The sequence below is a fragment of the Gossypium raimondii genome, chromosome 11, assembly GCF_025698545.1.
Source record: "Gossypium raimondii isolate GPD5lz chromosome 11, ASM2569854v1, whole genome shotgun sequence".
Taxonomy (NCBI): Eukaryota; Viridiplantae; Streptophyta; class Magnoliopsida; order Malvales; family Malvaceae; genus Gossypium; species Gossypium raimondii.
The window spans coordinates 4,182,435-4,470,792 of record NC_068575.1 but is presented as its reverse complement, the minus strand read 5'-3'; the positions used below and the strand labels follow the sequence as shown (position 1 = coordinate 4,470,792).

General features: G+C 31.5%; 9 protein-coding genes, 8 long non-coding RNA genes, 1 other non-coding gene and 2 pseudogenes across 43 annotated transcripts; 14 read left to right on the top strand and 6 right to left on the bottom strand.

The window, feature by feature from the left end:
- The first annotated feature begins 1,441 nt into the window (after window positions 1-1,441).
- LOC105801327 (receptor-like protein 9DC3) lies at window positions 1,442-2,085 on the top strand. Its single transcript, XM_012632640.1, has 2 exons — window positions 1,442-1,484; window positions 1,649-2,085. Exons 1-2 carry the CDS (start codon window positions 1,442-1,444, stop codon window positions 2,083-2,085), a joined length of 480 nt encoding a protein of 159 aa, XP_012488094.1.
- A 3,155-nt stretch (window positions 2,086-5,240) lies between these two features.
- LOC105761327 (uncharacterized) lies at window positions 5,241-8,051 on the bottom strand. Its single transcript, XR_001123687.2, has 3 exons — window positions 7,978-8,051; window positions 7,425-7,505; window positions 5,241-5,442 (listed from the first exon to the last, which is right to left on the bottom strand). It is a non-coding gene; the product is annotated as an uncharacterized LOC105761327 (long non-coding RNA).
- A 16,631-nt stretch (window positions 8,052-24,682) lies between these two features.
- On the bottom strand, window positions 24,683-25,587 carry LOC105761325 (uncharacterized). The gene is made up of 2 exons (XR_001123685.2): window positions 25,316-25,587; window positions 24,683-25,043 (listed from the first exon to the last, which is right to left on the bottom strand). It is a non-coding gene; the product is annotated as an uncharacterized LOC105761325 (long non-coding RNA).
- A 4,637-nt stretch (window positions 25,588-30,224) lies between these two features.
- On the bottom strand, window positions 30,225-31,228 carry LOC128034578 (uncharacterized). Its single transcript, XR_008190651.1, has 2 exons — window positions 30,849-31,228; window positions 30,225-30,546 (listed from the first exon to the last, which is right to left on the bottom strand). It is a non-coding gene; the product is annotated as an uncharacterized LOC128034578 (long non-coding RNA).
- Window positions 31,229-54,083: 22,855 nt separating this feature from the next.
- Window positions 54,084-223,364, top strand: LOC105761315 (receptor-like protein 52). 11 transcript variants are annotated; one of them, XM_052624374.1, is made up of 13 exons: window positions 54,084-54,867; window positions 57,395-57,466; window positions 58,273-58,344; window positions 140,698-140,771; window positions 147,184-147,255; window positions 147,958-148,027; window positions 213,800-213,871; window positions 214,534-214,607; window positions 216,150-216,219; window positions 216,296-216,370; window positions 218,939-219,007; window positions 219,920-219,989; window positions 221,846-223,364. In XM_052624374.1, the coding sequence occupies exons 1-13, from the start codon at window positions 54,141-54,143 to the stop codon at window positions 223,086-223,088; spliced, it is 2,760 nt and encodes a 919-aa protein (XP_052480334.1). In that variant the 5' UTR covers window positions 54,084-54,140; the 3' UTR covers window positions 223,089-223,364. The 11 variants fall into 11 exon arrangements, with proteins under 11 accessions (XP_052480334.1, XP_052480340.1, XP_052480333.1 ...); XM_052624370.1 differs by lacking the exons at window positions 54,084-54,867; window positions 57,395-57,466; window positions 58,273-58,344; ... (1 more) ...; window positions 147,184-147,255; window positions 147,958-148,027 and adding exons at window positions 136,367-137,317; window positions 210,005-210,312; window positions 213,484-213,555; window positions 213,654-213,723; XM_052624378.1 differs by lacking the exons at window positions 54,084-54,867; window positions 57,395-57,466; window positions 58,273-58,344; ... (1 more) ...; window positions 147,184-147,255; window positions 147,958-148,027 and adding exons at window positions 136,415-137,011; window positions 210,005-210,312; window positions 213,484-213,555; window positions 213,654-213,723.
- LOC105761326 (uncharacterized) lies at window positions 75,727-76,702 on the top strand. Its single transcript, XR_001123686.2, has 2 exons — window positions 75,727-76,217; window positions 76,479-76,702. It is a non-coding gene; the product is annotated as an uncharacterized LOC105761326 (long non-coding RNA).
- LOC105761323 (uncharacterized) lies at window positions 81,329-84,855 on the bottom strand. Of its 5 annotated transcripts, none has more exons than XM_052624386.1 (8): window positions 84,722-84,855; window positions 84,407-84,576; window positions 84,231-84,326; window positions 83,890-84,084; window positions 83,703-83,809; window positions 83,553-83,597; window positions 82,363-82,435; window positions 81,329-81,660 (listed from the first exon to the last, which is right to left on the bottom strand). In XM_052624386.1, exons 2-7 carry the CDS (start codon window positions 84,527-84,529, stop codon window positions 82,402-82,404), a joined length of 600 nt encoding a protein of 199 aa, XP_052480346.1. In that variant the 5' UTR covers window positions 84,530-84,576; window positions 84,722-84,855; the 3' UTR covers window positions 81,329-81,660; window positions 82,363-82,401. The 5 variants fall into 5 exon arrangements, with proteins under 5 accessions (XP_052480346.1, XP_052480347.1, XP_012434561.2 ...); XM_052624387.1 differs by having other exon boundaries at window positions 82,400-82,435; XM_012579107.2 differs by having other exon boundaries at window positions 84,231-84,305.
- Window positions 94,924-95,030, top strand: LOC128035156 (small nucleolar RNA R71). The gene has a single exon (XR_008191557.1). It is a non-coding gene; the product is annotated as a small nucleolar RNA R71 (small nucleolar RNA).
- LOC128034928 (uncharacterized) lies at window positions 99,970-100,642 on the top strand. Of its 2 annotated transcripts, none has more exons than XR_008191254.1 (2): window positions 99,970-100,144; window positions 100,394-100,642. It is a non-coding gene; the product is annotated as an uncharacterized LOC128034928 (long non-coding RNA). The 2 variants fall into 2 exon arrangements; XR_008191255.1 differs by having other exon boundaries at window positions 100,218-100,642.
- On the bottom strand, window positions 123,636-124,135 carry LOC128034929 (uncharacterized). Its single transcript, XR_008191256.1, has 2 exons — window positions 124,031-124,135; window positions 123,636-123,920 (listed from the first exon to the last, which is right to left on the bottom strand). It is a non-coding gene; the product is annotated as an uncharacterized LOC128034929 (long non-coding RNA).
- Window positions 173,000-178,288, top strand: LOC128034930 (uncharacterized). The gene is made up of 3 exons (XR_008191257.1): window positions 173,000-173,161; window positions 173,776-173,847; window positions 176,217-178,288. It is a non-coding gene; the product is annotated as an uncharacterized LOC128034930 (long non-coding RNA).
- LOC105761321 (uncharacterized) lies at window positions 201,730-202,621 on the bottom strand. Its single transcript, XR_001123684.2, has 2 exons — window positions 202,477-202,621; window positions 201,730-202,114 (listed from the first exon to the last, which is right to left on the bottom strand). It is a non-coding gene; the product is annotated as an uncharacterized LOC105761321 (long non-coding RNA).
- Window positions 223,365-228,271: 4,907 nt separating the features above from the next.
- Window positions 228,272-229,417, top strand: LOC128034704 (receptor-like protein 9DC3). Its single transcript, XM_052623519.1, has one exon. It carries the CDS (start codon window positions 228,272-228,274, stop codon window positions 229,415-229,417), a length of 1,146 nt encoding a protein of 381 aa, XP_052479479.1.
- A 2,734-nt stretch (window positions 229,418-232,151) lies between these two features.
- LOC105800869 (cytochrome b561, DM13 and DOMON domain-containing protein At5g54830-like) lies at window positions 232,152-235,467 on the top strand (annotated as a pseudogene).
- A 10,458-nt stretch (window positions 235,468-245,925) lies between these two features.
- On the top strand, window positions 245,926-259,435 carry LOC128034927 (receptor-like protein 11). Its single transcript, XM_052624383.1, has 6 exons — window positions 245,926-246,816; window positions 250,249-250,320; window positions 251,161-251,232; window positions 251,306-251,377; window positions 252,114-252,185; window positions 257,900-259,435. The coding sequence occupies exons 1-6, from the start codon at window positions 246,090-246,092 to the stop codon at window positions 258,424-258,426; spliced, it is 1,542 nt and encodes a 513-aa protein (XP_052480343.1). The 5' UTR covers window positions 245,926-246,089; the 3' UTR covers window positions 258,427-259,435.
- A 2,522-nt stretch (window positions 259,436-261,957) lies between these two features.
- On the top strand, window positions 261,958-265,849 carry LOC105761314 (cytochrome b561, DM13 and DOMON domain-containing protein At5g54830). 2 transcript variants are annotated; one of them, XM_052624381.1, is made up of 2 exons: window positions 261,958-264,997; window positions 265,472-265,849. In XM_052624381.1, the coding sequence occupies exon 1, from the start codon at window positions 262,218-262,220 to the stop codon at window positions 264,879-264,881; it is 2,664 nt and encodes an 887-aa protein (XP_052480341.1). In that variant the 5' UTR covers window positions 261,958-262,217; the 3' UTR covers window positions 264,882-264,997; window positions 265,472-265,849. The 2 variants fall into 2 exon arrangements, with proteins under 2 accessions (XP_052480341.1, XP_052480342.1); XM_052624382.1 differs by having other exon boundaries at window positions 265,294-265,849.
- Window positions 265,850-266,147: 298 nt separating this feature from the next.
- LOC105761313 (hypothetical protein) lies at window positions 266,148-269,144 on the top strand. 10 transcript variants are annotated; one of them, XM_012579098.2, is made up of 7 exons: window positions 266,148-266,805; window positions 267,906-268,023; window positions 268,105-268,345; window positions 268,430-268,512; window positions 268,589-268,711; window positions 268,794-268,866; window positions 268,969-269,144. In XM_012579098.2, the coding sequence occupies exons 1-3, from the start codon at window positions 266,207-266,209 to the stop codon at window positions 268,330-268,332; spliced, it is 945 nt and encodes a 314-aa protein (XP_012434552.1). In that variant the 5' UTR covers window positions 266,148-266,206; the 3' UTR covers window positions 268,333-268,345; window positions 268,430-268,512; window positions 268,589-268,711; window positions 268,794-268,866; window positions 268,969-269,144. The 10 variants fall into 10 exon arrangements, with proteins under 10 accessions (XP_012434552.1, XP_012434553.1, XP_052480345.1 ...); XM_012579099.2 differs by having other exon boundaries at window positions 268,794-268,873; XM_052624385.1 differs by having other exon boundaries at window positions 268,774-268,866.
- A 1,661-nt stretch (window positions 269,145-270,805) lies between these two features.
- Window positions 270,806-274,792, top strand: LOC105761312 (BES1/BZR1 homolog protein 4). The gene is made up of 2 exons (XM_012579092.2): window positions 270,806-271,501; window positions 273,819-274,792. The coding sequence occupies exons 1-2, from the start codon at window positions 271,286-271,288 to the stop codon at window positions 274,554-274,556; spliced, it is 954 nt and encodes a 317-aa protein (XP_012434546.1). The 5' UTR covers window positions 270,806-271,285; the 3' UTR covers window positions 274,557-274,792.
- Window positions 274,793-278,087: 3,295 nt separating this feature from the next.
- On the top strand, window positions 278,088-280,071 carry LOC105761311 (peptide-N4-(N-acetyl-beta-glucosaminyl)asparagine amidase A-like; annotated as a pseudogene).
- Window positions 280,072-281,309: 1,238 nt separating this feature from the next.
- On the top strand, window positions 281,310-283,081 carry LOC105801322 (F-box/FBD/LRR-repeat protein At1g13570). Its single transcript, XM_012632637.2, has 3 exons — window positions 281,310-282,293; window positions 282,528-282,689; window positions 282,773-283,081. Exons 1-3 carry the CDS (start codon window positions 281,310-281,312, stop codon window positions 283,079-283,081), a joined length of 1,455 nt encoding a protein of 484 aa, XP_012488091.1.
- Window positions 283,082-288,358: the final 5,277 nt, after the last annotated feature.

Genomic DNA, 288,358 nt, shown 5'->3' with positions numbered 1-288,358 from the left:
CCTAAGGTTATTTGTGAAATAAAAGAGTATATCGCCATTGTATCAAATACTCACTTTAATATAAACATATATAAAATTTTATCTATTTTATAATTTTAAATTTTTTGATATAAACATAACTAAATTGATAGAAGATATAACGTTGATGACTAAAATCATTGTTATGCTAATTAAAAATGTGATGTGATCATTCCTTTATTCAATTAACGATCAGATTATTTAGAAAAACAATGTAAAAACATTGGTGATTAAAATTTTCAACTTTTACCCTTCTTTTTAAATTTTATCATGGATAAAATTTAAATATATATATATTAGAAAAACTTTCAATATGTATTTATAAAATTTAATTAATTAAAATATCTAATACCATTGAGATGAAGTTTAAATTTTTAACATGAAAGTGATATTTTAGGAATATAAAATTAGCAAAAACATATTTGTGAATGGACATTTTTGTCCTCCAATTTTACAAAAAAAAATTTAGCCCTTTATTTTTTTTTCTTTTTAACTCTTGAACTTGTATTTTTTTTATCAAATCAACCCAAAACGGATGGAAACATTAACATTTGTTAACTTTACTGACGTGGCATACATGTGGATGATATGTCAACATTTAATTAATTTTTAAAATTTAAAAATATTTACTAAACAAGATGAAATCATAATTAGAATGAAGAGTTGCTATGTGAAGTAGAAAATGATAAAAGTGGAAGCTGCTCGAAACAATGGAGAGATGAAAAATCTTTCAATCTCTCTGGTTTGATTCAATTGTGAATAATGGCCATACAATTCATATAGTACGCTACAAATACAATTCATTTACATTTATTGTTTCAAAGATTTTTCGAACTCCTAACTCTAGTCCGAATTTTCTCCAAGGGCGAATTCCAGCTCTACCATCTTCATTGCAATGGTGCCTCCTTTCAAAGAATAACTTAGTAGGAGAAATCCCTTCCTCAATATGCAATTTGAGTTCCCTTACAATTCTCTTTATATAAGAATAGTTTGCGTGGAAAAATTCCAAAGTGCATTGGAGATTGGAGTTCTTTTTTGAATAGTTATTTTCATGGTAAAGTACCAAAAAGTTTTGCTCAAGGTTGCGCGTTACAATATTTTCAAATCAACAACCAATTAGAAGGGTCACTACCACGATCTTTGGCTAATTGCAAAGATTTGGAGCTTCTCGATGTTGGAAACAACTATTTAAATGATATTTTCCCGGACTGGTTAGGAAATTTGGATCATCTACCGGTTCTTATCTTGAGATGGAATAAATTCTATGGCCAAGTAGTTAACACTAATGTTATTGTTTCCTTCGCTCATGTGCATGTCATTGATCTTTCTCAAAATAACTTCAGTGGCTACGTTACCTATCAAGTTTTTTGAGAATTTGCATGCCATTAGAAAAGGGTATGAAAAGAAAGGTAAACCAAAGTACATGATGAAAACACTGGTTGATGGAACGGGGTATTATGAGAAAGGTTTATCTTCTATAGAAAAAGGATTGGAAATGGAGTTTGAATCACTATTAACCAGCTGGATGGTAGTTGACTTTTCGAACAACAAATTCTTGGGATAAATTCCTAAAACACTTGTGAACTTCATTCACTTATTATCCTAAACCTCTCTCATAATGGCTCAACAGGTCCTATCTCATCATCATTAGGGGATTTGGTAGAGCTTGAATCATTAGATCTCTCCTCAAACATGCTCCACGGAAGAATTCCAACGGAATTAACAAATCTTGGATTCTTAGAGGTGTTAAACCTTTCTCAAAATAATTTAGCGGGATCCGTTCCTAAAGGAAAACAATTTAATACTTTCACTAATGATTCCTACATAGGAAACTTGGGTTTATGTGGGTTGCCATTATCAAATATATGTGATAATGATGAGAACACTCCAGCCAAATTTGATGGCGATGATGATGAAGAATTGGATTGGAGATTTTCTATATTGATGGGATACAGATGTGGGTTGGTGCTGGGAGTGAGCTTGGGATACATTGTACTCACAACTGGAAAACCATGGTGGTTGGTTAAGATCATCGAGAGAGTTCAACAAAGATTTGCAGAAAGGTAGAGAAGCGAACTCTTTAGCGCCTTTTTTCTTTTCTTTTGCAAAATAAGTTGCGGACAGAGTAGAAAACTTCATTGCTTGGTGGTATGCAAGCCTTTGTCTATAGTTGTTTTATTATTGTGTTGACCTTCTGCTTTATTTTATGTTGTGTTGTTTGTAATATGTTTTGCTGGTGTTTCTAGTGATACATTAGATTATAAATACTGTCTTAATTGGTGCCTTCTATATGTTTTCACATCTTTTTAACAAAATTGATCATGTGGCTACTTAGAATTTTATAAAAAAAAAAAACAAATTGTATTTGCAACTAGTAATTCTACTATTAAAAATATTTTTGTTAAGTTATTTAATTTTAAAATTTACAAAATGATTATTTGATTTATTTTTTATTTTTTAAAATTCAAAACTGTTAAATACTTAATGATTGCTGTTAACTTTATAATTTATATTTTTAACAATCAGTTTTAATACAAATCATTTCCATGTGATATAATTATAAAAAGAAAAGATACGTCATAAAGAAAAACCCAAATAACCAAATCAAAATAAGATTTATAAAAAAATATATAAAAAAAAGTCAAATAACTAGAAAGTGAGAAGTAACAAAACTTTACCCCAGACCCACACCCTCTAATCAAAACTCATCAAAAATTCTCCCATGGATTTAGCTTCAACACTTCCCCATCACAGATAACTCAAAGCTCCCAAACTTTCCAGAATATCGACAACAATTAAAGCTTTAAAACAAAATCAAAGTAATTAATGATACAGTAAAAAAACAACGAAGTGGGTACTTCGTTTAACACCATTAAAAGAGGTTAGATTGTCATCGGGTTGATGGGAAAAACAGAGGAAAGAATCTTGTTTTAATTTTGTTTCAAGAGGGAGGAAAAGGGGGAAAAGAATAAAAAGGAGGATTAATGGTTCGGGAGCTTGTTAGAGAGAAAGAGAGAGGGGAGATTCGCAGATGGAAAAAAGTTTGGGGTTAATTCTTTTATAATTATACAACATAATGTATTAAAAATAATTATTAAAAATACAAGTCAACAAGTTAACAGTCACATTAGTTACTTGTGTGCAATTGAATCCTTCATGTATATCTAGACAATAAAATTAATGATGTGGCTGAATTATTAGCTAATGACAGAAAGGCTCATGGCATGGTGAAAATTTGTTTAAAGTTGTCTCTTTTGTCGAATCAATTAGAAATAGATGAAAAAGTTAATATTTGTTAACTTTGTTCACATGATATACACGTGGATGACATGTCAGAATTTATTTAATTTTTTAATATTTTTTATATTTTGTATATTTTGTATATATTTTAATAATTTTTGAATTTTTAAAATTTAAAAATAAACAAATGTTGACGTGTATGCCATATCAACAAAGTTAAAAAAGTTAACTTTTTCATCTATTTTGGGGTGACTTAATAAAAAACACAAGTTTGAGGATTAAAAATGTGAAAATTAAACCGAAGGTTAAAATGATTTTTTTGTAAAGTTGGAGTGCCAAATAAGTCATTATGCCCAAAATTATTTCCCATTTAAAAAGGGTAAAGTACAGGAATGTCACTAAACTATTGCCCGCATTCTTTTTTAGTTACTGAACTTTTAATTTTTTTGATTTAGTCACTAAACTATTAGAAATCAATTTTTTTTGCCACTGAAAATTAACGGTGTTTAAAATTTGATGGAAGTGCTAACGTGTGTTTTTCTATTGGTCGATAACAGATTTAGTCCTTTAAAATTTACACATTCTATCAATTTGATCCTAAAAATTTATATAAAATATAAAATAATCTTAAAAATATAAAATAATATTTCACTAAAATTATAAAGTGTTTGTATGAGCCAATTTTCACTAATTTTTTCTGGAATTTACTACTTTTATTTAATTTCTCAATCATGTTTTTTGAAGTTTTAATTTCTCAATTATTAATACCATTTTTCTTTTACCTTTTAACATACCCATTACCTCCAAAAAGCTTTATCGGTGAAAAAAATTAAAAATCAACCCTCAAATCAATGAATGCAGTTTGAAAGTGAACAAAAATTGTTTGAAAAATTTTAAACTACTTGATTCCACCAAATACTGAAAATTGATGAATGAAAGCTGTTTTTTTTTTTCAGTTTTAATCTCAGTTAGAAGCAATAAAAATAAAACAAAACCAAATATCTCTATCTCCAAAATTTATTAACACAATCAAGTCTCACTTCCAGTTTTTGCTTATCAATATTAAAAGCTAATAACCTTAAATAAAAAATACTAAAATAGAAAACAAACAGTTGAAAAATTAAAAAAAAAAAACTCATAATCAATCGTTCTAACAAAACTCATTTAACCTTTTGTCAAGTAAGCTCTTTATTTTATAATAGCCCTCGAGTATTAGCGGAAAAAGAGATAAAAGGATCCAGTGACAGGTTGATTCGAAGTATTATGAAATGGTATTTCTAGGTTTTAGAATTGAAAAACTCATCTTGGCCTTGGTTGAAATATGTCATTGGTATTGAGGTTGGTACTTCAAGATTTTAGGTTTGAAATGTCATTAATAACGTGTCATTGGTACTGACGTTAGTATTTCAAGATTTTAGATTTGAAATGTCATTAATAACGTGACTGGAAGAAGCCATCAGTGTTGATGCTAGTAATGACAACTCCCAAGGTTAGAAGACAAGTTTTGTTTATTTTAGAAAAAATGACACTGAAAACATAAAAAGGGTGTTTTTACCTATTAGAAATGTGAGTTTCATAATATTTTTACTTTTTTTATCATTTTTTATATTTTATATTTTCTTTTATAAATTTAAATAATTTATATATATTTGAATTTTAAATATTTTTAAATTTTTAAACAATTTTTTATATATTGTTTGACATTGGAATTGTAACACCCCCTAACCCTTATCCGTCGCCGGACTAGGGTTACGAGGCATTACTGAACAAAACACACATCCATACAAACGTTCAATAGAATTCAAGAATTTAATATTGATATGCAATTCGTTTGAATACATGTTTAAATCAACTATTTCTAAATCAAAATATAAGCATTGTATATATATATATATAAATGGAAATATATTAAGCTTAGCCAAATTTTAAGTAAGTATAATTATAAATTCTACTTTAACTTTTTTTAAAAACAAAACATAACATTTTGATCCCGTTAAACCATAAGAAAATAAGCCATTTTCGTATGGCTATTAATTTCATATAGAATATATCAAAGTACGACTTTCCAAAACATTTATCTAGCCTGTACATGCCAAAGTTAAAATTTAAACAGTTTAATACCGATACAGTAGATAGAGTGATGAACTTGCTGACGATCCCCGAGCTTGAAGCTTGATCTTAAGTCTAAAAATCAGAAAGACATAAACAAACAAAGTAAGCTTTTATAGCTTAGTAAGTCTATAACATAACAGAAATTATAAAATAATTATGTAATTTCTTGAAACACTTAATGAATTCGCAAATACTATATATGTTAACTATGACATATAGTCAAAAGCATACTTAATTATCAACTCTTAAAACCGAATGTAAATTCACCATAAACATGAATAGCCGAATGCTTATATACATATATGCTTAACAAATATTAGCTCCAAATGTATATACACTTATTATAACTAAATGTATATATGTATTTATCACTGCATATATCTAAATGCATATATGTGCTTATCGCTTGCACTTCATCGAATGCATATATATATTATTCAAATACATATGCCAAAAGCATATACTTATACTTATCAACCACATGTGCGAATGCACATATATATGTTTACTATAATCCACATATGTCGAGTACATACACATATATATATCCAACAATTTCATGATAACCAACATATATATACTCACTAAACACAAAGATTCGAACGTTTATATGCTCATCAAATACTTAGAAACAAATGTTTGTATATTTATCCATTACATATAACCAAAATCATATATATACCTAATGCAAATAATCACTTAATTTAAACAGATTCATTGGCACTTAGCCTGCTAGGCTTATAGCCTAATCCAGTTCACCGGCACTTAGCCTGCTAGGCTTATAGCCTGATTCAGATCACCGGCACTTAGCCTGCTAGGCTTATAGCCTGATTCAGTTCACCGGCACTTAGCCTACTAGGCTTATAACCTGATTCAGTTCACCGGCACTTAGCCTGCTAGGCTTATAACCTGATTTAGATCACCGGCACTTAGCCTGCTAGGTTTTAAAACCTGAAAATCTCAATTTCTCATATACAGAATAATTCCTCAAATATTTATTAACAGCAAACACATATTCACCGTAGTCCATGCTCAAACATAAATGAATTTGCAAATCATATTTTCAATCCAATTCAAGTACTAATAACTTATAATCATATAAATATATATTCGAACCTCATTTATAAAAACATAAACTTTTATGTCTTTAATTCAATCTAAAACTTGTACACAAATGTACATATAGATATATATTCAAACTCCCGTATACATATTTAACATTTATACCTTTTAAATAAAATTAAAAGCCCATATATGTTTATTTATATTCGAACCTATATGAATTTATATATACACATTCTTGCCTTTACCTAAGTTCACAACTTATTCATGTATATATAAATATACATAGCTAAATTTAATACAAATAATTTACATGTACTTATGTATACACACCAATTCGAGCATAATATATATATATATATATATATATTTGTATCTAAGCTCAATATGAAAACATATTTATGTACATCCATACATACTCAAAACTATACATACATGCTTAACATTCATATCTTATAATATAATCAATACTTAATTATATATATAAATGTTCCATCTCACATATAATCACCTTATTTAAAAAATTACCTATACAATTACAATATACATATCACTAATCAAAACCCAAAGTTTTTTTTACATATATATATGTATATTCAAAACCTATGTATACATGAGTATAATACGTACCTTTTATCAAAGCAAGAATTTATACATGTGTTTATTTTCTCATATTCGAATCTTATGTGTATATATATATAACCTTCAAACAATCAATTAAATGAACATATTCATATAGATACATATATAAATATTAATAAATTATATGTTTATATATATATGCTTTTATAGCATTCCTACTTTAACTTAAATAAAAAATTTATATAAGCATATATATATATATATATTTGAACACTTCATACACATATATATACCATTTATAATTCTAATTTATTCAATCAAATTACTTCAAATTAAAGCTCAATAACAACTACAATCGATATACATACATATATACTAATTTAATATCATTAAATAGCTAATAGACTTACCTCGGATATAGACGGAGACGTTCGACTATTCGACTACTTTTGTTTTTCCCCGATCCAAATTCGACTTCTTTAATTCTTGATCTAAATAAATTCAAATTAAACTTATTTAAACATTATTCCATCAAATTTAGCCTAAATTCACATAAATGGGAAAATTACAATTTTGCCCCTAACATTTTACATTTTTCACAATTTAGTCTTTTTTTGCACAAAACACAAAATATTCCAAATTAATTTTACTATAGTATGGCCGAATACTCCTAATCTCATATAGGTCCTTGCATGTCATTTATTTCACATTCTAGTCCCTCAATTTAATATTTTCTTAATTTAGTCCTTAATACACATTTTTATCAAAAATTACTAATTATAACATGAAAATCTAACAACATATATTTATTTTCCACCTATTAACATCATAAAACTCAAGCATTCATCAATGGCACATTTTAAAATTATCCACAATTCACAAAATTAAGACATGAGTTTTAAAGTATACGAAGCAACGATCTCAGAAATGTAAAAATTATCAAAAGCCAAGCAAAATACATACCAAATTTTAGCTTCCTAACTGCCGAATGTTTAAAACACCAAAGGTGTTCTTTGTTCTTCAATTTTCGGCAAAACAGAGCCAAATGCATGGCCACTTTCATGGTTTATTTTATTTAATACATATAAATACCTAATTTACTATTTTAACCTTTATTTATTCATTTAAAATCCACTAACATTTGTCTATAATAGTCCACTTATAATTTATTTGGTATAATATCAACATAAGGACCCCACATTAGAAAAACCATAGCAATAAAGTACTTTAACAATTAACTAGCCACTTTTGCATTTTATGCGATTAAGTCCTTTTATCAAATTAAACACACAAATAGTCAAATTAATTTACGAAAATTTCACACTATCAAATTAAAATATCACAGACACAGAAAATAATACTAAAATATTTTTTTCAGACTCGGATTTGTGGTCTCGAAACCACTGTTCCGATTAGGGTAAAAAATTAGGCTGTTACAGGAATGGTTTGACAAATGATATTAGTTCAAGGGTTAAAAGAGATAGAAAATTTATCGTTTTGTAAACGTTGAGGGCTAAATTTATTGAAATGTTTAGAATTTGAACTAAAATGATAAATTTTGTAGATATTAAGAGTTAAATCTATTAATTTTTTTATATTTAGGATCAAATTCATAGAATGTGTAAACCTTAGAGGACTAAAATTTTTTTATTAGACTAAGAAAAAAAACTTTCATCATCACCTCGGTCAAATTTTAAATGGACTTTCAGTGACAAAAATATAATTTTGAATAGTTTAATGAATAAATAAAAAAAAGTTAAAAATTTAATGACCAAATTTTAAATGGACTTCCGCATATTTCCTCTCAACATATCTTTGCTGAAATCTCTCAATGAATGAATCACCATGGTTATGACTATGAGTACGTTAATTGAATCGATTTAATCCAATTCGTTTATTTAGTTGAGATTTTATTTTGTTGGTTTAATTGATGGGCTTCAATTTTGAGTTTCCAAACCAAAGAAATCAAATAAATCCAGGCTGAAGTTCATTTCCATTTAACCCAAAACCACATACTCACCCCAACCCAACTCATTTTCAATTAATGAAACCCATTTGGAAAGTTTTTTTTTTTTTTCCTTTTACAGTAGGTATAAGTATAACAAGTGCAGACACTGAGACGGACATGTAAACCAGCGGAGCCTTATAAAAGGAAAAAAAATAGTAAAATCAATAAAGTTTAGTTTGATTTTATGGGTTTTGGCATTTGAGTGGTCAGTTTTGATATATCAATTGATTTACATGATTCTGTTATATATGTAAATTGAACAGAGATCAAATTGAGGGAATATTCAGCCCTAACCATGATTTTCCAGTTATGAACAAAGCGTGCCCCACGCTCAATCCCAATACTAACCCACTTGCATACCCTATCAATGCAAAGAGCTTCCAATTCAATTCTCTTCGTGTATCATCAAATTCCATTGGAGCTTCAGGTTCCAATTCAATTCTGTTTCTTCTCTTCTGCTGCAGCTTGGTGTTCTGTTTTCTGGTAAGTGCTGTAGCTATTTGTATAGAGGTCGCCAATGTAAATTTGTTGTTTATGCTTGGGACTAATTGTTTATGGGAGAAAAAGGTAGGGTGACAATGAAATTGATTTCGTGGATTGTATTGGGTTTAGGAGAAAATATAATTTTATCCACGATACTAAGATTAGCAAGTTAATGATATCTTCTTTGTATAGATATTTTTTTCTGTACAATTTACACATAATTAGCTTTAACAAATCACTGGCAGACGTTATTAATAGACGATTTCTTTAACTTAAGCTCACAATATGAGTATGAGGTCAACATACACTTCTAGCCAATAGTTCGAATATTAGGGTTCAATGTGATTGCCACTTTAAATACGATGGGGAAGTTCTTAATAAGGGTTAATATTAGGCCTGGGCTTTATCCTTTAAACAATAATTTCGTGTTTCACTGTAATAATTAAAAGCTTTCGGTTTACCAAGAAAATATTAGTAAATTTTTACGGATTTAATTATATGTTTAAGATGAAATTCCTATCAGAAATCTAACTTTCTTTTAGCTACTTTTGTACATGTTTCTTTTAACAACATAACAAGCTTAATATCATCGTTGTTTCTTCTCTTTTGTTATATTTATGCAAACCTTTTAAGTAATAGAAATAAACATTACTTTTAAGTACACATAAAAGGTAGTAATTCTGATGGATTAGTCATTCTGCATGCATTGAAAATGGCTGTAATTAGTTGTTGTGAAGTAAATTAACCAATCAATTTTATTGGACATACACATCATGCATGTGTTACATCACAAATATAAGTTATTAATTTTTATTTTTTTGTTTCAATCTCTTAATTCTAACTCTATTTCAAATTTCCTCTTAGGGGAATTCCAATTCTATGATATTTCGGAGAATTAACTTAGTTGGAGAAATTCCTTCTTTAATATGCAATTTGAGTTCTCTTATAAGTTCCCAGGGGAATAATTTGAAAGGAGAGGTTCTACAGTGCATTGGAAATTTAAGTTCTTTTCATTTACACATTGATATACGAAATAATAATTTTGATGGTAAAATACCATCAAATTTTGTTAAAGGTTGCACATTGCAAAGTTTTTTGATCAACAACAATCAAGTAGAAGGATCATTACCACAATCTTTAGGTAATTGCAAATATTTGAAACTTCTCGATGTTGGGAAAAAACTATTTAAATGACAGTTTCTTGAATTTGTTAGGAAATTTGGATGAACTAGAAGTTCTTATTTTGAGATTGAATAAATTTAATGATTAAGTGGATATCTCTAAAGTTTTCTTCACTCATTTGAGTGTTATCAATCTTTCTCACAATAACTTTAGGTTTTTTTTTTTTTTTGCTTCATTCGATCTATTCTGTTGTAAAAAATAAACAGAATAGTGTTCAAAAGTTTAACATTAAAACATTTCAAAACAAAATCCGATTCAATTACTAACAGACCTATGTTTACATTAAAGCAATAGTTCACCACCAAGCTTCAAACATTTCCAGACGATTTATACCTACAATCGCCAAGGAAGATGTCATTTCATTTCTATTCTTTTCTGCCATCGAAAAATAATATTTCCTACCTTCTCAATGTCTCTTTCAATATCTGCGAAAGTTTCTTGAAGAAGCCATGGTCTCATCGACTTAATTGCTCACCAATTAAACACCACTATTGAACCAAGTTCTATAAATAGAGAATCATTTAGCTTCCATTTCATAGCTAAAGTTACTTCCAATGCTATCATCACTGCGCCAATCTTTGCCAAATCAGAATCATTTGCTGCTATAGAACCTAAAAATAAAGCTCTTGCGACTCCCTCCTTATCTCTTAAGACACCTCCACAACCTGTTCTATCCTCGTTTGCAATCCCACAAACATTAAACTTTAAACATCCATGCGGAGGAGGGCTCCATATCAATGTAGGTGGTTTGGATTTAATTGAATCAATCCTGCACCTATTCGGACATATCCACCAAAAGTTCTCCTGCAACATTAGTTCATCATAAACAGTTCTAATCCACAGCAGTGCCCTAATCTTTGGTTGAAAAATCAAATTTTCCATAGTCATCATCTTTCTTTCGAAGACCATACCATTTCTTGCTAACATACTGTCCAACAGGCTTCCGAAATTGATATCAACCAAAAACTTTTCTTAATTTTAGCCATTTTCATGTTATTACACAATGAGTAGAATTCCTCAAAACCATTTACCTATTTCCAACTAACCTCCCACCAATTGAATATTTTAACCTAAAAACCTTGAATAAATTTGCATTTGAAGAACAAATGGTTTGCACTCTCCGAAACTTTTCACACCATGTAGAGCTAATCGGGATGTATAGAAGATTCACCCCTCTTTTAACCAGAAATTCCTTTGTAGGAATTCTGTCAATAGCGAGCATCCATAGAAAACTTCGCACTCTTGGTGGTATCTTAAGTTTCCATATTTTATCAAAAGCAAAATTTATATCCTAATCCCCTCGATCCATTATCAATAATTCAGAACATTTTCTTACCGAAAGTTCCTCGTTTCTATCATGTGCCCAACAAAAATTATCCTCCACATCAAGAACTAACACCGCACTACTCACCCTCACGACCAATTTGCTAAGCATCACCTCCTCTCTTCCCAATAATGATCTTGTAAAGAGGTCGTTCCATTCTTCTCTACTAAGCCCATAATTTCTCATAAAATCAGATAATGTTCCTTCCTTTTGTCTTGCAAGGCGAAATAGCCTTGTAAATTCCTATTTTGATGGATGATTACCACACCATATGTCCATCCAAAACATCGCCATCCTACCATTCCCAATCTGCCAGCTAAAAGAATCCATCCCCACCCATTTAGGCACATTGACATCTTCAAAATTCTCAACAATACCTTTCCACACAGTTGACATGTCTTTTGGATGAGTCGTCATAAAACACCACCATTACACTTTCGACCCATACTTAGCTAGGATGACCTTACGCGACAACGCTTCTTTTTCGATCGCAAATCTCTAGCTATCAATAAAGTCACCAATCTCCTTTGACCCCTTCTCTATGCCTGAATAGTTAATTCGTTCACTTCTATTTCTCACCACATTAAAATCCCTACCTACCATCCATGCACTACTAAATTGACTTCTCAACCCATGTAGATCTGCCCAAAGAATTTTTTGATCTGACAGATTGTAGGGAGCATATATATTAATCAATATTGCCTCCATCGATTCATACGCCCACTTTCCTTCAATTACAATAAACATATTCCCACAAAATTCCCTATTGGTCATAAACATACCCTTATCCATACTGTTATTAATCCTCCTGATCTTTCTATTGCAGCTACAAATTTAAATTCAAAACAGTCGTCGCCCTAAATTTTTTTAACTAAATCCATTGACACCGTTTCTAACTTAGTTTCTTGAAGGAAGCAGACATTTGCCCTAGTCTTTCTTACTAATCTATTGACAATTTCTATTTTAGCTACCGGCCTCAACCCTCTGATATTCTAGGAGACAATTCTCATGTTTCCAATGGAACTAATTAAACAAAGCAAAATCCAATAAACCAACCACCCACCAGTATCCTGAATTCCTCTTCCCTCTGTCTTTGATTGCTCCCTATTCCTACCCTTCAATCCTCATTATTTCTTTTATTACCATCTCCTCATCGCCTTGCACATGACTAAACCCCAACTTTTCCCCACCTCCCACGTCTTCTTCACTTCTTTTAGAATGACTTTTCTTCTGTTACTTGTGTCGAAGTCCGATAATGATAGGTTCATTTGAATCGGGACAACCATTTGTCTAGATTCATTCTCCAATTATAAAAACATTCATAAAATTGAAAATTGATAACCGATAATATAATAAATAAATTGTTAATCTTAATTTTATGATATAAGTTCTTAATGTTTGTTTTCTTATTTAAAATATAAAAATAGTAATTATTTTTATAAATTTTATGAATTTTAATTAATTTCTAGGGTAAATTACCCAAATAGTCACTTTTGTTTGCCTCAGGTTACACTTTAGTCACTTACGTTATCGTGTTGTAACATTTTAGCCACTAAGCCATATATTGGCATTAACAGTATAACGTTATACTGACGTGACATGTTAAATCATCATTTTAAACAAAAATTTGTGGTTAATAAATAGGAAACATAGAAAAACTATGTTGTTAAAAGAAAATAAGAAGGGAGGAAAATAGAGGAAGAAGCATAAGAGAATGAAAAAATTAAATTGTTTTAAAAATAAAAGTATAAGTACTAGTTTTAACAAATGGAAAACATAGAAAAAACTATGTTAAATGAAATGGAGAAGGAGGAAAACAAAGGAGAAACATAAGAGAATGGAAAATTAAAAAAGGAAAGTTAAAAGAACATAAAAGAAAAACAAATTAAATTTCTCAAAACAAAAAAAATATGGGGATCGATTGTATAAATTAACCTAAAATTTTTGTTTGAAATGATAATTTAACATGCCAGTTCAACTTACCTTTACACTATTAACGGCAATTAACGACTCAGTCACTAAAATGTTACAATGCGATAACGTAAGTGACTAAACCGCAACATTTCAAACACAAATGATTAAAATGTAACCTGAGGTAAACAAAAGTGATTGTTTTGATAGTTTACCCGAATTTCTGTTACTTTTTATAAAATTTTAAAAAAATTCTAATTTTTTATTTTTTATAATTCCAAAATGTTTCTAGACAAATGGGTTTCCATATTCAAATCAATGTCGACAACCATTTGTTCAGATTCATTTTATATTTATTTTAAAAATATTTTTTTATTTTTTGAACTCCCTTTAATTTTACTACCACATAATCAATCAGCAATGAAGTGGCACTTCCATGTTAGCAATCGGCGATGACAGTGAATTGCCGCATAAGAAAATGGTGTTGACATGGCATTTATTAACGATCACGTCAACATTTCCATTAGATACTAATGGTTAGCGTTAGTCAAAGGCTTTATTTGGCCAACTTTGTTAGTTTAGGGATCAATTGGGTACAAAAAATTCTGAGAGACTAAATTGATTCTTTTACAAAAGTTCAAGGGCTTATAACACCATTAAACATTATTTTATATAATATATATGATATGATTTGAAATTTATCTAATCAATTTGACATATCATTATTTTAACAAACTTACTATTAATACCTTAAAACTTAAAGGATATATTTAGTTACCTAATTAAATGTAAAGCAAAAGCCAACATTATATATAAAAATAAAAGAAGTATGAATAACAATCAAAACAAAATCGTACCATTAGTTTGCAAGAGACTAAAAATCAATTAAAAGTTGCAAGTTGTAACAATTAATAAAAAAATTATGATTTAAGAAATGGAAGATGAATTATTTTCCAGATATGAAAAGGTTTTGTACTTCAATCTAAGCTTTACCAACACTACATTACAAATTACTGCAACATTTTTCTGCTAAACCCCAACCCACTGTAATCAACAACCAATTCCATTTGCTTAAATCTGTAATCCCTTCTTCCTTCACAATATCCAATCCCCTTGTCATACATGTTGTGCTTCTAATTCTCATCCCCAAAGTATTGCTTGATGACTGCACTCTCATGGCGGGAGGGACTGCTCCAAGTGGTCAATTGTCAATTATTTTAACCCCTCTCACGAACCACTTTGCTGGGTTTTCAAATTAATATAAAATTACAAATAACATAATATTCAAGTTTATTTTTCTTTTTCCGAAGAGATAATTTTATAAAATTTCAAATTAATATACCAATTTGCTTATAAAATTTAAGATGGTTAAATTGAGAAATTTTTCCACATTTATAATTTTATAAGACAACAAACATTTTAATCCCCCGTTACAATTGTTCTATTAAAGTTTATTTTGATTATAATAAAAAAATTTATTATTTAAATTTAAATTGTTATTCAATTTAATCCTAATTACAATGAGAGGAAAAGGATTTAACCCATCGCATTTAAAAAGAAAAGGAAAACCATCACCTTAAAGGAAAATGAGAGAAAGATAGAGATAAAAGAGAGGGCCAACGATTACTTGTAGATAATTAATTCATGCATTAATACAAATTACAAGACCTTGACTTACACCATTCATTATTGGACACTCATTTAACTTAACATTTAAGTTTAACCAAGGTAAGGTGATACTATTTGCTTATAAAATTTAAGACTTTTTTAAATTGAGAATTTTCTTTTTCTAAAGAGATAATTCTATATGACAACAAATATATAAATATATCGTTATCTTGCTATCCACGCACCGAATAGTCAGTGTTGAAAAATGGGGTCTGTGGTGGAATAGGTCAAAGTACTATAGTAGTTCATGTACTATACCTTTAGTTGCATTTTCATTCTTTATTAAAAAAATAACAAATTAATCCTTGTACATTACAATTATTTTGTTTTAACTTTCTATATATAAGGTATGATAATAAATTCAGTTGTAACTTTTATATTTTTATTCAGTTTAGTCCTAGATACAATGAGAGAAAAAAAAGAAAAAAAAAGAAAAGAAAACGCATCACCTCAAAGGAAAATGAAAGATGGAGATTGCAAAATATTATTTATTTGAATTAACATTTGACTTATTGTAGGGCCCAATTTTTTGACCCGGGGCCCAATTACAAAAACAAATACCCAAACCCACCAAAAATTAACCTAGACCTAACCCATAACAAACCCAAACAAACCCACAGGCCCAACAACTACCCTAGCCCATTTTCAGAAAAGAAAAAGAAAATAGTAGCAACCCTAGGTGCGCCGCACCTAGGGTCTTCAGCCACCCGTCGCACGTCCACTTGCCCTGCCACAGCCACCACTGCCGCGCCGTCCCATTGCCACTTGCCTACTTGCACCTGCAAAATCAGAGAAAGAAGTGACAGCAAAGAGTAAAACAATGTTAAAATCGGCTATAAAAGCCGAAATCAAAGGCATGTAAAGGGGCCTCCCCCCTATTTTTAAAAAACGTTTCAAGAAATAAAAAACAAGAAAATATTAAGGTGATTATTAGTTATTTCGTTTGAGTTATTATTGTTATTATTGTTATTATATATATATATATATTTTTTTTTTCTTATTTTATTTCAAAAAAATAAAAAAAAGAGAGGAATCTTACCTCTTTTGGTCGTCACCGGAGAGTATGGAAGCCGGGGGTTTTCATCAGAGAGACGCCCGAGAGAAAGGGGGAAACTTTTCAGCTCCCCACGGCGGCGCCGGCGACCGACGGCCGGTGCGGTGGCACTAGGCTGGACCCTTGCCGGTTTCTGGGGAGAAAGGGGGAGTTGAGAGAGTGTCTGAAATTTTTTTTTTTATGAAAGAAGGGAAAATGAAATTTTTTGAAATTTATAGGGGTACAAAACGACGCTGTTTTGGCCTAGCCCCAGAACGCCCAAAACGACGCCGTTTAGGAGGCCAACTCGAGACCTGACCCACTCCGCCAAGGATCCGCGTGTTTTGTGTGGAAGGGAAATTTTAGCCCTTTTGCTTTTTAATGGTTTTATAATAAAGTCTTTTTATTGTTTTTAATTTTGCCCTGTAATTTTTTTTTGTATTTTCAATTTAGTCCCTACTCGAGCTACGTCGTTTTAAAGGAGAAGGATAATTTGCTTTGTTAGTCCCTCCATGTTACATGCGCGTTTAGTGTAGTCCCTCCCCTTTTGTTTATTTGTGTTTTGAGCCCCGAATCTTGTTTTAATGTTTAATCTAATCCTTTTGTTATTTTGTTTATTTTCTTTATAAATTTCATATTATTACTGTTATTATTAATTATTGTTATTGTTATTTGCTCATTTATATTTTTAAATTTGAAATTTTGTTATATATACATACATGTGTTTTTATATAATATATATATATAATATACATATTTTTATAATCTATCTATATATACATATACGTACCTACATATATTTTTATATTTTATAATTTTACACATATCTATATACATGCCTATATATGTATTTTATTTTCATAAATAAATATATATACTTACATATTCTTCATATTTTAAAAATATGTATTTTATATATGTTCTTTATATTTTATAATTCATATGTATACCTACATATACATACCTTTTATATTTGATGATTGTTACATACGTATACATATATGTACATGCATTCTTACATATATTTTTATGGATAATAGTCTTAAATATGTGCACATGTATATTTTTTCGTATTTTCATAATTTTACACATATATCTATGTATATATACCTTTTATATTTTTATAATTTTGTTAATTTTGTTCATTTATTTATTTACATGTCTGTTATTGTTTTTTCTTACTTTAGTTTTTTATTTGTTATTGTGCCCGCATGATCCTTTTTTTATTATTTATTTATCTTTTGTTTTGCTTGTATCATTTTATTTGCATTATCATCATTACCATTATTTTACATCCATTTTCACTTGGATTTGTCAAAAAAAATGGAAAATTTCAAAATAAAAGCAATACTCGGTATTTAGGATCTTCGAAAGAATTGAGCCCTAACGTATTGGGTTCCAATTTTCTTTATTGAATCTAAATAATCGAGAGTGCTCTTTAAAATAAAAAAACATAAATAAAAAGCTCATTATCGAGAATCAATACGTTGTGTCCTAACGCATTGGATATGACACGTTGTCTTCTCGAGACGAGGATTTTTCTAAAAAATATTATAAATGCAATATTCAATGTTTAATATTTTGGGAAGTTGAGCCCTAACGTATTGGGTTGCAATTTTTTCACATGACTTAAACAATTGAATACCCTTTTAAATTTTACTGTGCAAGTTTTTTGATAAGCTTATTTCTGAAGAGGTAAAATATCGCGCCTTAACGCATTGGGTGTGACGTTTTCTCTTTCTAAAATGAGAGGGTCTTAACACGTAATTTGATTTATATAAGTTTTCTATTAAAAGAGTAAGGATCGTATTTTAAATTCTTCAAAGTTTTCAATTTTTGACATTAAGACATTAACTAATCAACTAGGTACCAATTTTGGGCTAATATTTAATAAAAATTAAGCCTAAAACTCGAACCAAATATGAAAGATCTAGGCTTGTGAGATCAATTGAGGTTCTTGAAGCGAAATGCTTAACCTTGTTAGTATTTTTCACATAGGCTTGTCATCATAGATTGAGAGTTTAGTCCCACGAACATAATTAGTCTCTTCTAATTCATCATTACTCTAGCATTCCTCATCTTGAAATTTCAACTCTTCTTCTCGATTTTTTTTTTTGTGAAAAAGTCTTGAACAACTAAGTTGAGTTTTGACTTTATCTATTTGGATTTGGATCTCGTAATTGGACTTTGAGGGAAGCTAAGCTCATCTCTATTATGGCCTTTGAATTGTGCTGAGTTGCTTGTATCACATGGTTTGCCACATGGCCGTGTGACCCACACGGTGCCATACGGGCTGTCACACGATTGTGTGATTCACACAGCCTACCACACGACTGTGTGACCTACACGGCAGTGTGGCATCGACAGTGTATTTTTTGGCTTCGCGTCATTCACTGTTTTACAAGATTCTCATTACATACCTGGTCATTTTTTGACACCAACGCAACAGCAGCAAATCCAATACTTAAATGATACCCAACATACGGATTAGTGACTAAAACGAGCACGATTAAAAGGAAAACAAACCTTGCTTCCTAATATTTTAGCCAAAAATAGTAGGGCATTCTACCCTGCCAACCAAAAGAAACCCCCAATTTGACATTCAATTGCTTACCCTTGCTAAGTCAGTTCCCGAAACACTTCAAATCGCCAAAGGAGTACGTATTACCCGATCCTCATCTAAATAGAGTCATACCACGGAAATGATCTGACATCCAAAACTAAGCCAAACCGAAAAGACAATATCTTAAGAATCGAACGGATGACACTTTTACCACAAGAGAAAGAAAATAAAATTACAAAATCCATTTCCCTTACCACACACCGCCCACAACAAAATCCAAAAGAAACGGTCGTCCCCAATAATCAATAGTAGAACAGAAAAAAACACAGCAAAGGAAGAAGAACAAGAAACAATAGGCTCAAGTCCGACAACGTGCAAAATATGGAAATAAAAGAGGAAGGAAAGTTGAATAACGAAAAGAAAAAAAGGGCAAAAAGGACTACTGTAGCAAAAACTGAAAGAACGAAAGCTGAAACAGCAAGAAGAAAAGAAAAACAAACGTGGAAAAAGTCAAATTTGAAAAATTTTAGTCTCAGGACTAACACGGCCAAGGATACGCCCGACGTAAATGGATCCTCCTCATTATTAAGTAGCTTTACAATCTTTTAGTTTTATAAAAATAATCCTTTTGGATTAGAAAAAATAATTATAGGTTGACACTACGTTTGGATGAAATTTTTTTTTTCCACATGTTTTAGTAATTTGCTAGCTATGAACTAATCACAGTTAAGTAATTTTTAGCCACTCACATGATTTGTTTGTGGTAAAGAGAAGAAAATATTTTCACTTATTTTGAAGAGATCTTATATTTTACAATAGTTTTACTTGTTTTTCTAATTGTATGTTTAAATTTGTACTATCTTTTATTATTTTATATCTAACTATTTTAGAACATATGTGTTAAAAATTCTTTTCTAATGTTATTAATACATCAATTGACTTAGAAATTGTAAGAAATATTGGTACAAGTAAATCAAAATTCAATAATTGAATTATAAATATTCAAGGATCCTAACTTGACTATTAAATTCAACTGAGTCGACCTCCAAATGATTGAAACTTGAAATATTGAAGCGATCTAAAGCCCGACTTTGACTCACAATCTGGAAATATATTGATTAAGGTGAAACTGTAGTTTTATATATTATTTTATGGCTTTTGAAATTTGGAAATTTTAGAGATTTCTGGGAAAGTTGTAAATTCGATTTGTTTCTGTCTGGTAAGTGCTGTAGCTATTTGTATAGAGGTCGCCAATGTAAATTTGTTGTTTATGCTAAAGGTTCAGCATTGCAAAGTTTTTTAATTAAAATTTAATAATTTTTATATATTTTTTTACTACATGCGATTGTGGCACTAACGGTTAAAAAGCCTTTTTAAATGCAAAAAAGAAAAAACGACTTAATTGTTTTTTTCTTAATTTAAGAATTTTTACGCCCTTAAATTTTTTCTATATAATTACACATAATGAGCATTAACGAATCACTGTCAGGCCATCATTAAAAGATAAGTTTTATAATTTAATCTCACAATATAAGTATGAGGTAATATACACTCTTAACGTCCAATAGTCCAAATATTAGTGTTGACTTTAAATAGGATGGGAAGGTTCTTAATATTAGGTATGGGCTTTATCCTTTAAACTGTAACTTTGTATTTCATTGTAATAATTAAAAGCTTTTGGGTTAGTAAGAAAATATTAGTAATTTTTTACTTTTGTGCTTCTCATAACACATATGAGTAATAGAAATAAAAGTACACATATGAAAGGTAGTAATCTTTCATTGCATTGGTATAATCTTTCAGGGAGAAAATCCTTCATTAATCTACAAATTGACTTCTCTTTTTAAGTCTTCAGTTATGTAGGAATAATATAAAAGGAGTGAGTCTGCAGTGCATTGGAAACTTAAGTTGTTCTCTTTTACACATTGATATACGAAAAAATAATTTTTGATGCTAGCATACCATCAAATTTTGTTAAAGGTTGCACATTGCAAAGTTTTTGGATCAACAACAACAAAGTAGAAGCATTTGGGTTAACTATTCAAATAATAATTGCAAAGATTTGAACCTTCTTGGTGTTGAGAAAAACTATTTAAATGGCAGTTTCTCAAACTGATTAAGAAATTTGGATAAACTAGAAGTTTTTATTTTGAGGTGGAATAGATTTTATGGTCAAGTGGATATCTTTGAAGTTTGCTTCACTCATTTGAGTGTTATTGATCTTTCTCACAATAACTTTAGTGGTTATCGATACAATTCTAAAAAAATCTCCCTCACATATTACAAATAACATACAATAATTTTTTGTAAAAAAATACATTAATCTCACAATGTTCATATCTCATGTAATTTCCTATAAGACCAAAACCGAGGGTTGGTAAGGCCCAAGTACTCCAAGTTTCCAACATCCAAAAGCAGATCCGAAAAGAATGATGGAAAGAAATTAAGATAAAAATAAAAGAATGGGAAAGATAATAGTAACTTTAAACTAAAGTGGAGAATGCATGGGCCAAATCACAAAATGCACATTTGACTTCATAACCCGAAAACATGGTTTTGATTGACATAGTTCAACGTCTTGCAAGCCTCTCTAAACTTGGTTTTACATTTTACTAACGAAAAGATTTAATCAATTTAATCAAAATTAGTTGTCTACAATTATTAAATTCAAATTTAATTTGAGTGGGAAAGGAGAACATTTTCAAGTACCCCACAACGCTTACGTGAAAACCTTGTTTAATTGATACATAAACAAGCAAGATATTAAAGAGCAATAAATACTTTTTTTCATGTAAATCACAAAGACCTTGATTTCAAAAACAACCAACAAAGAGAGGACTGGGAAAAGAATTTTTAATTTTTTTATTTTATAAATTATTCGCTTTTTGGGGCCTTAGAACTTTATCAGTAGCTAATGTTGTAATTAACGACAATGGTGATGGAATGACAGGTGACATTAGGACCAAATTATTTAAAGGGAGAAAAATTAAAATATATTTTTATTTTTAAAAACATTATTAAAATTTATTAAAATATTAAATAAAGTTTAAAAATTTAAAATTAATAAAAATCATTTAAAAGTAGATGATTTTTCAAAATTATATAAAGTTTAAAAATATAAAATTAATTTTCTTTAAAAAGCTTATATGTATGTTAATATTTTAATTCTATTGGTACCATTTTAGATGTATAAAAATAAAAATATTTTATAAAATATAAATATTTTAATTTTATTAACGGGTAAAGTTTTTTGGTAATGTATGAATATCTCCAATCAGTATCAATTCTTTTATTACATGTGTGGCCCAAAAGATCTATCAATTATTTTGGAGCTTCAAAGGTTTAAAAATTAGATATATTCATACATTAAAAAATTTTATACATACGATTTAAAAAATAAAATTACTTTTATTTATTTATTTATTTATTTTACAAAAAATAATTTTTATTTTATATACACCGTACCAACAAATTAAAACATTGATACACATATCAATTTTTAAATAAAATAAAATATTAATATTTTTAAATTTTATATAATTTTGAAAAATTCATAATTGCTTGAATATTCTTATTAATTTATTATATTTTAAAATTATTTTAAATATTATAGGTTTTTATTCATTTATTTAATTGTTAAAATTTTGGCTTATTGGTAAAATAATGCCTCGAGCATTTTCAAAAAATCAATTAAGCTCCTCTAAATTTTTTGCACCCAATTGTGCCTCTAAACTAATAAAACTAGCCAAATAGACCCTTTAACTGATGTTGTCCATTTGTATTTAACGATAATGTTAATGTGGCCATAAACAAATGCCACGTTAGAAAAAAATTCAAAACATAAAAATTATTTTAAAAATATTTTAGATTTAAGTACAAAATGAATCTGGACAAATAATTGTTCAGGTTTATTTGAATATGGACATCCATTTGTCAAGATTCATTTTACAATTATAAAACATTAAAAATTATAAAAGATTATTAAAATTATAATAATAAATAGAAATTAATTAAAAGCCATAAAATTGAAAAATGAGAAGCAATAATATAACAAATAAATTGTTAATCTTGATTTTATGATATAAGTTGTTTATGCTTGTTTTCTTATTTAAAATATAAAACAATAAATTATTTTTTATAAATTTTATAAAATTTTATGAATTTTAATTAATTTCTATTACTTTTATAAATTTTAAAACAAATCTAATTTTTATATATTTTTAATGTTTTTATGTTTTATAATTCTAGAATGTATCTAGACAAATTGGCTGCCTGGATTCAAATGAAACTGGACAGCCATGTGTATTTATTCTAAAAATAATGATTTAATAAATGGAAGATGAATTATTTTCCAGATATGAAAAGGTTTTTCACTTCAATCTAAGCTTTACCAACACTAAATTACAAATTACTGCAACATTTTTCTGTTAAATCCCAACCTTGAAAACAATCATCTGGGTTTTTTCATGATGTTTTGTTTTTGCTTAAATTCCAATAACAGTGAGAAGTAAAACAAAATCCGAAAGAAGAAACTCGAAGCCAGTGTAATCAACAACCAATTCCATTTGCTTAAATCTGTAACCCCTTCTTGCTTCACAATATCCGATCCCGTTGTCATACATGTTGTACTTCTAATGCTCATCCCAAATGACTGCACTTTCATGGCTCCAAGTGGTGAATTGTCAATTATTTTAATCCCTCTCACAAACCACTTTGCTGGGTTTTCAATTTAATATAAAATTACAAATAACACAATATTTAAGTTTTTTTTTTCCAAAGAGGTCATTTTATAAAATTTCAAATTAACATTTTTCCAAATAGATAATTTTATAAGACAGCAAACATTTTAATCCCTTCGTTACAATTGTTCCGTTAAAAGTTTATTTTGACATTCGGTACAATAAAAAAACTCCAATATTTAAATTTTAAATTTTTATACAATTTAGTCCTAACTACCATGAGAGGACAAGGGTTTAACCCATCACCTTAAAGGAAAATAAAGGAAAATGAGAGAAAGAGACAAAAAGAGAGGGCCGAAGATTCCTTATTGATATTTAATTCATGCATTAATACAAATTACAGAGACCTTGACTTACACCATTTATCATTCGACACTCATTTAACTTAACATTTAAGTTTCACTAAGGTAAGGTAATACTAATTTGCTTATAAAATTTAAGACAACAAATATATCATTATTTTGCTATCCACGCACCTAATAGTCAGTGTTAAAAAATGGGGTCTGTGTTAGAATAAGTCAAAGCACTATAGTAGTTCATGTACTATACCTTTAGTTGCATTTTCGTCCTCCTTGTACGTTACAATTATGTCGTTTTAACCTTCTATATATAAGGTATAATAATAAATTCAATTTTAACTTTTATATTTGTATTAAGTTTAGTCCTAGCTACCATGAGAGAAAAAGGATTTAATTAATCCATCACATTTAGAAGGAAAAAAAAAAGGAAACGAAAACGCATCACCTCAAAGGAAAAATGAGAGAAAGATAGAGATTACCAAATATTATTTATTTGAATTAACATTTCCCTCTACCGCTTTGATTTGCATTATCATTTATTTGTCTAACTATTTTCTTTTCAATCATGAAGATGAGTGTAGTAGCCCAATTTTTGCCCGGGCTAAAAGCCCAAAAATAAACAAATAAGATCCAAAAACAAACCCACTACCCAAATCCTAGCCCAATAACAGAAACCCTAGCCCAAATGAAAAACAAAATGTTTGCAGCAGAAAACCCTAGGCGCCGCATGCCTGCCCCTAGCCTTTGCCATTCCTGCCACCGCCACCTTTGCCGCTCGCCTATCGCTGGTCCTCCACGCGCGTTGCACGCTCCTGACACCTGCAGAGAGAAATCAACGCAAATAGTAGAAGCAGACAACAGAGAAACAAACAAAAGATAGAAAATAAACAGTTTGTAATGGCCTATAAAAACAACAAGAGCCATTTTGTTTTTCTTCTTTTTTTTACGAATCAGATATATAAAAGCAGAATATCAATTTTAGAAAAAAATTTATTTTCTTGTTTGGTTATATGTTACTTTTTATTTATTTTTATTTTTATTTCTTTTCGCATACTAAATAACAAACATAAAAAGAGAAAGGAGGTACTTACCTGGAATCGCGCCGCGGGTCTCGTCGCCGGAGCCCCTTTGAGGCCGCAGAAATCTAGCCGAGGGAGGGCGCAGAGGTCTCTTTTTCTTCAGCCTTTGGGGCTAAGAAGGCTCGGTCTTCAAATGGCCTTTTTTAAAATGGGGTAAAAAATGACCATTGAGTCGCACGCCATCGCCCACGGCGGAGCCACGACGGCGACTATGGCCAGCCTAAGAGCGGGTTGAGAGGATTTGAGAGACCCCTCAGTTTTTTTTTGTTGAAGAATGAAGCTGATATGGGCTTTTTTTGTTTTAATTTTGTTATTTATATGGGATTCAATACGGCGCCGTTTTAGGTTTAAACAACAATAGCCAAAACGACGCCGTTTTGCATACGACCCGCGACCCGACCCAAATGCGGCCAGGATCCGCGTGTTGCGCCTGGAGGGGCTATTTGTGCGTTCAACCCCTCCACTTTGATAGTGGAGTGCAATTTGACCCTTTTGTTTCTTTCATTTTGGCCCATAAATTTTATGCTAATTTCATTTTAATCCTCGGTGAAGCGCTACGTTTTAGGACTGGGGAATATTTCCCTGGAAGTCCCTTGCTCCTTCAGCGTATTTTGATTTAGTCCCTTTTGTCAGATTTCTTTTATTTTTAATTTTGCCCTGAAATTTTGTTCCGATTTCATTGGAGTCCCGCGGAGCGCTGCGTTTTGGAGGGTAAGGATATTTTCCCCTTTGGTCCCTCCTTGTTATTCGCGCACTCAATTCGGTCCGTTTCTTTTTATTCATTTGCGAATTTGCCCCCATATTTCTGTGTTAAGTTCAAATTAGTTTCTTTTGTATTTATCTTATTTCTGCTATCAAATTAATTAATTTTGATAATATTATCGTTATTTTTATTATTATTATTTTTATTATTGCTATTATTATCATCGTATTATTATTTACTTTATTATTAGTATTATTATTATTTTCATTATGACTAATATTATTATTTTTATTTTACTACTCTTATTATTATTATATATTGTTATTATTTTTAAATTGTTTTACCTAATATTCCCTCGTTTATAATTTATATTCACTCGTTCAAATTTTAATCATTTTCAATTATTTACTTCCTTTTAAATTGTTTTATTTTTATTTTCATTTTATTATTTCATTATTTTATTGTTTTTATTATTATTTATATTATTTTTGTTTTACTCTTATTATTCCCTTTTATTTTGGTTTATTTCATTTCAACTTTTAAGCTCATTTTTTGTTATTTCGTCATCTGTTTATTTTCGTATTTATATTTTGTTATACATACATTCAAATCTCGACTATTCATTATCATTATTAATTTTATTATTATTGTTATTTATATTTATTATTGGCATCCTCATTATGTTGTTGCACACATTAGCATTGTAATCCATTTTACATTTTACTATAAAATCGCATTACGTTAACCTTCGTCCGATACATTTTATATTAAGTAATTTTGTAACTCAAAATTCGAGAAATCGTACCCTAATGTACTGGGTTTCGATTTTCCTCGACGAGTCTAAAGAACCAATCTTTTTTTAAAAATCAAAGCATAAAATAAATAAAAAACTCATTATCGGGAATTTAATACGTTTTGTCCTAAAGCATTGGATATGACACGTTATTTTCTCGATGCGAGGATTTTTCAAAAAACAATAAAGGCAATATTCCGTATTTGGAAATTCGAAAAGTCGTGCCCTAACCTAGGTTTCGATTTTTCTTGCGTTAAACCTAAATAATTAAATATCCTTTTAAAATTGAAATAAAGGAGGTTTAAATAAAAAAATAAAAGCTTACTCTCAAAATACAAGGTGTCGTGTCCTAACTTACTGGATGTGACATCTTGTTACTTCGAGATAAGGAGGCATTTTTCATTTTGATTTATTTGAGTAATTTTAAAATAACACGATATAAAAAGGGATCGTATTTTTAAATTCTTTTCTAGTTTTTAATTTTTGACACCAAGACATTAAGTAATCAAGTAGGTACCAATTTTGGGCATTACGAGGGTGCTATTCCTTCCTCGTACGTAACCGACTCCCGAACCCGTTTTCTAAATTTCATAGACCAAAATCGTTGTTTTAATAAAATCAAATCGTTTATTAAAAATAACCACTTTTCGAGGTGAACTGATCACACCTCATCAAAAAAGATTGATGGCGACTCCCATTTTCATTATCATTTTTAAAATCCAAGTCGACCCCGTTTTCAAAAAAATGGTGTCAACAATGAGAGAAACCGAGTACATGAGTTTGATCTCTAACAGGAGACAACAAACATACTCTTCCACACCATTAACTCAACAAAGCATAACGCCATGTTATTTTAACAAATTTAATTATATGTTTCAATTAAATTTCATCACTTATTGGACATCTTTCTAAAAACAACATAACAAGTATAATATCATTTTTCTTCTCTTTTTTGTTCTTATATTTCTGCAAATTTTTTTAGTAAAATTAAAAGCCTTGATAAGGTTATAAAATTGAGAACACTATCACGTATGTGAGAGTAAATCTATTCATAAGTTAAACTATTCACAAAAAATAAAACAAAAATTTAGTTGAAGGGAGAGTTATGAATCCTATGAGCTTTATCATAGGATTTTATTTCTTAATATATATATATATATATATATATATATAAAGGGTGGTTGTTCATTAATGATAAAAGTGAACAAGTTTTGTGCGAAAACAAACAAGGTTGTAAAACTTAATTGTCAGTACGTACGGCTTGATTTTTAATTGGACTCAAATTGGTAGATTGAGCTTAATTTCTTTTTAGAATTCGGGTTATGGTTAAAATAAGACACAAAATGCAACAAATAAAAAAAAATCTTACTATAAATAAAAATAAGGTAGAAGTGATCGTTTACAGCCACAATTTTTTTTCAAAAAAAAAAAAGAAAAAGGAAAGAAAAGAGTGTAAATGGAATAAATCAAATGCTCCTTCCTCCTTTCGTTGGTTATCCCATTCAAATTGCAGATAGACACAAAATAACAAGTCTAATCAGTGGGAATTTAACTTCCTCAACAATTGAAATGGAACTTTAAGATGAAAACAATAGAGGTGGAAGTTGCTCTAACCAATGGAGAGCTGAAAAATCATCTTTAGTTGAATCCTGCATATTGGTCCACACATGCAGTCTTAAAAGAAGTCTATCTTGTGGAAAGTTCAACTTGATTTGTCTCGATGTGACGAATTTTCAAATTAGATATTGGAAAAAGAGGTGATTCTTTGAATTCATGTTCCCAATGTCCGTTAATAGAAAGAAATTGGGAGCAACCGTGAAGAAAATAAATTGAGAATCTCAATCAAACACGTTTCACATTACTTGTCTTTTCATTTCATGATTTGATTGATTTATCAAACAAAAAAATAATTGAAAATGGAAAGTAAGGTAAAAGTTGGAAAGGATAGATGAAAAATAATTCATTGTTTGGCCCAAAAGTGAATAATGCTGTCTTAAAATAAGATTTCTTGTGGAAAGCTTGTGTGAAATAAATGGTGAAAAAGGAGGCCACTTTACAAATTCATGTTTGAATGGAAGAAAGTGTAAAAGGCAACCCAATATGAGGGAGATTAATAATGGCTCAACGCATGAAGAACACTAATGTAGGAAAAAGTGGTCATTCTTTCAATTCATGTTTCCAATGGGGTTAATAGAAAGAATTTAGGAGCAACCGTGAAGAATATGTTTAGGATCTCCATCAAACACGTTTTCATTAAAATATATTTTAAGTTGAAATTATTTTTGATTTCAAATATACAAAAAAAATAGAATTTGGTATAATTATTGGTTATTCTACATAGTTTAATCCATCACATCAAAGGAAAATGAGAGGAAGACATAGATAGAAAGAAGGGGCTAAAGATTCCTTGTTGATATTAATCAATGCATTAATACGAATTACAAAAGAACTTGACTTATACAATTGAGAATCATGTCCTTTTCACACTATAAAAGTGTTTTTATGAAAGAATAGTTCATGTTTTATTTGTAAAAGCGACCCTACGTAAATTTTCGTCTTTGTAAATTAAAATTAATGAAAAGATTCAATTTGAATATAAAACCACAAGTAATTATAAATTTATGGGTAAATTACACCAACAATCACTCAATTTGGGGTAGCTAGCAAAACAGTCACTCAGGTTTTAATTCTGTCACACAATTTAAAAAAAATAACAAATCAGCCACTATCGTTATCAAAAGTGCAAATACGTCACTTATTAACAATTCTGTGTACGTGAATAATGCAGTCTTAAATAAGATTTCTTGTGGAAAGCTTGTGTGAAATAAATGGTGAAAAAGGAGGTCACTTTACAAATTCATGTTTGAATGGAAGAAAGTGTAAAAGGCAACCCAATATGAGGGAGATTAATAATGGCTCAACGCATGAAAAACACCAATGTAGGAAAAAGTGGTCATTCTTTCAATTCATGTTTCCTATGGGGTTAATAGAAAGAATTTAGGAGTAACCGTGAAGAATATGTTGAGGATCTCCATTAAACACGTTTTCATCAACTAACGTCAGGGCCCTCTCGCTCACTTTTCTCGTTTTTCTGGACGTGGAAACCTATTGTAAGCATTTCTCACTCATTACTACTCGAAGGATTTATGCTGTGCTTAAATCTTTAGAGTCAATGTAGTAACATGACAGAAGTAGAATTTTGTGAAATTTTAAAAGATACGTTTCTGTGACCTTTTTTAAGCATCAAAACTTTTAGTTTTGCTACATCTATGGTATTTTCCTACTTTTCTTTAAAAATACCATGAAAGCTCTAAATCATATTTCATGACATTTTTCAGGTGTTTTTGTGATGTTTATCATTTTTAGTGTAGTGTAAATTCGAACCTCAAGAGTGATGTGCAAAACATTATTATAACAATGGAGGGTGGAAGAATATGTGATTTAAATATTTATTTAAGATTTATATATTATTAATGTACAAGCCCATTTTTGCCCGGGCCCAAAACTAAATAAATAAAACCCCCAAAAAAATTAAACAGTCCATAGTCCAAAAAATTACAAGCCCAAATGCCCAATAAAAAATAAACCTAAAGGCCCGATAAGCCCAAAAACTTAAGAATTATCAGAAAACCCTAATCCCCCTAACCCTAGGTGCGCCGCACCTAGGTCTTCTGACCTTGTTGCCGCAGCCGCTCCCCTCCACGCGTCTGACCCTCCTTTGCCGCCATCACCAGCCTCTGCAATCTCCTACAAAGAAAGATGAACACGCAAACGATAGTAGAGACAATAGCAAGACGACAAAAAAATAGAAATGAGGAGTTTTGTAATTTGGCTATAAAAGCCAAAACGATTTCATTATATATTTTCTCTTTTTTTACACACACTAGTAAATCAAAAAAAGCAGAACAGAAGTTTAACAAAGGTGTTGATTTAGATCTTTTCTTAGTTTCTCTTCGTTTTCTTTTTTCTTTTTATTTATTTATTTTTTTTACAAATCTATTTTAATAAAAAGGCATAAAATAAAAAGAAAAAGGCAAAAAGGAGCGTACCTGAGGGTTGCGCTCCACCGTCAGGATGTCCGAGGTAGCCACCTCCGATGAATGGTGGCCCGAAGTCGAGAAGTCCTTCATTTGTCTGTGTGTCCTCGTTTGGTTATTGGAAGTTTCGGCTTCAAAATGGGCTTAGGGAGGTCAAAACGGTTGAAATGACCTCTTTTTTAACCCCGGCCGCCGTACACGGTGGTCACCGCCATCGTCCGCCGGCGGCCATGACGGACGGATGGCGCCCAATTGGCCGGAGAAAAGGAGAGGGATTGAGAGAGTTTTGATGGTTTTTTTTTGAGAAAGAAGAAAAAAAATGAAGTTTTGAGAAAAAAATCTGACTTAAATAAAGAAGTAAAACGGCGCCATTTTGGATTAGGGACCCAGGCGCAAAAACGACGCCGTTTAAGGCCAACCCGCGTGCGACCGAACCCGCTCCAGGGGGATCCGCGTGTTTTCTAGCGCCGGGTTATTTGCGCAATCAGCCCTTCCGCTTTTGCGATGCGCTTCAATTTAGTCCTCTGTTACCTTTTTGGTTTTTTAAAATTTGGCCACTGATTTTTTTCGTGCTTTAATTTAGTCCCCAGTTCGTTGATTTGCTGGGGAAAGGACACGTGTCCTGGGATGGGGCTAATTTCTTATTTAGTCCTCGCTTGTTTTAGCGCATTTGATTTTAGTCCTTTACTTTATTTTATTACTTAATCTATTTATTTTGTTATGACTTTTACTTTAAATTTTGCTTAGATTCTGATTTTGTCCTTTACTTTCAATCTTTTATTTTTTTTGTATTTATTTATTTATTTATATTTATACATTTTTTTGTTTTTCTTTTACTATATTTATTATTATGTCTATTATTATAATTTATTAATGTATTTTATTACAAATTGCATCCAAAATTTCATTTATATTTTAATTAAGTCCTTTATTTTCAATATCATATATACTATTTTCCTCTATGTTTATTTACATATATATTTATTCATTTCTTTTCTTTATTATATTTAAAATTGGTATTGTCATTTGTATCATTATTCTTATTCATGCATGTTAATATTAGGGTTCATCGATATCAAGGCTATATGTGTATTTTATTATGCATGTTACGTCATGATTATAGAGATGTGTTGTATCATCATTATTTGTCATGTACAACTCCTTTTTATGTATTAAACGATTTATTTGAAAACGTAATGAATTAAACGTGCAACCTTCAAGCGTTTCGTTTCCCTTTTACCTAAATTCGTAAAAAATTAAAATTTTGAAAATAAGGCAATATTTCGTATTTAAAAATTTGAAAAGTCGTGCCCTAATTTACTAGATTTTGATTTTTCTAGCGTTGAACCTAAATAACCGAATATCCTTTTAAAATTAAAACAAATGAGGTTTAAATAAAAATAAAAGGCAAGCTTACTCTAAAAAATACGAGGTGTCATGTCCTAACTCACTGGATGTGACATTTTGTTATTTCGAGATAAGGAGGCATTTTACATTTTAATTTATTCGAGTAATTTTAAATAACACAATGTAAAGAGGGATCATATTTTTAAATTCTTTTTGAGTTTTAATTTTTGACATCAAGACATTAAGTAATCGACTAGGTACCAATTTTGGGCGTATCGAGGGTGCTACTCCTTCCTCGTGCGTAACCAGAACCCTTTTTCTTGATTTTGTAGACAAAAAATTATCGTTTTAGTAAATTTAAACTTTTATTAAAATGATTAAGTTATGAGATGATCTGATCACACCTAGATAAAAAGGATTGGTGGCGACTCCATTTCCGTTTCGTTTTTAAATCAAAGTTGACCTTTTTTAAAAAAAGTGGTTTCGACAGCTTGGCGACTCCACTGGGGACAAACACGAGAGCCAAGCCACGAGCTGATTGCTTTTTGTCTTTTGTCAAAAATTGAAAACTTGTTTCAAATATACGATCCTTTTGTTGCTTTTCATCCGTCTTTGTTACGAACTTTATTGTGGTTTATAATTGCTGTGTTGGTTTAAGCTTTGGTATCTTTCTGCACATTACATCGCATGATCGATCGATCTTACCCTTCTAAGTGGGAGTGAGAAACTACACCTTCGTGAGGTTTTCACCTCTGCATGGGATAGTGAATCGCTTTCGGGATACATCTGTACATATGTCTTCGTGAGATTTTCATCTCCGCATAGCCATAGGGAAATGTATTCCCCTGAACTGAACTCGGTCCATATGAGCCTATAATGGGTGAGGATTGAGGAATCTGCCAGTTCGGGTACCTTTACTTTAGAACCAAACCGCATGTAATGAGCCTTAGAGGCTACCTAGGTAGAACCACGCCAAACCCCTAGTGGTCACCCGAATAGGTGCTCTATTTGTTTATTTCTTTCTTGCTTTTGCTTTGTACTAACCTCTTTCGTTTTGTTTTGGTTATGATTGCTTTGCATTTTCATCATAGAAAAAAGGTTTTGATTCAAATTTGATTGCTAAATAGAAAATCTTGTTATGGAAAATGAATTTTTTGATAAAGTGAAATATAATGCGACTGCCCAAATATGGTCTGATTAAACACAATGAGAGAAGGCTAGAAGTTCGTGGAGGAATATATGACTATAGTTCATTGTTTGAGGATTCAAACCGACAAAGATTATTCCAGAGCTGTCACGTCTCAAAGAAACTAAAGAGCATCGCGGGGTGAGCAATGGGTCGTGGCTCAAATCAAACAAAAAGGAGACAGTAGAGATAGATTTTAGAAAATTCGCAAGATTTGATCCTAGCATCCGTATATGAAGATAAAGATCGATGTCTTTTCCTAGAATATGAGGGCAAAGCCGCATATGTAATCTGTTTTATGTAGAGAAATTTGTTTTCTAGAAAACTTTTTCTAATGGAATTGAATTCAAAATCAATGCCTCTCTTTCTTTTTGCATTGCTTCCATGCATCTACATTACATTGCATCATATGCATTATATTTTCACAAAAGGACCCTAATTAGGTAAAACTATTTCAGTTACCCTGGAAACCAACAAAAATCCACCAACTAAATATCACTACGGTACTCGTCGCAAAACAAAAGCAATGGATCAGATGTTAGAAAGATTGGAACAACTACAAAAGGAGATGCAAGATCAGATGCAGGAACGGCTAGATAAAATCCAACAAGACATCTTAGAATCCCAAAGAACTATTGTTGAAACCACTTTTTTGAAATCAAAAAATTTTTGTTGACTTTAAAAACGAAAATTAGAGTTGCCACCGATACTTTATTGAAGTGTGATTGGTTCACCTTAAAACAATTTTGGTCTACGAAATTTTAAGAAAATAGGTTCCAGGTCGGTTACGCCCCAGGAAGGGTTAGCACCCTCGTAACACCCAATATTGGTACCGAACTGATTGTTTAATGTCTTAGTGTCGAAAATTTGAAAATATTTTAAAGTACGATCTTTTAACTTTAAATAAATTGAATTAAATGATATGACACTCTTATTTCAAAGAAATAAAATGTCACACCCAGTGAGTTAGGGCGCAATATTTTTAATCTTCAAAATTAAGTTTATCTTTTGACTTTTGCGAAACCTATACATTTTGAGAAGGATATCTGGTTATTTGGGTCAAATGAAAACACAAAACCCAGTAAGTTAGGGCTCAATTTCCCAAAATTCCTAAATACTGAATATTGCCTTTATTTTTTTAAAATCTTTAATTCGAGGTGGCAAAATGTCATATCTAGTGAGTTAGGATCCGACATTCTGAAATCTCGAAAAACTTTATTTAAAATTTGTACAGTTTTATTGCAAAAGGAATACTTGGCTATCTAAATTCATTGAAAAAAATTGAAGCCCAGTAAGTTAGGGCACAATCTTCTTGAGAATTGTGAACACTGAGCATTTTTGAAAATTTACGAAATAAAATGACTTTATTGCTTTGATGAAACGCCATTTTTAAAAGATTTCAAAATAATATTAAAGCAACAATATATATTTTAGAAATGAATAGTTTAATAAGCTATATATGAAAGAATAATAATATTATATGAAAAATATTATCATGTAAATATAATATCTATAAAATATTCAAAAGATGAATTTTAAAACATAATAAAAACATCAAAAACCTACACAAATCATATCAAAATTTCATAAAATATATATAGAATAACCAATAATGAATTAAATAATAACAAGTCAAGTTCGAAAATAAAAGAATATAATAGATTTAAAAATCAATATATGATAAATTTAAAACAATATCAATTTGAAATAATAAAACCATATTAGAAATAAGAACTAAATTTGTCACAATAAGAACTATTTTAAACTTAAAATTAAACTAATAAGAGCTTAGCTAAAATCAAAACAAAATTCAAAGAAAAACAAAACAAAATAAAATAAATAACGGAATGAAAATTAAATTGTAATAAAACAATGTTAAACAAGCAGCAAACACAAATAAAAAGGACTGAAGTTGTATTTGGTTAAAAATTGAGGGACTTAAATAGCAAATAAACGCAAAGATCTGGGTATTCAAATCCTAAAATACAGAGGGGCTTATAGCGCAAATAGGCCATTGAGCCAAAACGCGCGGATCCTGCCCGGGTCGGGTCACCGTGGGGGTCTGAGCTTCCAAACAGCGTCATTTTTAAAGCTACTGAGGCATGCTTAAAAGTCGTTTCTTTCACAGTATATAAGCTAAAATAAATCTAAAACTAATAGCCATCAATCATTTAAAAAAAATAACTAAAAGAAAACCTAAAACCTAATGACTTCTCTCTGCGCTGCTTCATGCCCAGGCCAACAAAAGGCCCTTTAACTTCCATCCGACTCTGATTGTGACGGAGTAGAAGGAAAGTCAGCCAGGTATGCTTTTCCTCCTTTTATTCATCTTTTCTTTCATTTTGCAAGTGAATCATCAGATAGAAGAAAAAGAACCTAAAGAAATAAAATAATAATTTGCAATCACCTTTCGAACTTTTTCTTTTTTTTTCTCTGAATATTTTTTTGGTTTTCTTTTGTATTCAATATCTGAAAAAAAATTACAATGGCCTTCTGTTTCTTTATAGCTGAATATTCAAAATAAAATAAAAGAAAATACAAAAAATTCTCTCTGCTGCGTTATTTTCGTCTTCTTTACAGGTACAGAGGCAAGCTGACGTACGAAGGTGGTGAACATGGCACAGCACACGCGGGGAAGGCCCTGGTGGCTGTGGCACTAGAAGGAGGGCTGTTGCTGCTAGGGTTTTCTAATTCTTTTTTTTTTTTGGGGCTAGGGTTGGGTTGATAGTTGTATTAGGCTAGGTATTTGGGCTAGGTGTAGTTGGGCTAGATGTATCTAACTTTGGGTTTGTACTGGGTCACTGTAAATGGGTTTGGTTTTTATTGAAATTGGGCTATGTAAATGGATTTTGTATTTTTATTATTTGGTTTTTATATTATCTATATCGGGCCATCCAAAATTGGCTATTACAGCTGCCCCTCTTTGCTTGTTGTCATGTAACGGGAACAGAGCAAAGACTTTAAAATGGTCAATGTCGCCCGGTCGTGCTGAACCTTGGTGTTCTTCTTCTTTAAGTAGCTTCATTCTATCCCACTGCATCTTCAGAGGTATAGGAATTGGTGCTTCGATCCATTCCACTGCAACGTCAGGGAGATAGGATTTGTACCTTGTAGCTTCTCAAAAGAACAAAATTTGTTATCTTTAGTCTGCTCCACTGCAATTTCAGGGAGATAAGACTTGTAGGTTCAACTTGTTCTGCTGTAACTTTAAAGATAAGTTTGGTGCAACCTGCTCTACTGTAATTCATAGAGATGAGATCTATGATTTTAATCCGCTCTACTGTGACTTCAGGGAGATAGGATCTGTGGTTTTAACCTACTCCACTGCTGCTGAGGGAGATAAGACTGGCGGCTTAAATCTGCTTCCCTACTACCTTGGGAATATAAGATTCACCGTCTTTGACTTGCTCCACTACTGCTTAGGGAGATAGGATCTACAATCTTCAACCTATTCCACTGTTGTCCAGGGAGATAGGACTTACAATCTTCAACCTATTCCACTGCTGTCCAAGGAGATAGGACTACCTATCTTCAACCTATTCCACTGCTGCCCAAGTAGATAGGATTTGTGGTTTCACCGATCTGTTCTCTAAGGAACATGACCTATATAATCCACTTTATGAACCTAGTTATGTTTAGTGATTAGGATGACATGATCAAAATGAATCCAATGCTCCTAATTAGACGCGTATGACTAATGTTTGTATGAATGCAAAATGTCATTTTTCAAGAATGCTCTTTCTTTATCTCTTAGGTTGTCATTGCTCGAAGTTTATTAAGGTTTTATCATTGATGTGCTACAACGCCTTCTTGCTCGGCTGGCATCTCCAAAGAAACACTTAATCAGATTGACCTCACTGTAATCTTCAGGTCTCAATCCACTGTAACTTTGGGGTATAAAATTTGAACGATCTGCCTCCCACTGAGTATAAGATCGGGCTCTTTCTCAATCCTTTCCTACTACAATTCAAGGATACAGGATTTGCATCTCTTTGGTCCCTTACACCATTCCCAGGATGTCACCAAATGTTTTTGCACAATTGTAAAACTTTCTTCTCCAAGAAAACCTCTTTTTATCCCTCGGTGATCATTGCTTGTTTATTCATTGACGCTTTGTCACCAACACGACATCTTATCATTTTGTTCAATCAATGCTTTGACAACAAAATCCGAAGGGACAGTCTTAATTTAGACTTTTCCTTCTTAGATATTTTAACCTTTAAACCTGGTGTGTTCCAAACAATGGTCCTGTTTTGGGTTCCTGTATTATTTAGAAACTTCCAGGGTAATATGCAAAACTTCCTTTGTGAAAGTTTTATTAGTCCATTATCATTAATCTAATGCAACATGCTTGTAAAAAGAACATAACGATGGATAAAATAGAATTGATTTGAGAGCATAGCTCAAAGTGAATACATTATCAAGGATAATAAGAATAAAGGAGGAATTAATTAGGAACATGTATCTTGAAAAAGAATGAAGTATTCCAAGAACAACAAATTCAATATAAATAGTATGAAGACTAGGTGACTTAGATATCGCAGCTTGAACTTCTCTGTGCAAACTTTTTGAAGACCATTCTGAGTTTGACATGTGTTTAGGAGATCTACAGTACTCAGTGGATGCCACAAGATGTTGCCTACCCTTTCCTGTTGATTCAGGTATAATAAGATCACCACATGCCCCAATCTGATCAATATTCGAATTGTTCTGATCACCTCATGCCCCATTCTAATCAATATTTGAGCCACCCTTTTCAGGTTTTTAACTCAAATCCCCTTTGGTCTCAAGGCGCTCTTTGCGGGTTTTCACCTTGGCCTCTCCATTTTCTTTTCGTTTTTTATTTTTTTATTTTTTGGACCCAAAGTGCCCCTTGGGGGTTTTCACCATTTTTTTTACTCAAAGCGCCCTTTGCGGGTTTTCACCTTGGTCTCTTCTCCTTTTAGGCAAAATATTTCTTGACTGAATCTGAGTTTATAAGATTTAGCAGGATTTCCATCCATCTCGCTCAAAATCAAAGCTCCTCCGAAAAAGGTCTTTTTGACGACATAAAGTCCCTCCCAATTTGACATCTATTTCCCTCTAAAATCTTTTTGTAGAGGGAGAATTTTCTTCAACATCAGGTCCTCCTCGTGAAATTCTCTATGACGAACCTTTTGTTATAGGATCGCATTGTCCGTTTCTAGTACATCTGATCGTGATAAATAACTTTTAGCCTTTTTCCTTTTATCAGGTTCGACTGATCATATCGAAATTGGATCTATTCTACTTCATCCTATTTTAGCTCAGCCAATACCCGGAGAGAAAGAATGTCGACTTCAATGGAAAAATCGTGATAAACTAAAGAGAAAGGCGTTGCCCCGATAGAGTTTTTTGTTTTTATTTTTGTTCTTTCTTTTTTTTTGAATATGCACTCATAGGATTAGGCAAGTCCCGGTCATCCCTTTCGATCAGAATCGATGTTATTCCAGATAAAGTCTTCCTCATAAGATCTTCCACTTTCATTTTGTATGCGAAAGATCTTCTTTGGTATCAGGTTTCTCTCATAGAGCCTTTTGGGGCGAAACTTAACTATGACAAAAAACTTTGGATCTTCCTCTTCAATTAGGATGAAATCCAACAAAAAATGAAGAGAAATGGCAACTTTACTTCAATGGGCAAAACTATGATAAGCCAAAGAAGAAGGCATTGCCCTGATAAAGAATTCTAACTGCATCGTTCATCATGCTAATCTTAAATGCACTGCAAATTTCTGATGTCGTGCTATTGTTCAGATTACAATGTTAGTGCTTAACCCGGGCATGTCCTAGTATGACCATGCGAAGACATCTTTGTACTCTTGAAGTAACTCAACAAGGTCTCACTTCGTTTCTTCTGTTATGCATGTTCTACTTTTTACTACTTTTCTCTCCTCCAAGGTCACAATCTCTATTTTCTTCTCATGGGGTAAAATTTGTTTCTCTTCCTGTTCTACCATCCTCAACAAGTCCGGCTATGTCATCTTCAAAGTCATGAGATCCCTCTAAACACATGTCTCGCTCAAAAGGAGATTCTGAGTCTGTAGTAGCGTCACTCATGTCATTGATATCTAGGGACCTAATGTAGATACAAAAGAATATACAAAGAATGTATAAATTTATGAATACTTATTTGTACAATATGGTTATGAATGAATGAATGAATGATGTGGAAGAAAATCTAAAAGAATGAAATAAAAAATACTTTTCGAAAAAATTGAAAGAATATTGGCTCAAAAATGATCTCAAGAATATATTTCATTAAAATAATGACGTTCAGACATGAGTCTATTTCACAAGGAGTTCTTATTGCCTCTAGGCTAAAAGTAACAAGTGTGTTCTAAACATTACTCTAAGTAAGCTTTAGATACTACAGAGATTTCTTCTACAATCTGATTATTTAGAACACTCCCAAGTTTATAAGGGTGGATATCTAACAAGGTTCCTTATCAATTGTGTTTTCATATTTGGCATTGATGTGAATGTTTCCCAACACTTCTTCATAAATCACATTCACCCTATTATCAATATGATTGGGTAGCGAATTTTTTGAATTAGATGAGTCATCAAACTTGACAATACCCATATTGATGAATCTTTCAACTAGCTTTTTGAAGGCAGTGCAATTTTCTATTGAATGCCCCATAATTCTCGCATGATAATTACATTGCACGTTTGCAACATACCATTTAGGAAATGGAGGCAACATTGGTTTCAATTTGAAGGGGGGCACCACATGTGCATTAAATAGGCTTTGATATAGCTCGCTATATGACATCGGTATAGGCGTGAACTGAGGCATTTATGTATTTGTCTTCGTGTAAGTTTCTCACTTTAAAGGGCTCAGATGGCTGGTGGTTTCTGTTTTTGGCCGGCCCACAGTGATTGGTTTTGAGTGACCCTTGTTATATCTGCCTGTATTATCCCACTATTCCCCTTCTTCCTTGGGGCCTTTATAGTATCTGGGTACTCTGCCCTTGCCTGTTTTACTTCTACTAGATTATCAAGAGCAATAGGATTAGCTAAATTGTCCCCAGATTGGATCCGGGGCTGTCAGGCAATTCACTGGTGTTCAAGTACTGGTCTGATATTGTTAGGGTCGGATAGTAAGGGGTACTCTTTGTGGACGCGCATCTAGCTAGACCTGGACACTTATCGGGGTAAAACCTAGGGGATGTGCAGGGTCTTCCTTATCTTCCCCAAAATGGACCACTAGGTGTTTTTCCTTTTTCCAGCCCCCCAGCCAATAACTGAGTTAACTGGCTCATCAGATTTGCTTGGAATTCTAGCATCTGATCTTTCATATGCTCTAATCTCTGTATTTGGTCAATTGCTGTAGCATCTGTATTTGCATCTACTCTAATCTCTCCAACCTTTGGTCCATTTCTTTAGTTTTTTCTCGGGTATCGTAACAGTGTTTGGTTGGTAAGTTTTTGTCAGTTTCCAGGTTAGCTGAAATAATTTTAATCTATTAGACTCTTTTAGTGGATTTTAATGCATATGATGTCATGTAATGCAAACGCATGAAATGAATGCCTGAAGAGATGTTGATTCGGATTCAATTACATTTAGAAAACTTTACTAGAGGATAAATTTCTTTACATAAAGCGGATATATATACGGCTTTGCCCTCATACTCCAGGTGAATACATCTTCTCTTTCTTCATCTGGATGATAAGATAAACCTTGCGAATTCTTCAAAAAGGGTGTCTCATCTATCTCCTTTTTGCTTGATCCTGGTTATGATCCATCGTTTACCCATCCTCGTAATGCTCATCACCTTCTTTAAGGAAGTTGAAATGTCGAAAACTCTTGAATAATCAGTCTGAATCCTCGAGCCACGAAGTAAAGTCATGTATTCTTCCATCACCCTTCTTGTGCTTCTCGGAATATATCCAGGCAGACATATTATCCTACACTTTATCAAAAAGTTCATTTTCTATGACAAGCTCTCTAATTTTGTAACCAAACTTAAATCAACACCTCTTTTCTAAGATGCAAATGCAATGGAATCATAATAAAAACGCAACAAAAACAAGTTAGTACAGAGTAAAAACAAACAAGAGAATAAATAGAGTACCTATTCGAGTGACCTCTAGGGGTTTGGCATAGTTCTATCTAGGGCAAGTTCTAAGGTTCACTATACGTGGTTTGGCTTCTAAGGCAAAGGTACCCAAAGCAGCAGATTCCTTGATCCTCGCCCATTATAGGCTCATGTGGACCAAGTTCAATTCAGGGGAATACATTTCTCTATGGCTGCACAGAGATGAAGATCTCACGAAGACATAGGTACAGATGTATCCCGAAAGCGATCCACTATCCTGTACGGAGGTGAAAACCTCACGAAGGAGTAGCTTCTCACTCCCTCTTAAAAAGGGTAAGACTAAACAGTCTTTATGCAATATGATGCCAAGATATAAAACTCAATTTACAGTAATCATACCACAAATAGATGCAGTGAAAGGATCGTCTTTTTCAAATCAAAATTTCAAATTTCCATAATAAGACAAAAAACAATCAATTTTACGGATTGACTCTCTAGTTTCCCAAGTGAAGTCGCCAAGCTATCGAAACAAATTTTTGAAAACAAAAAATTGTTGTCGACATTAAAAATGAAAATTAGAGTCACCACCGATCCTTTATTGAGGTATGATTGGCTCATCTTAAAACGATTTTGGTCCATAAAATTTTGAGAAAATAGGTTCGGGAGTCGGTTACGCGGGAGGAAGGGTTAGCACCCTCGTAACGCCCAATATTGGTACCAAAATGATTGTTTAATGTCTTAGTGTCAAAAATTTGAAAATATTTTAAAGTAGGATCCTTTTAACTTTAAATAAATTGAATTAAATGATAAGACACTCTTATTTCAAAGAAATAAGACGTCACACCCAGTGAGTTAGGGCGCAATATTTTTAATCTTCAAATTTTAGTTTATCTTTTGACTTTTGAGAAACCTATTCATTTTGAGAGGGAAATCTGGTTATTTGGGTCAAATGAAAAATTAAAACCCAGTAAGTTAGGGCTCAATTTTCCAAAATTCCTAAATACTGAATATTGCCTTTATTTTTTTAAAATCTTTAATTTGAGTTGGCAAAATGTCATATCTAGTGAGTTAGGATCCGACATTTTGAAATCTCGAAAAACATTATTTAAAATTTGTACGGTTTTATTGCAAAAGGAATACTTGGCTATCTAAATTCATCGAAAAAATTAAAGCCCAGTAAGTTAGGGCTCAATCTTCTCGAGAATCGTGAACACTAGCATTTTTGAAAATTTACGAAATAAAATGACTTTATTGCTTTGATGAAACACCATTTTTAAAAGATTTCAAAATAATATTAAAGCAACAATAAATATTTTAGAAATGAATAGTTTAATAAGCTATATATGAAAAAATAATAATATTATATGAAAAATATTATCATGTAAATATAATATCTATAAAATATTCAAAAGATGAATTTTAAAACATAATAAAAACATCAAAAAAAAACCTACACAAATCATATCAAAATTTCATAAAATATATATGGAATAACCAATAATGAATTAAATAATAACAAGTCAAGTTTGAAAATAAAAGAATATAATAGATTTAAAAATCAATATATGATAAATTGAAAACAATATTAATTTGAAATATTAAAACCATATTAGAAATAAGAACTAAATTTGTCACAATAAGAACTATTTTAAACTTAAAATTAATCTAGTAAGAGCTTAGCTAAAATCAAAACAAAATTAAATGAAAAAGAAAACAAAATAAAATAAATAATGGAGTTTAAAATTAAATTGAAATAAAACAATGTTAAACAAGTAGCAAACACAAATAAAAAGGAATAAAGTTGTATTTGGTTAAAAGCTGAGGGACTAAAACAGCAGATAAACGCACAGATCTAGGTATTCAAATCCTAAAATACAAAGGGGGCTTATAGCGCAAATAGGCCATTGAGCCAAAACGTGCGATCCTGCCTCGAGTCGGGTCACTGCACGGGTCTGAGCTTCCAAACGGTGTAATTTTTAAAGCCACTGAGTCATGCTTAAAACGGTGTTGTTTCTTTCATAGTATATAAGCTAAAATAAATCTAAAACTAATAGCCATCAATCATTTAAAAAAAATAACTAAAAGAAAACCTAAAAACCTAATGACTTCTCTCCGTGCCGCTCCATGCCTAGGCCAACCAAAGGCCCTTTAACTTCCATCCGACTTCGATTGTGACGGAGTAGAAGGAAAGTTGGCCATCAAGTATGCTTTTCCTCCTTTTATTCATCTTTTCTTTCATTTTGCACATGATTCATCAGATAGAAAAAAAAAAGAACAAAAAGAAAGAAAAAAATAAATCTGCAATCACCTTTCGTACTTTATATATTTTTTTCTCTGAATATTTTTTTGGTTTTCTTTTGTATTCAATATCTGTAAAAAAAATTACAGTGGCCTTTTGTTTCTTTATAGTCGAATATTCGAAATAAAATTAAAAAATACAAAAAATTCTCTCTGTTGCGTTGTTTTCGTCTTCTTTGCAGGTACAGAGGTTAGCTGGCCTACAGAGGTGGTGGACGTGACACAACACACGCGGGGAAGGCATTGGTGGTTGCGGCGCTGGAATGAAGGCTGTTGCTGCTAGGGTTTTCTGTTTCTTTTTTTTGTTTTGGGCTAAGGTTGGGTTGATAGTTGTATTGGGCTAGGTATTTGGGCTAGGTGTAGTTGGGCTAGATATATCTGACTTTGGGTTTGTACTGGGTCACTGTAAATGAGTTTGGTTTTTATTGTAATTGGGCTATGTAAATGGATTTTGTATTTTTATTATTTGGTTTTTATATTTTCTGTATCGGGACATCCAAAATTGGCTATTACAACTATGATGAACCAATTGGAGCAGTTATTTGCTGGAGGGAATGATAAAGGGAAAAGCTCAGTGATCAACTCTGAGGATGATAATGAGACCCTCATCTATCCCCCAGGTTTTACCCCAATAAGAATCCAAGCTCAACCATACGCGTATCTACAAAGGGCGTCCGTTACTACAAGACCCAAACAATATCAAACCAGTACCTCAACTCCAATGAACTACCCGATAGGCTCAGGTTTCAATCTGAGGAACAATCCAACCCATCTTGTAGTTCCTGATCTAGACAAAATGGAAAAAATAGAAAAAGCAAGGGTGGAACTGCCAAAATAACTCGAAGGTCGGTACAGGTGGTTAGAGGAAAAATTCAGAGCAATGGAAAATGCTGATTACCATTGCGGGGTTCATGCCAAGGATCTGAGTTTGGTCCCAGATCTAGTACTCCTACCGAAATTCAAGACTCCAGAATTTGAAAAGTATAATAGGACTAGTTGTCCTAAAGCTCACATCACGATGTTCTGGCGAAGAATGACAAGATATGTTAATAATGATCAACTGTTAATTCACTGCTTCTAAAATAGTCTGATCGGGTCAGCTGCCAAATGGTACAACCAACTGAGCCATGCTAACATCCACTCATGGAAGGACTTGGCCCAGACTTTCATGAAGTAATACGACCATGTAATAGACATGACACCTGATAGAATTACTCTACAGAATATGGAAAAGAAGCAAAGCGAGAGCTTCAGCCAATATGCCCAAAGATGGAGAGAGGTAGTGACACAAGTCCAGCCACCTCTTCTGGAGAAAGAAACCATGATGCTTTTCATCAACACTCTAAAAGCCCCATTCATTAACCATATGTTAGAAAGCGCAATCATGAGCTTCTCAGATATAGTAATGTCCGATGAGATGATTGAAAATGTAATAAGAAGTGGGAAGATAGATACGGGGGAAAGCGTCAAAAGATCAACCCCAAAGAACAAATAAATCGAAGTGAATAACCTGAGCATGTACAATAAATGGTATTCCAAGTCGACCACTATAGGTCGGCCGAGAGCTATAACCACTAGCTATCAAGGCCCTTCAAGGTAAGAATCCAACTCGAGGCCAAACATTGAAAGACTCAAGTTTACGCCCATCCCGGTGACATACAGAGAGTTGTATCAAAATCTATTTGATGCGCACGTAGTAGCTCCGTTCTACTAAGAACTTGTGCAACCTCCATTCCTGAAATGGTATGATACGAATGCCTAATGCGTATACCACGCGGGAATAGTAGGACGCTCAATTGAAAACTACACTGCATTTAAAAAGTTAGTTGAAAGGTTCATCAAGATGGGCATCGTGAAGTTTGACGATCCATCAGGACCTAATGTGGCAGGAAATCTGTTAACCAGTCATCCAAACCCAAGGCTAAACACGATAATTGAGAATAGAGGAAAGAGAACCAAAACCAATGTTGCAGAAGTAAAAACCCCACTGAAATGGGTTTTGAAACAAATGATAGACATGGGATTAATCATTCATAATTCAAAGAAAAGACCAAAAGGGATGAGGAGCTACTGCGAGTTCCACGCTGAAGAAGGCCATGAAATCCACGAGTGCACAGAATTCAAAGCTCTAGTGCAGAGCTGAATGGATAATAAAGAATTGGAATTCCTTGAAGAGGTCAAAGGCCCTGAAGAAATGCAGGGGAAGTTGAACATTAACACTGTATCTGAAAAGGAAATCGGGGAAGAGAATTTATCAGACATTTGCCCTTACAGACTTGGGAGTGTTTTGAACAACAAGACTGTGGAAGAGATCCATGTATTCTTTAGACCTAATTCAGAGTAATGTCCAAAACACGTTTATTGCTCTAAGCCTAGGAGCAATAAGAATACTTTTATGAGATAGGCTTATGTCCAATATCTTTATTTCAATAAAAATGCATCTTTGTTTCTCATTCTGAGCAAATATTCTTTTATTCTTTTCATTTCATTCATAACCAAAATATTCTTTTATTCTTTCCATTACATTCATAACCAATCATATGGATAAATATTCTTAGATTCTTTTACTCTTTGGTTCTACCTTTGTCCTTATAACAGGTCTCCAAATATCAATGATATGAACAACACTGCTACTGACTCAGAATCTTCTTTTGAGCAAGATATGTGTCTAGAGGAACTTCAGGACTTTGAAGATAACTAAGACTGTAGCTTATCTCCTGGATTTGTTAAGGATGATAGAACAAGATCCTACCCCACAAAGAATCAATAGAAGCTATGGCCTTTCTCTGTATGGGGCACGAATGTCATTGGGCCGATCTTAAAAAAAGTTTCTAGCAGTCATTAATTAATCTTCGTAGTCATCGATTACTTCGCTAAGTGGGTGGAAGCTACTTCATATGCTGATGTCATAAAGTCAACAGTCAGTAAATTTTTGAAAAAAAATCATATGTCGGTATGGCGTGCCAAAAAGGATCATATCTGACAATGCGTTAAATATGAACAACAATATGATATCAGAAGTTTATAGTCTGTTCAAGATTAACAACATATCACCCCAAAGTGAACAGTGTAGTGGAGGCAAAAAAATAAAAATAAAAAATAAAAAAACTCTACTGGGGCAATGCCTTCCTCCTTGGCTTATCGCAGTTTTACCCATTGAAGTCGAGATTCCTTCTCTCTAAGTTTTTTTGGATCTAATCCCGATTAAAGAGAAAGGTTCAAGGTTATTCGTCATGGTCAAATGTATCAAAAACAAATGACGCGAGCTTATGACAAAAAAGGTTTGCCCCAGAGAATTCCATGAATGGGGTCTGGTTTTGAAAAACATCCTTCCGTACAAGAGAACTTCAGAGGAAAAAGGATGCCAAACTAAGAAGGACCTTATGTGTTAAAGAAGGCATTTCCTAGAAGAGCTCTAATTTTGACCGAGATGGATGGCAAAGAATCTTCTTAATCCTATGAATTCAGATTCAATCAAGAAATACTTCAGTTTAAAAAAAAGAAAATAGAAAAAAAAGAAAAAGAAAAGAAAAAAAAAGGAGAGGCCAGGGCGGAAACCCGCAAAGGGCGCTTCGAGACCAAAGGGGTTTTGAATTAAAAACCCAGGAAATGAGCAATTCAAATATTTGATCAAAGGTGGGGCATGCGATAGTCTTAATATGCTTGAATTAGCAAGAAAGAAGGATGCTACATCTTGGGGCATCAACAAAGTCTTCTAGGACTTCTAAACACATATCAAGTTCAAAAGGGTCCTCAAGAAGTTTGGGCAGAGAAGCTCATGCTACGATATCTGGGGCACCTACTTCCATTTTATTCATTTTTGTATTTGGCAAAATATGCCATCTTGATTAATTTATTCTCATTTTTTATTCTAGCAAAATTTTTTATATTGATCAATTTATTCATTTCGATCTTTGCTCTCAACAAAATTTCATCTTGTCCATTGTGATAATCTTTTTCAAGCATTTTTCATTGAAATAACGATTAATGGACTGATAATATTCAAGAAAAAGGAGTTCTGCATATTGCTCTGAAAGCTTCTAAATAATACGAGGACCTGAAATAGGACTATTGTTTAGACCTAACCAAACTTAAGGGTTAGAAGCATTTGAGAAAGAATAGTCTAAATTGTGACTATTTCTTTGGTTTTTTTGTTAGAGATACCAGTTGAATGAGAATGCGTCAGTGATAGAACCTTGATGAACAATGAGGAATGATAACCCAAACATTAAAAGAGATCATTCTTATGACATTCTGCATTCATGCAAATATCATTCATACACATCTAGTTAGGAGCATTTGATTCATTTTGATCATGTCATCCTAAACACTAGGCATAAATAGATCCATAAACTAGGTCATGTTCCCCAGAGAACAGATCAGTGAAACCACAAATCCTATACCCCTGAAGTTGCAGTGGGAAGGATTGAAGTCATCATAGCGAATCTTATTTCCCTCAAGTCAAATTGAAGCTATAAATTACAGAACTTATCTCTCTGAAGTTGCAGTAGAGCAAATCATATCAAACCTTATCTCCTTGAAGTTGCAGTGGAGCAGGTTGAAGTTACAGGTCTTATCTCCCTGAAGTTGCAGTGGAGCAAATTGAAGATAGCGAATCTTATTTCCCTGAAGTTGCAATGGAACAGATTAAAGCTAAAAATTATAGATCTTATCTCTCTGAAGTTGCAATAGAGCAGATTACATCAAACCTTATCTCCTTGAAGTTGCAGTGGAGCAGGTTGAAGTTACAGGTCTTATCTCCCTGAAATTACAGTAGAGCAGACTGAATATAGCGAATCTTATTTCCCTAAAGTTGTAGTGGAACATATTCAAGCTATAAATTACAGATCTTATCTCTCTGAAGTTGCAGTAGAGCAGATCACATCAAACCTTATCTCCCTGAAGTTGTAGTGGAGCAGGATAAAGACAACAAATCCTATACCTCTGAAGTTGCAGTAGGTCGAATCAAATCTACCATAGCAAGTTTTATCTCCCTGAAATTGCAGTGGAGTATATTGAAGCCCCAAACCTTATCTCCCTGAAGCTGCAGTGGAGCAGGTTGAAGATACTAATCTTATCTCCCTGAAGTTGCAGTGGAGTAGATTAAAGCTATTAATCCTATCTCCCTGAGGTTGCAGTGGAGCGGATTAAAACAACGAATCCTATACCTCTGAAGTTGCAGTAGGTCAGATTAAGTCTACCATAATAAGTCTTATCTCCCTAAAGTTGCAGTGGAGCAGACTGAAGATAACCAACCTTATCTCCCTAAAGTTACAGTAGAGCAGGTTGAAGATACCAATCTTATTTCCCTAAAGTTATAGTGGAACAGATTGAAGCTATAAATTACAGATCTTATCTCTCTAGAGTTGCAGTAGAGTAGATCATATCAAGCCTTATCTCCTTGAAGTTGCAGTGGAGAAGACTGAAAATACCCAACCTTATCTTCCTAAAGTTACAGTGGCACAGGTTGAAGATACCAATCTTATCTCCCTGAAGTTGCAGTGGAGCGGATTAAAACGTTGAATCCTATACCTCTGAAGTTGCAACAGGTTGGATTAAATCTACCATAACAAGTCTTATCTCCTTGAAGTTGTAGTGGAGCAGACTGTAGATAGCGGATCTTATTATATCAAACCTTATCTCCCTTAAGTCACAGTGGAGCAAGTTGAAGGAACAAGTCTTATCTCCCTGACGTTGTAGTGGAGCAGACTAGAACCATGAATCTCATCCCCTTGACGTTGCAGCAAAGTGGATTGAAGCTACAAGCCGTATCTCTCTAAAGTGCAGTGGAGTGGGTCGAAGCAACAAGACACAGTGGACTGAAATGAAGCTACTTGAAGAAGAGAAGCACCAAAACAAGTTAAGACTCGGTGAGAACGGGCAAAATTGGTCTTTCTTAGTCTTTGCTCTGCTCTCGTTACACGACAATGAGCAAAGAGGGGCAGCTGTACAAGCCTAATTTTGCCCGGACCAAAAACTAAATAAATAAAACCAAAAAAAATAAACAGTCCATAGTCCAAAAAATTACAAGCCCAAATGCCCAATAATAAAAAACCCTAAGGGCCCGATAAGCCCAAAAACTTAAGAATTATCAGAAAACCCTAATCCCCCTAACCCTAGGTGCGCCGCAGCTAGATCTTCTAACGTTGCTGCCATAGCCGCTCTCCCCACGCGTCTGATGCTCCTCTACCGCCATCATTAGCCTTTGCAATCTCCTGCAAAGAAAGATGAACAAGCAAACGACATTAGAGAAAATAGCAAGACGACAAAAAACTAGAAATTAGGAGTTTTGTAATTTGGCTATAAAAGCCAAAACGATTTCATTGTATTTTTTTCTTTTTTTTTTACACACACTAGTAAATCAAAAAACAAAGCAGAACAAAAGTTTAACAAAGGTGTTGATTTAGATCTTTTCTTGGTTTCTCTTCATTTTCTTTTTTCTTTTTATTTATCGTTTTTTTACAAAACTATTTTAATAAAAAGGCATAGAATAAAAAGAAAAAGCCAAAAAGGAGCGTACCTGAGGGTTGCGCTCCACCGTCAGGATGTCTGAGGTAGCCACCTCCGATGAATGGTGGCCCGAAGTTGAGAAGTCCTTTGCTTGTCTGGGCGTCCTCGTTTGGTTATTGGAAGTTTCGGCTTCAGAACGGGCTTAGGGAGGTCGAAACAGTCGAGATGGACTCTTTTTTTTAACTCCGACCGTCGTACACGGTGGTCACCGCTGTCGTCGGCCGGCAGCCATGACAGACAGACGGTGGCCCTACTGCCTGGAGAAAATGGGAAGGGATTAAGAGAGTTTTGATGGTTTTTTTTGAGAAAGAAGAAAAAAATGAAGTTTTGAGAAAAAAATCTGACTTAAATAAAGAAGTAAAACAGTGCCGTTTTGGATTATGGACCCAGGCGCCAAAACGACACCATTTAAGGCCAACCCGCGTGCGACCCGACCCGCTCCAGAGGGATCCGCGTGTTTTCTAGCGCTGGGTTATTTGCGCAATCAGCCCTTCCACTTTTGCGATGCACTTCAATTTAGTCCTCTGTTACCCTTTTGTTTTTTTTTAAATTTGGCTACTGATTTTTTTCATGCTTTAATTTAGTCCCCAGTTCGTTGATTTGCTTGGGAAATGACACGTGTCCTGGGGATGGGGCTAATTTCTTATTTAGTCCCCGCTTGTTTTAGCGCATTTGATTTTAGTCCTTTACTTTATTTTATTACTTAATCTATTTATTTTGTTATGACTTTTACTTTAAATTTTGCTTAGATTCTGATTTAGTCCTTTACTTTCAATCTTTTATTTTTCTTTGTATTTATTTATTTATTTATATTTATACATTTTTGTCTTTTTATTTTCTATTTTCTTTTACTATATTTATTATTATGTCTATTATTATTATTATTATTTATTAATGTATTTTATTACAAATTGCATCCATAATTTCATTTATATTTTAATTAAGTCCTTTATTTTCAATATCATATATACTATTTTCCTCTATGTTTATTTACATATATATTTATTCATTTCTTTGTCTTTATTATATTTAAAATTAGTATTGTCATTTGTATCATTATTCTTATTCATGCATGTTAATATTAGGGTTCACCGATATAAAGGCTATATGTGTATTTTATTATGCATGTTATGTCATGATTATAGAGATGTGTTGTATCATCATTATTTGTCATGTACAACTCCTTTTTATGTATTGAACGATTTATTTGAAAACGTAATGAATTAAACGTGCAACCTTCAAGCGTTTCGTTTCCCTTTTACCCAATTCGTAAAAAAGAAAATTTCGAAAATAAAGGCAATATTCCGTATTTTGAAATTCGAGAAGTCGTGCCCTAACTTAGTGGGTTTCGATTTTTCTCGCGTTGAACATAAATAACCGAATATCCTTTTAGAATTAAAACAAATGAGGTTTAAATAAAAATAAAAGGCAAGCTTACTCTCAAAAATATGAGGTGCCGTGTCCTAACTCACTAGATGTGACATTTTGTTATTTCGAGATAAGGAGGCATTTTACATTTTGATTTATTCGAGTAATTTTAAAATAACACAATATAAAGAGGGATCGTATTTTTAAATTCTTTTCGAGTTTTAATTTTCGACATCAAGACATTAAGTAATCAACTAGGTACCAATTTTGGGCATATCGAGGGTGCTAATCCTTCCTCGTGCGTAACCAACTGCCGAACCATTTTTCTGGATTTTGTAGACCAAAAATTATCGTTTTAGTATATTTAAACTTTTATTAAAATGATTAAATTATGAGGTGATCCGTTCACACCTACATAAAAAGGATTGGTGGCGACTCCATTTTCGTTTCGTTTTTAAATAAAAGTCGACCTTTTTAAAAAAAATGGTTTTGACAATTATTAAAATTAAGAATTTGATTTCAAATATACAAGAAGTAGAAAATGATAGAGGATGGAAGCAACGGAGAGATGAAAAATAATTCAGTGTTTCGCCCAAACGTGAATAATGGTGCTGGCATTGCAGCCTTCAAATGACTTTTCTTGTGTGAAATTAATGGTCGAAAAAGGTGGCCATTCTTTAAAAATTCATGTTTAAATAGAAGAAAGTGTGAAAACCAACCCAATATAATGGCTCAACGCATGAAAAACACCATCCAACCAACTGCGACTCATCATACCAAATTCACCAACACCACCTTTCCATTCTACCTTCACGTACTACTTCACTAATTTTTTCCTGTTTTTATTTAATTTCTTAATTATTTTATAAGTTTTTTTTTTTATTGACACCATTTTTTTTTCTTTGTTTAATATACCCATAGCCTCTAAAAACTTCATCAAAGAACAAAAGCAAAATTCAAGCCTGAATGAAAATTGAAAGTGAACAAAAAATTTGTTTGAAATTTTTTAAAACCACTTGATTCAATCAAACACTAAAAATGGAAATCAAACACTAAAGAACATTTTTCTTCAATAAATTGGTGAATGAAAACTGATTTCTTTTTTCAGTTTTAATATCAGTTAAAAGTAGTAAAAAACTAAATCTTTAAATCCAAGTGTTAACATCATAGGAATAGAACAAAACAGAGCTGGCATGCCTAAGAAAATGGAAGGAACACAAATATAGAAAGAGAGAGGGCTTAAGATTCCTTGAGCTTGAAGGCTCGATACTTGCTGTGCAAACAAAAACAGATTCTAGCTTTAAGAACTAAAGAAAGCTAAAAATTAAGAGAGCATTAGATGAAGAATTTTTTGATGAATTTTCATATATTTGAAAGGTGGCATCATGCCAATTCATATACCAGACACAAGCTGGTCAAGACAAGCAAAATGGTTACCTAAACATTGCCTACTACCACTAAGTACATAACTTGTACACTTTGCAAAGCTGATTTGTCAGCTCAAGCTTCACCTAATTACATCAAATATGTTACCTATTTAGTTCAAATCTGACTAAGTTACAAAACAACACTTAGAGTAACAAAACAAAATGAAATACAACAGCAGCAATCTGACTAAGTATTTCTTACTCAAATTACTAGTCCAATGATTCATGCCATGCCTAAATCTTTGAATTCAAGTGTTAACATCATAGGAATAGAAAAAAACAGAGCAACCCAAGGCAAGGCACATGTAAACAATACACCAAAATGGCACGCCCAAGAAAATGGGAGGAACACAAATATAGAAAGAGAGATTCCTTGTCGCTATTCATTCAATCCATGCATTCGTACAAATTACAAAAACCTTGACTTACTCAATTCATTATTGGAGAATCATATCCTTTTCGTACACCACCAAAGAGATTGAATACAAATAATTCTATCTATCAATGCTTTAAGAAAAAATGTTTTTATTAAAGGAATAGTCACCTACCATCTTTTATTTGCAGGAATGATCCTATGTTCCTAAATGCATGGAGCTATGAAAAATGCTTATAAAAGAAGAATCCATAATAATAGAGGGCAGAACTGAGAAAATATTCCAGTTTTTGGTTCAATCACGAGGGTTATGAGCTTCTCACCGATATATGAAGATAAAAATAAAGAATACCCACCCCCAACTGATACATACAATACACCACCACAGAATCAAAACCAATGATGAAATCTTATATTTTAACAAGTTATACTTGTCTTCAATTAAATCCTTCATATATGTAGGTATAATTGCGAGTTTGGATTTGGTTAATATATCCAAACGATGATCTTTGTTATTGCGATTGAATTATTAGTGCTACTCCTCAACTTGAGACTAAGTCTTCTATTTAGGCTTTCCTTTTTTCCCTATAACATGGTTGGACCCACAAGATTGTACGTATTTCTTAATCAAACTATGAGTCAATGGACGCCTTACCTAAATCCTTAGAATCAAAGTATTTAAAGAATATTGAACTAACATTAGAAAAGTATTAAACTCGGTTGTTTCTCTCCTTATGATGCGCCTTACACCCATATCCAACCTTATGGCAAAACCAAGCTTCCTCCCTCCGTTTATGTTTGGGCTGCTATTCGCAACCTTTGGGATTATTTTGTCTGCAAAATATTCTAGCATCACCGTTGATCAATCTGCTCTTCTATCACTCAAATCTCATATAACTCATGATCCTCACAATTTCTTGGCAACCAATTGGTCTACTTCTACCTCCGTTTGTAGCTGGATCGGTGTCACATGTGGATCTAGACACCATAGAGTCACTGCTCTGAATTTGTCAAGCATGGATCTCACAGGCACCATTTCTTCTCAATTGGGAAATCTATCTTTTCTTGCTTGGCTTGACATTCATCAAAATAGTTTCCAAGGCTCTTTACCCATTGAGTTAACTAATTTGCCTCGGATGAAATATTTGAACTTTGGTAACAATAGCTTCAATGGAGAAATCCCATCATGGTTTGGTTGCTTCAGTAAACTTCAAAGATTGTCTCTGTACCTTAACAACTTCATCGGTGTTATCCCATCTACTCTAGGCAATTTGTCAAAACTAGAAACGTTGAGCTTGGGTGGGAATCAAATTTCCGGTAGAATTCCAAATAGTTTATTCAAGTGCAAAGAGCTGAAGTTTTTATCATTGTTGAGCAACTCCTTGGAGGGAAGTATACCTACAGAAATTGGAAATTTGACTTTGCTCGACACTTTGGATCTTGGTGACAACCACCTCAAAGGTAAACAATTCCTGGTTATTGTTTCATTCATTTTTATCTAATTTCCATCAACAGTTGTTTTAAGTAGTGAAGCGGGACTTAAACAATAACCACTAAGTTCAGTGCTAGCAAAACCAAACTTAATGATAGAGTATATATACATTATTTATGTGAATTGAGCCATCAACGAATTTAATTGGTGCCAAAAGAAACGTAGTCAGATTTTTAATGCAACTCCTGAATTACCCTTAGTCACCTCCACAACCCCATACTTGACGAATAACAGAGTGAGATATGTTGTCAATCCCTGTTCTTTGTGAGAGATATGAATTTAGGTTTTCAGTTGTAACAGCTTTAGTTGAAAAGTCAAAGTTGGCTTATGATTGGCTTAAGGGTTGTTTATGATTGGTTGAGTTGTAATTATAACATTCTTTTTATATTGTTGTAGTTTATTTTAGCTTCTTACAATAGTAATGTTTGTGTCCAAAGAAACAATTATTCGTAAACCAGAAAACATAGTTATAGTGTAAATCTTTAATGGTTTTATGTCAATTCAGCCATCAACCAATTATTTGGTTTAGGAGTTTGTTTGTAATTTTCCTTCCTATTCTGGCATGTGTCTGTATTTAGTATCTCATGTTTTACTAACCACTTTCGTCAGTTCTACCTTTTTATTTTGGCCGAGAAAAAATACTTAAAGAAACTTCTCTAAGTGGCATATCTTGCTTTTATAATATTCTTAAAAATAATAGACTGTTTTTTTCTAAGACAAATTAATTCCATAAAAGTAGAAATTTTTAGAAAAATACGTTGAAAACAAAACACCTAGTCATAAACAATCAGATAACCTATCTAAATTCCAAGTCTTAAAGTTGAGAGGCAATAAGATTTCGGGTAGAATTCCAAATAGTTTAATCAAGTGCAAAGAGTTGACATTTTTATCATTCTATAACAACTCTTTGGATGGAAATGTCCCTATGGAAATTGGAAATTTTACATTATAATCAAGGGATGTTGTGCCTACATACTTGGAATGAAAATTTTAAAGATATTGTAGAATGATTAAAAGTTATTAAATTCAGTTATTCCTCTCCTTATGATTTGCCTTATACCCACACAAAACCTTATGGTAGAAATTGGCTTCTTCATCTTGGCTTTTAATCCATCATTTTTCTTTGGGTTCATCTACAACTGTTGTTTGTTCTCAGCTTGAATTAACCAAAGTAATGATTTTCTTTGTGTTAAATGATTTTGAGATTTTGGGCGATACATTAATGGTCACCATTGTTTGTTTTATATATTTCAAAACTTAGAGATTGACTTATCAAGAAAAATGATGATCATGAGTATTAGTGAAGAAGGGGATAACAATAAACACAATCTAAAGATAAGTCAAAGAATGTAAGTATTTTTGAGAAAACAATCTAAAACTGTTTTCAGCCATAAGTTCAATATAAGAGAAACAGAGTACTTGACTTCTCTCTCTAATTACAGAAAAATAAAATAAAATGCATGGGTTCTATCATCAAGCTATTTTGACAAATTTGATTATATGTTTTAGGTGAAAGCCTTTCGCTATTAACAATTTGACTACTCTCGAGATCATAAATCTTTCTAATAACAACATAACAAGTATAACATCATTTCTTATAACAGTTGATATTATATAACAATGATTTAGAAGGAAGATTCCTATAATAGCTAGAAATTTTTCAAGCTTCTTTTGGTTATATTTTCATAATAATTCTTATTCAGGTTCCTTACATGTGTAAATCTTAAATATATTTCACCAGTAAAAATTAGTTTCAAAATTAATCATCTCACTATAGGTCATCTACTATCAAGATGTTTGATAACTTTTCTAAATTGCAATTATTAAGCTTGACACAATCAAATTTTAGTAGAATTTCAAATAGCTTATTCAAGTGTAAAGAGTTGATGTATTTATCATTGCATAACAACTCTTTGGAGGGAATTATGCCTATAGAAATTGGAAACTTGACTATGCCCCAATCTTTGTATTCTGGTTACAACAAGCTTATTATCATGTGAGTTCTTACTAGTTTCTTTACTGTTCAACTCCTCAGTCCCTTTTCACCTAGACTATATCTGGGGTCTAGCGACATTTTTGGGTTCCTAGTAGTCTATATGTGCAGATATATGTGTGTGTCTATATGTGCAGATATGTGTGTGTTTGCTGATTCCTTAGCAGAAAATTGTATCAATATGACGCTTATCATTATTATAAATGTTTGGCTTAAAATGCACGTGTTTTTGATAATTTGTGGCGAGAGATAAATAGCATGCAGTTTAGGGAAACATATTGTATGCAATAGTATCAGTTGTTTGACATTAGCTAATCACTGCTAACTAATAAAAGTATTATAATTAAAATATTTTTGGGTTATCATAAGTACTATAAAACTAAACAAAACTTGCATATTTAAACATAGGTAAATCAAACATACATTAATATGCTCAACAAATAAATTAAGGGTTTGCTAGGCAAATATTTACAAATTTTGACTGATTTAATTTTACGTTTCAGGTGAAATTCCTCTTGTTATTGGAAGCTTGACTTCTCTCCAATCACTTTATCTTAACAATAACAAATTGACCGGTATAATTTCATGTTTCTTTTATTATCCATTTTTGTTATTAAATTTATGCTATCTTTTTGATTAATTAAAAAAAAAGTTACCTTAAAAGATTAAAATCTTTTTATTTTCCTTCCTATTTTGGCATGTGTCTGTATTTAGCATCTCATGTTTTACTAACCGCTTTCGTCAGTTCCACCCTTTTATTTTGGCCGAGAAAAAATACTTAAAGAAACTTCTCTAAGTGGCATATCTTGCTTTTATAATATTCTTAAAAATAATAGAAACTGTGTTTCTATGGAAAATTAATTCCATAAAAGTAGAAATTTTAGAAAATAGGATGAAAACAAAACACTAGACATAAACAATCAGTTATTACAAGTATTTTATTAGAACTTCTAATTTCACTAAAAGTAAATTTATTTGGTGATAAGAAACGAGTTAAATTTTACATTAAATTATTTTAAGGTTTGATTTTTAATTAGGGCCTACTTTATACCCTTTTAAATCACACAAGACTTGTAATTAGCTATTTTTCTATCCTTTAGATTTATGTGTTGATATTATTGAATAGGAAAGAAATAGAGTACATGATTTCTCTTAGCTTTGATTCCATAGTACATTGTTGATATTATATGTTTCAGACTTATACCTATCCGCATTGACCCATTGCCATTCCCTCTTTTTCTTCTTCACACAACTTCCACAGCCTCACAAAATACAACCATAGCTTTGATTTTTGACTATTTTATGGTTTATTATAAAAATAATTAACAAATTTTGATTTTTTTGTGAAATAAATTTTGATAATTTTAATTATATATTTTAGATGAAATTCCGTCGATTATTGGAAATCTTATTTCTCTCACGGACATCGATCTTTCTGTTAACTACTTAACAGGTATAATATCATCTTTATTCTCTTTTTTGTTGTTACTATTATGCAGTCTCTTCTAGTTATAATAGTTGATGTATTTATCATTGCATAACAACTCTTTGGAGGGAATTATGCCTATAGAAATTGGAAACTTGACTATGCCCCAATCTTTGTATTCTGGTTACAACAAGCTCATTATCATGTGAGTTCTTACTAGTTTCTTTACTGTTCAACTCCTCCGTCCCTTTTCACCTAGACTATATCTGGGGTCTAGCGGCATTTTTGAGTTCCTAGTAGTCTATATGTCCAGATATATGTGTGTGTTTGCTGATTCCTTAGCTAAAAATTGAATCAATACGGCGCTTATTAATATTATAAATGTTTGGCTTAAAATGCACATGCGTTTTTGATAATTTGTGGCGAGAGATAAATAGCAAGCAGTTTAGGGAAACATATCGTATGCAATAGTATCATTTTTTTGACATTAGCTAATCACTGCTAACTAATAAAAGTTTCTAATATAAATATATATATATATATATTTTTGTTCAGCTTCGATGATGTATCCTATATTTGAACAAAAATATTAAGCATGAACTATTTTATTCCATCTAATTTTCATCATCATTTGAACTATAAATTCGACTATTATAATTAAAATATTTTGGGTTGTCATAAGTACTATAAAACTAATCAAACTTGCATATTTAAAAATAGGTAAATGAAATAGACACTAATATGCTTAACAAATAAATTAAGGGTTTGCTAGGAAAATATTTACAAATATTTACTGATTTAATTATATGTTTCAGGTGAAATTCCTCTTGTTATTGGAAACTTGACTTCTCTTGAGCGCTTTATCTTTTCAATAACAAATTGACGGGTATAATTTCATGTTTCTTTTATTCTCCTTTTGTTATTAAATTTATGCAATCTTTTTAAGTAAATAAAATAAAAGTTACCTTAAAGGATTAAAATCTAGAGTCATTATTATGCATTTAGAAAATGTAAGAAGTTATGAAGTAAATTAAGCAATGATTTCATCATAAAAGGATTATATGGAACAATTACTCCACATTAGCATAGGTTACTTCTATTCAATTATCATACTTTTAAAAATGTCAACGTTTTGTGGTATTTCTAACTCAATCAATATATATTCTATATATATATATAAGCCAGAACTTCAAAACAAATAAAATGATTGATTAAAATATCTTTTGAACTAAAATATGTAATTTTATTAAAACATTAAAATGTAATATATAATTAAACTCTACTAAAGTTTTAGTTTAATATTTTCATTAGACAGCTTAAAATTATTAAACTCTTTCAAATAATATATTTCGACTCAAATATTTAAATTCAAACATGGGTAATAATCATTTGGTGAGGACTATGGCTTTCAGAGATCACAAACATGACGTCCCTATGCATTTCTCCATCGCATGGAACAACTTTTTATATAAGCAAAACCAAATGTCCTGCTTTACTAATATTCTTAAAAATAAGAAAGCGACTTACCTTAAAACTTCGTTTTATATTGCTCTACTTTTTTATTTTTTTAATTTCTTTATATTCTCATATTTTTTGCTGTAAAAATAATAATTGCTAATTTGACAATCTCACCTCAAATTTACAAATTTTTATAAAGAAACTAATTGAATTGCCAAAAGTTTAGGTATTTATTGGAACTCCACATCCTAAGTTCACCATCTACCTTATGGCAGAAATTAGCTTATTTGTCCCTTTTGATCCATCATTTTTCTTTCCTTCCCATATTTGTTCATCCATAACTTTCTTTGTTCTTGCTTTAATTAACTGAAGTGATGATTTTTTTTTTGTTAGATGATTTTGAGATTTTGAGTGACATATTATGGGACCAATGTATCTAATCCTCCTCTACAACTATGAATTTTGTGTTTAGTGTTACATTAAATTAACTATGTTCTGAATTATAATTTGGACCTATTTCTTACCCTTTTGGAAACAATGTGTTTTTTTTAATTATTGAATTAACATCAAACTTGTAACTAAGCTATTTCTATCCATTTGATTTTTTTATTAATTTTGCTCGACCATAGTTCATAGTATGAGAGAAATAGAATATATAAATTATTAATTATATGTTTTTTATCTAATTTTCACCTAGTCATAAACAATCAGTTATTTCAAGTATTTTATTAAAACTTCTAATTTCTCTAAAACTAAATTTATTTGGTGATAAAAAGAGTTAAATTTTACGTTAAATTATTTTAAGATTTGATTTTAAATTTGGACCTACTTTATACCCTTTTGAATCACACACTACTTCTAATTAGCTATTTCTTCTACCTTTTAGATTTGCCTTATTGTTTATGTCTTGATTTAGTTGTTGCTAAGCCATAGTTGATATTATTGAATAGGAAAGAAATAGAGTACATGAGTTCTAGCTTTGATTACTGAGAAACACATTACATATTATATGTTTCAGACTTATTCCTACATGCATTGATAACACCACCCACTGTTATTATCTCTTTCTCTTCTTCACACAACTCCCACAGCCTCACAAAATACAACAATGAAGTAGCTTTGATTTTTGACGATTTTAAGGTTTATTATAAAAATAATTAATAAATTTTGATTTTTTTTTGTGAAATAAATTTTGATAATTTTAATTATATATTTTAGGTGAAATTCCATCGATTATTGGAAATCTTATTTCTCTCACGGTCATCGATCTTTATGTTAACTACTTAACAGGTATAATATCATCTTTATTCTCTTTTTTGTTATTACTATTATGCAATCTCTTCTAGTTATAATAGTTGATGTATTTATCATTGCATAACAACTCTTTGGAGGGAATTATGCCTATAGAAATTGGAAACTTGACTATGCCCCAATCTTTGTATTCTGGTTACAACAAGCTCATTATCATGTTAGTTCTTACTAGTTTTTTTACTGTTCAACTCCTCAGTCCCTTTTCACCTAGACTATATCTGGGGTCTAGTGACATTTTCGGGCTCCTAGTAGTCTATATGTGCAGATATATGTGTGTGTGTCTATATGTTTCAGACTTATACCTACCCGCAGTGATCCCTCTTTTTCTTCTTCACACAACTCCCACAACCTCACAAAATACAACCATGAAGTAGCTTTGATTTTTCACAATTTTAAGGTTTATTATAAAAATAATTAATAAATTATGATTTTTTTTGTGAAATAAATTTTGATAATTTTAATTATATATTTTAGGTGAAATTCCATCGATTATTGGAAATCTTATTTCTCTCACGGACATCAATCTTTCTGTTAACTACTTAACAGGTATAATATCATCTTTATTCTCTTTTTGTTGTTACTATTATGTAGTCTCTTCTAGTTATAAGAGAATGGTGCTATATATTACTAATTAATTACAATCTTTTAACTTCTTACTATAATACTTTTGGCTTAAAAACAATTAATTACACATTTAATCCTTTAACTACTTTGAAATTAGAAAATATAAGAATCTTAGTATAATACCTATTTTCTTAGATGCTTTATTTTTCTTTGACTAATTTATTTATATTTTAGGTGAAATCTTATTAACTCTTGGAAACTTGACCACTCTCAAGCTATTGATCTTTCTAATAACAACTTATCAAGTATAATATCATTTTTAATCCTTTTTTTCTTATACTATTTTGAGTATAAGAAACAAATTTGAGTTACAAATTGTCAAAAGTTCAACTGTGTTCGAGTTTTTATTAAAATTTCTCTATATCTTGGGTTACTTCTAAGTTAGCTATCTACATTAAACATAAATTTAAAAAAGTATACACACAAAGATAACATAATTCTAGTGTCACAGACTTAGATGCGCAACCCATGACACTAGCACCAAGCTATTTGACCAATTTATTTATATTTTTAGGTGAAATCCCATCTACTATTGGAAACTTGACCACTCTCGAAGCTATTGAACTTTCTAATAACAACTTATCAGGTATAATATCATTTTTTTTCTTTTTATTGTTACATTTATGCAATTCCTTTTTAGTTGTTATATATTGTTAATTAGCTTTTGACTTAAAAATTAATTATATATTTAACACTTTAACTATTTTAACATAAGAAAAATATAGGAAATATTGGTACAAGTAAAAAGAGAGCAATAATTTGGGTTACAAACTATTGAACTTTAATGATAGAATCTGAATTGAACTTAAAAGAATCCACATAAAATCTAAAATATATTGTTTATTAAAGCGATCAATTTACGGGGTGATCCGAACACACCTCATAAAAAAGGATTGGTGGCGACTCCCATTTTCGTTTTTAAATAAAAAGTCGATTTCAAAAAAAAGGTTTCAATAATGTTAACTCATAAGAAAATGTCAAGATTTAGATGAAAATTTATATCTATTTATAATCTCATATTTTCATTTTTCATTTATATTTTTTAGCTAAGAATTTTATAACACTATAAGAATGAATTAGAGTCATTCTCATGCATCTATAAAGGTTAGATGCTGTGAAATAGATTATTCATTTATGCACTTCATCCATGTGTATACATAGCAAATATTATTTATTCACATTTTTTCCAAATAAAATTGAAGTAATGAATATTATTTCATTCAAGAAAAGTTATGAATATTATTGTGTATATATTATTTTTAATGAAAATATTTTTTATAAAAAGATAGAAGCACTCTCAAATTAATAGTTGTTACTTATATAAAAAATAAGACTTAACCCACAAATTAGTATTTAAATTATGTCATTTTTCTTCACGTATCTGAACTTTTTTTTTTGTTAATAGTGATACCTAAACTATCCTCTGTTATCCAAATACTCTATTAATAGTGATATCTAAACTTTACACAAACATTCAATTAAATAATGTTAAAGAAAGAGATATAAAGAATAGAATAAAGGAAAAGAGATGTTCATGGATTTATCGATGAAAGCGTGGCTTCAGAACAATCTCCCCTCGTGAGAATCTCACTTCGGAATAGGACCTTTCGATTACAAGAACATCAAATAACTAAGTAAAACTCATAACAGAAAAAAAACCTAATAAAAATTTTTGTCTCCCTAAAATTATTTTTAAACATATGTCTAATGAGTCTATTTATAAAGTTAGAAGTGGTCGTCTTCCTTAACCCTAGGTCGATTGATGTTTTCGTGTTAATTTTTATTGTGCGGACCAAAATGTCCTTAGCTCGTAATTATTTCCCGTGCAGAGTTGGTATTGCAACACCCACTGCCTATATCGCAGCATCGAATGTAGTATACTTGATTCCTATATTCAGCTTCAGGGGTGTGTTACGACATCCATTGTCTATGTCGCGACATTAAAGATAATCTTGGAATATTGGCATTCTATCCTCTATGTTGCGACATTGGATTCCCATGTTGCAACATGGCGACCAACCTCAAGTTCCTATGCCTTTGAATGGTGTCCTGCACACTTACTAAACATGTTAGCCCACCTTTAGGCCTCATTCAACCCCTAAGATCATAAAAAGACTCAATTTCACTTTTTATTGAATTAAAACTAAAATATAAAAACTAACTAAAGCATAACCAAAATGTTCATATCCAAGCTCTTTAAGTACGAAAACTAGTTTAATCTACTACACCGAATTACAATAGATCAAACTCCCCCACACTTAAGTCATTGCTTGTTCCCAAGCAATGTAAACATATAATTAAAATAAACAAATAAAAAAGAATGGAAAAAGAAGCATAAAAACTTAAAGAAAATTTTAGTTGTAAGAAAAGGCAAACTAATAAAATTTGACTTTGTTCCTTTCTTTAAACAAGCTAGAGTTAGTGAAGATGGATGTAAATAAGAACCTCAAACCTAAACTTGCCCACACTTAACTTTCTATTTATCCTCAAGCAAACCGAGTCTAGACACATAGCATGCAATAAGAAGACGTCCCTTGGATTTTATTACTACTATGAACATTGTTGTCAACTATTAAAGATATAACAATTCTTATCATACATGTAACTTAATCTTGATAGTTTAATGTCTTTGAAACCTTTTAAAGTAAATAGGAACTAGTTTACAAATTTACATTACTAACAAACTAGAAGTAATTCCTATGACCAAATGTTTAACAATATAAACGTTAACATAAATCAAATAGATATATAGTAGACATAATCATGTGAATCAACAAATATTCATTAAGTATAATTGTTAGGAATTTTAGAAGATTATGCATAGAGAACACTTAAGTCATATTGGTCTTCTAAGCTTGTAATGTTCTAAGGCTTAGGACGGTATGAGTTTAAAGAAAGATATGACACAAAACGGTTCAAACACTAGAAATAGTTAGGCACATGACATTGTTCCCTCTCTTCCCCCTTAATGTTCCATCCAAGCTCACCGTCTTTTGTCTCCCTCTCTCACCTATCTTATCTCTCAATGTAAGAAGATACAATATAAAACTAGCAAATATGATCGACTTAACGAGTATTGGTGCACTGATGACTGGATTTTCTCTCACTTTTGTGACTTTTTATTTTGTATAATACTAGCAACAATATAATATTGCTTAGCTTTCGCCTCAGCACGTGAACTCTACCCCTGCTAGGTAGTATTTTGAGCCACAAAATCCCCCAGTTCTCTATTTGTCACTACTTCCCCGATAGCATCCTTCATAGAAAAGCAATCATTAGTCTTATGCCCCCGTTGTTGTAGAAAGCACATCAGTCCCTCGAACCTAACCTCCTAACACTATGCCTCATAGGTGGAGGGCTCGGTAAAATACCTAGACTCTTCACCTAATTCAAAATATAGGTACGCATAACATTCAAGGGGGGTATAAGATTTGAATTTACTTTGAGGAACATACCTCCCTGTGTGTTCAAGTTTGGATATTTGGAATGTTCTAGCCATCTTGCTCTGCAATTTCCCTTTTTGCTGTCCCCCATTTTGTACACGCAAATCTTAAGGAAGTAGACCCTACCGACTGTAAGCTCTATCCATGTTTCTAAAATTCCTCTCATCTCTTTGAAATGACCCACAAGCTGTTCTTTTTATTTCTTCTGCCTCTACCAACTTGTGGTCCCTCTCATATAAATTTGTCAAACTTTAAGGCTTATTGTCAGTGAAAGAATACTACATATGCTCATTCTTTACACCCATGATTAAAATATCAATGGCCCACTGATGTTTGATGTTCTTAGTATTTAGTGTCATTGCTTGGAAATGCTTTACATAATCTTGCAAAGTTTCTCCCTCTCTTTGCTTCATAGACATCAGACCCATAGGAGTGCTAATAATTGTCCTATGTGCCCTAAATCGTCCCAAGAACATCTGACCCAACTGAAGGAAACTACGAATAGATCCCTAGTGAAGAGACAAGTATCAATCCTTCGCACCCCCGTTGAGTGTTTTCGAAAAAGCCTTGCACTTCACAAAATCAAAAGCTCCCAGCACATTCATGTAATTATTATACTGCATGGGATGCACTCGCGGGTCCATTCTTCCTTCAAACATATCCTTCGAAACCTTAAAAACAGTTGGCAAGCTCATGGTTCCACCTTAAGAACCAGTGGATTACTGGAATAAATGAGTCAATCCATATCTTAAGATTCAATTTGTAAAGCCCTTACATCTCTTCACAAAGCATCCATCTCACTTTGCCACGATTTTGCATGCATGCCAAAACCTTCTTCTTGCATGGTGGCATTATTATGAAAATCAAAATTATCAAACTGCACATTCCTTCTAAACTCTTCATTCTGATTTAACAACTCTTGCTAAAACATCTATTGTTGTTCGAATCTAACGTTTTACAGGGTCATTTGTTTCTTCATCATCTTTATCAACTCCTGAATAGCAAAAAATTACTCTGGTGATGCTTCCTAACTAGAGGAGAATGACAATCTCTGGCCAGAAGAAAATTTTAAGTCAAAGAATTTGAAGCTCCTACATAAGCCATGTTACCCAAATTTTTCGACCGGTTAGCAAACCACCCAGCAAATAAATTTTTCTTGTTGGGTTGACTGTTTGCACTAGAAGCTCCAACTTATCTTGACAAAAAATTGATGGGGAAATTTTCATTTGGGTGAGCCATTTTGATTGTTACAAGCTAAAAATCTGTCGATCGAAAGTTTGACCACGTTCACTGCACCAAATTGTTGAGTATTTTCTCTTTGTGTCTACTATGGGGGTAAGACTCAGTATTTATAAGATACGATTACTATTCACTGAAATGACGTCTTAGACAGGCTTCATGTGTGCTAACACGTATCTTGTTCTAGACTCAACACGTGTTCATGGACCACGTGCTTGACCTAACACCTCTCCTCTCGAGCATATAGAGACTTGTGAACTCAATGTGCAAGCTTGTCTTGTGAGCTAGGCCCGCCTAGCATACCTACAAATTGGATGTGCGAACTCTAATATACCCACTTCGTGGGACCCGCCCAAATTCCTTTGAGTCTACTTGGGTTGTGGGTCAATAACTTGAACCTACTCGAGTTTCGAGTCAGTAATAGTGAATTGTATAATAGGTTTCAATTATAACATGACACGTGATATAAACTTAAAAATTATATTTTAAATTCTTTCATTTTATTTTTCTTTTACGCCATTCTTTGCAATTCTTATTCATTAATTACATATAGATATTTTAACTATTTGGATTTAATTTTTCACCTTAAATTTATAAATTTAACAAAATATTATTCTCAACTTTTGCAGCTTTGCTAACCCAACCAAATTATTTGTCTACAATTTATAATCTACATCTATAATATATATATATATATATATATATATATATAAGAATAAGCATGCAAAATCTCTTAAATTAATAAAATGATTAAGAATATTGACTATTTTTCTATTTGCTCATAGCAAAATTTCTTCTTATTAATATTATTTATAAGTAAGATTTCTAATTTCACTAAAAGTATTTTATTAAGAGAATTTATTTGATAATAATAATGATTTAAATAAATTTAAAATTTACATTAATTAATTTATATTCTGAATTATAATTTAGACGTAGTTTTACCTTTTGATTTGCCTTATTATTTATTTGTTTAATTAATTTATGCTCACGACATATTTTATATTATGAGTGAAACAAAGTATATTAATTTGCCAAACATGAATAACAAGGCCACTAATCTTTTCCCAAGTTTCTATTTGATTAGTGGGCATATGCTGGACAATCATTGTTAAATAGAAAAGTATTCTCATAAAAATGGCTTTCATATATAACACCAATTTTGAGGCTACAATCTCAATTAACTCCCAATCTTATAAAATTATAAACATAAAATGTACATTTGAAGTACCAGTTACAGATATTGCTACTACTTAGATTCCGACTCTAAAGAAAATGTCAATTTTCTATTAATTATGTTATCTTTAAATTTCATCAAATGCCATTTTAAATTTCAATGTGAGGAAAAAAATTATAACTAATAATTAAAATTTTAATTTGCTTTTTATTTTACCTCTAACTTAGAGTTTCATAAAAGATAATTAAAATTATTTGTGAAGTTATAATAAATACTACACCAATAAATATTCGTGTAGTGGTAAGGCATATTACTCTCTTAAGGGAGAACAAGATTCAAGTCTTAGAGATGATATTCTTGACAATAAAAGTACAAAAATAATAATAAACACTAAAAATGATATATAAGTAAAATTCAAGATCATAATTAATCATGAATTAAAATTGAAATTAATATAAACATAAATCTAAATTTTGCTCGATAAATCCAAGATCAATAACCATAATTAATGTTGAAATCAAATCTTTAGCCATCCTAAAAAAGATAAAAATAAAACAAGTTAATCAAATCAATCATAATTAACCATGAATTAAAATAAAAATTTCTAGCAAAATAAATTTGAAGACTTAAAAGTCTTGGAGTAACCGAGCAGTAAGAGGCATTGGGATATTAGAGGTCCCAGCTATGAATCCTCACTCTAGCAACCGATATGTGAACAAAGAGAAGTGAGTATTTTATTCATCAATAGGATATTTATGATGCTTCTCTAAAGTCTATATTTATAGACATAGAAAATATAAAGTAGACAAAATTCTACTACTAATAAAGAGTTATTTTTATTAATGTGTAAAAAGAAAAAGAAAAGTTGTAAATAACTTTTAATTGAATTTAAATAATAATAGTAGCATAGATAAAACATATAATTAGTTTTGGCATCATGACTTATTAAGCCTTCCAATTTTTTAAAAATTATTTTAGTTTTCCAACTAATTTTTCACATCTTTTAACCATTGAACTTGTAATTTTTTCAAATCACCCAAAATGGATGGAAAAAATTAGTTTGTTAACTTTGTTGATATTGCATACAAGTGGATTGACACGTGGATGACATGTTAACATTTAATTAATTTTTAAAATTTTAAAAATATTAAATATATATTTTATAGTTTTGAAATATTTTTAAAAATACTTAATATATTTAATATTCTTTTAGAAATTTTAAAAAATAATTAAATGTTGATTGAAGTAACAATCCACTCATTAATAAAGTTAAAAAAGTTAAACTTTTAATAAAATGGATCACTAAATGAAAGGTTTTAAAAAATAGATTACCCAATATAAGTACAAAAATAATAATAAACACTAAAAATGAAATGTTTATCTCTTTTATAATAAATTATTAGGTATAGTTTGATAATTTTTCCTTCTATTTTTTATACATTTATGCAATCCCTTTTACTTTTAAGTAAGGAAATAAAATTTCTCGGAAGATAGTAATAGTTTCCTTCAATAGATTACAACTTAAAAGTTGCTGTGATGCATCTTAAAATGGTTAGAAGTAGTGTAGTAAATTAATCAATTATTTATATTGAGTGTACACATCATGCATGTATTAAATCACAAATATAGTTAACTTACAATTTATGTTCTAAAGAATATTCAAATTCCTAATTCTATCTCATTTTCAATTTCACCTCTAAGGTCGAATTCCAACACCACCACCTTCATTGCAATGGTATGGAGTTTCAAACAATAACTTAATTGGAGAAATCCCTTTTTCAATATGCAATTGGACTTCCCTTAAGGGTATTGCTTTAGATGAGAATAATTTGGAGGGAACAATTCCAAAGTGCATTGGAAACTTGAATTCTTCTCTCATAGCAGTTGATCTAGGGAATAATAATTTTCATGGTCAAATACCAAAAAATTTTGCTAAAGGTTGCATGTTGAGAAGTTTACGCATCAACAACAATGAATTAGAAGGGTCACTACCACGATCTTTGAGTAATTGCAAAGGTTTAAATCTTCTCAATGTTGGAAACAACAATTTGAATGACACTTTTCCAAGTTGGTTAGGAAATTTGGATCAGCTGCAAGTTCTTATCTTGAGGTCGAATAGATTTTACGGCCAAATAGAGAGCTCTGATATTACAGTTTCTTTAACTAAAATGCGAATCATTGATCTTTCTCACAATAATTTTAGTGGCTACTTACCTACTCTCTTTTTTGAGCATATGCATGCCATTAGAGATGAGTATGGAAAGAAAGTTGAACCAAATTACATGAGAGAAGTAAAGCCCACGAAAGATGCACTTGGTGCATTTTTGGTGAATTATGCTTCTGGTTTATCTGTTACAGCAAAAGGGCTGGAATTAAAGTTTGAATCACTATTATCCATTTGGATGGTTATTGACCTTTCTAGTAACCAATTCAGGGGAGAAATTCCAAAAATACTTGGTGAGCTTCATTTACTTATTGTCCTAAACCTCTCCCATAACTGTTTAATAGGTCCTATCCCATCATCTTTAGGTAATTTGTCAGAGCTTGAATCATTAGATCTCTCATCAAATAAGCTGGAAGGAAGAATTCCAACAGAGTTAAAAAATCTTGGATTCTTAGAGGTGTTAAACCTTTCTCAAAATAATCTCAAGGGACCCATTCCTCAAGGCAAACAATTTGATACTTTCACTAACGATTCCTACATGGGAAATTTGGATTTATGTGGTTTGCCATTATCAAAAAACTGTGGTACTGATGAGGAAACTCCAGCGAAATTTGATAGAGATGATGATGGTGATGAATTGAATTGGAAATTTTCAATATTGATGGGGTATGGATGTGGGTTGGTGCTGGGAATGAGCATGGCATACATTGTATTCACGACTGGAAAACCATGGTGGTTGATTAGGATCGTGGAGCGAGTCCGACAAAGATTTGCAAAAAGGTAGAGAAGGCAACACTTGGGCGAGTTCAACAAGTTGCAAACAGAACAGAAAACTTCATGCTTGGTGGTATGCAGGACTTTTTCTGTAGTTGTTTAATAAACATTTTGTGTGGGTGCTTGATTGTATGTTATGTAGTTTGTATTATGTTTTCTTAGGTCCTCTCTCATGGCAATGTTCCCTGATGTGTTTATGGTAGGTGCACTGGTTTGTAAAGAATGTCTTTATGGGAACCTAACTTTTTAATAAAATTGAAATAAGGAATAGATGGTTAATTTATTCCAAAGAGTTTGTGAAGAATCAAGGGAGGTAAAATAATGAAAAATTATATGTTCAATACTTTAGAATTGAATATTGATCATGGTTTTAATTGCATAATCAGATTTGTGAGATGTATATTTTGTGAGGTTGATTTATTACGGAGATTTGCAATTGAATTTATAAAAGAAATGACTTGGTTTGGATTAATGAAATACTTTTGTGAAATTATAGATATGTATTTTATATTTTTATTGGATAATTTTTTTTACAAATTATAGATGGTATAAAACTTATTTTATACATTTTTAATGAGAATATTTGATGCATTGTTGGTGCATAAGTTCTATGTACTATCGATGAATAATAGCATAACACATTATCACATTTTATTTGAGTAATTTAATTAGAATGTGTACAAGTTTAGGGTTCAATTTAAAATATGAGTAATAGTTTGAGATGTTTGGTGGAATTAATCCTAATTGCTTCTACCGTCTAGGGTAAACTACAGAATTAGTCACCCAACTATGATTTTTTTTAATTTAGTCACTTACATTTTATATTATTTCTATTTTGGTTACTGACACTTTAGATTGTTTCTATTTTGATCACTCTCCATTAAATAGTTAACGGAAGTGATGATGTTGCCTTTTCCAACTGGCATAATAACACGTTTATTTCTTAATACTTACACATTCTATCAATTTGATTCTTATTCTAAATAATTCAATAAATTTCACCCTTCATATTTAGAAATTCTATCAACTTTATTCTCAAACACATATAATTGAATATAAAAATAATTATATTTAAACACATATAACTAAATGCTGATAAATTTATATGTGTGTGTGATTTTGATAAGCCCAAAAACTAAAAACCCCCAAAACTTAGTAAATTTGTGGTTTTTATAGCATTTTCAAAAAGGAACCCAATTTTTCCCATTACCTAGCAAATAATGAACAAAAAAAAAAAGGAAAACAAAAAAGCTTCTTGTAAGCCATTTTCAAATCATCATCTTTTGCATTCTTGTTAACTTGAAAAATCGTGTAATAATTTGCACCCATCTCTAAGTATAAAATTTATTATAAAATTTATCTTCATCTAAATTGTTGCAATTTATTTAGAAAAATATGTAAATTTTCTAGGTTTTCAATTTTTCCAACTTGAATTTAAGATTTTTGTAATATTTTTAATTTTTAGTTACATATATTTTATAATTTATAATTTCTTTATATTTTAAAAATATATATAAATTTCATATAGTTTCTTTTAAATTTTTATTATATTTTTATAAAAATAGATTATGGCATCCTAAGAGTGTCATGTGTCCTATATTTAATATTGTAACAAAAAAAGTACCAAAGCCCTTAACGGAATAAAAATTTAGGTACCAACTTGGGACAAAAAAATCATAAGAACCAACATGGGAGCAGGTGTCAAGTTTGAGGGGCTAAATGCATATTTGAACCTTATAATTATAATTAAATATAAGCACATATAATATTATTTTGATAAATATATATAAGTAATTACATTTTGTACATTTTCATAATATATACTTTATGTTTAACTATATGTGTTCGAGGATCAAATTGATAAAATGTGTAAGTATTGAAGACAAAATGTATTATTTATGCTCGTTAAAAAAAAGGTCACATCATAACTTTCGTTAACCATTTAATGAAGAGTGAGTTAAATAAAAACGATCTAAAACATGAGTGACCAAAATAGAAATAAATGATCTAAAACGATAGTGATAAAATAAAAAATTTTCATAGTTAGGTGACCAAAACAGAAACACACTAATAGTGGGGTGACTAATTCTATAGTTTACGCTACTATATTTTATTATTAGGGTAAACTACACCTCAAGTCACCCAACTATCACCCCTTTTTCCTTTTTAGTTACCTAATTATCAATTTTTTTAATTTGATCACCCAACTATCGCCTCCTTTTCGTAGTTAATTGAAGCACCAGCCTGAAATTGTTGAGGTTTAATTGTGACAGAGGGTCTTCGCAGGTACATCTCAGCTTGGGTCTGTGCATGTGGCAGAGTAAAACCCAGAGGATAGGGAGATTCCTCATTATCTTCCCTGACATTGGCCATGGGTCCTTTTCCTTTATTCATTCCCCTAGCCAACAGTTGGGTCAATTGAGTCATCATGTTTCTTTGGGACTCCAGCATTTTGTCCATCATGTCTTGTTGGATCTTAGCTAGTTGCTCTTGCATTTGCAATTGTAGTTGGTCTTGCATCTCCTTTTGAAGTTGTTCAAGCCTTTCCAATCTTTGGTCCATGTCTTTTGTCTTTGTTCGGGTACCGTAACAGTGTTTGGTTGGTTGGTTTTTGTCGATTTCCAGGTTAACTGAAAGGATTTTAATCAATTAAGATCTTTCGGTGGTCTTTAATGCATATTATGTAATGTAATGCAAATACATGAAATGAATGCAAAAGAGACGTTGATTTTGATTCAATTCTATTGGAACAATTTTACTAGGAAACAAATCTCTTTACATAAAGCAGATATATATACAGCTTTGCCCTCATACTCCAGGCGAAGACATCGATCCTTTTCTTCATCCTGATGTTAAGATAAATCTTGCAAATTTTCCAATGGATGCCTCTACTAGCTCCTTTTTGCTTGATCCGGGCCACGAATCGTTGCTCACTCATCCTCGTGATGCTCATTAGCTTCTTTAAAAAGGCCAGGACATTGATGACTCTCGAATAATCTTTGTCAACTTGAATCCTCGGACAATGAAGCAAAGTCGTGTACTCCTCCGTTACATTATCACCCTTCTCTTGTTGTGTTTTCTCGGAACGTATTCAGACAACCGTATTATCTTCCACTTTATCAAGAAATCCATTTTCCATGACAAGCTCTCTATTTAGCAATTGAATGTGAATCAACACCTCTTTTCTATGATGAAAATGCAATGCAATCATAACCAAAACAAAAGAAAACATGCTAGTACAAAAACAGAAGAGCACTTATTTGGATGACTACTAGGGATTTGGCGTGGTTCTACCTAGGGCGGATTCCTAGGGTTCACTATATGCGGTTTGGCTTCTAAGGCAAAGGTTCCTAAACCAGTAGATTCCTCGATCCTCACCCATTATAGGCTCATATAGACCGAGTTCAATTCAGGGGAATACATTTTCCTATGGCTGCACGGAGATGAAAATCTCACGAAGACATAGGTACGGATGTATCCCAAAAGCAATCTATTATCCTACACAGAGGTGAAAGCCTTACGAAGGAATAGTTTCTCACTCCCACTTAAAAGGGTATAACCGGGTGGTTATGCACATGTAACATGCAAAAATATATTGAGACTTGAACAAATAAAGCCAACAAAATGTCGCAGCCTATGAAAACAAAATGCAACAAAAGGATCGTAACTTTAAACCAAATTGTCAACTTTCGACAAAAAGACAGGAAATAATCAACTCATGGTGTGACTCTCTTATTAAGTCCCTAGCGGAGTCACCAAGCTGTCGAAACCATTTTTTTGAAAAAAAAGGGTCGACTTTTATTTTGAAAACGAAAATGAACATGGATTCGCCACCAATCCTTTTTAATGAGGTGTGATCGGGTCACCTCGAAAAATGGTTGTTTTTAATAAACAATTTAATTTATTAAAACAACAATTTTGGTCTACGAAATTTAAAAAAAAGGGTTCGGGAGTCGATTACGTACGAGGAAGGATTAGCACCGTCTTACCGCCCAAAATTGATACCTAGTTGATTAATTAGTGTCCTTAGTGTCGAAAGTTGAAAATTTTGATGAGACTTAAAATACGATCCTTTTGTTAAAATTACTTAAAAAATTAAAAAAGGGCGTATTTCACGTCAATCGAGAAAAAGAATTATATCCCGTGAGTTAGGACACAATATCTTAAATCCCGAAACGAGAATAAACACCGAAAATTTCATTTATTATTTTTTAGAAATTTTTTATTATCCCAGTTTGAGAAAAGAAATCATATTCCGTAAGTTAGAACACGACCCTTTTAATTCCCGAAATAATTTAAAAAAATGTATTTTTGAAACATGGTTCGTATGTTCGGATTTATCGAAAAATCGAAACCCCGTAAGTTAGGGAACGATTTCTCGAATTCCAAAAGTACGAAATATTGTCTTCGTTTTATAAAATTTATATTTTTACAAATTTAGATAAAAATATATGATATTTGAAACACTACATGCATGAAATGTTGCATTAATAAATAACAACAACAACATAATAATAATAAAGGCAATTTACGAGAATTATATAACATGCACTATTTTAACATTAATATGAACAATCAAAAAAAAAACAATGGTAATAGGATCAAAGCATGCACATAAGAGAACAATACACACTAAAAACAAAACAACTTAAATAAATAAAATAAATACATAAATAATGTAAGAAAAAAGTTTATGAAAATTAACGAAAGTAATGAACTAAATTACAATACAAGTGAAATTTAAATACATAATTTGGAATAAAATATGTAAATAAATGAAATAATGAAAACAATAAAATAATAATAACAATAATAATAATAATAATAATAATAAAAGTCAAGAAATAAAATAAAATAAAATAAAAGGCATAATTAAATATGAAAATCAAAATAAAATAAAAATGATAAACTAATAAATAAAACACAACAAAATAACAATTAGAACCTAAACGAAGATAAATGGGGATTAAATTGACATTAAAATAAAATTAGGAGCCTAAATCCTAACGTAAGCTTTTTTTAAAAATAAAGACGAACTGAAATTATAAATAAATAAGTGCAAAATGACTAAATTGAAATTTATTCAAAAATCGGGGTAAAAACCGAAAGTAAATATAAGAGAGAGGGCCCAATTGAAAGGCACGAATAACTCAGAGTGACCAAACGGGTAAATATCCCCAAACACTGAAAGCCCCGTTTGCTAGGACCGAATTGAAAGTGAAATGAAATTAGTAGTATAAATTAAAAAATAAAAAATAAAAAGGACCAGAATAAAATAACTGAAAAATGTGAAAGGGCCGGCTGTGCAAATAACTCTTCGAAGCAAAACACGCGGATCCTTCCCCTAGATCAGGTCAACAAGCTGGTTAAAGCATAAAACAACACCATTTTGGCGTCTGCACATTGGCCCAAAACGACGTCGTTTTGTAAGGCCTATTTAAGTTTAAAAAAAATTTCAAAATCTCATTTTATTCCTCTTTCAAAAAAAAAACAAAAAAAAACTCTCTCAAATCTATTAGAACAGATCCCAGAATCCGGCCGTTGGGATCGCCGGACCACCGTGGCGGCTGTTGCTGCCGTTCACAGTGGCCGAAAAATTGAAAACAAAACCCATTTCTTAGGCTATTCGACTCCCCAAGCCGAAATAGCACCGATTGTCATCAGAATCGGCGGACCTCCTTCTCCGGCGAAGCAAAAACACGAATAAAGGGTAGGTTTATTTTATTTCTCTTCTTTTTTTTTGTTTTTTTTAAATGAAATCAAAACAAAAACTAAAATGAAAACCAAAGGATCAGAGGCTACCTTAGAATATATTGCTATTTTTTTGATTTTTTGATTGTATTTTCTATTCGTAAAAAAGAGTTACATCACTGTTTCTTTGGGCTTTTCATAGCCGAAAACGAAAAAGAAAATACAATGTTTCTTTGCCTCTCTATTTTCTGTTATTTCTTCTTGCTCGTTTGTTTTGCAGGTGTGGAGGCCATTGGCCAGCTGGCGTACGGAGGCGCACGTGAAGGAGGTGCGGCACGCGTGGGATTGGCAGTGGCAGCACACCTTGCTGAGTTAGGGTTTGCTGATTTTTTGGTTATTGGGCTAGGGTTTAATTTTGACCTGGGATTGGGTTTGATGTAATGGGATTGACTTTTGGGTTGTGTAAATGGACTTTTAATTATTGGACTTTTATTTTTATTTTTATTTTTATTTTTCGTTTTGTTTGGTTTTTTACCTGGGCCTGGGCAAATTGGGCCTATTTCAACGTGCATCTCTCCACCCTTGATTTTGCCATCCCTAAAAGGATTAGCAATGCTAAGCCACATTTGAGTCTATCCGACTAAACTTGAACCTCAAACGGGCCATCCCTAAAAACATTAGCAAGGAAAAGCCATATTTGAGTCTATCAAACGTAACCTGCAAACTCGATTTAGCTTGAGCAGTAATTAAGTAAAAAGTAAGTATAAAAACTGGTATAATTATTAATTATTCTCCACAATTTAATCCATTACCTCAAAGGAAGAAGAGAGGGTTTAAGGATTCCTTGTTGGTATTCAATCCATGCGTTAGCAAATCGCAAACATCTTGACTTACACAATTCATTGGACAATCATGTTCTTTTCGCACAACAAAGAAGTTGAATATAAAGAAGCCTGCTCTAAGAAAAGTGTTTTTATCGAGGAATCGTCAGCTGCCATGTTCTACTTGCAAGAGCGACTCAATGGAAAGATTCAATTTGAATACAAGTTGACAAGTTCATATATAATTTTTATTAAAATTAAAAGGATAGTTGATCCTCCAACTAGCAAGATTTTTGTACAGCAATAAAGATGCAATCAAGGCCCTCTCCCTTTCACCAAATCAAATCATCTTAAAAAAACGATGATTCCAAAGCACCATAAGACCCCATCATCGTTAAATCATACTAATTCCATAAGACCCACAGCGGCTACATTTCTTTTATTTTCTGTTTCAACACTTACCATTTTACCTTACTGCTGGGACCCCGTCCTTACCATAGACTCATGCATTCAAAGTAAAATAATTGTACATCAGCCTATTCTTGAAGATTTGCAAAAGACTAAATATGGAAGGGAGAGAGATGGATCCATCCTTTTGCTACTTGAAATTTACTCTTCATCCCACTGAATAATTCCAATATAAAATTATATCCTTAAGTTTTATAAATTCTAGTTTTGTAATTGATTAACCCATTCTATGCTTTCCAATTAATCAACCCTTCTAACAAGTTATTATTTTATATGTTCAATTGAATCCATCATAGGTAAAATTTGCTGGTGTGAATTTGGTTAATATATCCAAAGAATTTAATCTACTACTAAACCATTTTCTAAATTCATCTTGACCGTGATTTTTAAACAATTATTAGAAGAGAAAATATTTGGTAATAGTGAAAATATTATTATTGGATGAGACGATAACTGAAATTAATTTATTGTTGTGGATATATTAAATAAACATTACTTTATCCATAAAACAAGCATAACATTTGTTGTTAAGAAATTTTATCACAAAGAAAAAAATAAGTAATGTATTGTTGAATAGTGAATAATGGTGTAGACATGCAGTCTTGCATTTTTCCGGCTTTGATTCTTTACAGTGTATCGTGGTTGGAGCCCAATATTACTCATATTACTAGTCAAAAGCTTAACATCACTGGAACAAAACAAATCAGATCAAAACACGACAAAAGACATCCAAACAAACAATACACCAAAATGAGAGGAAGACAGAGATAAAAAGAGAGAGGGCCAAAGATTCCTTGTTGGTATTCAATCCATGCATTACTACAAATTACACAGACTTTGACTTACACAATTTTCATCCCCATCCCCGTTCCGTGACCCATTATAGGTACAAAATCCAAAACCATCCTCCCCCACCACCCACGTGGGTCCCAAACCCACCTAATCCCCGCTATACTCGTCTTATGACCCACTTCATATAATATATTTATAAGTATCAGTTAAATAAATATAAACTAATTTTTTTATGACAAGTATAAAATATTTATCCTCTGGACTCCCACCACATATATGACATTTTTCCAACTGTCACTATTTAAAAAAAAATAAGTCGTCACGACCTTTAATTGGTAAATAAGATATAATTTCAAGTTTAACAAATTCAAAAAATAAAGTCATTACATAATATCAAAATACAAACAATATCTCAAATACATCATAAATACTATTAAAATAATTATTAAATTAAATTTTTGTAAATGTTTATTTTTAAATATGTTTATTATATTATGCGGGATGGTGTAGGTACAAGGTCATACCCACGCCTACCCCACCACTCACAACAGGGTTTAATTTTTGTCCCCATCCCTCTATCAATTGAGCGTTAAGTAGGGTAGGACCCGCAAAATTTGCCCCACTGGCATCCCTAAGTGATCCTACTTAAAATTTGATCTTTCTAATTTTAAAATCAATTTCTAATAAATCGAAAGATTCAATTTAAGTATAACATCACAAATTTTCTTCTTTAACTAATTTGAAATAACATTATTATAACATGCTAGGTGAAATTGAAGGGAATTTATTGCCTGATAAACTCAAAAAGAAAGAGACATGGATTAGATTAGAGTAATTATTTTATGAAATTACAGACATCACAATAGCCATATATTATTATTATTATTATTACTTAATTGGATAAAACTATTTAATTACAATTTTGAAATTAAAAGTGAAGATTTCTCAAAACTTGCCCCACTAGCATCCCTAAGTGATCCTACTTAAATTTTGATCCTTCTAATTTAAAATCAATTCTTAATAAATCGAAAGATTCAATTTAAACATAACATCACAAATTTTCTTCTTTAACTAATTTGAAATAACATTATTATAACAAGCTAGGTGAAATCGGAGGGAATTTATTGCCTGATAAACTCAGAAAGAAAGAGACATGGATTAGATTAGAGTAATTATTTTATGAAATTACAGACATCACCATAGCCATATATTATTATTATACAAGCCTAAATTTTCCCAGGCTCAATGTCAAAACAAAAACAAAAAATAAAATAAAATAAACAGTCCAGACCCAAAAGGCCCAAATCTAAACCTAGCCCAATACCAAATTAAACCTTACAGTAGCCCAAAACCAAATCAAAAAAAAGAAAAGAAAAGGAAACCCTAGCCACCTAGGTCTTCTGACCCTTGCCCATGTGCTGCCGCTACCCTCTGCCACCACCTGCTCCACCGACTACGCTAACACCTACAAGACAAGACAATACACAACAACGAAAATTTAAAAAAAAAACAACAACAATAGCAAAACAATGAGAGAAGAAAAACAAGGAATCTTGTAATCGGTTATAAAGGCAATGAAATATCAATGAAAGGGGGGGACTTCATCACTGTAATAGGGACTTGTTTCTTTTACAGAGAAAATAAAAATAGCACTTTCAAAGGGATATTTTTTTCTATTTTAGGTACTTATTTTTGGCAATTTGTTCCCTTTTTTATTTTCTTTTTGTTTCTTTTTTCTTATATGCGAAAATAACAGAAAAAGAAGGAAAGGGAAGAGATTTACCTGTTTTTAGTCGTCGTCGAAGCGTTGGAGGTGAAGGGTTGCATCAAAAAGAAAAAAAAAATTTTGGACTCCCCACCGCCGTGTACGGCGGTGCCAGCGCCAGCGACAGCGACCGGCGTGGTGATTGATGGCCGGAGACTGGCCGGTGTCCGGAGAGATTGGGTCGGTGCCAGAGAGAGGTGTGAGGTTTTTTTTTTGTTTTTTTAGGGAATGTTAGAAAATGAAAAAAAAAATCTAAAATTTATCTTATATGCTGACTATAAAACGACGTCGTTTCACCTGGGGACCTTTCGCTTCAAAACTGTGCCATTTTGAAGCGACCCGAGATCCGACCCATTGGACCTCAAGGATTCGCGTGCTTTTCGACCAAGGATCTATATGAGACCCTAGTCCTTCCGCATTTATTTTCTTTTAAATTTACTCATTTTTGTTCATTTTTTTCTTTTAATTTAGTCCCAAAATTTTGTTTTTTTTAACTCATCCCTGGCTTACTAATGTACTAAAACGATGGACATGTGTCCGAATTTGGGTTTTATTCCCATTTTGGTCCTCGTTAGTCGACACGCTTTTCATTTCGGTCTTTTACTTGTTTACTTTATTTTAATTTATCCTTTAAATTTGGTTTGGGTTACGATTAAGTCCTTAAATCACACTACACCAAAACAGGCTTTTAGCGGCGTTTTTTTTTTTTGCCTTTAGTGGCGCTTTTTAGCGCCGCTAAAGGTATTTGTGGCGCTTTCAACAGTGCCGCAAAAAATGCCACTATTGACAACGCCGCTAACTTTTGTGGCGTTTTTAGAAATAAACGCCGCTAAAGAACTAGACCTTTAGCGGCGCTTTTCCCACAAACGCCGCTATAGAACAAGACCTTTAGCGGCGCTTTTCCCAAAAACGCCGCTATAGAACATGAGCTTTAGCGGCTCTTTTTCCACAATCGCCGCTATAGAACATTAGCTTTAGCGGCGCTTTTTCTACAAACGCCGCTAAAGAATAAGACCTTTAGCGGCGCCTTTTCCACAAACGCCACTAAAGAACAAAACCTTTAGCGGCGCTTTTTCCACAAACGCCACTATAGAACATGACCTTTTGCGGCGCTTTTCCCACAAACGCCGCTAAAGAACATAACCTTTAAAAAATATTTTAATTAAATAATATTTATTTCTATGATAAATATTATATTATGAATTATTTTTGAAACTTAGAACTTTAAACTATTTTAAGGATAAAATATATTAATTAAATTAAATTTTCTATTAAAATTTTAACTTTAAAACTAAATATAAAAATTAATGAATTTAAATTTAGAATTTAAATATCATGTTTAAATAAATGAGCAATCTACCTCACAGCTCATCTAATCTATATTAACTCGGACAATTATAAAAGAAGCTACAAAACACATAATAATTAACAATCATGATTAAAGAAGCTAGTACACAAGGTAACTACAAAACCCTATTTCAATAACACCAAATTCAAGTTCTGACTAAGATAAACGACCATGGAATGCAACATTAAATAACATTCTACTTGAAGAAGTGCTAAGCCTTGGCTTTTCCAGCTTGAAGAGATTGAATCCTCTGCGACACCTTCAATATCTAAAGGATGCAAAACCAAATGATCAGATAAACCAACAAACTTGGTAAACAAGAGAGATGTTAAAAATAAAAAATATATATTAGATACATACATACATATATCTATATCGTTAGACACGTTAAAGATGTTAAAAAGATGTAAACATATGATAAAGACTTCTAAACTAAACCCAAACTCTTACACACGTTACCTAGATTTAGCATGGGTATATTAGATACATACATACATATATCTATATCTATATATAATACAAGTATATTAAAAAATTAAAACTTCTTGTCATATATTTAAAACATCATACCTCATTTCTAAATATATATATAAAAATAGAGAGTGAAGATTTAATAAATTAGACTAGCAAACAATAACACCATTATATGTCATCAGTTTAGAGCATGTATACACGGTATTATGTAACATATATGACAGAACATTCAGCTATAAGATTAAGCACAAAAAATTAAATAGAAGGAAAGCTGAAGCAAATGTATACTATTTTCGGGAACCATATGCAAAGAATATCATTAATTTGATTTTCAATTCCAATCCGAATAATTTCTTAACCAAGATGGGAGACGATGATTCAAGAGAATTTACAAGGAAAAAGGACAAAACCAAAGCCAAAACAATAATAGGTGACTGTAGACTCTGCTCACTAAAAGCTTATATATTTGTGGCCAAAATTAAAAAGAAGACATTACCTGCTACAAACTCATATATGGTCGATATAAAACTCACCGTTAGGAACCAATAAGGAGACCTTCCATCAACACCCTGATAAAATCAAATGAATAAAAAAAGAAAATTCATAAAATACGACAGGACATCTATCAAATCCTATAAAATAAAGCAAACAATCATGAAAATAAGTGAACAAGGATATCAGAGGTTGATATCCAAATAATCATCAGTATGCATGAAAAAGTGGTGGGATACAAAGGAAAAAAAAACAGTAGCTTTGTAAACCATATATACCAAAAATACCCATATATAGCTAGACGCTAACTACTTTAAATGAACTTAGTTAATAGAAATCTATGAACTATGTTGCTGCAAATATAGCAAATAGCAGTACCAACCAAACCAATGAAACAAATTGAACATGATTAAGACTGGAAAAAAAATGGACTTCCTTCCAAATATATAAAATAGCAGTAAGCATATCAGATCCCAACTGCCTACCAGACGTGGAACACTACGACCATAGTACCCCTTGAACTTGACTTTGTAAAACAAGCCCTACCGAGCACATACTTACAATACACTAATTCTCAACAAAATATTAGAAACAATATCTTCTGTTATTAAAAGAAACCAATCTAATACTCAAATATTGACCCATCAAAAGACTCCTTCCAAAAGAATCACCCACTAAGTAACAGCATTCAAATTATAATTTCACGTTTTTAATTTACAAAGATGAAAATTTGTGCAGTATATTCTTCGTTCTCATTTAATGCCTCTTTTAAATTTACATAGTTAAGAACATACCCTGAAATTACCCACCTTTCACCGCTTTTGTGTTTCCTCGATCTTTGATTAATATCATTAATTAAATTTGAAAATGTACGAATTGTATGAATCTTGAAAAATAAGGGAAAAAAAACAAGTTATAAAATATTATACATCAAAATAATCATTAATAAGTTGAGTATATCGGTGAAATAATTACTCATCATTTTTTTTTCTTTTTCTGGCTTTGGACCTACTCTCTTTATTGCCTTATCACAAAATCGAATCCGTCTCTCACACTTTTATAGGATCTCTCACAGTCCACTCATTGCCATATGGTTTTCATGCAATCTTCTTTAAATTTTGACCCTTTGTTTGCAGTAAAAGTCCCCCACCATAATGGTAAATTATAAAAGTTCAATGAGTATCTTTATAATACCTAGGATTCTTCAAGGACTTAACTACAAGAGGGATCAAATCACCCCTGCACATTAGAACGAGGAACAGAATGCACTAGTCAAATTAAATCTAAGACACCCGATTCTCTAGTCTTTCTAGTCAGATAAGCAAGTAAGAATTGGAGACTTACAGCATACTATGCATTCTTTCCTTATGGAATACTGATAATCGACGAACATTATTGAGTGTTTCAACAACCAGAATCCAATCTTTAGAGTCAAGTCCAGGTAAGAGCTTCTGAAATAGGTATATATGCAAATCAACAAACAGTACACCAAATATTAGAAATTGAAGTGTAAACTGAAAGTAAATTATACCTTAAGACATGTATCAACATCTTCTAGATCACTCAAGTTCTCAGATTCAATGTATTCTACTTCCGAATTAGCTACCTCCACTCCAACATTTACAGTTTCACCACCATTTATTTGAATAGAAGCAGAGCTCTTATTGTGCTGCACATTTAAAGTTTCACCTCCATTTATTTGATCAGAAGACAGGCTTTTCTTCAGCTGCTCGTCAACGATATAATCAACGAAAACGAAGATATTTAATTATGAATCTGCGTTCAAAGATATAATCAACGAAAACTAAGAAATCTAAGTAAATCTTCATTAAATTTGATTTACGAAGAGCAGCACCAGGGAAGAAGAAATACCACAGAGGAAGCAATGGATTCCAAGTGGGTTATTGGCTCTCCAACATATTTGACAGTCTTCTTGAAAAACATGTCCTGGTTGAATACCTTCTCTACCTGTAAGATTTATAATAGAAACGGAAAAAAAAAACACACAGCTGAAAATGCTTAGAAAATGGATGAGAAATATTAGTTACTTCTGATTTTAACATTCCCAGGAGATTAAGTGATCCATGATCCCCAAAGACAAGCATGGCCAGTTGAAGGAACAAGATGCAATATGCAACAACGTAAGGCATCTGAATCCCAAACCAAGGCATCAACGAGCATTTGGAACCCCTCCTCTCCTCCTAGTATCACAAAGTTCCTGTCAATTATCATTTCCATTTCCCATTAGAAAACAAATCAAAACCCCCCATACCATAATAAATCAAAACTTTGCTACTTCATATATATATATATATACACACATATACATATAATATCAGAAAAAAATATAGGGAAGAAGAGACCTGTTGTATGTAAAGATTAAGAGTCTCATCAGAAAAAAATTATATAGGGAAGAAGAAAAAATAGCAATAGGCATGGAGTTAAAAGTTTTAAAAGAGGTGTGTTTGTAAAGTTGAGGGTTTCAAGGGGGGGAAATTAAGGATTTCAGGGGGGAAAGATTGCAGGGGGAAAATTTATAAATGGCGCCATTTTTAATTTTTTTTAAGTAAAATTATTTTTGTGGCGTTTTTTTATACAAACGCTGTTATTACTTATTTTTTGCGGCATTTTTCATAAAAACACGGCAAAAAATTATTTCTTTTGAACAAAATGAAGCCATTTTGCTATGCTAAAATTTTTTATTCTTTTTATAAATTTATTTACTTTTTGCGGCGTTTTTACTTATCTTTTGCGGCGATTTTCACAAAAACGCCGCAAACAATTATTTCTTTTGAACAAAATGATGCCGTTTTGTTATGCTAAATTTTTTTATTCTTTTTATAAATTTTTTTATTTTTTGCATAAAAACGCCGCTATTGCTTATCTTTTGCGGCGATTTTCACAAAAATGCTGCAAAAAATTATTTCTTTTGAACAAAATGACGCCGTTTTGCATTGCTAAATTTTTGTTATTCTTTTTATAAATTTATTTATTTTTTGCTCTTTTGCGGCGTTTTTCGTAGAAACGCCGCAAACAATTATTTCTTTTGAACAAAATGACGTCGTTTTGCTATGCTAATTTTTTTATTGTTTTTATAAATTTATTTATTTTTTGCGGCGATTTATAAAAAACGCAGCTATTGCTTATCTTTTGCGGCGTTTTTATGGCGTTTTTCATAAAAACGCCGCAAAAGATTATTTCATTTTGAACAAAATGACGTCGTTTTGTTATGCTAAAAATTTTTTATTTTGTTTTTTATAAATTAATTTATTTTTGTGTGGCCTCTATTGCTTATCTTTTGCGGCATTTTCCATAGAAACGCCGCAAAAAATATTTCATTTTGAACAAAATGACGCCGTTTTGAAATGCTAATTTTTTTTTTATAAATTGATTTATTTTTGCTAAAAATTTTATTTCATTTTGAACAAAATGTTGTCGTTTTGCTATGCTAAAATTTTTATTTTGGTTTTATAAATTGATTTTTATAAAATAAAAAAACCAAGTACTCTCAAAATAAATATTGTATATTTTAATAAGAAAACAAATGATAAAATAGCTGTAATTAATTATTAAGTTAGAATTATCCAAATTAAATAATTACCTATATATCCATATCAATTTTATTTCATTTTTATTTTGTATTTTTTTCCTTATAATTTGGTCCTCTCCAAAATAAATAATTATACCTAAATATTCATATCAATCTATTACTTTTTTAACTTATTTATTAATTCTATTTAAACTAATATAAAAGCATTAATTAATTGTATAAAATTTTATCATTTAACAAATCTCAAGTAAACCTTAACATTAAACCCTAAATTAACCATTCAATAATATATATAAAGTCTATCTATTATATATCTCTTAAATAATTTAAACTATACTCATAATTTCAATATATTTGATTTATTATTATCTCTTTTACAATTATATAAGAACATATTTAAAATATAAATTAAAAAACTAATTAATCTAAACTCAAAACCTTAACCCAACCCCTGAATCCCTAAACCTTAAATCCCTAACTCTTAACTCCTAACGTCTAACCCCTAAACCCCTAACCCCTAAACCTTAAATCCCAACCTTAATCCATAATCCATAATCCATAGTCCCTAAACCTTAAAATATGAACTCCTAAATCGGACTTAAATCTTAAATTAATTATATACCCTAAACTAAAAACCCTAAACAAATTTATTATTATCTCTTTTACAATTATATAAGAACATACATATTTAAAATATAAATTAAAAAATAAATAATCTAAACCCAAAACCTTAACCCGACCCCTAAATCCCTAACTTTTAACCCCTAATGCGTCTAACCCCTAAACCCCTAACCCCTAAACCTTAAATCCCAACGCTTAAACCATAATCCCTAATCCATAATCCCTAAACCCATACTCCCTAAACCTTAAAATATGAACTCCTAAACCGGCCATAAATCTTAAATAAATCATATACCCTAAACCAAAAACCCTAAACAAATTTATTATTATCTCTTTTCACTTATATAAGAACATATTTAAAATATAAATTAAAAAAATTAATCTAAACGCCCAAAATCCTAACTCGACCCCTGAATCCCTAACTATTAACCCTTAACTTCTAACCCCTAAACCCCTAACCCTCTAACCCCTAAACCTTAAATCTCAACCCTTAAACCATAATCCCTAAACCCATACTCCCTAAACCTTAAAATGGTAACTCCTAAACTGGCCTTAAATCTTAAACAAATCATATACCCTAAAACCAAAACTATAAACTATAGCGATAATTAATTCAATATTTTAAAATTAATACTATCTGTTTTACGATTATATAAGAAAATTTTTAATAAATAAATTAAAAAATAATCAGTAATCATATACCCAAAAAACTTTAAAATTATTTTAAATAATAGTATTTTAATTTTTCCATGTGTTTTATTTCAAATTATTTCTACGTATCATTATTTTTTTTTGAAAATTTTAAATATTCAATTAGAAATAAATTGAATTTTATTTATTATAAATAAACCAATTAATATAAAATGTTTTTAGCAGCGCCTTTCCAAAAACGCTGCTAAAGCCCACAGCATTAGCGGCGCTTTTCCAAAAAACGCTACTAAAGCCCACAACATTAGCGGAACTTTTTCAAAAACGCCGCTAAAGCCCCCATCATTAGCGGCGCTTTCTAAAAAATGACGCTAAATCCCCCAACATTAGCGGCGCTTTCTCAGAAACGTCGCTAAAGCCCCGAAAGGTAAGAAAACGACGCCGTTGGGCTTTGGTTTTTTGCGGCGTTTTTTCGAAAAACACCGCTAATGCCCTTTTTTACCGGCGTTTTTCAAAAAATGCCACTAATGCTCGATCTTTAGTGGTGATTTCCATAAAGCGCCGCTAATGCTCGATTTTTACCGGCGTTTTTTGTCCAAGCACCGCTAAAAGCCTGTTTTGGTGTAGTGTCAGTTTAGCTCATTTATTTATTCAACTTTTTTTATTTTTATCCTTTTTTATTTTCTTATTTCTTATTTAGTTTTGTTTTATTCGGTTCGTTAGTTATTATCTTTTTATTATTTCTTTTACACATACCTACTTATGTATTTTTATACTTTATAATTTTTGTATACATATATTCATACATACATTTTTATAATATATATATACACGCATATACATATATAACTTTATAACTTATTTGTATGTATATATATACTCATATTTTTATATATATGTTTTAATTTACATACATGTCTACATATATCTATATACCTATTTTATTTTCGTAAATGCATATATATACATATATATACATCTGCTTTTTTAATTTTATTCATTCTCTTTATTTATTTATTTATGTTTTACTTAGTGTTTTAAAAGAATGTTTTAACCTTACTTGCTCATATATTTGTTATTTTGCATGTCATTAATCGATTTTTATTTCATTTATTTTAGTATCATTGTTCGTATTATTTTTTTATACTATCACATTCAATATTGCTTTGTACACATATTAACCTTGCGTTTCATTTCTACTATTTTGAATTAGATTAATTAGCTCGATGCATAAGTTTCGACTTTCAAATAAGCAAAATTTCATGTTTAGATTCGAGGGGATTGAGCCCTAATATATTGGGTTCTTATTTTCTTCGTTGAATCTAAATAATTGAAAACGCTCTTTAATAAAAAAAACATAAATAAAAAGCTCATTATCGGGAATTCAATACGTTGTGTCCTAACGCATTGGATGTGACATGTTGTTTGCTCGAGATGAGAATTTTTCAAAAAATAATGAAGGCAATATTTCGTATTTGGAAATTCGAGAAGTCGTGCCCTAACTTACTGGGTTTCAATTTTTCTTGCGTTGAACCTAAATAACCGAATATCCTTTTAAAATTGAAATAAATAAGGTTTAAATAAAAAATAAAAGGCTAGCTTAATCTAAAAAATACGAGGTGTCGTGTCCTAACTTACTGGATGTGATATCTTATTACTTCGAGATAAGAAGGCATTTTCCATTTCGATTTATTTGAGTAATTTTAAAATATCACAATATAAAGAGGGATCGTATTCTTAAATTCTTTTCGAGTTTTTAATTTTTGACACCAAGACATTAAGTAATCAACTAGGTACCAATTTTGGGTGTATCGAGGGTGCTAATCCTTCCTCGTGCGTAACCGATTCCCGAACCTATTTTTTGGATTTTGTAGACCAAAAATTATCGTTTTAGTAAATTTAAACTTTTATTAAAATGATGAGGTGATCTGATTACACCTAGATAAAAAGGATTGGTGGCGACTCCCATTTTCGTTTTCATTTTCAAAATCCAAGTCGACCCCGTTTTATCAAAAAATGGTGTCAATAGCTTGGCGACTCCACTAGGGACAAACACGAGAGTCAATCCACAAGTTGATTACTTTTTGTCTTTGTGTTGAAAATGGAAAATTAGGTTCAAATTTACGATCCTTTTGTTGCACATAGTCTGCAACGTTTTGTTATATATGCTTTATTTGTTTAAGTCTTGATATAGTTTTTGCATATTGCATTTACATGATCGCTCGGTCTTACCCTTTTAAGTGGGAGTGAAAAACTAGTCCTTCGTGAGGTTTTCACCTCCGTGCATGATAGTGGATCGCTTTTGGGATACATCCGTACCTATGTCTTCGTGAGATTTTTATCTTCCTGTAGCCATAGGGAAATGTGTCCCCCTGAACTGAACTCGGTCCGTATAAGCCTATAATGAGTGAGGATCAAGGAATCTACAAGTTCAGGTACCCTTTACTTTAGAACCGAGCCGCATATAGTGAGCCCTAAGAACTTACCCTAGGTAGAGCCATACCAAATCCTAGTGGTTAACCAAATACGTGCTTTACTTATTGTTTCTCACATGCTCAAAATCTTTTGCTTGGTGTTATACTGACTTGCTTTGTTTTTGCTTTGACTGTGATTGCATGGCATCTTTATCATAAAAGAGGTGTTGATTAACGTTCAGTATCTAAATAGAGAGCTTGTCATAAGAAAATGAGTTTCTTGATAAAATGAAAGACAATGCGGTCGTCCAAATATGGTCCGAGAAAACGTAACAAGGTAAAGGTGATAGTTTGATGAATGAGTACATGACTTTGCCTTATTACCTGAAGATTCAAGCTGACGAAGGTTATTCAAGAGCTGCTCATGTTCCAACTCTTTTAAAGGAGCCAACGAGCACCACAAGGATGAGTGAACGATGGGTCATGACTCGAATCAAAAAGATAGAGGAGACGCCCCTTTGAAGAGATAGCGTGATTCGATTCTAACATTTGGATATGAGGAAAAGGATCGATGTCTTTGCTTTGAGTATTAGGGCAGGGTCGTATATGTAAATATTCATTTTATGTAAAGAGATTTATTTTCTAGGAAAGTTGTTTTAATAGAATTGAATCAGAATCAACGTCTCTTTTTGCATTCACGCATTTGCATTACATTTCATTGCATGTATCTTTTTATTCATTAACATTACATTTCATTGCATACAATAAATTTCCTAAAATCCAAAAGTGCATTGAATTCAGAACTCTAGTACAAAGCTAGATAGATGATAAAGAATTGGAATTCTTTGAAGATATCAATGGTATGGAAAGGAAAGATATTTGTGCCTTTGAAGAAGGAACTAAAAAAAACCTATCCGGAATTTGTTTTTACATCCCTAGAGGCGTTCTGGACAATGGGACTGTGAAGGAATTCTTATAGTTTTTATGACCATTTTAGAGTAATATTCAGAACACTCTTATCGCTCTAAGCCTAGAAGCAATAGAAAATCCTTTTTGGGAATGAGCATGGCATACATTGTATTCACGACTGGAAAACCATGGTGGTTGATTAGGATCGTGGAGCGAGTCTGACAAAGATTTGCAAAAAGGTAGAGAAGGCAACACTTGGGCGAGTTCAACAAGTTGCAAACAGAACAGAAAACTTCATTGCTTGGTGGTATGCAGGCCTTTTTCTGTAGCTGTTTAATAAACATTTTGTGTGGGTGCTTGATTGTATGTTATGTAGTTTGTATTATGTTTTCTTAGGTACTCTCATGGCAATGTTCCCTGATGTGTTTATGATAGGTGCACTGCTTTGTAAAGACTGTCTTTATGGAACCTATCTTTTTAATAAAATTGAAATAAGGAATAGATGGTTAATTTTTTCCAAAGAGTTTGTGAAGAATCAAGGGAAGTAAAAAATTATACATTCAGTACTTTAGAATTGAATATGGATTATGGTTTTAATTGCACAATACATGCATTCTTTGTTTTAACCTCAATCGATTTGTTTGGTTGATTTATTACGGAGATTTGGAATTGAATTTATAAAAGATATTATAGATATGTAATTCTTTTTGTGAAATTATAGATATGTATTTTATATTTTTATTGGATTTTTTTTACAAATTATAGATGGTATAAAATTTATTTTATACATTTTCTTTTAATGAGAATATTTGATGCATTGTTAGTGCATAGAATTTATGCACTATCGATGAATAATAGTGTAACACGTTATTACATTCTATTTGAGTAATTTAATTAGAATGTGTACAAGTTTAGGGTTCAATTTAAAATATGAGTAATAGTTTGGGGTGTCTGGTGGAATTAATCCTAATTGCTTCTATCATCTAGGGTAAACTATAGAATTAGTCACCCAAATATGAATTTTTTTTAATCTAGTCACTTACATTTATATTATTTCTATTTTGGTCACTCACACTTTAGATTGTTTCTATTTTGATCACTCTCCGTTAAATTGTTAACGGAAGTGGTGATGTTGCCTTTTCCAACTGGCATAATAACACGTTTATTTCTTAATACTTACACATTCTATCAATTTGATTCTTATTCTCAATAATTCAATAAATTTCACCCTCCATATTTACAAATTCTATCAACTTTATTTTCAAACACATATAATTAAATATAACAAATGATTATATTTAAACACATATAACTAAATGCTGATAAATTTATGTGTGTGTGGTTTTGATAAACCCAAAAACTCAAAACCCCCATAACTTAGTAAATTTGTGGTTTTTATAGCATTTTCAACAAAGGAACCTAATTTTTCCCATCACCTAGCAAATAATTTTAAAAAAAAAAGGAAAACAAAAAAGCTTCTTGTAATCCATGTTGAAACCATTTTTGGAAAAAAAAAATTTGTCGTCGACTTTAAAAACGAATCCTTTATTGGAGTGTGATCAGCTCACCCTAAAAATGATTTTGATCTGCGAAATTTGAGAAAACAGGTTCAGGAGTCGGTTACGCACGATGAAGGGTTAGCACCCTCATAACGCCCCAAATTGGTACCGAATTCATTAATTAAGGTCTTAATGCCAAATATAAAAAATCAGTGAAGAATTTAAAAATACGATCCTCCCTTTTTTATTAATCTTAATTTTATAAAAGATGCTTGGATAAATCGAAGCGGATGCTAAAGACCTTCTTGTCTCAGAGAAATAAAATGTAACACCCAATAGGTTAGGACACGACATTTTTAGTCCTCGAGAATAAGCTTGTCTTTTGATTTTCAAAACTCGTGCGGTGAAGTTTAAAAACGATATTCAATTGCTTTAAGTCAGATGAAAAATCGAAGCCCAATACGTTAGGGCACAATTTCTCAAAATTCCGAGCATCGAATATTGCCCTTATTATTTTTCAAAAAATTCTCGTCTCGAGAAATCAACATGTCATGTCCAATACATTAGGACACAACGTATCAAATTCCCGAGAGGGAGCTTTTTATTTATACATTTTGATTAGCGAATATTCTCAATTATTTAGATTCGACGAAGAAAATTGAGACCCAATCTCAAAGATTCTAAATCCCGAGTATCGCGTTATCTTGAAAACCTTTGAATAAAACGATTTTAATATTTAAATAAAACATAATCCTTTCGATGAATGAAACACCATGGGATGACAATGTATAGCGCAAAAGGATAACTCATAATTCTAAAATACATGCAAATGAACTCGAATAATCTATCAACACAAACGAAATGATATAACGTACACGGTATCCATAATCACATATTACATGTAAATATTAACACCAACACTTAGAAAATTAAAGATATAAAAGTTTATCACAAACACAACGAAACTAATTTGAGGTAACTAAAAAATGATAGAAAAGAAATTTGAAATTATCAACGTATGTTTAATTTAAATAATGTTAATAATAATTTAAAATAAGAGCATGTTATATCTTAAAATAATTCTAATGATAAATTTTAAAATGATGTTAAATTTAAATATTAAATGATGCTAGATTTAAAAACAAATACATTAAAAACAAGAACCAATTAAATTAAAAAACACTAATAAGGACTAAATTTGAACTAAAACAGAAGTAAAAAGGTAAAATAAAAAATAAAACAAAATAATGGGTCAAAAATGGATTAAAATAAAATTAAATAGCAAAAAATAGAATTAAAACAAAAAGGACTAAAGCGCAGCGCGCGAATAACATGAGGGACCAAAAGGGGAATATTCCCAACACCTCAAAACGCAACGCTGCAAATGGACTAAAATGAAATCAGCAAGAAATTATGCAGTCCAATTCGAAGAATCAAAAGAAACCAACTTAAAACAAAGTGCAAAGATGGAGGACCTAGCTCGCAAATATCCCACCAAAGTGAAAACATGTGGATCCTCCCCAGGTCGGGTCACCGCGCGGGTCTTCACCTTACACTGCGTCGTTTCAACGCCTATGAATCCTTGCTAAAACGGTGTCGTATCATTGCACTATTTAAACCTAATTTCTATTTTTAAAAAAACATTTCCATCAAAAAAAAAAACCTATGCTCTCTACTAAGGTTTTAACCCTACCTTTCGCGTCGCTCGGGGGCTCTGCCAAATCTCCACCGCGATTACACCGTCAATGGTGGTTGGAGCTGCACCCCTAGGGGCTTTTTAGCTCCTTCTCGTGCTGATCCAAAGGCGTTACCAAGTAAACCCTCTCCTTTCTCTTTTATTTTATCGCTTATATCTATAAAACTAAAAATAAAATAGATTGAGAAAATAAAAAATTTTAGATTCACCTTCAAGCAAAAACTGGTATTTGATTTCTTTTTTATTTTTTCTATTCAGTATCCGTAGACAAAAAATACAAAGTCTTTCTCTCTAATTTTATAGCCGAATATGGAAATAAAAATAAAAATACAAAATACAAAAATTTTCTCTTTGCTATGTTGTTTGCTTGTGTTTGTTACAGGTACTGGTGTACGGAGGCCAGCTGGGCGTACGTGGCGTGGACGGAGACGCGTGTGAGGTGTGGCTCGGCTGTGGCAGCTGAAGCTGTATCAGAAATCACTAGGGTTTTCTGATTCCTTCTTTGTTTTGGGCGCATTGGGCTAAAGGTTTTTAGGCTTGGGTTTAGTTTACTGGGCCGATTTGATTTGGTCTGTATTATTTTTGGGCTTGTAACTATGGACATTAATATTAATTTTTTTATTGGTTTTATTTACGGGCCGGGCAATAATTAGGCCATTACAGCTGCCCCTCTTTGCTCGTTTAGTGTAACAGGAACAGAGCAAAGACTTTAAAATGGCTAATTTTGCCTGGTCGTGCTGGACCTTGGTGCTCTTTTTTCTTCAAGTATCCTCATTCCATCCTACTGCATCTTCAGAGATATAGGAATTGATGCTTCGACCCACTCCACTGCAACATTAGGGAGATAGGATTTTTACCTTATAGTTTCTCAAGAGAACAAAATTTGCTATCTTTAGACTGCTCCACCGCAACTTCAGGGAGATAAGACCTGTAGATTCAACTTGTTCTACTGCAACTTTAAAGATAAGTCTGATGCAATTTGATCTACTGCAATTCATAGAGATGAAATATATGGTTTTAATTCACTCCACTGCAACTTTAGGGAGATAGGATCTATAGTTTTATCCTACTCCACTAATGCTGAGAATTTGCAGCCATTATGGAGATCAAATCTCTCGCTTGTTGGGGAGTGATGTTGACCAATGCTCCTCTACTAGCAGCGTCTACCATATTCATCACCATGGGCTTCAAACCTTCGTAAAAATATTGGAGGAGAGATTGCTCCGTTATACCATGTTGTGGGCAGCTTGCACACAACTTCTTAAACCGCTCCCAATAATCATAAAGGGACTCAACTTCTTTTTGCCTTATTCCAACGGTCTCTCTTCTTAGCTCAGCTGCTCGAGATGCTGGAAAAAACCTGTTCAGAAACAAACGAGATAGATCAGCCCAAGTTGTAATAGATCCAGAGGGTAAATAAAATAACCATTCCTTAACGGAATCTGCTAGGGAGAAAGGGAAAGCACGCAATTTAATCTGATCCTCAGTTACCCCCTGAGGTTTCATGCTAAGACAAACCATATGAAATTTTTTCAGATGCTTGTGGGGATTTTCATTTTGCAACCCACGATAAGTTGGCAGTAATTGGATTAAACCTGACTTCAACTCAAAATCAGTATCCATAGTAGGAAACGCGATGCACAATGGCGGTTGTTCTGTTGGAGCTTCGGCCAGTTACCGAATCGTTTGAGCCATTGATTGGTGTGCTAGATTCGGGTTTTCGTTCACCCTAGCGTTAAGCACTTCTTTTGGTGAGTCGACTTCTACTTTTTCGCTTTCAAGTGTTCGAGAAGGGTTTTCGTTAACCCTAGACTCAACTTCGTCGTCGACTTCTATTTATGGCAGTAGGTTACTTTGAGTTTCAACCGCCAGTGACTGCTTTTTTCGTAACTTTGTCTCCTTGCAATTGGCTCTAGCAGTCTTTTCAGTTTCTGAATCGAACGCAAGAGTACCTTGAGCAGATCTGGTCATAAGAAACAAAAAACAAGATTAGTACGTTGCCAGTCCCCGGCAACGGCGCCAATATTTGATGCGGTCGTTGAAAGCACCAAAAATATCCTATCCCTAATAAATAATGAAAAAGAATAGTAAAATGGAAGTAGGGTCAAATCCTTAGGACTGGACTTGCAAAATATCATATTCCGTGAAATCCCAGGCAGAGTCTTGCCCAAGACAACCTGCGTTCCTGGAAAAAAATAAAAACAATAACAGAATTAAAGTGTTGGATCTGGAAACGAAAAATAAAATAAAAACAGAATTAAGAATATTGAATCGAAAATTAGAAAAATTAAAAATAGAGTTGAGAGAAAGAAAATTCTTATGGGAGATTCCAGCCTCCAGTTGTCTCGTTCTGCCTTGGGTTCAATCCTCGGCTTTTAGATGATCATTCCCAAACCGAATAAGCCAGTTATAGTGGAAGTGGATGCCTACGACCACCAGCTCCAATGATTTAGACTTACGATTTGGTGAAACCTGACTCTAGCTAACAATCGCTTTTGTGGGATCGTCTTATGCTAGATCAACGCTTCTCAATGGCGAATCCCACGCCATTTTGTCTCTTGGGCTCGCCAACCTCTGACGCAGTAAGCTAACGAACCGACTGTGCAACCTTCCCAAAACATACAAAGCAGCCGCCTTTGCATACGTTGAAAAGCTTACTTCTTAAGTCACACTAAATTGATAACCTTTACTCATCTTTGCTGGAATATGTTTGATTACTTTATCCTTGACTTGTTTGGATGTCAAGTTTTTGGAAGAATTTCAAACATAGCAAAGTTAGAATATTTATATTTGGGTAATAATCACTTGACTTTTATGATAAGCAATTTGATATTGTTAGGTTTTAGTTTCTTAATATAGTAATACTTTTGGCTTCAGAAAAGCAAGTTGATTTCACATTTGATACTTTTTAGCTATTAGGACTTGGGTGCGTGAAGAAAAATCATAAAATTTCACCTTAAATTTACAATTTTTAACAATGACATCAAATAATAAATCTTCCACATGTAAATTTTACATAGTTTAATACCTTCTTTATGCCAAGAAATGGTTTATCTAATTCCTTGCAGGTCAATCTTCAACATTTCTTCATTGCAACTAATTGCATTGGGAGACAACAATCTCTTGGGTCATTTCTTGTCAAAAATGTTTCATCGCCTTCCTCAATTATATTATATATCTTCATTTGAGTGGATGTCAACTTTATGGTAAGTTTATACTTTAATAATGTGGTTAACTAAAAGAGATAATCACAAGTCACAACACAACTAAAAAAATCATAAAATTTCACCTTGAATTTACAATTTTTTTCTGAAAACATCCAAAACTATTTGAATTGCAAAAGTTGAACTGTGTTGGGGCATTTCACATCCACCCTCTACATTAAACCTTTGAAGATGTTAAGATTTGCCTTAGATCACAAATTAGTTAATTATTCTTTACTTCTTATCACAAATTAGCAAAGTTAGGGTCTTGTGAAATAACATTTAACTTGTACCAAGCTTTTTTTACCCTTACCTTATTTGTTTCCAATCTCGGTTAATATAGATGAGATAAATTTCTGAATTGAGAACATTGATGTTTTTAATAATAATTTAATAGGTATAATATCATTTTTCTCTCTCTCTTTTTTAATATTTATTTAATCCTTTTTGTTGTTGTTATTTGTATTATTTATTAGGTGTTTTACTTGAATTGGTGTCACCACCTCGGTTAGAAAAATCATTGAAACACCCTTTCGTTATTAAAATAAGTTATATTTTAGCCTTTTAAGTTTTAAAATTAATAAAATATACATATGGTGGGATTTGAACTCGTACCAATTGTATTAGTAAAACTTTTAATTTACCACTTAGCTAAAACTTCATTTTAATATTTTTAGGCATTTCAAATTTTATTATGCACACTTTAATACTTTCATCAATTGTATATCTATACTATTTATTTAGTGTTTTACTGTGTTAGTGTCACAAGTTAACTCAACACTAACTCAAGATTGATGACAACACCTTAATAAACAATTTAAATCTTTTTTTTTTCATTTTAACATCGTGCATATTACTTGTGTTATTATTAATTAACTCCAAGTTGGAGTCGCCACTGATCCTTCGTTGAGGTTTGATGGATCACCTTGAAAACAATTTTGGTCTACGAATTTTAGTGAGAAAAATGGGTTCGGGAGTCAGTTACATACGAGGAAGGATTAGCACCCTCGTAACGCCCAAAATTGGTACCGAATTGATTAATTAATGTCTTAGAGTCGAATACCGAAAATGCAAAAAGATTAAAAGCAATTTCCTTTTTATTAATACTGTATTTCAAAATAAAACTTGGATAAATCTGAACTGGTGTAAAAGGCTTTCTCGTCTCGAGACAATAGAATGTCATATCCCGTAAGTTAGAATGCGACATTTGAATTCTCGAGAATAAGCTAACCTTCCAAAACTTTATTGAAATTTAGCGATTTTGCAAAATGAGAAATGTTTAGCCATTTTAGATCGATTAGAAAATCGAAACCCCGTAAGTTAGAGTACGATCCCTCGAAGTTCCAAAGACGGCTTGTGACTTGCTTTTAAAATTTTAAAGTAACATATGCTCTTAGAAAATAAAAGGACATTTCGAATTAACAAGAAAATTGAGACCCCGTAAGTTAGGGTACGATTCTCCACACTTCGAAACGTATTTTAAAAACAAAACGACTCAAAAAGTATTTAGTCGATTGGCTTGACAAAAAAAATTTAATAATGATCACATACATTGAAATTTGGCTCATGATACGATAACGAGAAATAAGAGCGTAATTGTATGCATGGCATAATAATACATAGCAAGAATATAAATAACAATGTAAATACAAAAGTGCAAATTAAGGTATACATATATATAGCAATAGTCTCACATCATATATTATGCTAACATTCAAAAGCTAATGAATTTAAAGCCAATTTTGAAAGAAATACCAAACAAATTAACACAAATAAAATATAACAAGTTTTTAAAATAAAATAAAATGAATATTGAAGTTTGGTAAAAAGAATAGGAAATAAGTACTAGGTGAAATATTAATACATAAATGAATTTAAAGTGGATATTGCATATGAAGAAAACTAAAATAAGTAATATGCAAACTAATATGTATACATACATATATATATATATATATTAGTCTAAATAAATAATACATGATAATTTTGGTATAAATAATAATATATACAAAAGTTGAAATAAACAAAGCACATAATGAAATAGGGTTTAAAATATATACATAAAACAATTTAAATAAGTGAAAAAGTAAATAGTACTTGAAAATGAGTTTTAAATAGCTAATATAAATTGATTTAAAGAAAATAGTATAAGATAATTTTAAAATAATTAATATATAAAATACCTTAAAATAAAATAATGTGGCAAAGCGACTTTACATGGATAATTTACAAAGCAAGTTAAAATAATCATATAAAAGTTTAATGTAAAATATGTAAGAAAAATTTTAAAATAGAACCAAGTAAAAGTAAACAAATTTTAAAATAACATAAAAATTATTTAAACTAAATAATACGTAAAAATAAAAATTATGAAAACAGTATTTAATACTTAGTTTGAATTCATTAAAAAATTATAGGATAATAAATAATCAAAAGAATTAATAAATAAAGTTTAAATAAAAATAACAATGAATATAATATAAAAATAAAAATAATGTTAGCATAAATAATATTAGACAGGTTGATAAACAAACAATAAAAATGAATCCATTAAAGGACTATATTGCAATCATGATGAAAATAAAAGTGTAAAATAAGCAAAAAAAAAAGGGCCTGATTGAGGAAAATAATTCATAAAACTAATTAAATCAGAATAAGTATAAACTAATCAGAGGACTATATTGAAATCAAAACAGAGTTACAAGAAAAAAACGAAAATAAAACAAAATGAAGGGCCAAAGTATAATGTGCGAATAATACGGGGGGCAAAATGGAAATATCCCCAGTCCCAAAACGCAGCACTGCAACATGGGCCAAAATAAAATAAAATAAAATGAAATGCGAGGTGAAAATTAAAAAAAAAATAGGATGTAATTGGAACACCCTGCAAATGCGGATGTACCAGGGGATAAATATCACAAAGCTCAAAAACAGATCCCTCAGGAGCGGGTCGGGTCGCGCGAGTTATGGCCTTAAACGGCGTCGTTTTGACGCCTATGAACCCTGACTCGAAACGGCGTCATATTATGTGTATTTAAACTAAAATTTTCTAAAAAAAGAAAACCAATACAGCCTAGGCTTTTTATTTTTTTAAAAAAAGGGTTGTTGCTTTTTCTCTACTCGGGTTTTACCCCAGCTTCAGCCGCCGCTTTTTCACCACACTTCCACCACAGTTTCGCCGTGATCGGTGGTCGGAGGCACGCCGAGTTGGTTTTTTAACCCCCTTTGAGCAGATCTGAAGGCTAGGTAAGCCTCCCTCTTCTCCTTTTTTATTTTTTATTTTTACATACGATTAATAAAAATAAAAAAACGCAAAAAGAAAAGAAAAAATCACCTTATCTCAAATTTTGATTTCTTTTTCTAATGATTTTGTCTCTGTGAAAAACTTACAAATATTTTCTCCCCCTTTTATAACCCCGTATTCAAAATGAAATAAAAACAGAGAAAAAATACAATTTTTTCTTTTCTGTTGCGTTATTTTTGTTCTATTTGCAGGTACTGTGTACGGAGGCGGTGGACGTAGAGAGTACGAAGGTGCACGTGAGGGCAGAGGATTGGCATGCGCAGAGGAGGGTTTGGCTGCTGTGGTGCTGGGAGCCGACTGTTGCTAGGGTATTTGGGCCACTTGGGTTTGGTTTATTGGGCTCTGTAATATTTGGGCTTATTTTTCGTAACTGGACTTTTACATTGTAAATGGGCTGTGAACTATTTGGTTTTAAAAAAAAATTATTTGGTTTTTTATTATGGGCCGGGCAAATTGGGCTATTACAAATTTAACAGGTATAATTTCTTTTTTTTTCCCATTTTCTTTATTAAATTTATACAATCCATAATCAAAATAAAATTACCTAAAGTTTAGGTTGAAAGGTAATTGTAGTAATTTCCTTTTAATATATTTTAAATCTTAAAAGTCTTTCTTAAACTTCTAGAAAATGCAAAATGTTGTGAAGTAAATTAACCAATCATTTTATTGGTTTGCTCTCGTGAATACTTTGAAAAATTAAAAAATAAATTATACATTTCATGTGATAATTAAATGATAACAAATTAATTTAGCAATTCATTAAAGATTCAATTAATAAATAGTTGATTGTTTTTAGAAATGCGATTACGTGACATGATTTGATTGAAAAAGGCTTATGCTAATGTGACGTAATTGTTTCATGCCATACTTACTCTATAATTTATTTACATTGCTATCTTGAATCTGTTTTTATCTAGTCGGAGCTTTAATTATAAGTGTTACTATTGACTAAGTCTTGCATTTTAAACTTTCATTTTGTGTTGTGTAATATTGTGGTTGCAGTGTAATTGGAGGTGTTCATGGGATTGCATCTATCATATTTGATTTTTAACAATAAAATTAGGTTGGGTCGGGCTATCCTAAAGTTGAGAAAGTTAAACTCGAGTTTGACTCATAGAAATCCGAGCCACTTTGTTCATGAACACTTTTAAGCATAATATTATATGCATTTTTTACTTAAATTGTGAGTCAATGGATGTTGTGTCTAAATCCTTTGAATCAAAATTTTAAAGATATTGAAAATTTATTAAATTCAGTTATTCCTCTCTTTATGATTTGCCTTATACCCACACCAAACCTTAACCTTATGGTAGAAATTGGCTTCATATCTTGGCTTTTTATCCATCATGTTTCTTTGGTTCTTATATTTGTTCATCCACAACTATTGTTTGGTATTTGTCTTGAATTAATCAAAGTAATGATTTTCTTTGGTTCTTATATTTGATGGTGACCATTATGTGGTAAAATTTTCAAAAGATGTGTCTATATATCTTGTTTGTTTCATATATTTCAAAACTTAGAGATTGAGATAAGAATTAGTGAAGAAGGAGATAACAATAAACACAATCTAAAAATAAAGAATATAATTTAGTGTTTGTGAGAAAACAATCTAAAACTATTTCCATTCCTTGTAACTTGCACAAAGAGCTAATTACGGTAAAAAAATATTTTTTAAATATATATATTTTACTTTATTTTAGCTTTTCAATCTTTTAGTTTCTTAATATAGTAGTATTTTTTTGGATCGATCCGTATAAACAACGAGAAAATAAGAGTAGAGAAGATAAAACACACAAATATTTACGTGAAAAAATTTCTTCAATAAAGAGGACAAAAAATCATGGACAAAGGAGAATTTACTTAATGAGCAAAAACTAAAAGTGCACAAGATGGAGATAATCTTAATAAAAAACCTAAACCCCTAAACCTCAAAAAATAAAACACTCTAGCTAAAACTCAAAATTCCCCTAAAAGCTCACGAAACTCTTTCAATCTTAAAGATGAGGAAGATTAATCTTAAGTGATTATTCTAGGTTACAAAGGCCCCTTCTATTGGCTAAATTTGTATATTAAATATGACTAAAATAGCCTAGACTAGTCAAAGTTTGATTACGAAAAAATAACAGAGTTTAACTAAGAGAAGAAAATTCGATTAAATTGGGAAACACATCACCACGTCGTTTTCTTCTCATCGGGACATCGAGTGCTATGTCGTCGTCTCTTTCTTGTCGTGACGTTGTATCATAAATACGAGGCACACTCCACAAATCTCCACCTTGATTCGTATTTTCACATACCTCATTTTTTGTACCCGTCACAGCCTACCTGAACCTTTGCAAGAAACTAACCAAGTCAAAATTTGTATTTGAACTTTGAAAACTGAAAGACTCTTAATAGCAAAACCAATGTTTAACCTAAAAGAGTCAATTTTCTTATACCAATGTGAGTTGACTCTGAATCCATAATTTTTCAAGGAAATTACTGCTACACCAGTCACAATTGAACCTTTGTAACACCTTATACTCGATCAGGTTACCAACCCAGACTATAAGGTCTTACAGCTATGAAATTTTAACATTTTTCATAATTTATTTAAAGATAATCAAAATAATTCATCATCAACCATTTCCATGCTTTTCAATCAATTTTGGACCTAATTCAAGCTTACGAAACATTTAAAACAAACCGGGATCAATTCTAGGTTAAATTGAAATTTCTATGAAAATTTGAACAAACTGTAAAAAGGGGTCACACGACAGAGGCTAGTCCGTGTGTCCCCAAACACGCCCGTGTGGCTACCCCACATGCCAGTGTTCTCAGGCCATGTAACTAACTGTGATCATGTGAAAAAACTTTCACCTAAAATCAAACAACCATACGGCCGTGTGGACGACCATGTGTGGCACACAGTCATGTGACAGCTAGTGTCCTAGGCCGTGTGCACCAAAAATAACTTCAAAACCAAGATTTTTCATCTACCATTTTTATAGTTTGAAGCCAAACCATTTTCAAGCATTTTTACCTATTCAAAACACATTAAAACATGCCAAAACATAATAAAATCATCCAACCTAAATGTCTAACCAATATGCCTTCAATGGAACCTCAATTTGAATCATAAACACCCATCATCCAATCTAACATGTACTACAAGTAAATTCTTTCATCCTTTAAATGCAAAATAACACATCAATATTCAATCATATTCAAATCATCAAATGTTCATTCAACTTATCATAATATCATATCTTACCATGACTAAATTAATCATTCTTCAAACACAAAGCATTTCAAGGTTGCCTATTAACCTAAACTACCAATACAACCATTTAAATGCATCTAGATATCAACTTATGCAACCACTATCACAAACCACAACTAACCAAGTTACCAAATATGATTTACATCAATACACAACCATAATTTCAAGTGTCCATGATAGGACCAAAATACTAATTAATTTACATATCCAAAACCCTATTTACATACCGCTTATAATCGGGCCAAAATTAACGAATAACTACCGAATGAGTTGCCAGATAGTGTGATCTCCAATGACTTTCCAATCGACAACAAAAACTTGACAATCTACAAAGACATACAATCACATAAAGTAAGCTTTCATTAAGCTTAGTAAGTTCATAAATCAAAACAAGACATACCTATTAATCCAATTATAAAACATACAAAACATGAAACCAACAACCCTTACCATAAATCATTGTTTCAACTTTCCAAAACACTTAAACCTAGAAGATTCATCAAAATATAATGTGTCAAATAAATATCTACTGAAATACAAATTAACATATCATCTCATAACATTTTTCTTTTAATAGTTAATTATTTTGCCCAAATATTAATAGTAAATTCAATTCGGATACACAGAAGGATAATGCTCATACAAGCTAAGATAAGGACTTTAGCTGATGCATGATGCTACTCACACAAGCTTCAGAGAATCCGCAACACATGTAGGATCTCAAGCCACCAGTACAGTATCCTTCACTGGTACATAGTACCTGTTAAATATACACTGGCTCAAAGCTTGCTAAATAACCACTAGCTCAAGGGCTACTAAATAAACACCGGCTCGAGGCCTGCTAAATAACCACGGGCTCAAGGCCTGCTAAATAAACACATGCTTAAGGCCTGTTAATAACCACCGGCTCAAGGCCAGCTTTTCCGGTATATCTCATACTCACTTTATTGATTTCAAAACATATGCAATGAAAAAATTTCTTTAGAGTTTTTAATTTTGAAAATCATAGTGGTTCATCAGTTATACCGACTTTGTTAGAAATACCAATTAAAATATTATGTTTGCAAAATAAAAAAATACCAAAATTAATGTCCCAAAAACAAATTAAAAAGTCCGAAAGTCCGAAAAGTTCATAATAAGTAAAAAAATTCTTAAAGTTTAAAATGTCTAAACTAAGCTCCGGGGTCGCCGCCAAGTCTTAAGTTTGAGGGTCACTTGAAACGTATAAAACAAATGAGTGAGCTAGAAGTCTAGTGTGTGACTTGGCCCACTTACAAAATTTATTTATAATATGCACATATGCAAATATCAACACAAAACTCCATTTATTCATAAACAAATATCACATCAGAACAAATCCTACCCCCATCCGTTACACACCCGAAGAACTCTTATTCTTATTCTTATCTTGAATCTGTTTTATTTACATTGCTATCTTGAATCTGTTTTTATCTAGTTGGGGCCTTAATTATAGTGCCACTATTGCCTAACTCTTGCATTTTACGCTTTCATTTTGTGTTGGGTAATATTGTGGTTAGAGTGCAATTGGAGGTGTTCATGGGCTTACATTTATCATATTTTATTTTTAACAATTAAATTAAGTTGGGTTGGGCCATTTTAAAGTTGAAAAAATTAAATTTGAGTTTGATTCATAGAAAGTCAAGCCACTTTATTTATGAACACTTTTAAGCACAATGTTATATGTATTTTTTACTTAAATTGTAAGTCAAGGGATGTTGTACCTAAATCATTGGAATCAAAATTTTAAAGATTTTGAAGAATGATTAAAATTATTAAATTTAGTTATTCCACTCTTTATGATTTGCCTTATACCCACATCAAACCTTAATATTATGGTAGAAATTGGCTTCATCTTGGCTTCGATCCATCATTTTCTTTGATTCTTGTATTTGTTCATCCACAATTATTGTTTGTACTTGTCTTGAATTAATCAAAGTAATAATTTTCTTTGGTTCTTATGTTTGATGGTGACCATATATGGTAAAATTTTCGAAAGATATATCTATATATATTGTTTGTTTCATATATTTCAAAACCTAGAGATTGACTTAACAAGAAAGATGAGTAATAGTGAAGTAGGCGATAAAGGTAAACACAATCTAAAGATAAGAATAGAAGTCAAGTGTTTGTGAGAAAACAATCTAAAATTGTTTTCATTCATTGTAACTTGCACAAAGATCTAATTACGATATAAATTTTTTCCGTTTTCTTTTTAAATATATTGCTTTAGTTTATTTTAACTTTTCAATCTTTTAGTTTCTTAACATAGTAGTATTTTGGGGGGGGAGATCGACCTGTATAAACAGCGAGAAAATAAAAGTAAAGAAGATCAAACATACAAATATCTACACGGAAAAATTCCTCCAATGAAGAGGACAAAAAATGATAAACAAAACAGACTTTACTTAATGAGCAAAAACTAAAAAAGTACAAGATGGAGATATTCTTAACAGAAACCCTAAACCTAAAAAAATAAATCACTCTAGCTAAAACCCAAATTCACTTAAAAGCTCACAAAACTCTCTCAATCTTAAAGATGAGGAAGATTAATCTGAAGTGATTATTCTAGGTTACAATGGCTCCTTTTGTAAGATAAATTTGTAAATTAAATATGACTAAAATAACCTAGACTAATCAGAGTTTGATTAGGAAAAATAGCAGCGTTTAACTAGGAGAAAAAATTCGATTGAATTGGGAAACAAGTCGTCACATCGTTTTCTTCTCGTTGAGACATCGAGTGTTGCGTCGTTGGAGCGTTGTCTCTTCCTTGCCACAATGTCGTATCATAAGTACGAGGCACACTCCACAAATCTCCACCTTGACTTGTATTTTCTCATACCTCATTTTTTGAGTCCGTCACGACTTATCTGGACCTTTGCAGGATACTAACCAAGTCCAAACTAGTGTCTGAACTTGAAAAGTAAAAGACTCTTAATTGCAAAACCAATGCTTAACCTGAAAGAGTCAAATTTCTTATACCAATGTTGAGTCGACTTTGACTCCATAATTGTCGAGGAAATTACTGCTACACTAGTCACAATTGAACCATGAAGAATATATAGACTGTTGGTCTTTTGACCTCTCATCAAAATGAGAGCTTCATGAAATTCCTTAATGTCGCTTGACTAAATGATGATTCTACAACAGTTTGAGTCTAACATACTCAAAGAGATGAGATTCTTCCTTAAATCAAGCACATGTTTGACATTTGATAGTGCCCTGGCTGTCCCATCGTGTATCCTGATCTAAATGGTACCAACACTAGTTATCTTACAGGATGAATTATTTTCCATAAGCACAACTCCACCATCAACTTAATTGTATGTGGAAAACCAGTCCTTGTTAGGACTCATATGGAAAGAACACATTGAATCTAGGATCCACTCGGACGTAAACTTAGACCTTTCGATTGTAGACACCAACAACCAATCATTACCCTTGACTTCGGCCATATTAGCATCAACTACTTCTTTCTCCTTGCTCTCAGCAACCCTCCTATTTTTATTTTACAGTTTATAATAATTTGCCTTAATGTGACCCAACTTCTTGCAGTAATCACATACCTTGTCTTGATTCCTTGACTTTGATCCAAACTTGTTTCTCGCAACAAACACTGAGGGTTGCCAACCTGACCTGCTACTCGAACCAAACTCATTGTTGAGTTTGTTTTTGCTCAACAAGTTTCCCTTCACATCCTTGAGCGAGAGTTTATCTCTACCATAAATCAGGGTCTTCCTAAAAGACTTATTTGAAGGGGCAAAAAGTACAGTAGTAGCATAGTCTGATCTTCATCATCAATATGAACCTCGATGTTCTTCAAATCATTCAAGAGAGAAAAAAAACTCACTGATGTTATCCCTGATGGACTCATCTTCTACCATACAGAATGTGTATAGCCGCTACTTTAGCACCAAATGATTAGGAAGAGACTTTGTCAAGTATAGGGTTTCTAACTTTCTCCATAAGTCCGCTGCTTTTTTTTTGTAGGTCATTAACCCTCAACCACTTATTAAGGTAGAAGAGACCCTTGCCATCTCACCTAACCTTATGGTTAGATTTTATATATAATATTAATTAGTTTTATAAACTTTTAGTTCCTAAATATCTTACTTTTGGCTTTAAAAAAACGTGGGATAATTCAACACTTCTCTTGGATTTACATTCATTTTCTCCTCACCAATAACACCATTGATAGTTTCCGTTTCTTATACCGTAATCAACAACTTCCTTGGTTCTATACTTGAGTCTCCTAAATTAGGAAAAAAAATTCATTGGTTGATCAAAAGATTTAATGATTTGTTGAATGTCATGTGGCGTGGTTTCCGAGTTAATTTTTCAAAAATATGTCTGTATGTGCAAAAATGTTTGTTTTTTTTTTTTCCATGTATCCATATAGTAATGGCTTGGTTTATAAAAATTTTGACCTATTGACTTATTTGGTCCTTTAAGTTTATAAAAAGTTATTTTAATCATCTATTTAATTTTTGTTTTTGTTTTTGTCAAATTATTTCAAAATGAATAGAAAAGTTAACATCTATTAACTTTATGACATGACATCCATGTGGCGTTCACGTGTATGCCACATTAATGATTACTTAATTTTTTTAATTTAAAATATTTAGTAATTTTTTTGAATTTTAATTTTTTTAAAATTATTAATTATTAATGTTGCAATCCACATGTAGTCAACAAAGTTAACCTCTATTAACTTGTATTTTCTTTAAGTAAAATTATTTGATGATGAGAAAAGAGTTAAATTTTACATTAAATTAATTTAAGATTAGAATTTTAATTTGCTACCTTTTGAAAACAGAATATTGAATCAGGCAAGACTTCTAACTAGCTGTTTCTTCTACCTACTAATTATGTGTTGAATTAGTTGTTGCTCAGCCATAGTCGATATTATTGAATAGGAAAGAAACAGCGCACATGAGTTGTAGCTTTTTTATTACAGAGAAACAGTTCATATTATATGTTTCAGACATATATCTACCCGCATTAAAATTAAGGTCAGTTAAAAATAATAATAATAAATTTTGACAATTTTAATTATATGTTTCAGGTGAAATTCCATTAATTATTCGATACTTTTGATTTAATTTAAGATTATAATTTTAATTTGGTACCCTTTTGAAACAGACTAGACTTGTAACTAGCTATTTCTACTACCCTTTAGAGTTGCCTTATTATTTACGTGTTGAATTAATTGTTGCTCAGCCATAGTTGATATTTTTGAATAAGAAAGAAATGGAGTGCATGACTTATTTTACATATGTTTATCTCTTTTATAACAAACTGTTAGGTATAATTTCATTTTATTTTTATTTAATATTTGTATACATTTATGCAATCTCTTTTTATTTTAAGTAATGGAAATAAAATTTAGTTTAGAATGTAGTAGATTCTTTCGATAGATTAAAACTTAAAAATTGTTCTCGTGCATCTAAAAATGGTTAGAAGTAGTGTAGTACCAACTATTTTTATTGGTTATACACAACATACATGTATTACATAAAATATGTAGTTATTTTGCATTTTATATTCCAAAGAATCTTCAAATCCTTAATTCTAACTCTATTCTAATTTTATCTCCAAGGCCGAATTCAAACACCACCACCTTCATTGCAATGGTATGGAAAGAAAGTTGAACCAGGGTACATGAAAGATATACTTGGTAAAAAGACAAGAAAGTTGGAAACAGAGTTTGAATCACTATTATCCATTTGGACGATTATTGACCTTTCTAGTAATCAATTCTCGGGAGAAATTCCAAAAATACTTGGTGAGCTTCATTTACTTATTGTCCTAAACCTCTCCCATAACTGTTTAATAGGTCCTATCCCATCATCTTTAGGTAATTTGTCAGAGCTTGAATCATTAGATCTCTCAACAAAGAAACTCGGAAGGAAGAATTCCGACAGAGCTAAAAAATCTTGGATTCTTAGAGGTGTTAAACCTTTCTCAAAATAATCTCAAGGGACCCATTCCTCGAGGCAAACAATTTGATACCTTCACTAATGATTCCTACATTGGAATTCTGGATTTATGTGGTTTGCCATTATCAAAAAGCTGTGATACTGATGAGGAAACTCCAGCCAAATTTGATAGAGATGATGATGATGGTGATGAATTGAATTGGAAATTTTCTATATTGATGGGGTATGGATGTGGGTTGGTTCTGGGAATGAGCATGGGATACATTGTATTCACGACAGGAAAACCATGGTGGTTGATCAAGATCGTCGAGCGAGTTCGACAAAGATTTGCAAAAAGGTAGAGAAGCCAACTCTTCGGTGAGGTCAACAAGTTGCAAACAGAACAGAAAACTTCGTAGCTTGGTGGTATGCAGGCCTTTTTCTGTAGCAGTTTAATATATTTTTTGTGTGGGTGCTTTATTGTATGTTATGTAGTATGTATTATGTTTTCTTAGGTCCTCTCTCATGGCAATGTTCTCTGATGTGTTTTTGCTAGCTGCACTGGTTTGTATAGTTTGTTTTTCTATCTTTTTAATAAAATTGATATTGCTTAGTAAAAAAAGAAAACCCAAAAAGTTTCAATAAGGAATAGATACTCCAAGAATGGTTAACTTATTCCAAAGAGTTTGTCAAGAACGAAAGGAGGTAAAATAATGCAAAATTATATCTTTGAAATGAATTTGAATCATGGTTTTAATTGCTGAATACATGTGTTCTTTGTTTTTAACCTGAACCAGATTTGTTGGATATATATTTTGTGAGGTTGATTTATTACGGAAGAGATTTGGAATTGAATTTATAAAAGAAATTACTTGATTTAGATCAATGTAAGTGTTTTTGTGAAATTATAGATATCACCATACTCATCTATTTTATATATTTAATTGGATAAATATATTCAGAAATTATTTCTAAAATTAGTAGTGGAAAATTTTCGACAACTTTTTCTTACAAATTATTATAAAAGGATTTCTCATATTATAAATTTGATTTTAGATAATATTTGATGTATCATTGGTGCATAAGTTCTTTGCACTCTCAGTGAATAATAACATGATACATCATTATTAAATAAACTAAAAATTAGTGAAAACTTATAAATGAATACTAATACTTTTATTGAAACATAATTATCTATAAATAAATGCCAAAACCCTAAACAAACATGAGACCCTAGACTTTATATCCTAAACCCTTAAACTCAACATCTTAAATCCGAGAGTTATTAATATTTATTTATAATAGTTAGCATCAAATATTATATTTTCTCAAAATATATAATTAATCCAATGAAAAGTATAAAAATAAGTGCACGGAAATCCAGTATTTGAAATAGCTATAAATATCTTCAAGTCAAATGTGTTAAGTAACAAAAGATATTAATAAGTAGTAAGAAATCAATCAAGCTAACAACAGAGTTGTACGCAAAGTTTAACTTTTTGTTGTAACTTCGTGTGATAAATTTTTGAAACCATGTAATTGAATCTTAAAATCTTATCAGTTAAGTCTTTTTGTCAGTTTAATTGTTAATTTAAAAATAATAAGTGAATCTAATTAGAAGTGTTCATAGATTAAATCGAACATAGGTTCGGTTTCAAAAAAAATTCTAGGCTAGGGTTCGGCTTGGCCAAATAGCCCATTACACTATTTAAAAGATAGTAAAATTATGAAAATTTAATTATGAAAATATATAAATATAAAATTATTTTTATTTTTTAATAATAAAATGGGCCTAGTTCAGCTGGCCCAAGGTTAAAAACTTAAGTCCAAGCCCAACCAATGAACACCTTTAAATCTAACATATAGAATATTTAAAAGCACAAATGTAGATCAAATTGTAAATATGTTTGCATCTATTCCATAAACTACTTGAATCTAACATGCTAAACATATATTTAGAAAATGAAAAGATTCTTAAATGTTATTGCCGTTGTTTTTTAATATGTGATATCAAAGTTATCCATGTGATAAATACATACATATTTACAATTTCAACCACGTGTTTTAAATATGTTTTACATCATATCCAAACCGACATTTAATGCTCAAATTGATAGCTAAATTGGCGAAGGACCTGGTTGATACAATATTGATAATTTGAGGATTTAATTAGAATGTATACAAGTTTAGGGTGCAATTTAAAATATGAGTAATAGTTTGAGATGTTTGGTGGAATTAATCCTAATTGCTTCTACTATCTAGGGTAAACTATAGAATTGGTCACCCAACTATGAAAATTTTTAATTTAGTCACTAACATTTTAGATCATTTCTATTTTGTTTTCTCACATTTTAGATTATTTCTATTTTGGTCACTCTTCGTTAAATAGTTAACAATGATGTTGCCTTTTCTAACTGCTATAATAATACATTTATTCTTCAATACTTATATATTCTATCAATTTAATTCTAATTCAAAATGATTCAATAAATTTAACCCTCCATATTTACAAATTATATCAATTTTATCTTCAAACACATATAATTAAATATAAATATATTTCAACACATAAAACTAAATGTTGATAAACTTATATATAAATTTGTAAACCACAAAACTCAAAACCCCAAAAACTTAGTAAATTTGTTATTTTTATAAACTTCATTCGTGATCATACTAATAGTATTATCAACAAAGGAACCAGATTTTTCCTACCACCTAGCAAATAATTAACAAAAAAAAAAGGAAAACGAAAAAGCTTCGGTAAACCTTTTTCAAATCATCATCTTTTGCATTCTTGTTAACTTGGAAAATCGTGTAATAATTTGTACCTATCTCTAAGCATAAAATTTATTGTAAAATTTATCTTCATCTAATTTGTTTACAATTTATTTTGAAAAAGGTGTAAAATTTTCAGGTTTTTTTATTTTTCTAACTTGGATTTTAGATTTATTTTCAATTTTGTAATATTTTAATTTTTAGATACATATATTTTTATAATTTATAATTTCTTTTATATTTTAAAAAATTATATAAATTTCATATATTTTCTTTTAAATTTTTATTATATTTTTATAAAAAAATAGATTATGGCATCCTAAGAGTGTCATGCGTCCTATATTTAATATTGTCACCAAAAAAAAAAAAGCATCAAAGCCCTTGACGGAATGAAAATTTGAGTACCAACTTGGGACAAAAAAATCATAAGTACCAACATAGGAGAATGTGTCAAGTTCGGGGGGCTAAATGCATATTTGAGCCTTATAATTATACTTAAATATAAACACATATAATATTATTCAGATAAATATATATATAAATAATTATATTTGTACGTTTTCATAATATATAATTTATATTTAATTATATGTGTTTAAAGATCAAATTGATAGAATGTGTAAGTATTGAGGACTAAATGTGTTATTTATATCAATTAGAAAAAGATCACATCATAAATTTCATTAACCATTTAATAAAGAGTAATCAAAATAAAATGTCTAAAACCTAAGTGATCAAAATAACAAACAATTTATTTGTTCTTGCTTTAATTAACTGAAGTGATAATTTCTAATTTTTTTGGGGATGATTATGAGATTTTGAGTGACATATAATGGGGACCAATGTAGGCGGGTATCTAATCATACCTCTACAACTATGAATTTTGTGATTTGATATTTTGTGTTTAGTGCTAAAAAATGCCTACAATGCTAAAAAAAAAAATTTAATGGCTTGCTAGAAAATGTTAATAAATTTTGATAAATTTAATTATATGTTTGAGGTGAAATTTCACCTCGAAATTTTATTTCTCTCGCGTTTATTAATTTTTCTAAGAACAACTTAACAGGTATTATATCATTTTGTTAAATAAAACAATGAATAATTAAAATGGAAAGTAAGGTAAAAAGTTGAAAAGGATAAAGGGTGGAAGCAATGGAGAGATGAAAAATAATTCTGTGTTTGGCCCAAACATGAATAATGCAGTCTTAAAATAAGATTTCTTGTGGAAAGCTTGTGTGAAATAAATGGTGAAAAAGGAGGCCACTTTACAAATTCATGTTTGAATGGAAGAAAGTGTAAAAGGCAACCCAATAATGTTCAACGCATGAAAAACGCCAATGTAGGGAAAAGTGGTCATTCTTTCAATTCATGTTTCCAATGGGGTTAATAGAAAGAATTTAGGAGCAACCGTGAAGAATATGTTGAGGATCTCCATCAAACACGTTTTCATTAAAATATATTTTAAGTTGAAATTATTTATTTATGTTTTACATATTATTAAAATTGAGAATTTGATTTCAAATATAAAAAAAAATTAATAGAATTTGGTATAATTATTGGTTATTCTACATAGTTTAAGCCATCACATCAAAGGAAAATGAGAGGAAGACATAGATAGAAAGAAGGGGCTAAAGATTCCTTGTTGATATTAAACAATGCATTAATACGAATTACAAAAGACCTTGACTTATACAATTGAGAATCATGTCCTTTTCACACTATAAAAGTGTTTTTATGAAAGAATAGTTCATGTTTTATTTGTAAAAGCGACCCTACGTAAATTTTTTCCTTTGTAAATTAAAATTAACTAAAAGATTCAATTTGAATATAAAACCACAAGTAATTATAAATTTATCGGTAAATTATACCAACAATCACTCAACTTGAGGGTAACTGACAAAACAATCACTCAGGTTTCAATTCTGTCACACAATTTTCGAAAAATAACAAATCAGCCACTAACCTTATTAAAAGTACAAATACGTCACTTATTAACATTTTCCATTACTGTCTTAATAAGACCACTGATGTGGCAAGTTAACTAGCTGATGTGGCCAATTAACTTGCACGTTGGTGAAGCATTGGAAGGGTCAAGGTTTGACTCGGGTTTAGGGAAAAAAAACTTAATAGATGGGTTTAGGGTAAAAAAATAGAAATTGATTGTGATTAAGGGGAGGAGGAAAAGAAACTCGATTAATAGGGTTCTAGGTTAGAAATCTATTGGAGAACTGATTAACAAGGTTGGTTTAAGGTTAGAAAATCCATTAGGAAATTGATTAATAGGGTTTAGGGTTAGAAATCAATTGTTTTTTTTGTTTGGGGAGAAAAGAAGACAAAAAGGGAAACTTATCAGTGTTTTTGGTTTTTAGCCACATTGGTTAATAGAAAAGAAGTTGCCAATGTTGTTACATCCGCTGTAATGGGTAAGTTTCTGTATTTGGTTTTTTATTTTTTGCATTTAGGGTTGTCTAGATTTAAAAGTTGAAAAATGTTGCATTCAAATAGGGTTTATGCCAGATTTTGGTTTCATTTGTTATTAAAGTCCATGACAAAGTTTGATTTCATTTGTTATTCACATGGGGTTTAGGTCTGGTTATTAAAGTGAATGGTAGATACTATGTATGGTTTGCCATATGCATGATACTATGTATGTCATGTTTATTGTTTGTATCAAACTAATTTAACTATTCAAATATGATTTATGAGTATTTTAAATGTACATGGAAAATATGTTTATTGTTTTTATCAAACTGAATTGTAGGATTGGATTTTTGTAACTTATTGTCTGCCATTTGCATACGAATTGCCTTAGGAAAGAGACAAATTCGTTCCTATTTTTATGAGTAACAGTATCAAGTTTGGTTATTGTTTGGTTATAGAGAAATCTGTTCCTAGTTTCAAATATGAATTGGATTAAATTTATTCTTTAGCTTTTATATTGTATTGGTTATTGTCTGTCATGTTGTATTAAATTGTTTGGTTGTTGTCTTCCTTTATTGATGTTAAATTTGTTTGGTATCTTTAATTTATGATAATTTTAATGAGACTGAAGAAGAAATGTCTAATTTTGATGTGTCTGTTAGTGATGTATATGATAGTGATTTGTCTAATAGGATTATGGTTAATCTAAATGGTTTAAACATGGATGATATAGAAGTAAGGGAATTGTGTGATAGTGATGATTCTGAGAGGTTAAATAATGCACATGAATATGACTCAGATGGCCTAAATTGGCCTAAGTTCAACCTAGACAATGACATGAGTAGTCCTAAACTAAAGGTTGGAATGTTATTTAAGTCCAAAGATAGTCTAAAAGAAGCTGCCAAGTAGTATGGTGGGTTGAATAGTTATTTGATTAAGTTCCCAAAAATATTATCTAAAGAGGTTAAAGGCAGTTTGTAGTTCAAAATGTTTTTGGTACAGATGGGCCTCTAGACTAAACCCTAGTGACTCTACTGACCAGACTTGGCAAATTATGAGTTCAAACCCTAACCATATTTGCTCTCAAGTCTATAAAAATAAGAATGTAACGTCTGCTTGTATAGGTAAACATTATAAAGAAAAGTTCATTGCTAATCCTGATTATTCTTTGACATCATTGCAACAAGATGTCAAAAAAGATTTCCTTTGACTTGTCTCACTAACCAAATGTAGGAGGGCTAAACTTAGGGCATTTGAATTAATTGAAGGAGCTCATAAGGCACAATATGAGAAGATTTATGAGTATTTGTTGGACGTTAAGACCCAAAATGAGAGAGCAACAACAATCTATTATCTAGATAACAGGTTGTTTCAAAGAATGTCTGTCTGTCTGCAGGTATGCAAAGATGGCTATAGGGTTGTTTGTAGGAGGATAATAGGTTTAGATTGATGTTTCATGAAGAGCTACTTTGGTGGCTACCTACTGGAAGCTGTTGGAATAGATGCAAATAATGACATCTATCCTATTGCATATGCTACTGTTTAAAGTGAAAACTAAGCATCATGGCTCTGGTTCTTGGAGTTGCTCGCATTAGACTTGGAAATTGTGAGCTCATACCATATATCTTTCATGTCTGACAAACAAAAGGTAATACTAGTTGATTTGTCTACTTGTTTTTATGTTGTTTCTATTTAGGGTTTATGATATGTCAAAGAATTAAATTATTTTTCTTCTATTTGAAGGATTTTTAGAAAAAATATATCTGTTGTTTCCTAATGTAGAAACAAGACACTGTCTTAGACATCTACATGCAAATTTCAAGAAAGTTGGTTTCCTAACAAAGAAATTGAAAGATTTGCTTTGGAAAGCTGCCAGAGCAAGCACTCCAAGGGATTTTGAGGATCTCATAGCTGAACTGAAGAATACCAATCAACATGCTTATGATTGGTTGAAGGAAAGAACCCTACTCACTGGTCAAGGTCCCACTTCTCAATTAGGAGCTAGTCTGACATGTTGGTGAATAATATTTTTGAATGTTTTAACAAGGTAAACCCCTATTTTTTTTATGTTACTAATCATTAAGGACATGCAATTCACTAATCTTTTATGTTACTTACTAGTAGGTGATATTGGAAGTAAGAGGGAAACCTATTCTGACCATGATGGAAACAATTAAGACCAAGATTATGTTGTTTATTGTTAAGAAGAAAGAAAAAGCTAAAAAAATTAAAAGAATCTTGTGTCCAAAGATCAAGAAAAAGCTAGATGTCAATATCAAAGATTCACTGAGGTAAATAGATAATTTTTTAATATATCGACGCCTTTATTCTGCCTTGTATATGATAGCTGGTGGGGTTGATCACATGTTGTTGGACCAATACATGTATGTCTTTATTTTGCCATTTTTTAATATATTTATGCCTTATGTATGATTGTTGGTGGGGCTGATCACATGTTTTTAATATTATTTTAGTGACTATTTTTTAGGTGTTTTCCTTCACATGTTGGTGGAGATAGGTATCAGGTTGAATGTGATCCAAGTAGTCAGCATGTGGTGGACCTAGTTGAGAATTCCTACTCCTGCAGGAATTGGGATCTCATTGGCATCCCTTGCATGCATGGAGTGGGTGTCATTCATCTAAAAGATGAGTTCCCAAAAAATTATAAACAAACTTGGTACACAAAGCAAACCCAGCTTGCCATTAACTCTAATTTCATAAGGCCAATAAGCGGTCCTAAGTAATGGGCATCTATGTCAAACATGCTGTCAATACTGCCTCCTACACTTAGAAAGCCACGTGGCAGACCTACTAAGGTGAGAAGGAAAGAATCTGATAAACCACAAGCAATAGAAAGGTTGACCAAGAGAGGGGCGAAAATGAGGTGCAGTAAATGCAACAAAAAAGGCCACAATAAAAGGAGTTACAAGGAGAAAGTTGGCAAAAATTCTAGTAAGTCATTTGCCTTTGCTCCATTATATTACTTATAAATGCAATTTTTTTGATGGATTTCACTTATTCCTTTAGGTCAAAAGACACAAATTTGGTGTTCACAACCAAGTGGTTGCCTCAAATCAACAAGAAACTACCCCAACTCAGAAGGAGGTTGCCCCAACTCACCAACAAGATGCTGCTCCAAGAGGAAATCTTCCATTCAAAAGGAAACCAACCACTATTAGATGGATGCCTTCTACTCAAGAGTCATCCGTGACAGACCAATGATGACATTGTGAATAGGACGTTCTTTTGTTAACTTCTTGAACTTGCCTAAATTTTTCTACACCTATACCTGCTACTAGTGATAATACTCGAAAATGACATACTTTTATGTGTTAATTACATATATATATTGAGTATAATACCACTAATTTGGGTTGTTTATGCTTTTTTATCTTATAGGGACTAAATTGAAGGTAAAAAGAAATTTAGGGGTAAAAAACGTGAATTTAAATACAAAACGGGTCAGCATGCAAAATAGGGAAGAAGTACTGCTGAAAATACAAAGTGTAGAAGACTTGGGGTAAAATTTCAAAGAAGAGATTTATGAACATAAGACTTTGTATAAATTTAATTTTATTTTTAGGATTATTGTTAGAATTATTATATTGTTTATATTTAATTTCAAATTATATCTCTTAAATATTATCATATAGAGTTTAAATAGGAACAAACTAGATTTTTTATGTACTATAAATAGGGGATGGAGTGACATGAATATTCACTCAACACTTTTGTAAAAAAAACTCCTTCCCCCTAAGGCTCTTAGCCTTTTTGTTTCTTTTTCAATAAAATTCTATTTCATTAAAACTTGTGTTTTTTTCCCAAAATGCATGAGTCATTAAACTTGTCTAGCCAAATGTTATCAAGATTCCTCAAAATGAGTTCATTAGGCTTAGAACCCGTACTTAATCCTTCTCAACGAGTATTCATCATTTCTCCGCATTATGGGACTAACGCTTCCATCCATGTCCTTCCAAAAGTAATATTTTCATCTTGTACAAAGGCGGCCGCTTTGTATGTTTTGGAAAGGCTCACAGTTAGTTCACTAACTTACTGCATCAGAGGTAGTCTAGCCCAAGAGACGAATTCGCCATTGAGAAACGATGATCTAGTGTAAGACGGTCCCACGAAAGTGACGGTTGGCTAGAGTCAGGTTCCTCTAGATCGTAAAGCTATAACATAAGTGGAGCTGGTGGTTATAGGTGTCTTCTTCCACTATAACAAGCTTATTCAGTCATGAGAAAGATCACCTAAAAGCCTATGATTGAACCAAAGGAGGATCGAGATAACCAGATGCTAGAATCCCTCAATTGAAAAATCCCTTTTTCTTAATTCTACTTCTTTTCACAATTACAGTTTCAATTTATTTAATTTCAACTCGTCCATACTCTTAATTCTATTTTTTAAAATTTTTTTTCCAGGTCAGACATTTTTCTTGGGCACGACTATGCCCAGGATTTCGAGGAACAATAAGCTGTATTGATCCAATCCTTGAGGATTTGACCCTACTCCCCTTATGCTATATCTTTTTGTTATTTAGGGTTAGGATATATTTGGTGCTTTCAACGACACACCAACTAATTTCTTAGCTTAGGCAGATTATTTTTTGTAAATTTGCCTATGATTGCTACTGTTATCTAAACTTAGGCATATAGCCACTGAAATATTTTGTAAAGTTGCCTACAATTCAAATATGTTTAATTGTAGGCGAATTTGGCAATAGTTTGCCCTTAATATATGAAAGAAGTTTAATGCTAACTAATGTGTTTCTGTCTTTTTTCCATCTGTTTTATCTCTTCTAACATATAAGCATTGATCCATGCAATGTAAGAAAATAAAAACCAATAACTAAATACTCTTTCAAGTTTTAAAAGAAGATTAAACATTCAGAAAATCTAATGAAATGAAATACAAATATGTGAGAATACCAGACCATTACAACAACCAAATACTCTCCCATTACAATTAGTCTTTCAACTTTCAAGTCCATAAGCAAACTTCTACCCTTTACAAACCATTACATTTAGGACCCTTAGCTTCCACTAACCATGAATGAATAACAAAACAGGATACCAACAGCCACATAAGTTGGTTTTTAGTGTTAACAACAACAACATCAGCTATCACATAAGCTGGTTTAGGGTTTAAAAAACAACAACAATATTACAAATACAAGCACCAAAACCCATGTTTTTCTCTCCCTCCACCTTGCATCCTCCAATGTCCTCACTTTTTCAGAAGACCCAACAACAAAATTTGTGAACATGGGGCATCAGTGGTGGATCAAACCAGGTGAAAAAATGACATGGTTTTTGAAACCCACTCCCAATCTTCTTACACCCAAAAAACCTCCTACCTGGGTTGTCATTAGACCAAGACGTGTTTAATTTTGTTGGGTTTCTATAATAGCACACCGGAGTCACAGTCGGCATCTCTATTTTTTCTCTCCTCCTCTTCCTCCTCCTCCTCCTCCTCTTCTTCTTCTTCTACTGCCTAAACCCTAAATTAGTGCTAAATGGGCTGTTTAAATTGGAGCTAACCGACCAACTAGATGGTTAATGACAACAAGGAATCCATCATTTGCCATGTCACCTTTTCGTTACGTCTATAACAGAAAATGGTTAAAATGACTGCTTTGTTATTTTTTGAAAGTTAAGTGACTGAATTGAAACCTAAGTGGTTGCTTTGTCAACTATCCCAAAATTGAGTGGCTGTTGGTGTAAATTACCCTAAATTTGTTTAACTGATTTGAAATCACATTATTATTTACTTGAGTATACATCACAAATAACTTAAATTTAAACCTATACATGTAAGACAATATTCTACTATTTTGATAGTAAAATTTAATACTTCGTTAGATTTGAGATTTTCTTTTTCTTTTTCTTTTTCTAAAAAGAAAATTTCATAGGCTTCAAATGGTGGTTGAGTTTCTTTTCTCTTTTTTTCTTTTTTTGTTATGAGAAGTTTACAAGTCATCATGTTTTGGTGTTGTGGAGCTTTGGTTTGGTGATTTGTCCTTTGTATTTGCCTACGTGATGTGTTCTTTTGTTTGGGTTTTGCAACTTTTTTTGGCAATATTTTGTCTTTATTTTCAATAAATATATTTATTGGCTGAGGAAAAAAATAGCTGTCTTGCTATTTAGTATTTTGGGACTTTAAAATTCAATTTTCTCTTCATCATTTAATACCAACTAAACCCAAAGCTCCATCAATTTGTTTTACAAAATCCATAGATTAATTTTACAAAATTTATAAAAATAAGTGAACAAGCTCTAAAAATATTAAAATAGTTTTTAATAAAAATTTTGAACTAATATTAAAATATGAAAAAATAGTTGTTAAAAGATTAGGGTTAAATATTTTAAAATGAGACTTAGAAAGTAGTTTAAAAATTGTGTTTACTATTGCTAAAGCATGGGAGGGTGATGGCATGCTGAAGATTTGTTTACTATTCTGTTTTTTGCTTTGATGTTGCGTTTGTGATTGGTATGATGTTCTGCTTTGGATTTCCTAAATGCAAATGCATGCATCTATGAAACAATATACATTATTAAAATCTTATGTATTCAAATATTCTTTCTTGATTGACAGAAAATGGGGAACATTCTAGTCTCTAGATATTTCTCAGAGCAAATAAACTAAATTAGTTTAAGCATTGGATATTATGATTATTGATAAAAATAATTTATTTATGGTTTACATATTATTAAAATTAAGAATTTGATTTCAAATATACAAAAAGTAGAGTAAGGATAGAGAGTGGAAGCAATGGAGGGATGAAAAATAATTCAATGTTTCGCCCAAACGTGAATAATGGTGCTGGCATTGCAGCCTTCAAATGACTTTTCTTGTGTGAAATTAATGGTCGAAAAAGGTGGTCATTCTTTAAAAATTCGGGTTTAAATAGAAGAAAGTGTGAAAACCAACCCAATATAATGGCTCAACGCATGAAAAACACTATCCAACCAACTGCGACTCATCATACCACATGCACCAGCACCTCCTTCCCATTCTACCTTTACGGCTACTTCACTAATTTTTTCCTGTTTTTATTTAATTTCTTAATTATTTTATAAGTTTTAATTTTTTAATTATTAACACCATTTTTTTTCTTTGTTTAATATACCCATAGCCTCTAAAAACTTCATCAATGCACAACAAAAATAAAAAATAAAATAAAAAGCAAAATTCAAGCCTGAATGAAAATTGAAAGTGAACAAAATAAATTGTTTGAAATTTTTAAAACCACTTATTCAATTAAACACAAAAATAGAAATCAAACACTAAGAACATTTTTCTTGGATAAACTGATGAATGAAAATTGATTTTTTTCAGTTTTAATCTCAGTTAAAAGTAGTACAAAATTGAACAAAACCAAAAACTTTTATCCCTAACATTAATCAACACAATCAATAGTCTCAGTTTTAGTTTTTGCTCATTAATCTCAAAACTCACAACCCTAAAATAAAAACACTAAAAATAGAAATCAATCACTTTAAAAATTTTAAACCAACTGATTCAACCAAAATAAAAACAATACTATAATCAATCATTCTAACAAAACACATTTAACCTTTTTTCAATAAAGCCATTTACAATAACCGATTGAGCGTTGGTGAAAAAAGAGATAAAAAGAATCCAATGACATGTTGGTTAAAAGCATTGTCAATTGATATTTCTAGATTTTGGATTTGGTAACTTGTCTCAACCTTGTTTGAAATATGCCATTAGTGCTGGTGTTGATATTTTAGGATTTTAGATTTGAAAGGTCATTGATAGTGATTGGAAGGAGCCACTAGTGTCAATGTTAGTAATAGCGGCTCCCAGGGTTAGAAGAAAAGAGAGCTTTGTTTATTTAAGTGAAAACTTAGAAAAGTTCTTTTACCTATTAGAAATGTGAGCTTCATAATATTTTTACTATTTTTTTATATTTTATATATTTCTTTTGAAATTTTAATAATTTATATATACATTTGAATTTTAAACACTTTATAATTGTTTTGAATTTTAAATAATTTTCTATAAATTTTTAATTTTTAAACAATTGATGACATAGCATGGATGTGAACTACCATGTCAACATCTATTTTGAGGTGGTTTGACAAACAACATTAGTTGAAGGGTTAAAAGAGACAAAAATTTGTCATAAGGGCTAAATTTATTAAACTTTTTATAATTTGAAATAAAATGACAAATTTTGTAAACATTGAAAGCTAAACTTGTAGAAGTTTTTTATAATTAGGATCAAATTGATAGAATATATAAATATTAGAGGGCTAAATTTATTATTAGACCAATAAAAAAACTCATGTCATCACTTAGATCAAATTTCAAACCATTGTTAACGTTCAGTGATAAAAATATTAATTTCAACTAATTTAATTACTAAATAAAAAAATTAAAAAATTGATGACCAAAATAGAAGACCCACCATATAATTCAACCTTTAAAATACAAAATATATTTGTTTTCATTCGGAACTGACATGCTTCTCAGATCACTCACTAGCTTGGTAACACAACGAGGTTGTGTATTTGTACAGCTAGCATACAAACAAAGACTCTTTTATTTTGACATTCTATATATAAGGTATAATAAACAAACTCCGATATTTAAATTTTAAATTTTTATTCAATTTAGTCCTAACTAAAATTATAATATTGAATAGAAATTAATTAAAAGCCATAAAATTGAAAACTGAGAAGCAATAATATAAAAATAAATTGTTAATCTTGATTTTATGATATAAGTTGTTTATGCTTGTTTTCTTATTTAAAATATAAAAATAATAAATTATTTTTATAAATAGAATTTGTAAATGTGAAAGGTTGAATTTGTTAAATATTTATTTAGAATTAAGATTAAATTGATAGGATTTGAAAATGGTTTAAATGGGAGTTATTAAAACATAATAGATCAAAATGTTAGTGACAAAATTTAAAAAAAAAAATTGTAGTTAAATGAACACGATAAAAGCCTATTAACAAATGGAAAACGAATGATGTTTACCAACGGATGAATGGCGGAACAAGATTTAAAGTAGAATTTAGCAGCACATGATTTGATTGATTTATCAAACAAAGAATAATTGAAAATGGATGTACAACCCAATTTTCATTTGCCCGGGCCCATTACAAACCCTAACAGACCTAACCCAGCAAAACCAAGCCCAACTAACCTAAACCTAACCCAGCTACCAGCCCTAACAGACCTAACCCTAGCCTAGCGCAGCAGCCCCCTATCCCTAGCTCGACGACTTTTGGTCTCTGCCACCGCCACTCCGCGCCGCACCTGCCACCGTCCCATCGCCACTTGCATCTGCAAAGGAGAAAGAAGCAAGAAAATGACCGAAAACAGTAACAAAAAAATAGGCTATAAAAGCCGGTTGTAGTGTAACATTCAGGGGGCTTTTTTTCTTTTTTTTTCACCTTTGTAATCAAGAGAAGAAACATATTAAAAACTAGAAGAAATAGAAAAACAAGAGACTTGAGAGGTGATTTTCTCTCATTTTTGCTTAGATCTAAAACTCTATTTCGTTTTCTTTTCTTTTCTCTTCTTGTTGTTTCTTTTTATATAATAAAACTAAAAAGAAAAAGAAATCTTACCTGCGCCGCGCCGGAGGGGAGGAGACGAAGCGGTTTTTTCCCCGTTCTTCGGGTCTCCGGCTTCTTTTCCGGGGGTTTGGCCTTAGGTCCATACCCTAGTAGAGGTGCTCATGGGTCGGGCCGGGCCGGGTTCGGGCCGGGCCCATAAAAAAATTCGGCCGGGGTTCTAGGCCCGGGCCCGGCCCGGCCCGAAATATGGGCCTAAAATTTTGCCCAAGCCCGGCCCGGGAAAAAATTCATAAGCCCGGGCCCTGCCTGGCCCGGCCTATTTTTTAAATAAATACAAAAAATATATTTTAAAATTTTAAAAAAAATTTAAAAAAGTATTTTAAAAATATTTTAAAATTAAAAAAATTAAAATAAGTATTTTAAAAATATTTTAAAATTAAAAAAATTTTAAAAAAGTATTTTAAAAGTATTTTAAAATTAAAAAAATAAATATATTTATTATATTCTAGTGGTGACTGGCCGGGCCGGCCCGGTCAAAAAGTGGTGCCGAGGTCTGCCCGATTTTTAAATCGGGCCTCATTTTTTTGCCCAAGCCCATATTTCGGGCCTATATTTTTACCTAAATCCTCCCATATTTCGGGCGGGCCCTCGGGCCGGGCCGGGCCGCCCGGCCCATGAGCGCCTCTATACCCTAGGGATGCTCGGCTTCAAAAAAGGGACAGAAAAGGTCCATTTTGGACCTCCGGCCGCCACACAGTGGCTCTCTGTGGGACTCACGGAAGCCTAGGTTTGCTATCTCCGAGCCGAGCTCGAGGAGAAAAAGAGAGTATTTCTCTGTTTCTTTTAACAAATGAGAGAACGATCCTTTTTATATTTATATAATCAAGAAACCAAGCACTGCTTTTAGGCCCTTTGACCTGCGGTGACCGACCTGTGGGAGGATCCGCACGTTTTCTTTAGATGGGCTATTTGCGAGCTCAGTCCCTTCAATTTTAAAGCGCGTTGCAATTCGGTCCTTTTCGCTATTTCCTTTTATTTTTAATCTAGCCCTATAATTTTAATTTTATTTCAATCTGGCCCACTGCTGCGCCGCGTTTTGAGGCGGTTGGGTTATTTACCCATTTGATCCCTTCCCTTTTGGCGCGCTTTGTAATTTAGTCCCTTTTTATTTTGAATTCACCCAGTTTCTTTTGTTTTTATTTTGATTTAGTCCCTTTTATTTTATTTTTCTTTCAATTTCGCCCTATACTTTCATTTTTATTTCGATTTAGCCCATATTTTAGCAATTTTATGTTATTGTTATTATTATTTTAACTATTATTATTATTATGGTTATTATTATTACTATTATTGTTGGTATTAATATTACTGTTATTTCTCTTATACTTTTCTTTCACGAATATTTATATACCTATTCATATATATATTTTATATATTAAAACGTGTATATTTTATATGTACATATATACTTATATTTTTTATACATACATAAATACTCATTTTATATATATATATATATATTTATATATGTATATTTATATTTTTCTCACGAATATGTATATACTTACTTCCCTATATTTTTTATAATATTTTTAAAACAAGTACATATGTTTTATTTTATAATTTCAAAGTATATATATATATATATATATATATATATATTCATGTGGATACATTTACATAATATATTTATACGTACATATTTTTAGTTTTTATAAATATATATATATACACATACTTACATATTTTTATATAGGTACATACATATATCTTTTACATTTTATAATTCTATTCATTTTATTTATTTATTTATTTATTTATTCATTTACACTATTATTATTATTTTGAATGAATGTTTTAGTGTATTCGCTTTTATGCATTGTTATTTTGTATGTTGTAAATTTGACATTTTATCTCGTTGCTATTGCTCATATTTTTTTATATTTTTTATACTTTCATATTCATTATGGTTTTGCTATGCATAATAACAATGTAATTTGCTTTCAAATTTTTTTACGATTTTCGTGTTTTATTTTATTCGATATAACAAAATTTGTTTTGAATAAATAATATTTCGTGTTTAGATTCGAGAGGATCGTACCCTAACTTACTGGGTTTCAATTTTCACGATAAATCTAAATGCACGAATCTTTTCAAACTCAAATTTTAAATGATCTCGGGATTTTAAAAAAAATCGCGTCCTAACTTACTGGTCGTGATCTCATTTTTAAATTCGAGACGGCTAAAATATCTTTTAAATAAGTATTTTTTATTCACATATCGGGAATTTGAGACATTGTATTCTAACTTACTTGATATGATTCTCTTTCTCGATTAACGTGAAATATCCCCCTTTTCTTGAAAATTTTCAACGTTTTAATATAATGATCGTATTTTTTAAATTTTCCAAAGTTCTCAATTTTCGACATTAAGACATTAACTAATCAACTAGGTACTAATTTTGGGCGTATCGAGGGTGCTAATCCTTCCTCGTGCGTAACCGACTCCCGAACCTATTTTTCTGAATTTCGCAGACCAAAATCGTTGTTTTAAGAAAATCAAATCGTTTATTAAAAACAACCACTTTTCGAGGTGAGCCGATCACACCTTATCAAAAAGGATTGGTGGCGACTCCCATTTCATTTTTCAAAACCCAAGTTGACCCCGTTTTCCTCAAAAAAATGGTGTCAACAGCTTGGCGACTCCACTGGGGATTTTAAAATAAGTGAGTCAAGCCACGAGTTGATTATTTCTTGTCTTTTTGTCGAAAGTTGAAATTTTGATTTAAATATACGATCCTCTCATTGCATTTCATTTGTTTTGAGTTATAGTTTTTATCATGTTTTGTATTTTAAATTTTTATATCTCTGCACATTGCATTGCATGACCGTTGGTCACACCTTTTAAGTGGGAGTGAAAAGCTACTCCTTCGTGAGGTTTTCACCTCCGTGCAGGATAGTGGATCGCTTTTGGGATACATCCGTACCTATGTCTTCGTGAGATTTTCATCTCCTTGTAGCCATAGGGAAATGTATTCCCCTGAACCGAACTCGATCTATATGAGCCAATAATGGGTGAGGATCGAGGAATCTGCTGGTTCGGGTACCCTTACTTTAGAACCAAACCTCATGTAGTGAACCTTAGGAGTCCACCCTAGCTAGAACCACATTGAACCCCTAGTATTTACCCAAATAGGTGTTCTGTTTATTCTTGCCTACTTTTGCTTTGTACTAACCTATTTTCCTTTTTTTGATGATTGCATTGCGTTTTCATCGTAAAAAGAGGTGTTGATTCACGTTCGGTTGTTAAATAGAGAGCTTGTCATAAGAAAATGGGTCTTTTGATAAAGTGGAAAATAATACGGTTGCCCGAATATGTTCCGAGAAAACACAACAAGAGAAAGATGATAGTTTAATAGAGGACAACACAACTATTGCTCCGTTGCCCGAGGATTCAAGGTGACAAAGATTATTCGAGAGCCGCTGAACTTTCTTAAAGAGAAGCCAATGAGCATAACGAGGATGAGCAAGCAACGAGTCGCGGCCCGGATCAAGCAAAAACAAGATAAAAGAGACGTCCCTTTTAAAGAGTTCGTGAGATTCATCTTAACGCGCGAAGGAAGAAAAGGATCGTTGTCTTAGAATATAAGGATAAGGCCGTATATATATCCGCTTTATGTAAAAAGATTTGTTTTCTAGTAAAGTTGTTCTAATAAGAATTGAACCAAGAATCAATGTCTCTTTTTGCATTCATGCATTTGCATTACATAACATCATGTGCATTAAGGACCATTAAAAGACTCTAATTGAATAAAATTATTTCAGTTAACTTGGAAAACCAACATTCTTGTGGTACCCGAACAAAAAAACTAAATGAATGGACCAAAGGTTGGAGAGATTAGAGCAAATGCAAATACAGATGCTAGAGCAATTGGCCAAGTTTCAGCAAGATATGAAGGATCAGATGCTAGAAGTCCAAAGAAATCTGAGGAGCCAGTTAACCCAGTTATTGGATATGAGGTTGGAAAAAGGAAAAAACCCAGTGGTCCACTTTGGGAATGATAATGAAGGTCCTGCATATCTTCCAAACTTTACCCCAACCAACATCCAAGCACAACCAAATGCATATCCACAAAGGGTAACTGTTAACGTCCGACCACAATACCAGACCAATACCTTGACAGCGGTGAATTTCGCGACGAGCTCAGATTCCAATCCTAGAGGCAATCTAACTAATCCTGTTGTCATTAATGATCTAGCAGAAACAAAACAGGAGAGAATAGAGTTCTCAAAAAAATTTGAAGACCGTTACAAACAGAAAGGGCAAGAGCGGAACTCCCAAAGCAATACTTCAAAGGTTCCGAGGAAGAGGAAAAATGAGGTGAATAATGAAGGAAGGTATAACGAGGGTTATTCAAAGCCGATTACCATAGGTCAGCAAAGGTCATTTGCTACTGGCCATCAGATATCCCCAAGACAAGAATCTGGCATAAAGCAAAGCATTAAGAAGTCTCAATTTGCACCAAACCCAATGTTGTACTAGGAGCTATATCAGAGTTTATTTGACGCACATGTTGTCTCCCCTTTTTACTTGAAGCCTTTACAACCTCCGTAACCCAAATGGTATGACACAAATGCGCAATGTGACTATCATGCAGGAATTACGGGGCATTCTATAGAAAATTGCACTGCCTTTAAAAAGCTAGTCGAAAGGTTTATCAATATGGGCATTGTCAAATTTGAGGATTCACTCAGTACAGAAAGTCTGCTACTCAATCATACGGATAATGAAAGGAATGCGATGAATGAAGAAATGTTGGGAAACGTTTACATCAGTGCCGGATACGAAGAGGCAACTGGAGAAGGGACCTCATTAGATATTCGCCCTTATAAACTTGGGAGTGTTCTAAATAATCAGACTGCAGAAGAAATCTTTGTAGCCTACCCAGAGTAATATTTAGAACACACTTGTTGCTTTCAGCCTAAAGGCAACAAGAAGTCTTTCATGAAATAGGCTCATATCTGAACGTCATTATTTTAATGCAATGCATCTTTGCGAACTTTTGAACCAATATTCTTTCATTTCTTATGAATGATTATTTTTTTATTCTTTCATCCAAATCATTCTTTCATTCATTCATAATCATACTGTGCAGATAATTATTCTTAAATTCATACATTCTTTGTATATTTTCTTGTACCTACAATAGGTCCCTGAATATCAACGACATGAATGACACTACTACAGACTTTGAATCTCCTTTTGAGCGAGACATGTGTTTAGAGGGATCTCACGACTTTGAAGATGACATAGATCGTAGCTTATCTCCAAGCTTGTTGAGGATGGTAGAACAAGAGGATAAACAGATCATACCTCACAAGGAATCATTAGAAATTGTGAGCGTGGTAAAGATTAGAATTGACCTGACCGCAGAGACGAAGCAAGACCTTGTTGAGTCACCTCTAGAGTTCAAAGATGTCTTTGTATGATCATACCAGGATATGCCCAGATTAATCGCTGATAATGAAATCTGCACAACAGCATGGTGTCAGAAATTTATAGTGCGAACGATGCAATTCTTTGTCGGGGCAATGCCTCTCTCGTTGACTCAGCATAGCTTTGCCCATTTGAAGTTGAACTTTTATCTCTTCAAGTTCTGTGGGATTTTATCCTGATTAAAGAGGAAGATCAAAAGTTTTATGTTGTAGTTTCGCCCTAGAAGGCTCAATGAAGGAAATTGGATCAAAGAAGATCCTTCGAAAAGGATAACAAGGACCTGCCTAACCTTATGAGTTCAGATTCCATAAAAAAAAGGGGGGAAAGAAAAAAGAAAAATCAAAAGCAAAAAAAAAATCAATCAATCAAAGTAAAAAAAAAAAGAGAAAAAGAAAAAAGGAGAGGTCAAGGCGAAAACCCGCAAAGGGCTCTTTGACCAAAGGTGGATTTGAGTTGAAAACCCGAAAAGGGCGACTCAAATTTTGAGTAAAATTGGGCATGGACATCACCATTATCGAAGACTTCTAATGGGCATTGCTTCATTTTGAGAGGCTACTTCACGGATCAAGGTCATCCTATACCGATACAGAATTTCAGAGAGGATGGTATTGGAAAATGCATTAAACTTAAATAATAGCATGATAACTGAGGTCTGAAATCAATTTAGAAGCAGACACCACATTTTGTCACCGAATTACCTAGAGGTGAACAAGGACTGGCATGAGAAATTATCATTTGCCCTCATTGTTTGTCGAACATCTGTACTGGGGCAACACCTCTCTTTTTGGTTTACAGGATTGAGGTAGTTTTACCTATTAAAATCCCCTCATTGCTTGTTGGAGGGATCCAATCACGATGTGATCAGTTGGCCCTAGGAAAAGGGTTAAAAGCTATTCATCAGGGTCGGATGTACTAGAAATAAATGATATGAGCCCATAATAAACAGGCTCATCTTAGAGAATTCCACGAGAAGGCTGGATGTTAAAAAGATTCTTCCTTAACGAAAGGATTCTAAAGGGAAATGAATGTCAAACCAGGAATGTCCCTATGTTGTAAAGAAGATCATTTTCAGAGGAGCACTGATCTTGAGTGAGATTGCCAATCCTATAAACTCGGATCCAGTTAAGAAACACTTCGTTTAAAGAAGAAGGAAGGACCAAGGTGAAAACTTGCAAAGGGTACTTTGAGTCAAAAAAATGAAAAAAAATTGAAAATGAAAAAAATTGAAAAATGAAAAAATGAAAATTGAGAGGCTAAGGGAAAAACCTGCAAAGGGCATCTTAGGCCAAAGGGGATTTGAGTTGAAAACCCGAAGATATTGATCAAAATGGGGCATGAAGTGATCAGATTAGGGGCCTGTGGTGATCTTGATATACCTGAAAGGGTAAGGTGACATCTTGGGGCATCGACAAAGTCCTGTAGATCTTCTAAACACATGTCAAACTCAAGAAGGTCTTCAGAAAGTTTGTACAGAGAAGTTCAGGCTGCGATATCTGGGGCACCTGACATTCATATTATTTATATATTGAATTTGTTATTCTTGGAATACTTCTTTCTTTTTCAAGATACATGTTACAATCAATTCCTTTTTTTATTCTTGCTATCCTTGATAATTTATTCATTTCGAGCTATGCTCTCAAATCAATTCTATTTTATCCATCGTTATATTTTTCTTGCAAGCATGTTGCATTAGAATGATGATACTTTCACAATGGAAGTTTTGCATATTATTCTAGAAGTTTCTAAAAAATATAGGAACCTGAAACAGGACTATTGTTTAGAAAACACCAAGTTTAAAAGGTGAAATATCTAAGAAGAAAGAGTCTAAGTTAAAGACTATCCTTTCAGATTTTGTTGTCCAAACATTGATTGAACAAAATGACAAGATGCCGGGTTAGTGACAAAGCTTCAATGAACAAACAAGCAATGATCACCATGTGATAAGAAAAGGTTTTCTCGGAGAAGAAAATTTTGCAATTGTGCATGAGCATTTGGTATGACACCTGAGGAATGGGGTAAAAGAACCAAAAAGCTTCACATTCTGTATCCTTGAATTGCGATAGGAGAAGATTGAGAAAAGCCATATCTTTCTACCCTTGGGTTACAGTGGGAGAATGATGGTACATTTTTACATCCCAATGGATTGAACTTTGACGTTCACAGTGGGGGCAATCAGATTAAGTGTTTCTTTGGATATGCTAGACGAGCAAGAAGGCGTTGTAGTACGTCAGTGATAAAACCTTAATAAGCTTTTGTGTGATGATAACCTAAGCATTAAGGAATCATTTTCATGACATTTTGCATTCATTCAAATGTCATTCATACATATCTAGTTAGAAGCATTTGATTCGTTCTGATCATGTCATCCTAATCACTAGGCACAATTAGGTTCATAAAATAGAACATACAGGTCATGTTCCCCAAAGAACAGATCAATGAAGTTACAGATCTTGTCTTCCTGTATTTGGCAGCGGAGGAGATCGAAGATAGCAGATCTTATCTTCCTCTATTTTGTAGCGGAGGAGATCGAAGATAGCAGATCTTGTCTTCCTGTATTTGGCAGCGGAGGAGATCGAAGATAGCAGATCTTGTCTTCCTGTATTTGGCAGCGGAGGAGATCGAAGATAACAGATCTTGTCTTCCTATATTTGGTAGCAAAGTAAATCGAAGATAGCAGATCTTGTCTTCCTGTATTTGGCAGCGGAGGAGATTGAAGATAGCAGATCTTGTCTTCCTGTATTTGGCAGTGGAGGAGATCGAAGATAGCAGATCTTGTCTCCCTGTATTTGGCAGCAGAGTAGATCAAAGATAGCGGATCTTGTCTTCCTGTATTTGGCAGCAGAGTAGATCAAAGATAGCGGATCTTGTCTTCCTGTATTTGGCAGCGAAGTAGATCGAAGATAGTAGATCTTGTCTTCCTGTATTTGGCAGCGAAGTAGATCGAAGATAGCAGATCTTGTATTCCTGTATTTGGCAGCAGAGTAGATCAAAGATAGCGGATCTTGTCTTCCTGTATTTGACAGCGGAGTAGATCGAAGATAGCAGATCTTGTCTTCCTGTATTTGGCAGCGGAGTAGATCGAAGATAGCAGATCTTATCTTCCTGTATTTGGCAGCGGAGTAGATCGAAGATAGTAGATCTTATCTTCCTGTATTTGGCAGCGGAGTAGATCAAAGATAGCGGATCTTGTCTTCCTGTATTTGGCAACGAAGTAGATCGAAGATAGCAGATCTTGTCTTCCTGTATTTGGCAGCGGAGGAGATCGAAGATAGCAGATCTTGTCTTCTTGTATTTGGTAGCGAAGTAAATCGAAGATAGAAGATCTTGTCTTCCTGTATTTGGTAGCGGAGGAGATCGAAGATAACAGATCTTGTCTTCCTGTATTTGGCAGTCAAGCAGATCGAAAGTACCACCCTTATCTCCCTGAGTTGCAGTGGAGTAGACAGAAGAAACCAATCCTATCTCTCTGAAGTTGCAGTAAAGCGGATTAAAATCACAGATCTTATCTCTCTGAAGTTGCAGTAGAGCAGATTGCATCCAGTCTTATCTCCCTGGAGTTGCAGTGGAGCAGACGGAAGAAACCAATCCTATACCTCTGAAGTTGCAGTAGGTCGGATTAAATCTACCACAACAAGTCTTATCTTCTTGATGTTATAGTGAAGCAGACTAAAACCAAATCTCGTCCCCCTAAAGTTTTTGCGAAGAAGATTAAAGCTATAGGACGCATCTTTTTGAAGTGCAGTGGAGTGGATTGACGCGACAAGACACAGTGAATTGAAATAAAGCTACTTGAAGAGAAGCGTCAAAAAGAGTCAAGACTTGGCAAGACCGGGCAAAAATTGGTCTTTCTTAGTCTTTGCTATGTTATCGTTACACGACAACGAGCAAAGAGGGGCAGCTGTACAGCCCAATTTTCATTTGCCCGGGCCCATTACAAACCCTAACAAACCTAACCCAGCAAAACCAAGCCCAACTAACCTAAACCTAACTTGACTACCACTCTAACAGACCTAACCCTAGCCTAGCGCCAGCCCCTATCCCTAGCTCAGACGACTTTTGGCCTCGCCATCGCCACTCAAGGCCAGCACTTTGCCACCGTCCCATCGCCACTTGCATCTGCAAAGGAGGAAGAAGCAAGAAAATGACCGAAAACAGTAACAAAAAAATAGGCTATAAAAGCCGGTTGTAGTGTAACATTCAGAGGGCTTTTTTTTCTTTTTTTTTCACCTGTGTAATAAAGAGAATAAACATATTAAAAACTAGAAGAAATAGAAAAACAAGAGACTTGAGAGGTGATTTTCTCTCATTTTTGCTTAGATCTAAAACTCTATTTCGTTTTTTTCTTTTCTTTTCTATTCTTGTTGTTTCTTTTTATATAATAAAACTAAAAAGGAAAAGAAATCTTACCAGCGCCGCGCCAGAGGGGAGGAAACGAAGCAGTTTTTTCCCCGTTCTTCGGGTCTCCGGCTTCTTTTTTGGGGGTTTGGCCTTAGGTCTATACCCTAGGGATGCTCGGCTTCAAAAAAGGGACCGAAAAGGTCCATTTTGGACCTCCGGCCGCCACGCACGGTGGCTCTGCGGCGGGGACTCGCCGGAAGCCTAGGCCGGGCTATCTCCTGAGCCGGAGCCTGAGGGAGAAAAAGAGAGAGTATTTCTCTCTGTTTCTTTTAACAAATGAGAGAGCAGTCCTTTTTTTAGTTTTTTATATTTATATAATCAACAAACCGACGCCGTTTTAGGCCCTTTGACCCGCGCGGTGACCCGACCCAGGGGGAGGATCCGCACGTTTTCTTTAGATGGGCTATTTGCGCGCTCAGTCCCTTCAATTTTAAAGCGCGTTGCAATTCGGTCCTTTTCGCTATTTCCTTTTATTTCTAATCTAGCCCTATAATTTTAATTTTATTTCAATCTGGCCCACTGCTACGCCGCGTTTTGAGGCGGTTGGGTTATTTACCCATTTGATCCCTTCCCTTTTGGCGCGCTTTGTAATTTAGTCCCTTTTTATTTTGAATTCGCCCAGTTTCTTTTGTTTTTATTTTGATTTAGTCCATTTTATTTTATTTTTCTTTCAATTTCGCCCTATATTTTCATTTTTATTTCGATTTAGCCCATATTTTAGCAATTTTATGTTATTATTATTATTATTATTATTTTAAATATTATTATTATTAGTTTACTATTATTATTATTATTATGGTTATTATTATTACTATTATTGTTAGTATTAATATTACTGTTATTTCTCTTATACTTTTCTTTCACGAATATTTATATACCTATTCATATATATTTTTTATATATTAAAACGTGTATATTTTATATGTACATATATACTTATATTTTTTATACATACATAAATACTCATTTTATATATATATATAGATATATATTTATATATGTATATTTATATTTATATTTTTCTCACGAATATGTATATACTTACTTCCATATAATTTTTATAATATTTTTAAAACAAGTACATATGTTTTATTTTATAATTTCAAAGTATATATATATATATATATATATATATATATATATATATATATATTCATGTGGATACATTTACATAATATATTTATACGTACATATTTTTAGTTTTATAAATATATATATATACACATACTTACATATTTTTATATAGGTACATACATATATCTTTTACATTTTATAATTCTATTCATTTTCTTTATTTATTTATTTATTTATTTATTCATTTACACTCTTATTATTATTTTGAATGAATGTTTTATTGTATTCGTTTTTATGCTTTGTTATTTTGTATGTTGTAGATTTGACCTTTTATCTCGTTGCTATTGCTCGTATTTTTTTATACTTTTTATACTTTCATATTCATTATGGTTTTGCTATGCATAATAACAATGTAATTTGCTTTCAAAATTTTTTACGATTTTCGTGTTTTATTTTATTCGATATAACAAAATTTGTTTTGAATAAATAATATTTCGTGTTTAGATTCGAGAGGATCGTACCCTAACTTACTAGGTTTCGATTTTCACGATAAATCTAAATGCACGAATCTTTTCAAACTCAAATTTTAAATGATCTCGGGAATTTTAAAAAAAATCGCGTCCTAACTTACTGGTCGTGATCTCATTTTTAAATTCGAGATGGCTAAAATATCTTTTAAATAAGCATTTTTTATTCGCGTATCGGGAATTTGAGACATTGTATTCTAACTTACTGGATATGATTCTCTTTCTCGATTAACGTGAAATATCCCCCTTTTCTTGAAAATTTTCAACGTTTTAATACAAGGATCGTATTTTTAAAATTTTTCAAAGTTCTCAATTTTTGACATTAAGACATTAACTAATCAACTAGGTACCAATTTTGGGCGTATCGAGGGTGCTAATCCTTCCTCGTGCGTAACCGACTCCCGAACCTATTTTTCTGAATTTCGCAGACCAAAATCGTTGTTTTAATAAAATCAAATCGTTTATTAAAACAACCACTTTTCGAGGTGACCCAATCACACCTTATCAAAAAGGATTGGTGGCGACTCCCGTTTCATTTTTCAAAACCCAAGTTAACCCCGTTTTCATCCAAAAAATGGTGTCAACAATGGAAATTAAGTAAGGATAAAAGTTGGAAAGGATAGATGAAAAATAATTCATTGTTTGGCCCAAACGTCAATAATGCAGTCTTAAAATAACATTTCTTGTGGAAAGCTTGTGTGAAATTAATGGTGAAAAAGGAGGCCACTTTACAAATTCATGTTTGAATGGAAGAAAGTGTAAAAGGCAACCCAATATGAGGGAGATTAATAATGGCTCAACGCATGAAAAACACCAATGTAGGTCCATCCAACCAACTGGGACTCATCAATTCATGTGACGAATTTTCAAATTAGAAAAGTATTTAAAGAATATTGAACTAGCATTAGAAAAGTATTAAACTCGGTTGTTTCTCTCCTTATGATGCGCCTTACACCCATGTCCAACCTTATGGCAAAACCAAGCTTCCTCCCTCCATTTATGTTTGGGCTGCTATTCGCAATCTTTGGGGTTATTTTGTCTGCAAAATATTCTAGCATCACCGTTGATCAATCTGCTCTTCTAGCACTCAAATCTCATATAACTCATGATCCTCACATTTTCTTGACAACCAATTGGTCTACTTCTACCTCCGTTTGTAGCTGGATTGGTGTCACATGTGGATCTAAACACTATAGAGTCACTGCTCTGAATTTGTCAAGCATGGATCTCACAGGCACCATTTCTTCTCAATTGGGAAATCTATCTTTCCTTGCTTGGCTCGATATTCATCAAAATAGTTTCCAAGGCTCTTTACCCATTGAGTTAACTAATTTGCGTCGGATGAAATATTTGGAGTTTGGTAACAATAGCTTCAATGGAGAAATCCCATCATGGTTTGGTTGCTTCACTGAACTCCAAGGCTTATATTTATACCTTAACAACTTCATTGGTGTTATCCCATCTACTCTAGGCAATTTGTCAAAACTAGAAATGTTGGGCTTGGGTTGGAATCAAATTTCCGGTAGAATTCCAAATAGTTTATTCAAGTGCAAAGAGCTGAAGTTTTTATCATTGTTTAACAACTCCTTGGAGGGAAGTATACCTACAGAAATTGGAAATTTGACTTTGCTCGAGACTTTGTCTCTTAGTGACAACTATTTCAAAGGTAAACAAGTTATTGTTTCATTCATTTTTATCTAATTTCCATCAACAGTTGTTTTAAATAGTGAAGCGGGACTTTAAACAATAACCACTAAGTTCAGTGCTAGCGAAACCAAACTTACTCATAGAGTTTATATATATTATTTATGTGAATTGAGTCATCAACCAATGTAATTGGTGCCAAACGGAGTGTAGTCAGATTTTCAATGCAGTTCCTGATTTACCCTTAGTAGCAGGTAGGAACACATCAAAACTCATAGTCACCTCCACAACCCCATACTTGACAATTCAGCCATCAACCAATTATTTGGTTTAGGAGTTTGTTTCTAATTTTCCTTCCTATTATGGCATGTGTCTATATGTAGCATCAAATAATAGAGACTGTTTTTCTAAGGCAAGTTAATTCCAAATATGTTGAAAACAAAACACCTAATCATAAACAATCAGGTATTTTATTAAAACTCCTAATTTACTAAAAGTAGATTTATTTGGTGATATGAAAAGAGTTAAATTTACATTAAATTAATTTAAGGTTTGATTTTTAATTAAGACCTACTTTACACCCTTTTGAATCACACAAGACTTGTAGTTACCTATTTTTTCTATCCTTATTATTTATGTGTTGATATTCGTGAATAGGAAAGAAATAGAGTACATGATTTCTCTTAACTAACTTTGATTACAGAGTACATAGTTGATATTATATGTTTCAGACTTATACCTACCCACATTGACCCACTGCCATTCCATCTTTTTCTTCTTCACACAACTCCCACAGCCTCACAAAATACAACCCTCAATCAGCTTTGAGTTTTAACGAATTTAAGATCTGTTAGTAAATTTTAATGATTTTAATTATATGTTTTAGGTGAAATTCCATCGGTTATTGGAAATCTTACTTCTCTCGTGATCATCTGACTTTTTAATAACAATTTAACAAGTATAATATCATCTTTATTTTCCTTTTTGTTGTTACTGTTATAATACGTACTTATAACAGAATCGTGCTATATATTACTAAATAACTTTACAGTCTTTTAACTTTTTTACTATAATACTTTTGGCTTAAAAACAATTAATTACACATTTAAGCGGAGCCTCGGCGGTGCTTGATGGCCGGACTTGAGGTCCTAGCAGAGAAAAAAAAGGGCTTTGGAGGTTTTTTTTTTTTTTCTTCTAAAATTTGGCAGAAATTAAAAAAACTTGGTTTAAATAGTCGTATGAAACGGCACTGTTTTGAGCCGGTGCTCATGGACGCCAAAATAGCGTCGTTTTGACACAACCCGATCCATCCTCTAGGATCCACCTGTTTTCGCTTGGAGAGGATATTTACGCTTGTAACCCTTCCGCTTTTATGGTATGTTTCAATTTAGTCCTACTTCTTTTTTTTCTTTTTAATTTTCCCCTGCTATTTTGGTTTTGTTTCGTTTCAATCCATCATGAAACGCCACGTTTGTAGGACTAGGAATAATTTCTCATCTAGTCCTCGTCCCTTTTCGCGCATTCAATTTTAGACCTTATTCAATTTTTTATTTAATTTATTATGATTTATGCCTTTAATTCTATTTAGATTTCAATTCAATCCTTTGTTTGATTAATTTCATTATTTATATATATATATATTTATTATTCTTTATTTTTAAAATACCTAAATTTAATACTATTTATATCTGTTTTATTTGTTTGTTTGTTCATAATTCTTTTGCCTTTTAAATATTTAAATTTAATATTATTTATATTTGTTTTACCGATTTATTTATTTATCATTCTTTTAATTTTTAAATACTTAAATTTAATATTACTTATATTTGTCTTATCTATTTATTTAGTCATTTATTCGTTATTTCTTTTTTATTTTTATATATTTAAAATTTATACTATTTATTTTCATTTTATTTGTATATTTGTGGTCCCTTTCCTCATTTATTTTGGGATATGATTTTTAACTTTGCTTGAGTTTCAATTTAATCTGTATTTCGATTAACTTTGTTTATTTATTGACTATATCATTTATTTAGTATTTAAAATTTATATATTTTATCTTTGTCTATATTATTCATTTGCACATATTATTCTATTTTATTCTTTGCTCTTGTCATTATTATTTATTCACTTTAATACTAAAATAATAACCACAACATGATTATCGTTTAATCGTTGTTTTGTTGTCATCATAAAAATATTGATATTATTCATTAGCATAGCAATTTTGTTTGGTCTTTATCTTCTTATTCTCTTTCATTTACTTACTTATTTATTCATTCGTTTATTTTCCGTTTAATGTCATCATATCATTTTTCCACCATTATTTTATTTCATTCTCACTAAATTATCGTATCATGTTTCGTGTTTAAATATATCCATTCATTTTGTGAAATTTAAATATATATTTAAAATATATATAAAAAATAAAAATAATTGTCATTTTAAAATACAATTAATTACACATTTAATCCTTTAACTACTTGAAATTAGAAAATATAAGAATATTGGTATAAGACATATATTTTAGATGCTTTATTTTTCTTTGACTAATTTATTTATTATTAGACAGCTTAAAATTATTAAACTCTTTCAAATAATATATTTCTTAATACAAATAAGACTCGAATATTTAAATGCAAACATGGGTAATATGACATCCCTATGCATGAAACAACTTCTTATATAAGCAAAACCAAATGTCCTGCTTTAATAATATTCTTAAAATAACAAACCTACTTACCTTAAAACTTCTTTTTATATTGCTCTACATTTTTATGTTTTTTTTCTTTATATACTCACATTTTTTGCTGTAAAAATAATAATTACTCATTTCATAATTTTAACCACTAGAATTTAATTTTGAATTGCCAAAAGTTTAGGTATGTTTAGGAATTTATTGGAACTCCACATCCTAAGTTCACCATCTACCTTATGGCAGAAATTAGCTTATTCGTCACTTTTGATCCATCATTTTTCTTTGCTTCCCATATTTGTTCATCCAAAACTTTATTTGTTCTTGCTTTAATTAACTAAAGTGATGACTTCTTTTTGTTGGATGATTTTTAGATTTTGAGTGACATATTATGGGACCAATGTATCTAATTCTCCTCTACAACTATGAATTTTGTGTTTAGTGCTTTTTTGGATGTTTTAGTTTTTCCTTTTTATGATCTATGCGGTGTTTTTTTTTTTTGGCACAAAGATAAATATTTTTTTTATTGTTAATTTGAGTATTATAATTAAAATATTTTTGGGTTATCATAAGTACTATAAGACTAAACAAAACTTGCATATTTAAAAATAGGTAAATGAAACACACACTAATATGCTCAACAAATAAATTAAGGGTTTGCTAGGAAAATATTTGCAAATTTTGACTGATTTAATTATATGTTTCAGGTGAAATTCCTCTTGTTATTGAAAACTTGACTTCTCTTCGACAGCTTTATCTTGGCAATAACAAATTGACAGGTATAATTTCATGTTTCTCTTATTCTCCTTTTTGTTATTAAATTTATGCAATCTTTTTAAGTAAATAAAATAAAAGTTACCTTAAAAGATTAAAACCTCATTATTATGTCTAAATGTAAGAAGTTATGAAGTAAATTAAGCAATCATTTCATCATAAAAGGATTATATGAAACAATTACTCCACATTAGCATATGTTACTTCTGTTCAAATTATCATACTTTTAAAAATGTCAACTTTTGTAGTATTTCTAGCTCAACATATATATTATATATATAAGCTTGAACTCGAAAATTAATAAAAATGATTGATTAGAATATTTTTTGAATTAAAAGATGTAATTTTATTCAATATTAAAATATAACATATATATATATATATAATTAAACTCTGCTAAAGTTAATTTAATATTTTCAATATTAGACAGCTTAAAATGATTAAACTCTTTCAAATAATAAATTTCGACTTTTTATATTGCTCTACATTTTATGTTTTTTTTCTTTATATACTCATATTTTTTGCTGTAAAAATAATAATTACTCATTTCATAATTTTAACCACTAGAATTTGATTCATGAAAAAAAATTAGTATAATCTATTTGAATTGCCAAAAGTTTAGGTATGTTTAGGTATTTATTGGAGCTCCACATCCTAAGTTCACCATCTACCTTATGGCAGAAATTAGCTTATTCGTCCCTCTTGATCCATCATTTTTCTTTGCTTCCCATATTTGTTCATCCATAACTTTATTTGTTCTTGCTTTAATTAACTAAAGTGATGATTTCTTTTTGTTGGATGATTTTGAGATTTTGAGTGACATATTATGGGACCAATGTATCTAATCCTCCTCTACAACTATGAATTTTGTGTTTAGTGTTTGACATATATTTTTGGATGTTTTAGTTTTTCCTTTTATGATCTATGTGTGTTTTTCTAGCACAAAGATAAATATTTTTTTGTTAATAAAATTACCATTTATAAGTAAGACTTCTAATTTCACTAAAAGTATTTTATTAAGAAAATTTATTTGATAATAACAAAAATTTCAATTTTATTTAAATTTTACATTAAATTAATTTATATTCTAAATTATAATTTGGACCTATTTCTTACCCTTTTGGAAATAATGTGTTTTTTAAAAAATTTATTGAATTAACATCAAACTTGTAACTCAGTTATTTCTATCCGTTTGATTTTTTATTCATTTTGCTCCACCATAGCCCATAGTATAAGAGAAATAGATATATAAATTATTAATTATATGTTTTTTCATCAAATTTTCACCTAGTCATAAACAATCAGTTATTTCAAGTATTTTATTAAAACTTCTAATTTCTCTAAAACTAAATTTATTTGGTGATAAGTGAGAAAAATATAATGTCGGTAATGACAATATATCGCAAAGAAAAATAGAAATAGAAAAATAAAGAACACACAAATTTTACGTGGAAACCCTTTCGGGAAAAAAACCACGGGCAGAGGAGAAGAAAATTCACTATGTCGAAAAAACTTAATTACAAGAGGAGTAGACTATGCCTATTTATAGACTTGTAAACCTTATTCTAATAGGAGTGAAACTCCTTATTCAAATAATATCAAATAGATGGAGTCTAATAAGGTTTAGAAACCTTATTCTAAAATAAAATAAAAGAAGTATAATTCTATAGGGATTTTACTTTTATTTTATTTTACCACAGTATTTTATTTAAATAAGGATTTGGGTCACTTAATTCTAACAATCTCCACCTTGACACAAATTCTTAATGAACAAGTTCTTCATCGCGAACTCTCAACGAACAAGTTTCTCCACCTCTTCCATAAAACCCCTTAAGGGTTTATTTGCAACAATGAACACCAACCAAGTCTAAGCAATACTCAAACTTGGTTATAGGAAGTGACTTAGTCATCATATCTGCAGGATTTTCATGGGTACTAATTTTGCTCACAACAATATCACCACGAGCAATAATATCACGAACAAAATGATACCGAACATCAATGTGTTTTGTTCTCTCATGAAACATTTGATCTTTTGTAAGGAAGATGGCACTCTGACTGTCACAAAATACTGTATTGATTTGAAGGTCTTCATTGAGTTCACTAAAGAGTCCCTTCAACCATATAGCTTCTTTACAAGCCTCTGTAATCGCCATGTACTCAGCTTCAGTGGTAGACAAAGCGACTGTAGTTTGCAAAGTGGCTTTCCAACTGATTGCACAACCTCCGATTGTAAAGACATAATCGGTGAGAGATCTTCTTCTATCGAGGTCCCCAGCAAAATCAGCATCAACATACCCAATGACTCCATCTCTAGTTCTTCCAAACTGTAAGCAAACATCGGTAGTACCTCGTAAGTATCTTAAAACCCACTGAACTACTTTCCAATGTTCTTTACCAGGATTCGCCATGTATCTGCTAACTGCACTAACTGCATATGATAAATCTGGATGTGAACAAACCATGGCATACATGAGAGATCCCACTGCACTAGAGTATGGAACATGTGACATGTACTCAATCTCATCATCTGATTGTGGAGACAAAGCCGATGAAAGTCTGAAATGGACTGTTAAAGGAGTACTAATAGGCTTAGCATTCTACATATTGAATTTAGAAAGAACTTTCTTAATGTACCCTTTCTGACTTAGATACAATTTACTTGCTTTTCTATCCCTAAGAATCTCCATACCAAGTATCTTCTTTGCTGGTCCCAAGTCTTTCATCTCAAATTCTTCACTTAGTTGGGCTTTGACCTTTCTTATCTCTCCTTTATCTTTCGCTGCTATCAACATGTCATCAACATAAAGGAGTAGATACACAAAAGAACCATCACTGTTTTTCTTAAAGTAAACACAACTGTCAAAGCTACTTCTTTTAAAATCATGAGAAGTCATAAAGGAATCAAACGTCTTATACCACTGTCTTGGTGACTGGTTCAAACCGTAAAGGGACTTTTTCAGCAAGCAAACATAGCCCTCTTTTTTTGAAACTGTAAAACCTTCTGGTTGTTGCATGTAAATATCCTCCTCAAGTTCTCCATGCAAAAATGCAGTTTTTACATCTAACTGCTCAAGCTCCAAATCATGCATGACCACAATACCAAGCAAAGCTCGAATCGAACTATGCTTCACAACTGGAGAGAACACATCTGTGAAGTCCACTCTGGGAATTTGACTGTAACCCTTTGCAACAAGCCTTGCTTTATATCTAGGTTCTTCAACTCTTGGAGTCCCCTCTTTCTTTTTAAACACCCATTTACAACGAACAACCTTTTTACCTTTAGGAAGTTTCACAAGATCCCATGTTTGATTTTTGTGTAGTGATTCCATCTCCTCTTGCATAGCAAACATCCACTTTTCTGAGTCTTCACAACTAACCGCCTCAGAATAATTAGATGGCTCTTGATTTGCATCTATATCTTCAGCCATATTTAAAGCATAAGCAACTAGATCAGCCTCGGCATACTTCTTTGGAGGTTTAATTTCTCTTCTAGTTCTGTTTTTGGCGATAGAGTATTGTGGTGAAGAAGCAACTCTATTTTGAATTTTTGTACTGGCTTTAGTAGTCGACTCTGTTGTAGATTCTAGATCAATCTGATGCTCCACCTGTTTTTGATTTTCTTTATTGGAAGAGTCTTTAAGAGATAAGTTAGGTAGCATAGCAGTTTCATCAAAAACAACATCTCCGCTAATCACAACTTTTCTATTTTCGTGACACCATAACTTATACCCTTTTACACCGACTTTATAACCAAGAAAAACACATTTAATAGATCTTGGTTCCAATTTTCCATTATCAACATGAGCATACGCAGGACAACCAAAGATCTTTAAATCAGAATAGTCAGCAGGATTACCAGACCATACCTCTTGTGGAGTCTTTTTCTCAATGGCAATGGATGGAGATCGGTTAATCAAAAAACATGCAGTAGAGGCTGCTTCTGCCCAAAATGACTTTGATAAGTTGGCATTTGACAACATACATCGAACCTTCTCCATGATCGTTCTGTTCATTCGTTCTGCAATGCCGTTTTGCTGTGGAGTATGACGAACTGTCAAGTGTCTCATGATCCCTTCTGACTGGCACAGTTTATTAAATTCATCAGAACAAAACTCTAAGCCATTGTCTGTGCGGAGATATTTTATTTGCTTCCCCGTCTATTTTTCAATCATGGTTTTCCAAGACTTAAATGCGGAAAACACATCGCTTTTCTGCTTCAAGAAGAATGCCCACACTTTTCTGGAAAAATCATCAATAAAAGTTAGCATATAATTAGCTCCACCTCTCGAAGGCACTCTGGATGGCCCCCATAGATCAGAATGAATATACTCTAACGTTCCCTTCGTGTTATGGATTCCTCTCGTGAATCGAACTCTCTTTTGCTTCCCAAAAATGCAGTGCTCACAGAACTTCAGTTTGCAAATTCCTTGCCCATCAAGAAGTCCTCTTTTGCTCAATTCTGCCATGCCATTCTCACTCATATGCCCTAGGCGCATATGCCAAAGTTTAGTAATATCATCATCTGACAAGGAAGAGGATGACACAGCTACATCATCAGTAACAGTAGAACCCTGCAAAACATATAATTTGGCAATCTTTCTCTGCCCTTTCATCACAATGAGGGAACCTTTGGAAATTTTCAAAACCCCACTTTCAGCTGTGTATTTGTACCCTTTTGAATCAAGAGTACTCAATGAAATTAAATTTCTCTTTAATTCTGGAACATGTCGTACGTCACTGAGTGTTCTGACAACTCCATCAAACATTTTAACTCTAATTGTTCCAACACCTGCAATTCTACATGAAGCATTATTTCCCATCAACACAATACCTTCAGACATTATTTTGTAAGTTCTAAACCAATCCCAATTGGGACTCATGTGGAAGGTGCAACCCGAATCAAGGATCCACTCCTCGCTCGCTTTGGAATTGTTGACAGAAGCGACTAGAAGTTCACCATCGTTGTAATCTTCTACAACATCAGCTTTACCAGAATTTTCTAGTTGTTTTCCATTTTGATTCGCAGCCTCCCTTTTGATCTTATTCTGTAGCTTATAGCACTCAGATTTAATGTGCCCTTTCTTCTTGCAAAAGTTATAAGTTTTACCTCTGTTTGAAGACTTCGATCTACCTTTAGATTTACTGCGAGGATTCCGTTCTTGTGTCCTTCCACGATCATCATCAGCATTCTGATCTTGTCTCCCACGAAAAATAAGACCCTCTCCCTGAGAGTCGATTTTAACCACAAGATGCTTCATCTTATCATACGAGGTTAAAGAATCATAAACCTCATCAACTGTGAGAGACTCGTAGCTATATAAAATCGTATCTCTAAAGGTTGAATAAGACGGGGGCAACGAACAAAGTAGAATCAGCCCTAGATCTTCCTTATCATACTGAACCTCCATGGCCTCCAAGTTTGAGAGAATTTCTTTGAACACTGTTAAGTGTTCGTGCACAGATGCACCTTCCTCCAAACGATAAGCATAAAGACGCTGCTTCATATGTAGCTTGCTAGTTAGAGTTTTCGACATACAAATCTGTTCCAACCTCTTCCATAATCCAGCGGCAGTCTTTTCCTTCATCACATCTTGTAAAATTTCGTTAGACAAATGCAGATGTAACTGCGTTAACGCCTTTCGATCCTTGCGCTTCTTCTCTTCTTCCGTCAAAGTTGAAGGCATCTTATCTACCCCTAGTAGGGCTTCCTCTAAGTCCATCTGTGCAAGAACTGCTTGCATCTTTATCTGCCACAATGCAACTGTGTTGCGATCCAACAATAAATTTTGTACTTCAAAGACGTCATTACCGTGATTGAGATGAACAACCCGGAAGCTCTGATACCAATTTGAGAAAAATATAATTTCGGTAATGACAATATATCACAAAGAAAAATAGAAATAGAAAAATAAAGAACACACAAATTTTACGTGGAAACCCTTTCGGGAAAAAAACCACGGGCAGAGAAGAAGAAAATTCACTATGTCGAAAAAACTTAATTACAAGAGGAGTAGACTATGCCTATTTATAGGCTTGTAAACCTTATTCTAATAGGAGTGAAACTCCTTATTCAAATAATATCAAATAGATGGAGTTTAATAAGGTTTAGAAACCTTATTCTAAAATAAAATAAAAGAAGTATAATTCTATAGGATTTTACTTTTATTTTATTTTACCACGATATTTTATTTAAATAAGGATTTGGGTCACTTAATTCTAACAATAAGAAAAGAGTTAAATTTTACATTAAATTATTTTAAGATTTGATTTTTAATTTGGACCTACTTTATACCCTTTTGAATTACACACTACTTCTAATTAGCTATTTCTTCTACCTTTTAGATTTGCCTTATTAAACTCTTAAAATAATTAATAAAAATAATTATATATTTACTAGTTTAATTATATGTTTCAGTGAAATTCCTCTTGTTATTGGAAACTTGACTTCTCTTCGATTGCTTGATCTTAGCAATAACACATTGATAGGTATAATTTCATGTTTCTTTTATTCTCTATTTTGTTATTAAATTTATGCAATATTTTTAAGTAATTAAAAATATGTATAATCTATTTGAATTGCCAAAAGTTTAGGTATTTCTTGGAACTCGACATCTTAAGTTCACCATCTACCTTATCGCAGAAATTAGCTTATTCGTCCCTTTTGATCCATCATGTTTCTTTGCTTCCCATATTTGTTCATCCATAACTTTATTTGTTCTTCATTTAATTAACTAAAGTGACATATTATGGGACTAATGTATCTAATCCTCCTCTACAACTATGAATTTTGTGTTTAGTGTTTGCTATATTTGTTCTTGCTTTAATTAACTAAAGTGATGGTTTCTTTTTGTTGGATAATTTTTAGATTTTGAGTGACATATTATGGGACCAATGTATCTAATTCTCCTCTACAACTATAAGTTTTGTGTTTAGTGTTTTTTGGGTGTTTTAGTTTTTCCTTTTATGATCTATGCGGTGTTTTTTTCGGTACAAAGATAAATATTTTTTATTGTTAATTTGAGTATTATAATTAAAATATTTTGGGTTATCATAAGTACTATAAGACTAAACAAAACTTGCATATTTAAAAGTAGGTAAATGAAACACACACTAATATGCTCAACACATAAATTAAGGGTTTGCTAGGAAAATATTTGCAAATTTTGACTGATTTAATTATATGTTTCGGTGAAATTCCTCTTGTTATTGGAAATTTGACTTCTCTTCGACGACTTTATCTTAGCAATAACAAATTGACAGGTATAATTTCATGTTTCTTTTATTCTCCTTTTGTTATTAAATTTCATTGGTGTTATCCCATCTACTCTAGGCAATTTGTCAAAACTAGAAAGGTTGGGCTTGGGTGGGAATCAAATTTCCGGTAGAATTCCAAATAGTTTATTCAAGTGCAAAGATTTGAAGTTTTTATCATTGTCGAGCAACTCCTTGGAGGGAAGTATACCTACAGAAATTGGAAATTTTAGAAAACGGGCGGGCTTCGAGTAAAACTTTTTGGCCCAAGCCTGGCCCGAATTATATATTAAATATATTTTTTATTTTAATAATATATATATATATATTGCAAGTTTTTGATGCTATTTTGGTGTTGTAAAATTTAATATGGGCAGGGCAGGGTCGGGCTCAACTTAGCAATTTTCTTTTGGGCTGGGCTTGGACAAATTTTTAGGCCCATATTTCGAGCTCGGGAAAACGGGCCTAAAATTTTGTCTCAGTCAGCCAGCCCAAACCCGACCCATAATCACCTCTAATGTATCCTAAATTTGAACAAAAATATTAAGCGTGAACTATTTTATTCCATCTAATTTTCATCATCATTTCAACTATCAATTTGAGTATTGTAATTAAAATATTTTTGGGTTGTCATAAGTACTATAAAACTAAACAAAACTTGCGTATTTAAAAATAAATAAATCAAATGGACACTAATATGCTCAACAAATAAATTAAGGTTTTGCTAGGAAAATATTTATAATTTTTGCTGATTTAATTATATGTTTGGTGAAATTCCTCTTGTTATTGGAAACATGACTTCTCTTCAAATGCTTTCTCTTGAGAGTAACAAATTGACAGGTATAATTTCATTTCTTTTATTCTCCTTTTGTTATTAAATTTATGCAATCTTTTACGTAAATAAAATAAATGAGCAAAAAAATGCACAAATAAAAGAATGTAAACAATCCAATTTTAAGTATATGAAAATAAAGAAGTAATAAATAAATAAAATTCATGAAAGGCTGAAATTAAATAAATAAGGGACTGAATCGAAATTTAAGTGAAATTAAAAGTATAAATCGTAATAAAATAAATAAATTAAACAATAAAATAGAATAAAGGACTAAAATTAAATGCGTGAAAATGGACAGGGACCAACTAGGAAATTATCCCCATACCCCCTAAACGCACCGTTCCAAGGGACCAAAATAAAAAAATTAAATTAAATGGATAAATACACCGAAGACTATTCTTATAATATATAATTAAACTCTACTAAAGTTTAATATAATATTTTCATTATTAGATCGCTTAAAATTATTAAGCTCTTTCAAATAATGTATTTCTTAATACAAATAAGACTCAAATATTTACAAATTTTTATAAAGAAACTATTTGAATTGCCAAAAGTTTAGGTATTTATTGGAACTCCACATCCTAAGTTCACCATCTAGCTTTTGAACACACACTACTTTTAATTAGCTATTCCTTCTACCTTTTAGATTTGCCTTATTGTTTAGGTCTTGATTTAGTTGTTGCTAAGCCATAGTTGATATTATTGAATAGGAAACACATTGGTCTTCTAAGCTTGTAATGTTCTAAGGCTTAGGACGGTATGAGTTCAAAGATAGATATGACTCAAAACGGTCCAAACACTAGAAATAATTAGACACATGACATTTTTTCCTCTCTTCCCACTTAATGTCCCATCCAAGCTCACCGTCTTTTATCTCCCTTTCTCACCTACCTTATCTCTTGATCTAAGAAGATACAATATAATTCTAGCAACTATGATTGACTTAACGAGTTTTGGTGTGCTGATGACTGGGTTTTCTCTCACTTTTGTGACTTTTTGTTTTGTATAATACTAGCAACAATATAATACTAGCAACTTATCCTGACAAAACATTGATGGGGAAATTTTCATTTAGGTGAGCTATATTGATTGTTACAAGCTGAAAATCATCAATCGATAGTTTGACCACACTCACTGCACCAAATTGTTGAGTATTTTCTCTTTGTGTCTACTATGGTCAATCGAAAGTTTGACCACACTCATCGAAATGACGTCTTAGACAAGCTTCATGTATGTTAACACGTATCTTGTTCTAGACTTAACACATGTTCATGGACCACGTGCTTGACTTCGCACCTCTCCTTGCAATCATATAGAGACATGTGAACCCAATGTGCAAGCTTGCCTTGTAAGCTAGGCCCACGAGCTCTAGCATACCTACGAATTGGATGTGCGAACTCCAGTATGCCCACTTTGTGGGGCCCGACCCAAATTCCTTTAAGTCTACTTGGGTTGTGGGTCAATAACTTGAACCTACTCAAGCTTCAAGTCAGTAATAGTGAATTCCATAATAGGTTTCAATTATAATACGACACGTGATATAAACTTAAAAATTATATTTTAAATTCTTTCATTTTATTTTTCTTTTACGCCATTCTTTGCAATTCTTATTCATCAATTACATATAGATATTTAAACAATTAGGATTTAATTTTTCACATTAAATTTATAAATTTAAAAATTATTATTCTCAACTTTTTCAGCTTTGCTAACCCAACCAAAATATTTGTCTACAATTTATAATCATTAATTAATTTATATTCTGAATTATAATTTAGATGTAGTTTTACCTTTTTGATTTGCCTTATTATTTATTTGTTTAATTAATTTATGCACAGGACATATTTTATATTATGAGAGAAACAAAGTATATTAATTTGCCAAACATGAATAAAAAGGCCACTATTCTTTTCCCAAGTTTCTATTTGATTAGTATTCTCATAAAAAATACTCAAATTTGTACGAATTGGATGTGCGACCTCTAATATGTCCTCTTCATGGGGCCCGACCCAAATTCCTTTGAGTTTACTTGGATTGTGGGTCAATAACTTAAACCTACTCAAGTTTCGAGTCAGTAATAGTGAATTTCATAATAGGTTTCAATTATAACACCAATTTTGAGGCTACAATCTCAATTAATTCCCAATCTTATAAAAATTATAAACATAAAATGTATATTTGAAGTACCAGTTACAGATATTGCTACTACTTAGATTCCGACTCTAAAGAAAATGTCAATTTTCTATTAATTATGTTATCTTTAAATTTCATAAAATGTCGTTTTTAAATTTCAATTGTGAGGAAAAAAATTATAACTAATAATTAAAACTTTACATGTAATGATAAAAATTTAAACACTATATCAATTAATTTGTTTTTTATTTGACCTCTAACTTAGAGTTTCATAAAAGATAATTAAAATTATTTGTAGTTATAATAAATACTACACCAATAAATATTCGTGCGAGTGGTAAAACATATTACTCTCTTAAGGGAGAACAAGATTTAAGTCTTAAAGATGATATTCTTGATAATAACAACCGTGAACCCCAATAATAAATTTTAAAATATACATAAAAGTACAAAAATAATAATAATAAACACTAAAAATGAAATATAAGTAAGATATTAAATGGTTATCTCTTTTATAATAAACTATTAAGTATAGTTTGATATTTTTTCCTTCTATTTTTATACATTTATGCAATCCTTTTACTTTTAAGTAAGGAAATAAAATTTCTCTCTAGAGGATAGTAGTAGTTTCCTTCAATAGATTTCAACTTAAAAGTTGTTGTGATGCATCTTAAAATGGTTAGAAGTAGTGTAGTAAATTAATCAATTATTTGTATTCAGTGTACACATCACAAATATAGTTATTTTATAATTTATATTCCAAAGAATCTTCAAACTCCTAATTCTATCTCATTTTCAATTTTATCTCTAAGGTCGAATTCCAACACCACCACCTTTATTGCAATGGTATGCAGTTTCATGTAATAACTTAATTGGAGAAATCCCTTCTTCAATATGCAATTGGACTTCCCTTGTGGTTATGGCTTTAGATGAGAATAATTTGGAGGGAACAATTCCAAAGTGCATGGGAAACTTGAGTTCTTCTCTCATAGCAGTTGATCTAGGGAATAATAATTTTCATGGTCAAATACCAGAAAATTTTGCTAAAGGTTGCATGTTGAGAAGTTTAGGCATTAACAACAATGAATTAGAAGGGTCACTACCACGATCTTTGCGTAATTGCAAAGGTTTAAATCTTCTCGATGTTGGAAACAACAATTTGAATGACACTTTCCCAAGTTGGTTAGGAAATTTAGATCAGCTGCAAGTTCTTATCTTGAGGTCGAATAGATTTTACGGCCAAATAGAGAGCTTTGATATTACAGTTTCTTTAACTAAATTGCGAATCATTGATCTTTCTCACAATAATTTTAGTGGCTACTTACCTACTCCTTTTTTTGAGCATATGCATGCCATTAGAGATGAGTATGGAAAGAAAGTTGAACCAAATTACATGAGAGAAGTAAAGCCCACGAAAGATGCATTTGGTGTATTTTGGGTGGATTATGCTTCTGGTTTATCTGTTACAGCAAAAGGGCTGGAAATAAAGTTTGAATCACTATTATCCATTTGGACGGTTATTGACCTTTCTAGTAATCAATTCAGGGGAGAAATTCCAAAAATACTTGGTGAGCTTCATTTACTTGTTGTCCTAAACCTCTCCCATAACTGTTTAATAGGTCCTATCCCATCATCTTTAGGTAATTTGTCAGAGCTTGAATCATTAGATCTCTCATCAAATAAGCTGGAAGGAAGAATTCCAACAGAGTTAAAAAATCTTGGATTCTTAGAGGTGTTAAACCTTTCTCAAAATAATCTCAAGGGACCCATTCCTCAAGGCAAACAATTTGATACTTTCACTAACGATTCCTACATGGGAAATTCAGATTTATGTGGTTTGCCATTATCAAAAAACTGTGGTACTGATGAGGAAACTCCAGTCAAATTTGATAGAGATGATGATGGTGATGAATTGAATTGGAAATTTTCAATATTGGTGGGGTATGGATGTGGGTTGGTGCTGGGAATGAGCATGGCATACATTGTATTCACAACTGGAAAACCATGGTGGTTGATTAGGATCGTGGAGCGAGTCCGACAAAGATTTGCAAAAAGGTAGAGAAGGCAACACTTGGGCAAGTTCAACAAGTCGCAAACAGAACAGAAAACTTCATTGCTTGGTGGTATGCAGGCCTTTTTGTGTAGCTGTTTAATAAACATTTTGTGTGGGTGCTTGATTGTATGTTATGTAGTTTGTATAATGTTTTCTTAGGTCCTCTCTCAAAATTAAGACTTTAGATAAATATATATAAATAATTAGATTTTGGTTTGTAAAGACTGTCTTTATGGGAACCTAACTTTTTAATAAAATTGAAATAAGGAATAGATGGTTAATTTATTCCAAAAGAGTGTGTGAAGAATCAAGGAGGTAAAATAATGCAAAATTATATGTTCAATACTTTAGAATATCCCGTAATACACTCCCTTTTTCCATTTCTTGAATCATAGGAGAGAGTGCCAGCACCTCTCTTGGTATCTCATCAAATATCTTCAGCCATTGGTTCGTATCAAAGGCCATTTTGGCCAAGCAATCGGCGACTTTATTATGTTCTCTAGGAAAATGTTGAATGGCCCATGAACGTACATTTATACGTCTGATGAGGGTAGAATTCAAGTTTGAGGGAGAGGAGTCTTGAATGGCTTTAACCACCTCCAAGCTATCAGTTTGTATCAATACACCATCATAGTGCCCTTTGTGAATGAGAGCTAATCCATCAAGAACTACCCATAGTTCAGCATTGAAGGCTGAGTATTTGCCTAGATTTCTGTTGTATCCCATAATCCATTCCCTTTTTCCATTTCTTTTGACTTCCCCTGCTTCAGAATCACCCAGGGCAATTTGGACCGTCCCATCAGTGCAAAGATTGATCCAACTTTCCGACATCTCGACTGCTGACTTTTGTTCTTTTTGTCTAGAAATGTCTTCCCTATGAAAAGAAACAAACTATTTGCCCAAAATATATAAAATCTTAATAATCTCACATGTGCTCCAAGAGACACCCTAAAATAGAAAAAAGATTCTATCTTTCCAAATACATAAACTTAGGAAAACGAAATCAAGTACTTTATTACACAATTTTATTACATAACATGAATATAGTATGAGAATAATAATATGAATGAATCACGATGGTTATAAGTATGTGAAAATTTGATTAATTGAATCACTTTAATCCAATTCTATTTAGTTGAGTTTTTAGTTTATTTAGTTGAGACTCAATTCTATCGGTTTAATTGATCAATTTCAAATTTGAGTGTCCAAACCAAATAAGTCAAATAAAGCGACATACTAGACTCTTTATATAAGTTACATTAAACCCAATACCTACATCCAGGCCGAAGTTGATTTTCATTTAACCCAAAATCAAATAATCAGCCAATCCAACTCATTTTCAATTAAATGAAATCCAACCCAACTCATTTATTTAAATAGAGAGAGATTACTCTTTTATTTATAAATATAATATGGTGTAGACATGCAGTCTTACATTTTTCTGGCTTTCATTCTTTACCGTGTATTGTGGTTGGAGCCCAAAATTACTCGTATTACTTGTCAAAGGCTTAACATCACTGGAACAAAACACTAGACAAAACACATCCAAACAAACAATACACCAAAATGAGAGGAAGACAGAGATAGAAAGAGAGAGGGCAGAAGATTCCTTCTTGGTATGCATTACTACAAATTACACAGATTTGACTTACACAATTTTCATCCCCATCCCCGCCAAGAATTTTCATCCCCATCCCCGTCTCGTGACACGTTACAGGTGCAAAATTCAAAACCATCGTCACCCCACCACCCACGTGGGTCCCAAACCCACCTTATCCCCACTATACTCATCTTATGACCCACTTCATATAATATATTTGTAAGTTTCAATTAAATAAATATAAAACTAATTTTTTTTTGTGACAAAAGTATAAAATATTTATTCTCCGAATTCCCACCACATATGTGACATTATTCCTATTGTCACTACTTTAAAAAAAAGTAAGTCGTCACGAGCTTTAATTGGTAAATAAGATATAATTTCAAGTTTAAAAAATTCAAAAAATAAAATTATTAGATAATATCAAAATACAAACAATATCTCAAATACATCATAAATTTCTTCAAATGCAACACATGTGTAAAAATGAAATACTATTAAAATAATTATTAAATTAATTTTTTTAAATATGTTTATTAAATTATGCGGGATGGGTAGAGATGGGATGGGATAGGTACAAGGTCACACCCATGCCTACCCCACAACTCACAACGGGTTTAAGGAGGCGTTTGGTTCAGTGTATTACCTAATACAATACAGGCCAAATACGCGCGTATTACATGACGCCTCTAATCCGGCGTTTGGTTCATTGTAATAGGCATTACAGGCGTAAACCAATCCCGACCTAATCCCCTTTTTTTGCTTTTGTAATCCCTTCCCAAATCCTGTAATACCTATTACGTCCGCCTTCCGTCCCCGCTCTGCTTTTACCCTCCCTCCCTACCCGACCCTCTCCTATTTCGTCCTCAAAATTTCTCCTTCCATCTCCCACCGCTTTTGTTTATTATTCGTCCTCATCGTTTCTTTCTCTGTCTCCTCCCATTTCCTCCCAACCCTATCTCGCAACTCTCTCGCTCTTCAATATTTTCATAAAATTGGAAATACGATAGCTGAATCCATTGAAAAAAGAGTGAAGCGTTTTTCGGGTCATCACCTCTAATCCAAGATCGGGTGAGTTTTATTTCGGACCCAAATTAATCTGCCAATTCTTTGTTCGACAATCTTTTATAAAATTGTATTGCATTAGTATGAATATTTACTCTTGAAGAGTTTCGTTGAAATTGCTATTGGATTTTATTCATTGTTGCTTATTCACCTCTAATCCAAGATCGGGTGATTTTTATTTCGGACCCAAATAAATCTGGCAATTCTTTGTTCGACACTCTTTTATCAAATTGTTAAGATTTGTGCATTATTATGAATATTTTTTACTCTTCAGTAGTTTCTGTTGAAATTGTAAGATTATTGTGTATATGGATGCTTTGGTGTTAAAGTGATTTCATAGGGTATTTGATGGTGATTTCATATAAATTTGGTGTGGTGTAATTTATAAATCCTGATTTTTTTGCTGACCAACATCAAAACGTTTAAAGCATATACTTCTAAAAATCATATTTCCATTTTCGCATGACAAATTTTGCATTCATGAAGCTTCTTTCTCTTTTCTTTTGCAGCCAAAGATGGCACATTATTTCAAATTTTTTTTTGTTTTGTTAAAGTAACCAGTAATTCAGTAATTTCAGAGAGAGTAGATATCTTGTTCATAATTTGTCAAATTCACAAACACTCTGCAAGAAGATATGTGAAAACTGGTGAAGTCCATGAAAATCAAAGAGAAGCTTTTTTTGTATTTGTGAAAATTCTATAGGAGTATTGCTTTGTTGTTTATTTGTTTATGATGCGTTTTTTTTTTAATTTCTTGTATATCAGTAGCCTCTTGCATGCTAACCTTGTAGTTAGATTGTTCATTTGGTTTAAAAGAAACTACGATCTTGCTAGAGTGACCTCGAAAAGAAAGAGATTTTCACTTTCAAGTATGCATTCTAATTGCGGTTTCCTTCCTTCATGTTTTATGAAGCTTTCTTTTACTTTTGCAATGATATGTTATTGTATTTATTCCATTGGTTGAACATATACTGCTTTTATAAATGAATAACTTTCATTCAAGATATCTTAACCAAAAAATTGCCTAGATTGTATCGATATTTTCGTGATCTGCTTATGCGTTGTCTTTGTCTCGTATGTCGGAGGGTTAGCGTGTTTGGTTGGAAGAAGAGGAAAAGAATACATCTATTTTTAACAAATGAGTGCTTGTTTAATATTACTACTCTCTTTCCCCACACTTACGCACGGGTTACTCATATTTTATATTGTGAGGGTTACATTTCTAAAATTATGGTATCTACTCGATTTCATTAGTTAAGGTCGAATGGATAGAATAAGTTACCTTGTTTTAATTCACCGATTTAGTATATGTTTTTTTTGTCAAATATGATATATGTATGTGTCTATATGCTTTGCCTTTTTTGGTCATGTTATTGTTGATGCTATGAACTAGAACTAGAAATTTTTGGTCATGTTTGATGATTGCATATCTAAAGCAAATTCAGTTTCTCCTACATTCTTTAGCCAAATCATTGGCTGAATTAGCTTATCAATTGTTGTTGTTTCTTTTTATTTTAGGTTTGATTGAGAAATTATGAGCATCAAATCACTTTTGAAGTATATTAGAATCTTTTTGCTCGGTTGATGATACATATGCCTGCATTGTGTTGTTTGGTAATGGGGATGAATGTGGGGGAATTAGAGGCCAGTGGTTTGTTATGTATTAACTGAGTGCAACTTAGTACATGTAGGATGTTAGGTACTGAATTTAGATAATATGATTGATTTTATGGTTGTGCCATGACTGCTTCCAGCGTTCTTGTAATTCATATAAGAAAAAGGGTTTAAGCTTCTCATACTGTAATGAAAAGAGGACACTGCTTCGAAAAGCTTGGCAATTGGGAACTATTTGTTGGGAACTATTTGTTGTTAATATTTTTAGTATATTTGATATACTATATTTAGCTATAGCATAATTATTTTTTTTAAAAAAAAAGGTTGATCCGAGCACTTTTTGCATTACAGGTTCTTTGTTCCAACACTTCCACATCGCATTCGTCCCCCATTTGCTCATTACAGGTTAGTTTTCCATTCGAACCCATATGAGTAGTGATCCCATTGAAGCGGAGGTGGGAGAAGGATTACCTACAATTAATGTGGTGGATGACGATGAACCGAATATCACAAATATTCATCCATCGGATGCTTGGGCTACTTGGAGGATGGAACTAGCCAACCAAATGTTCGATGAATGGCAAGCATCTAGAAATTAGTTTGTGAAACTTTTGTGAAACTTTTGTATTGATTTTTGTATTGTACTAAACTTGTTGAATTATAATATAATTTCTCCTAATTCAGCATGTGTTATAATTTTAAATTTTTGTGGTATGGAGCTTTTATTCATGATATTCAACTTAATTCCTTAGATTTTATAAAGTGTTGACCTTTTGAATCATGATATTAAAACAAGAATTAATAAATATATATTTTTTGTTCTTAAGATCATTATGTCAGGTGTTCCAGAATCAAATGCTTCTTCTCAAGCTTCTCGAGGAGCCAAAAGAAAATGGGTTCCCGAGGAAGATGCAGCATTAGTTTCCTGCATGGTGGACCTGCACAATGTTGGAACATTTAATGCTGATACTGGGTTCAAAGCCGGTTATTTGAACGAGTTGGAAAGAATGCTACAAACGGTTTTACCGAATGCAATGTTGAAGGCAAAACCTAATATTGAATCAAGGATTAGGTTACTTAAAAGGGAGTGGTCAATAGTCTACGACATGCTTAATGGCCAAAACAATAGCGGTTTTGGTTGGGACGAGCATAGACAGCTCGTTGTTGCTGAAGATGCGGTTTGGGAGTCCTATTTAAAGGTAAGATTATTTCAAGTCTTTATTATATTATTTTTACCAAACTTATGACTAATATGATTTCCTCATTTTTTTAGAGTCACAAAGAAGCCGCTCAATTCAGATTTCGTACCATATACGCAAGAGATCGAGCAACTGGGAAAGATGGTCAAACAGCTGCTGATGTTCTTGAAGAAATAAATGTTGAGGATGAACGTACTACAGATATGAATGAAGAGAGAAACACATTCTATGACTGCGAAGCTGACGTCTCTTTAGACGACATGGATGTTTCTGGTACGAATCTGCGGAGATAGAGACCAAGGGGTTCCTCGTCTTCAAACAAGAGAAAGAAGAAATCGATGCTCGTGATAATGTGTTTTCTTCATTTAATGAGGTCGCCACTTTGTTTGGGGACAAAATCCAGCCGTTGGCGAGCAAATCAAGAAGAGTATTGCCTCCAGGTGGTAGTTCAAAGAGGTCAAGAACATCAAAATATGGAAGAGAGAGCTTCAAATTTATATTCACCTTATGGTCAATTGAAGGTTTAACCGACGATCGGTATGATGCTTTGAGTAAAATTCCGATCATCCAACTCAAATGATCGTTTTCTTTAGTTTACCTTCATGTTCTGATTGGAATGGGTCAAGATTTCTTTCTTACCATTAAATATCAATGTTTAAACTTTTGATGTTGTAAAACTATATAACATATGGATTATAATGTACAATTTCATTTTCATCTAACATTTTCTTAATATAAGTTAATTATGTTCAAGTTATATATTGATTTTAGTAAATTCATATAATACCATTTTATTATTAAGAATTTTATGAAATTATATATCACTATTAAATTATATTTAATATTAATTATTTTAAATTGTATAAATTCATATAAGAAAATTTATTATCAAGAATTTTATGAAATTATATATTATTATTAAATTATATGTAATAATTATTATTTTAAATTATACAAATTCATAAAATATAATTTATTAGTTATAATTATTTTAAATTTTATTAAATCATATATTTTAATTATAATATATTTAATAATAATTATGTTAATTTATATTTTACAGTATCATATATTATGGCTTGAGTAAATTCATATAAGAATATTAATTATTAAGAATTTTATTAAATTATATATTTTAATATAATATATTTAATAATAATTATGTTAATTTATATTTTACAGTATCATATATTATGGTTTGAGTAAATTCATATAAGAATATTAATTATTAAGAATTTTATTAAATTATATATTTTAATTATAATATATTTAATAATAATTATGTTAATTTATATTTTACAAGTATCATATATTATGGTTTGAGTAAATTCATATAAGAATATTAATTATTAAGAATTTTATTAAATTATATATTTTAATTATAATATATTTAATAATAATTATGTTTAAATATGATTAAATTATTTACTATTGATATTAATAATCTTATTAAAATTTAAATAAAATAATTTACCAAAACAAATTTCGCTAATTATTAAGAATTTTATTAAATTATATATTTTAATTAAAATATATTTAATAATAATTATGTTAAAATATGATTAAATTATTTATTATTGATATTAATAATCTTATTAAAATTTAATAACAATAACAATAATCATTTACCTAAACAAATTTCTGCTAAGGGTATTCTAGTCATTTTAGTTTTTTCCATTATGCTATTACACCTCTATTACATTAAACCAAACACAGGATTGCTATTACGCCTCTATTCCATTATATTCAACCAAACAGTTGATTTGCTATTACACCTCTATTCCATTACATCTCTATTCCATTACACCTCTAATCCAATACACCTCTAATCCAATACAGCGAACCAAACGTGCTCTAAGTTTTGTCCCTATCCCTCCGTCAATCGAGTGTGAAGTAGGGCGGGACCCGCAAAACTTGCCCCACTGGCATCCCTAAGTGATTCTACTTAAATTTTGATCTTTCTAATTTAAAATCAATTCCTAATAAATAAATATAACATCACAAATTTTCTTCTTTACCTAATTTGAAATAACATTGTTATAACAAGCTAGGTGAAATCGAAGGGAATTTATTGCCTGATAAACTCAGAAAGAAAGAGACATGGATTAGATTAGAGTAATTATTTGATCTATAATAATCCAGGGTAGAACTGGTTTCAATCACGAATGGTCCACACAAAGCTTAATTTGATCTATCTGAATATTACAAAGTTTCTATTATTTGTTGGCATTCTTTTCAATTCATGTTTCCAACATAGGTCCATCGAAGCGACTGCGACATAGCCGTGCAGAACAAGTAAGAGATGAGAACCACAGGCGTGTCTTCAAAACTAGAAATTTAGATTTTATAGAAAAAAGGTCTTTTCATATTGGTATTTATTTTGTTAGACATTACAATCAAAGCTGAGGATCAGGATCAAACATGTTGCAATCATGAGACTCTAAATCAAACCCTGTCACTCACTCTCTTCGGCTGGTCCCCAATACTTGTCTTTGTTGTTTTGATGCCTTACAATTGGTATTTGGACTTTAAACCAATGAAAGATCAACAAAGTTCTCCCCATTTAGAGGGATTGACATAGTCAACGTCTTGCAAGCCTCTCTAAACTTGTTTTTACATTTTAGTAACGAAACGATTTAATCAATCAAAATTAGTTGTCTACAATTATTAAATTCAAAGTTAATTTGAGTGGGAAAAGAGAACATTTTCAAGTACCCCACAACGCTTACGTGAAAACCTTGTTTAATTAATTGACACATAAACAAGCACAAGATATTAAAGAGCAATAAATACTTTGACCTTGATTTCAAAAACAACCAACAAAGAGAGGATTGGAAAAAGGATTTTAAAATTTTTATAAATTATTCGCTTTTTGGGGCCTTAGAATTTTATCAGTAACTGATGCTGTAATTAATGACAATGGTGATGGAATGACAGGTGACATTGGGACCAAATTATTTAAAGGAGAATAATTAAAATATGTTTTAAATTTTTAAACATTATTAAAATTTATTAAAATATTAAATAAAGCTTAAAAAATTAAAATTAATAAAAATCATTTAAAAGTTGAGTCTAGAATGAATAGGCATATGACTATCTATATTTATATTTAATCTAGGTAACCATATCTCTAGATTCAAGATGATTTTTCAAAATTATAAAAGTTTAAAAATATAAAATTAATTTTCTCTAAAAAGTTGGTATGTGTATTAATATTTTCATTTTGGTACCTTTTTGGATATATAAAAATAAAAATATTTTACAAAAATAAATATAAATATAAATATTTAAATTTTATTAACCCGTAAAGTTTTTTGTTAGGTATGAATATCTCCAATTAGAAAAGTGTATCAATGCTTTTATTACATGTGTGGCCTAAAAGGTCTATCAATTATTTTGGAGCTTAAAATTTTAAATAATTAGATATATTCATACGTTAAAAAATTTTAAATACAATTAATAAAATTAAAATTACTTATATTTATTTATTTTACAAAAATAATTTTTATTTTATATACATCATACCAATAGAATTAAAACATCGATACACATATCAATTTTAAAATAAAATAAAATATTAATATTCTTAAATTTTATATAATTTTGAAAATTTCATAATTGCTTGAATATTTTTATTAATTTATTATATTTTAAACAATATTTTATATATTATAGGTTATTTATTAATTTAGTTAATTTTTAAAATTTTGGCTTATTGGTAAAATAATGCCTCGAGCATTTTCGAAAAATCAATTAAACTCCTCCAAATTTTTTGCACCCAATTGAGCCCCCTAAACTAACAAAATTAGCCAAATAGACCCTTTAACTGATGTTGTCCATTTGTATTTAATGACAATGTTAATGTGGCCATTAACAAATGCTACGTTAGAAAAAAATTCAAAACATGAAAATTATTTTAAAATATTTTAGATTTAAGTACAAAATGAATCGGACAAATATTGTCCGAGTTTATTTGAATATGAACATCCATTTGTCAAGATTCATTTTACAATTATAAAACATTAAAATTATAAAATATTATTAAAATTATAATAATGAATAGAAATTAATTAAAATCCATAAAATTGAAAATGAGAAGCAATAATATAACAAATAAATTGTTAATCTTGATTTTATAATATAAGTTTTTATGCTTGTTTTCTTATTTAAAATATAAAAACAATAAATTATTTTAATAAATTTTCTAAAGTTTTATGAATTTTAATTAATTTCTATTACATTTTATAAAGTTTTAAAACAAATCTAATTTTATAATTCTAGAATGTATCTAGAAAAACTGTTGTCTAGATTCAAATGAACTTGGACAGTCATGTGTATTTATTCTAAAATAATGATTTAATAAATGGAAGATGAATTATTTTCCAGATATGAAAAGGTTTTGCACTTCAATCTAAGCTTTACCAACACTAAATTACAAATTACTGCAACATTTTTCTACTAAATCCCAACCTTGAAAACAATCATATGGGTTTTTTCATGATGTTTTGTTTTTGCTTAAATTCCAATAACAATGAGAAGTAAAACAAAATCCAAAAGAAGAAACCCGAAGCCACTGTAATCAACAACCAATTCCATTTTCTTAAATCTCACTACAGCAAAATAGGCTTTTAGCGGCATTTTTTAGGCCTATAGCGGCGCTTTTTAGTGCCGCTAAAAGTATTTGCGGCTCTTTCACAAGCGCCGCAAAAAAATGCCGCTATAGACCATGTCGCTAATATTGGTGGTGCTTTTTTCACATAAACGCTGCTAAAGGTCATGACCTTTAGCGAAGTTTTTGTAGCAAACGCCGCTAAATGTCATATTCTTTAGCGGTGCTTTTATAGCAAACGCCGCTAAAAGTACTGTTCTTTAGCGGCATTTTACTAAAAACGCCACTAAAATTGGTAGATTTCTAAAATTCAATTTTCATCCATATGCAACCCTTCCTGTAGCATGGAAACCAACCAAAAACAGCAAATCTAAATGATACTTCAAATTCAACGAAAGATATATGATATAAATTTATAAATGAAGTATAATTCAAATTATTCTTATAATAATGTTAAAAGTTAAAATGTTAAAAATATTCATACAATAGTCTAAGATGGCGGATTTTGCGATTGCTGAAACATCTTCATCAAATTCTGAAGCTGTAGTTGGTGTGCGGCGTACTTTTTGCTCTACTCTGCTTCCCTCGTTGCTACCTCTACTTTAAGTTGTAGCTGGATTTCTTCATATGTTTTTTGAACCTTAGCTTCTCTCGATGTTGCCTCCGCTTTAAGTTGAGTAATTTGCTCAACTATGCTCGCTTGCATCTAAGCCATCTAGTCTCTTAACCTCTGAACTTCAACTTGAGCCTGACTCCCCGAAAGCATGTATTACTGCGAGCTAGATCCAAAATATTGGGTTGGGTTAACAAAAGATCCTTGAAATTGAACCCGGCCATACCTTTTAGGACCCAAAACTTCAGTAATAATCCGATTATTAATGTCGTCAACATTAACAAAACTATCACTCAAAGCAATCGCTTCATACTCCGCCTTTTTATCATTTAGTTTCTCCTAATAAATTAATCAAAGAGTTAGAAACGAAATATATAATAAAAACAAATGCAACATAACTTAACATTATTTGCATTACAAACGACAAATTAAACCATTATAATTAAACACTATAAATATTTAAAACAATTCAAATTTTATTAACTAAACATACCATAATTTCTGTAGCTTCAGAAGTCATAGTATGAATGAATAGGTAAAATAATTCAAACGCTTTAGATCTCATTTTTCTGTTTACATCTTTCCTAGTATGAATGAATGTTTTGCAGCCCATGGAGTGAATAGGTAAAAAAATTTGATATCTCCTAACTAAGGTTTTAGATTTGAGTTTATCATTTTAAATGAAAAAACAATGCATGAACAGCTTGCCTCTTGAACAGTAGCTGATCTAATTCAACTTTAGATTCAATGCAATCCTTGTGGTTAAAAGATTAAAATGTAGTCTTAAATTATACACATAAAGTAAACAAAATTTACCCACATTATACTGTTTATTATTAAGTAAACAAAATTTGATTGCCTTTTTGAGAAGATGTAGGATCATCGATAAGTATAATGTTTGGAAGGAATTCAAAAAAGAATTTCCCCTAACCTTTTTACTGAAATCTTTATAAAGAATCCAGTTATGATTAATGTTAATCCAATACACCCCTTTCTTTTGGCCCCTGAAAAGCTTTAACTAAACCCTAGAAAACGCCATACCTAAAGTGCGGTCATAGTTTAGGCCAACGTACTAAACATGAGAAAATCGAGAAAAAGCCAATGTTGAATTCAAAACACAAGTAATCCTTTCTTTTCATTTTAGCTTTCTAACTTTTGACTTCTGAGCAAAAAATGAACTCGATTCAATGCCCTCTAATCATGTATGTCTCACTTTTCCTTATCTAATTATCAAAACAGCTTACTAATATATAAAAATTATTATCAATATCAAAAGGCAGGCATGCCGATGCTATAATAGAAACACCATATAATTTTTCAGTCAATCTTTCCAAGTCTCTTCTCGACCCAAAACTTTTGACTGATTGCACAGATACCATACAACAACATTACTTTCTTCATATGTTAATCCATCTCTATTCTAGAAGTCTTTTCTAGTTTTCACAAGTTCTTGGCTCTTCAACCTACTAATCAACTGTCACATGAAACCTAGAAGTTATGATAACTGAAGGCAAACAGTGAACAACGAGTAATGCAACTACCACTGATACAATACAAATGTCCAACTAAAAGGGAAATTGGAGCTTGGATGATGTGGAAAACAATATTATGCATAATGTGCAAACCAACAATAAGAAAAAGTTCTTAGCTAGACCCACATGCACCTGACCTTTGACTGGTTTCTTTGGAAGAACATAGTCAATTTTTACTAAATATGAATATATTTTAAAAAATAAAATAATAATTACAGGATTTGCAAACACTACATACAGTAAGCCCTAAAATAACTAAAACAACAGCAAGATAATTAATTTTAAGCTCGGGCCCAACACCAAATTAAAATAAATTAAAACTATATAAGTGTCCAGCCCAAATTACAAATCCAAACAGCCCAAATTACAAAAACCCTAGCCCAATAGGCCCACAACATGTTTTCAGCAACAAAGGAGGCAGAAACCCTAGGGCGCCGAATGTCAGCAAAGCTCCCTCGCACGCCTCCGCGCACGTCGCCTTTGCACTACCCACGTTCTCCCTGTAACAAACAATAAACCAAAGCAGCAAAAAGAAGAAACGGACTAGCAACAAAGAAAATAATAGATTTATGGCGGAAAATTGTAAGGGGAAAAAAAGAAAAGCAAAAAATAGGAAAAGAGGGATTTTGATTTTTCTTTTTGGCTATATAAAAGCCAAACACGAAAATGTAAAGGGGGATTTTTGACAAAAAAATAAAAAAGATAGAGAAAGTGAATAGAGAAGGTGATTTTTGGTTTCTACTTCGTTTCTTTTCGATTTTTCTTTGCTTAATTTTCATTTTTATAAAAGATAACATAAAAAAAGGGAGTGACTCACCCGGTTTCGGGCACCGCTCGTGGCGGCTCCACGGCGGGCACAACGGCGGCAGCATGGATGCTAGGGTCGAAACCCTAGCAGAGCAAAAGAGGGGGCAACAGTTCTTTTTTAAAAAAAACTGGGCTGCTAATGATTTTTTTTTTAGAAAATGTTGTTTATATAGTAATAGAATACGACGCGGTTTTGAGCTAGGGTTCCCAGTGCCAAAATGACGCCGCTTAGCGGCCCTTGACCTGAGGTGTGACTCGACCCAGGGAGGATCCGCGCTTTTTGCCATTTTGGTTTTTTGCGTACACAGTCCTTCCATATTTTTGATTGTTTTGATTCAATCCTATTTTCATTTTTTTATTTTTTTAAATTGGCTTGCTTAAGTTTTACGCGTTGCAATTTAATCCCTAGTGCTGGGTAGTGGACAGGTGTCCAGAAGTTGGTTTATTTTTCCGTTCGACCCTCTCCTCTTTAGATCGCATTCAATTTGGTCCCAATTCGTTTTATTTTAGAATTCATTACGATTTTTTCCTCAACTTTTGTTCTGTTTTTAGTCTAGTCCAATATATATATATATATATATATATTTATTGTTTTATCATTTTAAATTCTTCATTAATACTTTAAGTTTATCACATATTATTATTTGCATTTATCGTTTATTATTTTATATGTGTTATATGTAAATTCAATATAATTTATTTTTATGGCTTATTTTATACTTTATTCTTTTAAAATTCACTTTTATATATTTTTATGATTTAAAGATTTATAGAATAATATTCTTAGACATTATTATTTTATATAAATATATACACAATTTATACTAAATTATTTTTATCCTATGCTATTGAATTCATATTATTCTAGTTATTACTCTCAAGTTCTCTTTTAAATATGTTTATGTATTTTCTTTCAAATTCATTTATATATATAATCTATTTCTTTTAAACCCTATTTTATTATATATTTTATTTATTTCAACCTTTTATATATATACATATATTATTGTGTATATATTATTTATATTAAGTTTTTAACCCCATATCTATTACTTATTTAAATTAATATGTGTACATTATGTTGTGAATTTTGATTCTCTTCTTATAATACTTACTTAAAAATGCATTTAAATACTATTATTTATGTAGTGTTTATTTTATTAACTTTATTTTGAATTTATCACAAACTCATATATATTGTTTATTTTAAAATTTTGTACGTATAGTTTATTGATTATAATTTCTGCTTTTGTCATTGATTTTTTTAGTATATCTTTTAAAATTGATTATTAATTCATTTAATTTTAAAATATTGATATTGGTATTTGTATAATGTATGATTGAAATTATTATTGCTATGCATGTTTATATTTGTTTATTAATTATTTGTTATTCATTAGTGCATGATTTATTTACAAATTATCCTTTTGCGTCGTATGTTGTCATTTAATCACATTACATTTTATTCAAAAGTTTATAAAACAAGACTTGATATTTAAGATTTTCGAGAAGATTGTGCCCTAACTTACTGGGCTCCGATTTTCTCCTTAAATTCAAATAACTGAGTATCCCTTTTTCAATAAAATCATACAAATGTCAAATAAAAGCTTATTCTCGGGAATTCAAAATGCTATATCCTAACTCACTGGATACGACATTTTGTTATTTCGAGATGGGGTTTTTAATAAAAAAAACTTTGTGTGTTGTCATCGGAACTTCAAAGAATCGTACCCTAACTTACGGGGTTTCAATTTCTTCATTAAAGTAAGATGGCGAAATTTATTTAGCTTTCAAAATAATAAATTTCAACAAAGGATTTTAAAAGGGGAATTGTTTTGATCTCTTCAAATTTTCAATATTCAACTTTAAGATATTAATTAATCAATTTGGTACCAATTTTGGGCATGACGAGGGTGCTAACCCTTCCTCGGATGTAACTGACTTCTGAACCCATTGTTTTAAAATTCGTAGACCAAGTTTATTTTTCAATGTGATCCGATCACACCTTAACAAAATATCGGTGGCGACTCTTATCATTTTTTAAAGTCGACGCTTTTATCAAAAAAGGTGGTTTCGACAATAATAAGAGGTATATTCCCATTTTATTGTCCAAGTTAAGCAGAAATCTATGCTAAATTCCAACTCATTTCCAACCTATCGTCACCAACAACATCACATTTATTCCAAACCAATTTCATCATTTGAACTAATAGTATTTCCAAAAAAACCAACAATACAGTGCGAATAAAAAACACGCATTCAGACTAAAACCCTAATCCAACGCCAAAACTTGAAGTAAGATAAAAGAAATGAAAGTAGTACAGTACCTTGACGACAATGAAGAGAAATGAAAGCACTTCGAAATGGTTTCCACTCGTACAAGGATCGAAAACCCTAAAACAAAGATGATTTCACTTCATTTTAGGGTCAACAACAAATTATAAACAAAAAATTTAAAAAAATCAAGAAAACCCAAAGTTTAAACACGCAAAATAAAGAAAATGAACCTTAAATACTGATTGACCAAAAAACAGAATCGGAATGTTCGGCCACCTTCTTCGTCTTCTCTGTCTTCGTATGAAAGTTTACAAGAAACCGAAACAAATCTTTTCTTTTTAAGTAAAAAAACCAATTGAAGAATCGTAGAAACAAAAATCAAAGAACTCTCTATGACTGATTAGGGATTTGAATGGGGAATTTGGGGCTGGGAGCGGGGATGTAGTAGAAACCTGATTTGTGGAAGAAAACGACTTCGTTTAGTATTGCAACATTTGTAGCGCTTACAAAAAAGCCACTAATTTTACAACTTTTGTGGCATTTTCAACAAAAATGCCACTGCCGATTAAATTCCTAAATCGAAACGGTGCCATTTTGTTCAATTTTTAATACATTTTTGCGGAATTTTTAGACCAAATGCCGCTAATACTTACATTTTGTGGCGTTTTTCAGAGAAACGCCGCTAATTATTCACTTTTTAAATATATATGTGTCTGAAAAATATTATTTATAAATTTTCAAAATTTTAATATATTTATAAATTTGATACATTAATATGACATTATTTTCATTGTTAGAATTTTATAAATCTATCGTGTATGATTTAAATATAAAAAATATTCAAATTTATAAATTATTGATATTATTCAAATAATGTATTATAATTTTAAAATTATACTCTATTTTTAAGTGAATAAATGAATGTAAATAACACAATTATCAAATTTCATCATAACATATATGCCACAAGTCAATAAACTAAGCATTCATGTCACTTAGAACCATAATAACATAATAAGAAGTAAAAGACGAAAAGTATTTGTAATTTTTTTGAATTTGGTATCACAATAGTAATTAAACCCTAAAACCATTAACCCTAAAACACTAAATCATCATTGTAAACATTAAATCATAAACTCTAAACCTTAAACCCTAAACATCAAACCCTAAAACAGTAACTTCTATATCTTATAAGCCGTAAACACTAACCTCTTAACACTAATTCATAAACCCTAAACTTTAAACCCCAAACCCCAACCCCTAAATCCTAAAGTCAAAACTCTAATCCCAAAATAATAAACATCATACCATGAACCCTAAAACCCTAAACCATATACAATAAACCTTAAATACTAATCCCTAAACCCTAAAATAAATTTATTTTTATTGCATTTTGAAAAACGCTGCTAATGCCAGTAAAGCTCATGAAAAAACGATGTTGTTTTATCAAACTTTTTGTGGTGTTTCTAGAAAAGCGTTGCTAATTACACTAAAGGTCAACAAAAAATGAAGTCGTATTGCACAACTTTTTGCGGTGTTTTACAAAAAGTGCGCTAATTCCTGATCTATAGCAGCTTTTTTTTTAAAAAGAGCCACTAAAGCCAATAAAAGCTAAAAAAAAAGAAGCCGTTTTGCTCAAATTTTTTGCAGCATTTTACAAAAAGCGTCGCTATTTCTTGATCTATAGCGGCGTTTCTCAGACTTTGCCGCTAAAGCTCGATCTATTGTGGCATTTCTAAAGTAACGCCGCTAATGCTTGATATATTGCGGCGTTTTCTAAAAAGCGCCACTAAAGCCAATAAATGAAGTCATTTTGCTCAATTTTTGGCGGCATTTTGCAAGAAACGCCGCTAATTCTCTATCTATTGCGGCGGTTTTTTTTAAGGCGCCACTAATTATCATTTATTGTGGCATTTTTTGGTTAACGCCGTTAATACTTGATCTTTTGCTGTGTTTTATGTTAAAACGCCGCTATAAACCTATTTTGTTGTAGTGTTAGTACCCCCTTCTTGCTTCACAATATCCAATCCCGTTGTCATACATGTTTTACTTCTAATTCTCATCCCCAATGACTGCACTTTCATGGCCCCAAGTGGTGAATTGTCAATTATTTTAATCCCTCTCACGAACCACTTTGCTGGATTTTCAGTTTAATATAAAATTACGAATAACATAATATTTAAGTTTACTTTTTTCCAAAGAGATCATTTTATAAAATTTCAAATTAACATACCAATTTGCTTATAATATTTAAGATTGTTAAATTGAGAATTATTTTTCCAAATAGATAATTTTATAAGACAGCAAACATTTTAATCCCTTCACTACAATTGTTCTGTTAAAAGTTTATTTTGACTTCCGGTACAATAAAAAAACTCCGATATTTAAATTTTAAATTTTTATTCAATTTAGTCCTAACTGCCATGAGAGGAAAAGGATTTAACCCATCACCTTAAAGGAAAATGAGAGAAAGAGACAAAAAGAGAGGGCCGAAGATTCCTTGTTGATATTTAATTCATGCATTAATACAAATTACAAAGACCTTGACTTACACCATTTATCATTCGACACTCATTTATCTTAACATTTAAGTTTAACCAAAGTAAGGTAATATTAATTTGCTTATAAAATTTAAGACTTTTTTAAATTGAGAATTTTCTTTTTCTAAAGAGATAATTTTATAATACAGAAAATATATCGTTATCTTGCTATTCACGCACCGAATAGTCAGTGTTGAAAAACGGGGTCTGCGGTAGAATAAGTCAAAGTACTATAGGAGTTCATGTACTTTACCTTTAGTTGCATTTTCGTCCTCCTTGTACGTTACAATTATGTCATTTTAACCTTTTATATATAAGGTATAATAATAAATTCAATTTTAACTTTTATAATTTTGTTCAGTTTAATCCTATCTACCATGAGAGAAAAAGGATTTAATTAATCCATCACATTTAGAAGAAAAAAAAGGAAACGAAAACGCATCAGCTCAAAGGAAAATGAGAGAAAGATAGAGATGACAAAATATTATTTATTTGAATTAACATTTATTTGTACTTAACTATTTCCCTCTACCGCTTTGATTTGCATATTGCATTATCATTTATTTGTTTAACTATTTTCCTTTCAATCATGAAGATGAGAGAAACCGAGTACATGAGTTCGAGCTCTAACAGGAGACAACGACCATACACTTCCACACCATTAAACTCAACAAACATACTCTTCCACACCATTAAACTCAACAAAGCATAACGCCATGTTAATTTAACAAATTTAATTATATGTTTCAATTAAATTTCATCAGTTATTGGACATCTTTCTAAAACCAACGTAACAACTATAATATCATTTTTCTTCTCTTTTTTGTTGTTATATTTCTGCAATTTTTTTTAGTAAAATTAAAAGCCTTGATAAGGTTATAAAATTGATAATACTATCACGTATGTGAGAGTAAACCTATTCATAAGTTAAACTTTTCACAAAAAATAAAACAAAAATTTAGTTGAAGGGGAGAGTTATGAATCCTGCATATTGGTCCACACATGCAGTCTTAAAAGAAGTCTATCTTCTGGAAAGTTCAACTTAGATATTGGAGAAAGTGGTGATTCTTTGAATTCATGTTGCCAATGTGTGTTAATAGAAAGAAATTGGGAGCAACCGTGAAGAAAATAAATTGAGGATCTCAATCAAACACGTTTCAAATTACTTGTCTTTTCATTTCATGATTTGATTGATTTATCAAACAAAGAATAATTGAAAATGGAAAGTAAGGGTAAAAGTTGGGAAGGATAGATGAAAAATAATTCATTGTTTGGCCCAAACGTGAATAATGCAGTCTTAAAATAACATTTCTTGTGAGGCCACTTTACAAATTCATGTTTGAATGGAAGAAAGTGTAAATGGCAACCCAATATGAGGGAGATTAATAATGGCTCAACGGATGAAAAACAGCAATGTAGGTCCATCCAACCAACTGGGACTCATCAATTCATGTGACGAATTTTCAAATTAGAGAAGTATTTAAAGAATATTGAACTAGCATTAGAAAAGTATTAAACTCGGTTGTTTCTCTCCTTATGATGTGCCTTACTCCCATGTCCAACCTTATGGCAAAACCAAGCTTCCTCCCTCCGTTTATGTTTGGGCTGCTATTTGCAACCTTTGGGGTTATTTTGTCTGCAAAATATTCTAGCATCACCGTTGATCAATCTGCTCTTCTAGCACTAAAATCTCATATAACTCATGATCCTCACAAGTTCTTGGCAACCAATTGGTCTACTTCTACCTCCCTTTGTAGCTGGATTGGTGTCACATGTGGATCTAGACACCATAGAGTCACTGCTCTGAATTTGTCAAGCATGGGTCTCACAGGCACCATTTCTTCTCAATTGGGAAATCTATCTTTCCTTGCTTGGCTCGACATTCATCAAAATAGTTTCCAAGGCTCTTTACCCAGTGAGTTAACTAATTTGCGTCGGATGAAATATTTGGACTTTGGTAACAATAGCTTCAATGGAGAAATCCCATCATGGTTTGGTTGCTTCAGTAAACTTCAAAGATTGTCTCTGTACCTTAACAACTTCATCGGTGTTATCCCATCTACTCTAGGCAATTTGTCAAAACTAGAAAGGTTGGGCTTGAGTAGCAATCAAATTTCTGGTAGAATTCCAAATAGTTTATTCAAGTGCAAAGAGCTAAAGATTTTATCATTGTTTAACAACTCCTTGGAGGGAACTATACCTACAGAAATTGGAAATTTGACTTTGCTCGACAGTTTGAATCTTGGTAACAACCACCTCAAAGGTAAACAATTCCTGGTTACTGTTTCATTCATTTTCTAATATATTGCTTTTATAATATTCTTAAAAATAATAGAGACTGTTTTTCTAAGGCAAGTTAATTCTAAATATGTTGAAAACAAAACACCTAGTCATAAACAATCAGTTATTACAAGTATTTTATTAAAACTCCTAATTTACTAAAAGTAAATTTATTTGGTGATAAGAAAAGAGTTAAATTTTACATTAATTTAATTTAAGGTTTGATTTTTAATGAGGACCTACTTTATACCCTTTTGAATCACACAAGACTTGTAATTACCTATTTTTTCTATCCTTTAGATTTGCCTTATTATTTATGTGTTTATATTATTGAATAGGAAAAAAATAGAGTACATGATTTCTCTTAGCTTTGATTACAGAGTACATAGTTGATATTATATGTTTCAGACTTATATCTACCCGCAATGACCCACTGTTATTGTCTCTCTCCCTTCTTCACACAACTCCCACAGCCTCACAAAATACAACTATGAAGTAGCTTTGATTTTTGACGATTTTAAGGTTTATTATAAAAATAATTAATAAATTTTGATTTTTTTTGAAATCAATTTTGATAATTTTTATTATATATTTTAGGTGAAATTTCGTCGATTATTGGAAATCTTATTTCTCTCACAGACATTGATCTTTCTGTTAACTACCTAACAGGTATAATATCATCTTTATTATCTTTTTTGTTGTTACTGTTATGCAGTCTCTTCTAGTTACAATAGTTGATGTATTTATTGTTGAGAGTTAACCAAGTCAAACTAGACTTGTTATCACTCCTATTCTTTAGGATCTTATTCTACTTAAAATTCAAATTCAAATTGTGAATAGCTATAGATAACACTCTGATGTAATCTTGTATATATTTGCTATCAATAGTCGAATACAATTGAGCTGAATTTACAAACCAAAATCACTATCTTTCATGGTATCAGACTGCCAGTAAAAAGGTTTCAATCACAGCCTCCTCTCCTTTTTTTTTTCCTCATGGCCAATTCGACTGTTTCCTCTCCACCTTCCATGCCAAATCAAATCACCATCAAGCTTACTCCCTCTAATTACCTCCTGTGGAAAACACAACTGACCCCTCTTTTATATAGCCAAAAACTCATGCATCATGTTGACGGCACAACAGCTCCTCCCAATACCGTTGACAATGCTCCTAACCCGGCCTATGAGCCATGGTTTCTTAAGGACCAAATGGTTCTTAGCTGGATCATTGGCTCGTTGTCTAAGTCTGTGCTATCACAGGCAGTCGGAGCCACTACCGCATTCGCAGCTTGGACAAAGCTGCATCAAACTTTTGCTTCCGGATCTCGGGCTCAAATTCGGACCCTTAAAGGCTCTCTTCATGCCTTGTCTAGTGGCGATGATTCAATCGTCATATACATGGATCGTGCGGAATGGATTTTTTATCAACTCGGGGCTCTAAATGCGGCTATTTCTGAAGACGATCTTGTCGACCATATTTTACGAGGACTTGGTGCCGATTATCGACCATTCGTTCGCAATCTAGAGGCAAAACTACAGTTAACATCCTTTGGTGATTTGTTTGGCTTATTACTTTCTGAGGAATTACAATTGAAAGCTGTTCAAGAGCCTCTTCATCCTACTGCCGTTGCCCACTTTACTGTGTCGGCGTGACCTACCGCTTCGCTAATCATGGACGGGTCGAAATAAGAAGTTTAATGGCAATTATTCCAGTCATGGCCGAGCTGCCTCCCTACCCAAGGATCCAACATATTACAACTGCAAGGGACGTGGCCACACAAGTCGTTAGTGTCCCAGCCCAAGATATGCCGAGTCCTACCCCAAACCCTCAGCAAACTATAGCTCGTCTCCTCAAACAAATCCCAAGCCATGGATCGTTGATACAGGTGACACTCATCATTTGACATCTGAATTGGGAAACCTGGGCATTCATTCTGAGTACACTGGTTCCGATGAAGTCACTCTCACCAATGGTAAAACCTTACCTATCTCTCGTGTTGGCTCGTCTGTCTTAACTCTTAATTCTCATCCTTTCAAATTGTCTAATATTCTTCATGTTCCTGAGGCTAACCTAAATTTATTGTCTGTTCCTCAGTTTACACTCACTAATGATGTCTCTGTTGAATTTTTCCATGATTATTTTGTGGTTAAGGATCGATGGACGAAGCAAACTCTGCATAGAGGGTACATCGAAAATGGTTTATATCGTTGTCTACATGGCATGCTAGACTAGGCCATGCTTGCTCAAACACTGTCAATAAAGTTCTTACTTTCAATAAGCATGATTCATCTCTTTGTGAAACTTGCTGTGTTAGTAAATCACACAAATTGTCTTTTTCGGATTCTACTTATGAAGCAAAACAACTTTTAGAGTTAGTTTGTTCAGATTTGTGGGTCCTTCTCCAATTGCTTCTAGTGATGGTTTTCTATATTATGTGGCATTTTTTGATCATTATAGCAAATATACTTGGATCTATTTTCTTCGTCGTAAATCGGATGTTTATAATTGCTTTATTCAATTTCGTGCTATTGTTGAGAAATACTTTGGTTTACCTATTAAGCAGTTCCAATCCGATTGGGGTGGGGAATTCCAAGCCCTTGAAAAATATTTGGCCTCTGAAGCTATAATCCAACGCAGCTCTTGTCCACATACCCCTGAACAAAATGGTTACCGAAAAGAAAACACAATCATATAACCAAAGCTGGTCGCGCCTTGTTACATCATGCCTCTGTCCTCCCAAATTTTGGGATAATGCCTTTGTTCTTGCTTGTATACACTATCAACCGTCTCCCAACTCCAAAATTACACCATAAATCACCCTACCAAGCCCTTTTTCATCGTGACCACGATTACAAGTCATTGAGAATTTTCGGTTGTTCTTGCTATCCACAGTTGCGTCTATACACCAAAATAAGCTTAAGCCTAGGTGCGCCAAATGTGTTTTCTTGGTTACGTTGTTCTTCACAAAGGTTATAAATGTTTATCTTTGTCCACCAATAAAGTGTTTTACTCACGCCATGTTATTTTTGATGAACAGGTTTTTCCATTCAAGTCAAGTGATGGGCACGTATCGGTTCTCGGTCCTTCACCTTCCCCGACAACCATTTTTTCTCTTGGCCATCACTCCGATTCTAATCCATTACCTGCCGTCCCACTACCTACAGCCCCATGCCCCAACCAGAAGCTCCCTACTGTCCCAAGTACCCCCTACTGACTGCCGATCAATCTCTTGCCATCACCACTGTTTTTCTCGCAACCTGCTCCCATTGTTCCCAATGACCCTATCACATTCCCGATAGGTTCTAGCAGTCCCAATGCTTCTCCTACCACTGCTCAGGTACCTACTGTGCGTCATTCAATGACTTTACGCTCCCATACTGGCTCACTTAAACCAAAGGTTTTTCATACTGCTGCGTCCACTACACTGTCAGCCCCTTCGTCATACACTGAAGCAGCAAAACATCAAGTATGGCGTGCTGCAATGGGAGAAGAAATTGATGCTCTTCTATCAAATGGCACATGGGATCTTGTTCCTCGTTCTCGAGCTTCGAATATCATTGGTTGCAAGTGGGTATACCGTGTAAAAACAAAAGTGGATGGTTCCTTCGATAGATGTCGTGTGCGGTTGGTTGCAAAAGGGTTTCATCAATGACCAGGCCTTGATTACGTTGAGACTTTCAGCTCTGTTATAAAGCCAGCCACCATAAGGTTAATTCTTTCCATTGCCGTCAATCGTCATTGGCCCATTCGACAACTTGATGTTTCGAATGCCTTTCTTCACGGGACTTTTGATGAAATTGTTTTTATGGAACAACCACAGGGATTTGTTGATCATTCTAAACCCGATTTTGTATGTGCTCTAAAGAAATCGCTATATGGTTTAAAGCAGGCACCACGAGCTTGGTATTTTTTCCTTTCGAATGCACTACAACAGCTTGGTTTTCACGGTTCCAAGGCTGACAGTTCGCTGTTTATATATTCCGGTAATGACGAGAATGCATATTGCTTGGTCTATGTTGATGATTTGGTGTTGACAGGATCATCCTCTTCGCTGTTACAACGGTTTATTGCTCAACTTGGGAAGGTTGTTGCGCTCAAGGATTTAGGACCACTATCCTATTTCTTGGGTGTTGAAGTTGCGTAGTTCTCGAGTGGCTTGCAGCTCACGTAATCCAAATATATCAAAGATTTGCTCTATCGTGCGAATATGCAAGATGCCTCGTCGGTTTCGACTCCTTCAACACCGCAAGCCGACCTCACTGGCACTACTTCTTCTATCTTTTATGATCCTAAGCTTTATCGACAGGTTGTTGGGTCTCTTCAATATTTGGCACTCACTCGCCCCGACATAACCATGGCAGTGAACAAAGCTGCACAATTTATGCATTTTCCTTGCCTCCATCATTGGCAAGCCGTGAAACGGATCCTACGTTACCTCTGCGGCACAATAGATCATGGTCTCGTGCTTCGCTCTTCTCGCCAAGCTTCACTTGTTGCTTTTTCGTATGCTGATTAGGGTGGCGACAAGCTTGATCGAAAGAGCACTTCTGCATATATTGTCTTTCTTGGCTCCAATCCGATCTCTTGGATTTCTCGTAAGCAAAAGACTGTCGCTCGTTCAAGCACGGATTTGGAATATTGAGCTTTAGCATCAGCTGCTTCGGAGGTTTATTGGCTTCAGTGCCTTCTTCGGGAACTCAATTACAAGCTTCCAACAACGCCGAAAGTATGGTGCGATAACGTTTCCGCTACCTATCTAGCTGCGAATCCCATTTTTCATTCTCGTAGCAAGCACCTTGAGTTGGACTTTCATTTTGTCCAAGACCAAGTACGCCAGAAGAATCTTCTCGTCTCCTATGTTCCGACCATTAATCAAATAGCCGATGTCTTGACGAAACCTTTATCGACAACTCGGTTTCTTACGCTTCAAGACAAACTGATGGTGACTTCCCCCATTCGTTTGCGGGGGGCTGTTGAGAGTTAACCAAGTCAAACTAGACTTGTTATCACTCATATTCTTTAGGATTTTATTCTACTTAAAATTCAAATTCAAATTGTGAATAGCTATAGATAACACTCTGATGTAATCTTGTATATATTTGCTATCAATAGTCGAATACAATTGAGCTGAATTTACAAACCAAAATCACTATCTTTCATTTATCATTGCATAACAACTCATAACAACTCTTTGGAGGGAATTATGCCTATAGAAATTGGAAACTTGACTATGCCCCAATTTTTGTAATCTGGTTACAACAAGCAAATTTTTGGGTTCCTAGTAGTCTATCTGTGCAGATATATGTGTGTGTCTATATGTGCAGATATGTGTGTGTTTGCTGATTCCTTAGCAAAAAAATTGAATCAATACGACGCTTATCACTATTATAAATGTTTGGCTTAAAATGCACATGTGTTTTTTATAATTTGTGGCGAGGGATAAATAGCAAGCAGTTTAGGGAAACATATTGTATGCAATAGTATCAGTTGTTTGACATTAGCTAATCACTGCTAACAAATAAAAGTTTCTAAAATATATATATATGTATTTGTTCAGCTTCGATGATGTATCCTATATTTGAACAAAACTATCAAGCGTGAACTATTTTATTCCATCTAATTTTCATCATTATTTGAACTATAAATTCGAGTATTATAATTAAAATATTTTTGGGTTGTCATAAGTACTATAAAACTAAACAAAACTTGCATATTTAAAAATATGTAAATGAAATAGATACTAATATGCTCAACAAATAGATTAAGGGTTTGCTAGGAAAATATTTACAAATTTTGGTGATTTAATTATATGTTTCGGTGAAATTCCTCTTGTTATTGGAAACTTAACTTATCTCCAATCACTTTATCTTAGTAATAACAAATTGACAGGTATAATTTCATGTTTCTTTTATTCTCCTTTTTGTTATTAAATTTATGCAATCTTTTTAAGTAAATAAAATAGAAGTTACTTGAAAGATTAAAACCTAGAGTCATTATTATGCATTTAGAAAATGTAAGATGTTATGAAGTAATTTAACCAATCATTTCATCATAAAATAAATGTTTAGGTATGTTTAGGTATTTATTAGAACTCCACATCCTAAGTTCACCATCTACCTTATGGCAGAAATTAGCTTATTCGTCCCTTTTGATCCATCATTTTTCTTTGGTTCCCATATTTGTTCATCCATAACTTTATTTGTTCTTGCTTTAATTAACTGAAGTGATGATTTCTTTTTGTTGGATGATTCTGAGATTTTGAGTGACATATTATGGGACCAATGTATCTAATCCTCCTCTACAACTATGAATTTTGTGTTTAGTGTTTGACATATTGTTTTGAATGTTTTAGTTTTTCCTTTTTATAATCTATGCAGTGTTCTTCTCTAGCACAAAAATAAATATTTTTTTTATTGTTAATAAAAATTACCATTTGTAAGTAAGGCTTCTAATCAATGCACTAAGTTTAGTTCATCTTGTGTTAGTTTTGTTTCTAATCTGAAACTAATTTTATTTGAGGAGAGGTAAAAATGTAAGTGCAAGATATGATGAGTGTTGATCATAATAAGCTTTTTTTAGGTTGCATTTACTTTGTTTCTTGAGAACTGTTGTTTGTTTTCATAGCATTTTAGATATTTTGCATTTCATGTGCTTAAATATTGTTAGTTTTTATTTTTGAGCAAGTGATTGCATGGTTTTTATGTAGATTAAGATGAATTTGAATGAAAATGAGTGGAAGGATAAGGCATAAGCAAAAACTTGTGGAGTTGAGAGACTCATTGATGTCAACTTTCTATATTCCCAAAACACTGCATTTTGATAAAGCTCATTTTGGTATTTTCCCTCCTATATTACTAATTAATTACAATCTTTTAACTTCTTACTATAATACTTTTGGCTTAAAAACAATTAATTACACATTTAATCCTTTAACTACTTTGAAATTAGAAAAATATAAGAATATTGGTATAAGACATTTTTTTAGATGCTTTATTTTTTCTTTGGCTAATTTATTTATATTTTTAGGTGAAATTTCATTAACTATTGGAGACTTGACTACTCTCAAAGCTATTGATCTTTCTAATAACAACTTATCAAGTATAATATCATGTTTTTTTCTTTTTTTTTCTTATACTATTTTGAGTATAAGAAACAAATTTGAGTTACAAATTGTCAAAAGTTCAACTGTGTTCTAGTACTTATTAAAATTTCTCTATATCCTGGGTTACTTCTAAGTTAGTTATCTACATTAAACATAAATTTAAAAAGTACACACACAAAGATAACATAATTCTAGCACCAAGCTATTTTGACCAATTTATTTATATTTTTAGGTGAAATCCCATCAACTATTGGAAACTTGACCACTCTCGAAGTTATTGAACTTTCTAATAACAACTTATAACGTATAATATTATTTTTTTCTTTTGTTGTTACATTTATGCAATCCCTTTTAGTTGTTATATATTATTAATTAGCTTTTGACTCAAAAAGTATTCTCATAAAAAATAAACTCCGAATTCTATCTCATTTTCAATTTTATCTCTAAGGTCGAATTCCAACACCACCACCTTTATTGCAATGGTATGGAGTTTCAAATAATAACTTAATTGGAGAAATCCCTTCTTCAATATGCAATTGGACTTCCTTATGGGTATTTCTTTAGATGGGAATAATTTGGAGGGAACAATTCCAAAGTGCATCGGAAACTTGAGTTCTTCTCTCACAGCAGTTTATCTAGGGAATAATAATTTTCATGGTCAAATGCCAGAAAACTTTGCTAAAAGTTGCATGTTAAAAAGTTTTTCTGTCATCAACAATGAATTAGAAGGGTCACTACCACGATCTTTGGGTAATTGCAAAGGTTTAAATATTCTCAATGTTGGAAAAAACAATTTGAATGACACTTTCCCAAGTTGGTTAGGAAATTTGGATCAGCTGCAAGTTCTTATCTTGAGGTCAAATAGATTTTACGGCCAAATAGAGAGCTTTGATACTACAGTTTCTTTAACTAAATTGCGAATCATTGATCTTTCTCACAATAATTTTAGTGGCTACTTACCTACCCTATTTTTTGAGCATATGTATGCCATTAGAGATGAGTATGGAAAGAAAGTTGAACCAAATTACATGAGAGAACTAAAGATCACGAAAGATGCAACTATTGCATTTTGGGTGAATTATGCTTCTGGTGGTTTATCTGTTACAGCAAAAGGGCTGGAAATAAAGTTTGAAACACTATTATCCATTTGGACGGTTATTGACCTTTCTAGTAACCAATTCAGGGGAGAAATTCTAAAAATACTTGGTGAGCTTCATTTACTTATTGTCCTAAACCTCTCCCATAACTGTTTAATGGGTCTTATCCCATCATCTTTAGGTAATTTGTTAGAGCTTGAATCATTAGATCTCTCATCAAATAAGCTGGAAGGAAGAATTCCAACACAGTTAAAAAATCTTGGATTCTTAGAGGTGTTAAACCTTTCTCAAAATAATCTCAAGGGACCCATTCCTCAAGGCAAACAATTTGATACTTTCACTAACGATTCCTACATGGGAAACTTGGATTTATGTGGTTTGCCATTATCAAAAAACTGTGGTACTGATGAGGGAACTCCAGCCAAATTTGATAGAGATGATGATGGTGATGAATTGAATTGAATTGGAAATTTTCAATATTGATGGGGTATGGATGTGGGTTGGTGCTGGGAATGAGTATGGCATACATTGTATTCACGACTGGAAAACCATGGTGGTTGATTAGGATCGTGGAGCGAGTCCGACAAAGATTTTCAAAAAGGTAGAGAAGCCAACATTTCGGCGAGTTCAACAAGTTGCAAACAGAACAGAAAACTTCATTGCTTGGTGGTATGCAGGCCTTTTTCTGTAGCTGTTTAATAAACATTTTGTGTGGGTGCTTGATTGTATGTTATGTAGTTTGTATTATGTTTTCTTAGGTCCTCTCTCATGGCAATGTTCCCCGATGTGTTTGTGATAGGTGCACTGGTTTGTAAAGACTGTCTTTATGGGAACCTATCTTTTTAATAAAATTGAAATAAGGAATAGATGGTTAATTTATTCCAAAGAGTTTGTGAAGAATCAAAGGAGGTAAAATAATGCAAATTTATATGTTCAATACTTTAGAATTGAAAATGGATCATGGTTTTAATTGCACAATACATGCATTCTTTGTTTTTAACCTCAATCAGATTTGTGAGGTTGATTTATTACAGGAGATTTGGAATTGAATTTATAAAAAAAAAGATATTATAGATATGTAATTCTTTTTGTGAAATTATAGATGTATTTTTATATTTTTTATTGATTTTTTTTACAAATTATAGATGGTATAAAACTTATTTTATACATTTTCTTTTAATGAGAATATTTGATGCATTGTTGGTGCATAAGTTCTATGAACTATTGATGAATAATAGCATAACACATTATCACATTCTATTTGAGTAATTTAATGAGAATGTGTACAAGTTTAGGGTTCAATTTAAAATATGAGTAATAGTTTGAGATGTTTGTTGGAATTAATCCTAATTGCTTCTACTATCTCGGATAAACTATATAATTAGTCACCCAACTATGAATTTTTAATTTAGTCACTTAAATTTTATATTATTTCTATTTTGGTTACTCACACTTTAGATTGTTTCTATTTTGATTACTCTTTGTTAAATTGTTAACGGAAGTGATGATGTTGCATTTTCCAACTGGCATAATAACACGTTTATATCTCAATACTTACACATTCTATCAATTTGATTCTTATTCTAAATAATTCAATAGATTTCACCTCCATGTTTACAAATTCTATCAACTTTATTCCCAAACACATATAATTAAATATAAAATGATTATATTTAAACACATATAACTAAATGCTGATAAATTTATATGTGTATATGTTGTGCATTTTCAACAAAGGAACCAAATTTTTCCCATCACCTAGCAAAAATTAACAAAAAAAAGGAAAACTAAATAATATTATTTAGATAAATATATATAAATAATTATATTTTGTACTTTTTATAGTATATACTTTATATTTAATTATATGTGTTCAAGATTAAATTGATAAAATGAGTAAGTATTGAAGACTAAATATATTATTTATACTAGTTAAAAAAGTCACATCATAACTTTCGTTAACCATTTAATGAAGAGTGAGTAAAATAAAACGATCTAAAACATAAAATTTAACTTGAAAAATCATCATCTTTTGCATTCTTATTAACTTAAAAATCATGTAATAATTTGCACTGTCTCTAAACATAAAATTTATTTCAAAATTTATCTTTATCTAATTTGTTTACAATTTATTTAGAAAATGTGTAAATTTGGTAGGTCTTTGATTTTTCAAACTGGAATTATAGATTTTTAAAATTTTGTAATATTTTTAATTTTTAGATACATATATTTTTATAATTTATAATTTATTTTATATTTTAAAAAATTATATAAATTTCATATATATAAATTTTAAATTTTTTATTATATTTTTATAAAACAAATAGATTATGGCATCGGAAGAGTGTCATGTGTCCTATATTTAATAGCATAACAAAAAAAAGTATCAACATGGGACAAAAAAATCATAAGTACCAACATGGGAGAAGGTGCCAAGTTCGAGGGGCTAAATGCACATTTGAACCTTATAATCGTAATTAAATATAAGCACATATAATATTATTTAGATAAATATATATATATAAATAATTAGATTTTGTACGTTTTAATAATATATATGTTACATTTAATTGTATGTGTTCGAGGATCAAATTGATAGAATGTGTAAGTATTGAAGACTAAATGTGTTTTTATACTAGTTAAAAAAAAGGTCACAACATAACTTTGGTTAACCATTTAACGAAGATTGAGTAAAATAAAAACGATCTAAAACGTGACCAAAATAGAAATGATCTAAAACGATAGTGATTAAATTGTAAATTTTCATAGTTAGGTGACCAAATCAAAAACATACTAATAGTGGGGTGACTAACTCTATAGTTTACCCTACTATATTTTATTATTAGGGTAAACTACATCACATGTCACCCAACTATCGCCCCTTTTTCTTATTTGCTCACCCAACTATCAATTTTTTAATTTAATCAACTAACTAATTGAGATTTTTAAATAATAGATTCATCAAAGAACATGAAAATTGAAATAGTTTCATCTCAATGTTTTATTTTGTCCGATATTAAATAATAGATTCAATCAGAGTTGAGGATCATCACCAAACATGTTGCAATCATTAGACTCCAAATAAAACAGTGTCACTCATGGTCATGCGTTAGCGATAATAAGTATTTACCCATTGAGTTATCTAATTTGCATTAGTTGAAATATTCGTAACAACAACTTCAATAGAGCTATGCCAACAAATATCCTTTTACTTCACTAGACATCATAGCTTGAATCTATACATCAACAAATTCATTGGTTGTATCAAGTATGTTCTTTAAGAAAATGTCGAATGAGAGTAGAATTCGAGCTTGAGGGAGAGGAGTCCTAAATGGCTTTAACCACCTCCAAGCTATTAGTTTGTATCAATACACCATCATAGCACCCTTTGTGAATGAGAGCTAATCCATCAAGAACTCCCCATGGTTTAACATTGAAGACTGAACAATTGCCCAGATTTCTGATCCCTAAGTGATCCTACTTAAAATTTGATCTTTCTAATTTAAAATCAATTCCTAATAAATTGAAATATTCAATTTAAATATAATATCACAAATTTTCTTCTTTAACTAATTTGGAATAACATTATTATAACAAGCTAGGTGAAATCGAAGGGAATATATTGCCTATAAACTCGTAAAGAAAGAGACATGGATTAGATTAGAGTAATTATTTTATGAAATTACAGACATCACCATAGCCATATATTATTATTAGTTAATTGGATAAAACTATTTAATTACAATTTTGAAATTAAAAGTGAAGATTTCTCAAAACTAGATGGATGTTATGCAAACTATTTAATCAACCCTTAATATGTAAAATTGTTACTTGAATTTAATTAAAAGTAAAATTGTTAGGAGATCTTTAATATGTATGTTTAAAATTTTAAAACCAAAATTGATTTACTTGAATTTTAGGGTTCTAATTTTGTAATTTTTTATTTTATTTTCATAGTAGAGGCTAATCAATAAAATTTTTATTATTACTTCTACTAAAAGGCGAGAATATATGGAAATCTTCCTTATTTCGATCATTATGTGATTTAGAATACACCAACAAAATTCCCAATGGAAATTTATGATATTTGTTAAAACTTATGGAAATATAATGACATATAATGACATATTATTGTGCTTTAATTAAGGCAACAATATAATGACATATAATGTACGAAATCGCTAAAATTGCTGCAAACTTTTGACTCGCGGAAGAAGAAACATGCTTACTTAGTTACATTCAAAAATACTTAAATACTTTGCTTTATATAATATATATGAAATAAATAAAGTTTTGGACCGAAATGATAGAGGTATCAGATCAATTCAAAATTTTAAATGCAAGGCTTGTTAAATTCAATTGTTAGATTGTTAATTTTAGGATTGCAAGTAATTATTTGATCTATAATAATCCAGTGCAGAACTGGCTTCAATCACGAATGGTCCACACAAAGCTTAATTTGATCTATCTGAATATTACAAAGTTTCTATGACTTGTTGGCATTCTTTTCAATTCATGTTTCCAACATAGGTCCATCGAAGCAACAAAATTTTCAATATTGATGGGGTAAGAGATGAGAACCAAAGGCATGTGTTCAAAACTAGAAATTTAGATTTTATAGAAAAAAAGGACTTTTCATCTTGGAATTTAATTAAATTTAGATTTCCAATATTGAAGACTGAGCATTTGCCTAGATTTCTGTTGTATCCCATAATTCACTCCCTTTTTCCATTTCTTATGACTTCCCCCGCTTCAGAATCACCTAGGGCAATTTGGACCGCCCGTCAGTGCAAAGATTGATCCAACTTTCCGACATCTCAACTGCTGACTTTTGTTCTATTTGTCAAGAAATGTCTTCCCTATGAAAGGAAACAAACTGTTTTGCCCAAATATATAAAATCTTAATAATCTTACCTGTGCTCCAAGAGACACCCTGAAAAAAAAAAGTTTCGATCTTTCCAAATACATCAATTTAGGAAAACGAGATCAAGTACTTTATAACACAATTTTATTACATAGCATGAATATAGTATGAGAATAATAATATGAACGAATCATGATGGTTATAAAGTATGTGCAAATTCGATTAATTGAATCAATTTAATCCAGTACTATTTAGTTGAGTTTTCACTTTATTTAGTTGAGACTCAATTTTGTCGATTTAATTGATCAATTTCAATTTTGAATGTCCAAACCAAACAAGTCAAATAAAGCGACATACTAGACTCTTTATGTAAGTTACATTAAACCCAATACCTACATCCAGGCCGAAGTTGATTTTCATTTAACCCAAAATCAAATGATCAGCCAATCCAACTCATTTATTTATATAGAGACAGACTACTCTTTTATTTATAAAAATATTATTATTGAATGAGAGGTATAACTGGAAATTAGTTTATTGTTCTGGATATATTAAATAAACATTACTTTATCCATAAAACAAGGATAACATTTGTTGTTAATAAATTTTATCAGAAAGAAAAAAATAAGTAATGTATTGTTGAATAGTGAATAATGGTGTAGACATGCAGTCTTGCATTTCTCTGGCTTTCATTCTTTATCGTGTATTGTGGTTGAAGCCCAATATTACTCATATTACTAGTCAAAGGCTTAACATCACTGGAACAAAACAAATCAGATCAACACAAGACAAGACAAAACACATCCAAACAAACAATACACCAAAATGAGAGGAAGACAGAGATAGAAAGAGAGAGGGCGGAAGATTCCTTCTTGGTATGCATTACTTAAATTACACAGACTTCGACTTGCACAATTTTTATCCCCATCCCCACCAAGAATTTTCATCTCTATCCCCTTCCCACAACCCATTACGGGTACAAAATCCAAAACCATCCTCGCTCCACCACCCACATGGGTCCCAAACCCACCTAATCCCCACTATACTCATCTTATGACCCATTTCATATAATATATTTGTAATAGCCAATTTTGATGGCCCGATACAGATAATATAAAAACTAAATAATAAAAATACAAAGTCCAATAAAAGTCCATTAAACAATTAACCAAAACCCCTAGCCCAAACCTAACCTAAGCCTAATTAGCCCAATCTCCAAACTCGGTTACAAACCCAAATACAATCCCTAGCCCAATCACGTTACAAGCCCAAATAGCTCATTTTTTTTACATATTCAGAAACCCTAAAGGTTTCTAGAAACTAAGCCGCCGCAATAGCCTCATAACGCGCCGCCTTCGGTCTTCCTATCCACATGCGCCATGCCACCACCTCCGTACACCATACCTACAAGTGAAACAAAAAAAACATAGCAGAGAGAAAAAGATCGTATTTTATTTTTATTTCATGTTTTCGCATATTCGGCTATAAAAACAAACAGAAAGCCATTGTATTTTTTTACACACGGAGATTGAATACAAAAATAGAAAAAAATATTCAAAGAAATAGAACATAAACAGAGTTTCATAAGGTGATTTTTTGAATTTCTCTTCACTTTTCTTTTTTTTTTACTACTCTGCTTATTAATAGATAGCTGAGACGTCGTTTGCTCCGTCGCAATCGGAGTCGGACGAGGGATTGGGGCCTCTAAACGTCGGTTTGCTGAGCGGCGCACAGAGGAAAGTTTTGCTTAGGGTTTGCAGATCTGTCAAAAATGGCTTAATGCCTTGTTTTTTTTTTATTTTATGCATGCTATGAAACGACACCGTTTGAAGCCCGTTTGATGGTTCCAAAACGGTGCCGTAATGTGCTCAGACCCACGCGGTGACCCGACCGAGGGAAGGATCCGGACATTTTGTTTGACGATCTATTTGTGAGCACAGTCCTCTATTTTTCAAGTGTACTTCAATCCAGTTCTTTTATTTCCTTTTAAATTTAATCTCTTATTTTATTTTTGTTTCATTTAGTCCATGCTAAAGACGCAGCGTTTTAGGGAAGGAATATTTCTCATTCGGTCCTCATGTTATTCGCGACGTCACGATTTAGACCTCCGTTTTAGTTTATTTCCATTTTTTCCTCTCTAATTTTGTCTTAAAATCAATTTAATCCTTATTTTGATTTGCTCATTTAAAAAAAAAAGAAGAAAAAAAACTTAGTTAAGTATTTCTTTTATTTTGTTTTTTAATATATTTAGTTTTAAGTCTAGTATTATTTCTAATTAAACTTATTATTATAAATTTATTGTTGATATTGTTTAAATCTATTGTATTATTATTTTAAAGGTTTCTTTTATGTATCATTCTAAGTTTCATGTATTATTCTTCAAATTTATTATGTATTATTTTATATATTTTTTATGTAAATTTAATATTATTTATACACAATTTATGATATATTATTAATTCCATATTTTTTTACTTATTTTCATATATATAATTTATTTCTTTTTTTAAAAAAACCTACTTTATTATATTTCACCCACTTCAACTTTTTACGTGTATTATCAAGTATATTATTAGTTATTTTGAGTTTTTTATCACTTTTGAATGTTGATATTGATATTGGCATAATGTACAATTGAGATTATTGTTGCTATGTTTGTTTGTATTTATTTGTTGATTATTCATTGCTCATTAATGTATATTTTATTTTGAATTATCCTTTTGCATTGTATGTTACTATTCAATTGCACCACATTTGTTTTAAAAATTATATTTCATTAAAGCATTAAAATCATCTTATTTTGTAAATTTTCAAGATACTCGGTATTCATGATTCTCGAGAAAATTGTGCCCTACCTTACTAGGCTTCAATTCTTTTCAATGAATTTAGATAGCCAAGTATTTATTTTGCAATAAAATCACACAGATCATGAATAAAAAGCTCATTCACGGGAATTCGATACGTCGTGTCCTAACGTATTGGATATGATATGTCGTTTACTCGAGACGGAGATTTAAAACAAAAGGAATAATAAGGGCAATATTCAATGCTTGGAATTTTGAGAAATTGTGCCCTAACGTATTGGGCTTCGATTTTTCATCTGACTTAAAGCAATTGAATATCCTTTTTAAACTTCACCGCAAGAGTTTTGAAAATCAAAAGACAAGCTTATTCTCGAGGACTAAAAATATCGTGTCCTAATGTATTGGGTGTAACATTTTATTACTCTTAGACAAGAAGGTCTTTAGCAACCGCTTCGATTTATACAAGCATCTTTTATAAATTAAAATTAATAAAAAGGAGGATCATATTTTTAAATTCTTCACGGATTTTCGATAGTTGGCATTAAGACCTTAATTAATCAATTCGGTACCAATTTTGGGCGTTACGAGGGTGCTAACCCTTCCTCGGGCGTAACCGACTCCCGAACCTGTTTTCTCAAATTTCGTAGACCAAAATCGTTTTTTAAGGTGAGCCAATCACACCCCAATAAAAGATCGATGGTGACTCCAATTTTTGTATTTAAATTCGACAACTAATTTTTTGTTTTCAAAAAGTGGTTTTGACAATATTTATAAGTATCACTTAAATAAATATAAACCAATTTTTTGTGACAAAAGTATAAAATATTTATCTTCCAGACTCCCATCACATATGTGACATTATTCCAACTGTCACTATTTTTTAAAAAAAAGTAAGTCGTCACGACTTTTAATTGGTAAATAATATATAATTTCAAGTTTAAAAGATTCAAAAAATAAAGTCATTACATAATATCAAAATACAAACAATATCTCAAATACATTATAAATGTCTTCAAATGCAACACAAGTGCAAAAATTAAATACTGTTAAAATAATTATTAAATTAAATTTTTATAAATGTTTATTTTTTAAATACATTTGTTATATTATGCAGGATGGGTAGAGATAGGATGGGGTTGGTACAAGGTCATACCCACGCCTACCCCACCACTCACAATGGCTTTAATTATTGTCCCCATCCCTCTGTCAATTGAGCGTGAAGTGGGCAGGACCCGCAAAGCTTAATTTGATCTATTTGAATATTACAAAGTTTCTATTACTTGTTGGCAATCTTTTCAATTCATGTTTCCATCATAGGTCCATTGAAGCAACTGCGAGTTAGCCATGCAGAACAAGTAAGAGATGAGAACCAAAGGCGTGTCTTCAAAACTAGAAATTTAGATTTGATAGAAAAAGGTCTTTTCATCATGGTATTTATTTTGTTAGACATTACAATCAAAGTGGAGGATCACGATCAAACATGCAGCAATCATGAGACTCTAAATCAAACCGTGTCACTCACTCTCTTCAGCTGTTCCCCAGTACCTGTCTTTGTTGTTTTGATGCCTTACAATTGGAATTTGGACTTTTAAACCAATGAAAGATCAATAAAGTTCTCCCCATTTAGAGGGGTACAGACTTAGTAGTACTTGGGATGATAGGGAACAAGCATGACCCTCGAAACCTCTTTCCAGCCAACTGATCTGTTTTTATTTCTAGTTGTAATTTAATCGGTATTACTGCCACTGCTTTGAATTTGATAAAAATGAGTCTCGCAGACACCATCCAAGTCCAACCCCACTTTGGGACAATAACTTCCGTGGATATTTACCCATTGAGTAATTTAATTTGCCAATTCCGAACACCATCAAAATCACTTGTTTTATCCCATCAACTTTGAGCAATTTGTCAAAAACTATAATCAAACAATCTCAAAGGATAGGTTCCTACAACATCTGTAATAATTTTTTGTTTACTAATTTTTATCATAAAGAGAAAAGAATAGAGTAATGTCTAATGACATTAAATAAAATGATATTTAAGAAAAGGAATATGCAATGAATGTATTGTTTGGTTTTGAATATTGGGATAATAAATGTAAAAAGTTAATAAAGATGTGGTTGGGTAATGGTAGACAAAAATTAATTTGATTTGTCTAAATATGACAAAATTTCTATTACTTATGTTTTCAATTCATGTTTTTAATGTAGGTCCATCCAACTAGCAGCGACTCAGCCTTACATAACTAGAGATGAGAATCAAAGGCCTGTAAACCAAAATAGAAATTAAATTTTATAGCTAAGGAAAAGAAGAAAATTTAAGACTTTTCCTCTCAATATTTATTTAATCAGATACTACAAAATAGTTTCAATCAAACATGTTGTAATAATTAGACTAAATCAATTAGTGTCATTCACTATCATATGCCTGTCCCCAATACTTGTCTTTGTTTTTTATGTCTTGTAATTGATATATGGACTTTTAAACCAAGGATAAAGTTTTCCCTTCCATCAATTTCGTCTTTATTATATTTAAAAATGAAAAAAAAACATAAACATCGTATCTCATTTTCCAATTGCCACTTGGAATTTGTGATAATCTTGTGTCATGGGTCAAAGAGCAAAGTCCGTGACCATAGCACAAGATGCAACCTATGGATGTCTATCAATAAGATGGGGATCATTTAGCCCACGAGAAATGGCCCAATTCAAAGAACTATTAGAGAAGCCTGTCAGATTGAAGTTTGCTTATCCCGATAATGGAGATATGGAAACTTAGGCTAATTTGGTAACTAATCTTAGAAGATTGAGGGAATCATATCTTGTAAAGATTAGATTAGATTTGATATAGCATATATTGTAAATCCCTAAAATAAAGGGATATGGTTAATCTCATCCGTCGTTGTAAATGTATCTTAACCATCAATTTTGGGGAGCTTAACTATAAATAGAGAGCCTCCCCACATTTGTACTCATTCCATTGTATGTTGAATTCTTAAGAGTAATAGAATTCTGAGAGCATTCACTCAAACATTTTGTGTGCGCTCTTTTGTTGTTCTTTTGTTGTTATTCTTTTGGCATAAATCGCTTCCGCTCTTCAACTTGGTGCCTTGGGAGGAGTTCTTAAGGAATCCTCACTTGAGTAAAGGATGACTTAGGTGAGTTTGGACAAACGGATCGCCTAAGGCCGTACGGATCGTAAGATGAAAGATCTAGTGTAACACCCCTAACCCGTATCCATCGCCGAATAGGGTTATAGAGCATTACTGGAGTTTACAAATTAATTTACAGACATTTCATTTCATCAAGCATTCATATTTATAACCAATCAAAATCAAAACATTAATGAGCTAACGTTGGCCAATTTAACTTATACATGCGATTATAACCAGAATCAAATCATCCAAAATTATCGATAGAACCAATGGATAGTGTGATATATCTCCGACAAGCTTCCAACCCAATCGAGCTTCTGATAATCATTTCAATGCATCTAATAATTATACATATTACCAATAATAATTCAATTCCAATAATAAAACACATATTTATATAATATTCATCACCAAATAACATTCACTTTAATTAAAATTATACAGAATATAGTTCATACGAACTTACCAGGCTAAATTGTAGAAAATACCAAAATTCAAAGACATTTTGGTAATTTTCTATTTTCCTCAAATTTCCATCGAATCTTGATCTAAATTAATATTTCATTCAATTTATTAATTTAAATAATAAAACAATTCATTTCATGCAATTTAGTCACTTTTGGACCTTTTACAAAATTACCCTTAAAATTTTACTTTTATTCAATTTAGTCCTTGAACCTAAAACATGCAAATTAGCCATTTTAATGAAAACTCATGCTAGTTGAATAATCATATATTTTCCTCCTCCTCCTCTCCATTCCACATCCTTAATGTATATAACATGCTTATATGTAACATTATCTATAATTTCACTATTTATTTATATGTTCATTCAAAGCTATCCACTTGAGTCATAGTCACTAAATTATTTATATCTTGAGCTACAGAACTCTGAATTAAAATCTGATAAATTTATATGAAACTAGACTCACATATCTTCTTACCATAAAATTTTTAGAATTTATGGTTAACCCAATAAGTACAGTTTATTCTTTAAAAGTCATCCCTGTTCTGCTATTTGATAGTTTCAACCTTCTTCACTAAAAATTAATTATCTCCTCGTACAGGATTTGGATGATGTTACCATTTGTTTCTATAAAAATAGACTCATTAAGGATTTAAAATAGAAATTTAAGACCCTAATTATTTTTCTTTAACTTTTTTTTATGATTTTCCAAAGTCTGAATAGGGGAACTCAAAATCGTTCTGACCTTGTCTCACAAAATTTATTATATCTCATGATTTACAATTCCATTACTTACATCGTTTCTTCTATGAGAAGCTAGACTCAATAAGATTTAATTCCATATTTTTTTCATCCTCTAATTCAATTTCCATGATTTATGGTGATTTTTCAAAGTTAACCTACTGCTGCTGTCCAAAACTGTTTTAGTGCAAGATGTTGATTACTAAGTTTATAACTCCCTTATTCCCTTTCTCTATAATATTTCCCATCACTTTCACTTATTTACCTTCACTAATATATCAAGAACATAAGACCTTATATAAGAAAACTCTACTATAACATCATTTCCATGCTTTTTCAATAATATCAATCTTAAAAATATATTGAAATCTTGATGATCTTACCTTGTCCTATTGATTTCAATCTTTAACTTGATTTTTCTCTCTCCTCTAGCTTCTATTTCTTGAATCTAACTTGATATTCTTGCTCCCCATAGTCTCCTTATCAAATTTCTCTCTTGGTGGCTATGAAAATTCTTTTGATTTCTAAGTGAGAATGGTGAGTATTTGGTGAAAGGACCAAATTGTAAAAAAGCAAAACTTTCTTTGTTTTTCTCTTCTTCTCCATTGATGCATGGGAAAAATGGTGGGATGGTGGCTTTTCAACTTTCTTTCCACATATATATTATACTAAATAAAATAATAAAATATCATTAAAAAAATCAAATCAAAATATTATAAACTAATATTTATTTATTTATTTAATCTAAAATATCTCCAACATCATCATTATCTTCTAGATTTCTCTCTTCTAATTGACCATTTTGCTCTATATAATCTCTAAAATTTCCATCATTGATTCATCACTTAATTGGGTAAAATTATGATTAAGTCCCTCAAAATTCTTTACCTTTTCAATTTTGTCCTAATTCATCCATTTTCCTTAGTTTCTGGATTATTCAACCCTTAAAATTTTTGCATTATTGGTCCTTCAACCTTTCATATGTACACTTTACCCTCTCAAATTTTGAGTATTTACTCTTGATCAACAAAACTTTTCTCACTTTTACGATTTAATTCTTTCTTGAATTAATATATCATAATATACTTCCCAATGTTGCCATAACTTAAAATTTCCCTTTTTGGCACTTTATTTCCTTATTTTACTATATCAAGGATACCTACTTTCTTACTATAGTAATTTTCCAGATATTACATCTTGCCTTGTGATAGTTTGTGTTAGAGCTTTTGGTTCAAAGGCACTGTTGGGATGTCAAAAGAAGTTGTTGGTCAGAGTGAGCCAATGGAGACCCGAGGAAAGGCCAAAAAAGTGAGTCGATCGAGGGACTTATTGTCAGCTTTAGAGGATCGAGTCGTCACTCTCGAGGAGTCCATGGGGGATATAAAGGAGAGGATCGACGATGTAAGAGCAGCTCAGGGAATTTGTGTGGGATACTATCGGTTCCTTGGAGAATAAGCTAGTTGAGAAGGACGATGCTTTCGAGGCTATGGTGACAGCTTTGAAGGGGAGATCAATGAGCTTAAAGGGGAGCTTAATATTTTCAAGGCTGTCATAAGAAATGGAATGTTGACCTTAAAGCGAAGCCACAAGCAATGGATGTGCCCAAGCCAAAAGCGTTTGAAGGGGTAAGGTCCGCAAGTGAAGTGGACAACTTTCATTGGGCCATAGAGTAATACTTTCATGTGATGAACATCGAGGATGATGTCACAAAGGTAAATATTGTTGCTATGTATTTTACTGACATTGCTTTGTTGTGGTGGAGACGTAGGTCCACTAATGTGAGACGTGGTGGGATCGAGATTGGGACTTGGAAGGAGTTCCGAAAGGAATTTAAAGCACAGTTTTACCCTAAGTATGTCGAGGATGAAGCTCAAGCAAAGTTGCGGTGGCTTACACAATGAGGTACGATTAGGGAGTATGTGCGGGAGTTTAGTGAACTCATGCTCTAGACCTTTGATTTGAGCAAGAAAGAAGCATTTTTCTCCTTTACAAATAGGTTGAAACCATGGGTGAAACAAGAATTGCAACGTCGAGGAGTTTAAGAACTTACCAATGCCATGATGGTAGCGGAGTTTATAGTGGAACTTGTTTCGATAAGGAAAGTTTGAATCTTTCAAGCCCAATAGGAGGGGCAATGGTAGGTACCATTAGGAAGATAAAGAGGGACATAGCTATGATGGAAACGGTAGTAGCAGCGATGGTGATGATAGGAAACCACAAAATGGGAAGTGGAGACCTAATAGCCCGAAAAAAAAGAATGGAAAGTTACGCAACTACTTTTGTAAGGGACCACACATAAAGAGGGACTACCCAAAGGTATCTTCAGTTTTGGCTATCAAGAGGAATGATGAGTTGGAAGAGGCAAAGCCTATTGAGGGTCAATTCGATGGTGCTCATTCCTAAGAAAAGGAATGGTAAAGAAGGGTTGATATTTGTAAAGATTAACATTGCGGGTCAGAAGCAGAGTGCTCTTATTGATACAGAGCATCGGACTTGTTCATATCGGAAAAGGTTACAAGGAAGCTTGGTCTATCGATTAAGAAATTGAACAAGAAGATCAAGATAGTAAATTCTGAGGAGGCCCCAACTGTGGGAGTAGTTCATAATGTGGAGCTACAAATTGACGAATGGAAGGGCAAGGAAGACTTTAAAGTAATCCAATTAGATGATTACGATTATGTATTTGGCTTGAACTTCCTTGAAAGGATTCAGACGGTTCTATTTCCATGGGTTGATGAAATTCATATTATCACCGATCCGTTAACAAAAATTGTTGTGCCAGTGCATTGAGATATGAAGATGGGGACAAAGGTGTTGTCGTCAATCCAACTAGTCGAGGATGTTTTGTATGGGAGGAATATTGACTCGATAGAATGAAAAGTTACGAAAGCTCCTTGGGAAGTGTTTGTGGCATAAGAGTTCAATATGAAGCCTGTAGATTCAACTATGGAGCCGACATCTTTGGGAAATGTGGGTTGTGCATCAGGCTTCAAGGAAAAAGGAACGATGCAAAAATAGTCGAAATGAGTAAATGCTGCAAGTAAGGTACATTGCGAACACTTTGTTAGTGTTTTGAATTCTAACTTGTTGGCTTGGCAAGGTTGTAGGGGCCCTTTCAAAGTTCATAAGCAAGGAGGCCAAGAGACTGTGGACAATATGAAGCCAAGATGTGAGAATCAAGGCGATTCAAGGGAACAAGTCAAAATTAGGGCAAGTTAGAGTGAAGACTTCTTGCCAACAAGATATACCAACAAGTGCAATGGTTCAAGTTAAGAGGTGACGGAAGCTAAGGAAAAGGTTTCGAAGGATGGGATAACCCGATCGCAAGGCAAGTCGAGAAGAAGTCAAGACAACAAGAGGGTTCAAAGGTGAATCAAGTTAGTGCCATTCGGAAGTCGCAACAAGGGTGTTGCGAGAATAGATGGGGGAGAATGTCATGGGTCTAAGTGCAAAGCCCGTCACCATGGTATAAGATGCACCCCATAGAGGTCTATCGATAAGATGGGGATCATTTAGCCCACGAGAATTAGCTCGATTCAAAGAGCTATTGGAGAAGCCTGTCAGATTGAAGTCTGGTTGGCCCGATAATGGAGATATGACAACTTAGGCTATTTTGGTAACTAATCTTAGAAGATTGAGGGAATCATATCTTATAAAAATTAGATTAGATTTGATATAGTATATATTGTAAATCCCTAAAATAAAGGAATATGGTTAATCTCATCTATCGATGTAAATGTATCTTGACCGTCAATTTTGGGGGAGCTCAACTATAAATAGAGAGCCTCCCCTCATTTGTACTCATTCCATTGTATGTTGAATTTTTAAGAGTAATAGAATTCTAAGAACATTTACTCAAACACTTTGTGTGCACTCTATCTATTGTTCTTTTGTTGTTCTTCTTTTGGAATAAATCGCTTCCGCTTTTCAACTTGGTGCCTTGAGAGGAGTTCTTAAGGAATTCTCACTTGAGTAAAGGCTGACTTAGGCGATTTTGGACCAACGGATCGCCTAAGGCCACACGGATCGTAAAACGAAAGATCTAGCCCCATAACACTTGCACTTGGATTGCAAGAAAAACTGTAAATAATAAGCTACGGGAAACAATAGGCGCAAGTCCTACAACATGCAAAATATGGAAATAAAAGAGGAAGGAAAATTGAATAACGAAAAGAAAAAAATGGCAAAAAGGACTACTATAGCAAAAACTAAAAAACGAAAGCGAAAAGAAAAGAAGAAAAGAAAAACAAAATATATACTTATACGCATACAGAAAAATCATGCTTTTACAAATCATAACATGCTAACAAAATTTCTCATATTGCAGATTAGATGTAAAATTTATCACAGACATGCTGTTAGAAAATACACATACAGATACAAATGTAGGTATAAATACAAATAATATCACGTAGCCTAAATAGAGTTTAGTAATTAATGCCACTAACATACAAACACTTAAATTTTATGGATTTAGTGGTCTTACATGCATATAGAGTAATTACAAATTCGATTTAAAAATCTCATATCTAGCCCAACAATCTACCCAAAATGGGTCCACACGCCCGTATGACCCACACACTACCTATCACATGGCCGTGTGACCTACATGGTGATAAAGGATGAGAAGGATGAAGGCGAAAGCGGATCGTAAAGTTTGTCAAAGTTACGAATTTGACTTATGGCTCTAGACGTTTGAAAAGAAACTTGGAATTTGATACAACTTGAAACGAAATTGAATCAAACTAAGATGAAACAATTAAAATAAATAACTAAAATCAAATAATAAATCAAATATTAAGGAAGCGAATAAAGAAGATAAATAGAAATATAGAACATGGTGTGTAGAATTCCTAAGAAGCCTTGAAAACACGAAGAATCTACAACCCCCTTTAAGCGGCTCTAATTTCCCCTTTAAGATAGAAACCTTGACAAGAAAAAGTTTGAAGATGATCCCCACAATCTAAAAATATTGTTAAAACTATTCTAAAAGAAACTCAAGAGAAATTCTTGAAAAAAGAAAAACCTAGAGAGAATTTATTAACTCAAAAGAGAAATAGAATAATAATGAATTGAATGTATTGTGTACAATACAAAGGCCTATATATATAGGCTAGCAATATAAATCTAAATAAAAATCCTAAGTATACTAGAACTCTAATTTAATCTAAACAAGAGGTAGTTTTAAACTAAACTTTCTTATTAATATAAAACTCCTAAATAACTTAAAATACTTAATAATAATCAAAAATTCTGAATAAAATAATAATAAAATAATAAGAGCTGATAAATAAAATATTGGGCTTATATATAATAAAAATTAAGCCTAATATGAAACGTGTAGGCTTGTAAGATCAATTGGGATTCTTAAAGTGAAATGCCTAAGCTTGTTAGCATTTTCCACATGAGCTTGTCATCATAGATTGAGAGTTTAGGCCCACGAACATAATTAGTCTCTTCTAATTCATCATTACTCCAGAATTCATCATCTTGAAACTTCAACTCTTCTTCTCAATTTTTTTTCATGATAAAGTCTTGAACAACTAAGTTGAGTTTTGACTTTATTTGTTTGGTTTTGGATCTCGTAATTGGGCCTTGAGGGAAACTAAGGTCATCTCTATTATGGCCTTTGAATTGGGCTGAGTTGCTCGTATCACATGATCTGTCACACGGTCGTGTGACCCACACTGGTTGCCACACAACCGTGTGATTCACACGACATACCACACGGCTATGTGACCCACAAGGCCGTGTGGCATCGACAGTGCATTTTTAGCTTCGTGTCGTTCACTATTTTACAAGGTTCTCGTTATACACCTAGTCATTTTTCGACACCAACGCAACAGTAGCAAATCCAATACCTAAACAACACCCAACATACAGATTAGTGACTAAAATGAGCACAATTAAAAAGAAAACAAACCTTGCTTCCTAATATTCTAGCTAAAAATAGTAGGGCATTCTACCCTAACAACCAAAAGAAACCCCAAATTGACATTCAATTGCTTACCCTTGCTAAATCAGTTCCTGAAACACTTCAAATCGCCAAAGGAGTACGTATTACCCGATCCTCATCAAAATAGAGTCATACTACGGAAATGATCAGATATCCAAAACTAAGCCAAACTGAAAAGACAATATCTTAAGAATCGAACGGATGACACTTATACCACAAGAGAAAGAAGATAAAATTACAAAATCCATTTCCCTTACCACACATTGCCCTCAACAAAATCCAAAGAAACGGTCGTCCCCAACAACCAATAGCAGAACAGAAAAAAACACAGCAAAGGAAGAAGAACAAGAAACAACAGGCGCAAGTCCGGCAACGTGCAAAATATGAAAACAAAAGAGGAAGGAAAATTGAATAACGAAAAGAAAAAAGTGGCAAAAAGACATCTGTAGCAAAAACTAAAAGAACGAAAGTGGAAACAGGAAGAAGAAAAGAAAAACAAATATGGAAAAGTTAAATTTGGAAAATTTTAGTCTCAGGACTCACACGACCAAGGACACGCCCAACGTAAATAGATCCTTCTCATTATTAAGTAGCTTTACAATCTTTTAGTTTTTAAAATAATCCTTTTGGATTAGAAAAAATAATTATAGGTTGACACTACGTTTGGTTGAAATATTATTTTTCCACATGTTTTAGTAATTTGTTATCTATGAACTAATCACAATTAGTAATTTTTAGCCACTCACGTGACTTGTTTGTGGTAAAGAAAAGAAAAACTTTTCACTTATTTTGAAGAGATATTATATTTTATAATAATTTTACTTATTTTTCTAATTGTATGTTTAAATTTGTACATTTTTTTAATTTATATCTAACTATTTTAGAACATATGTGTTAAATAAATTCTTTTCTAATGTTATTAATACATAAACTAAATTTGAGTTAGAAATTGTAAGAAATATTGGTACAAGTAAATCAAAATTCAATAATTGAATTATAAATATTCAAGGATCCTAACTTGACTATTAAATTCAACTGAGTCGACCTCAAAATGATTGAAACTTGAAATATTGAAGCGATCTAAAGCCCGACTTTGACTCACAATCTGGAAATATATTGATTAAGGTGAAACTGTAGTTTTATATATTATTTTATGGCTTTTGAAATTTGGAAATTTTAGAGATTTCTGGGAAAGTTGTAATTCGATTTGTTTCTGTCTGGTAAGTGCTGTAGCTATTTGTATAGAGGTCGCCAATGTAAATTTGTTGTTTATGCTAAAGGTTCAACATTGCAAAGTTTTTAATTAAAATTTAATAAATTTTTTCTACTACATGCGATTGTGACACTAAATGTTAAAAAGCCTTTTTAAATGCAAAAAAAAACACTTAATTAATTTTTTTTTAAATTTAAGAATTTTTACGCCCTTAAATCTTTTTCTATATAATTTACACATAGTGAGCATTAACGAATCATTGTCAGGCATCATTAAAAGATAATTTTATAATTTAATCTCACAATATAAGTATGAGGTAATATACACTCTTAACGTCCAATAGTCCAAATATTAGTGTTGACTTTAAATAGGATGGGGAGGTTCTTAATAAGGGTTAATATTAGGTATGGGCTTTATCCTTTAAACTGTAACTTTGTATTTCATTGTATTAATTAAAAGCTTTTGGGTTAGTAAGAAAATATTAGTAATTTTTTTTTACTTTTGTGTTTCTCATAACACATGAGTAATAGAAATAAAAAGTACACATATGAAAGGTAGTAATTCCGATGGATTGGTATTCTCTATGCATTGAAAAATGGCTAGAAGTTTCTGTGGAGTAAATTAACCAATCAATTTTATTGGATATGCACATCATGCATGTGTTACGTTACAAATATAAGTTATTATTATTTTTTGGTTTCAATCTCTTAACTCTAACTCTATTCCAAATTTTCTTTTAAGGTGAATTCCAATTCCACCACTTTCATTGCATTGGTATAATCTTTCAGGGAGAAATTCCTTCATTAATATACAAATTGAGTTCTCTTTTTAAGTCTTCAGTTATGTAGGAATAATTTGAAAGGAGTGATTCTGCAGTGCATTGGAAACCTAAGTTGTTCTCTTTTACACATTGATATACGAAAAAATAATTTTGATGCTAACATACCATCAAATTTTGTTAAAGGTTGCACATTGCAAAGTTTTTGGATCAACAACAACAAAGTAGAAGCATTTGGATTAACTATTCAAATAATAATTGCAAAGATTTGAACCTTCTTGATGTTGAGGAAAACTATTTAAATGGCAGTTTCTCAAATTGATTAAGAAATTTGGATAAACTAGAAGTATGGAATAGATTTTATGGTCAAGTGGATATCTTTGAAGTTTTCTTCACTCATTTGAGTGTTATTGATCTTTCTCACAATAACTTTGGTGGTTATCGATACAATTCTAAAAAAAAATTCCTCAAATATTACAATAACATACAATAATATTTTGTAAATAAAAAAAAACATACATTATGTACCAGCCCAATTTTGCCCACACCAGCAAAACCCAATTACAACCTAAATTTACCCAAGCCCAACAAAAATCACCTAGCCCAAAACAGCCCAATAGACTCAATCAGCCCAAATCAGAAAATAACAAAAAAGGGGTAACCCTAACCCTAGGTGCGCCGCACCTAGGGTCGCCCACTTGCTCTGCCTCGCACCTGCCCACCGTCGCGGTCACGTCGCCGCCTGTGCCACCTGCTCCACCTGCAAGAGAAAGAAGCACACGCAAACAGCAGAACAGAAACAAGAAAATCGAAAAAATCATGTATAAAAACCAAGAAAGGCTTGTAAAACGGGGAATTTTGGTTTTTGTTTTCGGTAAAATAAAACCGATTGTAAACATTGTAACAAGGGATTGTTTTTTTCTTTCAACTAAAAAAGGATTCCAGCAAATCAACAAAAAGTGTAGATCAAAAACAAAATACTAAAGGTCCTCTTTATTTTTATTTTTATTTTCTTTTCGGTTTATTGGACTGTTTTTATTCGATTTTTCTTTATTTTTTTGTTTTATTTCTAAACTATATACGTGTATATATATATACAACATATTGAAGTAAAAAAATTACCTTTTTGATTTTTTCGGCCACCATGTACGGTGGCCGGCGTGACGCAACGGCGGCGCTAATATGACCCAAAGGCCGGACTTTTGAGAGGAAGAGGGAGTTTTTTTTTATTTCAATTTTTTTTTCTTTCTTCGGTGGCTGAAGTGATTTTTTTCAGAAAATTTGGGTTTAAATACCCTGTAAAACGACGTCGTTTTTGAATTTAGGGTTCAGAGAACAAAACGGCGTCGTTTTGGTCTCTGACCCGCGCCGTGACCCGACCCAGGGGGAGGATCCGCGTGTTTTCTTTAAAGGGTATATTTGCGCGCGCAGTCGCTTGACTCTGCAGCGTACTTCAATTCGGCCCCTTTTCATTATTTTCTGTTATTTTTTAATTTAGCCCCGTCATTTTATTTTTGTTACATTACGATCCATTTCAACGCTGCGTTTTAATGCTTGGTTTATTTACAATTTTGGTCCCCCTCTTTCAGTGCGCTACATGATTTGGTCCTTTTTGCCTTTTCTTATTTCGATTTTGCCCAATAACCTCGTTTTTATTTCGATTCAGTCCACATTTTCGCAATTTTATTATTTAGTTATTATTATTATTATTATTATTATTAGTTTACTATTATTATTATTATGGTTATTATTATTACTATTATTGTTAGTATTAATATTACTGTTATTTCTCTTATACTTTTTCTTTCACGAATATTTATATACCTATTCATATATACATATATATATTATTTTTATATATATTAAAACATGTATATTTTATATATATATATATTATATAAACATGTATATTTATATATATATATATTATATTTCCTTTTTTTTACATATATATTTTACTTATACCTACATATGTATTTTCATATTATTATACATATCTATGTATGTATTTTATTTTAATAAATAGATAATTATACCTTTATATTTTAATTTATATACATATCTATATATCTATATACATATCTTGTTTTCATAATATATATACATACACTTACATATTCTTCATATTTTTAAATACGTGTTCTATATATGTTCTTTATATATTTTATGACTCATATATGCACATATTTTTATCCTTTATAGCTTAAAACTATCTATATACCTATATACACATATATATCTCTTTTTTTATTGTATTTACTCTTTATTTATTTCATTTTCATTATTTATTTTGAATGAATGATTTAATTTTATTCGTTTTTATATTTTGTTATTTTATATGTTGTAAGTTTGACCGCTTATATTGATTGCTATTGATCGTATCATTCTATACTTTCATATTCATTATGATTTTGCCATGCATAAAAAATGTAATTTGCTTTCATTATGATTTCGTGTTTTATTTTATTCGATGTAACAAAATTTAATTTTTAAAATGACATTTCGTGTTTGGATTCGAGAAAACAGTGCCCTAACTTACTGGGTTTTGACTTTCTCAATAAATTTAAATACACGAATCTTTTCAAACTCGAAGTTTTTTAAAATGATCTCGGAAGTTAAGAAAAGATCGTGCCCTAACTTACTGGGCAAGATTTATTTTCTAAACCCGAGATAATAAAATATATTTTAAAAAGGGGTAACATTTTAGCATTCACTCGAGTATCGAGAATTCGAGACGTTGTATCCTAACTTACTGGATATGATGTCTTTTCTCGATTAACGTGAAATATGCTTCTTTTTCCAAAAATTTTCAACATTTTAATACAAGGATCGTATTTTTAAAATTCTTCAAAGTTATCAATTTTCAACATTAAGACATTAAGTAATCAACTAGGTACCAATTTTGGGCGTATCGAGGGTGCTAATCATTCCTCGTGCGTAACCGACTCCCGAACCCGTTTTTCTGAATTTCGTAGACCAAACTAGTTGTTTTAATAAAATCAAACCGTTTATTAAAAACAACTACTTTTCGAGGTGATCCAATCACACCTCATAAAAAAAGGATTGGTGGCGACTCCCGTTTCATTTTTCAAAACCCAAGTCGACCCCGTTTTTCATCCAAAAAATGGTGTCAACACATTAATCTCACAATGTTCATATCTCATGTAATTTCCTATAAGACCGAAACCGAGGGCTGGTAAGGCCCAAGTACTCCAAGTTTCCAACATCCAAAAGCAAATCCGAAAAGAATGATGGAAGGAAATTAAGATAAAAATAAAAGAATGAGAAAGATAACAGTAACTTTAAACTAAAGTGGAGAATGCATGGGCCAAATCACAAAATGTACATTTGACTTCATAACCCGAAAACATGGTTTTGATTGACATTGTTCAACGTCTTGCAAGCCTCTAACTTGGTTTTACATTTTAGTAACGAAAAGATTTAATCAATTTAATCAAAATTAGTTGTCTACAATTATTAAATTCAAAGTTAATTTGAGTGGGAAAAGAGAACATTTTCAAGTACCCCACAACGCTTACGTGAAAACCTTGTTTAATAGACACGTAAACAAGCAAGATATTAAAGAGCAATAAATACTTCTTTTCATGTAAATTACAAAGACCTTGATTTCAAAAACAACCAACAAAGAGAGGATTGGAAAAAGAATTTTTAAATTTTTATAAATTATTCGCTTTTTGGGGCCTTAGAATTTTATCAGTAGCTGATGCTGTAATTAACAACAATGGTGATGGAATGACAAGTGACATTGGGACCAAATTATTTAAAGGGAGAAAAATTAAAATATATTTTTAATTTTTTAATTATTATTAAAATGTATTAAAATATTAAATAAATCTTAAAAATTTAAAATTAATAAAAAATTATTTAAAAGTTGAGTCTAGAATGAATCTAGACATATGATTATCCATAGTTATATTTAATCTAGGTAACCATATATCTGGATTCATTCAAGATGATTTTTTAAAATTATATAAAGTTTAAAAATATAAAATTAATTTTTTTAAAAAGTTGGTATGTATATTAATATTTTAATTCTATTGGTACCTTTTAGATGTATAAAAGATAAAAATATTTTATAAAAATAAATATAAATATAAATATTTTAATTTTATTAACGCGTAAAGTTTTTTGTAATGTATGAATATCTCCAATTAGAAAATGTATCAATTCTTTTATTACATGTGTGGCCTAAAAGATCTATCAATTATTTTGAAGCTTAAAAGGTTTAAATAATTGGATATATTCATACATTACAAAAAATTATACATACAATTAATAAAATTAAAATTACTTTTATTTATTTATTTTATATAAAATAATTTTTGTTTAATATACATTGTACCAATAGAATTAAAACATTGATACACATATTAATTTTTAAATAAAATAAAATATTAATATTTTTGAATTTTATATAATTTTGAAAAATTCATAATTGCTTGAATATTCTTATTAATTTATTATATTTTAAACTATATTTTAAATATTATAGGTTATTTATTAATTTAGTTAATCGTTAAAATTTTGGCTTATTGGTAAAATAATGCCTCGAGCATTTTCAAAAAATCAATTAAACTCCTCCAAATTTTTTGCACCCAATTGAGCACCTAAACTAACAAAACTAGCTAAATAGATCCCTTAATTGATGTTGTCCATTTGTATTTAACAACAATGTTAATGTGGCCATTAAAAGCCTTGATAAGGTTATAAAATTGAGAATACTATCACGTATGTGAGAGTAAACCTATTCATAAGTTAAACTATGCACAAAAAATAAAACAAAAATTTAGTTGAAGGGGAGAGTTATGAATCCTATGAGCTTTATCATAGGATTTGCTTTCTTAATTGTATATATATAAACAAATAAAAAGGGCGGTTGTTCATTAATGATAAAAGTGAACAAGTTTTGCGCGAAAACAAACAAGGTCGTAAAACTTAATTGTCAATAGAGCTTGATTTTTAATTGGACTCAAATTGTAAAATTGAGCTTAATTTCTTTTTAGAATTCGGGTTATGGTTGAAATAAAACACAAAATGCAACAAATAAAAAAATTTTACTATAAATAAAAATAAGGTAGAAATGATCGTTTAGAGCCACAATTTTTTTTCAAAAAAAAAAAGAAAAAGAAAAGAAAAGAGTGTAAATGGAAAAAATCAAATGCTCCTCCCCCCTTTCGTTGGTTATCCCATTCAAATTGCAGATAGACACAAAATAACGAGTCTAATCAGTGGAAATTTATTTCAATTTAAGATGAAAACGATAGAGGTGGCAGTTGCTCTAACCAATGGAGAGCTGAAAAATCATCTCATCTTTAGTTGAATCCTGTATATTGGTCCACACATGCGGTCTTAAAAGAGATCTTATCTTGTGGAAAGTTCAACTTGATTTGTTTCGATGTGACGAATTTTCAAATTAGATATTGAAAAAAATGGTGATTCTTTGAATTCATGTTTGGAAAATAAATTGAGGATCTCAATCAAATACGTTTCACATTACTTGTCTTGTCATTTCATGTTTTGAATGTCGGTCCATCCAACGAACGGCGACTCAGCCATACATAACAAGAGATGAGAACCAAAGGCATATAGTCAAAAGTAGAAATTAAAATTTTATAGCTTAAGGAACAGAAGAGAATTACAAAATTACAAAAACCTTGTCGCTATTCATTCAATCCACGCATCCGTACAAATTACAAAAACCTTGACTTACGCAATTCATTATTGAACAATCATATCCTTTTCCTACACCACCAAAGAGATTGAATAGAAATAATTCTATCTATCAATGCTTTAAGAAAACAAAGAAGAAAGGGTTTAAGGATTCCTTGTTGGTAAAAAGTGGTATAATTATTAATTATTCTCCACAGTTTAATCCATTACCTCAAACGAAGAAGAAGGGGTTTAAGGATTCCTTGTTGGTATTCAATCCATGCATTAGCAAATCGCAAACATCTTGACTTACACAATTCATTGGACAATATAATCATGTTCTTTTCGCACAACAAAAGAATTAAAAGAATTAAAACCGCGAGTAGCCAGGCATTGCAGCGTTATTAAAATCCTAACACAAAGCCGCTTCATTGTTAAGTAGCCACAAAAGATTCAATTTAAGTATAACATCACAAATTTTCTTTAACTAATTTGAAATCGAAAGGAATTTATTGCCTAATAAACACAGAATGAAAGAGACATGGATTAGCAAGTTCAAAAAAAGAAAAAAAGAAAGAGACATGGATTAGATTAGAGTAATTATTTTATGAAATTACAGACATCACCATAGCCATATATTATTATTATTTAATTGGATAAAACTATTTGATTACAATTTTGAAATTAAAAGTGAAGATTTCTCAAAACTAGATGGATGTTATGCAAAAGAGATAAATGAAGATTATAATTTAGGGTTTCCAAAATTGATTTACTTGAATTTTACGGTTCTAATTTTATAAATTTTTTTTCATAGTAAAGGCAGACCAGAATCAACAAGATTTATTATTATTAATTATACTAAAAGCGAGAATATATGGAAATCTTCCATATTTCTGATTATTATGTGATTTAGAATGCACCAACAAATTCCCAATGGAAATTTATGATATTTTTTAAAACTTATGGAAATATATATTATTCTACTTTAATTAAGGCAACAATATAATGATATAAAATGTACGATATGGCTAAAATTGCTGTAAACATTTGACTCATGGCAGAAGAAACATGCTTACTTAGTTACATTAAAAAACTTAAAACTTTGCTTTATATAATATATACTGAAATAAATAAAGTTTTGGACTGAAATGATACATCAGATCAATTCAAAATTTTAAATGCAAGGCAACTATAATTATATTGTTAAATTTAATGATTAGATTGTTAAATTCAAGGTTGCCAAAGTAATTATTTGATCTATAATAATCCAGGGCAGAACTGGCTTCAATCACGAATGGTCCACACAAAGCTTAATTTGATCTATCTGAATATTACAAAGTTTCTATTACTTGTTGGCATTCTTTTCAATTCATGATTCCAACATAGGTCCATCGAAGCAACTGCGACTTAGCCGTGCAGAACAAGTAAGAGATGAGAACCAAAGGCATGTCTTCAAAACTAGATATTTAGATTTTATAGAAAAAGGGTCTTTTCATCTTGGTATTTATTTTGTTAGACATTACAACCAAAGTTGAGGATCACGATCAAACATGTTGCAATCATGAGACTCTAAATCAAACCGTGTCACTCACTCTCTTCAGCTGGTCCCCAATACTTGTCTTTGTTGTTTTGATACCTTACAATTGGTATTTGGACTTTTAAACCAATGAAAGATCAACAAAGTTCTCCCCATTTAGAGGGGTACTGACTTAGTAGTACTTGGGTTGATAGGGAACAAGCATGACCCTCGAAACCCATTGAGTAATTTAATTTGCCAACAAATTTTAATCTCACTAAACATCGAAGCTTGTTTCCGAACACCATCAAATTCACTTATTTTATCCCATCAACTTTGAGCAATTTGTCAAAAACTAGAATCAAACAATCTCAAAGGATACATTCCTACAACATTTGTAATCTATACACTCAAAAATAAGATATTAATTATTTAGTTGAGTATAAAATCCAAACAACTCTAAATTTAGCTTATGTAAGACAACATACTACTTTCATAATCAAATATAAGATTTTGCTAAATTTAGCTTACGTAATTTATGAAATGAGACTTACAAGTGCTATAAACTTACAAAGTACTTTTAATTTTAATTTAAAATTTGAGTTGAGATTTTTGTATTAATTAAAAATAAAAAATTTAAAATTAAACTCACTAATTATTCAATTTGTCATTGGAATATAAAATGAGATCACACAATTTGAACTTGCGTCAAATAAGCATTTGATAATAGTTTTAATAATAATAAAAATTTTCTACATCTTAAATTTTTTCCTCCTAGTAAAAACTTAAACCTATAAAAGGCTCCTGGGTTTCTCAAACCTACAATCGAATTATTAATGCTACTCTTCAACTTCAGACTAAGTCTTCTATTTTAGGCTTTCCTTTTTTTTCTCTATAACATGGTTGGACCAACAAGATTATACGAATTTCTTACTCAAATTATGAGTCAATGGATGCCTTACCTAAATCCTTACAATCAAATTAAAGTATTTAAAGAATATTGAACTAACATTAGAAATGTATTAAACTCGGTTGTTTCTCTCCTTATGCGCCTTACACCCATATCCAACCTTATGGCAAAACCAAGCTTCCTCCCTCCGTTTATGTTTGGGCTGCTATTCGCAACCTTTGGGGTTATTTTGTCTGCAAAATATTCTAGCATCACCGTTGATCAATCTGCTCTTCTAGCACTCAAATCTCATATAACTCATGATCCTCACAATTTTTTGGCAACCAATTGGTCTACTTCTACCTCCGTTTGTAGCTGGATTGGTGTCACATGTGGATCTAGACACCATAGAGTCACTGCTCTGAATTTGTCAAGCATGGATCTCACAGGCACCATTTCTTCTCAATTGGGAAATCTATCTTTCCTTGCTTGGCTCGATATTCATCAAAATAGTTTCCAAGGCTCTTTACCCATTGAGTTAACTAATTTGCGTCGGATGAATTATTTGGACTTAGGTAACAATAGCTTCAATGGAGAAATCCCACCATGGTTTGGTTGCTTCAGTAAACTTCGAAGATTGTCTCTGTACCTTAACAACTTCATTGGTGTTATCCCATCTACTCTAGGCAATTTGTCAAAACTAGAAAGGTTGAGCTTGGGTTGGAATCAAATTTCCGGTAGAATTCCAAATAGTTTATTCAAGTGCAAAGAGCTGAAGTTTTTATCATTGTTTAACAACTCCTTGGAGGGAAGTATACCTACAGAAATTGGAAATTTGACTTTGCTCGAGACTTTGTCTCTTGGTGACAACCACCTCAAAGGTAAACAATTATCGTTTCATTCATTTTTATCTAATTTCCATCAACAGTTGTTTTAAATAGTGAAGCGGGGCTTTAAACAATAACCACTAAGTTCAGTGCTAGCAAAACCAAACTTAATCGTACAGTATATATATATATATATATATTATTTATGTGAATTGAGCCATCAACCAATTATTTGGTTTAGGAGTTTGTTTGTAATTTTCCTTCCTATTCTGGCATGTGTCTGTATTTAGCATCTCATGTTTTACTAACCGCTTTCGTCAGTTCTCTTTTATTTTGGCCGAGAAAAAATACTTAAAGGAACTTCTCTTAGCGGCATATCTTGCTTTTATAATATTCTTAAAAATAATAGAGACTATTTTTCTAAGGCAAATTTTTAGAAAAATACGTTGAAAACAAAAAACCTAGTCATAAACATTCAGTTATTACAAGTATTTTATTAGAACTTCTAATTTCACTAAAAGTAATTTTATTTGGTGATAAGAAAAGAGCTAAATTTTACATTAAATTAATTTAAGGTTTGATTTTTAATTAGGACCTACTTTATACCCTTTTGAATCACACAAGACTTGTAATTAGCTATTTTTTCTATCCTTATTATTTATGTGTTGATATTCTTGAATAGGAAAGAAATAGAGTACATGATTTCTCGTAACTTTGATTACATAGTACATAGTTGATATTATATGTTTCAGATTTATACCTACCCGCATTGACCCACTGCCATTCCATCTTTTTCTTCTTCACACAACTCCCACAGCCTCGCAAAATACAATCCTCAATCAGCTGAGTTTTAACGAATTTAAGATCTGTTAGTAAATTTTAATGATTTTAATTATATGTTTTAGGTGAAATTCTATCGGTTATTGGAAACTTTACTTCTCTCGTGATCATCACTCTTTTTAATAACAACTTAAAAAGTATAATATTATCTTTATTTTCCTTTTTGTTGTTACTGTCATAATACTTATAACAGAATCGTGCTTATATTACTAAATAGCTTTACAATCTTTTAACTTTTTACTATAATACTTTTGGCTTAAAAACAATTAAGTACACATTTAAGCAGAGCCTCGGCGGCGCTTGATGGCCGGACTTGAGGCCCGAGAAAAAAAAAGGGCTTTCGAGTTTTTTTTTTCTTCTAAAATTTGGCAGAAATAAAGTTTTTTTAAAAAATTTTGGTTTAAATAGGTGTATGAAACGGCACCATTTTGAGCCGTTGCTCATGGACGCCAAAATAGCATTGTTTTGACGCGACCCGATTCATCCCCTAGGATCCGCTTGTTTTTGCTTGGAGAGGATATTTATGCTTTTAACCCTTCTGCTTTTATGGTCTGTTTCAATTTAGTCCTACTTCTTTTTTTCTTTTTAATTTTCCCCTGCGATTTTGGTTTTGTTTCGTTTCAATCCATCATGAAACGGCACGTTTGTAGGACTAGGAATAATTTCTCATCTAGTCCTCGTCCCTTTTCGCACATTCAATTTTAGCCCTTATTCAATTTTTTATTTAATTTATTATGATTTGTGCCTTTAATTCTATTTAGATTTCAATTCAATCCTTCATTTGCACATATTATTCTATTTTATTCTTTGTTCTTGTCATTATTATTTATTCAATTTAATACTAAGATAATAACCACAACATGATTATCGTTTAATCGTTGTTTTGTTATCATCATAGAAATATTGATATTATTCATTAGCATAGCAATTTTTTTGGTCTTTTCTTCTTATTCTCCTTTATTTACTTACTTATTTAGTCATTCGCTTATTTTCCATTTAATGTCATCATATCATTTTTCTGCCATTGTTTTGTTTCATTCTCACTAAATTATCGTATCATATTTCGTGTTCAAATATATCCATTCATTTTATGAAGTTTAAATATATTTTTTAAAATAAAAAATAAACAAATATAAAAATAAAATAACTGCCGTTTAAAAATACAATTAATTACACATTTAATCCTTTAACTACTTTGAAATTAGACAAATATAAGAATATTGGTATAAGACATATATTTTAGATGCTTTATTTTTCTTTGATTAATTTATTTATTATTAGACAGCTTAAAATATTAAACTCTTTCAAATAATATATTTCTTAATACAAATAAGACTCAAATATTTAGATGCAAACATGGGTAATATGACATCCCTATGCATTTCTCCATCGCATGAAACAACTTCTTATATAAGCAAAACCATATGTCCTGCTTTACTAATATTCTTAAAAATAACAAACCTACTTACCTTAAAACTTCTTTTTATATTGCTTTACATTTTATGTTTTTTCTCTTTATATACTCATATTTTTGCTGTAAAAATAATAATTACTCATTTCATAATTTTAACCACTAGAATTTGATTTTGTATTGCCAAAAGTTTAGGTATGTTTAGGTATTTATTGGAACTCCACATCCTAAGTTCACCATCTACCTTATGGCAGAAATTAGCTTATTCGTCCCTTTTGATCCATCATTTTTCTTTGCTTCCCATATTTGTTTATCCATAACTTTATTTGTCCTTGCTTTAATTAACTAAAGTGATGATTTCTTTTTGTTGGATGATTTTGAGATTGAGTAACATATTATGGGACCAATGTATCTAATCCTCCTCTACAACTATGAATTTTGTGTTTAGTGTTTGACATTTTTTTTTTGGATGTTTTAGTTTTTTTCCTTTTTATGATCTATGTGGTGTTTTTTCTAGCACAAAGATAAATATTTTTTTATTGTTAATAAAATTACCATTTATAAGTAAGACTTCTAATTTCACTAAAAGTATTTTATTAAGAAAATTTATCTGATAATAACAAAAATTTTCAATTTTATTGTTAATAAAATTTATCTGATAATAACAAGTATTTTGTGTTTAGTGTTTTTTTTGACAAAGATAAATATTTTTTATTGTTAATAAAATTACCATTTATAAGTAAGACTTCTAATTGCACTAAAAGTATTTTATTAAGAAAATTTATTGATAATTATATGTTTCAAGTAAAATTCCTCTTGTTATTGGAAACTTGACTTCTCTCCAAACACTTTCTCTTTACAATAATAAATTTATAGGTACAATTTCATGTTTCATTTATTCTCCTTTTGTTTTTAAATTTATGCAATCTTTTAAGTAAATAAAATAAAAGTTACTGATTTAATTATATGTTTCAGTGAAATTCCTCTTGTTATTGGAAACTTGACTTCTCTCCAAAAACTTTCTCTTTACAATAATAAATTTATAGGTACAATTTCATGTTTCGTTTATTCTCCTTTTGTTTTTAAATTTATGCAATCTTTTAAGTAAATAAAATAAAAGTTCTTGATTTAATTATATGTTTCAGTGAAATTCCTCTTGTTATTGGAAACTTGACTTCTCTCCAAACACTTTATCTTTACAATAATAAATTTACAGGTACAATTTCATGTTTCGTTTATGCAATCTTTTAAGTAAATAAAATAAAAGTTATTGATTTAATTATATGTTTCAGGTGAAATTCCTCTTGTTATTGGAAACTTGACTTCTCTCCAATCACTTGGTCTTGACAATAATAAATTTACAGGTACAATTTCATGTTTCGTTTATTCTCCTTTTGTTATTAAATTTATGCAATCTTTTAAGTAAATAAAATAAAAGTTACCTTAAAAGATTAAAACCTCATTATTATGTCTAAATGTAAGAAGTTATGAAGTAAATTAAGCAATCATTTCATCATAAAATGGATTATATGAAACAATTACTCCACATTAGCATATGTTACTTCTATTCAAATTATCATACTTTTAAAAATGTCAACCTTTTGTAGTATTTCTAACTCAACATATATATTATATATGTAAGCCTCAACTAAAGTGATGATTTCTTTTTGTTGGATGATTTTGAGATTTTGAGTGACATATTATGGGACCAATGTATCTAATCCTCCTCTACAACTATGAATTTTGTGTTTAGTGTTTGACATATTTTTTTGGATGTTTTAGTTTTTCCTTTTTATGATCTATGCGGTGTTTTTTTCGGAACAAAATAAATATTTTCTAATTTTATATTTAATTTGAGTATTATAATTAAAATATTTTTGGGTTATCATAAGTACTATAAGACTAAACTAAACTTGCATATTTAAAAATAGGTAAATGAAACAGACACTAATATGCTCAACAAATAAATTAAGGGTTTGCTAGGAAAATATTTACAAATATTTACTGATTTAATTATACGTTTCAGGTGAAATTCCTTTTGTTATTGGAAACTTGACTTCTCTCCAATTCCTTGATCTTGGCAATAACAAATTGACAGGTATAATTTCATGTTTCTTTTATTCTCCTTTTGTTATTAAAATTATGCAATTTTTAAGTAAATAAAATAAAAGTTACCTTAAAAGATTAAAACCTTAGAGTCATTATTAATGCATTTAAAAATGTAAGAAGTTATGAAATAAATTAAGCAATCATTTCATCATAAAAGGATTATATGGAACAATTACTCCACAGTAGCATATGTTACTTCTATTCAAATTATCATACTTTTAAAAATATCAACCTTTTGTAGTATTTCTAACTCTGCATATATATATATATATATATATATATATATATATAAAAGCCTCAACTCGAAAACTAATAAAAATGATTGATTAACTTATTCGTCCCTTTTGATCCATCATTTTTGTTTGGTTCCCATATTTGTGCATCCATAACTTCATTTGTTCTTGCTTTAATTAAATGAAGTGATGATTTCTTCATTATGGGACCAATGTATCTAATCCTCCTATACAACTATGAATTTTGTGTTCAGTGTTTTACATATATTTTTTTGGATGTTTTAGTTTTTTCCTTTTCATGATCTATGCAGTATTTTTTCTGGCACAAAGATAAATATTTTTTTTATTGTTAATAAAATTACCATTTATAAGTAAGACTTCTAATTTCACTAAAAGTATTTTATTAAGAAAATTTATCTGATAATAACAAAATTTTAAACTTTATTTAAATTTTACATTAAATTAATTTATGATCTAAATTATAATTTGGATATATTTCTTACCCTTTTGGAAACAATGTGTTTTTTTTTTAAAATTTATTGAATTAACATTGAACTTGTAACTAAGCTATTTCTATCCGTTTTATTTTTTTATTAATTTTTGCTCCACCATAGTCCATAGTATGAGAGAAATAGATATATAAATTATTAATTATATGTTTTTTTCTTCTAATTTTCACCTAGTCATAAACAATCACTTATTTCAACTATTTTATTAAAACTTCTAATTTCTCTAAAACTAAATTTATTTGGTGATAAGAAAAGAGTTAAATTTTACATTAAATTATTTTAAGATTTGATTTTAATTGGACCTACTTTAAACCCTTTTGATTCACAGACTACTTCTAATTAGCTATTTCTTCTACCTTTTAGATTTGCCTTATTAAACTCTTAAAATAATTAATAAAAATAATTATATATTTACTGATTTAATTTTATGTTTTAGGTGAAATTCTCTTATTATTAATAAAATTTATCTGATAATAACAAGTATTTTGTGTTTAGTGTTTTTTTTTGACAAAGATAAATATTTTTTATTGTTAATAAAATTACCATTTATAAGTAAGACTTCTAATTGCACTAAAAGTATTTTATTAAGAAAATTTATTTGATAATTATATGTTTCAAGTAAAATTCCTCTTGTTATTGGAAACTTGACGTCTCTCCAAACACTTTCTCTTTACAATAATAAATTTATAGGTACAATTTCATGTTTCGTTTATTCTCCTTTTGTTTTTAAATTTATGCAATCTTTTTAAGTAAATAAAATAAAAGTTACTGATTTAATTATATGTTTCAGTGAAATTCCTCTTGTTATTGGAAACTTGACTTCTCTCCAAACACTTTCTCTTTACAATAATACATTTACAGGTACAATTTCATGTTTCGTTTATGCAATCTTTTAAGTAAATAAAATAAAAGTTATTGATTTAATTATATGTTTTAGGTGAAATTCCTCTTGTTATTGGGAACTTGACATCTCTCCAATCACTTTATCTTAGCTATAACAAATTGACAGGTATAATTTCATGTTTCTTTTATTCTCTTTTTTTATTAAATTTATGCAATTTTAAGTAAATAAAATAAAAGTTCTTAAAAGATTAAAACCTGATTATTATGTCTAAATGTAAGAAGTTATGAAGTAAATTAAGCAATCATTTCATCATAAAAGGATTATATGGAACAATTGCTCCACATTAGTATATGTTACTTCTATTCAAATTATCATACTTTCAAAAATGTCAACTTTTTGTACTATTTCTAGCTCGACATATATATTATATATATAAGCCCTAACTCGAAAACTAATAAAACGGTTGATTAAAATATCTTTTGAATTAAAAGATGTAATTTTATTAAATATTAAAATATAAAAATATATATATAATTAAACTCTACTAATCATTCATGTGTATAGCAAATATTATTTATTTCAATTTTCTTCCAAATAAAGTTGAAGTTTTGAATATTATTTCATTACAAAAGTTATAAATATTATTGTGTCTTATGTAAACATTTTGAGTATAAGAAACAAATTTGAGTATTTCTTTATATACTCATATTTTCTTTTATATTACTATAATACTTTTGGCTTAAAACAATTAATTACACATTTAATCCTTTAACTACTTTAAAATTAGAAAAATATAAGAATAAGAAAAATATCAATAATTTGAACTCCACATCCTAAGTTCACCATCTACCTTATGGCAGAAATTAGCTTATTCTTCCCTTTTGATCCATCATTTTTCTTTGCTTCCCATATTTGTTCATCCATAACTATATTTGTTCTTGATTTAATTAACTAAAGTGACATATTCGTATCAAAGGCCATTTTGGCCAAGCAATCGGCAACTTTATTATGTTCTCTAGGAAAATGTTGAATGGCCCATGAACGTACATTTATACGTCTGATGAGGGTAGAATTCAAGCTTGAGGGAGAGGAGTCCTGAATGGCTTTAACCACCTCCAAGCTATCAGTTTGTATCAATACACCATCATAGCGCCCTTTGTGAATGAGAGCTAATCCATCAAGAACTACCCATAGTTCAGCATTGAAGGCTGAGCATTTGCCTAGATTTTTGTTGTATCCCATAATCCACTCCCTTTTTCCATTTCTTTTGACTTCCCCCGCTTTAGAATCACCCAGGGCAATTTGGACCGCCCCATCAGTGCAAAGATTGATCCAACTTTCTGACATCTCAACTGCTAACTTTTGTTCTTTTTGTCTAGAAATGTCTTCCTTATGAAAAGAAACAAACTATTTTGCCCAAAATATATAATATCTTAATAATCTCACCTGTGCTCCAAGAGACACCCTAAAATAGAAAAAAGCTTCGATCTTTCCAAATACATCAAGTTAGGAAAACAAAATCAAGTACTTTATTACACAATTTTATTACATAACATGATTATAGTATGAGAATAATAATATGAATGAATCACGATAGTTATAAGTATGTGAAAATTTGATTAATTGAATCACTTTAATCCAATTCTATTTAGTTGAGTTTTCACTTTATTTAGTTGAGACTCAATTCTATTGGTTTAATTGATCAATTTCAAATTTGAGTGTCCAAACCAAATAAGTCAAATAAAGCGACATACTAAACTCTTTATATAAGTTACATTAAACCCAATACCTACATCCAGGCTGAAGTTGATTTTCATTTAACCCAAAATCAAATAATCAGCCAATCCAACTCATTTTCAATTAAATGGAATCCAACCCAACTCATTTATTTATATAGAGAGAGATTACTCTTTTATTTATAAAAATAATATGGTGTAGACATGCAGTCTTGCATTTTTCTGGCTTTCATTTTTTACCGTGTATTGTGGTTGGAGCCCAATATTACTCATATTATTATAAGACTAAATTAAATTTGCATATTTAAAAATAGGTAAATGAAACAGACACTAATATGCTCAACAAATAAATTAAGGGCTTGGTAGGAAAATATTTGTAAATTTTGACCGATTTAATTATACGTTTCAAGTGAAATTCCTCTTGTTATTGGAAATTTAACTTCTCTCCAATCACTTTATCTTAGCTATAACAAACCGCAGATATAATTTCATATTTCTTTTATTCTCTTTTTTATTAAATTTATGCAATTTTTAAGTAAATAAAACAAAAGTTACCTTAAAAGATTAAATGTCTAGTGAGAGTAAATAAAATAAAATGAGATATGCAAACTTCTAACTAAGCTATTTCTATCCGTTTGATTTTTTTATTAATTTTTGCTCAACCATAGTTCATAGTATGAGAGAAATAGATATATAAATTATTAATTATATGTTTTTTCATCTAATTTTCACCTAGTCATAAACAATCACTTATTTCAACTATTTTATTAAAACTTCTAATTTCTCTGAAAGTAAATTTATTTGTGATAAGAAAAGAGTTAAATTTTACATTAAATTATTTTAAAATTTGATTTTTAATTTGGACCTACTTTATACCCTTTTGAATCACACACTACTTCTAATTAGCTATTTCTTCTACCTTTTAGATTTGCTTTATTAAACTCTTAAAATAATTAATAAAATAATTATATATTTACTGATTTAATTATATGTTTCGGTAAAATTCCTCTTGTTATTGGAAACATGACTTCTCTCCAAATACTTTCTCTTTTCAATAATAAATTGACAGTATAATTTCATGTTTCTTTTATTCTCCATTTTGTTATTAAATTTATGCAATATTTTGAAGTAATTAAAATAGAGACTGTTTTTCATCAAAATAGAATATATAAATTATTAATTATATGTTCTTTCATCTATTTTAGAAATCTTATTTCTCTCAAGTACATTACTCTTTCCAATAACTTCTTAAACAGATATAATATCATTTTTTCATCAAAATTTTCTTTTGCTTTGTTGTTACATTTATGTAACTCCTTTTAGTTGTTGTTCCATATTATTAATTAGCTTTACAATTTTTTAGTTTCTTAATATATTACTTTTAGCTTAAAAAATAGGGCAAGTATTTTGAGTATAAGAAACAAATTTGAGTTATAAATTGTCAAAAGTTCAACTGTGTTCGAGTATTTATTAAAATTTCTCTATATTTTGAGTTACTTCTAAGTTAGCTATCTACATTAAACATAAATTTAAAAAAGTACACACACAAAGATAACATAATTCTAGCACCAAGATATTTTGACCTATTTATTTATATTTTAAGTGAAATCCCATCAACTGTTGAAAACTTGACCACTCTCAAGCCATTAGTCTTTCTAATAACAACTTATTATTTTTAGTTGTTACATTTATGCAATCCCTTTTAATTGTTCAAAACAACTAAAAGTAAACAATATATTGAAAACAAAACACCTAGTCATAAAACAATCAGTTCTTACAAGTATTTTATTAAAACTCCTAATTTACTAAAAGTAAATTTATTTGGTGATAAGAAAAGAATTAAATTTTACATTAAATCAATTTAAGGTTTGATTTTAATTAGAACCTACTTTATACCCTTTTAATATATATTTGTTCAGCTTCGATGATGTATCCTATATTTGAACAAAAATACTAAGCATTAATTATTTTATATTTTTAGGTGAAATCCCATCAACTATTGAAAACTTGACCACTCTCCAAATTATTGGACTTTCTAATAACAACTTATCGGTATAATTTCATATATCTTTTTCTTTTGTTGTTACTTTTATGCAATCCCTATATATTATTAATTAGCTTTTGACTTCTCTCCAATTAATTATATATTTAATACTTTGACAATTTTAACATAAGAAAAATATAGGAAATGTTGGTACAAGTAAAAGAGAGCAATAATTTGAATTACAAACTATTCAACTTTGATGATGGAAATCTGAATAATTTGAATATTGAACTTAAAAGAATTCACATAAAATCTAAAATATATTGTTTTTTAAACTTGAAATCATTTAAACGATTTACTGTTTATGTATTAATAAAATAAGTAATATGTGGATTTTTTATATATATGAAATTTAATATTTAATAATTTATATATATATATATAAAATGTCTAGTGAGAGTAAATAAAACGAGATATGCAAAAATAAATATGTAATGAATGTATTTCGGTAGAATTCCAAATAGTTTAATCAAGTGCAAAGAGTTAACATTTTTATCATTCTCTAACAACTCTTTGGGTGGAAGTATCCCTATGGAAATTGGAAATTTTACATTATAATCAAGGGATGTTGTGCCTACATCCTTGGAATGAAAATTTTAAAGATATTGAAGAATGATTAAAATTTATTAAATTTAGTTATTCCTCTCCTTATGATTTGCCTTATACCTACATACAAAACCTTATGGTAGAAATTGGCTTCTTCATCTTGGCTTTTGATCCATCATTTTTCTTTGGGTTCACCCACAATTGTTGTTTGTTCTCGGCTTAAATTAATCAAAGTAATGGTTTTCTTCGTGTTAAATGATTTTGAGATTTTGGGCAATATATTAATGGTCACTGTTTGTTTTATATATTTCAAAACTTAGAAATTCGCTTATCAAGAAAGATGATGATGATGAGTGTTAGTGAAGAAGGGGATAACAATAAACACAATCTAAAGATGAGTCAAAGAATATAAGTAAGTATTTTTGAGAAAACAATCTAAAACTGTTTTCAGCCATAAGTTTAATATAAGAGAAACAAGGTACATGACTTCTCTCTCTAATTACAGAAAAAAATAAAGTGCATGGGTTCTATCATCAAGCTATTTTGACAAATTTGATTATATGTTTTAGGTGAAAGCCTTTCGGCTATTAACAATTTGACTACTCTCGAGATCATAAATCTTTCTAATAACAACATAACAAGTATAATATCATTTCTTATAACAGTTGATATTATATAACAATGATTTAGAATGGCGATTCCTATAATAGCGAAGAATTTTTCAAGCTTCATTTGGTTATATTTTCATAATAATTCTTACTTAGGTTAAGATCCTTACATGTGTAAATCTTATATAATTTCTCACCGATAAAAATTAGTTTCAAAACTAATCATCTCATGTTTGATAACATTTCTAAATTGCAATTATTGAGCTTCACACATAATCAAATTTCAGTAGAATTTCAAATAGCTTATTCAAGTGTAAAGAGTTGATGTATTTATCATTGCATGACAACTCTTTGGAGGGAATTATGCCTATAGAATTTGGAAACTTGACTCTACCCCAATCTTTGTATTCTGGTTATCTCTTTTATAATAAAGTTTGATATTTTTTTTCCTTCTATTTTTATACATTTATGCAATCCCATTTTACTTTTAAGTAAGGAAATAAAATTTCTCTAGAAGATAGTAGTAGTTTCCTTCAATAGATTACAACTTAAAAGTTGTTGTGATGCATCTAAAATGGTTAGAAGTAGTGTAGTAAATTAATCCATTATTTGTATTGAGTGTACACATCACAAATATAGTTATTTTATAATTTATATTCCAAAGAATCTTCAAACTCCTAATTCTATCTCATTTTCAATTTTATCTCTAAGGTCGAATTCCAACACCACCACCTTTATTGCAATCGTATGAAGCTTCAAATAATAGCTTAATTGGAGAAATCCCTTCTTCAATATGCAGTCTCACTTCCCTTATGGTTATGCTTTTAGATGAGAATAATTTGGAGGGAGCAATTCCAAAGTGCATCGGAAACTTGAGTTCTTCTCTCATAGCAGTTAATTTAGGGAATAATAATTTTCATGGTCAAATACCAGAAAATTTTGCTAAAGGTTGCATGTTGAGAAGTTTACGCATCGACAACAATGAATTAGAAGGGTCACTACCACGATCTTTGGGTAATTGCAAAGGGTTAAATCTTCTCAATGTTGGAAACAACAATTTGAATGACACTTTCCCAAGTTGGTTAGGAAATTTGGATCAGCTGCAAGTTCTTATCTTGAGGTCGAATAGATTTTACGGACAAATAGAGAGCTTTGATATTACAGTTCCTTTCACTAAATTGCGAATCATTGATCTTTCTCACAATAATTTTAGTGGCTACTTACCTACCCCTTTTTTTGAGCATATGCATGCCATTAGAGATGAGTATGGAAAGAAAGTTGAACCAAATTACATGAGAGAAGTAAAGATGAAGAAATTTATTATATTTGAGATGAATTATGCTGATGGTTTATCTATTACAGCAAAAGGGCTGGAAATAAAGTTTGAATCACTATTATCCATTTGGACGGTTATTGACCTTTCTAGTAACCAATTCAGGGGAGAAATTCCAAAAATACTTGGTGAGCTTCATTTACTTATTGTCCTAAATCTCTCCCATAACTGTTTAATGGGTCCTATCCCATCATCTTTAGGTAATTTGTCAGAGCTTGAATCATTAGATCTCTCATCAAATAAGCTGGAAGGAAGAATTCCAACAGAGTTGAAAAATCTTGGATTCTTAGAGGTGTTAAACCTTTCTCAAAATAATCTAAAGGGACCCATTCCTCAAGGCAAACAATTTGATACTTTCACTAACGATTCCTACATGGGAAATTTGGATTTATGTGGCTTGCCATTATCAAAAAACTGTGGTACTGATGAGGAAACCCCAGCCATATTTGATAGAGATGATGATGGTGATGAATTGAATTGGAAATTTTCAATATTGATGGGGTATGGATGTGCGTTGGTGCTGGGAATGAGCATGGCATACATTGTATTCACGACTGGAAAACCAGGGTGGTTGATTTGGATCGTGGAGCGAGTCCAACATAGATTTGCAAAAAGGTAGAGAAGCCAACACTTGGGCGAGTTCAACAAGTTGCAAACAGAACAGAAAACTTCATTGCTTGGTGGTATGCAGGCCTTTTTCAGTAGCTGTTTAATAAACATTTTGTGTGGGTGCTTTGTATTATGTTTTCTTAGGTCCTCTCTCATGGCAATGTTCCCTGATGTGTTTATGAGAGGTGCACTGGTTTGTAAAGACCGTCTTTATGGGAACCTATCTTTTTAATAAAATTGAAATAAGGAATAGATGGTTAATTTATTCCAAAGAGTTTGTGAAGAATCAAGGGAGGTAAAATAATGCAAAATTATATGTTCAATAGTTTAGAATTGAATATGGATCATGGTTTTAATTGCAAAATACATGCATTCTTTCTTTTTAACCTCAATCAGATTTGTGAGGTTGATTTAGTATGGAGATTTGGAATTGAATTTATAAAAGATATTATAGATATGTAATTCTTTTTGTGGAATTATAGATATGTATTTTTATATTTTTTATTCAATACATATTTTTTACAAATTATAGATGGTATAAAACTTATTTTATACATTTTCTTTTAATGAGAATATTTGATGCATTGTTGGTACATAAGTTCTATGCACTATCGATGAATAATAGCATAACACATTATCACATTCTATTTGAGTAATTTAATTAGAATGTGTACAAGTTTAGGTTCAATTTAAAATATGAGTAATAGTTTGAGATGTTTGGTGGAATTAATCCTAATTGCTTCTACCATCTAGGGTAACTATAGAATTAGTCACCCAACTATGAATATTTTTAATTTAGTCACTTACATTTATATTATTTCTATTTTGGTCACTCACACTTTAGATTGTTTCTATTTTGATCACTCTCCTTTAAATAGTTAACGATTAAGTGATGATGTTGCCTTTTCCAACTGCATAATAACACGGTTATTTCTTAATACTTACACATTCTATTAATTTAATTCTTATTCTAAATAATTCAATAGATTTCACCCTCCATATTTAAAAATTCTATTAACTTTATTTTCAAACACATATAATTAAATATAAAAAATGATTATATTTAAACACATATAACTAAATGCTGATAAACTTATATGTGAGTGTTATTTTGATAAACCCAAAATGTAACACCCCTTACCCGTATCCAACACCGAAATAGGGTACGAGGCATTACCAGAACACATACACTTGTAAATGTATTTAACCGAGTTATAAAATTTCATCTAAATTAAAACTTTTAAAATTATTAACATGTTTTTATAACTCTTCACAATATATCCTCAAAATATTATAATCATAATAAATAGGACCTACGAGACCCGATACATACTCATGCAATTCAATGCTTCATTTCCATTTCATTCAATTCACAATTTCTCATGCTCACAATTTAAATCATATCACTAGCAATTTCCATTTAATTCACGTACAATTCAATGTTATTAAGTTCAATACTAATACGTATTTAACATTTAACTCAACGTATATCGATTATATCATTCATTAACACATTTATGAAATTCTCAATTTTCCAATAAAAATATCACTCTAGCTTAAATAGCAACATCAATTCAACTCATCATCCCCTTTTTCGTCATTTTACCCTTCAAGTATGAACTTATTAATTCATTACCTTTCCACACCCGTTCCTATGCATATTACACAAAACATAAACGTATCAATACAATGCATAAATATAAGTTTAACGTGGCATAATTGAGCCACAACTTGACCAAAGCCTAAGCATGTACACCACATTTCATATTCATTTTAACTCATTATTAATCCCATTGAACATTCGGAATATACACGAATAAGTAGAGAATTAGCACATAAGTGTCACACTAATATGTAGCCGAAGCTACCACTGATATGTAGACGTAGATACCACTAAAATGTAGCCGAAGCTACCACTGATATGTAGCTGTAGCTACCATTGAAATGTAGCCGAAGTTACCACTAATCAATAACACTGAAAATGTCCACGGGCCTGCTCATACAAGCTGTCAGGTATCTGCAACACATGCTAGATCACCCAGCAACCGGGACTCACTGTAACACTATAACACTAGTCTCTAGTGACATGTCACTTGTATCCACTTCTATTCCTAAGTTCAACCAGGAATTTGCACTTAACACTTTATTTTAAGCACTTTATCACTTGAATAATTCATGAACAATTTTCCTTCCACATTCAATATTAATTCACATACCAAATATAATTCACAATTTATAAAAATATATTGCTATTATTTACACGTAACTTACCGACATGTGTTAATTCATAAACCATTCATGACATTACTTCATGCAAAATCATATACCCAATATACCATACACACATACTATGAAACTTATTTTCCCACATGAACTTAAACCATGACCAATAATGCACAAATATAAGCATCATTTCTATTTCATCATTTATCAATTATAATCGAGCATATGACCAATTATACATGAATCGTTCCTATATTTTTCCAGTTTTCCTCCTCCTCCTCTCCATTCCACATCCTTAATGTGTATAACACATTTAAACAACATTATCCATTCTTTCACTATTTTCCTGTATGTAAATTCAAGCTGTCTGTCTGAGTCAAAGTCACTAATTTATTTATATCTCGAGCTACAGAGCTCCAAATTAAGATCCTTTCATTTTACCTGAAACTAGACTCATATATATTCTTACCATAAAATTTTCATTATTTTTTTCTTATCCAATAAGTACATTTTATTCTTTAAATTTTCTCCTATTTCAATGCTCGACGCTTCGACCCTCTTCACTAAAAATTAATTATCTCATTGTATAGAATTTGGATAATGTTCCTGTTTGTTTATTTTGAAACTATACTCATTCAAGATTCTAAAATATAAAGTTTAGCTCCTAATTATTTTTGTAAAATTTTAATGATTTTCCAAATTCAAAGAGGGAATTTCGAAATCATTCTGGCCCTATCTCACTAAAATTAAAATATCTCATAATATAAAACTCTTTTGCTTGCTCTGTCTCTTTTATGTGAAAATAGACTCATTTAGCTTTAATTTAATATATTATTCAGCCTCTAATTCAATTTACACGATTTTTGGTGATTTTCAATATCACACAACTATTTCTATCTAAACTATTTTGTTGCTAAATATACTCTTTCATAATTTCACTTTTTTCACCGATCAAAGTCAATTTCTCGTCTTTCTTAATTTATAATAACACATTTACCTTATTTAACACTCAAATTATTCAATTTAGTCCAAAAATCACACTTTGGAAAAATTACATCTTTTCCCCTAAAGTTTCACAAAATTATGATTTTACCCTTAGGCTTGTAAAATAATTTTATTCAATTTCTTTGCATTTTAGGCCTAGCTGAACCATTTTCATAACTATAGCATTCCACAATTTTCACTTATTCACACACTTACACACATTTTACAATCTTTTTACAAACTAGTCCTTTTATGCATTTTCACCGAAAATACACAAATAAATGGGTCAAAATCTACCATTAACCATCAAAATACACAAATTTATAACATGGGTCAAAATCTAGACCTTCATCATATCTCAAATAAATGGTAGAAATAAATAAATCATGTTACAAGGATTTCAAAAACGTGAAAAGCATTAAAAATGGGGCTAGAACGGACTTACAATCGAGCTTGGAAGCTTGAAAAACCATATCCATGGTTTCTCCATGAAAATTTCGGCCCCTAGCTTGAAGATGGACAAAAATTGGCTTTTAATTTTGTTTTTAATTCATTTTAATTAAAAAAATGACTAAAACGCCATTAATGAAAAACTTTGGAAACATGCCTAACCATGTCCATTTTTGTCCACCAACTTAACCAATAGTCTAATTACCAAATAAGGATCTCTAATTTAAAATTTCATAACAATTGGACACTTCTAACATGTAGAACTCAATTTTTTCACTTTTTACAATTTAGTCCTTTTTACTAAATCGAGTGCTCAAACGTCAAAATTTTCGAACGAAATTTTCACGATATTATTCTGTGAAATTGTAGACCATAAAGACATAATAAGAATAAATTTTTCCTCGTCAGATTTGTGGTCCCAAAACCACTGTTCCGACTAAGCCCAAAATCGGGTTGTTACACAAAAACTCAAAACCCCCATTACTTAGTAACTTTGTGGTTTTTATAGGATTTTCAACAAAGGAACCCAATTTTTCCCATCACCTAGCAAATAATTATCAAATAAAATAAAATAAAAGGACAACGAAAAAGCTTCTTGTAAGCCATTTTTAAATCATCATCTTTTACATTCTTATTAACACCAATTTTGAGGCTACAATCTCAATTAACTCCCAATCTTATAAAAATTATAAACATAAAATGTACATTTGAAGTACCGATTCTGAGATATTGCTACTACTTAGATTCCGACTCTAAAGAAAATGTCAATTTTCTATTAATTATGTTATCTTTAAATTTCATAAAATATCGTTTTAAATTTCAATTGTGAGGAAAAAATTATAACTAATAATTAAAACTTTACATATAATGATAAAAATTTAAACACTATATCAATTAATTTGTTTTTTATTTGACCTCTAACTTAGAGTTTCATAAAAGATAATTAAAATTATTTGTAGTTATAATAAATACTACACCAATAAATATTAGATGCGTTGGTAAAACATATTATTCTCTTAAGGGAGAACAAGATTCAAGTCTTAGAGATGATATTCTTGACAATAACAACCGTGAACCCCAATAATAAATTATAAAATATACATAAAAGTACAAAAATAATAATAAACACTAAAAATGAAATATAAGTAAGATATTAAATGGTTATCTCTTTTATAATAAACTATTAAGTATAGTTTGATTTTTTTCCTTCTATTTTTATACATTTATGCAATCCCTTTTACTTTTAAGTAAGGAAATAAAATTTCTCTCTAGAAGATAGTAGTAGTTTCCTTCAATAGATTACAACTTAAAAGTTGTTGTGATGCATTATTTGTATTGAGTGTACACATCATCACAAATATAGTTATTTTATAATTTATATTCCAAAGAATCTTCAAACTCCTAATTCTATCTCATTTTCAATTTTATCTCTAAGGTCGAATTCCAACACCACCACCTTTATTGCAATTGTATGGAGTTTCAACTAATAACTTAATTGGAGAAATCCCTTCTTCAATATGCAATTTGACTTCCCTTATGAGTATTTCTTTAGATGGGAAAATTTTGGAGGGAACAATTCCAAAGTGCATCGGAAACTTGAGTTCTTCTCTCACAGCAGTTGATCTAAGGAATAATAATTTTCATGGTCAAATACCAGAAAATTTTGCTAAAGGTTGCATGTTGAGAAGTTTACGCATCAACAACAATGAATTAGAAGGGTCACTACCACGATCTTTGGGTAATTGCAAAGCTTTAAATCTTCTCAATGTTGGAAACAACAATTTGAATGACACTTTCCCAAGTTGGTTAGGAAATTTGGATCAGCTGCAAGTTCTTATCTTGAGATCGAATAGACTTTACGGCCAAATAGAGAGCTTTGATACTACAGTTTCTTTAACTAAATTGCGAATCATTGATCTTTCTCACAATAATTTTAGTGGCTACTTACCTACCCTTTTTTTTGAGCATATGCATGCCATTAGAGATGAGTATGGAAAGAAAGTTGAACCAAATTACATGAGAGAAGTAAAGATCACGAAAGATGCAATTGGTTCATTTTGGGTGGATTATGCTTCTGGTTTATCTGTTACAGCAAAAGGGCTGGAAATACAGTTTGAATCACTATTATCCATTTGGACGGTTATTGACCTTTCTAGTAACCAATTCAGGGGAGAAATTCCAAAAATACTTGGTGAGCTTCATTTACTTATTGTCCTAAATCTCTCCCATAACTGTTTAATAGGTCCTATCCCATCATCTTTAGGTAATTTGTCAGAGCTTGAATCATTAGATCTCTCATCAAATAAGCTGGAAGGAAGAATTCCAACAGAGTTAAAAAATCTTGGATTCTTAGAGGTGTTAAACCTTTCTCAAAATAATCTGAAGGGACCCGTTCCTCAAGGCAAACAATTTGATACTTTCACTAACGATTCCTACATGGGAAATTTGGATTTATGTGGTTTGCCATTATCAAAAAACTGTGGTACTGATGAGGAAACTCCAGCCAAATTTGATAGAGATGATGATGGTGATGAATTGAATTGGAAATTTTCAATATTGATGGGGTATGGATGTGGGTTGGTGCTGGGAATGAGCATGGCATACATTGTATTCACGACAGGAAAACCATGGTGGTTGATTAGGATCGTGGAGCGAGCCCGACAAAGATTTGCAAAAAGGTAGAGAAGCCAACACTTGGGCGAGTTCAACAAGTTGCAAACAGAACAGAAAACTTCATTGCTTGGTGGTATGCAGGTTCTGTAGCTGTTTAATAAACATTTTGTGTGGGTGCCTGATTGTATGTTTTGTAGTTTGTATTATGTTTTCTTAGGTCCTCTCTCATGGCAATGTTCCCTGATGTGTTTATGATAGGTGCACTGGTTTGTAAAGATTGTCTTTATGGGAACCTAACTTTTTAATAAAATTGAAATAAGGAATAGATGGTTAATTTATTCCAAAGAGTGTGTGAAGAATCAAGGGAGGTAAAATAATGCAAAATTATATGTTCAATACTTTAGAATTGAATATGGATCATGGTTTTAATTGCACAGTACATGCATGCATTCTTTGTTTTTAACCTCAATCAGATTTGTGAGATGTATATTTTGTGAGGTTGATTAATGTAATTCTCTTTTGTGAAATTATAGATATGTACTTTTATATTTTTTATTGGATAATTTTTTTTACAACTTATAGATGGTATAAAACTTATTTTATACATTTTCTTTTAATGAGAATATTTGATGCATTGTTGGTGCATAAGTTCTATGCATTATCGATGAATAATAGCATAACATGTTATCATATTCTATTTGAGTAATTTAATTAGAATGTGTACAAGTTTAGGGTTCAATTTAAAATATGAGTAATAGTTTGAGATGTTTGGTGGAATTAATCCTAATTGCTTCTACCGTCTAGGGTAAACTATAGGATTAGTCACCCGGCTATGAATTTTTTAATTTAGTCACTTATATTTTATATTATTTCTATTTTGTTTACTCACACTTTAGATTGTTTCTATTTTGATCACTCTCCATTAAATAGGTAACGGAAGCGATGATGTTGCCTTTTCCAACTGGCATAATAACACATTTATTTCTTAATACTTACATATTCTATCAATTTGATTCTTATTCTAAATAATTCAATAAATTTCACCCTCCATATTTACAAATTCTATCAACTTTATTCTCAAACACATATAATTAAATATAAAAAATGATCATATTTAAACACATATAACTAAATACTGATAAATTTATATGTGTGTGTGATTTTGATAAACCCAAAAACTCAAAACCCCCAGAACTTAGTAAATTTTTGGTTTTTATAGCATTTCCAACAAAGGAACCCAATTTTTCCCATCATCTAGCAAATAATTAACAAAAAGAAAAAAGGACAACGAAAAAGCTTCTTGTAAGCCATTTTTAAATCATCATCTTTTACATTCTTATTAACTTGAAAAATCGTGTAATAATTTGCACCCATCTCTAAACATAAAATTTATTGTAAAATTTATCTTTATCTAATTTGTTTGCAATTTATTTAGAAAAATGTGTAAATTTTCTAGGTTTTCGATTTTCCAACTTGAATTTTAGATTTTTGTAATATTTTAAAATTTTTATTTACATATATTTTTATAATTTATAATTTCCTTTATATTTTAAAATATATATTTATATAGTTTCTTTTAAATTTTTATTATATTTTTATAAAAAAAATAGATTATGGCATCCTAAGAGTGTCATGTGTCCTATATTTAATATTGTAACAAAGCCCTTGACAGAATGAAAAATTAGGTACCAACTTGGGACAAAAAAATCATAAGTACCAACATGGGAAAAGGTGTCAAGTTTGAGGAGCTAAATGCATATTTGAACCTTATAATTATAATTAAATATAAGCACATATAATATTATTTAGATAATTATATATAAATAATTATATTTTGTACGTTTTCATAATATATACTTTATATTTAATTCTATGTGTTCGAGGATCAAATTGATAAAATTTGTAAGCATTGAAGACTAAATGTATTATTTATACTAATTAAAAAGGTCACATCATAACTTTCGTTAATGATTTAATGAAGAGTGAGTAAAATAAAATGCTCTAAAACGTAAGTGACCAAAATAGAAATGATCTAAAACGATGGTGATTAAATTGAAATTTTCATAGTTAGGTGAGCAAAACAGAAACACACTAATAGTAGGGTGACTAACTCTATAGTTTACCCTATTATATTTTATTATTAGGGTAAACTATACCACAAGTCACCCAACTATCTTCCCTTTTCTTTTTAGTTACCTAATTATCAATTTTTTAATTTGATCACTTAACTATTTCTTTAAATCTCTATGGAAGGTAATGTAGTAGTTAAAAAATGAGTATAATTATAAATCTAGCTCTCAAATTTTACATCTTATATTAATTTAGTCAAAATTTTAAAATAATTAATTCTCAAATTTTACTAATAATCTCAATTTGATCCTCAAAATTTACTTTTTCTTCTACTTCACCACGTGCCATTACCATCATTACCTCCACCTCCACCTTTCTCCCAAAAAAAACATACCTTTCCTCTTTCTATTTCAACCTAATTTATTGTAAAATAGAAGCACATATATTTAAATTGCTTAGGCTTCATCTAACTTAACACAAAATAAATTATAATGCCTTAAATTTGAACATGATTGAAAAAAAAAAATTTAGAAAGGTGGAGGAGAAGCCGGAACTAGAGGCAACGATGGTAGTGGTAGCAGAGGAAGTGGAAAGAAAAGGTAAATTTTGATGATCAAATTGAGATAATTTGTAAATTTTGAAGATTAATTTTTTTTAAAATAATGACTAAATTGATACAAAATGTAAAAATTAAGAATTAAATTTACTATTATATTAATTTTTAATTATCATGTCCTCTCATTATGGAAATTGGCAAAAAAAATTCTCCATTAGTTGGACTACTAAATTAAAAAATTTGAACTAAATTAAAATTAAAAAACTGATAGTAGAGATTCTAGTTTCCTCTTTTCAGAAAAGCAGGAAAAAAAGTAAAATTATAAACCAATATCGAGACAAGTCGACAACTCGCTCCGGCTGCACCGAGTCACCACTCACCACCCAGCAGCTCATTGGCTCCTTCCTTCTCTTTAAAACGTTCATTTTCCATCATCACCGAATTCAAATTCTCGAATCACCCGCGACCGGATTCGAATGTACAATTCCAAAATTTTCCTTCTAATCCCACTCTTCCTAATCAATTCCATCGCCTCTTCCAAAGCGGATTCGGGTCAGAAATGCTCTAACATCAGCTCCCTAGTCGGGTTTGAATCAAACTTCACAATGGTCCGACACCAACTCCGTGGCCATCTCAAAATCCTCAATGGCTACTCTTTCCAGGTCACCGGATTCGACATGTTATCCGGCTCATCCGACGTCATTTTCTGGGGCGCCGTCTCCTTCAACTTCTCTGACCTCACCAGCGGGTTCCCCATCTCCGGTCAACGCCTCAATCAAACAGCTTACAAAAAATGCACCGTCTTCAGTCCAATTGCTCCCCGACATAACCTGGGACCAGATCAACATTCTTTCAATATGGGACATCGCCAGCACCTCGGACTTCGGCCATGTCACCCTCCCTCGAAATGGGTCGGATTCGGTTTCGGGCTCGATGCATACAGTGTTTGATAACTGCAAGAACTTATCGGATAATTATAGGGTCCGGTGGAACTTGAATGTGGAGGAAAATTAGATCGAGATCGGGTTAGAAGCGGCGACACCGACGACCTATTACATGGCATTTGGGTGGGCAAATCCGAATAGGACGAAGGAGTTGATGTTACGGTGGCAAGTTTTACTGAAGAAGGTAGGCCTTTTGTTGATGATTTTTACATTACGGCTTATAGTGAATGTAAGTTGAGTTCTAAAGATCGTACAGCTATAGGTGTTTGCCCTGATGTAGTTTATGAGAATTCGAAAAATGGCATGATGGTGAATAATACTAGGTTAGTTTATGGACATAGGAGAGATGGGGTTTCTTTAATTATGTTTAGGAAACCATTGAATTCGACAGATAAGAAGTAGTATAAACTACAAAAATAGTCACTTTTGTTTGTTTCAGATTACATTTTAGTCACTTATGTTTGAAATGTTACGTTTTAGTCACTTACGTTATCGTTTTGTTACGAAGTGGTCCCTTTACCATTGAACTCCATTACCTCCCTAATGGTAGTCCTACGTGGCAGTTCAAATGGGTTTTAAATGCCAACTTGGATGTCCAGTTGCTGGAATGAAAATAGGTTTTTAATTAAATAAATTCAATTTGGATTGCCAAGTAAGACATCTAAGTTGGCATTTAAAACCCATCTGGATTGCCATGTAGGACCGCCATTAGGGAGGTAACAGAGCTTAACGATAGAGTGATCACTTCGTAACAAAATGATAACGTAAGTGACTAAAATATAACATTTCAAACATAAGTGATTAAAATGTAATCTAAGACAAACAAAAGTGACTAATTTTGCAGTTTACCCTAAGAAGTATGATTTGCCTGTGTATCCTAATGAGGATATGAGGGTTATTTGGGCATTAGGGTTGATGAAACCACCGAAAGAAAATCGGTCTCATTTTTTGCCCCAATTTCATGGGGATCCAGAGAAGGTTGCATAAGGACATTTGGTGCTTAATGTTTCAGAGAAGGTAGATGATTGTTTTGGCCATTGGATGCTGATGATAATGAGGATCAATAGTTGATTATTGCTGATACAGAAGTCCCCCTTGTTGCTACAACAGGGGAGGTGTTGCATTATCCAAGTCCGCCAAGTCCGTCTAAGGTTTTGTGTATTAATAATAAGTAAGCACCGGTGTTGAGATTGGAAAGAGGGGTTCCAGTTAAGTTTTTGGCGCAGGCAGGGCATGCTGTTGCATTGTATATTACTTCAGATTCTCTAGGTGGGAATGCTACATTAAGGAATGCAACTGAGACTATTTATTCTGGAGGGCCAGAAGCGGAAGGAGTTGTAGCAAATCCTCATGAATTGATTTGGGTTCCCGATAGGAATACCCCCGATCAAGTGTATTATCAGTCCTTGTACCAGGAGAAGATGGGATGGAAAGTTCAAGTTTTTGATGGTGCCCTGTCTGATATGTATAACACTAGTGTGCTTTTAGATGATCAAGTTACTTTCTTTTGGACGTCATCAGAAGATTCAATAACTATTGCTGCCCGTGGTGTGAATAAGAGTGGCTATCTTGCAATAGGTTTCGGTAATGGGATGGTGAATAGCTATGCATATGTGGGCTGGATTGGCGATAGTGGAAAAGGGCATTTAAATACATATTGGATTGATGGAAAGCATCCCTTGAACATTCATCCAACAAATGAGAATCTGACACATGTCAGGTGCAGGTCAGAAGATGGCATCATTACTTTGGAATTCACACGTCCATTAAAACCATCATGCAATCAAAATGATAAGCCACAGTGCAAGAACATTGTTGATCCTACAACTCCTCTTAAAGTCATATGGGCAATGGGTTCAAAGTGGACTGATGAACATCTCAGTGAGAAAACATGCATACTGTCACGAGTCAAAGGCCTGTGCAAGTGCTGCTTATCCGTGGTTCTTCCAACGCTGAGCAAGGTTTACAACCTGTCAAAGCTGTACATGGGTTTATGCTGTTCCTCTCCTGGGGTATTTTGATTCCTGGTGGAATATTGGCTGCTAGATACCTAAAACATGTAAAGGGTGATGGATGGTACCAAATTCATATTTACCTACAATATTCAGGATTAGCAATTATCCTACTTGGTGTTCTTTTTGAAGTTGCCGAACTTCGGGGTTTCTATGTCAGCTCATTACATGTTAAGCTTGGTATTGCTGCCATAGTTTTTGCCTCTGTGCAACCAATGAATGCATATCTCAGACCGGACAAAACCTGCTAATGGGGAGGACGCTTCCACAAAGAGATTAATTTGGGAGTATTTCCATGTAATTATCGGCAGAGGTGCCATTGCCGTAGGAATTGCAGCACTTTTCACTGGAATGAAGCATTTAGGAGAAAAATATAGAGTAGAAAACGTCCACGATCTTAGCTGGGTATTAATAATATGGTTCTTGATTGCTGCATTGACTTGCAAGAGCGACTCAATGGAAAGATTCAATTTGAATACAAGTTCACAAGTTCATATATAATTTTTATTAAAATTGAAAGGAAAGTTGATCCTCCAACTAGCTAGATTTTTGTACAACAATAAGGATGCAACCAAATACCCACATCGAAAGCACTCCCTTTCACCAAATCAAATCATCTTAAAAAAAACGATAATTCCAAAGCACCATAAGCCCCGTCATCGTTAAATCATACTAATTCCATAAGACCCACAGCGGCTACATTTCTTTTATTTTCTGTTTCAACACTTACCATTTTACCTTACTGCTGGGACCCCTTCCTTACCATAGACTCATGCATTCAAAGTAAAATAATTGTACATCAGCCTATTCTTGAAGATTTGAAAAAGACTAAATATGGAAGGGAGAGAGATGGATCCATCCTTTTGCTACTTGAAATTTACTCTTCATCCCACTGAATAATTCCAATATAAAATTATATACTTAAGTTTTATAAATTCTAGTTTTCTAATTGATTAACCCATTCTATGCTTTCCAATTAATCAACCCTTCTAACAAGTTATTATTTTATATGTTCAATTGAATCCATCATAGGTAAAATTTGCTGGTGTGGATTTGGTTAATATATCCAAAGAATTTAATCTACTACTAAACTATTTGTCTAAATTCATCTTGAACGCTATTTTCTAAACAAATATTAAAAGAGAAAATATTTGGTAATAGTGAAAATATTATTATTGGATGAGACTCATAACTGGAAATTAATTTATTGTTGTGGATATATATATTTTAGTAAATCAGACTGATATTGTTGTGGATATATTAAATAAACATTACTTTATCCAGAAAACAAGCATAGCATTTGTTGTTAATAAATTTTATCACAAAGAAAAAAAATAAGTAATGGTGTAGACATGCAGTCTTGCATTTTTCTGGCTTTCATTCCTTACCATGTATTGTGGTTGGAGCCCAATATTACTCGTATTACTTGTCAAAGGCTTAACATCACTGGAACAACAAATCAGATCAACACAAGACAAAACACATCCAAACAAACAATATACCAAAATGAGAAGATGACAAAGATAGAAAGAGAGAGGGCCAAAGCTTCCTTCTTGGTATGCATTACTACAAATTACACAGACTTTGACTTACACAATTTTCATCCCCATCCCCGCTAAGAATTTTCATCCCCATCTCCATCACGTGACCCATTACGGGTACAAAACTCAAATTCATCCTCTCCTTACCACCCACATGGGTCTCAAACCCACCTAATCCCGCTATATACTTGCCTTATGACCCACTTCATATAATATATTTATAAGGATCAGTTAAATAAATATAAACCAACTTTTTGTTACAAAAGTATAAAATATTTATCCTCCAGACTCCCACCACATATGTGACATTATTCTAACTGTCACTATTTAAAAAAAAAAAGGTAAGTCGTTACGACCTTTAATTGGTAAATAAGATATAATTTCAAGTTTAAAATTCAAAAAATAAAGTCATTACATAATATCAAAATACAAACAATATCTCAAATACATCATAAATATCTTCAAATGCAACACAAGAGCAAAAATTAAATACTATTAAAATAATTATTAAATTAATTTTTTATAAATATTTATTTTTTAAATATGTTTATTATATTATGCGCGATGGGATGGGGTAGGTACAAGGTCATACCCACGCCTACCCCACCACTCACAACGGGTTTAATTTTTGTCCCCATCCCACTGTCAATTGAGCACGAAGTAGGGCGGGACCCGCAAAATTTGCCCCACTGACATCCCTAAGTGATTCTACTTAAATTTTGATCTTTCTAATTTAAAATCAATTCCTAATAAATCGAAAGATTCAATTTAAATATAACATCATAAATTTTCTTCTTTAACTAATTTCAAAAAAAACATTATTATAACAAGTTAGGTGAAATCGAAGGAATTTATTGCTTGATAAACTCGAAAGGAAGAGACATGAATTATATTAGAGTAATTATTTTATGGAATTATAGACATCACCATAGCCATATATTATTATTTAATTGGATAAAACTATTTAATTACAATTTTGAAATTAAAAGTGAAGATTTCTCAAAATTAGATGGATGTTATGCAAACGAGATCAATGAAGATTATAATTTAAGGTTGCCAATGTGACCGTAAAATCTATTACATCTCAAGACTACAGATTTCCTAATCTATTAGATGGATGCTATGCTACTTACCTATCAGATTTTCTACACAAAGATTAACTTTGTAATTTCCGATATTTATAAGAATAAAAGGCCTTTGATTGGATATAAAAATTATTCCATAAACTGTGCTCTTATAAAGTAAAATTGTTAGGATATCTTTAATATGTAGGTTTAAAATTTTAAACCAAAATTGATTTACGGTTCTAATTTTATAATTTTTATTTTTATTTTCATAGTAAGGGTGAATGAACAAAAATTTTATTATTACTTATACTAAAAGGCGAGAATATATGAAAATATTTCATATTTCGATTATTATGTAATTTAGAATACACCAACAAAATTTCCAAAGGAAATTTATGATATTTTTAAAAACTTATGGATATAGTGTACGAAATGGCTAAAATTGCTGCAAACTTTTGACTCGCAATAGAAGAAACATGTAATGACCCAAAATTCACAAGCATCGGAAAAAGTACATTATCGGGCCTCCGTCTTAGTAAACTGAGTCATAAAAAAATTATAATATTTGAAGTCATTATGAGTTTAGTTGAGTGTTTAATTAGGTATTAATTGGATGAATTTAGTTTAATTAAGGAAATTAGGAAAAAGACTAAATTGAACTAGGGAAAAACTTGAATTATAGATTAATAGAAAATAAAAAGGATTAAAATGGCAATTAAGCCATTAACAGGCAATGGGACGGCATAAGTGATAAAAATCTTAGATTTTTATGTTTTATATTATATTATATTATATTATATTATATAAACTAAATAGATGACAAATGTATGGTAAGCAATAAAGACAAGTGTAATAGTAGTAATTATATAGGTACACTTGTAATAAAAATAAATATATGCTTAACTAATAAGTAAAAGATTTTTTAATATATTATTAGTTAAAATAAAAGAAATAAAGTAAAGTAAGTAAAATAAAAGATAAAGAAACAAAAGAAGAACGGAATAGAAACAGAGAAAGAGACGAAAATAGGGAAGAAAAGGAAAGAAAAGAAAAGGGAAATTGAGATTTTAAAGCTTTAAGTTTAATTGGTAAGCTAAATTTAGCCATTTTCTCTTCATTTTGATGTTTTAGAAGCTTTAAAACAAAGTTTTGTTGAAATTAAGTGGAGGTTATGAAAGTTCATAGGTTTATGAACATGATTCATTTTGAACAAGTTGTTAAATTAGGGTTTAGTTGATAGAATTTCTAGTTAGAATAGATAAAAGATTGATTTGTAAACTAAGTTATAAGTTTTATATAGTTGGGATTAAGTTATAAAAAGCCTTAAATTAGGGTTTAATTATGAATATTGAATAGTAGAGTTAAATATGGCAAGAAATTAAGTAGAAAAGAAATATGAATTAAGTTAGAAAAATAAATAAGCTTAGTTAGAATTAAATTGGGAATAAGTAGGAATTGAATAAAATTTAATAATTATTTTTTTAATGCTGAAATTAATAGTGAAAATAATTATTATTTTCGTAGCTAACAAGGAAAACGAGGCATCGGCATCCAAAGGAAAAGAAAAGATCGTTGAGGAGTAAACGCGTATTCCGGGTTTGTATTACTATAACTTAATCTATTTAATAAATGCTATATTGAAATTTTATTCATGAGACATTTGAAATTAAGTAAGAATATGTGTGAATATTGAATTATATATTAATCAAAATAATAGATGTTTTGAATTGTTTGAGTATTTAAAATTGTTGTGGAAATGAATTTGAAATTGGAAAGTAAAATAATACCCTATTAACTTATTGGACTAGATTGGATACAAATGGCATGCCATAGGATTTGTGATGTGATGAGGAGATTTGTAGTTCGGCCGAGAAAATGATTCTGTTATTATATGCTTCGATTTATCCGAAGAGGTATTTAATGACTTATTGGTGTGTTTGGGAGGATATGATATACTGGTGTGTTAGGGAGGATTTATATTATTCCAGGTGTGTTTAGGTTGGATATTCTGGTGTGTTTGGGTAGAATCCGCGTATCTGTCAGAGTCCGAGGCTTGTTAATAGGGTAAATAATTGAAATGAAAATTTGAAAATGAAATTGGTTGATTTGACACTATAGAAAAATACGAGAAAGAATGTATGAGTTAAATTATGAATTGAATTAGTATGTATATATATATATATAAATTTAAGATTTATGAAATGATACATGAATATGTATATTTAGTTTAAATTGATTTATAAAGATTATGGTCAATATTTGAAATTTTATTATTATTAAATAGTTTAATTTATAGTAATACCACTGAGTATGAAATACTCGTCAGACTGTTGTTTCCTTCTTGAGTTGTAGAAGTCAAATCTTGAACCAAACATCCAAAAACCAGACCCGACTTCAGCAAATTTTGGTGATGTATATTTTCTTTTAGTAATGTGGCATGTACATAGGATGTGTATAAATGTTATTATGTTTTGAATATAAATAGTTAAAATGTTAGTATTATAAGTCTAAGAATTTTAATGAAAGAAGTTTATCCATTTCAATTTAATTAGTACATTGATAAATTTAAATTGATATTAAGTTGATTGAGTTTGATTAGAAGGTATTTAGAATAGAAAATGAGAATGTGAAATGAATTGGGTTGGTTATATTTTGAAATTTTGCAGGGGGTTTATGTAAAAATAAGCAGAAATGCTGCCGAATTTTTTATAAAAAAAATTCAATTAGTGAAATTTATATGAATGCTTGTATAATTTTAATATGTTGGTTATTTATGATATGTTTATTTGTAAATTGTTTGATATATCCGGTAATACCTCGTAACCCTGTTTCGGTGATGGTTTGGGGTTAGGGGGTGTTACAAAACATGCTTACTTAGTTACATTCAAAAATACTTAAAAACTTTGCTTTATATAATATATATGAAATAAACAAAGTTTTGAACCGAAATGATAGAGGTATTAGATCAATTTAAAATTTTAAATGAAAGGCAACTATAATTATATTGTTAATTAAATTTAATGGTTAGATTGTTAAATTCAGGATTGCCAAAGTAATTATTTGAGAATGGTCCACACAAAGCTTAATTTGATATATCTGAATATTACAAAGTTTCTATTACTTGTTGGCATTCTTTTCAATTCATGTTTCCAACATAGGCCCATCGAAGCAACTGCGACTTAGCCGTGCAGAACAAGTAAGAGATGAGAACCAAAGGCATGTCTTCAAAACTAGAAATTTAGATTTTATAGAAAAAGGTCTTTTCGTCTTGGTATATATTTTGTTAGACATTACAATCATATCACGATCAAACATGTTGCAATCATGAGACTCTAAATCAAACCGTGTCACTCACTCTCTTCAGCTGGTCCCCAATACTTGTCTTTGTTGTTTCGATGCCTTACAATTGGTATTTGGACTTTTAAACCAATGAAAGATCAACGAAGTTCTCCCCATTTAGAGGGGTACTGACTTAGTAGTACTTGGGATGAGAGGGAACAAACATAACCCTCGAAACCTCTAGGCAACCAAACCAACTGATCTGTTTTTATTTCTAGTTGTAATTTAATCGATATTACTGCTACTGCTTTGAATTTGATAAAAATGAGTCTCGCAGACACCATCCAAGTCCAGCCCCACTCTGGGACAATAACTTCCATGGATATTTACCCATTGAATAATTTAATTTGCGAACAAATTTTGATCTCACTAAACATCGAAGCTTGTTTCCGAACACCATCAAATTCACTTGTTTTATCCCATCAACTTTGAGCAATTTGTCAAAAACTAGAATCAAACAATCTCAAAGGGTAGATTCCTAGCTACAACATTTGTAATAATTTCTTGTTTAATAATTTTTATCACAAAGAAAAAAGAATAGAGTAATGTCTAATGACATTAAATAAAATGATATTTGAGAAAAGGAACATGCAATGAATGTATTATTGTTTGGTTTTGAATATTGGGATAAGAAATGTAAAAAGTTAATAAAGATGTGGTTGATATTTGTCTAAATATGACAAAGTTTCTATTACTTATCTTTTCAATTCATGTTTTCAATGTAGGTCCATCCAACTAACAGCGACTCTGCCTTACATAACTAGAGACGAGAACCAAAGGCATGTAATCCAAACTAGAAATTCAATTTTATAGGTAAGGAAAAGAAGAAAATTGAAGTCTTTTCCTCTCAATATTTATTTAATCAGAGATTACAAAATAGTTTCAATCAAACATGTTGTAATAATTAGACTAAACCAAATAGTGTCACTCACCATCAAACATGTTGCAACTGGATTTCTGAAACCAACAATTGAATTATTAGTGCTACTCTTCAACTTGAGACTAAGTCTTCTATTTTAGGCTCTCCTTTTTTCCCCTATAACAATTTGAGATCCAATTTAGAAAAGAACACAACTTGTCCCAACTAATCCAACAATTCCTCAATAACTAGAACAAAAAACTTGTCTTTTATGGTAACTTGGTTGAGTTGTCAGGAGTCAACATACAGTCTTCAATTCCCATATTTCTTCTTGATCATGATAATGGGAGAAGCAAATGAGCTATTGTTGTCTTTAATGATGCTTGCTTGTAACATTTTCTGAATCAGCCTCTTCATTTCATTTTTCTGAACAGGGGTGTGATCTGTCGTAATCTAATATGTAAAATTAAAATTCCCCGTTATACTTGAAGAGCTTGTTTTCAAGCATTTTTGTGTCTTTTACGTAGTTTTTTAATATTTTTTTATGTTTCAATTGAATAAGTGAAAATTGCCTTGTTTTACTCATTTTTTATACCGAAATTGGCCAATTGTGTAATTGGGGAACCTAACATTTGATCGAGTGTTGTAGGTACTTGTCGGAGGCCTGAAATCATGCGAAAACATCTCCAAAGCAGTGGTATCATGACATCAGGGCATTGGAATCACGAAAGCCCCATTAGTTCTGGGATCAAGGCATGAAGCAGTGGTATCGCAATATCCCCTAGGGTATCGTGATATCCAAGTGACAAAAAATTGGATGAAGAGAAAATATTTGGTAATAGTGAAAATATTATTATTGAATGAGACGTATAACTGGAAATTCATTTATTGTTGTGGATATATATATTTTTCAGTAAATCAGACTGATATTGTTGTGGATATATTAAATAAACATTACTTTATCCATAAAACAAGCATAGCATTTGTTGTTAATAAATTTTATCACAAAGAAAAAAATAAGTAATGTATTGTTGAATAGTGAATAATGGTGTAGACATGCAGTCTTGCATTTCTCTGGCTTTCATTCTTTACCGTGTATTGTGGTTTGCCCAATATTACTCATATTACTAGTCAAAGGCTTAACATCACTGGAACAAAACAAATCAGATTAACACAAGACAAAACACATCCAAACAAACAACACCAAAATGAGAGGAAGACAAAGATAGAAAGAGAGAGGGCCGAAGATTCCTTCTTGGTATGCATTACTACAAATTACACAGACTTTGACTTACACAATTTTGTGACCCACTTCGTATAATATATTTATAAGTATCACTTAAATAAATATAAACCAACTTTTTGTGACAAAAGTATAAAATATTTATCCTCCAAACTCCCACCACATATGTGACATTATTCTAACTGTCACTATTTTTTTAAAAAAAGTAAGTCGTTACCACCATTAATTTTTTAAATAAGATATAATTTCAAGTTTAAAAATTCAAAAAATAAAGTCATTACATAATATCAAAATACAAACAATATCTCAAATACATCATAAATATCTTCAAATGCAACACAAGAGCAAAAATTAAATACTATTAAAATAATTATTAAATTAATTTTATATAAATGTTTTTTTTAAATATGTTTATTATATTATTCGGGATGGGATGGGGTAGGTGGGGATGAGGTAGGTACAAGGTCATACCCACGCCTACCCCACCACTCACAACGGGTTTAATTTTTGTCCCCATCCCACTGTCAATTGAGCACGAAGTAGGGCGGGACCCGCAAAACTTGCCCCACTAGCATCCCTAAGTGATTCTACTTAAATTTTGATCTTTCTAATTTAAAATCAATTCCTAATAAATTGAAAGATTCAATTTAAGTATAACATCATAAATTTTCTTCTTTAACTAATTTGAGAAAACATTATTATAACAAGTTAGGTGAAATCGAAGGGAATTTATTGCTTGATAAACTCAGAAAGGAAGAGACATGGATTAGATTAGAGTAATTATTTTATGAAATTATAGACATCACCATAGCCATATATTATTATTATTTAATTGGATAAACCTATTTAATTACAATTTTGAAATTAAAAGTGCAGATTTCTCAAAATTAGATGGATGTTATGCAAACGAGATCAAAGAAGATTATAATTTAAGGTTGCCAATGTGACCGTAAAATCTATTCCATCTCAAGACTACAGATTTCCTAATCTATTAGATGGATGCTATGCTACTTACCTATCAGATTTTCTACACAAAGATTAACTTTGTAATTTCCGATATTTATAAGAATGAAAGGCCTTTGATTGGATATAAAAATTATTCCATAAACTGTGCTCTTATAAAGTAAATTTGTTAGGATATCTTTAATATGTAGGTTTAAAATTTTAAACCAAAATTGATTTACGGTTCTAATTTTGTAATTTTTATTTTTATTTTATTTTCATAATAAAGGTGAATCAACAAAAATTTTATTATTACTTATACTAAAAGGCGAGAATATATGGAAATCTTTCATATTTCTTATTATTATGTAATTTAGAATACACCAACAAAATTCCCAATGGAAATTTATGATATTTTTAAAATTTATGAAAATATATATTATTATGCTTTAATTAAGGTAAGAATATAATGATATATAGTGTATGAAATGGCTAAAATTGCTGCAAAGTTTTGACTCGCGGTAGAAGAAACATGCTTACTTAGTTACGTTCAAAAATATTTAAAAACTTTGCTTTATATAATATATATGAAATAAACAAAGTTTTGGACCCAAATGATAGAGGTATTAGATCAATTCAAAATTTTAAATGCAAGGCAATTATAATTATACTGTTAAACTCAATGGTTAGATTGTTAGATTCAGGATTGCCAAATTAATTATTTGAGAATGGTCCACAAAAAGCTTAATTTGATCTATCTGAATATTACAAAGTTTCTATTACTTGTTGGCAACATAGGTCCATCGAAGCAACTGCGACTTAGCCGTGCAGAACAAGTAAGAGATGAGAACCACATGTCTTCAAAACTAGAAATTTAGATTTTATAGAAAAAAGGTCTTCTCATCTGGGTATTTCTTTTGTTAGACATTACAATCAAAGTTGAGGATCACGATCAAACATGTTGCAATCATGAGACTCTAAATCAAACCGTGTCACTCACTCTCTTCAGCTGGTCCCCAATATTGTCTTTGTTGTTTTGATGCCTTGCAATTGGTATTTGGACTTCTAAACCAATGAAAGATCAACAAAGTTCTCCCCATTTAGAGGGGTACTGACTTAGTAGTACTTGGGATGATAGGGAACAAGCATGACCCTCGAAACCTCTTGGCAACCAAGCCAACTGATCTGTTTTTATTTCTAGTTGTAATTTAATCGGTATTACTGCCACTGCTTTGAATTTGATAAAAATGAGTCTCGCAGACACCATCCAAGTCCAGCCCCACTCTGGGACAGTAACTTCCATGGATATTTACCCATTGAGGAATTTAATTTGCCAACAAATTTTGATCTCACTAAACATCGAAGCTTGTTTCCGAACACCATCAAATTCACTTGTTTTATCCCACCAACTTTGAGCAATTTGTCAAAAACTAGAATCAAACAATCTCAAAGGATAGATTCCTACAACATTTGTAATAATTTTTTGTTTAATAATTTTTATCACAAAGAAAAAAGAACAGAGTAATGTCTAATGACATTAAATAAAATGATATTTGGGAAAAGGAACATGCAATGAATGTATTGTTTGGTTTTGAATATTGGGATAAGAAATGTAAAAAGTTAATAAAGATGTGGTTGATATTTGTCTAAATATGACAAAGTTTCTATTACTTATCTTTTCAATTCATGTTTTCAATGTAGGTCCATCCAACTAACAGCGACTCTGCCTTACATAACTAGAGATGAGAACCAAAGGCATGTAATCCAAACTAGAAATTCAATTTTATAGCTAAGGAAAAGAAGAAATTTTAAGTTTTTCCTCTCAATATTTATTTAATCAGAGCTTACAAAATAGTTTCAATCAAACATGTTGTAATAATTAGACTAGATCAAATAGTGTCACTCACTATCATCTACTGGCCCCCAATACTTGTCTTTGTTTTTTATGTCTTGTAATTGATATCTGGACTTTTAAACCAAGGAGAAAGTTTTCCCTTCTGTCAATTTCGCCTTTATTATATTTAAAAATGAAAAAGAACATAAACATCGTATCTCATATTCCAATTGCCAATTGGAATTTTTGATCATCTCGCAGTTGGAATTACTATAAACTTACGAAGTATTGAACTAACATTAGGAAAGTATTAAACTCGGTTGTTTCTCTCCTTATGATGCGCCTTACACCCATATCCACCCTTATGGCAAAACCAAGCTTCCTCCCTCCGTTTATGTTTGGGCTGCTATTTGCAACCTTTGGGGTTATTTTGTCTGCAAAATATTCTAGCATCACCGTTGATCAATCTGCTCTTCTAGCACTCAAATCTCATATAACTCATGATCCTCACAATTTCTTGACAACCAATTGGTCTACTTCTACCTCCGTTTGTAGCTGGATTGGTGTCACATGTGGATCTAAACACTATAGAGTCACTGCTCTGAATTTGTCAAGCATGGATCTCATAGGCACCATTTCTTCTCAATTGGGAAATCTATCTTTCCTTGCTTGGCTCGATATTCATCAAAATAGTTTCCAAGGCTCTTTACCCGTTGAGTTAACTAATTTGCGTCGGATGAAATATTTAGACTTTGGTAACAATAGCTTCAATGGAAAAATCCCATTATGGTTTGGTTGCTTCAGTAAACTTCAAACATTGTCTCTGTACCTTAACAACTTCATTGGTGTTATCCCATCTACTCTAAGCAATTTGTCAAAACTAGAAATGTTGAGCTTGGGTGGGAATCAAATTTCGGGTAGAATTCCAAATAGTTTATTCAAATGCAAAGAGCTGAAGTTTTTATCATTGTTTAACAACTCCTTGGAGGGAAATATACCTACAGAAATTGGAAATTTGACTTTGCTCAAGACTTTGCATCTTGGTATCAACCATTTCAAAGGTAAACAATGTCTGGTTATTGTTTCATTCATTTTTATCTAATTTCCATCAACAATAACCACTAAGTTCAGTGCTAGCAGAACCAAACTTTTTTAGGTTGCATTTACTTTGTTTCTTGAGAACTGTTGTTTGTTTTCATTGCATTTCATGTGCTTAAATATTGTTAGTTTTTATTTTGCGCAAACACTTGTGGAGTTGAGAGACTCATTGATGTCAACTTTCTATGTTCCCGCAACACTGCATTTTATAAAGCTCATTTTGGTATTTTCCCTCCTCCACCAGGTGCTATATATTACTAATTAATTACAATCTTTTAACTTCTTACTATAATACTTTTGGCTTAAAAACAAGTACACACACAAAGATAACATAATTCTAGCACCAAGCTATTTTGACCAATTTCTTTATATTTTTAGGTAAAATTCCATCAACTATTGGAAACTTGACCACTCTCAAAGTTATTGATCTTGCTTATAATAACTTATCAGGTATAATATCATTTTTCTCTTTTGTTGTTACATTTATGCAATCCCTATATATTATTAATTAGCTTTTGACTTCTCTCCAATTAATTATATATTTAATACTTTGACTATTTTAACATAAGAAAAATATAGGAAATATTGGTACAAGTAAAAAGAGAGCAATAATTTGAATTACAAACTATTCAACTTTGATGATGGAAATCTGAATAATTTGAATATTGAACTTTAAAGAATCCACATAAAATCTAATATATATATATATATATATATATATATTATATTTATAGAATATTGAACATTAGAATATTGAACATTAGTTGTGGGTATGTTAAGGCGTCCCCTGTTTTGGGGTTGTAGCCCAATAATTGTGGCTAATTCTTTCTCAAATGGTCAGGTTCTATGCCTTAATCCATAGAATCAAAGTATTTGTAGAATTTTGAACATGATATAAGTATTACACTCAGCTATTTCCCTCCTCTCTGAATAGCCTTATCCCTACCTAATTTCACCGTTACTCAAATCAACCTTATAGCACTAAAATCTCATAGATTACTTTTACTTATAAATTCAAACATCACAACTCTTGATGCATTAGGTATGGATTTCACAAACACCATACCATCTCAACTGGAAATCTTCTTTCCTTGCCAAACTCAACATATGTAACAATAGTTTCTATGTTTGTTTACCCATTGAGTACACTAGTTTGCATCGGTTAGAATATTTCAACTTTGGTAACAATAATTTCTGAAATTTAAAAGCTTGTATTTGTATAGTAACAACTTCACTGGTGTTATCCCTATCTACCCTAAGCAATTTCTTAAAACTAGAAATGTCAAAACTAGGTAACAATATTATCGTTGTAGGTCATCTACCATTAAAAATATTTGATAACCTATCTAAATTGCAAGTCTTAAAGTTGAGAGGCGATAAGATTTCGGGTAGAATTCCAAATAGTTTAATCAAGGAGTTAACATTTTTATCATTCTATAACAACTCTTTGGGTGGAAGTATCCCTGTGGAAATTGGAAATTTTACATTATAATCAAGGGATGTTGTGCCTACATCCTTGGAATGAAAATTTTAAAGATATTGAAGAATGATTAAAATTTATTAAATTCAGTTATTCCTCTCCTTATGATTTGCCTTATACCTACATACAAAACCTTATGGTAGAAATTTAATTATATATTTCAGGTGAATTTCCTCTTGTTATTGGAAACTTAACTTCTCTTGAGAGCTTTATCTTAGCTATAACAAATTGACAGGTATAATTTCATGTTTCTTTTATTCTCCTTTTGTTATTAAATTTATACAATCTTTTAAGTAATTAAAATAATAGCTACCTTAAAAGATTAAAACCTTAAAGTCATTATAATGCATTTAGAAAATGTAAGATGTTATGAAGTAATTAAACCTGGTTTGCACCACTACACTCAAATTTGAGTATTATAATTAAAATATTTTTGGTTCTCATAACTACTAATAAGTGCTTTTTGAAACATCGTTTTATATTGCTCTACATTTTTATGTTTTATATTCTTTATATACTTATATTTTCTTTTTATATTACTATTATAACTTTTGGCTTAAAACAATTAATTACACATTTAATCCTTTAACTACTTTGAAATTAGAAAATATAAGAATAAGAAAAATATCAATAATTTGAATTGCAAATTACTTAAATTCAGTATATCAATATGATGATTTGAATATTAAACTCGTTGGCACCACTACATTCAACCAAATTTAACATAATTTATAATGATAGAAAAAATTACACATTATGCTATAATTTAGGTTTCAAAATGTCAAGTTTTAGATGAAATTTTATATCTTTTATAATTTTATAATTTTCATTTTAAATTTAAATTTTCATCTAATTATCATCATCATTTCAACTATAAATTTGAGTATTGTAATTAAAATATTTTTGGGTTGCCATAATACTATAAAACTAAACAAAACTTGCATATTTAAAAATAGGTAAATCAAGCAGACATTAATATGTTCAACAAATAAATTAAGGGTTTGCTAGGAAAATATTTACAAATATTAACTGATTTAATTATATATTTCAGGTGAAATTCCTCTTGTTATTGGAAACTTGACTTCTCTTGAGTGCTTTCTTTTGGTAATAACAAATTAACAGGTACAATTTCATGTTTCTTTCATTCTCCTTTTGTTATTAAATTTATTCAATCTTTTAAGTAATTAAAATAAAAGTTACCTTAAAAGATTAAAACCTTAGAGCATTATAATGCATTTAGAAAATGTAAGATGTTATGAAGTAATTAAACCTGGTTTGCACCACTACACTCAAATTTGAGTATTATAATTAAAATATTTTGGGTTATCATAAGTACTAATAAGAACTTTTTAAAACATTTTATGTTTTATTTTCTTTATATACTCATATTTTCTTTTTATATTACTATAATACTTTTGGCTTAAAAACAATTAATTACACATTTAATCCTTTAACTACTTTAAAATTAGAAAAATATAAGAATAAGAAAAATATCAATAATTTGAATTGCAAATTACTTAAATTCAGTATATCAATATGATGATTTGAATATTAAACTCGTTGGCACCACTACATTCAACCAAATTTAACATAATTTATAATGATAGAAAAACTACACATTATGCTATAATTTAGGTTTCAAAATGTCAAGTTTTAGATGAAAATTTATATCTATTTATAATTTTATTTTTTCATTTTAAATTTAAATTTTCATCTAATTTTCATCATCATTTCAACTATAAATTTGAGTATTGTAATTAAAATATTTTTGGGTTGTCGTAATACTATAAAACTAAACAAAACTTGCATATTAAAAATAGGTAAATCAAGCAGACACTAATATGCTCAACAAATAAATTAAGGTTTTGCTAGGAAAATATTTACAAATATTAACTGATTTAATTATATGTTTCAGGTGAAATTCCTCTTGTTATTGAAAACTTGACTTCTCTCAAAATACTTTATCTTAGCAATAACAAATTGACAGGTATAATTTCATGTTTCTTTTATTCTCCATTTTGTTATTAAAAATTAGTATAATCTATTTGAATTGCCAAAAGTTTAGGTATGTTTAGGTATTTATTGGAACTCCACATCCTAAGTTCACCATCTACCTTATGGCAGAAATTAGCTTATTCGTCCCTTTTGATCCATCATTTTTCTTTGATTCCCATATTTGTTCATCCATAACTTTATTTGTTCTTGCTTTAATTAACTAAAGTGACATATTAGAAAAATATAAGAATCTTGGTATAAGACATATATTTTAGATGTTTTATTTTTCATTAAGAATTTTATTTGATAATAAAAGAATTTTATTAAGAAATTTATTTGATAATAAAAGAATTTTAAATTTTATTTAAATTTTACATTAAAATTTAATTTATGTTCTGAATTATAATTTGGACCTATTTCTTACCCTTTTGGAAACAATGTTCTGAATTTATGTTCTGAACTAATTTGGACCTACTTTATACCCTTTTGAATCACACACTACTAATTAGCTATTCCTTCTACCTTTTAGATTTGCCTTATTGTTTATGTCTTGATTTAGTTGTTGCTAAGCCATAGTTGATATTATTGAATAGGAAAGAAATAGAGTACATGAGTTGTAGCTTTGATTACAGAGAAACTTATTCTTACCTGCGTTGGTAACACCACCTACTGTTATTGTTTCTTTCTCTTCTTTACACAACTCCCACAGCCTCACAAAATACAACCATGAAGTAGCTTTGATTTTGACGATTTTAAGGTTTATTATAAAAATAATTAATAAATTTTAGTTTTTTTTGTGAAATAAATTGATAATTTTAATTATATATTTTAGGTGAAATTCCGTCAATTATCGGAAACCTTATTTCTCTCACGGAGATCGATCTTGGTCTTAACTACTTTACAGGTAAAATATCATCTTGATTATATTTTAGGTGAAATTCCGTCGATTATTTTGACCCATTTATTTATATTTTTAGGTGAAATCCCATCAACTATTGGAAACTTGACCACTCTTGAAGCTATTAATTTTTCTTATAACAACTTATCAGGTATAATATCATTTTTTTTTCTTTTTGTTGTTACATTTATGCAATCCCTTTTTAGTTGTTATATATTATTAATCAATACCGCGCTTATCACTATTATAAATGTTTGGCTTAAAATGAAAATGTGTTTTTGATAATTTGTGGCGAGAGATAAATAATAAGCAGTTTAGGGAAACATATTGTATGCAATAAAGGTGATCATGGGTCAGGTCGGGCCCAAAAAAAATTTTTGGCCGCGTCGTAGGCCCGGGCTCGGCCCGGCCCGAAATATGAGCCTAAAATTTTGTCCAGGCCTGGCCCGGGAAAAAATTCCTAAGTCCAATCCTAGCCGGCCTATTTTTTTAAATAAACATCAAAATTGTATTTTAAAAATAAAAAATAAAAAAGTATTTTAAAAATACTTTAAAATTAAAATATATATTATATAAATACTAAATGTCTAATGGGAAACAGAAAATGTATTTTAAAAATAAAAATATATATTTATTATATATTTGGGCTGGGCTGGGCCCGAGCCAAAAAAGTTTTGCCCGAAACCTAGCCCGTTTTTTAAATAGACTTCAGTTTTTACCCAAACCCATATTTCGGGCCTAAATTTTTACTCGAACCCTCCCATATTTCGAGAGAGCCGTCGGGCCGGGCCAGGCCGCCCAACCCATGATCACCTCTAGTATGCAATAGTATCATGTGTTTTTAAGATCTGTAAGTAAATTTTAATGATTTTAATTATATGTTTTAGGTGAAATTCCACCGGTTATTGGAAACCTTACTTCTCTCTTGATGATCAGTCTTTTTGATAACAACTTAACAGGTATAATATCATCTTTATTTTCCCTTTTGTTGTTACTGTTATAATACTTTAATAGAATCTTGTTGTATATTACTAAATAACTTTACAATCTTTTAACTTTTTACTATAAGACTTTTGGCTTAAAAACAATTAATTACACATTTAATCCTTTAATTGAAATTAGAAAAACATAAGAATAAGAAAAATATCATTAATTTGAATTGCAAATTACTACATTTAACAAAATTTAACATAATTTATAATGATAGAAAAACTACACATTATGCTATAATTTAGGTTTCAAAAATGTTAACTCATGACTATTTATAATTTTATATTTTCATTTTAAATTTAAAATTTCAGCTAAGAATTGCATAACGCTATACGAAGGAATTAGTCTTTTTCATGCAACTAACAAAGGGTTAGATGTTGCGAAATAAATTAATCATTCATTTTATACACTCCATTCATGTGTATAGCAAATGTTATTTATTTCCAATTTTTCTTCCAAATAAAGTTGAAGTTATAAATATTGTAGACCAAAAATCTTTGTTTTAGTAAATCAAACCGTTTATTAAAGCGATCAATTTACGAGGTGATCCGATCACACCTTATAAAAAATTATTGGTGGTGACTCCCATTTTCGTTTTTAAATAAAAAGTCGATATCAAGAAAAAGTTTCAAAAATGTTAACTCATAAGAAAATATCAAGATTTTGATGAAATTTACATCTATTTATAATCTCATATTTTTCATTTTATATTTATATTTTTTAGCTAAGAAATTTGTAACACCATAAGAATCAATTAGAGTCATTCTCATGCATCTATAAAGGTTAGATGTTCTGAAATAGATTATCCATTTATACACTTCATCCATGTGTATACATGGCAAATATTATTATGTACACTTTTTCCAAATAAAATTGAAGTTATGAATATTATTTCATTCAAGAAAAAGTTATGAATATTATTGTGTATATATTATTTTTAATGAAAATATTTTGTATAAAAGATAGAAGCACTCTCAAATTAATAGTTGTTACTTATATAAAAATAAGACTTAACCCACAAATTAGTACTTAAATTATGTCATTTTTCTTCACGTATCTGAATTTTTTTTTTGTTTATGGTGATACCTAAACTATCCTCTATAATCCAAATACTCTGTTAATAGTGATATCTAAACTTTACACAAACATTCAATTAAACAATGTTAAAGAAAGAGATATAAAGAATAGAATAAAGGAAAAGAGATGCTCATGGATTTATCGATGAAAGTGTGGCTTCGAAACAATCTCCCCTCGGGAGAATCTCACTTTGGAATAGGACCTTTCGATTACAAGAACATCAAATAAGTAAGTAAAAACTTATAACAGAATAAAAACCTAATAATAATTTTTGTCTCCCTAAAATTATTTTTAAACATCTAATGAGTCTATTTATAAAGTTAGGGGTGGTCATCGTCCTTAACACTAGGTCGGTTGATGCTTTCGTGTTAATTTTTATTGTATGGACCAAAATGCCCTCAGCTCGTAATTTGTTCCCATGCAGAGTTGGTGTTGCAACACCCGCTACCTATGTCACAGCATCGAAGATAGTATACTTGATTCCCATATTCAGCTTTAGGGGGGTGTTGCGGCATCCATTGTCTATGTTGCAACATTAAAGACAATCTTGGAATATTGGCACTATATCCTCTATGTTGCGACATTGGATTCCCATGTTTCAACATGGCGACCAACCTCGATTTCCTATGCCTTTGAATGGTGTCCTACACACTTACTAAGCATGTTAGCCAACCTTTAGGCCTCATTCGGTCCCTAAGATCATAAAAAGACTCAATTTACACTTTTTATTGAATTAAAATTAAAATACAAAAACTAACTAGAGCATAACCAAAATGCTCATATCCAAGCTCTTTAAGTAGGAAAACTAGTTTAATCTACTACACCAAATTACGGTAGATCAAACTCCTCCACACTTAAGTCATTGCTTGTAATTCCCAAGCAATGTAAACATATGATTAAAATAAACATAACAACATAAAGAAAATTTTAGTTGTAAAAAAATGCAAAATAAAAAAAATTTTTGACTTGGTTCCTTTCTTTAAACAAGCTAGATTTAGTGAATATGGATGTAAATAAGAACCTCAAACCTAAACTCCCTCACACTTAACTTTTCATTTGTCCTCAAGCAAACCAAGTCTAGACACATAGCATGCAATAAGAAGACGTCCCTTGGATTTTATTACTACTATGAAGGTTGTTATCAACTATTAAAGGTATAATAATTCTTATCATACATGTAACTTAATCTTGATAGTTTAATGTCTTGGAAACTTTTTAAAGTAAATAGGAACTAGTTTACAAATTTACATTACTAACAAACTAGAAATAATTCACATGACCAAATGTTTAACAATATCACCGTTAACATAAATCAAATAGATATATAGTAGACACAATCATGTGAATCAACAAATATTCATTAAGTATAATTGTTAGCAATTTTGGAAGATTATGCATAGAGAACACTTAAGTCACATTGGTCTTCTAAGCTTGTAAAAATTCAAAGAAAGATATGACTCAAAATGATTCAAACACTAGAAATACTTAGGCACATGACATTGTTCCCTCTCTTTCCCCTTAATGGCCCATCCAAGCTCACCGTCTTTTGTCTCCCTCTCTCACCTACCTTTTCTCTCCATGTAAGAAGATACAATATAATACTATCAACTATGATCAACTTAACGAGTTTTGGTGCATTGATGACTGAGTTTTCTCTCACTTTTGTGACTTTTTGTTTTGTATAATGCTATCAACAATATAATATTACTTACCTTTCGCCTCAGCACGCAAACTCCACCCCTACTAGGTAGTATTTTGAGCCACAAAATCCTCCAGTTCGCCATTTCTCAATACTTTTCTAATAGCATCCTTCAGAGAAAAGCAATTATCAGTTTATGCCCCGTCGTTGTGGAAAGCACATCTGTCCCATGAACCTAACCTCCTAACACTATGCCTCATAGGTGGAAGGCTCAGTAAAATACCTAGACTCTTCACCTAATTCAAAATATAGGTACGCATAACATTCAAGGGGGTATAAGATTTGAATTTACTTTGAGGAACATACCTTCATGTATGTTCAAGTTTGGATCTTTGGAATGTTCTAGCCGTCTTGCTCTGCAATTGCCCTTTTGTTGTCCTCTATTTTGTACACGCAAAGCCTGAGGAAGTAGACCATGTCGACTGCGAGCTCTATCCATGTTTCTAAAATTCCTCTCATCTCTTTGGAATGTCCCACAAGTTGCTCTTTTTATTTCTTCTACCTCTACGAACTTGTGGTCCCTCTCATATAAATTCACCAAACTTTGAGGCCTATTGTTAGTGAAAGAATACTGCATATGCTCATTCTTTACACCCATGATTAAAGTATCAATGGCCCATTGATCTTTGAGGTTCTTAGTATTTAGTGTCATTACTTGGAAATGCTTTACATAATCCTACAAAGTTTCTCCCTCTCTTTGCTTCACAGACATCAGACCCATAGGAGTGCTAATAATTGTCCTATGTGCCATAAATCGTCCCGAGAACATCTAACCCAACTGAGAGAAACTACGAATGGAACCCTGGTGAGGAGATAAGTATCAATCCTTCACACCCCATTGAGTGTTTTCAAAAAAGCCTTGCACTTCACAGAATCAAAAGCTCCCAGCACATTCATATAATTATTATACTGCATGGGATGCACTCATAGGTCCCTTCTTCCTTCAAACATATCCTTGAAACCTTAAAAGTAGTTGGCAAGCTCATGGTTCCACCTTAAGAGCCAATGGATTATTGGAATAAATGAGTCAATCAATATCTTGAGATTCAAGATGTAAAGCCCTTACATCTCTTCACAAAGCATCCATCTCACTCTACCACGATTTTGCATGCATGCCAAAACCTTCTTCTTGCATGGTGGCATTGTTATGAAAATCAAAATTATCAAACTACACCTTCCTTCTGAGCTCCTCATTCGGATTTAACAACTCTTGCTAAAACATCTATTGTTGTTCAAATCTAACGTTTTACAGGGTCATTTGTTTCTTCATCATCTTTATCAACTCCTGAATAGCAAAAACTGCTCTGGTGACGCTTCCTAACTAGAGGAGAATGACAATCTTTGGCCAAAAGGAAATTTTAAGTCAAAGAATTCGAAGCTCCTACATGAGCCATGTTACCCAAATTTTTCGACCGATTAGCAAACCACTCGGCAAATAAATTTGTCTTATTGGGTTGATTGTTTGCACTAGAAGCTCCAACTTATCCTGACAAAAAATTGATGGGGAAATTTTCATTTGGGTGAGCCATTTTGATTGTTACAAGTTGAAAATCTATCGATCGAAAGTTTGACCACACTCATTGCACCAAATTGTTGAGTATTTTCTCTTTGTGTCTACTATGGGGGTAAGACTTAGTATTTATATGATACAGCTACTATTCACTGAAATGACATCTTAGACAAGCTTCATGCATGCTAACACGTATCTTGTTCTAGACTTAACACATGTTCATGGACCACGTACTTGACCTAACACCTCTCATCGCGAGCATATAGAAGCTTGTCTTGTAAGCTAACCCAACCAAATTATTTGTCTACAATTTATAATCTACATCTATAATATATATATATATATATATATATATATATAAGAATAAGCATGCAAAATCTCTTAAATTAATGAAAATGATTAACAATATTGACTAATTTTCTATTTGCTCATAGCAAAATTTCTTATTATTTATAAGTAAGATTTCCAATTTCACTAAAAGTATTTTATTAAGAGAATTTATTTGATAATAATAATGATTTAAATAAATTTAAATTTTACATTAATTAATTTATATTTTGAATTATAATTTAGACGTAGTTTTACCCTTTTTATTTGCCTTATTATTTATTTCTTTAATTAATTTATGCTCAGGACATATTTTATATTATGAGAGAAACAAAGTATATTAACATGACAATCACATTTGATAGAAAAGTATTCTCATAAAATGACTTTTAAAGTACCAATTTTGAGGCTACAATCTCAATTAACTCTCAATCTTATAAAAATTTTAAACACAAAAATAACTCAATTGTGAGGAAAAATATTATAACTTTACTTAAAATGATAAACACTATATCAATTAATTTGCTTTTTATTTGACCTCTAACTTAAAGTTTCATAAAAGATAGTTAAAATTATTTGTAGTCATAATAAATACTACACTAATAAATGTTCGTGTAATGGCAAGACACATTACTCTTTTAAGGAGAGAACAAGATTCAAGTCTTAGAGATGATATTCTTGACAATAACAATCGTGAACCCCAATAATAAATTATAAAATATACATAAATGTACCAAAAATAATAATAAACACTAAAAATGAAATATAAGTAATATATTAAATGATTATCTCTTCTATAATAAATTATTAGGTATAGTTTGATCTCTTTTTCCTTCTATTTTTATACATTTATGCAATCCCATTTTACTTTTAAGTTACTCGGAAGATAGTAGTAGTTTCCTTCAATAGATTACAACTTAAAAGTTGTTGTGATGCATCTAAAATGGTTAGAAGTAGTGTAGTAAATTAATCATGCATGTAATACATCATAAATATAGTTATTTTATAATTTATATTCCAAAGAATCTTCAAACTCCTAATTCTATCTCATTTTCAATTTTATCTCTAAGGTCGAATTCCAACACCACCACCTTTATTGCAATGGTATGGAGTTTCAACTAATAACTTAATTGGAGAAATCCCTTCTTCAATATGCAATTTGACTTCCCTTATGGGTATTTCTTTAGATGAGAATAATTTGGAGGGAACAATTCCAAAGTGCATCGGAAACTTGAGTTCTTCTCTCATAGCAGTTCATCTAGGGAATAATAATTTTCATGGTCAAATACCAGAAAATTTTGCTAAAGGTTGCATGTTGAGAAGTTTACACATCAACAACAATGAATTAGAAGGGTCACTACCACGATCTTTGGGTAATTGCAAAGGTTTAAATCTTCTCAATGTTGGAAACAACAATTTGAATGACACTTTCCCAAGTTGGTTAGGAAATTTGGATCAGCTGCAAGTTCTTACCTTGAGGTCGAATAGATTTTACGGCCAAATAGAGAGCTTTGATATTACAGTTTCTTTAACTAAATTGCGAATCATTGATCTTTCTCACAATAATTTTAGTGGCTACTTACCTACCCTTTTTTGAGCATATGCATGCCATTAGAGATGAGTATGGAAAGAAAGTTGAACCAAATTACATGAGAGAAGTAAAGATCACGAAAGATGCAATTGGTTTGGGTGAATTATGCTTATGGTTTATCTGTTACAGCAAAAGGGCTGGAAATAAAGTTTGAATCACTATTATCCATTTGGACGGTTATTGACCTTTCTAGTAACCAATTCAGGGGAGAAATTCCAAAAATACTTGGTGAGCTTCATTTACTTATTGTCCTAAACCTCTCCCATAACTGTTTAATAGGTCCTATCCCATCATCTTTAGGTAATTTGTCAGAGCTTGAATCATTAGATCTCTCATCAAATAAGTGGAAGGAAGAATTCCAATGAGTTAAAAATCTTGGATTCTTAGAGGTGTTAAACCTTTCTCAAAATAATCTCAAGGGACTCATTCCTCAAGGCAAACAATTTGATACTTTCACTAACGATTCCTACATGGGAAATTTGGATTTATGTGGTTTGCCATTATCAAATAACTGTGGTACTGGTGAGGAAACTCTAGCCAAATTTGATAGAGATGATGATGGTGATGAATTGAGTTGGAAATTTCCAATATTGATGGGGTATGGATGTGGGTTGGTGCTGGGAATGAGCATGGCATACATTGTATTCACGACTGGAAAACCATGGTGGTTGATTAGGATCGTGGAGCGAGTCCGACAAAGATTTGCAAAAAGGTAGAGAATCCAACACTTCGACGAGATCAACAAGTTGCAAACGGAACAGAAAACTTCATTGCTTGGTGGTATGCAGGCCTTTTTCTGTAGGTGTTTAATAAACATTTTGTGTGGGTGCTTGATTGTATGTTATATATGTAGTTTGTATTATGTTTGCTTAGGTCCTCTCTCATGGCAATGTTCCCTGATGTGTTTATGATAGGTGCACTGGTTTGTAAAGACTGTCTTTATGGGAACCTATCTTTTTAATAAAATTGAAATAAGGAATAGATGGTTAATTTATTCCAAAGAGTTTGTGAAGAATCAAGGGAGGTAAAATAATGCAAAATTATATGTTCAGTACTTTAGAGTTGAATATGGATCATGGTTTTAATTGCACAATACATGCATTCTTTGTTTTTAATCTCAATCAGATTTGTGAGATGTATATTTTGTGAGGTTGATTAATGTAATTCTCTTTTGTGAAATTATAGATATGTATTTTTATATTTTTATTGGATAATTTTTTTTTACAAATTATAGATGGTATAAAACTTATTTTATACATTTTCTTTTAATGAGAATATTTGATGCATTGTTAGTGCATAAATTCTATGCATTATCGATGAATAATATCATAACACGTTATCACATTCTATTTGAGTAATTTAATTAGAATGTGTACAAGTTTAGGGTTCAATTTAAAATATGAGTAATAGTTTGAGATGTTTGGTGGAATTAATCCTAATTGCTTCTACGATATAGGGTAAACTATAGAATTAGTCACTCAACTATGAATTTTTTTTATTTAGCCACTTACATTTTATATTATTTCTATTTTGGTCACTCACACTTTAGATTGTTTCTATTTTGGTCACTCTCCGTTAAATAGTTAACGGAAGTGATGATGTTGCCCTTTCCAACTAGAATAATAACACGTTTATTTCTTAATACTTACACATTCTATCAATTTGATTCTTATTCTAAATAATTCAATAAATTTCACCCTCCATATTTACAAATTCTATCAACTTTATTCTCAAACACATATAATTAAATATAAAAAATGATTATATTTAAACACATATAACTAAATGCTGATAAATTTATATGTATGTGTGATTTTGATAAACCCAAAAACTCAAAACCCCCATAACTTAGTAAATTTGTGGTTTTTATAGCATTTTCAACAAAGGAACCCAATTTTTCCCATCACCTAGCAAATAATTAACAAAAAAAAAAAACGAAAACGAAAAAGCTTCTTGTAAGCCATTTTCAAATCATCATCTTTTGCATTCTTGTTAACTTGAAAAATCGTGTAATAATTTGCACTCATCTCTAAGTATAAAATTTATTATATAATTTATCTTCATCTAATTTGTTTGCAATTTATTTAGAAAAATGTGTAAATTTTCTAGGTTTTCAATTTTTCCAACTTGAATTTTAGATTTTTTTTGTAATATTTTAAATTTTTTAGTTACATATATTTTTATAATTTATAATTTCTGTTATATTTTAATAATATATATAAATTTCATATAGTTTCTTTTAAATTTTTTATTTTTTATAAAAAAAAATAGATTATGGCATCCTAAGAGTGTCATGTTTCCTATATTTAGTATTGTAACAAAAAAAAAAGTATCAAAGCCCTTGACGGAATAAATTTTTAGGTACCAACTTGGGATAAAAAATCATAAGTACCAACATGGGAGAAGGTGTCAAGTTTGAGGGGCTAAATGCATATTTGAACCTTATAATTATAATTAAATATAAGAACATATAATATTATTTAGATAAATATATATAAATAACTATATTTTGTACCTTTTCATAATATATACTTTATATTTAATTATATGTGTTTGAGGATCAAATTGATAAAATTTGTAAGTATTAAAGACTAAATGCATTATTTATACTAGTTAAAAAAGGTCACATCATAACTTTCGTTAACCATTTAATGAAGAGTGAATAAAATAAAACGATCTAAAAGATGAGTGACCAAAATAGAAATGATCTAAACGATAGTGATAAAATTAAAAATTTTCATAGTTAGGTGACTAAAACAGAAACACACTAATAGTGGGATGACTAATTCTATAGTTTACCCTATTATATTTTATTATTAGGTAAACTATTTCACCCAACTATCTATTTTTCTTTTTAGTTACCTAATTATGAATTTTTTAATTTGATCATTCAACTAATTGAGATTTTTTTGTCCATTTCTTTAAATCTCTATGGAGAGTAATGTGGTAGTTAAAAATGAGTATAATTATAAATCTAGCTCTTAAATTTTATATCTTAAATTGATTTAGTCAAATTTTTAAAATAATTAACTCTTAAATTTTACAAATAGTCTGAATTTGATCCTCAAAATTTACTTTTCTCTTCTACTTCACCACGGGCCATTACCATCATTACCTCCACCTTTCTCCCAAAAAAAACTTACCTTTCCTCTTTCTATTTCAACCTAATTTATTGTTAAATAGTAGCACATATATTTAAATTGCTTAGGCTTCATCTAACTTAACACAAAATAAATTATAATACCTTAAATTTGAACATGATTAAAAAAATTTTTTTTTTTTGGAGAAAGATGGAGGAGAAGGCAGAACTAGAGGCAATGATATAGTGGTAGCAGAGGAAGTGGAAAGAAAAGGTAAATTTTGATAATCAAATTGAGATTATTTGTAAATTTTAAAAATTAATTTTTTAAAATAATGACTAAATTGATACAAAATAGGAAAATTAAAATTAAATTTATTATTATATTAAATTTTAATTATCATGTCCTCTCATTACGGAAATTGGCAAAAAAAAAATCTCCAGTAGTTGGACTACTAAATTAAAAAATTTAAAGTAAATTAAAATTAAAAACTGATAGTTAAGAAGATAGTTGGGATTCTGGTTTCCTCTCTTCAGAAAAACAGGAAAAAAAGTAAAATTATAAAACAATATCGAGACAAGTTGACGACTCGCTCCGGCTGTATCGAGTCACCACTCACCACCACCAGCCGCTCATTGGCTCCTTCCTTCTCTTTAAAACGTTCATTTTCCATCATCACCGAATTCGGATTCTCGAATCACCCGCGACCGGATTCGAATGTACAATTCCAAAATTTTCCTTCTAATCTCGCTCTTCCTAATCAATTCCATCGCCTCTTCCAAAGCGGATTCGGGTCAGAAATGCTCCAACACCAGCTCCCTAGTCGGGTTCGAATCGAACTTCACAATGGTCCGACACCAACTCCGTGGCCATCTCAAAATCCTCGATGGTTGCTCTTTCCAGGTCACCGGATTCGACATGTTATCCGGCTCGTCCGACGTCGTTTTCTGGGGCGCCGTCTCCCTCAACTTCTCTGACCTCACCAGCGGGTTCCCCATCTCCGGTCAACGCCTCAATCAAACAGCTTACAAAAACGCATCGTTTTCAGTCCAATTGCTCCCCGACATAACCTGGGACCAGATCAACGTTCTTTCAATCTGGGACATCGCCAGCACCTCGGACTTCGGCCATGTCACCCTCCCTCGAAACGGGTCGGATTCGGTTTCGGACTCGGTGCATACAGTGTTTGATAACTGCAAGAACTTGTCGGATAATTATAGGGTCCGGTGGAACTTGAATGTGGAGGAAAATTGGATCGAGATCGGGTTAGAAGCGGCGGCGCCGAGGACCTATTACATGGCATTTGGGTGGGCGAATCCGAATAGGACGAAGGAGCTGATGTCCGAAGCTGATGTTACGGTGGCAAGTTTTACTGAGGAAGGTAGGCCTTTTGTTGATGATTTTTACATTACGGCTTATAGTGAATGTAAGTTGAGTTCTAAAGACCGGACAGCTATAGGTGTTTGCCCTGATGTAGTTTATGAGAATTCGAAAAATGGCATGATGGTGAATAATACTAGGTTCGTTTATGGACATAGGAGAGATGGGGTTTCTTTAATTATGTTTAGGAAACCATTGAATTCGACAGATAAGAAGTATGATTTGCCTGTGTATCCTAATGAGGATATGAGGGTTATTTGGGCATTAGGGTTGATGAAACCACCAAATGAAAATCGGTCTCATTTTTTGCCCCAATTTCATGGGGGTCCAGAGAAGGTTGCATATGGACATTTGGTTCTTAATGTTTCAGAGAAGGTAGATGATTGTTTTGGGCCATTGGATGCTGATGATAATGAGGATCAAGAGTTGATTATTGCTGATACAGAAGTCCCCCTTGTTGTTACAACAGGGGAGGTGTTGCATTATCCAAATCCGCCAAGTCCGTCTAAGGTTTTGTATATTAATAATAAGGAAGCACCGGTGTTGAGAGTGGAAAGAGGGGTGCCAGTTAAGTTTTTGGTGCAGGCAGGGCATGATGTTGCATTGTATATTACTTCAGATTCTCTAGGTGGGAATGCTACATTAAGGAATGCAACTGAGACTATTTATTCTGGAGGGCCAGAAGCGGAAGGAGTTGTAGCAAATCCTCACGAATTGATTTGGGTTCCTGATAGGAATACCCCCGATCAAGTGTATTATCAGTCCTTGTACCAGGAAAAGATGGGATGGAAAGTTCAAGTTGTTGATGGTGCCCTGTCCGATATGTACAACAATAGTGTGCTTTTAGATGATCAACAAGTCACTTTCTTTTGGACGTTATCAGAAGATTCAATAACTATTGCTGCCCGTGGCGTGAAGAAGAGTGGCTATCTTGCAATAGGTTTCGGTAATGGGATGGTGAATAGCTATGCATATGTGGGCTGGATTGGCGATACTGGAAAAGGGCATTTAAATACATATTGGATTGATGGAAAGCGTCCCTTGAACATCCATCCAACAAATGAGAATCTGACACATGTCAGGTGCAGGTCAGAAGATGGCATCATTACTTTGGAATTCACACGTCCATTAAAACCATCATGCAATCAAAATGATAAGCCAGAGTGCAAGAACATTGTTGATCCTACAACTCCTCTTAAAGTCATATGGGCAATAGGTTCAAAGTGGACTGATGATCATCTCAGTGAGAAAAACATGCATACGGTCACGAGTCAAAGGCCTGTGCAAGTGCTGCTTATCCGTGGTTCTTCTGAGGCTGAGCAAGGTTTACAACCTGTCTTAGCTGTACATGGGTTTATGATGTTCCTCTCCTGGGGTATTTTGATTCCTGGTGGAATATTGGCTGCTAGATACCTAAAACATGTAAAGGGTGATGGATGGTACCAAATTCATATTTACCTACAATATTCAGGATTAGCAATTATCCTACTTGGTGCTCTTTTTGCAATTGCCGAACTTCGGGGTTTCTATGTTAGCTCGTTACATGTTAAGCTTGGTATTGCTGCCATAGTTTTTGCCTCTGTGCAACCAATGAATGCATATCTCAGACCGGAGAAACCTGCTAATGGGGAGGATGCTTCCACAAAGAGATTAATTTGGGAGTATTTCCATGTAATTATCGGCAGAGGTGCCGTTGCCATAGGAATTGCAGCACTTTTCACTGGAATGAAGCATTTAGGAGAAAGATATAGAGTAGAAAACGTCCACGATCTTAGCTGGGTATTAATAATATGGTTCTTGATTGCTGCATTGACTGTAATTTATCTGGAGCATCGTGAAAGACAACAGAGAGATAGATTACAAGGAAGGAGCAACTGGGTTCTCGGCAACGTCGAAGAAGAGGATTCCATTGACCTTTTAAGCCCGAACGACGCTTCTGCTCGAAAAGGTTCACAAAGTTCTGGAGTAATTGAAGTACAATTAGAGCCATTGAACAGATAGATTTATTCATATAATATATTTTTTCTTTTTGAATATAAAAAAGCTCCATTCTTCACCAGTTTTGAAAGCTTCTTACTAACATGGAGCTGCTTTTTTCTCGGACGGCTTTCCCCACTGTAAGTAGAGCTTTACTCTTGATAATTCTTTTTTCTACCAACATGTATTTTGTATACTTGATACACCTTTACTCTTGATAATTCTTTTTGATACTCTTGATCAATTTATCGTACCTTATTTCTCTTGATTGAAATAGACCTTAATTTTCTGTTATCTTGAACTCTTAATACATGGAAATATACAGTCAATTTTTTTCCCCTTTTTGTTTCACTTTCTTTGTGATAATTTTGCTTTTGGTGGCAAAATAAGCTTATGTTAAAGTAGACACTCACCTGGAAGTTTGTGTATCCAATAGCTTCTTTAAAGCAAGCTGAGTAGACTTTGCATGCTTGAGAAACAAGTGCTTCAACAATTTATCTACAGTTGGCCTCTTGGTTTGATCTTTCACCAACCACATTGCAACCATGTCTTTAAATGGCTTCGAGAACTTCAAATATGTCAAACATAATTCAGTCATGAGCCTTTGTTGGCAGATATATCGACAAGGGCGGACGACCATGAGCCAACTCCAACTAAACATCCCAAACAACCATATATCAGCCTTGAAGTTGTATCCAGTTCCGGGCTCCAAAACTTTGGTTGCCATCCAACAAGGACTCCCTGTACTTGTATTTCGACACCATTGTCGATCGCCGGAATCAAACATGCAAGCTGAAACACCAGAATCCGAGTGCTTCATTTCCTCTTTTTTGTTGGGCAAAAGGTTGCTAGCTTTGCCATATCAATGGATAAGCCCCTTGTCAATGAAGAAAATACAGAAGTTAGGGACTTTTTTTAATAAAAAAAAAAATCCAGTAAAAAGTATTGTATTAATTTTTTTTTTAATTTATTGATTCAATACTTCTTACCAATGTTTTTGGTTTTCTCATAGTAATGAAATAAGCTTTCAATTAAGCAAAATTTATTGGTATTTTATGGGCATTAAAGCATAAATCGCCTAACCCCAAAGATTTTTTAATTTGAAAATTATCACACTGAAGAATCAAACCTTCAAATAATAACACTTGAAATCGCCTAGCTTTATTGAACATTTTAGCTTAAATTGCTATTTATTTAATAAAATTTTATTTAAATTTAGTTACAAAAATAGATTAATATTAATAAATAAGTAATTTTTTAAGTAATAAAAAGATGGATGTGTATTTAAGATCTCTAAGCTCCTCTGCAGAAAAGACCCTCCTTTTAATCTTAAACCCTTCCGCTGCAAAATGTATCTCTTCAAAGCTTTCATTCTGTCTACGCGTACCAAAGTTCTCCTCAAAATCCACAATCCTCTTTACAAAACCCTTTGTCCTTCACCATCATTCATAATCAGAAGAACCCTTAATTCCTCTTCCCAGCTACCAACCAAAACCCCACTTTCTCTGTTGTTTCGAGACACTGTTTTAACAGTAAAACCCGCAGGAACTGAAACCCAGAGAAAAGGCGAAATCAATGAGTCGGTGAAAGAATTTAGGAATTTCAAAGAAAACCCAAAAGGGAAAAAGAAAGAAACAGAGAAATTAGATGGGAAAAGACCCAAGAAATTCAAGTGTTTGGTTGAGTTTATTGGGGATGAAAACAAAGAAGAAAAGATGAAAAAGAAGATGAAAGCTAAAAGAGAAAGGGAAAAGGTAAGAGCTTTGAAGGGTCTTTCACAGTTAGCTGAGATTTTCATCAGGCATTTGTATGCAAAAGGGTATTTTAAGGAGGCTAGTTTTGTGGAAGACAACAAGTTGGATTTTGGTTACTTTGAGAATAGTTATGGCAGGGATTTTATCAAGTTTGCTGCTTACAATTTTGGTAAAGATCATCAAGATATTGCAAAGTAAGAACTTTTGTTTTCTCCTTTTTTTCTTTTTTAATTTGGATTTGACATTGTTTGACAATTGTTAATGTTTTTTATTCATGTTGGCTGATTGATGTACTTGATGTTTTATTTGGTTGTTCTTAACATTGTAGGGGAAAGTGGAGTTTGAGATTATGGTTATTTTGCATTTTTCAAATGAATTCATAATAACTAGGTGGATTGATAATATTAGTTTCTTATTTCATTGTTATATACTGTTCATTTTTCCTTAAGTACTAGAGTTCGAGCTAGGATATAGGATATATATATATATATATATATATATATAGAAAAACATATAAAAAGAATTGAGCTTATCCATATTGTATAGTTATGGTGTAAGAGGGTATATAGGAAAACTTAAAAAAGAAATTCAGAAACTAGGGAAACAGGGGTAATCATATTTAAGTGCATAGATGCATACATATGTGCAAAACTACTGGTATTCATAGACATAAGTGTATAGTCAAGCATCTCTTTTTCATGTAGTTATATTAGAGATATTCATCTGGACCGAACCATAGGTTGAGTGGCAAAAGACTTGATATCAAGTATTTAATTGATACCAATCTTGGGTTCCATCCTTGGACAACCCTAAACCCTCCCCTTATACAAATAAACTTTAGAGGTATTATAAAAATTCTCTGCATTCTTCAGTCAAATTGTCAAGAGATTTAGCCATAGCATGCTGTAAGAATGCTAGGTCTTAGATTCAAGCATTGCAAAGCTGGCAGATATGCACTGAACCTTCACTTAAAATCAATGTTAGTGATTAAGTACATAATAGCAGCATATGTTTGGCGGAGCTATATGATGTTCTACTAAAATTGTGCAAAGTTGGTTTCTATGTGTTTGACAAAAAATCAGGTGTGACAGATTTTATCAATCAATGATTGTAGCATAATTTTTGACTTGATATGATATGGTCAACCATATGTACACCGATGCAGTTGATCTATTAATATATCTTGCTTTTATATATAGCTCATCTCCTTGCCATCGTTTTGGGGAATCATTACTTCAATGACTGTCCTTTTGCTTCTTGTAAATAAAGTAACCTTCGATATTGGTATTTGCAGATGGTTGCCGGGAAGTCACTTGAAAAAAGTGGTGCTCTTTGGTTGCGCTTCCCTTGATAAAAATAATGTCTTCGCTGCTAAGAGATTGCGCAAGTTCTTTAAAATTCAAGAAAACACTGTAAGCCATTATTCCAATGTTTACTATACTGAGTACAAATCTTCCTATGTTGTTTGTTTTACTGATGGGTGATCTCTTCAGGTATGCAGTCGATGCATGTTAAAGGATTCATGCGAGTATGCTAATAAGAGTGTATGGGGAATCGGTACCAACAGTTTGCTTCTGGTTGATGTAATGAAAGTTATCACTTTGTATGTTTTAGATTTAGTGCCTGCAAAACTCACCGTTCCGGATGAGGTAAAAGATTCAATCAACCAATTGTTGAAGGTGGTTATAAAGTTAAGTCAACCCACATGCCAAGACTCCTAAAATGTTCCTACAGGTACTTATTGTAAATTCCTCTTACTCGGACTCTGAAGTAAGATATGAATATGTTTAACTTTTGTAATTTTCCCTATATTTGTAGGATTATATTTCCATATCCATGTCTGAATATGTGCTGGATAAATACTCAAGGGAAAATGAACGTCAAGAGTCGGAGTGACATAGGTAAATTCAGCTGTAACTATGTCAGTATCATCATTTTGGCTGTTTCCCTTTATTTGTTCGACTCATAATGTTACAGATTATCGATATGATTGCAAGAAAGACGAGCATAGCTTTTTCTGGTGACATGAAAGGTGTTCTTTGCAGAGAAGCACATGTCTAAAGATGAATTTTCGAAGCAGAATACCGATGACCGATGTAGGTATGTAATTTACATTCAATAAATGACCCATTTCCTTTGTTGACTGCTTGCAAATCTCTCAGTAATCTAGCCACCATATCAGATCATTCATTCAAGCCATTTTAATCGAGTTTTCCATCCTTCGGTCGATCAAGCATACAATAGCAGTTCGACTGGTAAACAGTTAGGCACCCCATAATCAAACCCGAGATTTTTTCGTTTTAAATATATTTATGTTGCTTATACATTCTTGTGATTTATCTGTGTATGTTATCTAGAAATCAAAATCTAGAAGATGGAATTCAAAAGGTGAAGCACTTGGTTTATCCAAAGTAGCAAGTTAGAAGAACAGCTTCTTCTTTTTCATTGATTAGTTTATACTTTTGACTTTTGATGGGAACTGTTCAACTGTTTATGATAAATATCGGCAAAGTCAACATGTAGGATTGTTCTATGGATTCTCTCCAAGGCTCTTTGACTATGTTAACGGTTTCAATCTTCCGTCTGAAGTTATCACATTTTCAACCATTAATATAAATATATAAATTTTTAAATATGTAAAATACTTCTTGGAATATTTACCCATTTTAATAAATCAAATTTTTTTTATATTTATTCGAACTTTTTATAATTGGACAAACAAAATGATAGCAAAATGCAATGAAAGAGCCCCGAATATAGGTGTATTCATAGTTCGGTTAAAATCTAACCAATCAATTGAATAGATCTAATTTGGTTATTTGGTTGGTTGTCGAATTTAGTTCAGTTGGAGGTTGATTAGTGATTTTTAAAATTTTGGTTATCAGTTAATTCGTTATATATGTTTTATATTAGTAGTGCATTTTTTGAACTATTATTTTTATATTAGTTGAAAAATAATATACATTATATACAATATAATTTTTGAATTATTAAAAAATGAACATTAATAATGTATTCTCTATATGTTTTATACTTATTTTAATCAAAAGACAAATATATAAATTTTTGTTAATTCGGTCAGTTAATTAAATTAATTAAAATATTTTGGTTCAATTAATGTATTTAAAAAGATTTGATTCAATTAACGGTTAAAGATTTTTATATTTTAAATAATCCAATTAATAGTAATTCAATTCGATTAACGATTTAATCGTTTGAACATCTTTACTTGAAATATTAAAAATATTTTAAAAAAAGAGAGGATTTTTAAAATGGTTGCGGAATAAAGAAATAGTCATTAATAATATATTTGGAGTCGTTAAAGGGGGATCTCGCACGTGCGCTGAATCGCGAAACGTGTCGTATTGCAGTCCGGTTCTTATTGGACGGTGATCGATAGGGACGGTTACTGAAGCAACAGCGAAGGCAGTGGCCACGTGGCGAGCTAAAGTCACACGTTGGTCATGCAGAGCAATCAAAGTAACGCTTAACGTGTTGCTTTGCATTGTTGATCGCGTGAACTCTCCCTTTATTTTCCTTATTTTGTCCCTCATATCATCCGTTTTATCTCTCTTTTTTAACGGCAATTAGTCCTATTATCTTTATATATTTACACTCTTAATTTTTCAATAAAATTGACAGTATTTAATAATAAAATTGTTTAAAAAAATAAAAATTGCTTTTTTTCCTAAACATGAAGAAAGGTGTTAAATTTGTATTGAACAATTCCTTTTATTTCTTTTATTTATTTTAATTTTTATATTTTAAACAATTTAATTGAGTTGTTGTTTACATAATATTTTAATGGTCAAATTAAGAATTTCATCGTTTCAATTTTAATTGATCACATTTTGATTCTTATAAAATTAAGAAATTAATGTAATCGAGTAATACCACTGTTAAATTATAAACATGAAATCAATAATTCAATAATTTACAAACTAATAATTATTAGATATTATCATTTTAATAATTTATATTTAATAAATTAATAAAAATCAGTCATTTAAGTCGGTATTTAACATTTAACAACAATTCAACAACTTATCAAATTTGACTATGTTAAATTATAATAATAATATTATTAAAACAAAATATATGAATTATAAGTGGCAAATTTGTAAATAGAAAAGAGATCAAGGGGCAAAGATATCCAACCACTGCAGTATTAGCTGACCACCTCGCAAATCAGTGTTAATTGAGAAGCACTAATTTCATTTCAAGCCTTCAAACTCAATTCATCGTTTTCATTGTTCTTTCTTCCCGGGTTTTCCAACTCTTTGCAAAACCCAAAACCATATTTCCCGGTCGATTTCTGCTCCGCTCCAGCCATTGATCCGCCAATCCAGATCCATCTTTAACTGGATCTCATCAACTCACCTTTTACCCGTTCCCACCGGTTCATCCGCCATAAAATCACTGCCGTCTGATATCTCTCCACTCAACGGTCTAAAAGTTGGAAACTGGAAAATTCTTTCTCCGATCACAGTTGAAACGGCTCCGTTGCAGCTTAAATTCCTTAGCTTTACCTCATCTTCGTTTTCTTTTTCCTACCCATTTTCTTTCATTTTGCTTTTCATTGCCTTTACTCAAATTCTATTCTTTTTAACCAAACAATTAATTTTTCTATAAATTCAAGAAATCTAGTATTGGTTTGTTTTTCTTCGATTGGAAATGACGTCGGGGACGAGGATGCCGACATGGAAAGAGAGAGAGAACAACAAGCGGAGAGAACGGCGGAGGAGAGCTATTGCTGCGAAGATCTTCGCTGGACTTCGGATGTACGGTAACTACAAGCTTCCAAAACACTGCGATAACAATGAAGTTCTCAAAGCTCTTTGTAATGAGGCTGGTTGGACTGTTGAACCCGATGGCACTACTTATCGTAAGGTAATTACTATCCTCACCTTAACCTTTTTCTTTTTTTTTTCTTTTCGTTGATTCTGAGTAAAAAATAATGAAAATGATGGAGATGGAAGTGTTAATTCTTTGTTGGATAAAGAAAGTTCACTTAAGTCATGCATTTAGAGTTGCTTTCATTTCATGTTCAATTTTTTTTTTTTAAAGATCCGAAGCAACTGGAAAATTGATTTTCTCCGGTATATTTAGCAGGATGAAGATCTTAATTATTGCAAGTGTAGTTATTATACTAAATAATCGTCACAACCAACAAAATCGTGGTCTGTTTTCTAAATTGTGCCGCCTTTTGCGGTGCATGTTAGTCTTCGGAAGTGTCCCCGTTGAGCTAGTATACGCCAATTCCGGCGAGCGAATTTTGAAATCCGACCAACAACAAGATCTCGTGCTAACATGCACAGCTCGTACCGGCGCACGTTAGCAGCGTCAGTTCGTGTTTTAGATTCCTTTCACTGCTTTTAATTGGTTTTACCCTTATTCTCTGAGGTAATAGAGTATGTGTTGTTGTACGTTAGATCTGAACCATCTGATCATGTGTCATTTAGTCTTCATCAATCGTACGTTTGATCTGGTCAGCCCTCTTTTTAATTATTATTATCATGTTGTTTTTGCTCCTCACTTTATCCAACGCGTTAACCGTGAAGCACCAAAGAAAGATTCCTTTTTTAGTGTCTGCAAAATTAGATTAAGAATCACACATCTTTGGAATTTAAACTGAAGATTTGTTGAATGTTGGTGTAATTTTCCTGTTTAGTTGAAGATATGTTAATTTGTGTTATATGATTATTTTTTAAAAAAAATAATTGTTTGGACATTTCATATACCCGTATTTGGTATTCCTTTTAAGCTCGGATAACATTCGTGTTAATCGAACACTAGTGCGAATAGGCATAGATCTTTAGAAAAAGACCCAACTGCCTTTTCAAAATGATGATTTATGTGGAAGCTTTGGCATCATCTGAATTTTTATAATGAGGTCTGATTTTTTTCAATTGCTAGGTAACCATGTCCATTTTCAAGATTTTGCATAGCTTCCCACTTTAGCGACAACTTTAATCTTTAGTCATTCATGATGTTTTTTTTTTCTTTTTCTTTTTGGTATTTCTTTTCATTTTCGAGGACTAGAGTTCAATTATTAGAGTTGTAGGGGTAACTTTGAGTCACTAGAAAGGTCATTTTCACCTTTTTTTGGTTGTTCATTTATGATTCAAGATAACAAAATTGACTGGACTGCTAACATATTACATCCATTAATGGTTTTATGGGTCAATTTAGTGGATCTGTAGCAACAGTAGGAAGATTTTAGGTTGTTTTTTATGATAAAGTTTACAGTGTGTTTCTGGTTGAAATTAGTTGCTATCTTTTTACTATGAATTATCAAATTTTCTTTGAGATCAGATCTTGACTTGAACCACATTATGACCAGAGGGAAAGGGAAAAGATATATAGGCACTCACGTGCTTTGCTACACTTTTACACGTGATTTAGCTGGCAAGGTGGTCCAGCCACCTTTTTCCTGTTTTGGTTGATTGATTATATTTATTTATATTACTTGAACTCATTATTTTTCCTGAATAATTGTGTTTAAAACCTATGTTCTATGGATATTCAGAAATAGAAACACGAGTATAATCCTCTAAATATATGAAATATTCAGGAAAAAATTTTGAATATATGCAGATAGGGCACATATATGTATCTCACATGCACCCTTAAATCCAAGTAACATAGGTATTTATTGCTACCTCTTAGCCAATTTATAACCACTTTTTAGGTTTTAGCTTGTTTTAATGTTTCTAGCTTGAGTACTCAACTAAGCAAAGGCTATATATATAGTTAACAAGTGTGGCCTACTAATGAAGTTTGAATCAGGGGGGTGATTTTTGGGACTGCAGTTTAAAGTGAGAAATTTAGGTCATTATCATGGTGGTTTTGGGGGAGATATTGTGAGTCTGATAAGTGAAGAGATGGAATAACAATGTGTTATATGATGCTGTATTAAGCTGAATTCAACTAAAGATATCCATTATTGAAATGATTTAAGATGTCAGATTATTGAGATCATAAAGAAAAATTGAAGGGGGTGAATAACGATGGCCTAGTTTGTTGGAATAAATGACATTCATCAGAACAGAAATTGTGTTCCTTATCAATTGCTGGAATGAGTTATTGGAGCTGCTATTTATTTAAATTACTTATTTCCATAATTGAGCATACTAGGCTTGCAGTAATTGTGTTTGATCTGTTGCATCTGCATTTTATGGCACTGATAACTATCTAATTTCCACAGGGGTGTAAGCCTTTGGAGCGCATGGATATAGTAGGTGGATCAGCAACAGCGAGCCCCAGTTCATCTTACCACCCAAGCCCCATGTCATCTTCCTTTCCAAGTTCAGCTTCCTCTTCGTATGTGGTTAATTCCAACGGTGATGGGAGTTCTCTTATCCCATGGCTCAAAAATCTCTCATCTGCTTCCTCATCACCGATGTCTTCAAAGCTTCCTCATATCTACATTCATAGTGGTTCCATCAGTGCTCCTGTCACCCCTCCATTGAGCTCACCAACTGCGCGAACTCCACGAACCAATACTGATTGGGAGGACCTGACTGCCCGTCCAGGTTGGAGTGCACAACAACACTCTTTCCTGCCCTCTTCAACTCCACCTAGCCCTGGTCGTCAGATCGTTCCTGACCCAGAGTGGTTTGCTGGGCTCCGTATCCCTCTCAGTGGGCCAACTTCTCCCACATTCAGCCTTGTCTCCTCAAATCCCTTTGGATTCAAAGAGGAAGTTTTAGCTGGTGGAGGATCCCGTATGTGGACTCCAGGGCAAAGTGGAACATGCTCTCCTGCAATAGCTGCAGGATCAGATCATACGGCTGATGTTCCAATGTCTGAAGTTATATCAGACGAGTTCGCATTTGGAAGCAATGCAACAGGACTCGTGAAACCGTGGGAAGGAGAGAGGATTCATGAAGATTGCGGATCGGATGACCTAGAACTCACTCTTGGCAGTTCCAGGACTAGGTGAGTTTTTTAAGCTTATTGAGTAGATAGATGGCCAAAATTGACTCCTTTTGTTTTCCCTTCCTGTTTTTACTTTGTGTTACAATACCTTGCATATAAAGCAATCTGTATGAACTTTGATTCCATATTTTGCTCTCTGAAAAAAGGGAACAAAAGGGATCAGGGTGAGCATGAATCTTATTATTAGCCTTCATTTAATTTTATATTTTTTTTTCTCTAAATATATAGTCAGTTTTTCAATGGTGATTTCTTAGCATCTTGTTCAGCCCTTCTCTCTCTTTGTTTAAATCTTAATTTTTGGAGTGTCGAACATGAATATTATTGAAAAGAAATTAGGATAAATGATGATTGTATGATTGATGTCTTTGTCTTGAGTTGCTTTTGCCATTGGAAGACATGCCACAATGACTAGTCAATTGTACTGTTTCTCCCAATGGCCAGCAAACCTTTGATGAAAATTAGGATATGTTGGACTTTTACCATTGCCCTTTGTGAAAACTTAGACATGATCATGTTGGCATGCTTTATTGTCAAGTCCATGTCTTTCCATTTTCATTATTTTCAATCTTTCTTTATTAATATGAATACATGAATTGTCAATTAATTTTCGGAAAGATGCACTTTGCTTTGTCTTTTAATGAAACAAAAAGTTGAAGAAGACTGGCTTTCTTTTAATCATCTTTTGACCAAAAATAGTGAAATTTTGAACTCGTGATATACAAATAATACATGTCTTATTTAGGGTTTAGATTATTTTACATATTTAATAATTTATTACATATTTAAACAAATTGATTCCGGAAAAGAAAAAAATAAATCTAATCAAGGGTATGATGTTGACACGCAGTTCTATCCAAATCATTGGGGAACATGGTCCCCATTTCCCCCGTTTTCAATCAGCCAAAGCAATTAATTCAATGGAAAATGCGGCAAAAATCTCTTACCCGTTGTGGGTATCGGCTCTTTCGGAAAAAAATTATTTTGAAGTGTCGTTTTCGGAACATTGATTTGGTCCCTCATCAATGAGAGGCATTGTACTTAAGATGTGAGCTACTGTTTTAAGGGTTTGGTTTATAGAGTCGGGAGCGTCTCGGTTGTACGTTTACGTATGCCCACCTATTAAGAGGCGACATGAGTATTTCATTCTTGATGTGATTTAAACCTCTGTATTCCATAGGTCAAGGGTTTGAATTCCACCAAAAGCAAGGCGCTCACGCCACCTCTTAATGGGTGGTCTTATGTCCACGTGCAGTTGAGGCATTCCTAACTCTGTGAACTAAGCTCTCAAGGCAGCACTCACGGTACATCGGCTCTCGATAGAGCACGGGAGATAAAATCCTTCCTTGAGGGACAATACCTTTTATTGTTGAGGGATCAGATTGGCGTATCTGAGAATAACACTTCGAAGACTTTTCTAAGAGGAGTCCATCTTTCCTCACCAATCATAAATTACAAATAATGCATTTGAAATCTACAAAAAGATATAATCCATTAAAAATTATAATGGGAAGAATGTGATAAGAGCACGTCAGCCTAAATCTTCCTTAAATGATCAAGGTTTTAAGGCTATCATTAAAATTTATAAACAAAACTTGGATTTCAGGTTTCTCCAACAAACCAGCAAGGACCAAATTGTTTGATATTCAACTACAATGGGAAGCATTTATGTGCTACAGATAATTTGCTATTTTAAAAGAATGAAAAATGCTATTTGGGCCCTTTTGCACTTCCTGGTCCTGATCCTGGTAACTTTCATGAGCCTAACTTTTCTTTGTTTGGGAGACTACATTTCCATTGCAAACTCAGTCACTACACCAGGAATGCATCTCATCAGGGCAATAAACCAGATAAAATCCAGCTTGTTCGGTATTAGATGGTTATGTAGACGAAGAATATTTTTTATCAATTACGAAGCTTCACGTGTCAAGCGGAAATTATCATGGACAAAGCCGAAGCTACTATGGATTAATGGACAAAATTACCATCTGGATGAGCGAGTTAGTACCATCTGGATTCAAATGCATTACCAATTACAATGCTTATGGGTTGACAGAATTCAAACGCTTTAGCAAATTGGAGACAAATTTCATACCAAGAGCTTCGTCAAGCCACTAATGGATTTTGTGTAAGCAATTTACTAGGTGCGGGGTGTTTTGGGTCGGTTTATCAAGGTACTCTTTCAGAGGGATTGAATGTTGCCATTGAAGTTTTCAATTTAGAGTTAGAAGGAGCATTTAAGAGCTTCGAGGTCGAGTGTGAGGTTTTGCGCAGCATAGCCACCCAAATCTAGTGAAAATCATCAGTAGTTGTTGTAACCTTGATTTTAAGGCCTTGGTACTTGAGTTCATGCCTGATGGAAGTCTCGAGAAATGGTTGTATTCTCACAACTATTTTCTCGTTATGTTACAAAGGTTGATCACAATGATCGACGCCGCATATGCACTAGAATACCTTCATCATAGCCAGACAATTCCAATAGCGCATTGCGATTTGAAGCCTAGTAATGTTGTGTTAGATGGCACTAGTAACAATTGGTTATATGGCACCAAGTAGAGTTTTACTTGGGGCGGGCCGGGTTTAGATTGGGCTCTAATAAAATTTTAGGTCCAATTGTTAAGCCTAGGCTCGACTTAAAAAATGGATTTAGATTTTTGTTCAAGTCCAATCTTGATAAAAATGCTAAAGTCTTAGCCTAGATCGAATCGTATTAATTTTTGCTAATTTTATTTTTTATATAAAAAATTAAATATATAATAACCAAATACACTAAAATATTAAATTAAATATTTCTCAACAAATTAAAAATAAATTAAAAAATATTTATACTTAAATAACACTAAGATAGGTGCAATTTAATAAGCAAATGCTTCTAAAATAGTAGCAAAATTAACAATAAAACAAGTGTTATATAAATCCAAACATTAACAACAAAATAATAACAACATAATAGTAGAATGATAACAAAACAGTGGTAAAAAAATAAGAAAACAACATCAAAACATAGAAAAATAACAAACAAAAAAAAGCAGGATTTTTTAATTGAAAATTAATGTTGGGTCGGGACAAAAAATCTTACCCAAGGCTGGTCCATTTTTTAGATAAGCCTTGTATTTCTGTCCAAGCTAGCATATTTTTCGGACATATATTTTTATCCAAACTCATTCATTTTTCAGCCAGGCCTTCCGGCCAAACCATAGACAACTCTAGCACTAGGTAATGACTTAACTTTTAAACTTTTTTTCCCTTTAAAAAGGCTCAAGTAAAATATGCTCACAGTAGTAAGTGTTGGATATTAACACGTTATAATATATAGAGAAAAAAATATAATTTAACTCATTATACGGTAACTATTTTTATACATTACTTTTTGGAAATTATTTGAAGTATTAAAAAATGTTTAGTGATATAAGATATTACCATTAATATATTGAATTAATCATGCTAATTTTATATATACAAGGAATAATATATTTTACCATTTGAACAAACATCTGCCACCCTGTAATTTCATCTTATTGCTGCACTTTCTGCTAGACCCAGATTTGTTTCTTTGTCAGCTTAATTTCCCCTTTTTTCCTTCAAAATCCTTCAGTCATAACATTGGTTTTTAACTTCAAAACCCTTCAAACCAATAGTTTCTTCCTCCTATCAGCAACTATCCATGGCTTCTTTTTTCTTCCCTTTGCTCTTCTTTCTTCTCCAATTATTTCTCTACCCTCTCTTTAGCCAAGCCAATCTCCATCAATCCAAAACCTTCCTCAAATCAACCCTTTTCTCCCAACCATCATCAACCAATGATACCATTCCACCAACTCTGTTTTTTGAAGTCACCAAACCCATCAATGTTCCCAACACAAAGCCATGTTCCCTCACTGTTTTACAACATGACTTTGGATACACCTATGGTAAGCCTCCTGTTTTTGCAAACTACGCCTTCCCATCTAATTGCCCATTTCAAGAATTTTCCAAGATCGTACTAGAATGGAATGCAACATGCAAAGGAAGGCAATTTGATCGGATCTTTGGAGTTTGGTTATCAGGAGTGGAGCTTCAAGGAGCTGCACAGCTGAGCCTAAAGCTACTGGGATTGTTTGGAGTGGCAAAAAGGATGTAACACAATATTCCTCATTGCTTTTGATGAACAAGACTCAAACTTTAGCTGTTTATATGGGAAATCTTGTTGACCAAACTTATACTGGTGTTTACCATGTCAATGTATCTCTTTATTTTTACCCTGCAGTAGAAAAAGTAAATTTAGGGTCTGGGATTGGTTCTAAGGCTGATTTAATCATGCCCTTTTCCAAGGATTTGCCATTGAATGATGGATTGTGGTATAAGATAGAGAATTCTACTGATATTAAAGTGAAGGAATTTGAAATTCCTCAGAATGTTTATCAGGCTGTGTTAGAGGTCTATGTGTCTTTTCATGAGAATGACGAGTTTTGGTATGGAAATCCTCCAAGTGAGTATATTATTGCTAATAATCTTACAACTTTGCCTGGAAATGGACCATTTAGGGAAGTTTTGGTTACTTTGGATGGTGAACTTGTTGGTGCTATTTGGCCTTTTACTGTGGTTTACACAGGTGTGGAATTATTCCTCAGTTGTGGAGACCCATTAGTGCCATTGGTTCATTTGATCTCCCTACTATGACGTTGAAATTACCCCATTTTTGGGGAAATTGTTAGATGGGAAATCCCACAAATTAAGTTTTAGTGTCACAAATGCCTTGAATGTGTGGTATATTGATGCGAATTTGCACCCATGGTTAGATTGTAAGAGCTCAAAGACTAAAGGGAAGCTTTTGCACCATAGCATTGCTCCTTTAAGTGTTTCTTCTGTGATAGATGTTGAGGGTTTAAATGGAACATTTGTTACAAAAGCAACCAGGTCCATATCCTCAACTGGTTGGATCAAATCAAGTTATGGGACAATCACAACAAAATCAACCCAAGATTTAAGTTATAGAAACTCCATGGTGATGGCCAAGGATGGAAATCTGCACATTGTGAACCAGAAGATCCATTTTGATGACAGGGTTCATTCAAAGATGCCAGGCTTCAATCTCAAACCAAAGAAATCATTGAAGAGGTTTGTTTTCAACATATACTCTGACTATATAAATCAAGGAAATGGAACTTCATTGACTGTAGCTAATGTCACATTGGGGTTCAATGAAAAGAAGTTTAAAGATAAAGTGAGGAATTGGCAGAAAGGAAATGGGTTCATGGTTGTGAAGGATCACTTGGTTGTCAATGGAGTTGGAAATACCCAACAAATATACAAATATGATGGCTTTAAATCTTGCTATTATAGGAATGTAAGCAGCTCAAATTTCACCATTCTTTATGATGAAATTGGATATACTTGCAGTAGAAGAGCAAAACATCATTTGGATTATGGTCCTTAATTAGCATCTTATGTAATTTATTAATGGAAATTAGTCATTTGAGTACTTTGATTCTTGAGTTGCAATATTAGAAGATGTATTAGTTAATGGAAAATAAAATCTTTATTTTGAAATGTCTTTGGCTCTTTAAAATATTTTAATATTGTATTCTTCAGTAATTTTGTAAATTATTTGATATATTATCTCTAAAAATTTTTACTTCATAAGTGAAGTTTAGAAATATGAATCTAAAATGTAATATAATGAATATTATTTATTATTTTGTATGATAATAAATTGCAATATCATGTTAAAGAAAGGATTGTATGAAAGCTGTGATTAGAAAATGACAAATCATATCTTTTATTGAAAAGGGATAGGGATGACGTGAAATCACAGTTTCATACTATTATTCTCTATTATTTTAATAATAAAGACTTACAAAAATATATTATAAACATTTAATTAATAGTAAATTATTAGGTAAACTACCCATTAGTCACTCTAAATAGGGGTTGTTTCTATTTTGGTTACTTTAAATTTTCTTTTGTTAATTTGGTCATCCAAAAAAAAAAGTGGATCAAATTAGTCACTCCATCGTCAAATGGTAATAGAATGTTGAGTGTGTATTTCCACATTAGTCACTCTAAAATTAGGATCAACTACTTGTTAGTCACTCTAAACAGAGTTGGTTTCTATTTTGGTCACCTCAAAACAATTCATAAAAATGCACTGTTAGTCTCTTTGTTACCAATTAACAATGAGTGACCGGTTTAATCAATCTTTTTAAAGTGACAAAATTAAAAGAGCTTTCTAAACTTTAGTCAAAAGTAAAATAAAAAAAAAGTGCCACATGTCATAATTCAATTGGATAATATACAATCTGTTGGTGGATTAATAAAATTTTTAACAGCCGTGACTAATTCAAACAATTATCTTAATTACAGTAATTAAATTGAGAAAAGAATTTAGGGCGACCAAATTAAGAAAAAACCCTTTTTTAGAGTCATCTTAAGTGTAATTTATCCTATAAAATATTTTTACTATTTAATAGTGTAAATAATGTGAAATTAAATCGGTCAGTCATACAACTTAGAAAGAGTTTGCTTCTATAAGGGTTTGCTTCAGGGTTGAAAGAGCAAATTTCTTCGACTAAACTTTCAATTGTTTAAAACTACTTGCAGTCGCTAATCCGGTATTTATTTCTCAACAATTTTAATTTGAATTTCAAGTTTTAATTTTGCAATTGTGTATTTGATTTTCATGTCTGCTACCAGTACTCTCTAGTTTTTTTTTATTTTTTTGTAATCTAGTAATATTTTCTACTTATATTTATAATCGGGTATGAATAATCAGGGCTGTAAAAGAATGGCATTGGAAGATAAGATTAGTGCATTGCCAGATGATATCCTGTTAACCATTTTATCACTCTTGACATTGAAACAAGCAGTTGCCACCAGCATCCTCTCTCCAAGATGGCGATATTTATGGACATCGCTCCACACGCTCAACTTTAGATATGAAGAAATCTTGCATCGCAATGACGATGACACAGATAATGAATGGGGATGTAAAATATATGAAGCTGATTACATGGAAAGATTCATGCAAGTGGTTAATCAAGTGCTTAGATCTCACAAAGCTCCAAAACTGCATGAGTTTGGCATTCATTATCCATTAGATGCAAGCCGTGGTGATCTTATTGATATTTGGGTTGCTTTTGCAATTGCATTTAAGGTTTCCAAGCTTGAATTGAACTTTTCGACCAATCAAGTCCCAATTTGGGTATGTTCATTCAAGAATTACTCCTTTCCGCTCTATTTCTTCGATAAAACGAAGAGGATTGAGCCTTATTTGGTACAATTGGATCGTGTTTTCTCCGTTTGTACACCGCCTTTGAATGTTGATAATGGTTTCGAGTGTCTTAGAGAGCTCATCTTGAAATCTGTAGATCTTACGGATGAACAGTTTGAAACCATTTTATCAAGCTGCACATTTCTTGAGTTCCTACATGTGCTTTACAGTAGCAGGCTAGTGAATGTGAAGCATGCTGTTCCTCACATGAAGTTGAAATCCTTGGAGATGTATAGATGTTTTCAGTTGAAGAAATTGGAAATATTTGCTCCAAATCTTGTTTCATTCAAGTATTTAGGGCCTAAGATAAACATTAGTGTAAAGGATGCTAAACAGCTTGTTCATGCATGCATGCGTTCCAATTGGGAAACTTGGGAGTTTTCTAGAACAAATTCTTTGGGTTTGCCCAATATGCAAAGGGGAGATTTTGTTTTTGGCCAATTTGCTGCATACCTTCCTCAAATAGAGCATTTGGTGATGGATGCTAGTTCTTTTGGGGTAAGTGGAAAAATGTCTAAATTAAGTTCTTTTGGGTCATGCCATGTAAGTATTGGACAAATAATTTGACAGAATTGATTGAAAATACATGTTTTGAGACTGATCAAATTACAGAAGAGGGACTTACTCTGTCAAATATGTATAATACAAGGACCTTCTATAGGATTTGACATTTTCATTTTGTCAGGAAGTCTTTTTTTTTTCTCTCTTATAACTGGTTTTGGTTATTTACAGAGAACAAAAGTATTAGACAATGGCCCTTTGCTCTACAATCTAAGGCATCTATCATTGTCAAGTTTAAATTTTGCCGATGGTCCCTTCGGGATTTTAGGTTGCTATGAAATGGTTGCATCCTTTGTTAAGGTATCACCGTTCTTGCATCGCCTAGAGTTACATGTAAGTACTCTTATTTCTTTGAACTTAATTATACACGAAATGTATTTGTATCTTATATTTATTTTTTAAAATCTGTGCGACAGTTTGAACTATATCCTCTACAAGATCCAGAACTGAGAAGAATCGCTGTATCTCCACACAACTATTTGAAGGAGGTCTTGGTTTCTGGTTTTTCTGGCAATAAGCTGGTTGTGGACTTGATCATGGTTGTTTTCGACTTTGCCATTGAACTCGAAAAGATTGAGATTTCAACAGCTTATTTAGGTGACCCTTCCAAGTGCACTATCTCGTTAAAACCAGATGATGATTTTCTTGTTAGAAAAAGCATTGAGCAGCTGCATGGAAGAATGCCTGCAAAAGCTCAATTATACATTCTTGATGATGGTCTTTGATTATTTTATTTTAACCTTTTACAATGCATATTTGGGGTTCAAAGATAAAGTGAGGAATTTGCATAAAGGAAATGGGTTCATGGTTGTGAAGTATAACTTGGTTGTCGATAGAGCTGGAAATACCCAACAAATATACAAATATGATGGCTTTAAATCTTTGCTATTCTAGGAATGTAGAAATTGGATATAGTTCTTTAGTGATTTATTAGTTAATGGAATTTTTTTATATTTGAAATGTATTTCACGCTTAAAATATTTTAATATTTTAATTTTGAGTAAATTTGTGTTTAATATATTATAGTAAATTATTGACATGATGAAGAATGGTTAGAACATTTTGAAGATCTTCAACAGCAGGGACTAAAAAGATCAGAATCGGATCATATTCCAATTTTGTTAACTAACGGAGCAGTGGATTGGGGTTCGAAACCTTTTAAGTTTATAAATGCGTGGCTTAGCAAGGAGTGTCCGAGTTTAATTAAAAAAGAATGGAATGAAATGGACAGCACGAATGGTAGAATATCGAGAAAATTGAGGAAGTTAAAAGGAGCCCTTAGGAAATGGAATGGTGATGCAGGAAATGAATTGGAAAAAAGAATAAATGAGATTGAAGAGAGGATTAAGATTCTGGATGATGAAAGCGATGATCGCGAGTTAACTGAGTTGGAAATGGAGGAGATGAGAAGTTTGAATCTAGAACTTGGCGAAATGATTAAATTTAAGGAATCGGTTTGGAGGCAAAAATCAAGAATGATATGGTTGAAAGACGGAGACTCTAACACAGCATTTTTCCATAGAGCGGTAAAGATTAAAGCGAAGAGGAAAATTGTGCATGGGATGAAAATGGGAAATTCTTCGTATAGTGAACCTAAGGAGCTGAAAGAGAAGATGTTCAATTTTTTTAGAGACCACTTTAGCTGCCCTTCGAGGACTTTAGCTGCCCTTCGAGGAAATGGAAAATGGATATGGTATTGAAATTCAACAGGTTAAAAGAAGCAGAAGCTTTGAAACTTGAGGTGCCTTTGTCTATGGAGGAAATTAAGGAAGCGGTGTGGAGTTGTGATGAGAACAAAGCTCTGGGTCCGGATGGATTTACTCTATGCTTTTTTAGAAAATGTTGGGAGTTGTACAAAAGGATTTGTTAGAAATGATTGCGGAATTTTATAAAACCGGAAAGTTGGTGAGAAGCATTAATTCATCTTTCATAGCACTCATACCCAAGAATGAAAATCCGAATGACATTTCCGAATTCAGACCAATCTATTTGGTGAGTTCATTGTACAAAATAGTGGCAAAGGTTCTATCGAGAAGATTATGTGAAGTTATTGGGGCCGTGGTCAGTGATACACAATGTGAATTTATTCGAGGAAGACAAATATTCGATGGAATATTAATCACAAATGAGATAATACATTCGGTTAAGAAGAAGGTAAGTGCGGGGGGATATATGATTTTTAAACTGGATTTCTCTAAAGCTTACGATTGTGTGCGCTAGGATTTTTTGGAGCTTGTATTGTTGAAGATGGGTTTTGGAAAGAGGTGGATTGGTTGGATGTTGGAGTGTGTGTCAACAGTGAGAGCAGCAGTGCTTATTAACGGTACGATCACAAATGAGTTTAGAGTCTACAGAGGTCACTGACAAGGGGACCCATTATCACCATTCTTATTTATTCTAGTGGCGGAAGTACTGCTCTTGATGATGGATAAAGCTGAGGAGATGGGGATCATTAAGGGGATAAAAAGATGTTATACCTAGTCGGTCAGTCACACATCTACAATTCGCGGATGATACCTTTTTATTTTTGAGGGCGGATGAGGAAGTGGTGAGGAATACTAAGTATATTCTCCGCTGCTTTGAAATTTTCTTTGGGTTAAGTATTAACTTCCGTAAGTCATGCATTGTGGGGTTTGGCATCGAAGAGGAGTTTATGTATAGAATGGCTGCTGTTTGTAAGTGTAAGATAGGGGAATTGTCGTTCAATTACTTGGGAATTCCTTTAGGAGCTGATCCAAGGAAGATTTCTTCTTGGAATGAAATCGTGGAAAGAGTTGAGAGGAAACTATCGGGCTGGAAGTGTCATTCACTCTCTTGGACAGGGAGAATTGTGCTCATTAACGCAGTGTTATCCTCTTTGCCTATCTACTGCATGTCAATTTTTCAAGCGCCTGTAGCTGTGATTAATAAAATTGACAAAAATATTAGAAGGAATTTTTTGTGGGGAAATGTTGGTGGACGAAGGAAAATGGCGAAGGTAAAGTGGAAACAGATTTGTTTGCCAAAGGATAAGGGGGTGCGGGAGTGGTGGATATCAGGGTAAAAAACAAGTCACTCATGGCCAAATAAAGTTGGAGATTCGCAGTGGAAAGAGAAGCTTTGTGGAGAAAAATTATAATTGCGAAGTACGGATCCCTTGCGCAACAATGGCGAACTAAAACGAGCAACACAAAAGATATGTCGGTGGTTTGGAGGGGTATCGTGGAGAACGCTAAAGACTCAAAAGTGGCTAAATGGATGGGGAAAGAATCTTTTCGTTGGCTGATTAAGAATGGTAATACGATAATGTTCTGGAAGGATATTTAGTGTGAAGTACGGGCTCTGAGAGTGGAATTTCCAAGGCTGTTTCGTTTAGTCAATAACAAGAAAGGGTTGGTGAAAAACTTACGAACTCGAACCGGTTTAACGAGGTTAATTGGGTTGATTTCTTTATACGACCATTATTGGATAGGGAATTAGATATGCTCAATCTTTTAAGGGAAGTAGTTAGTAGTAAGGTGTTGGTGCCAGAAGAGGAGGATCGATTAATATGGATACATGATAATAAGGAGGTGTACTCGGTGAAGAAATTAATAGAATTATTGATCAAAGAAGGAGTGGATGACATTAGTTTCGCCTTTGTTAAAATTTGGAAGTTAAAGGTGCCTCCTAGAGTGAGAAGCTTCCTCTGGATGATTTCAATAGATAGGCTACGTACTAACGAGTTCCTGATTAGAAGAGGTGTGCAGATTTATCAATCGGAGGGAGGCTGCCCTTGGTGCAATAGAGAACTGGAGAAAATAGAGCATCTTTTTTTTCAATGCAAATTCATTAAAGGGTTTTAGAGAAAAATTTGCGAGTGGTGGGATGTTGATTGGAATCCAGTTGATGGGTTCTTAGATTTTTTCCTCTTTATGTAATAATATAAAGTTTATAGGTGTGTGTAAAAGCCAATGGCTGATATCGATGACAGCGGCATGCTGGTCCGTGTGGCTGGCAAGGAACAAGTTGGTGTTTGAAAGGAAGTGGTCTACAACGAACAGTTTGTTATTTCACTCCAAGATGCGGGCATTGATGTGGGTTAGGTCTGTTCAAGAAGAATTAAGAGTGCAAGAGAGATCATGGTGGATTTACCCGTTTAGAAGCTGGTGTGATTTAAAAAAATCTGGGATGGGTGGCATGTTTTGGTGTCCTCCGAGGTATGGTTGGGTAAAATTTAATGTAAGTGGAGTGGCGAACGAGGATGAAGCCGGGTGTGGAGGGGTGTTAAAAGACTCGGATAGGGTGGCAAGGGCATTATTTTCGGGTCCAGTTGCAACAAAAGACTACATTAAGCCGAGGTTTGAGCGATCATTGCTTTGGATATGTATTTAGCAATGGGGTGGAAAGGTAAAAGCTCTCTAATCATTGAGATTGGCTCAAATGAGGTGTTTAGTTGGTTTGAGAACAAAAGATTGAGACCGTGGTTGCTGCAATCTATCTTCAAGGATATCAAAAACAGAATGGTTAGAATAGGTAATGTTTCTTTCTCGAAAGCTGAAAAGCATGGAAATGATATGGCTTATGCTCTTGCGTTAACTAGAATAAAAAGGCCTGGAATGTTTAAGACATGGTGGTGAATATATCTTGAATGATGTTGTGTTTCTTCTGAAGAATTAGTTAGCTGTTACTAAAGGATTCTTGGTTATATGGGGCTTATGTTTTGGTTGCTTGCACAATTTTTTTAGAGGGCAGGATAACAGGGGGGTTTTGGGGGTTTAGTGGTATGAAATTATGATGTTATCAGGTTGAGATTTTGGTATTTTGTACTTAGAAGACACTTTTGTGGGGGATTGTTGCATTTTGCAGATTGTAACATTATTTTCAAATGCTTAAAATGTGTAATAATTCGATTGAGCAAAAAAAAAAGAACTTATTCAGCTCTCCAATTTTATAAAAAAAAAAAAGAAAGGTTATTTTAGCTTTCTATTTAATTTTTCGTTTCTTTTAACCCTTAAATTTACACTATTTGTCATATCATCTCAAAATGAATGAAAAATTTAACATCAATTAACTTGACATACATGTTGATTGCCATGTAGATGTGGTAGATATACTTTGAAAATGTCAGATATGATACTTAAACTATCAATTTGTGTATTATCCGGTATAAGTACTTTCATAAAATGTTCAACGTAGTATCTGTATTTTAAAAATATCCTATGTAACACATGAACTATCAATTTATGTATTGTTATTATGCAAGCACTTAAAACGATCCTCCTCTTCTATATCGTTAAACATTAATGTTAAGGTTTTGTATTCTTTCTTCAAGAACAGATTTTGCGTACATTTTTACAATAATAATTCAAGAAGCTTTCAAAGAGATGGATCCTAAAATTTTCCAATTAGATGAAGCCATCTTCGAAGGTGAAAGAAATGGAGAGACGGTGGAGAAGAACAAAAAACTAAAATCGTAAGAGGGTTAAGAAGTAATTTTATTTTAACATTTTATTAATTTTTTAATTATTTTAAAATAATTTAATTAAAGTTAAATTAAATTAAAGATAATATATGATTGAGTGTACAATAACCTTTGTATGCTTTTAAAACTAATTATATAACAATATTTTATTCGCGCCTAATTATTATATATTTTAGGATCATTTTAAAATAAGTTTATTTCCTATATATTATATATTATCAAATGTGTTTGAAAAATAAACTACTGAAAATATTAAATTTCAATTGATTTATTTTGGCAATGATATATTCAGCTTTTAATGTTTAAATCTTTTATCGATTTGACTCTAATTATTTTGTACTCCATTTTTTTAATTTGTATGATTTTTTTTGAATTCTTAGTGTTGTATTTTTTAGGGTAAATTATAAAAAATCACTTTTGTTTACTTCAAATTACATTTTAGTCACTTACATTTAAAATGTTACATTTTAGTCACTTACATTATCTTTTTGTTATGAAGTGGTCACTCCCCCGTTAAACTCCGTTACCTCCCTAACAGCGGTTCTACGTGACAATCTCA

Bases quoted from the DNA above. Each gene is read 5' to 3' on its own strand.
- LOC128034704 (XM_052623519.1), top strand. From the start codon at position 228,272: ATGAGTATTTCTTTAGATGGGAAAATTTTGGAGGGAACAATTCCAAAG.
- LOC128034927 (XM_052624383.1), top strand. From the start codon at position 246,090: ATGATGCGCCTTACACCCATATCCACCCTTATGGCAAAACCAAGCTTC. The intron at 250,321-251,160 runs GTATAATTTCAT...TATATATTTTAG, and splicing joins TAGCAATAACAAATTGACAG to GTGAAATTCCGTCAATTATC. The intron at 251,233-251,305 runs GTAAAATATCAT...TTATATTTTTAG, and splicing joins TGGTCTTAACTACTTTACAG to GTGAAATCCCATCAACTATT.
- LOC105761314 (XM_052624381.1), top strand. From the start codon at position 262,218: ATGTACAATTCCAAAATTTTCCTTCTAATCTCGCTCTTCCTAATCAAT.
- LOC105761323 (XM_052624386.1), bottom strand. From the start codon at position 84,529: ATGCCTTGGTTTGGGATTCAGATGCCTTACGTTGTTGCATATTGCATC. The intron at 84,327-84,406 runs GTAACTAATATT...TAAATCTTACAG, and splicing joins TGGGAATGTTAAAATCAGAA to GTAGAGAAGGTATTCAACCA. The intron at 82,436-83,552 runs GTATTATAAAGA...TGATTTTATCAG, and splicing joins AAGTCCTTGAAGAATCCTAG to GGTGTTGATGGAAGGTCTCC.
- LOC105801327 (XM_012632640.1), top strand. From the start codon at position 1,442: ATGATGAAAACACTGGTTGATGGAACGGGGTATTATGAGAAAG. The intron at 1,485-1,648 runs GTTTATCTTCTA...ATGGCTCAACAG, and splicing joins AACGGGGTATTATGAGAAAG to GTCCTATCTCATCATCATTA.
- LOC105801322 (XM_012632637.2), top strand. From the start codon at position 281,310: ATGGCATTGGAAGATAAGATTAGTGCATTGCCAGATGATATCCTGTTA. The intron at 282,294-282,527 runs GTAAGTGGAAAA...GGTTATTTACAG, and splicing joins TGGATGCTAGTTCTTTTGGG to AGAACAAAAGTATTAGACAA. The intron at 282,690-282,772 runs GTAAGTACTCTT...TCTGTGCGACAG, and splicing joins TGCATCGCCTAGAGTTACAT to TTTGAACTATATCCTCTACA.
- LOC105761315 (XM_052624370.1), top strand. From the start codon at position 136,591: ATGATGCGCCTTACACCCATGTCCAACCTTATGGCAAAACCAAGCTTC. The intron at 216,220-216,295 runs GTACAATTTCAT...TATATGTTTTAG, and splicing joins TTACAATAATACATTTACAG to GTGAAATTCCTCTTGTTATT. The intron at 216,371-218,938 runs TAATTTCATGTT...TATGTTTCGGTA, and splicing joins CTATAACAAATTGACAGGTA to AAATTCCTCTTGTTATTGGA.
- LOC105761312 (XM_012579092.2), top strand. From the start codon at position 271,286: ATGACGTCGGGGACGAGGATGCCGACATGGAAAGAGAGAGAGAACAAC. The intron at 271,502-273,818 runs GTAATTACTATC...TAATTTCCACAG, and splicing joins ATGGCACTACTTATCGTAAG to GGGTGTAAGCCTTTGGAGCG.
- LOC105761313 (XM_012579100.2), top strand. From the start codon at position 266,207: ATGTATCTCTTCAAAGCTTTCATTCTGTCTACGCGTACCAAAGTTCTC. The intron at 266,806-267,905 runs GTAAGAACTTTT...TGGTATTTGCAG, and splicing joins GATCATCAAGATATTGCAAA to ATGGTTGCCGGGAAGTCACT. The intron at 268,024-268,104 runs GTAAGCCATTAT...TGATCTCTTCAG, and splicing joins TTAAAATTCAAGAAAACACT to GTATGCAGTCGATGCATGTT.